The following is a 218997-nucleotide window of genomic DNA, read 5'->3' on the forward strand; positions in this document are numbered from 1 at the left end:
GGGTATTAGAGTCTTCGATTCTTATTTTGTACTTCTACTTGTGTTAAATATACCTATCCTGGAGTTTTATACCGCTGCTCATCACCACAGTATTTGAGGGCCTTATATATACTTCACTACTGCTATTTTATGTCTGTGCACATATAGTTATCTAGCAAATCAAAGTTAGATGTGTTTTCAGTTATTCTAGGATTTTGCTATATCCTTTTCTGCTTAAATCAGGGCTGTATAGGAAAAAAATATTGTGTGGCTGCAAATAATGGTCCAGTGTGCATTTCCAGCCAAAAATCCAAGCGTTACTGCACCATAGAACCTCTCAAGGGATATGGTTACATGCCTATAAGATCATATGACTGAGCCTGGCTATCAAATGCTTTTGTTGCTTTTTATCTCCTTTTAAACTTTCCTGGATTGCCATTTGTTTCTTACTTCGTAGTGGATGGCAACATTCACAGGCTGACTTTCATAAACAGGTATTAAGATTTAAAATCACATGCTAACTTCAAGAAAAAATCAGTTTAGGGGTTTCGGTTAGTACATCTGCCCCTGAAACCACTACTAATTTTTGGTATTTGCTGTCACTCTTGTTTTTCTACTTATTTGTAAATGGCTTTTTTTCCTTCTGGTTTCTGCGTGAAAGACCCACAAATGGGAAATTCTGTAGATGACAAATGTGGTCAAATGCACAAAGTAAACTTTTTTTTTTCCTGCTCTTTTGGTAATTGTAGGTGTTCTCGCAGGAGTAAAACCTTGAGACAAAAGGAATTTAACTTTCCCTCTAACCTTTTTTAGTACTCTTGAATTTAAATGATTTTCTGTACAAACAAATGATCTAAAGCTTTTCAAAACTTTTGTACGTCTTTGTAATGGATAAAAATCATATGGAAAATGACCAAACTACCTTCAGTAGCCAGCCCTTCCTACAAGTAATCTCTTCAAAGGCTCCCAAAGGTTTCAAGTACAATTCTTGATCTGTTCTTAAAGCCCACCACTACTAAATTAAAAAGTTTTTTGTTTTGACCCTTGTGGGGTCATTTTAAGACCAGTTTCACTGTACAAAATGTTATGTTGTGGTTTTGAGCAGCTGGTCTAGAAGTTGCTTTTTAGGCACTTCTGAGTGATTCTCACTAAACTAACTTTCATTTTCATAGAGCCTAACACACACTGGTGAATTACATGTTCCATCACATCCTTTTTACATATGGAGTTTTAAATCTAGAAATGAATGTCACTGGCATAAACCTTATTAAAAATCATTTTTTATTCCCATCCCTTTGTCTTGCTTAGGCAATAACTACTCCAGCCATGGCTGTCAGTCATATTATGTTGGAATCATATAAAAAGTACATTCTAGTTTCTTTGATACTACTTGGCAAAGTTCAACAGCTACCGAAGTACACCTCTCAGATAGTGGGTAGATTCATTAAGGTAAGTGTGATTTTTTTTGTTTGTTTGTTTTGTTTTTTGGGGGGGATGGGGGGTTGTGTTTTTTTTTTCTCTTCAAAAGGCAGTTGAACAATAATCTGGACTATACATTCAGAATAAAAAGTTGCAATGTTTGCCAAGAATCTGTCTTCCTTGGATCTTTTATGCAGTTCTGTTTACTTTTCTAGATTATTGGAAATGTTAGAAACAAATGTCATTCGGGCTTGTGCCTGTTTGTAAGTCACAAAAAAGGCATGGCTAGAAAGTGATTGCATGCCTTCTCAGTTATTTATATAATATAAAAAAAACATAGGCACTTTTGATTATGTTGCAACACAGTTTTTACATCTTAAATGGAAATGGATTCCAGACAAAAGAATAAATGTGGCTTCACATTGATCAATCTGACATCTTAGTAATGAACTTTGGTGAACTCACTAGCCTTCTGCTTTTGCTAGATAGTAAGCAAGACTCCCCAGGTTTCCCATTAGCTCCTGTTAGCAGTGTCCATGTCCTGAAACACAACAAAACCCTCTAGTTTCACATAGCTGATCTCTACTTGAATCTCAGGAATGCCATACTGAATAATTCAGTTTATTGTGCAGAGATTCTAAAAAAGGCCCTAAGCAAGATCTGACCCCCTTGGCTTGAATATGGGTAGAGTGCAAAGACAGTCCCTGCCTCAAGGAGCCTACAGTCTGACTGTTATGCTTTTGTGATACGAGCAGATGTTTGAGAGCTAGGTTGAAACCACCAAACTTGTGTTCTACATGCTTTAAATCTAGATCTTCAGAGGTGAAAGTCTAGTGCATTAACCCACTGGGGGACCTGAGCCCCCTTTTAAAAAAAAATGTTATGGTGTTGACAATAAGAGTGGCTTAAATAACTTTCAGTACAAAACTATTAAATAGACTGTTAGACTTAATTCCATATGCATTAAAAATCTGTTTTTCTATTTGCAGCCCCTTAGTAATGCGTACCATGAATTAGCACAAGTTTATTCAACCAATAAACCATCGGAGCTCCGAAACTTGGTCAACAAACATAGTGAAACATTCACCAGAGATAACAATATGGGGCTGGTTAAGCAGTGCTTGTCATCTCTTTATAAAAAGAATATACAGAGGTTAACCAAGGTAAGGTGCAGGTTCTCTTTTGGCATCAGTCATCCAGGCGTTCTGCATTTAGCACACTATATCTGGAAGGGCTAATCTAAAAATAGTCTTGTATGTATATTACATTGTGATAGATTGGATCAATAGTACATTGATTATGTCTGTAATGGTCACTTTAAAAAGTAATAGCATTATTTAGTAAATGCATCTGTTGAATATAGTGCTACTGAAGTGAAAATTGGTGATCTATATAATGAGCTAGTAAAATTAATCATATTTTAAATAAAGGTTAATGTGTATTTTTGTATGAGGAATGCAAAAACTCTGGATACAGAAGTAGGGGGCCTCTTTGCTTCTGTATTACATATATAGATTCACTTGCTTGCCTCCTTTTTATGCCAAAGCTTCCAGACCTTGCAATAAACTGATGTACTACCATGGAAGTCAATAGGCTGTGCTGACTTATTTATATCAACTGAGAACTTGCCCACAACTTTTATATGTAGCCAAAGAAGTCAGTAAAGATGCCCCCCCTGGTACCTTCAGTTTTCCCGTCTTCTGTGTGAAACTGAACTTTACAACTTCATCTGAGTTCTGGAGTAGGAAAGAAGAAGGGTGGGACTGTCCAGTTGCAGAAGAATTGGGAAAGAAGTGGGGTCGCTTACGCATGCAACTGAGTAGAGATCAGATTGGTTCCTAGAGGTGATCAGGGAAAGTTAAGATCCTCTTTTGCTTAAATTAACTCAAATGGTGTTTGCCGCAGGCATATAATGTTCAGTAAAACCTCAGAGTTACGAACACCATAGTTATGAACTACCAGTCAACCACACACCTCATTTGGAACCGGAAGTACACAATCAGGCAGCAGCAAAGACTGGGGAAAAAAAAGCAAGTACAGTACTGTGTTAAATGTAAACTACTACAAAAATAAAGGGAAAGCAGCATTTTTCTTCTGCATAGTAAAGGTTCAAAGCTGTATTAAGTCACAGTTCAGTTGAAAACTTTTGAGAGAACAACCATAATGTTTTGTTCAGAGTTACCAACAAACTCCATTCCCGAGGTGCTCATAACTCTGAGGTCCTACTGTAATAAGATTATTTTGGAAATCGATACGTCTCTAGAAAGAAATAGCTGTGTTAGTCTGGCAGAGAACTTTCATGGGGAAAAAGGAAGCTTGACATCACCTAGACTTCCTTTAGGAAGGAAAGAATTATAAATGGAGCATTCTGGTAATAGTCACCCAGTTTTGCACATACGTGCACCTAGCAATAGAAAACATCAGTTTCCACTGAAGAAATTACTCGAGTATTTCCATGATAGTCTTGTACTACCTGCCTATCTGCATGTTCACACCATTATTAGTCAACAGATCAGTTTAAAAAATGCAGTTAGTTATGGAGTCCATAAAGAACTCTTAGGAACAGCAGGTGGTTTCAGATTATAATGGTTTGCTATGCTTCTAACTTTCAGACATTTTTAACCCTGTCATTACAAGATATGGCAAGTAGAGTGCAGCTCTCGGGGCCCCAGGAAGCAGAAAAATACGTCCTTCACATGGTAAGGAATATTACTTGACTAAAGTGGCTTTTAATTACAAAACACACCCAAATCACTTTAAGGACTATAATTTGTTAATATTCTGATGTGACCAGTCAATATTTGATTTAGCATTGACAATCCCTGATCTTTTTTTTATTTTATTTTTTTTTTAATGTTGCCACCTCCTGCCCAAAAACGTCTGAACTGCTTTAATCCAAACCAAACATTGGTAATGCCTCTTTTATACTAGAATGATGGTACACTCCTCTGTTTGGAATAGACTGTTGGGAAGGAAGAACCAAGACTGATGATTAAATTTTAAAATATATTTAAGATCAGTGTTTGAATCATCACTGTGGGTTATCTAAATTTTTTTTTTTTTTTTTTACTCTTCCGTATTCAGGTTAATCTTTGTATTACAAACTGTTTCACCTCTTTCAGATAGAAGATGGTGAAATCTTTGCAAGTATTAATCAGAAAGATGGTATGGTCTGTTTCCATGATAATCCTGAAAAATACAACAATCCGGCTATGCTTCATAACATTGATCAGGAGGTAAATAACATTTAATACATTCTTGCTGTTGCCTTCAAAATCTAATTATGGTGTTGTAAGAAGAGATTTTGTGATGCATTCACTTCTTGAATAGGTGGAAGCCAGGTGCTTTACAAGGTGAAGCACCTCAATATAGCAGAAATGCAGTGCTATGATATTATTCTGCTGTTGTAGCAATTAGGTTGTAGTCATTTACCATCTCTACTAGGCAGTTACTGTCAGTGCTGACTTCCCTATTGTACACTAGGCACAAGCTGAGGCATGGCAGCACTTTGACTATGTGATGTCAATAGAATTGACTGAGTTAAATACTAGAAAAATTATTCTTCTATTTTAAAAATCTTGTTCATCTGTAACATTAGCTACCAAATGCTTGCTTTTCATTAGCTCATAACACATCTGAGCTATAAACGGACTTGGACAAACTAATCAACTTGCTGTTTTCAACATGCCTTTCTCAGATGCTGAAGTGTATAGAGCTTGACGAACGACTGAAAGCCATGGATCAAGAGATCACTGTGAACCCTCAGTTTGTGCAGAAGGTAACTGACATATAAGGTCTTTCACAGAGAATGTATACTGAACTTAAGAATCTACCCACTTTCCACATCTGACTTTATTTAAACACCACACATGGTGAGCACTGTGCAAAAAGTGAGAATGCTGGTTCTGTTATGTCTACTTTATTTTCCTGTCTCTTCTTGTAATTAGACGTTTTAGAGTTATTCTTAGGATGAAAATAAATCTCGGGAAAGAATTTTTGCAGAATTAACTTCTCTTCTTCCCTTACAGAGTATGGGCTCTCAAGAAGATGATTCAGGAAACAAACCTTCAAGTTATTCTTGAAATTAACATTGGCCACTATTCTGTTTTAAAGTAAAAGCTAAAGAAAACCACCTTTTGGACTGGGCCTTGAAAAGTCCTATGAAGAGAGCAGAGAGAACTGAGGCTTTCACCTGGACATATAGAAAATAAAATGACACCTTCTCAGTACTGTATGATTTCAAAAATATTCTCTGCAAAGAAAGGAAATCTCAAAGAAATTTTAAAGTCTGTTGTGGATTTATTTATCTTCAGATTAACATCGTTAATGCATTAAATAATCTTCCTTTTGTTTTAAATGGTTTGAATGTTGCTGTTTCTGTAGCAGTCCTTTTTCCTCTCCTACAAAATTTGTTTAAAGTGTTTGTTCAGGGAAGAATACAAACAGGTATGGGTCACTTATACAAGACAATTATTCATTATTTGAAAGCATTTTGAACTCAGTTTGCTCTATAAATACAGATTTATTTATCATATGTATAGAAAAAATAATTTACTTTATTTAAGAGTAACAATTTTTGTAAACTTACATTCTGTCCCTACCCAATCCAGATGTCTATTAGGTGATTAACTATAAACCCTCTTCATCCCAAAAGGCTGAGAATATTACCAAAGCATTCCAGTGCTGGTATGGAATTAGAATGTAGCATTAGCTGGCTCTGCTGTAGAGCGCAAAAGGCTGTAGGGTCCTCTGTATATGACAACTATTTATTTTATGCCAGTAATTTAAAAACCAGTGGTAGGATGAATGTCCTTCAATATTAATGCAATATTCTTGCAATCAGATGAAAATTTCTAGAGCTAAACAAAAGGGTATTTAAAATCTGGATTTTGTGGGGCAAGACAGAGGTGAAGTCCAGTTTGCATTGAAAAGAACTCTAGTGGCTCAAGACTACACAGCCTGACATAAAGGAGCTTTTAAAACAGCCTGGAACTTGGCTGTATGTGAATTCAGTTTAAGTACAAAAGGTACTATAGAGCTCCTGTTGAGGCTTACCTCTCTGTGGCACTTTTAATACACTACTAATATAAAAGCAGATATGTCCTATGGAGGTAACATATGCTGGAATAGTGTTCTGCAATTTGAAATCCAAGGATTCATTTCAACCATTGACGCTTTGTTGAATTATTTAAGTAGTTTACTCATTGAATCAACAGGTTGGCTGTTAGTTTTGTAGTTTTAGTATATCTGAAACTTCTCACTGTTAACAGAGCACTTTTGAAACAGTTGCTGTCACTGCTGCCCTCCTGCTATCAGACATAAACATGTCACTGATTCAGATTTTTCAGAATTGCTCAGCATCCCACAGTCCCCACTTAGGTATCTCCATGGGAGCTGCTGAGTGCTGAGTACCACTGAAGGCCCTCTTCCACGCGAGACTACTGTGGAGCTATAGAGCACCTGTGCTTTCAACGCCAATATTGAGAACTGCCTTTAAAGAGCTCTAAATCTAGAAGAGCCTTCTTTGACAGAGCTATGCCCTCTCCAGTAAAAGGAAAAATGATGCCCAAGCTTGTCTGTAGCTGGTGTACGAGTGTTGTTTAAAACTATTACCCTAAACAGCCTGCTCCATTATTTTGTATGTCTACCCAGCAAAAAGCAAAAAAAACCACAAACAGACCCTACAACAGTGAATCTCAGAGCCCAGGTCTATAGGTTCGAGCTCATGCTACAGAGCAAAAATAGTTGTCTAGACGTTCCAGCTTGAGCTGTGAAATCCACCCCCCTTAGCAGGCTTCAACAGCCCAAGCCAGAACATCTGCACAGCTATTTTTAGCATGGGACCCAGTCTGTATACCTGGGCTCTGAGACTCACTGCAGCAGGGTATATTTTTTTCTAGTATAAACACATTCTTGGATGTGCTGCTTCCCATCGTGGAACAGCTTCTATACTGAAGGCAGCTTTCACACCTAACCTTACAGCAAGTCCTTGTTTCATACGTTGCCTTGCCACACTTGTAATTAGTAAAGATTTGTGATTTTAAGTCTTAGACTCAGATTTTTAAAGACATTTGGACATGACGGCGCTCATCCTTGCAATGCCTAAACTGAGCTAGGAGCCTACATCTCATTTTGAAAAGGGCTTTATGCACTTGAATCCAAATGGGATCTGGGCTTCTAAATTGAACACTGCTACACCTAAATATTTTTACAAAGCTGGGCCTTGCTCCTTCTCTCCTATTTAATCCTGCAGCGATTTTAAATGCTGAATGTGCCATCCTGTTTGGTGCTCTAGAAATATCTTAAATAAAAGATTGGTAGCACTGCAGGTTCAAGTGAGAAGCTGGGTTGTGAAAGAGTCCTTCATTATGTGCAGTCACCACACAACAGATACAGAAAATGACTAAGTACAAACTACAGCTTATACAAACATATGAAAAGGCCTCCTTTCACATAGAAGAATCATTAAAAACATGGCATAGGAAGTGAATATAATCAAAGCATTTTAATAGTTTAAAAACCCCCATCAACCTTCATCTAAGTGATAGTTCAACTACACAATTTTAAGCTGTTCCTATTTGTGCTTTTGTGGACTTGTCTCAAATAACTGTCAACAAACTACTTAGCTTAATATAGTACCACTGAGCAAACTAGTGTTAGTCATGCCGTTGATTTGATACAGCTGCTTGTTAACAGTTGTATAATTTGCATTTTTTGTCCTCGTGCTGGTCAGATAAGCGACATGAACAAGTTTAAAGGGTGGTGTAAACACACCTATAAAATTTCCAAGTTATATAGTCCTTGTTTTATGCTATAGTATTCTAGTGTTCTAAATGTTTAAAAGATGTGTTGAGATATTTAAAGCCAGCTGACAGGTTTAGCCACACAATTCTCATTGGAACAGACAGAAATTGTGTGGATAAATCCTCTAGTTGGCTTTGAAAATTGTAATCAAGATCTCCCAGCTCATTAGAGCTTACCATCTAACATGAGCCATAGTGCCCCAAGACGGGTGCAGTTGGAAGGGCTGAAGTAGGACAAGAGTGACAACAGGCTAGAGTGACTCAGTTCTGGCATCTGTACATCTTCTGGGACTGTTGCAAATAACGTTTTGTAGGTTTTCAACAAATTAACTCCTTGCATTGCTTTCATCTGACCTGGTCATTGAAAGGTGCAGAACAGTTCAGACCCCAGTGAGGGACTGGAAGCTTTGCCACCACTTAAGCCTTCTGGATTTAAATACTATTTTAGGGGAAAACATATGATTCAATTTAACATTGCATGTTACGCGCAACTGACTTTAAAATCTCAAAAATCCTGTGGCCCCAATCTTCATGTCATAAGTGCCCACAAGATGCGTCCACAAACTGTTAGATGCATGTACAATGAAATAAATCTAGTACATACTTAGGTGCATCTAGTTTGCAACTGTACTTCAATTTGTGGAGGGTAAGCTATACCCTTCCTTAAAACAACTTGCAACTACAGTTTCTAGCCACAGGGTGGGGCCTTTAATTCAGATGTTTTACAGAGGTTGAGAAAGGGCCAGAAGTTGCTTCTGGATATCTTCCGATAATATTAGTGCCATTTTTAAGGAGCATTGCAGCATAATCAGGTCACTGAGCTTTTCACACACACAGTATACTTGCCATTGCTCCAGGTGCTGCTGCCTGACTAAAATTGCTTCTTTCGGCACACCTCTCCCCTCCTTTTAGTAGGCTACAATTGTGACTCATTTCTTGTGTTGTCATAGGTTATCTGTATAACTTAGGAAATGTGGTTTGCTGCATGGCCAGAATGGCTGAGAAGGTTAGTCCTGAGAAGTTGTTTAAATGTAGTATTGAAAAATAAAGATCACAAACAGAAGTGTAACTCTTTTAAGTTTGTCTTACATATACTACGCCTGCCCTATAATAGTGAGATGTTAGCTGAGGCTTCGAATTGGCTACATTACAGCTTTTGGGTTTTTCCGCCACATTTTTTAGCAACGTTAACCCTGTCCAAGAGCTGTAATCGTGTCTAGAGTGACATTATACAGCTTCCAATGCATTGTGCTTTAGTCAGGAGTTTGTATAGTGATTGGCAAAGGTTCAAAGTTCATGCTGCATCTCTAGTAGAAATGGAAGATGCTTGGTGAACGGGCATTTGCTTATGGGGGGTGTAGGGAGTTCCTACGCCTTCCTCTCAAACTTCTGGAGCAGGCCACTGTTGGAGGCAGGATGCTGAATTTGATGGACCTCAGTTCTGAACCAGAATGGAAATTTCTATGTTTGGCGTATGTGAAGTTTTATGTGGTGGTTTTATATGTAAAGGCTTGGAACATTGGTTATCAGCACTAGCCTGTGTTGCATAATCCTCAATGGGAGCATTCGGCTGGGTGCATAATGTAGTAAAATCTCATTCCATGGGCAAGGTAGTGATTGACAGGTACAGGGAGTGTCATTTGGTTCAAAAACATCTACAGAATCATAATTTCAATGGTGTCACCAGCTGCGGCAAGATGAGGGGACTTGCTCTTTGCACCCTCCCCTCCCATTTTCAGGTCCTTCAGTTGGGTTTCTGTGAACATCATATTGTTCAAAAGCCCTTCTCCCACAAAGGCAATGACACCAAACATGACAAGGCTAGATCAATTATGTAGATATATATTTGAGAAAATGTTTTAAAATCAACTGTTTTTAATTATAGTTTAACACAGGGATGCATTGTTTATATTAAAAACAAAACCAAACCCACTGATCTTCGAAAATCCTAGGGAGGTTTGTATTAACTTCTACATGTCAAGGCTATGATGTAGCCATGTCAGTCCCAGGATATTAGAGAGACAAGGTGGGCGAGATAATATCTTTTATTGGACTAATTTCTGCTGATGAGAGAGACAAGCTTTTGAGCTTACACAGACCTCTTCAGGTTTAGGAAAGGTGCTGAGAGTATCATCTAAATAAAAGATCAAATAGATAAATATCAGTGTCCTCTCTCTCTCTCTCAAGGGCACCACTGTTAGACATATCACACTGATCCTTATCCATCCCACACTCACACATCTCCAATAAGGCAGGCTGCTGGAAAGGTGAGCATCTGGTCTTTGGCATAAGCATTGTGGGACTGATGTAGGAGTGAATAGTATTTCATACGTAACTGGTGTGGTCAGTACATTCTCCAAGCCCATGCATGGGCACATCCATGCCTAATAGCATAGGTTTAGTTCTGGATGCACTCGATCATCCTGGAGCCATTCCATTGCTTAATAATTTGCCTCCTTGATAGCAAGTGAAAAGGTACCCCTTGACAATTTTTCTCCATTTGTCTGCTTCTTGGAAAATATTGACAAGTGTCACAATGTTGGTCTTCAAATGGTGAATTTGGCATATGAATGCCTCCAGTACACATATGACCTCATCAGTTACTGTCTCAGAGGTTCCAAGTGAAGAGAGGATCTTCAGAGTCTGAATTAGGTGCCTTCTAGTAAGATTATTTCGTCTTTCCAGCTAAATTCCAGTAGTATCACAGCTTGAAGGGGCATGGGTATCTTGCAGTGCAGTGGCTTTCAATGGTCTGAGTGATAGGAATATATCTCTGGAATGTACAGCGATTCTGTTCCCCAGCAGCAGCCACAAAAACAGAATTGAATTGAGTAGAATCTCACAGACAGCATTAGAACAGCTTGTCTTATGCAAAAATCCAGAGCGCAGTAGCATCTCTCTCTGTTGCATTGATGGCATGCAAGATAATTTTCCTGTCAGCCCCATGCAGCTGGCCCTGGGGACAACCGGAGCAGCAGTCCCCAGTGGTGGCGGGAGCAACCACAGCTCGGCAACACTGGCCCTGGTGCCCCTCTCCCCCAGCAGCGGCCTTGGGGGCTGCCGGACCAGCTGCTGCTACTGGCCCAGTCCCCCCACTCCTGAGCAGCAGCCCGCCAGAATGCCCCCTGAACAGTCCCTCCCACTCCTCCGAGCAGCACCCCCCCCAGCTCCCCTCCAGCAGTGGTCCCCCAAGATTTAGTCAGGGTATTTGCACTATAAGTCATAGACAGGTCACAGGCTGTAAATTTTTGTTTATTGCCTGTGACCTGTCCATAGCTTTTATTAAAAATACCCATGACTAAATCGTAGCCTTAATGATGGGAAATCGACTTGAAATACTCCTTCCATTTACAGTAACCTGTAACATTCCGAAAATTAACCAGGTATCATGTTCTTGTGCCTTAATTAATACAGTTGGTCAACAGTCACCCTTTAACTGCGTGAGGGCTGCATGTTTGAGGTGCCTGGGTCAAAGTATAATGTTAAAAAAAAGTTTTTTTAAGACACTTTCGTGATTGTTTTTAAACAACTGTTCTAGGTTGGGCAGGGCGGGTACCCTGGTGTTCGTGGGCCAGGATACCCCATTTGTCTTCACCCATTTCTTCACCCTTCCCAGGGCCCTTGGGTTCGACCCCCCCCCCCGCCTTGGACCTTCCTGTAGCACCAACATTTCCTCCAACCAGGAGGCCCCAGAGCCGGGAGGGGTAGTGGGTCCCCCCCCATCCTGCAGCAGCACTGGGCACTTGTTAGTCTCTAAGGTGCCACAAGTCCTCCTTTTCTTTTTGCAAATACAGACTCACACGGCTGCTACTCTGAAACATGGGCACTAGGAGTCTCTAGATTTTTACCAACAAATTATATTCCCCTCCCCCCCCCAGCCACATCTTGCCCCAGCATTGCACCCAGGACCTCCCAGCCTGATCTGCGCAGCGCCCCCCTCTGGGCAACCCTGGGATTGGCCCCGCCCAGCGCAGCCCCTCCCACACGCACGAGTTGTGTATCCCAGGCCCGCCCTGGCGGAGTGTACCATCTCCCTGCTGCTGTGGGGCGACGCTACCCAAGAGCCCAGAGCTCGGCTGTTGCTCCCTCACCCCAGCCCGGTCGTTGGCTGACTCGGCCCCCGTCTTTGCTCTGCCCCGCCTAGCGCAAAAAGACACAGGGCCCTGGCTTCACAGAACCAAGCCCCCGCCCGAAGAAATGGTTCAGACCACTGCCTGTGAGTCGGGATGGCCTCGGACTGAACCACTGACCTGTGCTGGGGGGGGGCGAATAGAGGGGCCGCGGCTGGAAACACGGGAGCAGGAGGGAGACCGAGAAGTGCCACAGTCTGCCCGCGCCGCCCCGCTCCCACTGCCGACCCCGCTTCCAGCCGGGCGAGCGCGCCTGGTGTAGGCCAGGCAGCGGGATCGCTTCCCCCCCCCGCGGGGGTGGCGTTGGTTCGGGCCGTCAGTCAGTGTCAGGCGCCCTGAGGCACGGGGCGGGAGGGGGCTCGGAGAAGCTGCCGGTGAGTGTCCAGACCCCTCCCCCCTCGCTGGGGGTCTCTGGGCGGGGGGCCAGGCCGGAGCCTCCCCACCGCTGCCGCGGGGAGGGAGTCGGGCCGGGTCCGGTCCGGTCCGGTCCGGTCCTAGCTGGTGGGGGCAGGTGCCCCAGGGGGGGAATCGGGCCAGGTCTCTGCTGGGGGGCAGGTGTCCCCGGGGGGGGGGATCGGGCCAGGTCTCTGCTGGGGGGCAGGTGTCCCCGGGGGGGGGATCGGGCCAGGTCTCTGCTGGGGGGCAGGTGCCCCAGGGGGGGATCGGGCCAGGTCTCTGCTGGGGGGCAGGTGTCCCCGGGGGGGGGATCGGGCCAGGTCTCTGCTAGGGGGCAGGTGTCCCCGGGGGGGGATCGGGCCAGGTCTCTGCTGGGGGGCAGGTGTCCCCGGGGGGGGATCGGGCCAGGTCTCTGCTAGGGGGCAGGTGCCCCCGGGGGGGATCGGGCCAGGTCTCTGCTGGGGGGCAGGTGCCCCCGGGGGGGGATCGGGCCAGGTCTCTGCTGGGGGGCAGGTGTCCCCGGGGGGGGATCGGGCCAGGTCTCTGCTGGGGGGCAGGTGTCCCCGGGGGGGGGATCGGGCCAGGTCTCTGCTAGGGGGCAGGTGTCCCCGGGGGGGGGATCGGGCCAGGTCTCTGCTAGGGGGCAGGTGTCCCCGGGGGGGGGATCGGGCCAGGTGTTAGCGGGGGCAGATGGGGTCAGGCAGGTTCCGGGGGGGAGGGTAGGTCAAGCCAGGTCCCAGCAGGGGGCAGAGAGGTGCCCCTATGTGGGGAGTTGGGGGTCAGGCTAGGGAACAGGTGCCCCATGAGTAGCCCAGACTTGTTCCCTTGACACAAAAGTCAGGTACGGGGGGGGGGAGAGCTGATCTCCCCTCTCGTCCTTAGAAGTGTCCCTGCAGGTCTGGGTTGAGGCAGGGGGCAGCATGGGGAGCCCCCCTGGGTTGGACCCTCCACTGCCTTGGATCTTCCTAGTGCCCAGGCCGGAGAACCCTGCACTAGACTCGCCCATTTGCCTAACGAGAAAAGGGCCCCGCTGAGATCTGTGACTTGTAGCTTGCGTGACCCCTTCGGAAGTGACCTGGCCGCAGAGCTGAACCAGACTCCGAGCGTCTCCCGAGTGGAAAGATCAGGGCTGGTCCTGATCGGAATGGGGGGGATGTTTTGGTTTCTGTTTATTAGACTGATGTTGGGTCCTTCCTCCTGCACCTGCAGGGGAGCTGAGGAGCCGGCTAAGCTATCACTATGAACGCCATCGTTGCCCTCTGTCATTTCTGTGAGCTCCATGGCCCTCGCACCCTCTTTTGTACAGAGGTGCTGCATTCGCCGCTTCCTCAAGGCGCAGGGAATGGAGACAGCCCTGGGCAAAGTGAGCAAGCAGAAGACGAAGAAGGGGGCATTCAGATGAGCAGCAGGATCCGCTCACACAGCCCAGCGGAAGGTGCTAGCGCTGATTCTAGTAGCCCGGGGCCAAAGAAGTCAGATATGTGTGAGGTGAGCATATGGCCATCCTGTGTCTTTTGCTGAACTAATGGGCTTTGGGATTCTCAGTGAAGGGTCATGTTATTGTTTGGGAGAAAAAATAGTGCACAGAAAATGGTTTATACTTGCACTGTGCCAGTAACAATGAAGTGAGCTGTAGCTCACGAAAGCTTATGCTCTAATAAATTTGTTAGTCTCTAAGGTGCCACAAGTACTCCTTTTCTTTTTGCGAATACAGACTAACACGGCTGCTACTCTGAAACCAGTAACAACAAAGGAGCCCGAAACCCTTCTAAACTCTAGATTAGATTATAATCGTTTTGCCCACAACTGACGTGCAGCCATCTCTGTAGTTAAAGCCTAACCATTGATTAACAGCCGCAACACTTATGCAAAAGTATAAAACAGGAAATGGAAAAAATTCTGTATCTAGTTAAAATTGTAGGGAAAATGTATTCACCCATGTATCCGTCCATCCGTCCGTTCCCATTGGAGCTCTTCCACTTAACTTCTGGTACCTTTTTTATTAAGCTATTCCTAGTGTGCTTTGTGTCTCTCAAGTGGTGACAGATTTCAGTATGTCAGTGGATTCATGGTTGCTTCCACCAATAGCTGAATTTGGCCAGAGGTGTAGCCAACATCAAATACAAAATCCAGGGAGGGAGGGAGTTGTGAAAGAGGCTGTAGGAAAGGAAGGATGGTCCAGTGGTTAGGACTTGGGAAACCTGGATTCAAGTCCCTGCTGTGCAACAGACTTCCTGACCATGAGTGAGTCACTCAGCCTCTCAGTGCCTCAGTTCCCGGTCTGTAAATACTTTCCGATCTCCCCGAGGTGTTATGAGGATATCTATGCTGAAGATTGTTAGTCATTCAGGTGCTATGGTAATGAGGCCTACATATAAGTACATAAGATAGTTGTGTCCTACTTTACTATAGGATTTTCCTTTTCTTTCTGTGGTCAGGGTTGCCGCTCTCTTGCAGCAGGACACCCTGGATATGTCAGCCATGATTCAGAGACATCAATCAAATATGTCAGCCACCAGCACCCAAACCATCCGCAGCTGTTTAGCATTGTGCGTCAGGCCTGTGTCCGCAGCCTAAGTTGTGAGGTAAGTGATATGAAATGCAGGAAGAAAATCTGTGTATAGACTCTGGGAGGGGGCTGAGGATTGGGGTGCAGGAGGGGGTTTGGGGTGCTTGCTCTGGGAGGGGGCTCAGAGCAGGGTTTGGGGTGCAGGAGGGAGTTTGGGGTGCTGACTCCGGAAGGGGGCTCAGGGTTGGGGGTTGGAGTGCGGCCTCCCGCCAGGCAGCACTTACCTCTGGTGGCACAACGAGGCTAAGGCAGGCTTCCTTCCTAATCCGGCCCCATACAGCTCCTGGAAGGGGCCAGTGTGCCCCGTGGCCCCTGGGGGGTGGGCAGGAGGCATGTGGCTCTGTGCGCTGTTCCTCTCTGCAAGCACCGCCCCTGCAGCTCTTCCGGCCAATGGGAGCTGCAGGGCGGTGCTTGCAGGCAGGAGCAGCGTGCGGCGGGAGACCCCTACTCCCCACACCCATTGCCGTGGGGCTGCGCTGGCCTCTTCCGGGAGCGGCATAGGGTTGGAGTAGGTAGGGAGTCTGCCTTAGCAACACACGCTGCGCCACCGGAGATCGCAATCGACTGGTCAGGCCTAGAGGATCTCCCAGTCGATTGCGATCAGTTGGCGACCACTGAACTACACAGAGCTCTTTTTCTTGTCTGGGAAAGGTACTCAAAAGTGTCACAGCTAAATATAAAGGTGGAACAGATTAGTTACCATGGATGCTAAAACACTTACGCTAGAGAGCATTTGAGGTGATCAGATGATGAAAATTAAAAATTAATTCATCATAGCTCTGAAATGACTGAAACTTTATATAAAATCCTTTCAGGCCTTCTTTATGCATCAGAAAGGGCAGAGTCCAGTATTTTTTCTTTTGCAGTCACTTTTAAAAATTTCTGCCAAATGCTGAGACCTAGTGTCTTGCCTTGCCTTCTGTCTCCAACCCCTTCCTGTGGCTATGGAGGGGGCTGACATCACCCCAACACTCTGCCCCAGCCCGGTGCCCCCTCCCAGAGCCAGCACCCCATACCCCCCTGCACCCCAACACTCTGCTCCAGGCTCAGCCCAGAGCCTGCACCTCCTCCCCAAACCCCCGCCCCAGCCCAGTGAAAGTGAGTGAGGGTGCGGGAGCACGAGCAACAGGGGCTGGGGGGGGGGAAATGGAGTGAGCGGGGCAGGGCTTTTGGTAGATCCTGTGTTGCCCTTAGATTCAAAAAGTGCTCTTGGGCATAAAAAGGTTGGAGACCACTGGTGTAGTTTGAAGGCTTGTCTCTTTCACCCACAGAAGTTGGTCCAGTAAGAGAGATTACCTCACCCACCTTGTCCCTCTCTCATCTGATCTGTTACTGGAGAGAACCTTTGCTAACTTTGGGATGCCTACTTTTCACCTGAAGCAAAGGCACTTGTGATCTCAGAGCTGTGTTTTCACTTTCTTGTATTTATTTTACTTATTTACTTATTTATTTTACTTATTTATTTCCAAAATAAGCCACCTCGATTGTAATGTTTCAGGCTGTTGCTTCGTATTGGTAACTGTTGGTTTTGACTTTTGTAGACTGATAAAGTACAGCCTCTTACAAAAGGAGGGCAAGCCTTACAGAAGTTGAGATTGCCCCAGCTCACTTCATCAATTTTTCTGTATTCAGCAGAATACAGAGGCATTCTTAAGTTCCAATTAACCTGAAGGTTGTGCCAGGTACATGGGGCAGCAGCGGAGATGTTCGGCTCCGTCTATCAGTCCTTCTGTGTTGGGTGGCACTCCTGAAAGGGCTGCCCATGCCTCAGCAGGCAATATTCTAACAAGTAGGAAAGCTCTGCTTGAAGAGTTCGACGTAATTTCAGTTAAGTGATGTGCTCAGCCAATGTGTTCTATCATGTCCATTTCCCACCAGGTCTGCCCGGGACGTGAAGGCCCTATCTTCTTTGGGGATGAACAGCATGGCTTTGTGTTCAGCCACACCTTCTTCATCAAAGACAGCCTGGCGCGTGGCTTCCAGCGCTGGTACAGCATCATCACTATTATGATGGACCGGATCTATCTCATCAACTCCTGGCCTTTCCTGCTGGGGAAGATCCGAGGCATCATTGATGAGCTTCAGGGAAAAGCACTCAAGGTGGGTCAGCTCAAGAGAGAACACAAATACGGGTGAGAGAAAGAAGGTTAAGTGGGATGGGTGTGTTTGGGAGAGAAGTAAAGAGTAATGTACGCAACTAGAGCTGTAAGGGAAATTTAGGTGGTCATATTGGGATTAAGGGGCACATAGGGATGGACCCATGCTGTGGATGCCTCAGGAGGGAAGACAGACATCTTCTCCATCCCATCTCTTTTGTTGCCTGTAAGCAGGGGTTGAACTGTGGGAGGGGGGAGAGAGGAATTGTGGTATACCTCCAAGCTCTTCCCACAAAATAAACTCGCCCCATGTGAGACATTGGAATGAAGGCCACTCATGGTGGATTGTGCAGATGTTCAAAATCTGATTGTGCAGCACTCAAACTCTGCTTGGTTCCTTCTTGGTGGGGCTTAACTGTGCCTAGAGTCTCTGCTAGGTTTCTTGGGCTTGGCTGCTTTCAGATTGGGGCGGGCAAAATAGCTCCCAAATACCACCCACTTGTGGCACCAAAGTGTGGTGTCTCCCACAGGAAATTGGGCAGATCTGCTCTTCTCTCTTTCTCACATGAGGAGTGAAATAATGTAAATGTTAACGTTACCTGTCATCACTGGGTATCTGAGATAATGCCTCTTGGAAATGAATGGGGCAGTTCACACCCCACAGAGCTATAGTAAATTTTCTAAATCACTTAGGTGCTTTAGGCTCCCAAGTCCAACTTTCAAAAGTGCCTAAGTCCCATTGAAAATCAGTGGGACAAGGTGCTTTTGAAAATTGTATCCCCAGTCACTGCATACTTAGTCATTTCTGCATCCGTTTCACTCTGTTTTGAGGTTTCCTCACAACCATAAATGTTAGAGACTTACTTTTATTTTTTTCCATTTGTTTCTTTCTTTTAAAGCTGAGATTCTGGAGAATAAGAGAGCAGCTTGAGAGAGGTGCCAGTATGGCAAACTGCCATATACCAGCCCAATCAAGTCTTGTCTGTAATAATGTCATTCTTTCTCCATCTTTCCTGGATCTAAGGGGAAAATTTTCAATTTGTCCATCCTTCTGGTGGGAAAAGAGGCACAGAGCAATGGACCAAGAATTGCCAGCTTGATTCTGTAGCTGATGGGAAATAGTGTTTTATTCTGCGTTATAAGGTGCATCTGCCTAGTTGTTCTACTGTGTCATATTTAATAAAAAATGTCTCTTCTGTTGTCCTCTAACTGTCTTTATTTTGTAACTCAGGTGTTTGAAGCTGAGCAGTATGGCTGCCCGCAGCGAGCCCAGCGCATGAATACGGCCTTCACCCCCTTTTTGCACCAGAGGAATGGTAATGCAGCTCGTTCCCTAACATCGCTGACCAACGATGAGAACCTGTGGGCATGTCTGCACACCTCCTTTGCTTGGTAATGCCCTCTGTGTCTCCGGGGTCTATGTCACCTGTTGAAATAACAGAGAGATTTCCCAGCATCCTAGAATAGCAGGGAGCATCTAAGTTGTTTATATTCCAGTACTATGTGGGGCTCTATCCCCAAGCCCTGAGTTAGCAGGGACTGGGCATGCTGATGCAGCAGCCTGCTTGGTCCCTTTCTTTTCCTATTGCTCTACAGCAGACGTTCCAGTGACTCAGGAGCAGCACTGACGGGCTGCGGTAGGAACCATGTTGATCAGCCTGTCTGATCTAGAGGGAGGGGCTCTGCAAAGCATCAGACAAAAGTGCAAGGAGGAAATAGAGCTCTTCTTTCCCACCCCACCCTGCACCTAACTTTTGACAGTAGTAACTCTGTTGTGTTGAACAGTCTAATTCTGCCATGCCCTGGTACCTTGTACTGTACCTTGTAGAGTATAAGATGTTTTACCCTGCCAAATGGGTGTGCGTTAGTGAAATTTCACAGCATGCTATGCCAATGCCAGATTCAGACATCAGACTCCTCTGGAGAGGTGCTGTGGAGAGTGGCGTATTCCTGGAGATGAGATGGTTTTGGGTTTTTTTAGGAGGGGTGTAATAGTATGTTACTGGAGCATGCCAGCCTTTCTTTCCAATGCCGTTGGGTGTCCCAGTCCATTGTGAAAATTTTAGTAGTTACAACATGGGGAATTGAAGGCCTGCTCAAATGAGCCACATCTCAGTGACAGCCTGATTCTTGGTAAGCTTACTTTGCCAGGTTTCATGCTGACAGCTCTGCCCCCAGCAAACAGGCTTGATGAATGCTGATTTTTTTTTTTCCCCCTCCCCTCTCTCTCCCCACTTCACCAGGCTTTTGAAAGCCTGTGGCAGCCGACTCACTGAGAAGCTTCTGGAGGGAGCTCCCACAGAGGATACCCTAGTTCAGATGGAAAAACTTGCAGGTGAGTCTCCAAGCTTCTGGAGCAGGGAGAGCATTTCAGAATGCTTTGGATGGAGAAACTGTGAACTTCTGCTCATTACATCCCCAGTATAAGTATTGTTTGCCTCTGTCATCCTGTGATACAACTTGCCTAATGACTCATGTCCTCCCGTGTGGAAAGAAATCTGATGTGAAAATAAGACCTGTGGAGGTTTAAAGTCTCCCTGTGTGCATTCATTATTTGCATATTGGCCTCGCATTTCCATGATATTTGTACCTTTTAGCTGGCATGTACCTCACACTGTGTCTGGCCGGCCAAGAGAGGTTACCATTGCATGACATGAGGCTTTCCTCTTTCTTACTATTTCACAAACTTCCTAAATATATAGAAACATGGATTTCCCACATTGAATTAGTTCATCAGTCCATCTACTCGAGTATCTTCATAGCCTGCCTCAAGGAGCAGCTGGTCCCTTCAAAGGAAGGATACAGAAAGCTCCAGATTTCAGAGTAGCAGCCGTGTTAGTCTGTATTCGCAAAAAGAAAAGGAGTACTTGTGGCACCTTAGAGACTAACAAATTTATTAGAGCATAAGCTTTCGTGAGCTACAGCTCATTTGCAAATGCATCCGATGAAGTGAGCTGTAGCTCACGAAAGCTTATGCTCTAATAAATTTGTTAGTCTCTAAGGTGCCACAAGTACTCCTTTTCTTTTTGAGAAAGCTCCAGAGTGTATTTGGCCAATTGTGCAGTGTTCTATCTGGGTGAAAACTTACTTCCTGACTCTGGTGATCATTTTATGCCCCGAAGCATGAGGTTTGATTACTTATTACCATAGCTTACATAATAAGCTGCAAATACTACTGTCATGTAAAGGCCTACCCATTTCTCCCCTCCCTCCCAAAATTGGCCATAGTGAGTCAAGTGTGAAACGATACTAGATGATGTTCAGAAGTTGAGCTCTGGGGCAGTTGTTGTATCTGGAGGGAACATAACAAATGATCTTTCTCTTCTCTTGGAGACCTGAAAGAAGAGTCAGAAGGCTGGGATGGCTCAGAGGGAGAAGAAGAGAAGTCTTCTGCCCAGCCAGATGTTGTAGAAGGGCGGGAGCTAACTAAATGCCCAACAGATGCATCTCTGATGTCTGATTGCAGCAGCTGGAATGTAGCTCCCAGAAGGCTGTCAGTCTTCCGGTCCCTCAGGCATATGAGACAGGTAGGAAAAGAGGACTGGAGCCTTTAGCTGGGTGCTTTCTGACCTATGTGCCGGCAAAGCCTTTATTCAGAAGAGAATGGCTACTTACTGCCATGTTTTGTATTTTACACACACACGCTTTTCTCCTGGGGTCTAAACTCAGTTTTTCTTTCTTGGTACCTCTTTCACCTACTTCTGAATGTCAGCAATGCTGCTCAAAGAGGAGTCAGCAAAGAACTTGAAAACCGTCTGGCATCTGAAGCATGTGGGGAGGGTCACGATTATAAGGTGAACTGCATCTCTAACTCCTCTTGGTCTGAGTGCTCCCACTCTAGGTCTCCGGCATCTAGCCGTCACTTGTCTTTCAGGGAGGAATTGCACAATTCTCTCACAGATCAGGCCCTGAGTTGCAGTCCCCTATGCATGATTTACTTCAGCAGGCCTGATTTATGTCCAGCCCCTGCACTTCCCTGTTCCCTCTGAGAGCCATGACAGTGGTTTAATACAGCAACAAACCAACCTCTTTAGAGCAAAGTATTCTTTAGTTAAAACAAAAGCATTTAAGAGAAAACCCCTCTGAAAAATTATAAAGCAAACTGTAGGCATGTCTAGCTTTTCCCTAAGGCTTCCCTGAATCTGGGAAGCCCTGATTTCTTTAGATCCCCCGCCCCCCGAGTCTCTGTCTGTCAGCATGTCTCCTTGAGAGAGCCTCTTGAATGTTTTAGATTTTTTGTCTCTAGCCTCCCAGCCTGGCAAGACAAGGCTCACAACTCGTTGGAGACAGGATCCTCAAAGCTCACAGCTTGGCCCTTTGTCTTCCAGGCATGTGCTTAGTGCTGCTTGTCTAGGACTATTGTAGGGCTTTCCTGTTTGTGCTTCCACAGCCCCCTCTTAAGGTAGATCAATACCTTTGTAGAAGAGATTCTAATAACCCTCCATAGTTGTACAGAATCTTTAGTTCACTGATCAGGTCACTTACAATGGTATGAATATTGTTTGTAGATTAACACACAGCTCTCCACACCTGTCAAAGTTGGCAAACAGGGCAATGGTAATGGGGGTTAGGCATTTTCATCCCTGGACCAGTAGTGTGAACACACCACAGGTCAGTAGTGACTGAAAGTTGTTGTCATGTATTGACAGTTTGGCCTGTAATGAAGTGTTAGGTCTCAGTCCTGTTCCAAATGAGCAAGTGTCTGTCTTGCCCAAACCACCAGCGCAGTTGGCATGGATTGGCCCACTTGTTGGCAGCCTCAGCTGAGAGACCAAGGAGTGAGTGAATGTCCCTGGGAACTGAGCTGTTCTCTTACCTGTAGTTAGAACTGAATTCAGTCCTAGCTTGTGGACAGGAGTGTTAGCAGGGAAGTATGCGCTCTTGTGCTTGCTCTGAGACAGAGCTGAAGTCCTGCTGTGATTATTGGGCCTATAAATTGACCCTAGCTGTGAGTGCAACAGCAAAAAGTGAGTGAAAGTTTATAAAATGTTGCAATAACCTATAACACCAAATGTTGGTGGGAAAAGGGGCAAAAGGGAGACTCAGTCCAAACCAAAGGCTGACTGATATAATTCAAGGACTGTGTTAAAATGTGCCTGGCAAAGTGTGGGAGCAGAAATCAATGGACCAAAATTGGTGTGTCAGAAATTAGTCCTAATAGATGAACAAAATAATGAGGGGATTGGCTGTTCCACCCATTGCTTCTTTGGGGCTCTTAAAAAGAAAGATGTTTGGGGGGAAATTAGCAGAAGAAAAAGCTGTCTGACAACTATCACTGCAGTCAGTTTTACCAGCATGGCTGCCACCATCTCCTGGGATCCCCGTATCTACCATAACACCACTGGGCCATCTGTGTTCTGGTCCCAAAAGATCTGGCCAGAGTGGGCCAGAGAGAGGAACGTAGATGCCATCATCACTTCCACTGGCTCCAGCTGACTCCCAAACACCCCCTGGGGTGTGAGACTTTTTCTCCACTCACTCCTTGTGTGTCCTTTTTGCTTTCTATCTCATTTCTTTTCTTTCCTATTCCTTTCCTTTTGCATTCAGCTTAGCCCAGCTAAGACTGCAATACTGCTATCAGCCTGTGACCAGAAAGGCAAATAAAAGCAAACAGTCCGATGCTGGTACCAGTTTTCCAGGTCTCCGAGTGGCTGATAAGACTGTGTGCTGTGCCTATTGTTTTCCAGCAGTGAGATTGCAAGTGAAAGTCAACACCAGAGATGGAAGCTGCATTTTCTAGCTGTGTTGTTCTCGTCTTTCCATTTTGTATGGGTTTCTCTTGTTTTGTCGTCTAGGAAACAAAAGGAGACTTTGACAACAGCAGTAACAACTCCAGCCTATTTCAACTAACTTTTTCTCTCTCTCTCTCTCCCTCCCCCCCACCCCGTGCAAAAGACAGTTATCACCATCTTTAATACTAGCTGAAAGACTGTCAAACAAGGGTTTTTTTCCCCTTCTAAAGGCTCTTTGCAATGAAAGAGAACAATGGCTGTTATTAAAATAAACCTTACTTAACACTTTACATTTCAAGTCCTTTAACTATTTTCCTTTTTTTCTGTATCTTTAACGAAGGTTAAAAATGACTTTAATCGTGTGTTTGGTATGGCATTAAGCAGGTTGAGGTCTCTGTATACCAAACTCTGAACCTTGTTTCCAACTGTTTAATGTTGGACAGAGACAGAATCATATTAACACCTTTAACTCTTTGAGCCCATATATTCCATCTAAATTAATACAAGAGCCCCAACATGCGTTCAGTCTGGCATCTTTCACCAACACTAAAATACATATTTAAACTTGTGCTGTATGCAGATCGACTTAATGGTAATAGTTCACTAGCATTTCCAATAGGTAATCGGTAACATGCCAGGAAGGCTACTTTGCAAACATGCTTGTGATGGACTAAAGTGGTGAAGGAAAGTAGTAAAATATCCAAGTAAACTCCAGATTATCTTGTTTCAGGTCCTGGGGGCATCAGCTTTCCGTATGCTGGCGTGGCACGTATTAATGGGGAACCAGGTCATCTGGAAAGCACGAGATGCAGATCTCGTCCAATCTGCCTTTGACATCCTACGGGTAAGAACTTGTTTCTTCGTCTCCCTGTTGCATCTTCTTGCATAGTTGTTTAATAGTTTAGGCCCTCAAATTGACCTGCCTCTTAAAATATAATCTGGTGGGGAATGTGCTCTGAATTCTAATAGAGTTTTAAACAAAAAATACTGTTTTGTTACCAAAACCTTACATTAAAAAACCCCAACACCTCTATCGTTTATGTGGGGTCTGCGATAATTAGTGTCTTGCTACTTTTTTCAGACTAGCAGCCATGTTAGTCTGTATTCGCAAAAAGAAAAGGAGTACTTGTGGCACCTTAGAGGCTAACAAATTTATTAGAGCATAAGCTTTTGTGAGCTACAGCTCACTTCATCGGATGCATTTGGTGGAAAAAAAGTCTTGCTACTGTGTAACAACCAGCAGCAAGAGAACCGAAATAATCAGACTTCTTCTCAGCAGTGGAGAAAACATCACTGTGTAGAACTGAAAAAGAGGGTACTACCTCTCTTATTCCAAGGGTTTCTAGGAGACTTTTTCCCCTTTGAAGGCTCCATATTGCAGCCTCTAAGCCAAGGAGGGCTGGGAGTGATTCCCTGCTCAGCATCATATTGACCGAAGGGAGTCTTTCAAGCCAGATGAGGTACTTCCGTCTCCCAGAGTTGGCGCAAGCTGCATTAGCAGCCGTCCAAGGTGCCACTAGCCTGACAAGTGAGACAGAAACTTGGACGTGAACTGGGCCTATATCTATTTAGTTCTAAAGTTTCTCTTGCCATGTTTGTTTCCTTCCACAGACCATGCTGCCTGTAGGCTGTGTTCGGATTATCCCCTACAGTGACCGCTATGAGGAGGCATATCGGTGTAACTTCCTGGGGCTCAGCCCCCATGTGCATATCCCACCCCACATACTGTCATCTGGTAAGAGCCTGCTCCTGAACCAGCTCCTCTCCCTGTTGCCCATGTTAAAGAAAATACCTTGTGAAGGCAAAGAGTTGGCAACTAAAGCCCAGCATCCTTGAATGAGCTAGAACCAGTGCCCCTTTATGCTGTTTTCCAGGTGACCTTACCCATTCTGTTGCTGAGGGACATTGCATGATCATTGCTTGCAGTGGGCTCAATGACTAGAAATCCCAGTTCCTGGTTAATAAGAGGCTAATACTGCTGTATATGGAGCAAACACTGCAGCCTGCCAGAGCGGCACTCAGATTATATGCACACATACAAATCTATGACAATCTGCTGTGTGTGGCGGATTTGTGTGAGATATTAACCTAGAGGTGTTTTAAACTTTGTCCATCTGAGGGCCATGTCAGCCTTTCTGAATGGGGATCCTAAACAAATACAGCAACAGTATGGGCCCAATCCAGTTCCCACTCAAGTCAAATGGAGTCTTTCCATTGGCCTCAATGGAAGTTTGATCAGAGCCTTAGTGAGCAAATGGTTTAGATGGAGAATGTTGTAGATGTTAGACAGTAAAGTCGTAGCCAGAGCTGGGTGTTAGGAATTCATTTATAGTAAAACTTTTACAGCGGCGGCGCAGGTGTTTGCTATTATATTTCCAAGATTTATTAAGTTAACATCAGCAAGCCAGGATCTCCCCAGCCAATTCTTTTAGGGCTCATAGGTGCAAGTTATCTGGACCTGCTGATTTTAAAAATGCTTACCCTAAGTAGATGTTTAACATCGTCCTTTGTTACTAATGGACAGGAAAGTACTTTATCATCCCCATAGGATGCGAGTATATCATCCTGCTTCTTTCCGAATACAAAACGGAAATATGTATTGAATGCTTCTGCCTTTTTTGCATCATTAACAATTTTACCATTTTCATCTAGTAATGGGCTTATGCCATTGAAAGGATTTCTTTTGTTCCTAATATAGTTTAAAAACTTCTTATTGTCCTTAGCCCTGCCAGCTATTTCCCCTCGATGTCTTTAGCTTTTTTACATTTCATAATTTCTAATTTTATATTGATTGCTGTCTAGATTCCTTTTTTTTGATTTGTTATATTTCTAATTGCTGCCTTCACTTAGTCAGTGAACCAAATGGGCTTTTAGCCAAAGTTGTCCCCTTTCTTGAATGTGGAATCATGTTTTTTTTGGCCATCTAATAAATTCTTCTCAAAGAACTCCCAATTTTCATTCACATTTTTGCAGTCTAAACTTTTCCTCCTGATCAATTTCACTCACAATTTCCCTCCACTTTGAGGAAATTAGCCCTTCTGAAGCACAGAGTTTTACATTTTTTGATATGTTATTTTTCATATAGATTGGTTTTAATGTGCTGGGGGGTTTATCACGCTAGAATTTGCTGTCCTTGTGGAAGTCCGCACTGCCACCCGGTGCAGCCTCTACCCAGTCCTGTTTGATGATGAGCAGCCCCTCAGCAAGTACGAGTTTGTGGTCACCAGTGGGAGCCCTGTGGCAGCAGACCGAGGTGGGTGCTTTGGAAAGGTGGAACTCTGTCAGGAGATTCCTATGCAACTGTGGCTGGAATAGAATCTCTGTCTGTAGCTGTTAGCATTCATTCATCAGCATCTGGCTGTGTGGGCTTATTCTTGTGTTCTGGCTGCTAAGAAAGTCTGTATGCAAGGCCACGTCAGTACACAAATATGGTCTTAGAGAACTTGATATTCTCTAGATAACAGCATTTCAACAGCCTGCTTAATTAGATAGGATTTGCCATACAACTCAGCAGTTTGTCTAATATTCTTCAGAGAAGAGGAAGCATCTTGTATAACTCACGTGGCCTACAATAATGTATCTAGGGAGATACCTTCCTGATCCATGTTGAACACTCTGTGCTCTGAAACTTGTCAGTTCCCTGACCTCATGTGAGTGTACTCTAATCTGCTAGTCAGCTAGATGATAATGATAAAGTTATCTTGCTCCAGTGTCTGATACTGACTTCCTGGGACTGAACTACAAGGACTAAATTCAGCTTTACCTTGTTTAAAAAAATGTGCCTGATGCTCCCATGCTGAGAGCTTAATTTTACCTACAAATTCCGCTTTCCAAGTGGGCCCAGTCGTTTGGACTGGGTATGACCCCAAGGCACCTATGTAGACAGCGCATTCAGTGTTTTCAGAGCAGTCCATTTTTAATTTAGAAGAGCTATTTTCATAGGCTGTAAGAGGAGGCACAAGACTGATCCCCTCTTTCCTCTCACCACCCCTTTAAGGACGTGGGTGTAAGAGAACTAAAATAGGGACTTCTCACGCACTGCAGAAGAAGACCTTACTGCATTCCAGAAGCTGCTGCAGGTCCCCAGCTATGGTTGGAGGATCCTATTAGCATATGTACAGCTGTAGTCTACTGAGCCTTAGACAAGCGTAGGTATCCCATGTTAACTGCTGATAAAGGCAATCTGTAGTTCGTGTTGTTCCTCTTGTGACCCTTCTCCCTGTGCTTGCAGTTGGCCCTACAATCCTGAACAAGATCGAAGCTGCTCTGACTAACCAGAACCTTTCTGTAGACGTTGTGGATCAGTGCCTTGTCTGCCTGAAGGAGGAGTGGATGAAGTAAGAGGCAACTGCTTTGGTTTTTGTGAAACAGCTTTAGATATTTGTTAATTTAATCCCATCAAGATTTTCCAAAGGGTTTTCTGGAGACAGTGGTGGGATAAACAATTTACATATTCATCACTCTATACACGACCAGTTAGTAGCCAGTTGACCTTTGACGTTAGTTTTGAGCCCCACTCTCTGGAGAGCAGTATGATCTGGTGATCTGAGCCCTAGTTCTAATCCTAGCTTTGATACTAGCTCCCTCTGTGGCCTTGGGCAAGTCTTTTTTAATCTCTGTGCCTCAATCTCCCCATTTGTAATGCTTGCCTACAAGGCAAATCTTGCTTACCTTACAAAAGTGTCAGGAGGATTCAAGAGCTGTCTCCATCTTCAGAGCACTTTGCAAATGTATATTGGGCTGTGAATGTCCACTAAGATCTACAGCAGGTAACTGCCAAATAGATAACATAGTGCTGTCCACCGGTGCTGCATGTAAAGGCACAAGTGGTTACAATGGAAGACCAAACAATTGGGTGAAATAATTCATGGCACTAGTGTGGTTTTAGCCTGATTTGAAAGCTAGGAGGGAGTTGGATGTGCACATTCTGTGGGAGGCTCTTCCAAGTGTGCAGGGTGGCATGGAGGAAGGCATAAAGGCTAAAATGGGAAAGGAGACCAAGGGAAAATTCAGAACTGCTAAATATTATCAGGGCTGGAAATGGCTAATAATTATGTCCAGTTCCTTTTTCCAAATCTCTGAGCACAAGAGGAGCTCCTTTGGGATGTTCCTTTTGATGCTGTATTTGCATCTTGTTGCACAGAATAGGATATTGGGTACGAAAGAGAAACTTGCAGTGCTGCCTATGCCTGTATCTCAAACATAATGTGTCCTAATGAATCTCTAGTGACAGGAATTTTTTGTTTCTGCAGTAAAGTGAAAGTCCTCTTTAAATTCACCAAAGTGGACAGTCGACCCAAGGAGGACACTCAAAAACTGCTGAGCATTCTGGGGGCAGCTGAGGAAGACAATGTCAAGCTCCTCAAGTACTGGATGACTGGCCTGAGCAAAACATACAAGTCGCACCTGATGTCGACAGTCCGCAGCCCAACTTCTTCAGAGTCTCGGAACTAACCAGGAATGCCTAGCCTCACTTGCTGCCTTCGAATACATGCAAGGAACCGAGAGAGTTTTCTTTGAGCCTTCAGCACGTGCATCATGTGAATAGTGAAACACCATTGAACCTCTTTCTGCCCTCAGACTAACTCTAAGAGTTCTAGTTTTAGTCTTTTGAATTGCTGTGAGACTGTGCTCCTCAGAATGCATGCAATTAGGGCTGCTCTCTGCCTCCCAGTAGGGCTGCAACTCCACTCTGAACCTAGCCTGCAAATTGAATCTAATTCAGTGTAACTCAAGGAACCAGAGTAAACCAGTCAGTGCCCTTGTGCCAGCCTTAACACTAACGGGGTGACAGTAGAACTCCTGCAACCCTGGACTTTATCTTGGATGTTGCCATAAAGTGACATCTTGATGCTTGGGACTCTAGAGACAAATAAACCATTTGTACATAATATCTCTGTAGGTCCCACTTAACATCTCCATAGGTTAGAAGAGCAAAGAAGCAAGAAAAAATCTTAGGCCATGTGACTGGGGTTACTACATCCTAACCTTAGTTATGGATCACTCCTATTATTACTTCGTGCTCAGTAGATTTGGCTGGATCTGAAGAACTTCATGACTTGCGCTACTACCAAGAATTGCAGGAGGACTCTGATTTGATTTATGTCATTCCATCATCTTAATATCCTAACTTTAAAACTACACTTTAGGTTTGGTCCAGAAATCTGCTACTGTCCAAAATTGTAAGCGACACAGGGATCGTCTCAAAGCACACACTGAATGATGATGTGTAGGCAAAGTTCCTTTTTATTTTTTGCTTAAGGATGTAAGACTTCAAGCACAGAGGGTACTTTATCCTGGACAAGCTCTTCTTACCTTTCTCCTTCCCTCAGAAGTGCTCTACTGCTCTCTGTATCCTAATGTTCCAGCTAGTGTGTAGTTACGCAGGAAACAGTCAGTTTACAGACTCTCCCTCACTGTGAAACCCTGAAGTAGCCAGTTTGAAGTCCTAATAGTCTGCCAATACCATGGGAAGGAGAGCATGCACCAGAAGAGCAGCACCATCTGTGCATCTTTTAGCTACTGACTTTGGCTCTTAGTGAACATCTTACTGTAAAGGAATTACTGTATTTCTAATTTTATCCTAGGTTATTGTTGGAAAGCTTGACAGGACGATAGAAATTACAACTAAAAAAGGCAAAGGAAGCGAGTTGTAATCCCCTTGACCCAATGTGTTCGCATTTTAACAAGAACCAGAGCTGATATTCAGACCTGTCTGCAGGTACAGTTTTTATGTATATTTAGTCCACGGGTATTTTTTGTCAATAACGTCTGTAAAAATGGCAACAAGAATTAAAGCTCAATCAGAGCTATTTTTGTAAAATGGAGAGCACCTGATTTGTCTTGGTGTTTAAGTATTTTAAAACTGGACTGGACACAAGAGCTGCAATTTAACCACGGGACTTCTCTTGCACTGGTTCCCAGGGTTTGGACTGCAGAACGTTGTACATCTTTTTGTTTCTTAGATTCTGCTTCGTGTTCGTAAGAAAGAGTTAGTCCCAATTGGCTTTAATCCCAAACAACTGATTTGTCAGCTCAGAGGTTCTGGACTATGCACGGGGGTCCCAGGAAGCTGACACAGCCAGGGTGTACCCAACCCAGTGGAGAGACCATTATCCTGTTACTTCAGAAGCTGCCCAGCTTAATTAGCTTTAAGGTTCACCATAAACATGCCGCAAATGCAAGAATTTTCACATAAGCAATGTTCTTGCAGCTCTAGGCCTGCTGGTCTCACTGAAGCTATAGCGGGGATCAACACATTGTTCTTAGCCTGGGTTAATTGACTAACGGGGGATGGGGGAGGGAACCAGGGCCATGACTGACATCTTTCACCAGTCCTCTCCTGCTAACTGATGTTCACCAAAGCCGGGGCAAGGGAGAGGGGAGTAAAGGCTTTAGCCCAGCAGGGTGCTGGGGCTCCAGGCTTTGGCTGCTGGGAAAGCAACGCATCCACCCCAATTCACCTCCGCAGGCCACCCAGTCTGTCTGAATTGGGAGAGGGCACACCCAAAAATTATAATGGGGGGGTGCAGGCAAGGGGGTCTCTCGGAGCTGTGTACAGTGAGGGGTGTAACTCAGGGTGCGGGGGGGCAGCTAGGGGCTGTGTGCAGCACAGGGGGTATCTCAGGGTGACAGGAGAAGAGTAGACAGGGGCTTTGTGTGGCTGGCGGGGGTAGCTCAGTGCAGTGAGTGAGGGAGGGTAGCTAGGAGCTCTGTGCGGCATGGTGAGTATCTCATGGTGGCAGGCGCCTGTGGGCCAGGGGAGTATCTCAGGGTACAGGGAGGGGGTATCTAGTGACTGGGCACGGGCAAGGGGGTAGCTCGGTGCAGGGAGGGGTTAAGGGCTGTGTATGGGCAGGGGGGATAGCTTGGTGCAGAGAGGAGTAGCTAGGGGCTGGGTGCGATCAGGGGGTAGCTCAAGTGCAAGGAGCAGGGCTGCGTGGGGGCAGGGGGTAACTAGAGGCTGTGCGTGGGCAGTGGGTAGCTCAGGGTGCATGGGAGTGGAAGAGAGGTAGCAAGGGGCTGTGTGCCAGGGGCATGCTGGGTAACTAGGTAGAGGCACATTTCCCCCCCAACTCTCCCCAGGCAAGTCATAACATTTGGGGGCAGGCCCAGGCCAGCCCCCACAGAGGGCAGTGAGGGAGTTCCACCCAGACCTGCCCCAGCACCAGCCATGGCCCCTGGTCGTGGCTCTGCCCCCCCCCCAGTCCTGCTTCTGGCCCCGGCCCCACCTCCAACTGCAGCCCCAGCCTTGGACCCCTTGGTGTTGTCCACGTTTCCTCCCCCCTACCTTGCGGAGCTGCAGCACCATTCCGGGCCATGACTCTGGGAGGTCAGGGGGAGCAGGGCACAGAAAGTTGAGGCAGCACAATCCTCAAAAGTTTGGGGACTACTGAACTGGGGCTGTGTGTGGGCTGGGGGAGTAGCTCAGGTTGCATGGAGGGGGTTAACTAGATAGACGTTCCCAAACTCTGTGGTTGGCCCCCCCTGGGGGGGTAGTGAGGAGGTATGTTCTCGGAGGGGGCCCAGCCCCTACAGATGGTGGGGTGTAAGGTGCCAACTTTCTAATCACTCAAAACCAAACACCCCTGCCCTGCCCCTTCTCTGAGGCTCCTCCCCTCCCGCTCGCTCCATCTCCCCTCTGTCCCTCGCTTGCTCTTCCCCACCCTAGCTCCCTTTCACTAGGCTGAGGGTTGGGGGGCAGGGGGTGGGCTGCAGCTGGGAGTGTGGGCCCTGAGGTGGGGCAGGGGGTTGGGGGGGGGAATGCAGGTTCCAGGAGGGAGTTTGTGGTAGGGGACTCTGGGCTGGGGCAGGGGGTTGGGATGCAGGAACGGGTGAGGAGTCCCGGTGGCGTTTACTGCAGCTCTGAGGAAGCGGCCGCCAGGTCCCAGTGGCCTCTAGGTGCATGGGTGGGCAAGCGGCTATGCACAGTGCATGCTGCCTTTGTGCCCACAGGTGCAGCCGCCCACCCCCCAGCAGCTCCCATTTGTTGCAGTTCCTGGCCAATGGGAACTGCAGAGCCGGCCCTAGGGGTGAGGGCAGCGTGCAGCGCCTCCCTGGCTGCCCTAGTGTCTAGGGACCATAGGGACCTGGTGGCCACTTCTGGAAGCAGTGTGGAGCCCAGGCAGGTACGGAGCCTGCCTTAGCCCCGGGCCCAGGCTGTGCTGCCGACTGGACTTTTACCGGCCCAGTTGGCAGTCCCAACGGGAGCTGCCAGGGTCCCTTTTTGACCTGGGTGTTGCGGTTGAAAACTGGACACCTGGCAACCCTAGCAGGGAGGAACTGCTACCCAACCCTGCCCCTGCCCCACTGCTGGCACTCACGGCTGCCCTGCTCCAGGCCCAACCCCAGCCTCAGATCCTGACCATGGCTCTGGCCCCGGTCCCGGCCCCAGACGCACCTCCCAGCTGCAGCCCCAAGCCTCCTGGAACCGTTGGACCACTGTGCACTCTTAACTCTCCAGCCTGGGCCATCTCTCACAATGCTAGGCCAGGGACAAGCGGAAAACCCCTCCAGGTGCTGTGATCACTCAGCCATCAGCATGTCGAGACCCACACTCAGCCACTCATGACATAGGTGTCACCCCAGAAATACACTGCTCAAGTTGCCCTTGGACAGTGCATGCTCATTGATTAGTTCACCACTCCAACAAAGGCTAGTGGACATGCAACAATCCTTGTTATCCTGAGCTCAACCCAAAACACGCTGTTTTAGGTAAAATATAAAACAGATTTATTAACTCCAGAGATAGATTTCAAGTGATTATAAGTTGCAGGCATAGAGATCAAAGGCAGTGGTGCTATTTACCTAAAGACCATCTGACCCCCCCACCATTGTGTTGGGCACTGTACAACTCTAGTAAATGAAAACCACCGATCCAAAGAGCTTACCATTGGAAAAAAGAAAAGGAGTACTTGTGGCACCTTAGAGACTAACAAATTTATTAGAGCATAAGCTTTCGTGAGCTACAGCTCACTTCATCGGATGCATTGTGAGCTGTAGCTCACGAAAGCTTATGATCTAATAAATTTGTTAGTCTCTAAGGTGCCACAAGTACTCCTTTTCTTTTTGCGAATACAGACTAACACGGCTGCTACTCTGAAACCTACCATTGGAAAGTATGTCCACATTGCAAATTAAGGTGCACCTGTACCATGGTTTGGTGTAACAATGGCAGTGAAAACACAGTGGCATGGACTTCAGTGTGGGCCAGCAATCCAAGTATGTACCCACACCTGGCACACCTTCACTGCTATTGTTACCTATGCAAGCTAGATTAAAGCTAACACATGGTTGCCTGTGCTACAATCACACCCGCACTTGCAGTGTAGAGGTACCCAAAAGACAAGCTGTAACAGGTGGATGGGACAAGCGGGTCAGGGTGGGCGATGGGGTAACAATAGCAGGTGTGCTGTACTTAGCCACCTGGGCAGCAATCACAGTCACAACATGCCCAGCAGCTCTCAGGGCCCCACCACTGGTACAAGGCCATCAGAGGGGCCCCCAAAGCCTCTCCCTACTCAGATGGGCTCCTAGACAAACATCCCCTGCACAGCCAGCCTTCCCTCTTCTCCAGCAATCCCCTTTCTTTAGCCCTGCCCCCTAACCCCCCCCAGCTCACCCTCCCCTTTCTTCAGCCCTGCTCCCTAGCCAACCCCATGACCCCCCCCGGTTCACCCTTCCCTTTCTTCAGCCCTGCCCCCTAGCCAGCCCCATGACCCCCCCATCACACTCCCCTTTCTTTAGCCCTTCCCCCTAGCCAGTCTCATGACCCCCCCCCCCGGGCTCACCCTCCCCTTTCTTCAGCCCTGCCCCCTAGCCAGCCCCATGACCCCCCCCGGCTCACCCTCCCCTTTCTTCAGCCCTGCCCCCTAGCTAACCCCATGAACCCCCCCGGCTCACCCTCCCCTTTCTTCAGCCCTGCCCCCTAGCCAGCCCCATGACCCCCCCATCACGCTCCCCTTTCTTTAGCCCTGCTCCCTAGCCAGTCTCATGACCCCCCCCAGGGCTCACCCTCCCTTCTTCAGCCCTACCCCCTAGCCAGCCCCATGACCCCCCCCCAAGGCTCACCCTCCCCTTTCTTCAGCCCTGCCCCCTAGCCAACCCCATGAACCCCCCCGGCTCACCCTCCCCTTTCTTTAGCCCTTCTCCCTAGCCAGTCTCATGACCCCCCCAGGGCTCACCCTCCCCTTTCTTCAGCCCTGCCCCCTAGCCAGCCCCATGACCCCCCCCAATCACGCTCCCCTTTCTTTAGCCCTTCTCCCTAGCCAGTCTCATGACGCCCCCCAGGGCTCACCCTCCCCTTTCTTCAGCCCTGCCCCCTAGCCGGCCCACGACCTCCTTCTCCAACCCGCCCACCTCCCAGGCTCACCCTTCCCCAGCCCCCACTTTCTCCAGCCCCACCCCCCATCCAGCCCCACGACCCCCCCCCCCCGCAGGAATAGCGAAACGCTGAGGCGAGGCGGGCGGGCAGAAAATGCCTCGCGGCGGTTGGGGCGGTTGGGGAGGGGGAGGGGGCTGGGCAGAGCGCGCGCCCGGGGAGCGAGGGCTGCTCAGGGACACGCCGCTCTGAGTTGGGACGGTGGGTCTCGCCCATGCGCGGCAAACCCCAGCCTCCCCCCCCCCCTTATCACGTGACCCGCCGACGTCGCGTACTCGGCTCCTAGCACGACGGAGACCCGTGCGCCGCTCACGTGACCCCCGGCACGTGGTCCGGGGCGGGCGCGCGAGCCATGCGGCCGGGCCTCGAGGCGTTGCCGGGGCGCTGGGCGGGCGGCGCGGCCCTGGCGCTCGGGCTGGCGCTGCTGGTGCGCGGGTGGCGGCGGCGGCGGCCGGCCCCGCGGCGCGAGGTGCTCTTCTTCCCGTCGCCGGCCACCTGCCCCGCGGCGCTGCTGGGCGAGCCGGGCCCCGCGCCCTGCCCCTGCCCCTGCCCCTGCCCGCTGCCGCACGGCGACAGCCCGCTCGCCCGCCTGCTGCGCCGCCTGCTCTCGGCGCGCCGCTCGCTGGAGCTCTGCCTCTTCGCCTTCTCCAGCCCGCCGCTGGGCCGCGCCGTGCAGCTGCTGCACCGCCGGGGCGTGCGCGTGCGCCTCGTCACCGACTCCGGCTCCATGGGGCTCACCGGCTCGCAGATCGGCCGCCTGCGGCAGGCGGGTGAGGGGCGGTCGCAGGAGGAGGGGGAGGGGCAGGGGAGCTACGGGGCGGTGCTGGGCGTAGGTGGGGCTGAAGGAGCTAGGACCCCAGGGAGAAGCTGTGGGGCTGGTGCATGTGCCAGGGGAAGCACTGACAGAGGGCAGCTGGGGGCGACATTGTGGGAGCCTGGCTGAGCCCTGGGACGAGGTGATCTTCCACATTAAAGGCGAGGGCGGTTGCTCAGGTGCAGCCCCGCGGGCCCCTATGAGCCCTCCACCTGCTCTCCCCTGTTAGAAGAGGCAGGCACCCTGGAACAAGCTTAGCCAAGCTCCCTGGGCTTGCAGGCAGGTGGGAGAGAAGCAAACACCTATTGACACAAGGGACAGACATGTGGCAAGATGACCACAAGGCTCAGTGTTCCCCTCTCCTGTTGTTGGTGTGGTGAGGAATGGCATCACGTTGATGTTTGTTTGTTGGTTGGTTGGTTAAGGGCAACAGGTTCTCAACCAGTCTCCTGGGACACTTTTTATTAACACAGTGTAGCTTTCGGTCATAAGAAAGCTTTTTACCTTGAAGAGGAAGCATTGAAAAGGTTCTCCTTGTTTTGCAGGTATTCAGGTGCGTCACGACCAGGAGAGTGGCTACATGCACCACAAATTTGCTATTGTGGACAAAAAGATGCTCATCACTGGTTCCCTCAACTGGACCACTCAAGCTATCCAGAGCAACCGTGAGAACGTGCTGATTGTGGAGGATGCGGAGTACGTGGAGCCATTCCTGGCCGAGTTTGAAAGGATGTGGGAAGAGTACAATCCAGCTAATTATACATTTTTCCCCAACAAAAAGGAACAGAAATGACAGCAGCTTTTAGGAGCTGAAAGGGTCCTTGACAAATAGCATTTTTCTAGCAAGCTTCTTTGTATTTAATTTTGTTATAGCTACAAGGACTATAGCATCATACAAGGGTGAAGAGTTCTCTACTCTTCAGTGAAAAGCTCAGTGTGTACTAAATGAAAGTGCATCACTCTAAACTTCTTGGTAAGTAGTGATACAGTAGAAGGGCCAGCACATTACAGCTGATATGCTGGAGCTCAAAAGATAATGGCCACTGCCATGCACTGGCAGAAGGCAAAGTTTGGAATGTTTTAGAGTACTGGATATTTTGACAGTGAAATAGTCACTTACTGGTTACCCCTAGTGACATTACAGAATGATGTATACTGTTTCTGGTATGGCTGATCATTGCTGGGAAACTACTCGTTTATTTCATGCATGGCAGTATAAGAGTGAAAATATTCCTCATCACTAGTTCTAAAAGAATTGGGTAAGGGTCTCTGCACAAAGCTATAATTCACACAGGGACTGAACTAGGTATGTTACTTTATTAGGAGTGGAAAGTATATTAGACATTTAACCTTTAAAATAGGTAAGACAAGGTTTGTTATGGAAAACTTGATTGAGACATCAGGAATTTTAAAATTTATTTTCAATGTTGATTAGCCTCCCTCTAGTCAGTTCACTTTCTCAGTAGCTGCAGCGTAATAGAATCCTAGAAAGAGTGCCCTGGTGGGGCTGGAGAGTAGATATGGCAATCTGCAGAAAAACAAGTACGGGCTGGCCATTGTAACAGCCCAGCAGTGTGAGAGAAATACTTGGAGTGCAAAGAGTTGAGAAACTGACTGTAGCGGAGTTGCTGCCGCTCAGGGAAAGGAGTTGCAAAAGGAAACCCCAGTGCACATAGAGGATAGGCTGCTTGATCTGTTCATATAGAAGAAAAGCAGCATAACCCCATCCATATCAATTGCCCAACTTGGCTTGGCAATAGAGAATATAGGACACCATCTTTCCCATTTTAATCTTCAGGATGGATTGGCAGCTTTCTAGCTGGGACAAGTTCTCCCCTGTGCAAGCCTTCCCTGCATTTTTTTTGCAGATACTAGGTGTCATCATGTCCGTGTCCTCTTGGGAAGTGGGCTTTTAAAATCATCTACCTCCCTTTTCCAGTTATGGTGGCAGTCTCCTAAATGGAATTCAGAGGTCAGGGTAGATTCTTGACTTCCTAAAAATGAAGCCATTTCATGTCTAATGGAAAGCAGGTTACTGCTCTTGAAGATGCTATGTGACAGGCAACAAAAGCTGTTATACCCATGCATGTGTAAGCTCTCCCCTGCTTAATGTCCCTGATTCTCCTCTCAGGGGTTAAGAAGCTAGTTCAGTTTCCATAACCATTACATCCCTGGCTCTTAGTGAGAGTTCTTGTGGTGTTGACATGGAATAAGAATGGAACACACCAATTTGTTTTAGACATATCTGCCTGTACACTTGAAAGAGTGACCTGGAATGTAGGAGGGTTCATGTCCTTATGCCACAGTGCTATAGTGAAGGTTTGCTTGTAAAACTAACTGCAGCATAAAGTTTGTAACGCGTTGAGTCTTGCGGTCCCAGTAACAGCCTTTGGCACATACAGTTCAAGCTGTGGTGTTTGACTTGTTATTGGTTGTAAAAACAGTTTTCCTGGGTAATTGGCCCTCTTCTTGTCTCTTCAAGTTACTGTGGCTATTTTCACTTCTCACAGTTAAATATGTTATTCCACACTTACCACAACTTCAGTTTACATTGCGCTTAAGAGCTTTATTACTGTACCAGTAATTAACAGAAAACATAGCTTTCAGAATAGAACTTAATAGCTATGATGTTGTCAGCAGAGGGGTCATGTTATGTAAATGTAATTGGCTATTCTGAATATTCTGGGAAATTAACCTTGCCCTCATACTTTAAGGTAGGTTAATTTGTGGCACAAACAGTCAATTTTGATACAGACTCTTACAAGCCCATGGGTTTGTCTGTTTCCCCATGTCTGGTTAAAAATGGCTTAATCTTTGTAAAACAGATGAAGTCCTTGAAGTCTGTACCGCTAAAAGTCCCACTAGTGTGTTGCCAATGTCCTGTTATAATCTGTATAGCGATTAGCACTATTAACACCACCACATTTCAGCAAATACAGACAATTTTTCCAAGCTCTTTCTGCTGCGTAATGGGATAGTTCAAGGAATTTTTTGTATGGTAGTTACCACTACAGGTGAACAGTGTGAAAAGAGTTTGATGGGCCCCATAGGCTCTAGCTCACAAAATCCCCATTTGCCACTTATGGAAAGCCTTAGGCCAGAGGCCCCAACCAGTAAAAGCAAACAGAGATTAGTCTACCCACTTACCCTTAGTACGGTCCCTCTAGATCAGGCTAGGTACACTGGCAAAGGTCTGGAAGGAATCTGCCACTGCAGATATCCATGCTGTACCAGCTGTGGGCAGTCCTCCACTGCAACAGTCAGGAGTATTAGCTTCACAATGCTTTGAACAGCAACGTGCATCAAAGAAAATGCAGACAGTGGTAGGACTGTATTAAGTGGCTAACCTGAAAGCCTGCGTCTCCTTTCCACATAGATGACCATATCCAAACAAACACCTCACTACACAGCATGCAAAGGGTGGTGCAAAAATAGTTTATTACGATATAGTTTATGTAAAGTTAAGTAATTATATTTACAAAATAAAAATGATCAGCTACATCCATGGGAACCTAGCATGTCACACAGGATTTGTAAGGAATAAATATTGTGACCAAAGTGATGCTTCTATTACAGTGAACAGTGGCTTTTTTTTTTTTTTTTTTTTTTAAATAAAAGCACTGAAATAAAAGCAAAGGGGGTAGGGGGAAGAAGAGAGAAAAAAGATTCCACTCATACTCAGTATCACAGGGGCCACAAAATGCATGTGCATTCACCTTTGCAAGAGGAAATGGATCAGGACACGTCACTCCATTGCTGGGTGAGTGTGTGGAACCCTCCCCTTATGCACACCATTCAGACCTGCAGCCTGATGGGTTTGGAACACAGCTGCCACTTCTCCCTGGTCACCACCCCTGTTTCATGCTAGTTCTGAGGCTGGTGCACAAGTCTCACCACCACAGTAGCAACCCAGGAAGTAAGTTACACAATCTTCTACCATTAACCCCATGCAGGCAGGTTGCAGGTTGGACAGGTGGCTCTCTCTGTCTTCATCATCACAGGAACTGGAGATGTTGTGGTTGACTCTTGGGTGTTCACCATAAACCACAATTAATTGTGATTTCTATTTCCATCTCCACCAGGAACTGAAGCTCTTGCAACTCAGCTGGTAGTGGAGGGTGCGTGCATTTCAATCGGGAACCCATCTCTCTTGACTGAGGCCGCTGATTGAAGGCATGCATAAGACAGGACAGAGCTAAGGCAGTCCCTCAATTCTGTTTGGGTTGGTGGTGTGAAGTGAGGAAGATTGACCATCAATACTTGGGTGTCTATTGCCACTTCACAGAGTTATCATTCAAATACATACAGTTTCCCTCTTGCCCCCTACCCCCAAAGTTTAAAATCTCAAGTCAAACCAAAACTCCAGGTCCCAAAAGGGTGTATGTGGATCAAAGACTAAGAATCCTCATCTATTTGCTACATGTCAAAGTCTTTAGTATTTTACAACACACTTCGTTCTCTCTAAATTAGAACAGAGTCAGTGATCCTGCACCATCCAGCACACATTCATGGTGTAGAGTAGACAGGAAGGGTGATGAAATAATTGCTTGTGATTGCACTAAACTAATGTCAGTGGCCAGGAGGGCTAGTGCTGTTGGTACCAATTCAAAGGCAAGTCAGGTTTCTGCTAATGCCTCCTGCCCCCTCGTTCTCCTCTAGTAGTCTCTTAAAGTGCAGGCTGAGGTAAGTTAAACCACTAGAGCTGACAGCTTCGTTTTCAGCCCCCATGGCTCTTCAGTGTCCTTCCCCAGTCGCACAACAATATTTCTGCAGCCACTTTTAAGAAATGCTCTGTATTACAGTGGTAGGAATCACATCATAAGTGCAACTCAGTAGTAACTACGATGTATTGAAAGTTATATTTTAAACAGTTACTTACATATCATTGTAAGTTACAGTAAACTTCCATGCTGTTGTACAATATGTAACTGCACAGCTAGGAGATAGTTCCCTTGTAAATTCCATGTAGCCTTACAGAGTAGCTTCAATGCTGATGCATAAGTGAGTTACACAATTATATACTAGGCCCTAAGATCCTGGAACCTTAGTTCACTCACTGCAACAGTCCTAAGTTACCATGCAAGGATATCTGTGTATGCTCTAGTCACACAGTAGTTACTACTTCTATATATAGATAGCAATTTTGCACATTCACAGGGTGTTAATGCCACTATCAAATACAAGATTACTGAATTCTCAATGGAAAAACAATTTATAGCGCTTTAGGATTAACAGTTCTCAAACAGACTCGACACATTCTTTGGACAGGTATCTTCAAAGCTAAAGGTACAGGTCAGAAAATTTTAAAAGATATTTATAACAGTCATCAAAAAACATTCTAATAAGAGGACACAGGGTAGGTTCAAAATCTTACACGCAAATCTCTTCCAACCCCAAAAGAAACATCTGTATTAGAACAAGATTAAAAAAGAAAACCAAAAAAACAGAACTTAGTCACACACACACACACACACACACACACACAAACCCTCCGCTAACTTCTGAGTAATAAATATTTACATTGCGTGCTTTGAATACTATACAGGTTTTAAATTATTTTAAAGAGAATAACAAAGCTTTTTTAAAAAAAAAATGGAAAAAATTACAAAGTAAAGGCAAGCTACACTGAACGTGCATGTGCTTAAGTGTTCACAACAAACTAAGTACTGTATATGAACCACAAAAATGCAAAGGTCTAGTGGAATTCCAATCAAATATATAGTCATTACAAAAGTGACACATTGTACAATGCTTAGGATTGCTTAAATGCACTCCATTCAACCGGTTACAGAAAAATAGCCTTGTTGTGTTTTGCACATAAGCACAAATTCTGCTTTTGAAGCAAAAGGAAAAAAAAATTGCTCCCTCTCTTAGATGAATGGATGGGGGAGGGAGTGGGGGGAGATTAATCACAGTTAAAAAGAACTTAAACCTAATTGTTTCCAGAAGGAAAAAAATGGCTGAAAAATTCTCCACAAAAGACAAAAACTTTGGAAGCAATTAGGTGTGTACGTTTCTACGGCTATTTTGAACTTGGTTTTATTAGACCTCACATTCAGGTACTTTTCATAGTGTAGGATTGTATAAAATGCAGCTGCTTGCAACATATATGTATTCACACACTGTATATACTGTGCCCTTTAGGAGCAATGCAAGCGAGACAGCTACCATGCCAATTTGCCCTGTTGTGTACGGAGGGTGCCTGGAACACAGCCAGAGGAAAAGTGAATTGGAAAATGCTCTGCTGTCTCTCACATACACAATGGAAGATGCAGATGGAATCAGAAAGTGTCTTGGGCAAAGGGGCTGGCGGGGGGGGGGGGAGGTTTCTCTTGCTATGCCCCCCACCCTCCTTGTCAGTTCAATCTGAGAAACACTGATTTCTAGTCTCATGGAGAAAGATGAAGCCTGAAGCAGAAGGCAGAACTGGGGTGAAACACAGAACCTTGCACTCAGCTAAGACTTTTGCCATTTTTTTTTTTAACCTGTGGAAGATCGCTGTGTTTACTGGGGTGGAGTGGAGGTGAACACACTGCCTAATACTTTGATGAGGGCTCCTCCTAGCTCAGGTAGGTGTCCATCAAAACTACAGGGAGACACAGCAATGAGGCATCTGCCAGCACATCAGAGAAAACAGAAGTGCGTGCTTGTGCCACAGCTTTTTTGTTGACCTCTGGAAGGATCAGTTATTGCAATGTTTATTCCAGTTGGGAGCGATGCAGTCTGATGGGATGGAGAAGCTGCACAGATGGGCAGAGAGCCAGCTGCTCTTCCGCCTCCTTGAACAACTGACTTTAGAGCGCATACCCCGTGCACAGCAGAAAAACATTAAAAACAAAGCCTAAGTCCCGCTTTGGAGAGGTGTCTGCTTCAGAATGCACCTGCTCTTACAAGGGACAGTATATAACAAACAGTTGAACGAGACCCTTTGTTTAGGTGTTAAATAATATTTCAGAACAGCAAGTTCAGCAAAACAACACTTATTTGGCCTGTTAGAGGTTCTTAGAAGCTTTAAAAATATACACCAAAGGGTGGTCCCAATCACTCCTTCATGCATGGTATGTATGTCCTCTCCAGAGGAGCTCATTTCTTGTAACACTAGATTTTTGTTTTGGCTACAGCTGGTATCTGTGGCTCCATTTCATCCCAGTGAAACTGCGTTTCTAGTTAGCTTTTAGGGGCAGTATGTAGGTCCAGAAAAGTGGGCCAAGATGCATTATCCAAAGATCCCCAGTCGCAAACCTTCACTGACAGATCCGCTCCCACAAGTTCAGATTCTGCTGATCCATTAGTCCTGGCACACCTTGAAGCAAATCCTTTTAAGCTGATCCACTGACCAAGTAAGATGAAGGTCACAGGATGAGGAGTTTGCAGTAAGGTAGGAAATAAAGATATACCAGCCTTAAAGAAAAAAATACCAGCTAGCTTGAACAAACATCTTGCTTAAGTCTGTTACTGCCAGTGTCTCATCCATCATATCCAGGTCCCAGGACTTTTGCAGAACTATGCACATCTCCTCAAGAGAAGAAATTTACATGGGCTACTCAAAGCTTCCCTAATTACAGCCTTTTGCTTGGGGTATGTGCACATGAGAAAGGAAAATGGGCTAAGAAACCCATCAAATAAAAGATTCTCTTCCTCTAAGCAGTGTTTTTCTCTGCCTCAGTCATTGGGACCCTGCATATCACAAGAACAAACCTGAACAAGCCCTCCCGCCCCCCAAGTTGCAAAGTTGCATCTTTACAGGATAATTATGGGACTAGAGCACAAGCAGAAAGCTGTTCAGACCAACCCACTGGATCTGCCGTTTCTTTAATACCACTTCTTATTATGTGGCTTGCTATTCCACTGCTTTATATGCTTCTCTCCCTGCTCTCCTTTTACACTAGCTACTATCTAAGTGCTTCCACTTTGAAAACATACCACAGTGCCTTTTCTCATGTCCTCACCCATGTACACTATCTGGGTCAAAAGATGGAAAAGACAGTCCCCACTTCAACCACAGTTTTTCCTCTTCACCTCTGCCATATGAATGGCCAAAACCATCACCAAGCTGTCCATCAGCATGCTGCAACCCTTCTCCAAGCCAGCTCCTCGTAGCATCATCCAATGGTATCTACATCTGTGTGGTTACACCAGAGACACTTCCTCCTCTAATGATCCTTCTCTACCATTATGAAATCAGGATCTGGACAGACACAGAGGTAAAAAAAGAAAAATAAGATCCCAATAACTCACTGAGAGTTCCTGGTCCAAGCAGAGAGACACTGAGCCTCAAGAGAAAAGAGTGGATGGAGTGGGGAAGCGCACAGCAGAAAAAAGGTGGCTTCAGCCCCCTGGGAGCATCACTACCAGGATCTCTTTGAGGCTCAGTGCAATGAAGCAGTACCACAAAGGGCATCAGGCCATGGTTATCTACAGCACCATCCTGTAGCCTCCATCCCACTGGCATACCACTCTAAATGCAGAAAAGGTGTGTGACCTTCATTTCTTACCCTTAAAGTAACTGATCATAAGCAAAAGAAGTGAACAAAGCAGCAGCAATTAGCTTGTTGGGTAGCAAGAAGCTCAGAGCCCAGATGGCCGGAGGAAGAGAGAGATAAGTGGCTTTTCCAACAGGAGAACAGAACACACCTTGCTCAGATGGTTTAGCAGTAAGAAGCCTTCATCGGACTCCAGGGAAGCACAGGCTGGGGTGTGTCCTCGTTGGAAATGTCACATTCCAGTGGACTCTTGTGAGGTGAGGGAGGAGAAATCCCAATGCTGAAGGACTTCATGTTACCCGTACCTATGTCCCATAGGCTCCACCATCTGAAGGGAGAATTCAGGGTTGGGAAGCTAGCAGAGGGCAGACACCCTCCACCCCTGACCAGGCAGGGACTGAGCATAAGAACAAAGGGATGTTCTCTTCTGGTGATTGCTGATGTGAGAAGACCAGGAAAGGTCAGAGATGGAGAAAGCTGGGTCTCTTAGGTGACGTCTGAAGACCTCTGCTGCATGTGGAGGGACATATACAGTATAGGGAACACAGCAGGGAAGCAAACCCTCCCCGGCAGTATCTAGAGCCAGATGCAACCCGTGTCACAGCACCAACATCCTCACTGGCCTGCGAGATAGGTCCCCTCACAGCTTGCGTGGGGCTCCAGAATTCAGCCCAAAGACCACATTGCCCTTGGCTGCTTGTAGCTCCCACTGAAGTCTCACTTTCCCATGGGAACCCCTCCTCCAGCTCCATCAGAATTTGGCCCCCAAGGGTTCATCCTGGGACTGGTTTTGATCTCACGGTGGTGAGAAGGAGGAACCACATTGAAGCCAATGGAGCTACAGGGATAAGCGGAAGCTGAATCAGGCAGAGAGCTTTGACATCTTCCAAGAACAGAATGAGCAGAATCTAACAGCAGCAACATGCTCAAGCTCTGCAGAGTGGATGAGAATTTGGGGGCAGAGAGGGAATGCCTCCCCTGCCTAAACAGTGTCCCCTCCGGCTGATTAAAGAACACTGAGGGTGGGAGTCACATCTAGGCGTCCTTGGCTGGAAGGCAGACCCATGCCATGGCCACTGGAGTTTTGGGGGGGGAACCATTACTTAGCTTCACCAATAGAGTCACTAGTGTAAGGGGTTTTAGCAATGCAGCTCTGGGTGGAATCTGAGGGAAGGGTTGGGGGTGGTGATGGGACTTAAACAGCCCCCAGCCACCAACTAAGCTGAGAACTCAATGTGTTTTTTGGGTATCTGTGGGATACACAAGCAGCTCCTCTCACCAGGAAGGCAGAGCTAAGAGGCCTGCTGAGAACCACGCAAGTCCCAAGCTGGCGACAGCCATCTTGGCAAGGCGGGAGATCCTTGGGGACCGTGGCAATATGGGTGGCCGATGGGAGAGACCAGAAATTAGTTTCAAACCACCTTTAGCCAACGGTTCCACAATCACAAAGGAAAGTCAGGTGTGTTCTTTGGATTGTCCAACCACTGTCAAAGCAGGCTAGAAACTCCCACATTGGTCTTACATGCTACCAGGATCAGGCATGGCCGCCACTCTGCACAAGGGGGCTCCCAAATGGCCCTTTGTAAACAAAGCCTTCCAGACTTTCTTTTGAGCATTCCTGGGACCGAGGGCGTCAGAGCGCTGGGCAGGGCTCATGAGGGCACTTCCCCTTAACCAAGCTGGCCACACAACCACAGCTAGCGAGGAACCATGTTTAGACACAATTTGAGAGAGGCAGTAGCCTAGCTCCCTAGAGAGTCAAGGGCACAGTCCAATGTGATTTAGGCCTGTCCACACTAGACAGCCAAGCTCGGTTAGAAACTGTTTGTATTGGAACAGGCCCTAGTCCCAGAGTTGAGGCAGGAGTTGTCTTGTCAATCGGTGGCGCACGGCATAGATCCAAGGAGGCATACAGGGGAGAAAGTATGTGGATGCCGTTGCCAGCATGGCGAATAAGCCACCATGGCCACTGCAGAGCTGCATGAGGATTTACAGGATGAGAGATTCTTTCCCCCTCCCCTTTGCCGAGCGACACTGGCTTAATGCTGCACCTCCACCGCTGGGTTCCCTCACTCTCTTTTACTTCACTCCATTGGCCTCATGCTGCGCAGTGTTACTAAACAGATTTTTAAGAGCGATGCTCATTCAGGAGCTGGGAGCAGGCAGGAAGATGTCCTGGGAAGCTGCAATACGGATGGTTTGGAGAACAGGCAAGTTCCGAGACTCTTATTTTGGAGAAAAGCAAAATGTCGCCATAGATAAAAGTATGAAAATCGGAGCTGTGGGCTGGTGAAAGGAGCTGATGAAAAGGCAGCAGTCTTTGGACTGAGCTGTGTGTGTATGTTCACAGCCAGCGCAGGCTCTGTCTTCCGCTCAGTATCCCTCCTCAGACTGGAAAAGGGAAGCTCACACACACACAGTGGTTGATGCAAAGAGGGACAGAGTGGCTGTAGGGAACTGGCTGTAGCTGGGCTGGATTTGGGTAGACAGGCCCTGCAACTCGGGCCCTGGAATACATTACTCAGAGCACGGGCATGAGAGGAAGAAAGCAGAGGGGGGAGATGAGCCTTAGGGGCAGATTTTGTTGAAATCTGTGTTTAACAAACATCCTTAACGCTCTGGTTGTAACAGACTGAAAACAAGCCAAGGCCGAGACCTGCTGGGGCTCTGGGTTGGGAGAATGGAGCCCAAACCCTAGCCACTCTCCCAGCAGACTCCCCTTGTTTTTCTCCGGCAGCTAGCGGGCTGTTGGTGCTGTGACCCACGCACACACCTGACGGATGGGGCTGCTTCCAACACAAACTGACCTGCCTTTCCTGACGTTTTGACCACAGGCTTTTCCCCGGGAGGTGCAAGGAACGCAAGCTCAGAGGATTGACTCACGGCGTGTGACTGAGCACCAGGTCACTCAAACAGCAGTAGAGCTGGGTCTGGCTTTTGCCAGCCAGGCCATTTCTAAACCAAAGCAGTCGGTATGACAGAGCTAGCTTATCGATAGGCTGCTGAGCCTTAATACTGACACTTAGTGTAATGGTTTACAGTGAAGGAAGGAGCCAAAGGGGGCAGAACTCCATCCCCTCCTCTCCCTCGCAGAGTCTCTGAAGCATCTCACGGTGCAGGGAAAGGAGCTGTGGAGTCAAGGTGCCATGGGCAGGAAGAACCGCCAGCCGCACTCAGTCTGATTGGGAGCATCGAGACGAATAACAGCACAGAAGATCATAAGGAACTAGGAACACGCGGTGCTCGTGCCGTGCGATCGCAAGCTGGGAGGTGCGCATGTTCAAGCTGAAGGGGGAGAACTAGTCTTTCTTCAAGTCCCTGGATTCAAAGAGCTTCAAGCGTTCTTGCACGGTCAGGCCTTCCTTCAGACTCTGGGAGAGACAAGAGAAGGACAGCGTCAAACACTGAAGGAGGATGCGGCGAAAGCAGCCAACGGGAGGATGGGGCAGATGCTCAGGCAAAAGAAATGTGGGTAGGAGAGCAAACCCCCCCCCCCGAAGGAGAGATTAGTGGAACATGCTCAAGAGAACAGACTATTATGGAATGTTATTATTGGTGAATCACACCTAGAGCGCGCGATTGGAAATTAACCAGGTGACAAACTTCAGAAACAAATGAGAGGCACACAAGATTGCAAGTGTGATTAGCTTGACTGTGACAACGATCCCTGCAGCTTGCAGTATACAGAGCACCAGGGCAGCTTTAGGAACAGGCCCTTGGCTTTCAGAAGAGCCAAAGCAGCACACCTTGGTTCTGCTGACAGCAACTGCTACAGCGCTAAGAGGGACCAGCACACTGGTTCTCCTTCGGGGCTCATTAAGAGTCCATTTTGGGTGGTCGTGGCTCCAAACATTTGTCTGCACAACTCTGAGTGACAATCTCACTCTACCCTCAGTTAACCAAGGCTGGGAACCTTTTTCAAGCACACACTGCCAAGTAAGCCCCTGAGCTGGACTGTGAATCTCATTACGTGTTTCCTATAGTTTCTCATGACCCAATCCAGATCTTAAACCCATGTCTTCAGAAGTGAAAGACTCAGAAGTGAAAGCAACTTCCATCTATCTAGCCTTCAACACTGCCATTTGGGAGTGAGCCTCTCCAGCCCACATGGAATCTGAGGGAGAAGGACAAGTGGCTGCATGATTTACTGCTAATTCCCACCCCCCCAGTCGTATGGTAGAATCCCCATGCTTATTGCATTTGGGACGGAGCAGACCTGACCACAGACACCAGGTCAAGGCCATAGGTGCACTATGTCCCATCTCAAGGCTGATGGGGGCTAATGGATTCTCCACCGCAGCAGACCGCTTTCCCAGGGTCAAGCATGCAATGTCTGTGCACTGCATAGGTGCAGAACATAAAACCTGCTGCCATCTCAGGGGGGTGACAACTGCTTTCCCTGCTCTGAAACAGGATGTGCCCAGCTGATCAAAAACAGGCAGCCAATCGGCCACCGTGTTTGGCAATTTGCAGGCAGCAGAGTCATCTGTTAGGCAGTTCACTCTGCGTCCTCTGCACAACATCATCAGCATCTGATACTTCCTCCACAAATCAACACATGGCAGCTCTGCAAGACTTTATACACAGATCCTGTCAAGTAGCTGGCTGCAATGTTCCCATTTTTTTTTTTTTTTTAAGTCCCTTGGTTGCCGTAACAGAAAACTAAAGGGACAATGTTAAGTCATGTAGGCCCCAAAGCCAAGTTTTGGTTAACAAGCGGCTATTGTGGGAGGTTGAGGTTGCAAAACCCAGTGTGGATAGGATGGCTGTGATATTGTGAAGACACTGCAGTGACCATTGCATTTCTACTGGTTTCACTGCTCAGACTGAGAGAAACGTAAATCCATTATCAATGGAGAGCAGGAACTGGGATTTTTACACCAGTTTCAATACTGTTTTTGCTCTCTTTTTAGCTGACAGGAAAGAAACACTCAAAATTCAGGAGGGTCTCTACCTACTGACTATCAGAAAGTAGGTCAAATATTGAGCCTATTCAAATTAACAGAGTCCCTTTAAATTCCACCTTGGATCTTTGAATTCTCTCATCTCTTTATAGATCAAGACACGGTAATGCATTAGACTGTACTGCCAAGAGTAGAAAGCCGAGCAAACCCCTCACTCAGTAAGGGAGTCTCTGAGATCACTTATCCCGATACCATAGTGCAGAGTTCAGTTTGTAATAAAGACACTCATTCAAAATTTCCACCAGCCCACAGAATTCCTTGATCAACCGTTTCAAACCCTCTCCCCTTAACCCCACTGGAAACCAATCCCATTTCCTCCCAGGGACTATCCCACTCTCAGAGCCTTTGCCACTTTCCTGTTGCTGCTGGTTACCCAGGATATACTAATTGGAACGGCCCCCTCTCTCATCAGCTGCCTCCTCCTACCAGATGATTTTGGAAGCCACAAGGCAGTGTCTGTGATAGGACAGTTGTTAATGAGGTGATGAATTGTAGTATCACAACCACTGGGTAGCTGGAGCATTGCTGGGCAGCAGGAGGAAGAGGATGCTCCTCCTTAGGAAACTCCTGTGCTCAGGTACAGTTCATTTAAGGAAGCAGCAGTGATGGGCAACGTAAACACAGAGCAGTGCTGTCTGCGCTGCCACCCCGGTGGGAAATTCAGGGTAGATCCACTGGCCTCCTCCTTTCCATCACTTCTAGCTGCTCTTCAGTGGTAAGGGAGAGTTCCTAGACTTCGCCCAGCCTCAGCCTGACACGACCGAAAGCAAGGTTCCCTTCTTCCTGCAAGGGCTGCATGTCAAAGTGAGTTTAGTGTGAGGCATGCACAGTCATTAAGCATGCACACTTGGTGTCCCACACCCCCTACACAGTGTGCCCAAGAGGTGCGCACACCCTCCCAGGGACGGACCTCTGTGCCAGTGAGGGTGAGGGAGAGTGGGTGGGTGAGAAAGCCAAATTCCCCAGGGAAGAGCGATACTGGTTGATTTTGTTTAAGGATAATCGGCTCCCCCCACCCCGAAGAGCAATTTCAAATCAATAATTAAGAGAAGGTTCTCGTTTGCCATGGAGGAGTGAGCAGGGCATGCAAAGTGGGCCGCCCCCTCAGGGAGCTGCATTGTTTGGTGGGTGCTGGTTTGGTTACCTACGTGACAGGGAACCTGGACTCTGGTTCATTTCAGTTATCCCATGAGACCTGCTCAATAACGGACTGTCAGAGGAAAAAGCAAAAGAAAAAAGAAAAACAGAAAACAAGAAGCACATAAATCCTAATTGCATTGATGGTTCCAAAGCCCCAGCCCCTCTGTCCCCTCCTTAGCGGGACAAGCAGACAGTGTGCCCATCTGCACCTTCCACACTGCCCTCTTCCTCCCTCCCACAAGCACACCAAATAAACATGGACACAGAGGGGATGACAAAATAAGCAAACTGAGGTGAAGTGGGGAAGGGAAACTGATCATCAGACCCTCAAGAGCTAGTCTGCAAACCAATCACCTCAGCTGCACCTTTCGGTATGCACAGGCACTCCCTGCACATATGAGAGGGGGATCCGTGCACACGCACACTGGGCCTAGCGTGACAAGCACAGGGTGTTGCATGTGCAAGCCTGTATATTGTCCACAGTGGGGGCCCCTGTACATTTCATTCTAGCAGCTTAGTCACCACCACCGGTTGAAATGGCAGCCTTGGAGAGCTTGGGCAGCGAGCCTTGGCTCCCCCTGTGTTAGGAGAGGATAGAGCTAAAATGCTTGGCCTGGCTTCTCACTCTGTCTACAGTAGCCCAATATCAGCATGAGGTGCTCAATATCAGTAATGAGAAGGGAAGCAAGCCTGGTCTATGCTGAGAGCTCTTCTGTGTGATTGCCCAGTACACTCAGCCTAGGCTGATTGGAGAAGTTCTCTTTTGCCCTTCCCATTCAAGCGGGGTGCCTGTGGCCCCATGGAGAGGATCAATGCCCCGAAGGGTGGAATCCCGACAGCTGGCAGGCCAAACACTGGGGACATGTGACTGGAACAACTGGATTTGGGATGTGCAACAAGTACAGCATGGCCAGGCTTTAAAGCACTGAGAACCACTAGGCCATCAGCCCCAATCTCCACAGGTAAAAGAAAATGTTAGGTAAGAACTAGTCCTGTTCCCTGTACAGACTAAAGAGACTGCAGTGAATTACACTGTATTATCCTCAAGGTACCCATCACAGTGGTATCTAGGCACGCTTACACCAGTTACTTCACTGCCAAACCTCACCACAAAAATGGGGAGTAAGTGCCAGAGGGGATCCTCCTGGGAAATGCCTGAGAATCAGGGCAAACTCCCTCTCTCTTTTCAGATAGCAACTCCAATAGCTATGCATGTCAGCGTCACACCTAGATTTCAGCAGCACAGTGCCTCTGGAAGAGGCCAGCTCTGCAAAGAGACCACTCACTGCAACAAAAACAAGTCTCTACAGAGCACTGCTGTTGGGAACTTGCTGCTTTATTCTACTGCATCACAGCAGAGTGGAGGGAAACACCCACTGACTGAACAGGAAGTAAGGGGGCAGAAGAGAGCATGGTGCCATCCCATAATACTCTGGGTAACTCAATTAATCCCATCATGACCACTCTCCTGCAATCATGTTGTGAGTGGGAGGGGATGAGGCTGACTTGCCACTATACCCATGTAACTGGTCTTCCAATGGCCTGGCCAGTACAAGGGTGACTACATGCGGATGCAAACACAAAGACCAGCAGTAAGGATGGGAAAATCCTCCTGCTAATCAGCCTCAGTTTCCTCTGTTCCTTGGGAAATCTTCCCAGAAACCCCCACTAGAGAGCTATGTGGGGCATTTGCATCACCTGGGCAGAGAGAAACACACTCACCTTTGACCTGATATTCCTTAGTTGCCTGCTAACACTGGATCTGTCTTTCTTCAAGAAGTCGGGGTTGCTTTTTGATTTCATGATATCTGGGGAGAGCAAAGGGAGCAGCGTGAGCCTGCTGCTTACAGCCCTATGGTTGCAGAGTCCTGACCCTCTCGCAAAGGAGAGCAGAGGCTGGGGACATGTCGGTCAGCAGTGGGGCAATGCTGCCGGGGAGCGGTGCAGGCTCAGTCTAGGCAAAGCTTCCCTGAAGGTGACTCAGAAGAGGGCAGGTACGGCCCTACAGAGCCAAAGGGACAGCACAAGCGAAACATGGCCTCTCACCCAGTTACTGCATGAGGCAAGAGGCCCCAGAATGCAAGTGACATCCCTGGGTGACTGGGGCACAGGTGGTTTCTAAAGACCCAGTGGAAGCTTCCCATCCCTAAGCTGGAAGGAGAAAGCACCACTAAGGGTGTGAGGGGTGTTCAGGCTCCAGGCACATTCAATCCTTGGCCTCTGCAAGGGGATAGGGGACAGGGAGAGTCTGGAATGGGAAAGAGGTTGCAATGAGGACACCTGCCTGTTATTTAGGAACTAGACTGAGATCCTGCCCCGCATGCCAATTCTGACAGGCCACCCAACAGCTCTTGTAGAGGGTATCTTCTAATCACTACAAACCAGGGCCACATTCCACCAGACCACTTGGAGGTGAACGGCTCCCAACCTCATGAACAATCTGAGCCAGGCAGCCCATGCTCCAGTTCACCTTGCGCACAACATGGGCCGTCTTCCTCCCTGGTGTTACTCCAATAAATGAGGTGGTGCAACAGGAGGGAGGAATACAGCCCTGTTTGTTTGAATCTCCCAGCATTCACAGTGGATATATTGGAGCTCCTGAAGGACTCTACCATGCCCTGCCCTCGCTCCTCTAGGCTCCAGCACACTAGAGCTGTTACCACCTGCTGCATGTGTTGGGGCAGGGAACGAGGCTGCTCAGCACAGCAAAGGGACTGACCGTATCCCGACACGGTGGTATTTTCGGGGGATTTCTCGCCCAGTGCTTCTGTGGCTGCCTTCAGCTGCTCTTTCAACCTGCTGATGTCGCAATCTGCCTTGGCCTTCACAATGCTCAGCTCCGTGTAGATGTCTTTGTACTTGTCACTGGCGTATTTCTTATCCTGGGAAAGGAACAAGGAAAACCCACAGGGTTGTCACAGAGCGAGACAGACAGACGGAAACAGAAAGTTTGTGTGCTTACTAGAGGGTGACGTGGCAAACCCCAGCAACACAGGAAATGGCATTCTGGGACAGACCCAGGAACTCTCGGCACTCCCATAGAGAGCTTCTTGGTGACAGCAAGGGCAGAACTCAGATCATCCTGGTACAAGCACACTTACTGCCAATTCACGTGTGCTAAATGAGAGCTTCCTTTGGCTAACAGCTTTATAGGATCTAGGAGACACAGCTGGGCAGTTCAGATTCCATCCAGTAGAGAGCAGTGCTGCACATGTACACCAGCTAGTTTGTTACAGAATTTATTGTTTGTGGCTTTCTGTTACGTCAGGGAAATGGCATGGAATTAAAATGCTGAGAACTTGCCTTGGCAAATTAACCACCTAGAGCAATTGTGATTGGCCCATTTGCAGGGTTTGTGTGTTTGTAACACTGGGCCTTTAAAATCTGAGATCACAGAAAACCAGGACAAAAACATTTAAGGTAACATCTTTCCAGGAAGAGACCAAAGCGAATCCTAGTTTGATGCTACCAGATGCTTAATTTGCAGCACAAAGACGATAATCCACAAACAGTAAGTGGCTGTGTTAATTAAGGCAGATCAATGTTTAAATGTTGATTCAACTCTTAAATAAGTTAGTTAGCCCCCCTGAAAATGAGCAAACCCATACAGGACGGAGGGCTCCCTCTGTGCATGTTCAGAGATAGCCCTGCTCCAGACATTACCCTCAGTGCCGTCTGCAACTCATCCTTGAGGGAGCTGATCTCCTGCTTCAGGTACTGGATTTCTGATTCCTTGACCCGCAATAAGACCTGTAGGGAAAAAGAGATCAGGCATTTTCACTCAGTAACACGGGGGCGAGCACACACACACTCTAGAGAGAGACAGCAAGCCACAGCTTCAGGTGTAATGAGGAGCCCATTGAGCCTGGCCAGGTAATAACTGAGCGAGTAGGTCATAAGTAACAATCAGCATGGATTTGTCAAGAACAAATTGTGTCAAACCAACCTAGCAGCTTTCTTTGACAGCATAACAAGCCTTGTGGATGGGGGGAAGCAGTAGGTGTGGTATAGCTTGACTTTAGTAAGGCTGTTGATACCGTCTCGCATGATCTTCTCATAAACAAACTGGGGAAATACAACTTAGATGGAGTTACTATTGGGTGGTGCCCAATTGGTTGGAAAAATGTTCCCAAAAAGAGTAGTTATCAGTAGTTCACAGTCAAGCTTAAAGGGCATAACAAGTGGGGTCCCATGGGGATCAGTTCTGCATCCAGTTCTATTCAATATCTTCATCAATGATTTAGATAATGGCATAGAGAGTACACTTAAAGTTTGTGGACGATACCAAGCTGAGAGGGCTTGCAAGTGCTTTGAAGGATAGGATTAAAATTCAAAATGGTCTGGACAAACTGGAGAAATGATCTGAAGTAAATAGAATGAAATTCAATATGGACAAATGCAAAGTACTCCAATTTGGAAGGAACAATCAGTTTGCACGCATACAAAATGGGAAATGACTGCCTAGGAAGGAGTACTGCGGAAAGGGATCTGGGGGTCATAGTGGATCACAAGCTAAGTATGAGTCAACAGTGTTAACACTGTTGCAAAAAAAGCAAACATAATTCTGGGATGTATTAGCAGGAGTGTTATAAGCAAGACACAAGAAGTAATTCTTCGGCTCTACTCCGCACTGATTAGGCCTCAACTGGAGTATTGTGTCCAGTTCTGGGAGCCACATTTCAGGAAAGATATAGACAAATTGGAGAAAGTCCAGAGAAAAGCAACAAAAATGATTAAAGGTCTAGAAAACATGACCCATGAGGGAAGATTGAAAAAATTGGATTTGTTTAGTCTGGAGAAAAGACGACAAAGTGAACATAACAGTTGTCAAGTACATAAAAGGTTGTTACAAGGAGCAGGGAGAAAAATTGTTCTCTAACCTCTGACGACAGGACAAGAAGCAATGCGCTTAAATTGCAGCAAGGGCGGTTTAGGTTGGACTTTAGGAAGAACTTCCTAACTGTCAGGGTGGTTAAGCACCAGAATAAATGGACTAGCGAGGCTGTGGAATCTCCATCATTGGGGGTTTTTAAGGGCAGGTTAGATGAACACCTGTCAGGGATGGTCTAGATAATACTTAGTCCTGCCTTGAGTGCTGGGGACTGGACTAGATAACCTCTCAAGGTCCCTTCCAGTCCTACAATTCTATGATAGTTCCAACCAGACTGTTCTTTGGGGCAGTTCAAAGATGGTGCCCACTTGTGGAGAGAAAACTGAGGCTGGGGTTTGCGCTGACAATGAGGTGCACTCGCACATGCTCACATCAACACATTTCACGTGCCTCTATCAAAACTGAGCCCCAGTGCATCATAAGCATTATCCCCACATTAGGGCTGGAAAATTGAGGGTAGAAGTTAGATGACGTTTCTAAGGCTAGCAGAGGAACCAGAGGAAGAAGTGGGATTAGAATCCAGGAGTTGCTGGCTCAGTCTCATTCTCAGACCACACCGTGCGTGGTTTTACCATAATTCTGACCACCATTCCCCTCTCTTCCTAACCCACTGCCAGGCCATTTCCTTGTGAGCACCCGGGATGGGCCCTGGATGCACTCATGAACCAGGTGGGGGTCAGGGCCTACACTACATGGTGCTCCTTGCCCATCTACAGCTGGGACCATCTACAATCCTGTTGGTCAACAGAGACAAGCTTCTCTGTGGCTACCTCCCTGTCCTCTTCATATGCTAGTAGTAAAGGGGGCAGGGCACTTACCTCTAACTCATAGGCATCCTTGCCCTGCGTGAGAGGCGAGCCAGCTGCCTCTCCCCCTCCTTCCCCGGTCCGTAACCGTGTGATCTCTACAGCCAGGCGGTTATTCAGCTCCTGGGAAGAGGAGAGAGAGTCACTGAGTGAGCAGAGGGGATACAAGATTTCCCAATCCAATGCTGCAGTGGGTGGCTTTGACCCCAGTTGCCTTGCAAGGCTCCCTCTGTGGGGCTCCCCCTATGCGATGCCGTACGGTTCAGATGGGGCTGAATGCATGAAGGAATACAGACACCGTGCAAGTCCTGAGGGCTGCCATGGTGCTAGCTTGCTTTTAGCATTGCTTTAATGTTATTACCTAGGGCCAGGACAGCAGAGCCAGCACAGCTAGTGGAGATCAGCTGGCTGGCTTTGCCTCCAACTTCTCTTCCCATAGGAGAAGCCACCCGCTGCCCCAGAAAATCCCACTGAAACCTGAGTGGCCAGGCAAGGCGCTCTGGGGCAGCTGGTGCCTCACCTGATTGTGTGCATTGAGCTCCTGGTTCTCTCGCTGGCACTGGCGGAGGGCCTGCCTCTCAGCCTCCAGGGCCTGGGCCAAGTGAGCGTTCTCCAAGCACTTCTGGGAGTACTGCTCCGAAAGGACTTCCAGTTCCCGCTGGACCGACTGCAGCTCCTCCCTGCAGAGGGGCCAAGCCAAGAGACAGATGGGCTGGGGCTGTGTACACAGCTTTCCACCGACGAAGGGGGCACCTCACAGCCCAAGGTTAGCAGGACATCTGCTTGGGGGATGAGGGAGACCACACTGCTTTTGGAAGAATACCAGGTGGCCAACTAGCCTCCTTCTCTCCTGAAACCCCTGCCCCTGCACCAGAAGGGACCTCTGGCACCTGTAATGGAGGCACTTCAACCTTTCAGGCACTTCCTTTGATCACTTAAAAATTACTCTTTGGGCTAAAAGCTACCATGCTTGTTCTCAGCTTAGATGGAAAGAGTATGCATGGGTGGACAGGGTTGAACACAGATGCGTTATACATGGGCAGAAAGCCTGCTAAAGCAGCTTAGCTGTTCCTCCAACTCCCCTGCTAACACAGATTTGGTCCTCACTGAAGGCTAGTGCTTTTACCTTGTGCGAACACATTTGATTGAGCAACAACAAAGTTCCAGCGGCAGGGAAAACACCACCATGCATCTGCACACTACGTTAACTGTAACACAGAGAATGCTGCAGATAATGGTATCTGGAGACTGAAAATTTAAAGATTTCTGGGAGCCTACAACAGGGATGGCAGGGGGCTGCAGGTCAGGATTGAGGAGCACTGGCAGAGTGGTGTGGAGATCTGGGGCAGGGCACAGTTTAGGATGGAGGGGCACTGAGAGGAGCTTCCACATCACCCTCTATAATAACAGGTCTATCTCAGTGCCTCACTTCCAAAGGGAGTAAAAATGTGTCCTGCAAGTCAAGCTAATTTAAAGCATTAGCAGCACATAGTGCAAGGTGAAGAGGGGGAGGGGGGGAGGAAAGAGGGAGAAACCTACAAGTACTGCTTCCTAAGGGCCTCAATATCCGAGTTGACGCTACTGATCTGGGAGCGCTGGGTCTTCTCCAGCTCCCTCTCCAGCTCCTCGCGGTGGGCGTTCTTCATGGCTTCAATGGCTGCACAGGACAGAAAGAGGATTAATGCTCTGCAGGAGGTGATGCATTTACCACTTGGTCCAAAGGTTCCCCCCCACCTTCCCCCAAAATGCGAGTCACCTTGGTGAGTAATTTCCCTGCTTCACAATCACTTTATTACATGGCACTGGCCATAAAGCAGTGAAAAGGCTTCTGCAAATCTTGCTTTTTAATAAAGTTCAACAATTGCCTGATTCAGTTTATTTTTTGAGTTATGGGACTCTGAATGCACAAGGCCTGGGTTAGGGCATTTTAAATTCTCCTGGGCACTGAAGAATGAAGTCACTGTGGAATCGGTAATAAATTAGCCCCAGCAATAAGTAACGCCTCCCTCAGATGGAGCAAAAAACTGGCTGGGCTACATTATCGCCAAGGAGAGGAACATCAGAACAGGACAAGAGATGGGAGGTGGCTCTCCATCAATCACCCCCCCCAAAACCCTGCCCCATCCGCCCTCGTCCCTCATCCAACTGTGCCCCAGAGACCTCGCACCCTCCCCCAATTATACTCCACAGCCCGTGCTCCCTCCAACCACCCTGATCTCCCACTGTCAGACTGGAAACTAGCCCTGGGCTCTTCACTGATCATGCAGCACTTTCTGTCCACCTTGTCTTGCGGTGAGTGCTCCATCCACACCCCCTTTCCTCATGCACACAGCTGAGGGAACCTTCCCCTCCCCTCATGTCACACACATCAGTGGAGCAACTGCTCTGCTGGGCCCTTACCCGAGATGGTAGCGGCTGTTTCTTCTGCTAGCAGGCGATCTTTCTCCTCCCGCAGTTTCTCCAGTTCCCGCTGGTGCTGCCTCTGCAGATCCTCAATCTTCTTCTGATGCGTCTCTTCCATGGCAGCGAACCCTCGTTCACATGTCGCCTGCAAAATGGAAGAGGAGCTGGAATTTACCTTCCTAATAAGGTCTGGAGCGATGCCCTCTCAGGCAAGGTGCCTGCAGTGAACACACACACTGCCCCAACAGCCTGAGAGGGGAACACAATGTGAATCAGCCAACAGATGGACACATAGACAATGGATAAGTAAGCACGTAGTAGGGACTAGCCCTGCCCTAGCCAAGGGGCAGGGACTGGCAGATCTAGGGGGTCTTTCCCATCTCTGACTCTATTAGGCAAGGAGTGGCCCAACAGCTGTCCGGGTGGTGGGGGAGAGAGTTCCATTTTCGAGATTGCTCTAAGGGTCCGATCCAAAGCCCACTGGAGTGAATGGAAAGACTAGCATGGACTTCAGTGGGGTTGGCATCAGGCCTTAAATGGGGGAAGGAAAATGTATGTAATAAGGATGCATCCCTATCATCCCTTTGGGAGCTTCTTGTCTTCTACTGCATCTACTTCCAGAGCCTTGCTCTCACCCTTCAGGTCCTGCACCATCTCCCCCAGACTGTGCTGGAGTTCATTCCCTCCTAGCCTCCACCTAGTTCCTCACACCCCCCTCGAACCCCTTTACCTCCTTTGTACCACTCATTGCTCTCTGCACGAGGGACAACTACACACACCCAGAACAGCAGCCTCCAGCAAATCCACTGAACTCCAGGAATCTTTCCCATGTTCTCCCATCCCAAACTTCTGATGCTCAGCCTGAGTGACAGCCTCTGTACAGCAGTGGCATGTAATGGCAAGCGCAAGGGTGTTCTGCAGGCCAAGACTCAGATGCATTGGCAGGGGCGTGTAGGGGCCCAGGGCTGGAGTACAGGTTGGTATGCTGGCGAGCCATTAGCAGGGCCATATGCGAGGTCCAGGACAATGGCTGCAGGGCCTATTTGAGCTGCAGTGACAATGATCTATTTGGGAAGGGAAAGGGATTACTGGCGAGTTTGCATAGGCTGGAGTCGCAACATGATGGGCTCTTACCAGATTACCAGTTCCTCAATTTCAAAAGCAATTAAATTTGTGCTTTCCAGTCTCTTTTCAAACCCCTAATCTCCAGTGCAGGCTACAGAAGGGGCATGCAACCATCACTGAAATGCAGCCACCTCTGGGATGGAATATAGCTGTTTAACAGCAACACTGTATTATAGTTTAGGACAGGAGGTGAAGATGTACAAATACCACATTCAGTTGAAACTGTCTGAGGAATTCAGGGCACTAGAATTAGTTAGCAGAGTTGGAGTTAGGCTGGGACAATGGGGCCATCTCTTGGGGAAAGTGCTATGGGATTTATAATAATCACAAACAGTGAGGTCTTGAACTTTGGCTCTCATCTAAATGATGGCACCTCCTGCATCCCAGCACTGGGACCTCGATTCTATTCTATACTTACTCGGAGAGCAGACCTTCACCCACTGCATCACCAGCAATTTCCTCTTCAGAACATAGGTGCTGCTCTTAGGAGCACCAGCCAATTGCTTACCAGGCCCTGATGAGATCCAACAGCATCACAACCCACATGTTAGGGCTGTAGCCATGGATCCTCCCTGTGCTTGTCCAACACAGGAACCAAACTCCAATCTACACGGCCTCTTTCCTGCATTTGTTGGGTCAGGGGAGAAGCTGACAGCTCTGATCTTCAGCATCTCTACCCACCAGCTCCCATTGAGCACAGATGGCTGAGTCATGAGTTGCATGGCTCCTGCTTAGATTTTTCTTTATTTCATGAAGGTGCCATATTCCCCATGCCAGGCCATCAGCTACAGAAGAAATAATACATGCAGTACTTGGCTCCCCCGTGCAGGAGCCAGCCCTGTTTCCGCTCTCAGTAGGTCACTTTGGAGGCCCACCCTGGCTCAAAGATTTCCCTTCCATTTCAGAAGCCAGCCAGCTCCTCTAATCTGCTCCTCCTGGCACCTCACTTGGAAAGAGAGCTCCGAAAACGAATCAGAAGGGCAAAGCAACTGGGAATTACAGTTTCAGTTCTCCACACAGCAACAAATGCGTTTGCCAGACCCATACTCCAGGAAAGCAAGCAGGAGAGAATGCAACTGAGATTCCGGGAGCTTCAAAGTGCATCAGATCCTGGGCAGGACCTATGTAGACAAAGCTTGGTGATGAGAACTAGAAAATTCTGCTAGTGAGTTCTGAAACATGACTGTATTCAGGGCTGTGTTACAAACCTGACACTAGAGCTAAACTAGCCAAATGGTTCCATCATACTTCATGAACCTCTTGGCAAACAGGGGTTGAGTCACGGGTCAGATTCTCCTCCTATTTATGCCAGTTTGAGATTGGTGTCATTCAGCTACCTTGACCTCACTGGAGTTCTTCTTAATTTTACACCAGTGTGTTTGGTGGGAGCCATGGAAACTTAACTGTTTCAGTTAAGTTTGAGGTCAGAATGAATCCAAAGCAGAATTTAAGGGTTGTGAACTGACCTCCCTGCAACTTCTACCCCACAAATCCAACCCTGCATTGCCAGTTTCTCTCTGCTCTATGCACTCAGATATACAGCCTGGGTCATCAGAGTCTGATTTATTGAATGACAGCACTAACGAGAGTAGCTTAAACTTTAACCTGCATTGTCTTCAGTGGCTAAAGTTTAATGGCTCCTGTATCAGTACAGCACCTGCTGAGCTTATCCTGTAGCATCAGCACTAGTTATGAGCCTAAGTCATCATGTAGGACTTAACATGTGACTCCAGAGGTGAGAGTATTACCCACTGAGCCCTACTGATTCTTATTCTTAAGAGTCCCCTGTTCATCGTCTAATGCTATGTGATCAGTGTGAATTCTGGGTCTGGATTTTATTCTTTGACTTGCTTTTTTATCCTGAGGCATTTTTCCTTTTCTCAACCTTGTTTCTTGCTAATAACCCAGTGCCATAACCTATCTGGACTTGGCTGACTGAGCATCTGGTTGAGGTAGCTTTGTTATGCTTGGATTCTTATCTACAGGCATAACGTAGGGAGGAAAATTGGCAAGTGCTTCTTAATAACATTGGTAGGTACAGTATTTAGTTTATTGTAAATGCATTGCTGTAAATCCGAGAAATTAGTGAGGGTCGTAAAGTTCTCCAGAGTATGCAAAGGAAAGGAGAAAAGTATTTTAATGCTATTTTAATATGTGTATTAAAGAGTGTTTTGGAAAGTGCCTGGGTTAGCTTCCTAGTAACCAAGATTAATTTGATATTTTTGTTTCTGTCCCCTCAATTCATACAAGTGAGGGAAGGCAAGAGGGAGGGAGATCTAGAGTTCTCTCTCTGTCCTTCCTCAACACAGGTCTGCCAAAGATTACTGTTCCATTGTTTTGCCATCTGGCAAACTGCAGGTTTCCAGCAGTCTCCAATAGGGAGTCTCAGTTTGAAAACAGCTGAGGCAGTGAGGTCTAATGGCTTTTCGAGTGAGTTTGGAAGCAGCAAAAAGGCCACTGTGGGATGCACAATAAAGGGAATTGTTTATAAAGTAAGAACGTTCTTCCTCCTGGACTCTATTTGGAGAATGGCATGTTGCCTGGGACACTGATTCCAAGGACTTTTTAGTTTTCAAGGACAGAGTAACCGTGGCAGTGACTGGGCTGAGGGAGAAGTTGGGTAAGAGTTTAGGAAGGGATTTTCCTCTCAAAGAGTAACTGGAGTTTGGAGTGGTCTGTGGAAGTCACGGCAACAGATACCCTAGGACTTGTGTGTTTAAGAAATGCGGTTCTTGTCCTTAACGCTCCAATCTATCCGGCACCTTCTGCCAAATGAGGGGTTTGTCTCAGGAAAAGGAAGAGGAACTTGGGTAGATTTATCATTCTTCCCAGACTAAAAATTCTATGTATCCAGAAACTGGCATAAACCCTAGCCCCATCCCTTACTTCCAAGCCTTACAGATTGCACTGTTCAATAATGCTCCTGCTAGACTCAGGCTCTCTCATCACTTTAAAATCTCTTTGCTGACTCTGAAGGATTATTGGTCCCTTGCAAGCACCTCTGTCTGACTTGCTTCTGCCCATGAACCCTGGGTCCTTGCTTGCAGTCTGGATTGGCTGACCTTTTGGTACCTACGCTCCATATTCAACCTGGAAATCAGCTCGAGCGCTGTTAGCAAGTCCATATTTCACTGCTACAGAACCAGTTCCCAGCTGGAAATGGTCTCAAGTTCAAAAAACAACAGTCTTTAGAAGTTGTAAAGCCAGGTGCTGCTTTGATAGCCAGCCCTGAATGGTGGAGCATCGTGTGTAAATGCATTTTGTGACCATTGCTCCTGTTCCTTCAAACTTTGTTTCTGCACTTACTTCCAGGCTCCAACAACTGTGCACTGTTTGTCACGTAAAAAACTGCTGGAAAAAACAGCAACACTGGATTTCCCTGTTAGCCACATACAGCCGAGATTAGTATTAATTTTTTGTCTATAAAACTTGTCCTCTTTTAACCAGATAGATTCTCCCCTCCTCCCACAAACATACATTTTGAGAGTATACTTTTACATTTTGCATTAGGGCTCTGAAGGCAAGGGAGTTGGGCTGGGAGTTTGATCAGACCGGGAAAGAGCTCTGGGAAGCTGCTTTGCGCAGAATGTATGACTCAGGCATGAGGAGAACACTGCAATGTTCGTGTTTGGAGGAGGCTTGGTTGCAGCGTGACGTTATTACAGCCATTTTGGACCCCGACTCCCACCACTAAGTCACCAGCAGCCTCTGCCACCGTTCCCAATCAAATAATTCTCTCTCATTGTGCCTGAGCTTTTTGAAACAGCCAGGTACAAGGGACTGGAAGCGCTAAGCAATGCATTTAGAATGCATCCCAGCACAGAGAAGGGAAGCATGGAAAAAACTAAATGTGCGTTGAGAGAGACTTTACAGGTCATTTTAATTGGTTTGGTTTCTCTTAACTGTCTTAGGTATTATGGGGAGTGTTGTCCCTGTGTGGGGAACCATATGTACGAGAAGGGCCTCCGAAGAATCTGGAACATTGCATTGATAAGAAGGAAGGGTTGTGGGGTAAAATTAAATGTATTCAAAACCTTCAGGTTCTCAAAATCTTTCTGGTATTTTTCCCTCAGTGCTGAAGCATTCCCCTCCACGTGCTTGTTCTCCAGCTCGTCCCTCATGGCATTCATTTGGGCCTCCAGCTCTTGAATGCGCTCTCTCAAACCATGCATGGAGTTTAACTCGCTCTCGGAGACCAGCATCCTGCCCTCGGGCTGATCTGTTGCCCATTCATTCCCGTCACTGGTTTCAGACCCTTTGGAAGGCAAGGCTTCTGGGTGCTGCCTCTGGTAATTGTCTAGTGTTTCTTGTAAGCGCAGCAGGTTCTGGTTGTAATGCTCCTGCAAAGTATGCAGTTCCTCATTGTGGATGATTTGCAGTTCCTTTATCTTGGCCTGGAACTTGTCCTCCAACATTTGCATTTGCTCAAGGTGATACCTCTCCATGTTTTGCTTATCTCGGATGATGGCATCAAGTTGATTTAGGCCCTCTGTTCTCTCTGCCTTCAGAGTGTCCTCCGTCCTAGTCAACTGCTCAATCACATTTTGCATCTCCTCCTCATATCTGCCTTGTAACTCAAATAAGTTTTTCCTGTGTTTGTGCTCTTCTTCCTCCAAGAGCCTCCGCTGATTGTCCAGCTGAGAGACTTTTGCCTTAAGGTCTACATTCTCCCTTTCAATGATGGCTATCATCTCGGCATATTCACTCTGCTGCTTTCGAAGCAAGTCTTCGTACTCCTCACGAAGGGCAGACACTGTCTTTACACGCTCTTGACACAGAGCATCCATGTTTTGCAAGGACTCTTTGCAAAACTTTAGCTCCCTTTCATACTCGAGTCTAACTCTGAAAGCCCCATAACAAACCTGAGCCTGGATAATTGCATCTTGAACTAACAATGATGAATAGCGCTCAAGATCTCCCATGCACGTATGATATGAAAGACACCGAGAAATTTTTAGGAGCTTCTGGCAATCACGTATGGCTTCCTCAGGGGACAAGGATAGTAAGGCAAAAGATATTTCTTTAAGAACATTTGCTTTTTCTTTTAGTTGTTGGGCAAGGTCTTCTTGAATGGCAACAAGAGCTTCACTACTATGGTCTGGCAAACCATGGGCCTGTATCATCTTGGCTGAATCTTGACATGGCATTACCTTGAGGTGACTCCTATCCCAAGAGGTTTGGGTTCTTTCTGAAGCATCTTTTTGGATTTCAAGTGCTTCAGAAATTTGATGTATAACCCTGTCAAATTCAGAGGTCCTATATGCTTTGATGATTTCCTCCAACATGCATTTATGTTGCTGGAGAGCTGTTTTGGTATTGTGGAGGTCTTCTTCAATTGTTTTTAACCTCTCATGAAAAAACTCTCGCATCTTCTGTGCAACAAAACCAAGTTCTGCCCTGATCAATGTAGCATCTGCTACTGTTTGGACAAGGCATTGGGGAAAACTAAAACTAGCTGCTTCTGTTTTGCTTTCTACCTCCTCTTCTCTGGTGCTCAAGTGCTTTCTCAATTCTTCCACTTGGCTCCAAAATTCACCTTCCAGTAGCAGCTTCTTAGATAAGATGTTGGCCAAGGCAATTGCTGTATGTGACACATTTGCCGGCTCTAAAAAAACCACCTCAGCTGTCCCATGAATCTCTCTGAGAATCTGGGAAATCTCTGAGCTTGCATTTTTCAAAGATTCTGCTATTTGGTTGATCAGGGAGGCTTCAAATGCTATCCTCTCAGAAAGCAATCTTAAATGGTCTCCATCAGACATTTCAACTTGCTGCTGCTGGGAAATGAGTTTCTGTTCCTCCAGCAAACTCCCTTCAGCAGGTGGAGTTTGAGCCACACAGCTTTCGCTCTGCTGATAATCAGAGAAGATGGGTGTCCCTTGCAAGACCTGGACTGCATTTGACAAGGTGGTTTCCATGCTGGACAGATTGGCAAGAAACAAATCTCTCTCTTTCTCCTGGTAAGATCTGGGTAAAGCCCTTAGCTGTTCTCTGCATTTTTCTAAGCAGATCAAGGTTTGATCATTTTTCACTTGGAAATCTCCCAGCTCATTGACATGATTTTTTATCATTCTGAACTTTTCCCGTCTCTCATTTTCCAGCTGTGAAACCAGAGCACCAACTTCAGATAAGCTAGCTTGGAGCTGTTCCCTAAGCTGGGACTCTGTGCTGGCCCACTGATGGTGGAGCGCTATCAGGGTTTCCTGGTTATGACCTTGCTGGCTTTCAAGCTTCATGGACACATCTTTGAGCTTTTCCTCCGTGATGTAAAGTTTGGTTTCCAGGGAATGGATGATTGAGAGATAAGTCTCAGAGTCACTGGTTTCTGAGGCTGGGTAACCAAGAACTGGTTCTGATGACATGCTTTCCTCGGACAGTGATCTGTCCTGGCTTGTGTCTGAAGATGTGCTACTAGTCCAATTTTTCTCCGACCCATCTGAATGGATGTATTTTTGGCACTGGATGTTTGAGAAGCGGATTCTTTGCCTTTTGGCACCTAGGGTTCCTATATCAGGCTTCACTAAGGCTTTCTGCTGTGGCTCTCTGTCTTGAAGCTCAGTAGACTTCAATAGAGACCCAAGTTCTTCGGCATTCAACATGGTATGCTCACCAGCCAGACTCTGGCTGGTCTCAGCACATTCAGCATCCTCCTTTAGTGCATAATTCAAACCTGGAAGCCCCTCAGGAGCTGGCATGTCTGGAATGTGACTTTCATCAGCCTCAAGATTAGTGCAGAAATCCTCCATATCTTTAGCACACGGTACTGAGTCCAAATTAGCTAACTTCTTTAAAACCTCTTCTTTGGCCTGTAACCTTACTTCTGTTTCCTCTAAACTACTGCCCAAAGCAGCCATTTTAACCAAAGCCTCGTTGAGGTCTTGATCTTTCTTTTCAACAATTCTTAAGTGCATTTCCTTAACGTGTGTCAGCTCTTCCTCTTTTTCTTCCAGCACCTTCTGCACACTCTGGAACTGATCTGATACTTTCTCGTACAATTGCTCCAGCTTATCATAGTTGGTCTCCTCCATTTTCAACTTTGATTGCAGCTTGGCAACTTCATTATCTGACTCTTCAACCTGATTCATCAGCTCTTGGAACCTACATTTGATCTGATCTCTCTCCTCTTCAAGTTCCTTGATGTCCTCAGCAAGTTTCTGGATGCTGGCCTCCTTCATCTCCAGCTGCTCCTCTAGCTGGTGGACAATCTCGCTGCCTTCAAATTTTGCATTCAGTTTCTCTTTCTGAAGAATTTCCATCTGCTGCTCATTGTTTTGAAGCTGATTCTCGTACTCGCTGGCCTTATCCTCCACCTCCTTCAGACTCTGTATTAAAACCTGCTTTTCCTTCTCACAGCTTTCCAACAAAGCCTCATAATTCTTCTGCAACTTCTCCTCCATTAGGATCCGAGCCTGTTCACTAGCGTTCAGCTGCCTGCTCAGGTCTGCAATCCTGTCCTGGAGCCTCTGCACTTCTTTCTGGTGGTCCCTTTGCAATGCCTGTTGCATTTCAAGATCCCTTAGCTCCTGTGTCTTTTCCAGCAGCAGCGCCTCTGCACTCTTCAGCTTTTGCTCACTGGCTTTTAACTGGGAGCTCAGAGTAGTCTCATTGTGCTGCCACTCCTCCAGCTGCTCTTTGGCTTTCTCCTTCTCACTCTTTAAGTCACTCTTCAGCTTTGCCAGAGTTTGCTCTTTGATGGATAGCTCAGCTGCAGCATTACTGAGCCTTGCCTGCAGGCTCTGAATCTCGGCTTCATGGTGCCGGATCACATCCTTTGCCTCACCATAGCTACGTTTCAGTGACTGGATCTGCTGATTGATCAGCTCCTGACGCTGGCACTGGGCTTCCAGCTCACCTTGGAGGTCTTGATTGACTTTATGGAGCCTCTGCCAGGCACCCGATGGTGAGGCTGCCACCTCGGTCTTAAAAAAATTGATTAAATACTAGATTAGTAACACTTGGGTCCCAGTTCTGAGTGTCACACCTCTGGCCAGGTCTGACCAGGGGAAAGCTCCTTGGATTGTTTTGGCTGCTACCCATATGCTCCAATTTTGGAAGGTTTCTGTTCTTGGCTCAATTTTTCTTTTAAACCACTTTTTTTTTTTTTTTTTTTTTTAAAGGGGGCAATAGCTGCTTCTGATTAACAGAAAATACAGATGGTGACACTGAAAAATCTCTAAGGTAACAGTCTATGAGAAACAAGTCAAACAAAACCAAAACAATGGAAAAGGAAACACTAGTAAAATAAAACAGAGACAAAAGACTGGAAGGGAGCGAGGATGAGAGGGAGGGAAAGGAACAGGTTGGGGAGAGAGGACCTGCTCCATTTGGTGTATTTGTTTAGTTTGTTGTGAAACAAAAAGTGCACAATTCCAGATAACAAAGTCCTTCAGAACAAAAACAACAACAGGAAGTGAGGTTGAAAGTAAATGACATCACTTTCTGCCAAGCCACAGGAAGAGGAGATGGCTGCCATAGTGATGTCATTTCTGTAATGGCTAAACAGGCTTCTTCATCTGGATGCTCATCTTTTAAAAATAAATATTATATATATATATAATTTCTAAATCTTAAGAGTGGGGAGGATCTAATCTCTCTACCTGTAAAAAAAGACAAGTGAAAGGGGAAAACAGGTACGATGAGAACGTAAAATAAAAACAAACCTTTGTGAGATTCAAACCAAAGCAGTGTAGCATGCAAAGAAAAAACTCACAAAGAGAGTCATGCGCAAGTCGACAGAAATTATAGGTCTTTAAAAGAAATACACAAACAGGAAAAGGCAAGAGAGGCACAGCGTTAAGCCCAGAAATTTGGCCTGCCTTGCTGTACTCTGTTGGCTGGTAGGGAAAGCCCACAGATGTGACACTCAGTTATGTTACATTAAAGTCATGCTTAACACCAAAAACATGCAAGAATATCCACCCAGGACAGGTTAGTAAAGTGACCCCCTCCCTCACCAGAGCTGGAAGACATTCCAGGTATCTAAAAGAGTAAGAGTGAGCGCTAGTGCTTTACCACCTGTTAGAATTCAAAGGGTTCAAAATATTTCAGTTGTGATTAAACTTAACAGCAAGAAATGTCAGAGGGGTTACAAGAGCTCAAAAAGGGCTTCAGTGCAAGGTGCATGCATCAGTACCAGTTCTTGTTCAACAGCTTTGTTATTATTAAGAAATGTGCAGAGTGTTTGCTGCCAGTCGAGAACCAACAGTGTTAATGCCCATGAAAGGGATCTGTAAAAGGATAAGGACTGAGGGTGGGCAAGACCTCAAAAAAATACAGAAACTCTGTTCAGGTAACTACCCTAAAGTTTATCCAGACTTTCTGGGTCTGCAGAGTAGCGCTGGAACTCTCAAAGATTCATAAATCATCTTGTCTGACCTCCTGTACATCACAGGCCAGAGAACGTCTAATATAATTCCAGAGCATAACTTTAAGAAAAACGTCCAATCGTGATTTAAAAATTGCCAGTGATGGAGCACCTACCATGACCCTTGGTAAATTGTTCTGATGGTTAACGGGGAACAGGATCCCTCTCTCAGATACTAATGGTTTCTTGCTGGACTAGAAATACTCAATTCTCACATGGAATTTTGGCTCTGGAATTTGTCTACCAGAATTAGGAAATGCAAAGGCAGCCATCAAAGGTGGGGAGGGGGAAGACAGACATTCTCAGACTCTCAACAAGTTTCAATTTAGTTTTAGATGAAAAAGTGAGTTGGTTGGTATTGTATGAGAGCTGATTTGCGCCCACCTACTAAGGACTTTGATTCTTGCTCTTATTCCTAACTTCAAAGGCACTAAAGCCAACTCAGAACGTCAAGCATGGTGGAGCAGGCTTTGGTAGCCAATTTTGTGCTGGTCTACTATTTGCTGGGCTCCAGTTTAAGGGAGGCAAGATATCTTTGCTCTAGGGAAGCCACAGTTGGTCTGTTGTTGTGGAAATGTGGGATCCTGCCCAGGGCCTGTAGCCAACATGAGTTGCTGCTGTAACAGAAGATCAAACACAGTCTAAGAACATGAAGCTACAGCTGCAGATTATGAAATGGCAAGTCCAATGAACGTTTGGGAATTTGCTAACAAACACAAGAATTGTCTAGCTTTCTTCTCCCCTCCCCATGGGTCAGCCCATCCAAGACCTTCATCCCTCTCCATCCTCAAAAGCCCTTTTTCTTGCCAGCTAGTCTTCCAATTTAAGGAGGCTAGGTAGAGCTCCCAAGTCTGGCAGAGAGCTGGCAGTAGCACGGTAAGAGCAGCTCTTCCCTCTTGGGAGCTTAGGGTTCTTCCTCTGCAGCACAGCTGGCTGGGCCCATTTTGTTTCCTCTTGGAAGGATCTCTGCTCTCATTTCAGAACCCAGGGAATTCCTCCCTCCCCAGAAATCCCAGACTGTGACTCCATCCTCCCGGACAAACACTGCTTGGATTGTAAGCTCCTGGGGCAGGGACTGTATCTTCCTATATGTTCATACAGCATGGGCCCTGGATCCTGACTGGGGCCTCTGGGCCGTCCCACAATACAAATACTAACAGATCAATCCTCCTCCTCCAGCAGGATGGCTGACTGAGCACACATGGTGCTTCTTGCCTCCCTTGGGCTAAGCATGCTACCTCCCCAGTGCTTCTAGCCCAGGAAGCGGGCATAGCCTTGAATGCCAAACCCAGCCCCTCCACCCCTCCTGCCCCTAGCACAGCCACTAGCCACCTTATTCCACAGCAGGTTTGACCATGTAAAAGTCAGCAGCTGAAATGCTACCTAGACCAGAGAACAAGATGAAATTCTTCTGAGCCAGCCTGCTGCAGCTCCATAAGCTTTGCCCCTTCTTTTTGGGCACAGCAGGAGTCTTCTTTGCTGTATCTAAGAGCCTATAAAAGAGTGGGGAGGAAGAGAGTAGCTGCTCCTCTCTCCTTTCCTAACCACTCCAAAGCACAATTCCAGGCCTTTCAGAGCCACCAGCTTTTAATACAACCAAAAGCCACCACAGAAGTCCGTAAGAAAGGCCACGTGGCCAGAGCAGAATTCACAGCCCTGAATGCACCGGACAGGAGGATGGGGGTGTGTGCACGCATCGACACTGATATCAAAGTGAACTTTGTCAAGGTTGTGTCCACTATATCTCTGGGGCTCATATTCCTTTAGTGAAACCTTGCTGGCCATCATATCTTCTGTCTCTACACAGATATGGATGCCCTGAGGGGACGAGTTCCTCTCCCCCAGAATCCAGACCATTGGAACAGCAAAGGAATTATTAAAGAAATGCTCTTTAGAAAGCCGGGAAAGGATGATGGCAGCATTTAAGAGGGGCCAAAGTCTCTTGGGGCACAATAGGGTTTGCACATTTCTGCTCCACGCCGGACGCACTCATGAGCACCCTGGACTGAAGCCCAACAGGTTTGCAGTTGCAGCGAAAGATGGAGATTTCTCACTCTCCTACCTGCAACACGTAGCCTTCCCTGGCACTCTGCTCCCGGCCCAATGCCACCTTCAGTTGGCCCTGCAGGACCCGGTTCTGCTCGAGGAGGTCTGATGCCTCCTTCTGGCTCTGCTCCAACTGTTGGAAATGGACAAAGACAGAACCCAAAGGGGTGGTTGAAGAAGTACAGAAGGAAGTGGTTCAAAAGCATTTAGCATGGAGCGATCTCCTCTCTTCCTGCTGAGATTTGGGCTTTATTTAATTTGACAACACCCCCCTCTCTCAGACCAAACACAGAAAACCCCAACGTTGTGGAATTTGTTTAATTTTTGAAGTTCGCTGAAATAAGGGACTAACAGCACTGGCAGGAGCCAGGCATAACCCAGGCAAGCTCTCCTTCCCCCAACCACAGCTCATTTCTGACAGCTCTGCTAATGCACCTTCATTCTGACCTGCAGCAACCAACCCATGTTATGCCAGACTTGGGCCTCTTCCAAATGAGTTGAGTTTCCTACCCCTTCTTTCCTATGTCATTTATGGCATCAACTTTCTTTCTGGTTTCCAACAACACAAGATGGTTCATTGTGCTCGACAGATAAGCAGAACCAGCTTTACACACTTACAAGGTGTGCTGGTCAGCAGAGCTGTTGTGCACACATGTACACATAAAATCAAACTCACAATTATAGGTTCAGAAGTTGAAGCCTGATTTCAGATAGCATTAATATACTTGAACTGGGTTCAGATGCTGCTCAGATCACAGTGGAAGGCTTGTTAATAAACAACCACTACAGCCTCTGGTCTGGCTTGACTAGAAAAAGATGCCAAAGGACCCCCATTGTAATAATTGTCCTTCCAGGAGATGTAGAAGCAGGGAAGAGCCAATCAAATCAGAAGAAAATGGGAAATACCAGGTCATGGGCCTGGTCCCTGTATTTCCCCAAAGGGGCCCTATAGTGTCCACTTATCCCCTTTGCTCTTAATGCAGCAATAAATTCAGCCTGTGACTGAACCGTCCAGCTGCTACCCACTTTGGTGTAACGTGAAGGCCCATCACCATACAGGCTAAGGCAGCTCAAGCAGCCCCTTGGAGCCAAAGCCCTGACTTGCTCCCTACTCCTCTCATTTTACCTCCTTCTCCAGCAGTGAGGTTAGCTGCTGTTTGTGGATCCCGTCGTCTCTGTTGTCCGGTTGGGCCAGGTGCAGGGGCATGATGGGGATTTGCTTCTCCTCACGTAGTGGGGTCGTCTCCACCTGGTGCCATCGCTGCTCGATCTCCACATGAACATTCTGTGGCTTCACCTCCCCTGTGATGGGCAGGCCTGGGATCCTGTCCACCTCCATCCTCAACACGTCATCTGGGCCTGCCCCATCAACAGCATCAATCATCTCAAAGCGCTTGCGCCTCTCCTCTCTCCGCCGAGCCCGCTCCCGTTCCAGCTCCCCAGAGTCTGTGTCCAGAGCGCCAGGTTCCCTGGGGAAGGTCGTGGAGCTGCTCTTCGAGGACTCTGCAGTGATGGCTCTCTCCTGTGCCAAGGCTTGCTGAATGGGGCGGAACTCGGCCCAGTCAAAGGTTTTGGAGCGCCCCTCTCTCCTGCGCTCCCGGGCACGGCTCCGCTTCTGCTCAGGATCCATCTCAGCTTGGTCCGAGTCCTGCTTCTCACTTGGCTTTGGACAGGTCTCAAAGGAAGAGCCGGTTTTGCTTTTCTCTTCTGGCAAGGAGCTGTTAGGACAGAGGAGGAAAGAAAACATCCCTCAGCCCACTACAGAGATGCAGCCCATGATCGCACTTATGCCGAAAGAGCCACTGCCACAGGGAGATGACCAAAGCCCATTGAAATGTCATGTGTGTTCCTGGGCATCCCTCTCCCACCATCATTGAAGCTCCTCATGGTATCTGGACTTTGGCCAGGAGCTACTGCTCTCCTTTTCCCTTGAACTCTGTGTATGAATTTAGTGCTGATGGAAGGTGCCAGCTGGCAGCATGAGGACGCAAAGCCCTTTAGTTTCTCAATAGAGTGGGGCAGCATAGGGCAACAGTGCAAACTTGCCCACACTGTCCCCTCGCCATTGTGCCGCAGCATTGGCTTGGGAGGCCCACTCCCCCTTCAAACATACCCTGCTAGCAACAAGAGTTCTCTCTATGCTGCTCACTCGGGACTTGGTCTTCTCTGCTGAGACCGCCAACAAAGGGGCCAGTGGCAGTATTGGGTTGTGGGCACTTGTCCACTAGGAACAGGACTGAGGTCAAACAGCAGCCCTCAAGTGCTAACTTTATAATCATTAACCCCACAGGCAGGCTTTGAACAGTACATCCCTTCAGAGCCATCCAGTCATCCCCCCATCCCCCCGTGAAGCCCCCTTTCTAACCTTCATGATCCTTCCACCCAATTCATTTAATGAGCCACAGGCATGTGTTCGTTGCAATATTGCAATCGGTCACTATCACAGTGCTTCTGGGATGTAAGTTCAGAAAGGCATGGAGAAGGAGGCGGAGATTCAGCAGTGACAGAAGAGGAAGCACAGAGAAGCACATGACCATCTGGGAAGGGTTTGGAACACCTTTAAGGTTTTTCCGAGCTTGGCAAAGGCTCACACTGGAACTTCTCCATGCCACTTTCTGGACTGAAAACACTGGCCCCTGGAATTGTGATCAACACTGTAGTCCTGGACTCGGAGACCATGTGCTCTTATGCTTCCCCCCTGGGCAGCAGCAGCACAAGAGCTGTGCATGCTACGGCAAACGTCACTGATGATGCCAAATGCTCAAACAAGAAAGTAAATCAAAGGAAGCAATGGCCCTCTAGTGCCGAGTTAGAGGGGAGTGGGATGGGGGAGATGTATACTTGTCAAGCAGGAAAGGGTAAAGTTAGTATGGAAAGGAAATGTATGTCCAAGCTTCTATGGACAACCTATAATAAAGTCCTGGATTATTCAGTAGAAATGCAGACATGCCAGCCTTGTACATGCAGATTAGAATTAAAACAAATAAAATGGCAATAAGCCAACTCCATAGAATGTGATTCCCACAGGATAATTCTGGCCCGGAGGGTCCGGGAGGCATCACTCAAACCCTGCTGGTAACAGAGCCTCCAGTGGTGCCATTTCCCCAGTAATTGCACCCGTGCTGTTGAATTCACCTTCAGCTTGACCAGCCCCTCCTTCCTCTGCCCTGATCTTGCCCCTTAAAGGGACAGCACCCCCACATTTGTCCTTAGCTTAGCTAGGTACATTTGTGTTCAGCAAGCTTTGATGTGTCAAGCTACTTAGCTTCCTACAAAGATGCAGTGAAGAGAGCCATAAAGCTCTCGTATGGGGCGATCACTGCAGCCAACTAAAATCAAAGCGGTACCCTGACACTGGAGCTACATGCACAAAGACTGCCACCATTTACAGTGGGCATAACAGCAGAGGATTTCCTTGGAGCATTTACAACAAAAAGGTTCCTCCCTACCTGTACCCCACCAAAACCCGTATGTGCACATTTCCAAAGAATGCAACGCAAGGGAATGACTCTGCCTGTTTCCTATGCTAGTATCTTCCGATGCACTTTCATCCATAATCAAACTACAGGCTCAGGTGGGCTTAGTTTTAAGAAACTCTTGAAGTTTCAGGTTTGTCTTTGAAAACCAGCCTGGAGAGATGCTCTTCAGCACTGTCCACTGCAGCTAACAAAAGAAACTTCCATACTGCACCATGATGAAACTGCATTATTCGAGTTCAGAGGTACTTTCGACCCTCATGTTTGAGGCTATATGTCTCCAAAGCAAACGTACAGCCAGCAAGTCAATCTGGTTAAAACAGCATTTTACACAAAAGTTAATAGAAGAGACATTGTCTTAAAACAGAACGGGGGTTGGGAGCAAAGAGAATCCCTGGACTCCCAGCCACTGTCTGAAGACTGAAATGATACAGCTCTGACCCCAGACTTCTCAAAATGAGTCAAGAATGCCCTGTTGTCATATCTGTTACCGACTTACTTCCCCTCTGCACACTTCAGAGGGGCACAGATTACATGTCACGTCATATGAACAGCATTTAGAAATGAACTGAGGAGGATGCAGTGACACTGATCTAGAAGATAAAAAGGAAGTCTTGGACATGCCCAACAGCCCACACATTGCCATTAATACTGCTTGACTATTTCTCACCTACAACCCATTTTTCTCCTTCTGCTCAAATGAGTTACCTCAGCCTGCATTTGCTCTGGAAAGGCAATCACTGGCCAGGAGGGTGGGGTGGAGGGTGCTTTTTAATAGCTGTGGGGAATGTCTGGTTACCGCTCCTTTTAGGTCAGGAACAGGGTGTGGAAGTGTTCAAAAATGGTATGAAATTGGCAGGCAATTGCAGTTTGAGCTGGCTTGGAGACTGAGCCCAAGTAGGAGGTGGATGGATTTAGCAGGTAAAGAAGGACCCACTTGCTGTGCTGAGTGCATTCATTGTTGTTACTTTATTTTTCTGGTGGTGATTATTCTGACCCAACTAAAATTTTTGCAGTTAGACTGTGAGCTCTTTGGTGCAGGGACCATTTTTTTGTTCTGGTTTTATACAGGTCCCAGCACAATGGGGTCCTGGCCCATGACTCAGGCTCATAGGTTCTACCACAATGCAAATATGAATTATACTGGAGTTTAAAACACGTATATTTGACTTAATGAATTTCAGGAGACATAACACAGGGCAAACAAACAGATGTTAAAAGGGAATTAAAGTGAATTTGGTGGATCAATCCAGCCCCTAGTGGAGAGATGCTGACATCAGCAAAACCACCATCACAGATGGTCACCTTGGGGGCACTTTCAGCAGATTTACCATATGTTGAACTGACCATGAAGACTAAACTGCTCTGACCCCATGACACCCAAAGTGGGATATAGATCATCACTACTAGCACTGCAGGGTAAAGCACTTGCAAGCCCTTAGCCCTGCAAACCTCCTGTGCTCTGGGTCTCAGCCTCACAGAACTCCCGCCTCCCAGCCATTTGAGAACGTTAACAACACGCACTGAGATGGGCTGGGGCACCCAGTGCATGGGCGCATACACGAGGATGTTAAGTGCACTCCTGGGATCCGGAGATCATATTTACAGGGCAATGGTTCTCTCTACCTTTGGTAGTTCCAGCTTAGTTGTGGAGGCACATGCTCAAATAGTTCCAATCCACATCACTGACCAAATTCACTCATTGCACAAAAATTCTGAAATAAGCTAAATTAAAACTATTGCAATTGACCTAGATTTATTTTTGCTAACTTGAAGAAACAGGAATTTAGGAATTTCAAATCCTTAGAAGTTTAACTGTCCCCTCTAATTTACTTGGTCTTGTCCATCTTCGTAACTATGCACATCGGAAGATACCATTGTGTGGAAATCAAGTATCAAGACCAGGTTGCTTCTTCCCTTCTTTCTCATTTTAATTTTAAAAAGAAATGAAAACTTCAGGACTTTCTATCTGGAGTGCAGAAAACGGGGAGCATGCAGTGACTCACAGGAGATACAAACCACAGAATGTTAATACAGGAGAGAACACAGTTTTCCAACCTGGGCTTCAGCACCGATAGTTTCAAAGAGAAGTTTTTCCTGGGAATGCATGGAAATCAAACATATGCAGGAGTGAGGAAAGAGGAGGATTCCCAGAGAGCCATGAGAGATCCACCAGCCAGCCCTGTCAGGGGTGAGGGGGTATTTGAGTGGGAGAGGGGAAAGAGATCATGGAACATCTCTGGATAGACAGCACCGGGTGGAGAGAACTCTTCCACTGATGCTGGGAGAATCAAGCACAAATTCACTTGCTGGCAGTTGAGTACGCATAAGAGAAAAGGGGTTAATTGTGTGGGTGCATCTTCCTGGCTGACTGTTGTGCAGTGAATGAACCCAGGGATCAGGATGTGTGTGGCTTGATGCAGTGCCGAACTACGATAATTTTTAGTTGAGAGAAAGTAAAGCCCACTTTACCAACAGCTGCAAGGTCTGACAGCAGGCACTATATGAAATTTGTGGATGCCTTCCTCTTGTACTGAAAGCTTTCCAATTGGACTAAGGCCATCCTGTATCTTACGTGAAGGGGAAGAAGTTCCTGCCGCTATCTGGAAGGTCAGAGAAGAAATGCTTCTTACTGAGCACAGACAAAAAATGGGTTCAAGCAAATTCAGCTTTTAATTTAATAATTGGCATTTGCTGAGGTGACAGGCTGATCTTGCTGAAAAAAGGAAATGGGAAACCCAGTATAACCAACCCCAAGCCAGGGGTTGCACACACATCTAAGAGTGACCATGAATACAGGTGCGAGCCTCTAGGTGAGGCAGGTGCATGTGCAAATGATCTTTAGCAGATGCAAGCTGGAAGAACGCTCCCTTCTACAGATGGTTGCACATCGGTGTGCAAAACAGGAGGAACTTTGGCTCTACGCATCTTGTGCAGATTGCATAAACAGCAGGAGAGCAAAGGGTGTCCAGCCTAAGCCCAGAGAATGGGAATAGCCAGAACATTGAATGGGAGGGACCAGAGTCAGAAATGGGGTGGGTATTTCTGCACAGCAAGTGAGAGGATAGAGGGGAATGGGTAAAATGGGAGAGATGGGCATCATTCTTTTCCTAGTTCTTTACCTGGTCACGTCTGGAGCAGCTGTGGGGCGAACATGCTTCATGATTGTCTGGATCCAGTTTCGTCGAATCCCAGAGGTCATGGCAGAGAGGGTGAATTCCCCTTCTTTAGTCTAGACAAAGAGGAGGAGAAGGTCAACATGGCTGATTCTATTGGGCAGCACTTTCCTTCCCTTCAAGGGGTTGCCAGGACTCACTCCCCAGCCTCACTCTTCATCCCTCAGTGCAGAGACTAGAAATCTAGGTCATAGTGTGGTACCGTGTAGACAAGCCCTGAATTTGCCAAATGTATATCACTCAAGTCCTTAAGAACGTTTTCATTGGGTATTTGGGAGAGAATCGTCAAATCCACTCCTTTCTCCCACCCCCATTTCTTACCAGCAACTATTGATCAAAACATGAACCAATGACTAGCCAATCACATACTTCAAGGCACAAGCTGGTCACCATGTGAGGGGAGTCAGGAAAACATTTCCCTTCCCATAGGATAGTATCCACAGTGAGATGTGTTATAAGAGTGGTTTCATCTGCCTCTGATCCATCCAGCATTGGTGACTGCTGGAGTTGGACCACTGAGTCTGTTGGGGTAAGGAAACGTCTGCAACCCTCTCTCCAACTGCTCCCCATAGCAGTGTTCCCATTCCCCGAAGCATTCTTACATGGATCTGGAAGCCATAGTTCCGCTGAACTGGATATTCGGTGACATCATAGCATGTAGACAAATCAATTTCTCCATCCAAATCAGCTGCCTGGGGAACGAGAGAGAGGAAAACTGTAGGGATTGTTGCACACTAAAAGTGTGCACACCCATGTTCAAAAGCAGCATCTAACAAGAAGCCACTTAGGAAGCTTCACCACAAGATCAGCATTCTCATTCTCAGCATCAAGGACTTACAGCAAGACACACAATAGAACCCATACAGACATATTAACATGGATGCTCCACCCCATCAAAGGACCTGCAGAGTTAGGATAAAGAGCGATCAAACTCCTATTCAGGAAGAGACGTGGCTTTGATCTGGGGTTGCACCAAGCTCTGCCTCTCACTGAATCCCTGAGGACTGGGAGCTTGAGAATGAACACTGCTGGGGATGCTCTTGTTGCTGGAAGCATCCAATTAACTTCAATGTACCCCCAGGCTTTCTGCTCTTCTAGCTCACTTGCGAGGCATAAACACAAATCCAAACAGGAACCTGAACTCCCACCCAGGACACAGCTATGTTCATATGGAGAATTGTAGGAGCAATGCTGGGAGTTGGGCCCACTGAAGTAATTTAAGACTTACCAGACTCTGCAATGAATAGGGTTTAAACTCTGAGGAAAGAGACTCCTACCTCCTCTGCCACGGAATCCCTGTAGTATCTCAGGCTCTGATCCGTCAGCACAAACCAGTGTTTCTTCCACTAGGAAACAAACAAGGCAGGCCCTTTAACAAACTGTTCCTTTCCCACGTCTGGGGCAGCTGCAGTATCACCTCACAGCTCACCAAGGTAAAGGTAGAACTGTTGACCATCCCTCACTGTTGTATAAACAGCTGGGCAGACTGCAATTACCCGCTCTGTGCTCTGGTGGGGCACTCAACCTCTCACAGCTGAAAGCCAGTAGAAAAATCAATGAGAGGGAGAGGGATGCTGAGGTGAGTCAAGAACATGGCTTCCACCTATAGGATTCTCTCCCGTCTGAGTGGCGATGTTTGTTGAGCCAACAACAGTCTGAGCTGCAAAGGCTCCACCATCGCTCAATGATAACATGTGGCCATGACCAGAAAAGTCATCACAAATATGCTGCATTCCTTGGACCTTCAGAGTCCTTCTCTTGCAGTTTACTGACAAGACACTGTGTTTAATGGCTGCATTCCTAGGCTCGGAAGGACGTGTTCTTTATGATTTATGAATTTGGACAGATAACATTCCTGTTTATTTCTGGAGCATATAGAAATTGGGTGGTTTTCCTTTAAATAGATTGTGCGTGACCCCTCTAGTGGCACTCCCTGTCCATTTCAGAGGCCGCCACAATCCTTCCAGAGCAGCAATGTAGCTAGACTTTGCATTTTGCATGTAGTTAGTATCACAGTTATTTGGATCCCTCCCACTGTGTTTGCAAGGGTCCTTCATATTACCTCTATTGTGTTAAGAGCAAAAAACTCACAATAATTTCCAAATATTTTCCCCCTTTTTTTGGTCCATTTAAAGTAACGTACTACTATTATTTATATTACTGTACCACTTAGGAGCCCTAGTCATGAACCATGGGCCCCACTGCATTAGCTACTTCACAAAGCTTGAACAAATGAACAGCTCCAAAGAGCTTACAATTTACATAAGAACATGAGAACAGCCACACTGGTCAGACCAATGGTCCATCTAGCCCAGCATCCTGTCTTCTGACAGTGGCCAATGCCAGGTGCCCCAGAGGGAATGAACTGAACAGGGCAATTTATCAAGTGGTCCATCCCCTTTCATCCAGTCCCAGCTTCTAAGAGTAACATAAAAATGGCCATACTGGGTCAGACCAATGATCCATGAGACAAGAGATAATAGATGGATACAGAAAGGCATTTCTTTCAGAACTCACATCCTAGCACTTCATTTAAAGTGTTGTAGCTAAAAATCAGGGTTTAATAACCATATTAATTTCCTTGACTTGCTGCCAGAGAGATTCCAGTTCCCCCATCGAAGGGAACCAGATCAAACAGTTCTATGCTTTCCCTTGCAAGTGTTGCCTTTCAGTTACATGCACTTGTATTTCCAGCCCTGTTTGCACGGAAAGAGACATTTCCTGATGAGAACTGAACCCTGCCGAACCTGGATCTCATAGCTCAATTTGTAGTCCCCCCAAAAAAGAGCTGACTAAATTATGATTCTAGTCTGTAGTGCTGGGGATTAATAGAAAGGGCAGAGCTTGGATCTTCACGCAGCAGACTGAGATGCAACGGTGGCAGGCAGGACAGCATTGCTAAACTGAATGCACTGGATGTGCAGAAAAGCAAGGAACAAACTTGATGTCATTTTTACAGTCAGTCGCTCTCCTGATGGTAATGGCACTTTGAGGAGAGGATGGACTCCCCACCAATTCCCCAAGCTTCAGAATCTGTAGCCTAGCCCCAGCTTACAGAGTCCACATCACTCCCCCAGCCTCCCCTGCTGGGGAGGGAGTGGGGGCAGGGGGAAGACATAGGGAAAAATCAAGGGAGGGGGATTATTTATAAATAGTAACATGAGCTCAGTCACAGCCCAGTATCATCTGCCAGCCTTTAAGGCTTTGGGAGCTGAGCACTTAACCACAACCGCTCAGGGAGGGAAGGAGAGGAAGGTGGGAAGCTGGTGCTTCCATTAGTGCCTTAATAGAGACATTGATTTAATCTAATTGCTGTCTCTCTCATTGTTCCCATGATTCTGAGGGCACCTGTTCTGCACCTGATTAGTGATTCTGAAGAGGTGGCTGTGACCACAAGGGAGATGAGGCCAAGAGAACCAATGCTGACCTCAACTCCCTAGAAACCTGTTAAATGACATTCAGATGCAGGGGCCTGAATCCTCTGCAATGCAGAATGCCAGCCATTCCTGCCCCAGGTAGGCCCTGCTTGTGTGGTGATGGTGGGGGAGATAGGTAGAGCTCACCTAGCAATGGCTGCCTGGCCTGTGCCAGGCTATAGATCTGACTGAGTTCTCTCTGCACACTGCTCTACCAAGAGGCCTCCACCTGGTTTCCCCCAGGTGTAAAACAGGGCAAATACAGATCTACCTTGCAGGGGCGGTACAAGTTTGTTACTGTGGGAAGATAGAAAGGGCTATATAAATGCTGAGCACTGCACATGAATCATACAAGGAGCCCGAAACGTGTCTCCCTCCCTCCCTCCCTCCCTCACACACACACACACACACACACACACACACTCTCCCTCCCCACCTCCATACCTTCTCCCTTATTAACCTGTTCAGATCAGGAGTTCAGGCCCTCAGTTCTACAGCAAGGTAGGAAGCTGGAAATGCACCAGCTCTGACGAGGGAAATCTTGAGTCCTGTCCCAGGGGCTGGACAGGGTGGAAAGCTTTTTGAGTTCACCTTTAACGAAGAATCTATCCTGCTCACATATGAGCAGCCACACAGCTGCACCCCTTAGCCATTTATTTGGATTCTGGGTATAGCCACAGCGCCATGTGCACAAACGCAGACAGACAACTGCGCTGCGCCAGGCCACAAGGAAAAGGGACAGTCCTCTCCCTAAGGAGGCCATGTTAAAGGTGGGCTAATGCCTGGTTACATACGAATGCGGACTGACCACAGCATCCAAGATGGTGGCTGAGAAAGAGCATGTTCCACTAGACTTACCTGTCCATCCTCGTATTGCTTCGTCAGCCATCCCTTCTTGAAGTTCAGCAGGTCAGGCTGCAAAGAGAGGAAAGAAAGGGAGACATTCAGATCTTTTCAAGGATTCAGATGAAGTGCTGGCTTCCAACTCTACCACGGAGAAATCCCTCAGCAGTGATTTATACAATATAATTAAGGCTATGATTTTGTCATGGACATTTTTAGTAAAAAACTCATGGACAGGTCATGGGTAATAAACAAAAATTCACAAAAGCCATGACCTGTCCCTGACTTTTACTAAAAATGTCTATGACAAAATGGGGAGAGAGGAGGGTCCAGCACCCTGCCCTGCTGTGGCCAGGAACTGCGGCCCCTGCCCACTGGCTGGGAGCTGCTGCGGCTGGGGAGATGTGGGGGGATTCTTCCCCAGGCGGGGAGCTGCAAGGGTTCCTCTGCTGCCTGCTCTGGGGGTCCCTTGAACCCGCAGGGACTAGGGAGCTCCAGGGGATGCCCCCACCCGTGGATGCTGGAAAGATATGGGGGATTCTCTCCGCCTGCCCCACAGCGACTGGGATTCCCCCCCAGGCTGGGGAGGTCCAGAGGGAGCAACAATGGGAACGCTGGGGTAGGCAAAACTGCTGGCTTTTTAACCCAGCCTGTCTAAACTAGATGAAAAAGGCTGCTGCAAACAAGGCCTTGGTGTTTCAGAGATTAGGTATCACCTGGGCAGCCACAGTCATGCAGAAGGTATTTTGCAGGGGAACCCATGTGCCCTGCTGCCATTTCTTACAGAGTCCCCTTCATAACAAAGAACATCTAGTCAGAAGAGAGGTAAGGAAAAGCTGTCAAGTTCCCAAGCTTGCTGGCTGGAGAAGCTATTCTCTGCTCCCCAATTACTCAGACATACAGCAGCACAAGGAGCCACTGACTAACCAGGTGTTTTAATGGTGACTGCACAGCTGTCCTACTTCCTCCTCCAAGGCACCCAAAGCATACAAGACTGAGTGAAGCAGTGCCTGGGCAGGGAGGAGTCATCAAAACAGAGAGCAAAAAATAAGCCAAGGAAACTGGCCAGGAGAGGGTGGGAATCAGAAGCGAGACAGATGGAAATTCATCAGCTCTCCAGGGGAAAGCAAGCAGATGGGAGGTCTCCAAATGGAGACTAGTTGTGCAAAGCTCAACATCATCGCAGACATTGACCAGCTAGCGGGGTCCAATCAGGCTTCCAATTGCCAACTCAGGTTTGGCAATCCAATCAGATAAAGTTTTTAAGGTGTGGCTTGACAAAGCCCTGGCTGGGATGATTTAGTTGGGGTTGGTCCTGCTTTGAGCAGGGGATTGGATTAGATGACCTCCTGAGGTCTCTGCCAACCCTAAGCTTCTATAATTCTAAAGTTCCCCTAAGCAAGAAAACTGCCCCCGTGGCTAGAAGAGCAGGAGCCTGGTGTCTCCTGCTCAAGGATTCTTTGGACTTTTGCCACTTAAGTGTAAAAAGAGGGTTGGGGAGGCATCTATGCTGGTCCTTGCGCTGGCTGGGTAGGCAAAGATTGCGGGTAATGGCGAAGTTCAGCAAAGTGCAAGTTTCCCCGACAGCAGCCACACACAGCCAGCAGAAACCTGCTCAAGAAGTTCCACTTCCACTCCCTCCCATCACCCATGATCCATCTTTTTCTTCATGCTGGCCAGACCCCATACAATTAGTCTATGCTACTGGAGCAGGAAGATGACTGGGGGGATGAGGTGAGAGAAGATGCGGCCGACATGGAGTCCAGCCTATTTATCCAGAACATCGTGTTGGGTTTCTACATTGTTTCACACCAAAGTGGTGCCAGCTGCATTCCCCGATATGCCCCATGGGAGCAGGGAGAGGCAGAGTGTTGCCTTCCTTGTGCATACCAGGGTGCCATATTATTGCTCAACTCCAGGCGTTGCACACAAGCTTTTCATCCTTGGAGACCTGGGGAGCAACATCCATGACTTCACAGCTTTTGCTGGTGTGACGGGGAAGGAGATTTTTCTCCAAAGCAAGGAAGATTCTAAGGGCCCTGCCCCTCCCCCTGCCCCGCCCCACCCCACCCCATTAGCTCTTAGGTACCACCCTGGAGTCTGCTGGGACAATCAGAAAGCCCAGGCCTACCTTATCCTTGTGGCTCTTCATTAGTCTTCCATCCACAAAGCCTCCTTGCCCTCACTCCCTGCTTCTCTGCCTCTACTTATAAACTCTGCCTGGCATGGCTGGCAGCTGGCAATCACGTGGTACAGTGCCTATCAACATACGGCCGAGTTCCTATTTACGAGGCCATGAAATACCCTAGAGGTTTGTATGAAGGGAGTACCAGCATCTCATTATCCCATATGGAACCCTGGTCAGATTTCCTTATAAGTGGATTTAACAGTAGGCTGCACCTAAAAGAACAGCCTTTAACTCTGAAGAGGGGACTTTTCCACACAGGGGTGAGCTGAAAGTTTCTTATTTCGCATCCTGTTTATTGCATATTAATGTAGGTGGAGGAAGTATTTTCCCTCCCTCGCTGATCAGCTCCTCCTTCAGCTTCAGCCTGCAGGCAAGATATAATCCTGTTTTTAGGACATCACAACCTGTTGTCATGAAAGTGACGGATGCCAAGCATTGCGGCTTTGAAACCTCACAGCAGGATCAAGTCAGAGATGCAGCTGGGAGCAGAGGAGGAGGAGAGAAGCCAGGTTTAAATGAACCAGCACAAATCTATCGGCAATGGCAAAGGAAGCCGTGAACACAGGGGAAAGGAAATCTAAACAGCAATCTGTTAAATCCAGTTTGTCCCTCAATGTCCTTAAGGGGAAGGATGCCCAGTTCAGCATCACAAAACCCAGGGGAATAATACCCGAACACTGCTCCAGAAACACTACAGAATCCAAGGAGGAGACAGGAAAGAGATTCACCAATGGCCAGGATCACCCTGCATTTGCAAAAGCATGACCAGGTGGGATACACCCACTGGACCCTAACAGATAATCCCTGTTGAAAAGGCAGCCTTGAATGCTGCATGGATTTGGCACAGGTAAGAGACAGTGCTGAGTATCTAGAGCTTCCAGAAACCAAGTTCACTAAGCTATGTGAGCTGCAGCATCTTTATTTTATGATTAGTTAACCTAATGAAAGAGCCCGGGTTCTCTTGTGAGAGAAGGCAATGTTCTGATCATATCACCAGTGATCCTGGTGAGCCACAGCCTCTCTGCAGACAAAGACTACAGAGAAGAGCTTCATGATCACCCATGGAGAGTTGAAGAGAGCTCTGTATTGCTACGAAGAAACTGTATTTTGGATCCACGTTCATTTGTTCCCAGCCAAGCATTTTGCAAAGGAAAGCAGAACTAGTGAAGATGTTACAGACTTTCGAGGGCTGAATACTTACTTGCTGAAAAAAGGAAAAGAAAGGAAGGGCAGGGTCATCATTACAGAAAAATTCTGGGAGAGGCAAAGTTCTGTCAGCCTCTAGAACGCTGTGTGTGATTATATTATATCCAGAAATGTTGGATGGAGCATACAAAACTATGAAAAGTCTGGGGTGGGGGGGGAAGGGGGTGGCAATTGCCACCCTGCACCATGACAAATGACACCCCTGGGGAAGAATCTTCTATTAAAGCATAATTAGATCCCTGCTTAGCAAACCTTCAAAGTCAACTAGAGCTCTTAGTTTAAACTTAGTGAAACTAAGGATTTAAAAGCCACAGTAGCAAGAAGATGCTGTTAAGTTGCCTCATCAGTAACAGAACCATATTTCAAGGCAGAAGGGGTTTCATTGAAACATTGACCCAGAATGAGAGAAGACAACAGAGCTTTTTAACCACCAGCTGGTAGTGAGCCTCCAGCCCAAGTGAGCAGACAAGCACTGGCTTGGCTCAAGCTAGCATGCTAATAATACCAGCATGGGTGTTGTGGCATGGGCAGAGCAGCTTAGGCTAGTCACCTGACCTCGGGCCCAGGCGGTTGGGTGGGCTGACCCTGGCAGCCAGCCTGAGCTGTTGCCTGCGTCATAATGCTGCTAAATTTTAGCATGCCAGCTTGAGCGGAGCTAATGTGCGTCTGTCGCCCCGGGCTAGCAGGCTCACTCCCAGCTGCAGGGTGGACATACCCTTAGGCAAATCTGTCACCGCACCTAGTGTTTGCTGTATGCCATGCACAGACGTGTGGTGAGGGGGATCAGTGCCTTCGTACAAGGAACTAGAGCCAGAGATTGAGAAGAGCCAGATGCTGGAACTAACAACTTGGTGGAACTAGAAGGCCCATGATGACCAGGTCAAATAGAGGGATGCACACAGACTGGGGGACAAAGGGACAGACGGAACATGAACCTGAGAGGGACCCAGTGCTTCATCCACACATGAATGATCCTCCAGAAACCAAAGAAATCCTGACAACAAAGGGGAAGTGGGTGAATGCAACCCTTAGCCTGTGTCTGAGAAGAAAGACTTGCCTGATAATAAATGTCCCAGTCCCATAGGACTAGCCAAGTCTTCAGGGGAAACTTGGAATCACAAAGTTATAAAACAGGGGGAGAAATAAACAAGTGAGTGAATGAGCTTGGTAACAGAATTGTTCAACTTCTGTTACTTTAACAGCAGGAGTTGCAAAATAAAGGGATAAGGGGTGCAAGGAAACAGTGCATATCCTGCTAATTGGACTATGTAATTCCTTGCCTTAACTAAATGGTTAACACAAAGTCACGCTTCTTGAATTGCACAAATACTAAGTAACTTGGGAACAGTGCTAACGGTATAAAAATAAAGAGTTTTTGTAGATGTACAAATCCTACAGTAAAAACTGATATATAAATGCAATGCTTTGTGTGAGAGCACGTGCTGGGTGGGCGTGCATGTCTGTACACAAAGCTCGAACAAAAGCTGTTTGCAGACAAACATGTAGCGCTTATTTAGAATGGGTCAGGGTCTTGTGCACAGAGTTGCATGCAGATTTATACCACCCACTAGCATACAACACTGAGTAGGTGGGAGGAGAGCACTGCTTGAAGTTGTCTCATTTTGTTCTGCTAACCTTGTTTAAGTCTGGTTGGCATTTGAATCACAGAGAAATACAAAGACTTACCGAAATTTTGTGTTGCAAAAATCATTATTTCTAAAACTATGCTGTGCTTACATTGCTAAATAAAGACCTTTATTGTCAAGGAATGCAGGCCTGTGAAGCTACTTTAAACATAAGGGGGTTGTGTTATTTCACAGCAAAGTAGAAGGAACAGAACTTCTGGGAAAGTTTTGTGTATTACTGCCCATCTTTAACATTGTTGATTGCAAGTGGAAGGAAGCTATGGATTTCAGTTTCCAAACTTTCCTCTCAAGCTTTCTTCCACTGATATCTACTTTGCATAAATACATAAAGTAAAGCTTTTAAGAATACTTCAGTGTTCATTTGTTAATTTTTCTTAATACACCAAGTCTGAGGTGTTATCTGACTGCATGGGAGTGGTGAACTTGCAATTGATCTGATTCTGGAGCACTGAATGGGACCCAGAAAATTGTATTAACCTGCTGAAATGGTCTGAGTAAACCACCTCAGATGACAGTATGTGAAAACAAAAGAAGGGAATGTTCCTTTCTGGTAATGGTTGGGCTGATTTGTCACCTTAAGCACATGCACCTGTATGGCAAACCATAACATTCAGGTAACTAGAAAAGTAGTACTTGTGGCACCTTAGAGACTAACAAATTTATTTGAGCATAAGCTTTCGTGAGCTACAGCTCACTTCATCAGATGCATCGGATGAAGTGAGCTGTAGCTCACGAAAGCTTATGCTCTAATAAATTGGTTAGTCTCTAAGGTGCCACAAGTACTGCTTTTCTTTTTGCGAATACAGACTAACACGGCTGCTACTCTGATTCAGGTAACTGACTATTACACAGAAAAATTGTTTGTCAAATAGGGAATGAGGAGCCAGTTCCCAGATCAGCTCTTGCATCTGCTCAATGCACTTAGGAAAACAACCCCCTCCTCCAGGTTTCTGCCTCTCCACTGCCCTGGCAGGGAGATGGACTAGATAAATTACAGGATTTCTCTTTTCCAGGTCTAGCTTCTAACATACTCCGAGGCAAATTCAGATTGAGTTCAAGTAAATGGAATTGCAGCTGTTTACACCAGATCTGAACTTGGCCCCTAGTCCACTGTGGTGGTGGAGAGCAATGGCAGAGGAGCTCTCACAAGGCTAACAGCTGAAAGAGATGTAGCATTTCAACCAAGAACACCATGCCAATGCCTTCATTCCCACATGCCAGTATTGAGTGAAAAAAACCTTTTGGGCTCACCGTCATGGAGGACTCAGTGGACCTTCTATCCAGTGATTTTGCTCTACGGTGTGGAGACAAAGGGGAAGCTGAGACTTCCAGGATGGATCCTACTGCTGCAGTTTCAGAGGTGAAGTCCTGAAAACAGAATTAGCCCAAATTACCGCAACATCAACACAAAACAGCAACTCCCATCTCTCACAATGTCAAAGACCCAGTGGTGTACATTTCTTAGACTCCGCAATTAAAATTAATGAGCTCACACCATACTTTTCTTCGTGTGCTTTTAGAAGCACCTGGCTCTTCTGGACACAGAGTCCGAGGCATTAGACTGGCTCCAGTACGTCTAAACTCACTTTAGGCTACAAGATTTTCAAGATCACATACTTCTATTAGTTAATTTCTTTTTATTAATACTTCATGTCATCTGCTGTTTTTTCTATGCCAGATCTGATGCCTCCCTTTCCTATCCCAGAGGAAGAGAGAGAGAAAGGTGATTTGTCTTCTACTCTGATCCCACCACCGAAGCAAGGAGACAGAGCAGTGAATGGCAAATCAGCACTGCTCACTCGTGCTCGAGGCCTGCCCGCTGTGGTACATGCGCCCTCTGTCCCAAGACCTCTAGATTCTGTGCTCCATGCACAGAAATTGCCAGTTAGGACCTGAAGCCAAGGACAATCCTAGCTGTACTAGGAAGAGCACTAAATATAAGCTGCCAGCCAAAACCACATTCTCCAAGAACATAGGCAGGTGCCTTCATCCTACCTCAGAGAGAAACAAAAGGCTTACCCGTTTTCTGGGGAAAACCCTCTTCTCACTCCTGCCCTGACGTGTCTCGCTGGAGAGGGAGGGGCCTGCGGACGCATTGGTTTCCATATGCTCTGCATTCTCTATATCTAATGCCTCAAATTTTTCAATTACCTGGGACCGCCTGGAACAGAGAGAGAGAGGAAACCGGTGCCTGTTTAACGCAAAGCAGCGATTGTTTTGCGAGTCACAACAGAATCCCATAGAGCAAGAGACTATCCCAGGGTAGCGGCAACAAGGGTTACAACCTACAGAACTCTGGAAAAACTGCTCCTCTCGAAGCCTGTGCATTCATGCCTTTTTGTTCAAGTTCCCCCTGCATGCTGGAAAACATGGGGGATTCAAGACAAAGAACAGGTCTCAACTAGACAGGCAGGACTTTACCTGCAGGCTCTGAAGCCATAAGAAAAGATTACAGAATGCTTGACTTCCAGCCTAGGAGAACTAACTGCTTGTGTCAGATCAAACTGAGATGAACTCTTTGCTGGTCATGTACTACAGAAAAGGTGCTCTTCTGGTCTCTGATACACACTCAGCCAGAGGTAGCAGATTTCATAAGGAAAGTCTGACCTTTCACAGCTTCTGAGGTCCAAGTATGTTCCACCTCCACACAAAGTTATTTTTAATATTATTAGTAGGGTCTGTTTGCCCTTCTTTTCCAACCCCTAATATTTGCACATGATTTAATGCAACAGGGTCTCAATGATCTCCTCCCCAATTCACAACGGCTAGTGGGTTGCGCCATAGAACGTTCCTGCCCCGGCACATTGTTTTTAATCTTGAAAACATTTTCTAAACCAGCAATAACTATTTTTCCCAATGAGCCTTCCCTGTTCGGCATCTTTGGTTCTGTGTTCATCCCTTCACTCTCCAACTCTGTAACAAACTAACCAGCAGACCAGTGTTGCACTGAGAACGTTTACAGATGGAGAGGAACATTCTCAGAGTACAAAGGAAAAAGGTTATTTTCTGGTAGCCCCAATATAAACAGTAGGGCCCTGACCCTGCAAAGATTTACCCACATGCTTAATGCTATGCCCTGTGAGTAATCACATACACTTTTAGTAGGACTATTCGCAATGCATAAATTAAGTGCATGTGTAAATTTTTGTAGGGTTAGTGCATTGGTCATTAGATTGTCTATAAACATCAAAAGCTATTACTGCAGTAACATGGCATACTTTTCATTTCAAAAGGTTCCTCTTTGTCTAAACCACTCTGCATATCCTGTATGGAAGGAGGTTATTTGCTGCAGCACTGACCAATCTCCAACTGCAGTACTAAGCAGCAGAGCCTCTCATACAAGACACTGGTCACCCCTTGCTCTAATAGCAGAGAGGGGATAACTCATATATATGAGCGGGATGAGCAAGGAACCAACCCAAAACATCTCCTTAAGCCCAAATCACAAGCCTTCTGAGGTTTGGAAAACTGCCCACTTTTGCAGCTGGGATCAGCAGCACTCTAGTATGTCATGAAAGGCTATTCTGCCCAACCCCATACCAGGAACTACCGGAATTCTCAAAGAGGCCTGGTCGTGAGAGATTTTTGAGAACAATTTTGCACAACCAAGAGGTTCAGATAAGGATCAATCTCTGGGCTTTTATCTGAGACTAGGAACCTTTTTAGAGATTCACTCATCACTAGCACATGCAACAGAGGAGCCCAAGCTGCAAAATTTGGACCCTGATTTTGAACCTTGCTAAAAGTTCAATGCATTGGAAAGATGAGGCCTCGTCACAATATCTGGATCCAAATTGGGCTTAAATTCTTAATCATAAGGTTCAGAAGTGTTTGAATCCGAGTTTAGCTCATGTTCATCTCCAACATATGTATTAAAAAAACCAAAACCAAAAAAAACCAAAAAAACCCCAAAACGCATCATCAAACAGCAGCCAATTCAGGAGAAATAAATTGTTTAGTTACCAACAATTAATTTTCCATTCTTCTATTAAAAGGGAAATTGTGAGGTCAGTTAGGGTTTTACAAGTTTTTAGCAAATTTCATAAAGTAAAATATGGCTTAAACATAAACTTTCTCTTGCTGTGTTTGTAATCCAAACAATGCAGCACAGAACTAGACCATAAGAACCAGACAGCGAAATCAACTAGAAACAAGAGTTTACTAGGTCTGCATTCACTGGAAAAGATAAAGAAAGTGCAAAACGTAGACAACATCAGTAAGGACAGTCTTTTAAAATCAATCAGATTTTAGAAATAGCTCACTCCATTTGAACCATCTAAGGCCCCAATCCTGAAAGCTGCAGGCTAGAATCCTGCACCCTTGTAGAGACCAATTAAAGCCCCATATAGGTGCAGAGGTACTCTCACACAATGCAGCCTGCAGGATTGGGGCCTAATCTTTTGTAAAACAGGTAAGGGGAATTTCTTTGCATACTTGATTTTTAACCCAACAGTGCCCCTTTCACCGCCCAGCCCTCTCTCTCGGACTCAGTTTAGCATGGAATAAGAGACCCATAAATTAACACTGTCTCTTCCCTTTCAGGTGAAGTTCTGAAGAAAATTAAAAACAAAACCAAAAAACCAAAAGCAAGTTGATTTCTCATGAAAGGGGCTGCACCATCGAGTTGTCTACGGCTTGAGATTGAGATGAGATGGTAGCGAAGCAGGTGGAATAAAGGACACGTCACACAGCAACACAGGAGGAGGTGGAGGAGAGCAACAAGACCTGGAAGAAAACAAGGCTGGAAAATGAATGAACGGAAAAGGAAAATATACATCTATATCTCTCTATATAAATAAATCAAAGCAAAATCATCCCAAGAATTCATTACCAAAGGTTGGGCGGAAGGGCGAGGGGGGAAGAGAATCATAGCAACCAAATCAAAGAACCCAGTGTTGTTATCATTAGATTGCTCCCTCCATTGGTTAAATATTTCAAGACAGGTATTGCAGTGGCTGAGAAAGACACGGTGAGTGTGTGAGAGAGCTGAGATTAATCCATTCTCTGTTCATCCCAGGCGGATGACAGCTACACATGGGCACCTGAGAGAGAACCTGCCCCTACGAACATCGGCTCCAAGCTTCAAAGCAGGTATGAAGTATTTAAAGAGATGTGGTGTCATTCAGTATTCTCTCAACTCTTAAGCTAGTCCTAGGGAGCTCATCTTCCATGCAAGCTGTTAATCTGCTCCATGCCACTGAACACAAGCCACAGAATTGAGTTAAAGTGAAAGTAAAGGGGGAGCTACAAAGACTGACAACAAAAATCTATAATTAAAATGATTTTCTTTGATAGGGAAGAGTTTTGTTGTATTCATTTATTATTTAGCTGCATGAGAGATTGTGAGAGTGTTTCAGAGAGACAGGAAAGGGAATTACCCCAAGGGATGCACAACATTGGAGGATTGTTACAAGGAAAAAAATAAATAAAATGAAAGGAAGGAGTGAGTAACCTCTGTTTACAAAGCAAAGGTGTAACGCATTGGGGTTGCAGGGGGACGACACTCACTTCTAAGACTCAAAGACACAGAGAAGGTGTCTGAGAGAAATCCATCAGTACAATTTGTCTGCAATTTCAGGGCAGCTCTGTGATTTATTGAAAAGAGGGAGAAATATTTCAGCAAACATGCAACTATGATTCCATAGCAGGTCCCAATTCCCGTAATCAGAGGAGGGTAGAATTTAGGACATGGGTCATGTCTACACTACAAACTTAAGCTGACCTATATTACGTCAACTTACAGTCACCACAGTAACAGCATCCGATGAAGTGAGCTGTAGCTCACGAAAGCTTATGCTCAAATAAATTTGTTAGTCTCTAAGGTGCCACAAGTACTCCTTTTCTTTTTTGCCAATACAGACTAACACGGCTGCTACTCTGAAACACAGTAACTACTGTGGTAGTTCATGTCCACACAACTGTTGGTGGTGCGCATCCTCACCAGGAGTGCTTCCACCGACTTAAGAGGGGCAGCGTGGGGGGCCGAGAGCCCGAGCTCTCAGCTCCATGTGCAGCTTCCCGCCAGGAGCTAGGCTGACCCTCTTGGCTCCCTGCTCTGCGCTTGAAGCCCGAGAGCTGCCGGGTTCCCAGCAGCGAGCCGTGAGCCTCGGTGCAGCCAGGGAGCCCGGTCGGCAGCCCAGTTGGGAGTGGGGAGCCCCCCTCCCAACCCCAGGTGACAGCCTGAGCTGTGAGCCGGCTTTCTTGTCAATTTCACATTCCAGCAGGGAGCCATGAAATTGAAAAGAATGACAGCCAACAGACGATGTAAGTAACCCACTGTGTCTATAGGGACACTGCGTCACCCTAACTACACCGACATAAGCCCTACGTCTCTTGTGAAGATTGGAGTTATGATATCAGTGTAGGAGAGCACTTACGTTGGTGGGAGCAAGGCTGTAGTGTGGACATTGACATAATTAGGTCAACGTAAGTGCCTTACGTCAGCCTAACTCTGTATTGTAGACCAGGTCTCAGTAAGAAGAATCTCCTTTAAAACCCTGCAGGTTATAAGCAAGCATGGGTAAACACCAATCAATCAGAGGGCCTCAAAGCTCTGCAGAGATCAGCACTGAGTAGCAGTGGAATGTGCTATCATTACTAACATGACACACACTATACGGAGAGTGAATGCCTCATGAAACTCCAAGCTACAGACAAGGAGTGCCCACATCATGGTTTCAGAGGATACTGTGGTAATCCAAGAAGCAGAGCTTTGTGGTTAGTCATCACATCTGAATTCCAGTTACCTTTAAGCCTTCTCTCACTAGATGGCAGTAAGATTTTTGCTATATCAAGAATTGCCCATCATAAATCCTGTATTTGTAGACAAACCCCTACAGGAGCAGCTCATCCAGGGCATAAATTAAGATATTACCACCTGGAACTGGTCATGTTCCCTCTCTAGGCTCCTTGCTTGGTATCAGTAAGGGCAGAGGCTGAAATAAATAAGGAAGCTCAGGAGGCAATGTGAGTAAGGGTCATTTCCTTTCTCCAGCTGGTTAAACAGTTTCCAAAGAGCTTGTAAAACAGATTGTATTTGAGGGAGTAGGGGATGATGGACTGCATGTGTCACTTGTGGGGAAACGACTTAGGAACCATCACACAAAAGTTGTCCAAGGAGCTGTCAGGTGGTGGAACAGCAAGGCCTGAAGAATCCGTGGCAGCTGGGAATAGGGAACAGGCATCATTAGGTGGAATGCCAAGGCATGGGGGGGAACAGGCATCATTAGGTGGAATGCCAAGGCATGGGGGGGGGGAGGGAAGGGGTTTGAGTTAAGCAGAATGCCCTGGGGCCCGAGGGTTCCCTGGTAGCTAAGAGAACTCAGGTCAGGGAGGGGAGACACTGGACGAGGAAAGGAGTTATGAAATCTTATGGGGAGCCCAGTCTTCCTCTCCCAAACTGAATGGAGCTTCACAGCACCTGGCAGAGGGGACTGGGTGAGGCTACCCTGCTTGCACATATCTACCATCTGACCCAGCAGAGATCTGGGTTTGAGGGTGAAGGATTCATTGCAAGAGGTCGGTAACACACAACACTTGCATATAACACAACAACATTTCAGTGTATGTTGACCCCTGGCTTATTCCCTACCATTGTCTTGAAACCCTTTTTGTTCTCGGTCAGTCCTGTATCTGGTTTCCAGAGAGATGCCCATATTCCTGTACCTGGTTGGGAGGACACTTGGGCTATATTTATTGCTCAGCTAGCCTTTTCGGCGTCTGTGGGCCCAGCTAGCCTTTCCGGCATCTGTGGGCACAGCATCTCTGCAAGGGCTCCTATTCCAACAACACCGAGTAGAAGCGCTACCAAATCCACCCAGAACTCAGCTAAAGGAATGTAGAACAACAAAAGCCACAACCCACACTTGACTCAGACCCAGGCTGTTACCTGCACCAGGGACAAATGACTGTTGTATTCATATAATTTCCATTTTACTATGTCTCCAGCGCTAAAGAAACAAGCTTGTGGGCCTTGAATTCACTTCCTGTTCTCTCTTTGTTCACTGGCAATGCAAGCTGGACTGTGCAGAGATGTAGACACAGCATTAAACACCAAATTTATAACTGCAGACCAGCAAGGGGAGCTCAAACACTGACTATGTGTGAGATGCACCAAAATAGTGTTGTTGAAAGTTTATCAGAAAAGGTGGGTTCACTTTATAAAGAAGAGATTTAGAATATGGCAGACCCTCCCCACAGAAAATTGTAAAGGGATCAGAGCAGGGGTACTGGAACAATTTGTATAGTTGGGGTGCTGAGAGCCATTGAATCAAACTGTAAAACCTGTATATGATAGAAACTACTTCAAGCCAAGGGGTGCAGCAGCCCCCCCCCCCCCCCCCAGAACTCCTAGTTCCAGCATCTATGAATCAGAGGTTAAAATTTAGGTCTAAACAATCAATAGGATTCTTTTAAAACACAGTCCTGAACATTCACTATGATTATATTACTTATATAGGATCTCTTAAAATAATAATAATAAAAAAAATGGAGTGAGTATCTTTAAAACAGGACTGCTAAGAGGAGAGGCTGCCCTAACTAGGGCTACTGGAAATCAGTGTATAGTGCTCTTCTGTCTTGAGGTTCAATCCTCATGCAATAATTTAGGCCATGTCTACACTACCATTTATGTCGGCAACACATATGTGGTTGCTACTGCCGCTCCTTGGAGGTGATTTAATTATGTTGATGGGGCCATCGGCTTAGAGTGGCTACAAGAGAGATCTTAAAGCAGCACAGCTGCATCGGTACAGCTATCCTGCTGTAAGGTCCCTAGTGTAGATATAGCCTTGGAGTGGATTGGTGGAAGCAGGGGAGGAAAAGCTGAAAATACTGACAGAACATTAGCAAATTCATTTGGTTTCACTGCTTGACAAAGAGATGCAGTTCACTGGGGTCCGCATGAGGGTTGAATAATTCTAGGTAAATTCCCAGCATAAAATGAGATGGAGTACCTGTTAGAAAGTTACTGGACAGGATCATTCAGAATGCTCTGAAGCACCAAAGAAAAACTGGCACCTGCAGTCTGAGAAGTGAAGTTGCACAAGTGCTCAATCTCAAAGGGCACAGATTCAATGCAGAGAAAAACATGTAAACTAAGTAAATCAAATTAAAAAGCAGCCAAGCCAAGCGGAGAGTCGGGAAATGTTAATTTTTGAGTGCAGTGCTAAACCAGCTCTCTCCACCAAGTCCACCTGAACATTTGAAACACTGAAGTTCCCTGGCTCAGGGAAAATGTGACCTTTCCCACCCACACCACCCAGATCATCTCCAGCTGAGACTGAAGGTCATTTATAACTGGCTGCACTCTCTTTCAAAGCCCTGGATTACACTTGTATTCCTCCCAACTACTGCTTCTCCACATGACCCTCTTGGAACCCCTTTCTTCTTTCCTGTCAGTGTCCATACACTTCCCAAGCACTACCTTTCTGGCCAAGGAGGACTGAAGGAGGCCCTGTTCCCAGCCTCACACATGGCCAGAAAGGGCTGTGCTGTTGAGAAGGGAATAACTCCCTTTCTGTCCCCCAAAAGCAGGAGAGATCATTGCTAATCTTAACAACTAGTTTGGGATACACATGCCTTTAATTCTCTCATGCATTTATCTGCCATCTTTGTGGGAGGAAACTGTCAAGTTAAATATTTTGGAACAATTATCTGTCACTATCATGATCTTAGATCATTAAAGCTTGGAGCATTTTAAACACCTACTCCCCATCCATGACCATTTATAGTGTTTGTTTATATTTATTTTACGTTTTCCCCCTCAACTGTGAAACTAGAAACTTGCCAGTTTCACTCTATTTATAGCTGACTTGACACACTGATGAAAAAAGAGATCATTCCCACACTGCCCTGTCAGAGTGTGCCATCACCTTTCCCTCCCACTCTCAGAAACCTACCTCTTCTCAAATCATGAAGATGCTTCTCTTTATAGAAGGTTAGGTAAAACTTTTTAAACACACAAGATTTGGGGCCTACACTACTGGAGAATGTCTTCTTAAATAAAAGGGAGGGGAGGAGGGAAAGCTGCTGCCTCATCACTGCTCAAACACAACCCTTCTCTGTTGGTGCTGACAATTCCACCCCCAACCCCTCTCCCAGCCCTGATTGCAGGCAGGAGGCAGAGAGGAAAGGGAAACAATTTAGGGACATTGGGACGGGTGTGTGGGGAAGGTTGATCACAGAAAGCCCTTCTGAGTGAGCTATTGTCACAATCTGTGTAATGACAAAATGTAGGCTGGCTTGACAGGACATTAGCCCACCAGCCCCTGAATTATGGTGAGCGACAATGTGAAAGACTTGTTTATCTTAAAATCTTTTTCCGGCAGCCTCAGAAATCAAACAAAAGACACCCACCCTTGTCACAGTCATTGTGCTGATGGGAGTTTATTAAAGCATGTTTTTTTAAAATACATAAATAAAACCAAGAGCACAGGAGACATTCATCTGTCCCCACACGCTAGGCAGAGCAAAGTCGCTTCAAATAAAGGCAATAAGTTGACTTGACATAACATAGGAGAGTTTTCACCAATGTTGACACAATAAAATCCAATCTCCTGCTGCTGTATAATAGCCTCAGGAGCTCAGGAAACAAAGGGGCTGGGTGCAGTAGCCTCTAGGAGGAGGAGGAACCCATCCCACCAACCAGAAATCAGCAGGGATGAAATAAAAAAAGGACAATATCTAGCAGAAGCTCTGAGATCCTTCTTTTCCCAGGTATCTGTTATCTGTATGCCTGTCTCCCTCATCAGATATTCCATGCCCTCTCCCTATGCCTAAAACTGGGTTTGAACACACATTTGCACACCAGCGCCCCAACTGGCACTACTAGCTGTTCAAAAGTAACCACTCTAAAAAGCTATTGAATCCAGGAGTTGCACATACATCACTGCTTTCAGCTATGCAGCATCACACTGGGGCTAGGACTTGGGAGTTTCAGCTCCAAAAGAACACACAAGTCTCTAGTACCTGAACCATTAAGAAAAGGAGTACTTGTGGCACCTTAGAGACTAACAAATTTATTTGAGCATAAACTTTCGTGAGCTACAGCTCACTTCATCGGATTCATCCGATGAAGTGAGCTGTAGCTCACGAAAGCTTATGCTCAAATAATTTTGTTAGTCTCTAAGGTGCCACAAGTACTCCTTTTCTTTCTGCGAATACAGACTAACACGGCTGCTATTCTGAAACCTGAACTATTAAGCTGGCAGTAGTAGTGGACCTTTTAATATTCTGTAAACCAGGGGTTCTCAACCAGGGGTACATGTACTCCTGGGGGTACATTGAGGTCTTCCGGGGGTACATCAAATCATCTAGCTATTTGCTTAGTTTTACAACAGGCTACACAAAAAGCACTAGCGAAGTCAGTACAAACTAAAACGTCATACAATGACTTGTTTATACTGCTCTATAAACTATAACTGAAATGTAAGTATCATATTTATATTCCAATCAATTTATTTTATAATTTTATGGTAAAAATGAGAAAGTAAGATGTCTGGCAGTCATAGTGTGCTGTGACACTTTTGTGTTTTATGTCTGATTTTGTAAGCAAGTAGTTTAAGTGAAGTGAAACTTTGGGGTACGCAAGACAAATCAGACTCCTGAAAGGGGTACAGTAGTCTGGAAAGGTTGAGAGCCACTGCTATAAGCCAACTACCAGCAGGTGACATGTTACACACTCAATTCACAAACCAAGAAATACTGTTCTTTCTCCACCCAGTGTAACAGGATGGGGTCCTCAGGAGGCAAGCACAGCATCTTTTTTGCCAGACACAGAAAGGACTATATCCTCAGGTGGGAGAAGAAAGCCAAGATATTGCTGTCTCTGAGTCCCGTCCTCCACCCAAGATTGCAGCCAGGCAGCAAAGCTACACACTGCTTGGGTGAGCACAGGTTAGACACATACGGTTCAGTTGCAAATCTAAATGAAGTGGAACACACACAAGTGCAAAGCGGTGTTGCTTGTGCAATAGCAGCTGCTGTGCTTTGCAGTGCAGCTTCATGCCTGCATTAATTTTGGGCCAGCGTGAAAACAGTCCTCCAGGGGATGTGAAAAGCAAACCACAAGTGCTTAGCGAACATGCCTGCAGGAACCCAAGTGCAAGCAAATCAGACTGACAATCAGCCCTCTAGCCCAGCGCCCTTGTCTCATGACTTACTCAACAGTCATCACATAAATGGGGCTTTTTCAGGGCAAGTTAAATCTATTCTTCCTCCCCACTGGGCCTTAAACCCAGAAAAACTGAGTGTGTGCACAGGACACAAAGCCTTCTCCACTAAGCTATTTTGCCACCCACTCAGTTCTGCATCAGTGGCAGCCAACTCCTCTCTCTCCAAGATTAACACTGTGACACTTTGAAACCTCTCTCTTAGCTCATCAGACCATTACAATAACATACATGGCCCCAACACAGTTTATAGAAATACTCTAATTAATGGTGCCAGCTGCCACTTGAGCTAGGGTGGAGGAGAAGGGAGGTACTACAGAGCATCACATGGCAGCTTACTGGAGGAAGGTCCAGCCTACTACCCCAAGAGAAGGATCTGCTGAGAACCATCGGTAACCTGTGCTAACACAGCACTGGTGGGGATCACATCCTTCGCTGGTTAACATTGAGTGGATATCCTAGCTATGCCCACATCAGGAGCGCTTCCCGGTGGCTACAGGAATGACCTGTATATGAAGTTGAGAGTGAAGGGGAGTCTGGAAAATAACGGAGACTCAGAAAGATGGCCTGGGTACAAATTTGAGGCATCTCTTTGCACTGGCTCAATGCCCCCTGCTTTGGGCAGCTGGGAGTTCACTCAAATATCTTTGGCTGGGGATGGGCGACAAGAGAGAGCTGTTAAGCATGGATTACCTCACACCATCGGATCCATAAAAAGTGGCATGGCTCAATCAGAATTCCCTCCCAGTCCATTTAATAGATTCAAAGGAGGAGAGATGATCACCAGTTAAGTACCTGTTTTAAGGGAGGAGGGCTCAGGACTATAATCGTCCAAATAAATAATTTCCTCTACAATGGGCTATGAAGGGCCATCAGTCCCAGCAGCCGCTGATTTACTAACAGAGCAAGCACCACCATGTGGTCATGGTCAAATGAGTTAAACAGAACCACCACTGGCTCCTTACCTTCTCTCGTTGCCAAAGAGCCGGGCCACCTCTTCCCTTCCAGGGCTGCGGGCCCGGGTCCTCTGCTCCAGCCGTTTCCTCTCCACCTGGAAGGCCTCCCGGTTACTGATCCTAATGGCCTTGGGAACATCGGCCAGGGTGGCGTACTGCCGACTGGCTTTGAAGGAAAGGGAGTGGTCCGTTCTTTCAGCTCCCCTTCCCCCGTCTCTGCTGCTGGAGTCCTTGCACGTGGGGTAAGTACTCTTTGAATCCAGGGAGTTCAGTGAGTAGCTGGAAACCATTCGGTTGTTTGAGCTGGTACCTGGGGAGGGAAAGGGGTGGCTGTGCTCCTGGAAGGGTGATTTGGGGTAACTGTACCTGTTGTGCGGGGTGCTGGGGCTGGGAGGGGATGGTGGAGGTGGCAGCTGCTGCTCTTCCAACTTCGAGTCTTGCTTGGTCTTCTCCAAGGAAAAGTAACCGCTCTCAACACGCGCCTTCCGCCCACAGTCTATCCGGTCACCGTTCATGGAGCTCTCATCTAAGAAACGGAACAGAAAACAAGGGGAAGGAGTTGGGTGGAGGTTACTACGCTTGGTCCCAAACTTGATTTAGCCTCTCCTCCATTTATATAAAAGAGGATTTTAAGACAAACTGCCGTGCCTCCACAGAAGGGGAAACAGCTGCATTGAATTACCAGCATTACAGAGCCTATGGACCCAGACACAAACCTGACCTGGAAGACCCACCTCTGGAGGGAAACCGGAAGTTCAGTTTCAGGATCCATTGCATCTTTGGCTTCTGTGCCCAGAACTGCCAGAAAGGGTGATGGTAAGAACAGGGTTTTTGTGATGTGGAGACTGACCTGCTGGAGGTCGACTAGGACCACCAATCACCAGCATTTCACACTTGGATTACTGAACAGCCTACGATAGGTGCCACGTGCAAAGCTCCAATAGACATAAGGTGGGATGGGTGCTTTTGACTTATTTACAGAGGGAAAAACTGGACAATGGCAACAGAGATTTCCACAACAGGTGGGAATGTAGCTTGCAGAATGCTATCAGGTGCCCAGCCAGCTTCTCGCATCTGTTCAGGAGCAGCCATACTGCAGAAGGGCCAATAAAGTCTCCCCTTATTTCTCTGTGTCCAAGCACGCAATGATCTGACCAGTCTGTCTCCACAGAGTCTTGGAGGAGGGACACAAGAACAGGGAAGAGCGGGTGTTTTGTTAAGACATAAAGAGGAGGCTTCTCAACAAGTTGTACCTGTATATATTAGAAGGAAGCTCAGAGGTTCAGCCAGCAAACACCAATGCATTTCCTAATCACAAGCAAAATCAACTTTGGTGGTATCTGATTACAGTAAAGGGAGAAGGTCAGGAGAGGGGAACAAGAGAGTGTGTTAACAGCTGGAGGAAGCGTGGCTCCATCAACAGCTCTTCATTTCTTCCTCCCCAGAAAAAATGGGGAGCTAGGAGAGCATTAAGGCCACATTGCAATTCGGGTGTCAGGCCCTCCATTTGAATGAGATGAAAAACAGCTGTATGCATCCTTTTGCCAGAGTGAGTTAGTGATCATCAGCCTCCATGCCAGCACAGACAAAGGCATTAAGGAAAGGGGAATCCCTTCACACTGAAGCTTCTTGCTACAAAGGGCACAAAGAACAATTCCCATTTTGCATTCACACTCCCACAAAATTGTGCACGAGCATTTGTTTTCAAGGGCCAAAATAGTCTGCATCTAATCACCACTGCACTTCCTGAATTATTGGCCTCTAGAAGATTCTCCATGTGAAGGTTGGAATGTGGAGAAAATCATTTTGTTCCAGGCAGACTTGACCTGCTGGTTAGTAGGTGTGTATGGATACACGCACACGTGCAGGGAAGAAGGAGAGGCAGCAGAGAGGTCTACATCCAGCAGCAACTTTCCCATCCATTCTGAAGATCATAAGCTGGATGGTAAATTATTTTGTTTTCTCCAACCAGAAAACGAGTGAATGAAAAGCAGCATCTGTAGAGGTAACACACACACACACACACACACACACACACACACGCGCGCACACTTTCTCTCTCTCGCCCAATCACCACATCCCAAGGTGTCAAGGGCAAAAGCCTATTGATTCATCAAAAACAGGGCTTTGCTGACACCAGCTAAATCAGAGAGACACAAAGGGAGCAGTCTTCTTCCATTAGCTAATCCCAAGAGAGCAAGGAGGAAAGCAATCGCTTTAGCTAGCCGCTCAGAACATGCAACAAACTCAGCTTTTCCCTCCACCCCCGATTTATCCAAGGGGAACACATAATACAAAGCAGGAAAAAAGCCCAGGTCTCTATTGTTTCATTTAGAACAATACAGCAGACATGGGAGGCGTCCATGGACTAATCAGAGGAGACAAAATGTAAACAGCTGCCCTGATATAGGGTTGGAAGGAGGAAGCAGCGCCCCAGTGCCTGGCAATAAAACAGGACCAACTGTAGGCATGTATTCATTAGGGCACTATTTCCCAAAGGGTAGGCTGCAACCCACTGGAAAGCTGTTCATAAGTCATGGGCCCAGTCCAGAGGGGAGACCACTGAGAGGGCGTGGGGGGTGGGGGAAGGAAGAGGGGTTGGATAGCAAGCCCACCCCACACTCATTCTGCAGTGAGAGTGCTCCTGTCCCACGGAACTGGGCCGAGAGGGCTGCTGTGGATGGCCGGTGCCCCATTCGTGGGGCGAGGAGGAGGCAGTAGCAAAGGAAGCTGGCCTCTGATTTTGCCTCCCTGCTCTCCATGCATTAGGACCCTGGGCGGGTTGCAAATTAAGACAAAATGCAGTTGGTGGGCTGCCATAGTGAAACATTTGGGAATCACTCAGTGGCTAGTATAAAGAGGGACGATCACTGTTCAAAAGCTCATTTATTTCAAAGGAAATTTCCTTGCCTTGGAATCGCACCTGTTAGAGGTGGGAAAGACCGGTGAGGTCATCCCATCCTCCTTACCTCTGCCTTCCAGTACTTTATCCAGATTTTCCCCCTTTCTTAATTTCATCCCATTATTCACAGTTATCTCCTCCTTCTCTCCCCCATGCCCCCACAGGTACCACCCTAGGAAATGCCGCAAGAGTTCAGATCTTTGTAGGCTGACAATGCGCTGAGCCATTCCCATTGGATTAAAACATTAAAAATGGGGGGGGGGAGAGGACACGACAGGAGGGGATTCTAGTTTTCTTTTCACCACTTATGTCAGTTTCTTCCTCATTTTGCACTTCACTCATTTCAGGACAATGAAATCAGCCCTAGTCCATGACTGTGCCTACCCAGGCACTGCCTCAATGTAAATAATATCACTTTCATCATCAACAGTGCAGTTTCTTTCGGTTTCTCTATGGCAATTGTGGGATCTTAGATACTAACAGGCAGTTGGGTTTCCAAACCAGTAGGGGAACTGTTACATTTGTTCAAAAAAAAAAAAAAAACCCATAACACTGAAATCATAATACACAAAGACAAGAAACCATTTATATTCATGTTTTTAATAAAAGCAAATTTAGACCAAACTTTTTGACTAGGTCCCATTAAGAGAGCCACACCACTGCAGTCAAGACATCTATGTAATAAACTCAAACTGCTGCAGGAAAACCTTCCAGTCCTAGTAACAACTTGGGGTTAATCAGCCATTAATAATAGCATTTTGCACTTTGAAAGTATCTTCCATCAAAGGATAACAAAGCACTTAAACAGTAGGCTTCACAACATCCCTGTGAGGTAGGTAAGGTATTAATTAGATCCACCTTTCAGAGGGGTAAGTTAACGCACAGAAGCGTTTGGGGTGATTTGATCAACAATCTCTTGGGGCTGTGGCAGAGCCAGGAAGTGACATTGCTCACTGCTCCCATGGACTTCCTGAAGTTGCAGGTACTCAGCAGTTTCTGAGCATCAAGCCATAGGAGTTTCATCTCCCAGGCCCTGCTCCAGTCACTACACAGCACAACCTCAGGGTGAAGAAGAAAGCTCCCCCCCAATCAGGTATCGAATGCTGCCAGGGTAGAGGAGAACAGGAACCAGTGCCAGCATCCCTCTGGTCCTTACCTTCTTTACTTTCCAACATAGGTTCCTTCAAGGAGCTGGCAAGCATGGCCTGGCTCTGTATGGGGCTCTGGGCTGGGCTGATGCTACTGCTCCCATCTGGTTGATCTTTGCCCCTCATTTCTTCTTGCCAGAGTGTGGACTTGGTAGTGGGGACCTTCTCTGCATTAGGAATGTTGCTACTGGTCACAGCCATCTTAGCGGGGCCAGGTTCCTGAAGAGAACAGGAAAGACACTGGGTATCACTGCATGTTCTCTACGTCCCAGCACCAGTCATCCTGATTTACCATAGGCAGGTAAGTCCTTATCTGGAGACACATGGACCATGTTACCTCAAGCTCTTAGACCACATGGCATTTCAATGCACTTACAAAGGGGTGTGTGTATTTCCCTTCCCTGAAAGATCTGATTTCTACATTTCAAATGCTGGCAGGTCTAAGTGCTTCTCCCAAATGGAACAGGCTAATTCAGGGCTTCCTTAAGCAAGGCAGCTAAGCACCGCTCTTACAAAGAAAAAGGAAATGTCTTTAATATGCTCTTCCGAGGGAGGGATCCAAAAATGGCCCATATCTCCCTCTCCGTCCAGCTGGAGAAAGAACCAGAGCAAAGGTAAGCTCACAAATGAAGGAAGCCTACTGACCCTGAGACGAGGCAGATATACATGGTAGGGGCCTCTCTGCTGTGCTGTGCTTTGTTTTCCAGTAGGAACTGCCCCTCCCAGCTCGGCAGACAGGACGCAGCACAATACCAGAGCTTTTAACTGTTGGTTTGTGTAGAGTTCGTGCTCATGAAACCATGAATTAACCGAGCCCTAAAGCTCGGCCAACACACGCCAGCCCTGACTGTGATGCCTGCTGCTGACTCTTTCCCAAGTAGGCGTGCTATAGGTCTGGTGAGGCATGCTGTCACCAGACCAATGAGCACAGCACACATATTTTGAGATGGATTCTATTTCAGTGTGATCTTTCTCTAATCTGTGGGGATCAGCTTCCTTGAGGAGCTACTGAGGCCTAGCAAACTCACTTCATTTTGACCCAATCAAGGGCAAGAATGCTTGTGAAAGGTCAGTGCTATCACTTGCCACAGAACCACCTCAGTACAGCCCAATAGGTATTATAAACACTCACATGGCAGGAGATGTCTAAGATATCTCGTTGTTGGTGGAGGATCTTACATTATTATTATAAAAACACTTTCTTCCCCAAGGATTACAACTACACACACAGAAATCCAGCAATGCAACCACCTCTGCGGCAGAAGGTGGAGATGGGATATTTTGGTCAACCAGGGCATTGAACATGCATGAAAAACCCTTAATGGATTTATATTCTGTGACATTTAACATATGGGTTACCTGCTTTGACCCCACCACAAATGTTTACTCTGAAGCATCCTCACATCCAAGAAACGTACACATCTACCCCCCACCCCACCCCACCCCTCTCACGCGCGCTCTCTCTCTCTCTCTCTCTCTCTCTCTCTCTGAGGACTGGAAAGATCAACTTCAACTGCAAATCATTTCCATTGGGATGGCAGGGAACAGCTGGCCCTGGACACCACTTCAAGTGGAACGCCGCATCGAACTCTGCATTCTTCGGTCTTGAGCGTGGCTTTTTCCTCAAAGCAACATTTCACAAACTGTCAGCACCTGAGAGAGCAGTGAACCTCGCCAAGAGGGGAGGCTTTGAAGCCCAGCCAGGCCCTGGATCTTGGGAAGCACGGCCAAGAGTGAGAGCTCTCATCAGACAAACGTGCCCACAACTTGGCAAAGCTGCCCTCGCCCAGTCCATCAACAGTGGATGTGGAGAATGGCCTTGAGCCAAGGCTCCATGTGCGTTGAACTTTTGCCCAGAAGACCTTCTTAGAGACAGGACTTCTAGAGTCCATCGAGTCACATTTCAACAAGGTTCCATTTGCAAGAAGGCGACTATTACCTGACAAATTCCCTGGCTAGAAACAAGCAGCACAATCTACCTCCCGGGGCTCCTCCGGTTTAGACAAAGAAGGGATTTATGTGACTAGAAAGCAGATAATACATTAAGGGGGTGGGAGGCACACCTGAGTTGCACCCATCCCCCCCACTTGAGTATATTTTACAGTTAGAACAGGGGTTATTTTTCCGCTAATGCAAGTCATACCCTCTAGCCTGGTTTTCCAGCTATTTCCTGCTAGGCTACAGCCCCAAGCCGCACTTCCTGCTGAGAGAGAGATTAGCGGCTTCCCAGCATTACTGCCTGGGAGCCCAGAGACAGGGCTGCAGGTGGAAATGTCACATGCCTTTTTCCTCTGGTTTACACCCATTTTTAAACAGCAGCTCCTCACCTTCATTTTTGCAAGGTGCTGTCCATTTCCACCAACAAGCCACAGAACCCCCAGCTAGTGGCATATGGGCTAAGTCAGTATTCGGAAGGGCTTCTGACTGTCAGCAGCAGGGCACATCAGAGCCCTTCTCACCTGCATGCTGTCGCTGCAGCACAGCGGGTGTAGAGCTTTGACTGATGTATTGACAAGCACAGCAGGGACGCGGTTATTACTGAATGAGCGCTGAAGAAGTCTGAAGCAATGTTTATTAACACCTGAAGCTTAGCTTCTTGAGCTTGTGGTTGTTCCCTCCCTCTTCTGCCTGGTCCACCTGATAACCTGGCCCAGCCCACGTCAGCAGATTGATTTATCATTTATGGCTCAAAATGACAACAAAGGGAATAAGAATTTCTGTCCCTCTGATGCAGCCCCATTGCTGGCTGACAGCGTCACTCTGGAACCCCCTCCATGCGCCAGTCTCTCAAATGGATTTTTCTCCCGTTACATCATAAGCAGAACTTTTTTTCTGTAAAGGCAGCATTCTACCTAGGACCTCAACATTTAGATGGTTTCTGTGGAGTTGCCATTAGATAGATCCTGTGTGGGCCCAGAACCTTCCCACTCCGCTCCATCCCCTTTCACGATCATGTTTAAAAATATGCACTAAACACTAAGCAAGGAGAAAAGGAGTACTTGTGGCACCTTAGAGACTAACAAATTTATTTGAGCATAAGCTTTCGTGAGCTACAGCTCACTTCATCGGATGCATTCGATGAAGTGAGCTGTAGCTCACGAAAGCTTATGCTCAAATAAATTGTTAGTCTCTAAGGTGCCACAAGTACTCCTTTTCTTTTTGCGAATACAGACTAACACAGCTGCTACTCTGAAACCTAAGCAAGGAGACAATCTCCCGAGAGCTTAAAAAGAAAGAGGTAACAAAGCCACACTCTTCACCTGAGCCGAGGCCCTGGAGCCTCCCTAACCTCTGGGAATTGAGTTCAGTACTTGCAGTTAAACAGGAAATTCTGTCCACGGGCCTTTCATTTTGGAAACAGAGGAGTTGTTATTTAGGAGGTATACTGGAATCGCCCCCGTCACAGCAATCCTACATAGAGCCAAGAGGTCTTCCATTTTCTTTTTCACTTCAAGGCCTTCTGCCCTCCTATATCTGTCAATCTGATATCCCCCACAATCCCTACCCTAGACTTCTGCCTCCAGCCAAGAAATCAACCCTCTTTCCCGCTATGTATACACACATCCACATCCACACACACACTCTCTAAAGCAAATCCCCTTCCCTCTGTGTACACACATACACACACTTATTTCCCTCAGTCTCCAGCCATTGACAGTCCAGCTCTTAAACCCCAGCTGCCCTTAACATACGTCCCATGACCCCTAGGCCTGTCTCCTCTGCTTTCATTTGCCAGACAAACTGAATTTGCTCACATCAGAAAATATTTTTGTGCAATGGCTTCAAAAAAGAATTAAAGCTAGAGAAATTCATTCCCTATTGTTCAACAGCTGCATTAATCATTTATCTGGTCTGGTTTGCAACGAGCCACAAATAAAGAAAAAATGGAATGCCTTAACGTCTGAGATGGCTAAATGGACATTTACTTTAAAAAGAGAAGAGATATTTAACACAATTTAAAATACAATTTAGGAAATACCAGTTATTTTAAATGCATCTCCAAGTATGACTGGCCCTAACATAAATCAGCAACAGCTGCCATTTTACTCAGTATCCTTGCAACAGAAAGCCAAGACCACTGACTTAGTTCGTGATGAGGAAAGGACAGTTTAGCAGGTTAATGCATGAGAAGGGATGGAGACTTTAACAACTGGCGTAAAGTTCAATTCTATTAATTAGGGAATTTTTTAGAATTTTTCTTAGAGCCCCCAAGTACTTGTCAGAACAAATCAATGATAAAATTAATCACAGCCAGAAATAATATTTAAAAAAAATTGTGACAGCCCTTTGCAATGTCTCTTGACCACTTGGCACAGGATGGGCAAATCAAGGTGAATCTTAACTATTGTATGAGGCACAATGGGCTGTAAACCTATAAACTCACTGGCTACCCAAGCACAGTGCTTGCTGCTGAGAGTTATCCCACTGAAGTCAACAGGATTGTGTGTGTTATTAAGAAGAAATACGTGTTTGTAGGCTCAGGCCCTTAGAGGCTCTGGTGATTTTATATATAGAAAAGAATCTGGTCTCTGCTCTCACATGAATACATTATAAATACACCAATACACGCATATGCCCACAGTTTCAAGGACGACTAGCAACTGCCTCAATTTTTAGACATCTCCCTGGAGATATTTTAATGGGTTATTTTCGGAGAGTGAATATTTAACCATCTTCTGAAGGTCCTTAAAGATGTCTCCAACTGGGCACTCAAAGTTATTAATCTCCTTTGAAACTTTAGTCCATCTCCGTGTATTAATGAATACATACACACACACATATCCAGCGAGAGAGAGAGAGATTGATTGAAAAGGATACAGTTGAGCAAAGCAGCACTGCCCAGGCAAGTAGGCAAGATGGCTTCTTTCCATTTCTTTAGCTGTTTAAATTTTGTATTATAATGTCACCCCTTTGCTGAGTTGTAGCAGATGCCTTGGAGACTAGCTTTCAGTGGGAGCTGAAATCAGCGCAGCACAGAAACAGAAGTCCTGGAACAGTGGTGACAACAAATAGCATGGAGCCCAATCCCTTCTTTCAGGGATCTCTGCCCAAATACCAATGTCCTCGTTTCCAGGGAGCAATTCTGCACCAACAACTGACTCCAGTTAGAGAGATTAAAGCAGAGAGCAAGGTCCCTTGCTGCTTGTCACCCCCCACCCCCAGAAAAACATCAGAAAACTAGCCACCTGCCTGCATTTCCTTCCAAGATTAAAAAAAGTGCTCAGATGCTAAGAAAAAACACTATATTTAACAGCATCATCCACTGACCCCTGCCTTGATATGGTTTCTGGCTGGGGAAGAGCAGAGATGATGAGAATTTTCACATTTTTACAATTAGATGAAGCCATGAGAACAAGAGCTGAAAACAGTTTTCCATGGAAGGGCTCATGCCATTTTACTCAAAGGCCAGCAGCAGCTGGTATGAGAAGACCAGAGCTAAATTTCTATGGCCTGTGCTATGCAGGAGGCCAGACTAGATCATCACAGTGGTCCCTTCTGGCTTAAAAATCAATGATGTTTCCCAGCCACCTAGAAGTGTTTGCAGGTAAAAGGAAAACAGATCATGAAAGTGACCACAACAGCCAGTGCTGCTGCAGACAATATTTGCTGCTGGATTAGGGGTATTTTTTTGTTTTCAAAAGGCTCTTTTCCTGCAGAAGGAGAGAGAGGCCTGACAGGCAGCCAAATTCAATAGAAGCCCTTTCTTTTCTGGTAACGGTCTCTCCATCCCCTTTAACAAGCCGCACCGAGTTTGTGGTGACAGCTTCTGGCATGGTGGCTTGAGCCACTCTAACCACTCCGGTGCTGCGTGGCCGGAGCGCGAGGTTGGGATCAATTCATTTCCAGGCTGCTTTGGGGAGAAGGAGAAAGACTTGGAAGCTGTGGCTGCTTTGTATTTGACACAAGGAGGAAAGCAGATGGGGAAGCGGGTAGAGTTGGTGAGGAATGCATAAAGGTAAAGATAAAAAGTCCCGCTCTGGCTGGCGCTTAACGCTATCCTGCCGGAGATGTTCTGGCAAACAAAATCTCTGTAGCAACAGATACACATGGAGTTTCCTGCCTTCCATTCCAGCCCTTGATTATGATGGAAAGCTCCCAGTTTCCTCACTGAGCTTCCTGGCTTTGAGGTTTCGCCTGCATCACCCAGTGACCCAGCTTTAAGCATCTGCTGCACAGCAACTGGTTTGCTCTTCTGTAGAGCAGAACACTATACAGGATGTGACTAAGTGGGAATCTTTTGTAATATTTTTATGAAGCCTGCGTGTGACTCGATGTCCCCTATCTGCAGCAGAGTTACTTAGTTTTGGGGGGAGGGGAGGTTGTTTGCTCTCTAGGAAGCATAAAGCACAGGTGTGAATGGCACCTAGCTGTCTGGGGCTTGAGCCCCATATTAATGGAGCTCTTGAAAAGACAATGGCAAATCCAATTGCCTGTACATGGACACCTAGCAACCAATGACCCACAGAGATATGGACTTCCCTGCCTCTCCACAGTCCGCTAAGCCACATCTCCCCAGCTCAGGAACAATAGGGGGAGGAGTGTGAGATGGAAGTTAATTTGGCTGCAGGAAGCAGTCGGCTGGGGACACACCTGGACTGAGGCAGAGGGACAAGGCTTTGGGCTGTGTGCTGACCAGGATGGACTATACTGTAACTTTCCTTTCTCTTTTCAGAGTAGCAGCCATGTTAGTCTGTATCCGCAAAAAGAACAGGAGGACTTGTGGCACCTTAGAGACTAACAAATTTATTAGAGCATAAGCTTTCGTGGGCTACAGCCCACTTCATTGGATGCATAGACCCAGATGAAGTGGGTTGTAGCCCACGAAAGCTTATGATCTAATAAATTTGTTAGTTTCTAAGGTGCCACAAGTATTTCTTTTCTCTGTGCTAACCAAGGTCTTCCTATGCTGTATTCCAGGCGACAAATAAACTGTCTGACAACGCCGGCTGAGTGTTGCTACAGATGCTGACAGCAGAGGTGCATTGCTCCTAAGATTGTACAAGTTTCCCTCAGGGGTCTGCCTCAGTTGGACTCGCTGAACGAAGCTCACAGTGTGAAGCAGGAGGGCTGAAGGACCAGAGGCCCAGCCTAAGGAGGCGGTGAAGCCATGTGGCTTGCCCAGGAGGAAGAGTGAGACCCCCTAGGGGGTCTGGCTTACTGAAGGGGTGCTCCTTGAGACTGCTCCAAAGCTGGGGTCATAGCACCAGTCCTGTGGATCCATGACACAGGGCCCACAAATGTTCCAGTACAAAGAGGCCATGCAGGCAGCTGGCCTGAGCCTATGGGCTGCACATTTCAATACATTTTTTAGAATAAAAATTTTAAGAGGCACCTCCAGCCCAAATATGGGCCCTGTGCTCATCCCCTTAGGGAAAGGTTCAGGGAAGCCAGACATGGTCTGAGTTCCCCCAGGGCAGGAGCCCACCGTTAAGCAACATTGCTCTCGTGCTGCTGTGCAGGGTTTTCACACCTTCCCTTTGAAGCTGGCCACTGTTAAGACACACCAGACTAGAGGGTACTCATATCTGATCCACTTTCCTATGTTCCTACGACAGAGCTGATAGTCCCAAGGGCTAGCACTCAACAGGCCACATCGGGCCTTCGAGCTGGGCACTGTCCCCGTCAGCCGGACAGTACATTTAAGGAGCAGACAGAGGTGTGGGACAGTCTCATACAGTGCTTGTTGAATTCCTTACAGACATCCCTCAAAGGTTTGGGACAGACGTGGGCTTAGGCCAAATGCACTCAACTCTAGGACAGTGCCAACTCAGATGCTGACTTCAAAGAAGCGCTCAGGAATTCAGATGCTCCTTTGAGCTGTCCAACCCAGCTGAGCCTCCAGCATCAAAGAGCAGGAGCTGGAAGTCTGAGGGAATGGAGAGAGTTCTGGGGTGGCAACTGCTTCTGTCTAGGACCCAGCAGGGCAAGGGGCTGTCTGGAAAGTGGAAGTTACACCATAAATAGATTCCATGCTCCTTTCTAAAGATTTGGTTCAAGGTTTGGGGGGAGGTCTGGGGTGAGGAAGGAGAAGATTCTTGTTTGATCAGTTGCTAGTCTCAGCCCCATGGGTGCTGGCCCTTTGTTACAATGCTGCCTTCCAGCTAAGGCACACCATGGAGTGGAAACCCAAGAAGACCTCTGTGCTCAATTCAAGCAGAGACAAGGGCTGCGGCAGCACCAGGGCTGCTTAAGGAACTTGGAGAGATTTGCAAGATGAAGGGTGGAAGAGGTTTATTAATTGATCTTGCTGTCTCTATTTATTCCTACTAAATCCTTCAAGGGCCAATCTGGAAACGTCCTGGACTCCCATTCTTGGTGACGGGGAGGTGCTCGGCACCACACAGGATGGAGCCCTTATTCAGCTGATCTAAGAGCAAAGTGCCCCAAGCGATCTTACTGCTGGGGGGCCTGGCTTGAATGGAATACGAGTGATGCTATTGAATTGTGGGTATTAACCTCTGTGCCACACTCCGAGCCCATCCCCCTGAGTGGCATGCAGCAGTGTTTTCTGGGCAGTTACCTGCACACACTAGAACTTGGCATAAGAGTGGACAGAAATACACAAGCTCAATACCTCACTGCCTTCAAGAGAGAAAGGCTGTTATGGAGAGCAGTGGGGTGGGGGAAAGCAGGAGGAAGCATTAAACACCAGCTCTGATGGAGCAGAGTCAGAAGAGAGACAAGAGGATCATTCTCAGGGCACTGAGAGCTCCTGCAAAGGGATAAGTGGGGTATTGGAGAGGCACGACACAGCCTTCCTCCATGAAACCTAAGAGGCGAGGAAGAGACCAGCTAACAGAGGACAACTGTGACAGCAATCGGGATTCCATGGAGGCCTGGGGGAAGACCTCCGAGAGCAGCCAAGGGCCAGGGAGCTGAAGCTGAGAAATAAATAGAAAACATGAGCTCATTCACCGTGAGCTCTCAGTACAGAGGCAGCTGAAGTACAAACCTGGCCTGGACTACACACCCAGTGCTGGCATCCAGGCAGGAGGGTCTGTGCTTTGGCATTTTGCTGCAGGTGATAGTGGTATTCTCTATTCCCACACTAAGCTCCTGAGTTTGTGCTTAAGGCAGCGAGACACAGGGGTTGCGCCCCACTGGGCCCCCACATGCCCCACCCTTGGGTACACCTGGGCAGCCTCCAGGGAGCCAGGGCTTCTGCACCGCCTCCGCGTGGGCAGGGTGCATCCTCTCCAGAGCCACTTGCCTTATTTGGTGCTCAGGAGCTCAGATCCTGTACAGTTTCCAAGCAGTTGCCATGGTGATGAAACGTAACCCAAAATGATGTTATTCTGGCTGCATTTTTCCCCCCTCAAAAGCAGACAGCTCTGGGAGCTGGGTTTATGCTGGGTAACATTTCCTCAGTCAGCACCATTCCTTTCTCCCCGCCCCCGCCCGCCCCCAACGTGCAGGGAGCTTTTGGGCCGCAGCCCCTGCACAGCCAGATGCCATTTCCCAGAATGCCCAGAAAGCAACACCCTGGGGCATCAATGCTTCCAGTTCAAGTCCCCACAAAGGGGTCCAGGATTGGGTTCATGGCTGGGAGGTTAGAGGTCAGCACCTCTGCTGAGCTGGTGGTTCTCACTGACGACGGGAGAGGGGAAAGCCCCCAGGACAGAACGGGTGTCAGCATAGCATCATCACATCCATGGCACTCGGGAGCCAACATTTCCCCACAAGGTTTCCTGGGGCCAGTTCCAAGTCCTCACCACACTCCAGGGGGCAGCTCAGATGACCCAGCATCAGATGTAGGAGCATCTTCCAGAAGGGAGGCAGAGGGAGAGAACTGGCCACAGATAATCTATGTAAAGAGTTGATCCCCTTCCCCTTCTTCCTCCCACCCTGTACCCCTCAGAGGGCCTAGGGTGGGACCTGAGGAAGCCAGAGCTCTGCTCCTTCTCCCTCCTGGCTGCTGGGGGCAATCCACAGCTGTTCCATGTGAAGCCACACCCAGCTTTCCTCAGGTGCCCAAATCTGACCCTTATATGGGAATCCCAGGAGAAAACAAATGGCTCACAGGTAACCATCTGTGAGCGCCCAGGCCTGCTAGGTGAATTCCTCCAGTCCAACCACCTCTGCTCTGCTGGCCAGCAGCTCCAGGACACACTCTCACATGAATCAAGGCTGTTTGCAGCCCCAGAGAGGAGAGATTATTTCAGCCGAGGGGTGGGATTCCGAACCTGTGGGTTTCTTCCCCACTCTGTCCATGTGGAAGACACAGGCAGGAATGAGTGGGTCATGGGCAGCCCCAGCTTTTACCATTTATAGTCAAAGCAAGCACAGAGCTGTCGCTGGGTCCCTGGAGAGCACAGCTCCAGCCCCCAAAACTCCCAGCTCAGGCCTGGCCTTCATTATTTTCCTTTCATTCTAGTTATCTCCAGGGTCATCTCATGCAGGGAAACTGGAGCCCTGCGGAATTTCTTCCCGGGCCCTACGAGGGCTGTGAACATCCAGGATCGCTTCCTCCTCTTCCCATCCTCCCTCCCCCTCTGCACACATGCCCCCGAGCCCAAAAGATACTGTTCAAAGCTTTGTAATTGTCTGTGGAGCTGGCCTGTGTGTTAGAGAAGGTAGCTGGAGAAGTGGCGAGCTTCCCACCATGCCACACCCTCTTCCTTATGCACCTACCTAAACCCAAGCACTTCCAGCCCTACTCCTGGCTGTAGACCCGTCTCAGATATACAACCCTGCACATCCCCTTGCGATTCAACCAGCAGGCACAGAGGGAACCAGGCCTGGGGGGAAAAGGGGAAAAGCAGGGAAGATGCATCCTTCTTGCTTTCTGGGATAGTAACTCAGCCAGATCTGAGAAACCGGATGGGGAGGGGGACGACCAGGGGTTTAATGCAGCTGCTGTAGCACTGGCTGCTATGGGGAGTTTTAGAGCCAGGCAAATAAGCACTAATACAGCACTTTCATCTTTGAAACTGGGGGAGGAGCAGTGAGCTCGGAAAGTGACATCCGGAAATTAATTCACACCATCGTCGCTGCACTGGTTCCTCCACTTTACCGCTCTGCACACCCAGGAACAGAAGCGTTCTAAAGGGCCAGAAGCCCATTTCTCATCTCAACTGGGCTAACAAGACAGATGTTCCCACCCTTCCTTGGAAACCAGCAAGGGCCCTGGGAGAGAGCCAATGTGAGGAGACAGACCATTCCTGGCTCTCCACTCTAGTCCCAAGGGATCCAGCCCCTGAAGAGAACTCTGGGTCACAGTGAATGAGAGGGGGTCACTGCCTGGGGTTACCTGCGGGGTTGGTGGCTCTACCTTCCTCTTCTTCTTCTGATTCTGCTTGTTTGTCCTTGGGTAGACGATCAACATCTCCAGCCACCTGCAAACAAACAGAGAACTACGGTAAGGTCCTCCCAAGGAGCAAGACGGGCAGCAACAGGGGAAAGGCACTGGCTGGACAGCCTGGGAAAGAGCTCGCTCCCAGCAGAAGTCAGTGTCCTCTGGATTCCCAGTCATTGGGCTGGCCAGGGAGGCACTTGGCTTTTAGATCTGCATTGCTTTAGTTTGCCCCCTCTCAGCTGGACACAGGGCCATGGAAGATGCTGTCTGAACTCTCAGCTTCTAGTGTAATAACCCTTTATGCGTAGCTGCTATTGTAAAAGGATGTGTGGGAGCCCAGAAAATAGGTTTGGGGATAGCACAGAACACCCCCAACTTCACCCCAACTCGGCTTAGAGTCCAGAGCGCAATACCACTGGGTGCCATGGACATATGCCAATACATGTGGACACCTGGAGGTCCTTGGTTAAGGAGTGACTTGATCACAGTCTCTAAGAATTTGACGGAGGGTTCTTCAAGGTAGCAGACATGGTATAACGTGATCCAATGGCTGGAAGCTAAAGCTAGACAAATTCAGACGGGAAATCAGATGCAGGTTCCCAAACTTTTTTTGCTGCACTCTCCTTCAGAGATTTGTGTCCCAATGTGTGCCCTCCAATTTATCCTCCCTCATCCCCAAGCCACTTGTTTTACCCTCCCCCACCCCCTCTTCCAGCCTGGGGCCCTAGCAAGCCCCTTTCCCCTCATAACTGGGCTGCAATCCCTACTGGGCTGTGCCTGCTGACTCCACTCACTGGCTCCAGCTGCTTCCTCCATGCTGCTGCTGCCACCGTTGCCTGGACTCAGGTCCCCGTACCATTACCACCGGCCCACCATTCCCCCCCCACACCCTGCATGTGCTGGGGAGGAGGAGGGAAGTAACAGGTACTGCAGAAGTAGGCTCACTCTCCAAATCCAAATCCTCCCACCCCAACCCACGCCAGTAATCACTTCCCTTGTGTGCCAGCTGCTCCCGCTGCACCTGCCTCCAGAGAGACGCTGTCTCAACCAGCTTCTGCTTCCTGGAAAGCAGCAAGGACATGGGAATGTTCCGTTTTACCCACGCCCTCCTGATAAACAAGGGGCACACCCTCCAGTTAGAAAATCTAGGCTATAGTTCAAACAGGAATTAACTCTGGGAAGTTTTAGGGCCCGTGTTATACAGGAGAGCAGACCAGGTGACCACAGTGATCCCTTCCGGCTGTACAATCAATGACTTTACATTGTAATAACTGAGCCTACAAATTCATTCTGATTGTGAGCTCAGCTGTAAGGAGTGAGTGAAAGTTCATAACCACCTAAAACAAATGTTGATGGAAAAAGGTAGAACAGGGAGACAAAGACTGAATGAATCCAAACGGAAAGACCCACTGATACAACTCAAAGACTGTGTTAAGATCATGCCTGGTAAACAGGAAACGTGCAGAACTGGAATTCAAGGTGTCATGGCGTCCAAAATTGGTGCATTGGAAATGAGGCCTAATTGGTGGACAAGATAACGAGGGAATGGGCTGTTCCATCCATCAGTGTGGGCCTTCACAGAAAAGCTTTTAGGGAGAAACATTAGAAGACACAGGTGCCAGCTGACTGAAAGACAAGAGAACAGGAAGGAGTGAGCTTCACCATCATTCATGGCTGCCATTCCCACCATCTCCTGCTACCCTGGGATCTACTGTTGCTGGATCTTTATCATCCTGAAAGATGTTCTGACCACATCAGACCAAAAGAGGGACCCAGATGACATTGCCATCTTCGCTGGCTCTGGCTAAATCCCAACCACCACCCAGGATGTGAGATTTGGTTGTTCCAGCCCCTGTCCTCTTGTGGGTCCTTTTCCTCCCCCCTCTTATTTCTTCTTCCGATCTCTCTCCTGCCTTCTGTCTAATAAGAGTCAGGCTTAGTCAGCCACAACTGGATATTCTTCAATACTGCTGTCAGCCTGGGACCAAAGAGGCAGCTAAACGCAATGCCCTAAACAGCCCAATGCTGATCTCAGTTTGCCAGGCCTCAATGTGAATAGAAGACTGTGTGCTGTGCGATTGAAAGCAAAAGTCAACGCCGGAGACAGAAGCTGAATTTTCTCTCCTTGCTGTTCTTCTCTCTCCTCTCATGCATGTTTGTCTTGTTGTGTCTTTTAGGAAATGGGATCAGACCAACTGCTCCAGCCCAGCTCAAATCCCTTTCTCCTTTCCCCAAAAGGGCAGTTTTTACCATCTAAGAGACTGTCAAAATAATTCCTTCCAAAGGCTTTCCACAGCTAACGGGAAAGGGAACAAGGGACGTTGCTAAAATGAAACCTTAATACTCCAAATTTCAAAGGCTTTAACTGTTTTTCCTTCTTTCCTGTATCTTCAGTAACAGCTTAAAAAAAGATTTTCAATGATGTGTTTGCCACAGTACTAAGCAGGCTGAGGTCTTGTATACTGAACCTCGTAAACAACCACTGTTTAATGTTGGATAGTGACCTGGTCATGTTAACACCTTTGCCTCTTTGGGGCCATATAGTCCATCTAAATTAATACGAGTGTCCCCTTCCTGGACCCACAGAATACCCATTCTTCCCTCACCCGCTCTTCCCTCCATGAAGAGCAGAGGATAACAGCTCGTTCCAGCTCATAGGTGGGTTCGACCACGTTACCGGTTGGATGCTGTATCCTGAAGACATATTACTCTGCAAGCAACTTCTCCTCTGCCTTCCAGCAATGCAGTGAATGTCATTAGAGCTTGGGTGGCATCAGCATTTCCGTTACTAACCCATATTTTCAGGGGTTTATAACTTGACCATAAAACCTCCCTCCGAGCAGGAACTTGGCACGCACAGAATCTCAACTTCTCGAAGCTCATTAGGGACAACATAGCAAACAATACCCAGAAGTTCTGCATCTTCGCAGTAGACAGTAACCACAGCCTGAAGAGGAAGAGCTCTTTTTGCAAAGATTGGGGTTGGGGCGGGGCGGAAGAGACTCAGCCATACAAAGCTACATAGCAACTCAAAAGACATGAAGTGCAGCACAGAATTCCAGGACCACCCATAACCCCACCTGCCACCCTTGTCTCTTAGTTCTGAGCTACAGCCCCTCCAATACAGCTGCAGTGCCAACCCCAAAAGGCACCAGCATTGAGGTCACAGGCAAAATGAGTTTGCTGGGTCTCATCCTAGTTCTTCAAGTGAAGGTTTGGCCTCATCGGAAGAAAAGACAAACCATTTGGCACAGTCCTTTCTCAAGAGAGGGGAAAGACAGGAATGATACGGGGGGGGGGGAGGGAGGGAAGGGAAGGGAAGGAAAAGAAGAGACTGTAGGACAGGACCGGGATGCATCAGGAAAACCTCACAGACCAACCTACTGGAATGTATCTGCTAGACAGGGCTGTCTGTCTTCCGCTCTCAGAAATGCAAATGTTAACTCCATGCTCCCACTGCATTTTATTGTAGAGTAATCCACAAAACAAACAGAAAGGAAATTCAGCATTAAAAAGGCCAGCCCTTGCCATGAGTCAGTTGTGCTGTGGATTCCTTTACTGGCTCTTGTCATGTCTGGATGAGCAGCCCATACATCTCAATCAACCTGGTTGCAGTCAGGATCCAATGGCTGCTCCAGATGTTTTGTGCTTCGCTTCACCTAATTTCCTCCCCCCCAGCCCCTGGTTGAGTGTGTGCACGCAGCTGTCGCACGAGTTTTGGGACAACCACATCAAGTGGGTTTTGGTTAGGCAATAAATATCAGAAGCACGCAATGGACGCAAGACAACTCTCCGAATACGGGAATCTTAGCAGCGTGCTGCAATTGCAAAATAAAACTACCATGGCTTGAAACCAAGTGGGATGATTAATGCCATGGTTGGAGGCAAATGCAGAGTTTCAAAATAAGATGCACGACAAATCAGCCCCACTTTGCTTTGCAGCATGCGGGTCTCTTAACACTACCCGCAGGGAGCAGAGTGGGGTAGAGTAATGGAAGGTTGAGCTGGATAGTGGAGCATGGGAGAAAGGGGAAGTCAGGAGATACCAGTAACAACTGCATGATTGGGCACAGCACAGGGATCAGGGGGAGAAAACATTTTTGCCAATGCTTCAGGGCATGACCAAGCACAGCAGGAGAGTCTTGGGGGAAGCATGAAAGTGTCTGTAACATCATAGGGCATAGCCAAGTGGGAGAAACAGACCCTAAGGGGAGTCGGGAGGAAGGGGGAGGCTGGTGTCCCATGATGCCGTAGGGCAGGGGAAGAGTCGGAAAGCAGAGCACAGAGGGAGATCCCCGCCTGTATCCAGTCAATATCACCACACAGGGGAAAGCAGGAACCTCCAGTGGAGCAGGTGTTAGCTGGAAACCCAGAGCGGGTGAAGCAGGAGCGAGCCCTGTACGATGGGCCCAGGGACACTCTGCTCACTCCTCTGTGCCTCTCACTTGTGGTTTCCTTCAGCTTCCGAACTGATCATTACATGATCAGTCAGAGGTTTATAGAAGTGAGAACACCACCGCCTCTCCCACAACAAGGAAGAGCCCCGTTCTTCCCTGCTGACCTGCCAGCCAGCCCAGGAGCACCTGCCAGCCAGCCCACCCAGGAGCACAAGTGCAGACAAAGCACAGACATCTAACTATGGGGCCACCTGGATTATGGCTACAAGGTTTTAGTGCAGGCAAGGATGCTGATTAGCATCCCACTCCACCAAACACAGGACACTACTGGCTCATCCAAGGGCTTTGCTGGCACTCATCAGCACACTTTCCTGCAAGAAGAGATCTCAACCTCCCAAACTCCTGTCACTCCCCAGCCTCTGGAAGAGAGTCCCAGTCTTAATTAAAAATCAAAGCATCAGCCCCTCTCTACTGGGAGCCCCATTTGGTGCTAGGAACAGAAATCCCATTGGCTGCTCCCTCTGGCAGGAAGAAAGCTCACTGGGGCAGGGAAACCAGAGTTTCTCTGGAGGAAGGTTTGAGAGCAAGGCCTGGCACCAGTGAAGTGGGGATGGAAAAAACAGGAGGGGGGGGGAAGGGAGAAATCATTTTACACATAGGCCATCCATAGAATTGTGCCCCCTTCCCCTCTGGGACTCTGCCAGAGGAGAGGATATGGTAGCACTGCTGACTATTGCCCTCCCACCTGTTCATTCTTGGCATCCCCAACACCTCATCTCATCTTCCATATGTGGCCAGGGAGTGGATTCGAGGCAGGCTCCTCAGCATCCCAGCTCCACAGCTGGAGAGGGACCCCTAAAAAGAAGCTGCCAGCACAGCTCCCGGCTGACTGCAGCCTTCAGTCCTGATTTGGGAGGGGCAGGGAGGACTCAGGGTTGAGAGAAAGGTAAGAGTCCATAGCACAAGATAAACAAGAGATCCCAAGCCCAGTCAGAGATCCAGTTATTCCTTACGATGTGCAAAGTGCACGTCCCCAGTGCTATGGAAACAACCGAGAGGCTTGCAAGATGCCAAGGTACAAGGTCTTTGTCCTACCCAGATAGAACACAGCAAGTGTAGAGAGCAAACCGTGGGAGGGGAGGAAAGGAAGAGAAGAGGGGAGACAATCTGGACTCTTCTGTTTGCTAAAAGAGCTGGTTGAGTCCTTTTACGTGAAAAGCTTTCCCGTCCCTTCAGAAAATGCAGTGTTGTCAGAATCAAAGTTTGCTGGGGCAGGATCAATGCCAATTTGGATTAAATTTCCCCAGAGGAGAATCAAAATCAAAAATGTCGTTTCGAAATGTCAAATTGTTTCGTTACAATAGAAAAAAGCATCAACAATTTTTGTTCCAACATTTCCACCCCAAAGAACTTCTTGGAAACTTGCGTAGTAGGAGACTTTTCGCTCTTTCAACTTGCTATTCTGATACGGAACAAAAACTAGTTCCAAGACACTGATATTTCCCCGGGGATGACAATTCTGCTCTTAACCAGCTCCGTTTGCTCTGCTAACATCTGCCAGCATAGCATCAGCATGCCAGGCGAGGGTCCTGTCCCAGGGAGCTTACATTCGAAGGAGCCAGTGCACAGAGGGGCTGGGGAAGTTACAACCATGGGATCGGATGGTGACTCTAGCATGGGCTTGGCAGTCCCGTGAGCTTGATTTGGATTGGGTGTGAGGGAGGGGATATTTTTGGCAATGGGGAGGGGCAGAGCAGTGATTAGCGGTGGAGCACTAGATGAAGAAGGTACAGAGCACTGCCTCTGCACAGGTAAAGGGAAGCAGCCCAGGAGAGGAGACAGCAACAGGGACAAGGAAAGATCTCCAGGTGCAGCACTGTACTGGCATGGTTCTTCCATGCCCGAGTCTCACCATGAGAAGACAGCTGGCCCTCGGCTCTCAGTTGCCTTGCTCAGTCCAGGTTTAGCTTCCCTTTTCAATCAGAATAAACCTGAGCTTCCCTTTCCTTCTCACCCCACTAGGAGAGCGGGAGCATTCATCCCAGGCCTGAAGATGGGGAAACATACAAGGAATTCTCTCTATTTAGCAGTCCAACCTTCAGTGTTGCTAAGCAACTGAGCACCAGCAGCGGGCATAGGACAGAAGAGTTATTTCATTTTAGTTTTCCTCTTAAGGCCAGTTGCTCTGCTGGAAGCCTGGCAGCAGGCGATCCAATTACAGGAGAAAGTGATCAGCCAAACCTTTTCCACTTTCCTTCCCACAAAGGACAAGCAGAGAGAGCTACCCAGCTGGGATGACAAGAACAACACAGGAGAGTAAAACATGAGAGGGGGGCGGGGGGGGGAAATGTGCCAGGCAACAGTTCCCTGGAGACGAGACGGTGCCCAGCTGTGGAATTGCTAGAGGGAAGCACGGTTCAGAATCATTAGACCCAACATTCAGGGGTAGAGGGGGTGTTTAAAAAACAACATAATTAATAGAAACACCATGAAATCTAACAATAAATCCCCTGCTACCCAGTGACTATGAACTGTTCCCAGACGTTAGGTATTCAGTGGCCTAACGTGAACCTCTAGCAGGTCTCACACCATCTCCTAGCAGGCAGGCGTCCATGTGATTGCAACAAATTGTATTGATCAGAACTTTGTGGGCAGCCTGCGAAAAAGCATGAGGGATGGAGACACCACACAGAAGCAACAGAGGGAACTAAACAGAGTGGGGGTGGGAGGGGCAGAGAAGAGCAAAACAGACAATGCCATGGGCTATCAAATTCACAAAGCCATCCTGATTTCTCTAATCCCTTTCAGTCACAGGGACTAACAGTGAACAAGCCACACAAATGGTGGCAAGGCTGATCAGGCACGTTCCATTCTCTCTGCATTAGACCCACGGGTCAGGAGAACTTTGCTATCCACAAGGGCTCCGTGGAAAGCCACTGCATGGCTCACAAGTTCTGTCTGATTGAAGGTGCATTCTACGGGATTGGATTATTGCATTTAGTGCTATGAAGGTCTTTAAACCAACATTTTCCAAGACAGCCACACAGCTTGTGATGGGAACCCAGAGAAGGGACTCTCTGATTTTAATGCCCAGTGACACTGGTTTTCTGATGGGAGGTGCCGTCTTCTCTCAATCCCTGCATAGAAATAGGAGAGAGAGAAGCCATCCAGCAATTAAGAAGAGAAGAAATGAGGAAAGCCAGGGGGCATATTAAATGGATGCTGAAGTGCTCTGAAGTTGAAAAGCAGTAAGTGCCTGGCCCACAGCCAGCCTCCAACTCCAGATTACAACCAGCTCAGTATTAACCTACCCGAACAGGACATTGCCACTTGCTCAAATACTTGGGAAGTGTTGGAGAACACTTGAAAGAGGTGGACACTCATATACTAGCAGCTGTTGCCATGACAACAAGTTTGCTACACAGCTCCGGATCTATAAAATCATGGTTAAACCACCTCTCTCGGTTGTTCAGCAGTGAAACATGGGCACTGAAGAAGGCTGAAGAGTGACAGATTGAGGTTTTTGATTCTCATCATTTTCATCAGGTATAACAGAGGAATAGAAGGTCTATTAAGTAATCAGGACAAGAGCAGTGATGCTGGGTTTGGTTATAAATATCTTCAACTGCCTCCATCAGCACTAGTTTGGTTTGGCGGCTTGCTTGGTATGCGCATATTTTTAGGATGGAAGACCAACAAATTCCAAAGCAAGGACTGCTGCTACACAGCTGACAATGATGTGGTCACCAAAAGCTTCAATGGTATGGTAAGATCACCGGTGATGGACATCAACTGAATATTCAGCCACACCTCCTAAGGACATCAATAGAGATGTCCCTTTGGGATCTGCCACGATGCTGACAACGACGACTACTCCAAGTCCTGCAGTTATTAATGACGTGTTCATGAGGGGGACTAGCCAGCTGGGTAATAGCTCAGGATACTGCGGTATAAGCACAGACTACAGCAACATGCCTCCTCCTTAGTGACGATCCCTATCAGCTTCTTGACTGGTCTTGTAAATGGCCGGTATTTGTTACCACAAAGATACAATCCACTGACGAGACAGACTAGGGACATCACTTCCCAAGCACCGTGAGCCAGTTCCATTTTCAAAACGCTTTGCAAATGCTACAGTGTGTTTAGAAATTCCCCCCTTCCATAAGCCTCCTTCCTGCAGTACGTCAATAGGTAAGATGTACATCAGTGGGAAACAACAACAAAAATCAACTATCTGACCAAAATTTTCAAAAGTAACTAGAGACTCTGGGTGTCTCAATTCTGGGGTACCACCAGAGACACCTTAATCGGACCTGATTTTCCAAAGGCAGATGACTGAGTTTCAGAATGTGCTGGAGAAGAGCCCAGAAGGGTGCACTCCCAACTTCAGGACTTAAATGCTCCATCACTGATCATATCCCTGCTGAAGTCATGCATGATTCTCATGCAGTCAGTCAATTCCCTACGGGCAGTCATGCTGCTTTATTACAAGTGCCAGAGGCCTGTGGGGATCTGGGGACAGGAGAGGAGAGAGAAGAGGAAAACTAGCCAAGTGGGAAAGGGCAAAAGTCAGTGGAAGATAAATGTCTGCTGTTAAGGGGAATTACAAGCAGCCCATGGTATCATCAAATCCAACCATTAGCAAGCAGTTGCCAGTGTATTTTCAGTCTCAGTGTAATCCTTCCAGTTTCTTCCCCAGAGTGTGTGTTTATGCCCATCTGGTCCAGATGTGCAGCGCACAATCTGCCAGCACAGCCCCTGTGCTCACTGTTGAACTTGGCTAGCTGGACTGTTTTGGCTTCCAATGCCAACGAGCACAATAGTGATAAAGGTGGACTTTATTTCCACCCAGCCCTACAGCCTCTTGCAAAGCGTCGCACTGGAGAGTGGCAGGGCTTGGCTGCCAGCTGGATTCAGGAGGCACCAATGCAATTAGAGCCTCTCTAATATTAGAGGTTTATCACCCTCATAATACCCATCATTAAATATATGCACATCAAAGAGCTGCCCTACCAACCAAGTGCCAAATGGTCAAACACTGATGCTGGCAAATGGCCCAGGTACGGGCTGCACACACACTCCTAGCCATCGCTCAGGCTTCCTGGAAAATGCAGGATTGGAGCTCAGACCACAGAATCCATCCCCTTTCCAAAGCAGGTTCCGGCCTCACTTCCCTCCCCACATCCTGTATCAGACACTGATCAGAGCCAAAAGGCAGGTAGTGTGCAGAGCAAGGCAGAATTCTGGAACAGCAATTTCTGTAGACCTGCAGCTACACACAACTGCACATGCTGCTTAAACCAGGACACACTGGGGCCAAATTCTGCCCTCGGTTACAACCCTCTGGTTCAGTGAGGCAACTGAGGGCAGAATCTGACCCACTGCTTTTACAAGAACAAGGAAGACACAAAGCTGGGTTAGTTTATGAGGCCTATTTAGTACCATACTATAGCCTGGACGCAGAGATGGGATCTGCTACTATTACAGACTTATCTCTGTTCTGATGTTGCATGACCAACCCCTCTTGCAAATCGTCCTGTGGGCACTGGGCTGTGCAATGGGTGATTTGCACCCATCATAATTTCATAGCATTTATGGCCAGCAGGGACCTTTAGAACATCTGCTCTGACCTCCTGTATCTCTCAGGCCATTAAATTTCACCCTCTTACCCCTGCCCTGAGCCCAGTGACGTTAGACTAAAGCATTTTAATCCTCAGGAGACTCGACTGTTGGAACTGGTGGCAGCGGTACCTTCAACATTCAGATGCCCATGAAACACAAAGCACCAAGAATGCACTGGGGATCCCTCTCTCTAATGCATGGGTCTCAAAGAATGGAAAATCCAGAAGAGAGGAACAGAAGACGACATGGGCTGGGCTAGCACACGTCCAGCATAGGGCAGCAGTGCATCTTCATTCCCAGCCAAGGGCCACATCAAGGGGTGGTATCACCCCATGGCAGAAGTGGGGGAATAACTGACACTGAGGAATGCTTTGAAAGACTTTGCCACCGTGCTCCATATCTCAGTAACAATGAGAGCTTTCCTTCACCACCCCCATCCATTTGCCTCCACCTAGCATGGCAGGAGCACATGTTAGGGTGAGGCTTGGGGTGGCATAGTTTTCATGGCTTTCCACCCCGGGCATCTCTGTTGAACTCCAGTGGAAGGGGGACAAACACCACAGTCGCTTGGGTTTTGTGAGCAGCCACCAACTAAGAACTGGGTGGAGACCCACCACAGAAATAGCTGTGGGAGGACAAAAGACACTACCCGATTGAGCAGGATTCAGACAAAGCAAGAGGTGCCATATCACAAGTCGCTTGAGCCGTCCAGCCCTCTCAGTCTCTGGTGCCACCCCTGTGCTGCAAACCTAAGAGACAACCCCACATGACCTCCGGGAAGGTAAATCCCAGGGCCTTGACTCACCCACTGATGATCTCCTTGTTCTCAGCTCGGATGAAGTGCTCCTTCTCGGGGGTCAGGATGCACAGGGAGAACTTCTGTCCCGTCCGGCTCTCCCCATCCACAACATCCGTGCACTGGTTCATGTTGATGGTGCCCTGTGGGAGGGTCGTGGGCTGGAACAGAAGGAGGCAGGTTTTAAAAGAAGGAGTAGAGGAGCCGAACACTGCCTGGTAGCCATCCCACCCCCACCCAGCAGCATAGAACCCAGCACTCTCCACACATCTATTCATTCACAAGCTCAGGAGTCCAGCTGACTGTGCCATCCGTAACTCTGCTCCAGACTTTCCTATCCCATCGCCCTTTGCCCAAGGCAAAGCTTCACTTAAGCCACCCCTTGGTCTCTGACAGTTCGCAGAGCCGGCCATGTACAGTCCCAGCTCCCATTCTGGACAGGCAGCCCTTCCCCTCCACGACTCGCAGGAAGTGCTACCTCCAGCCAGGCAGATTCCGCAACCACCCAGGGCTGGGGAAACCTGCTAGAAGAACCAACTCTCCCGTTCGCCTGGTGTTTACATCAATGCTCACTGCCCCGAAGATCTAAGAGGCATTCAAACAGAGTTCCATTGGCTGTCCCAAATACTGTTCCATTTATTGCTCGCCATCAGATCTGACCTGCCACAGCTCCTCCCTCCACCCGGCTCCCACAACCTGCCCCCACTACCAGCCTTCCCAAAACCTCTCCCAGTCTGGCTGCCTCCAATCCTCCACCACCATTTGCTTTGTTGGAGGGACAGGCTCCTGTCTCCATGCACGTCTTTCCCCAGGGCCAGGGGGGAACGCCAAGCAAAAAAAACTGGTAACTTGCTCTCAATGGCAAGAAGAGTTACGAACCTTGGTATCAAGGTATTCCTGCATGGCTATCATTCGTAAGAGACATCAGGCCCCTGCTCCCCTGGATACTTCGCAGACTGATCGCTGTGTAGACACCCATTCACCGAGGGTTACAGAAGACCTTCCCTGCAACACAGCCTGACCAGCTGGCAGGACAAACATTACATACCCAGGCACCCCATTAAAAACGGCCTAATGATTCCAACTCCAAACAGAAACTGCAGGAGGAAACAGCAGCTGCAAGGGCTGACATGCCCCCACGCTACAAAAATAGAAAGCAAATCGCAGGCAAAATAACCATCACACACAAGCGCAGACAGAGCAGAGTCCCGGCTCTGAGCAGATGCTTCTGGTTCTGACTTCCTGCAGCTTGGCCAGGCCGGCTCTGGGATCAGAACCTAGGCAACAGCTGCCATGATTTCAGGCAGCTGTTGCTAGCACGATTCCTGGACCAGCTCAGACGGGACCTTGTGGAACATGGTCTGAAGGCTACCCTGTAAAACGGTGCTATTTTAACTGAAGGCCACAACACGCTGAGCATCAACTACTTGAAGTGGGGGCTCGGGATGGGCAGGAAGAGGACTAGTCTATGGTCTACACTGTAGGACGTGTAGAGTCAAGAGATCTGGTTCCTGACCTTTAACACACAGTGTGGCCTTGCAGTGTACAAACAGCACCACCCCAGTGTTTTAACCTTGTTCCTGAACCGGGAGTCAGCCCTGCTAGAATCCAAGGCCAAGAATCATCAGAAGAAATCAAAGATTTTGGGCGCTCAACTTAAATCTCGTATGAAGGGGCCTCATTTTCAGAGGAGCTCAGCACGCGCCTCTCAAGCTAGGCAGCTAAAAATTGAGGCACTGAAAAGCACCACTGAAAAATCTTGCCCCAAAGCTTTAACAAGGCTCAGGAACACAGTTAACACATGGACTACACCACAGCATAGCCTCGCTCTAACTGCTGGGTGCTGTCATGTGTGAGCAAATCCCTTCACGGGGTAGCTAATATAGTACAGTGCAGATAGCGCTGTAGCATGGCTGCCAGCGAGCCAAGCTAGGCTCCAGCTATCCACAATGCCCCCAGCTGATGCTCAAGGCACATGGGATATGTCTACGTTGCATTTAAAAACCTGCGCCTACTCATGCCAGCTGTCTCAGAACCACTGGGCATGGGCTAAGGGGCTGTTTAATTGCAGTGTCAGCGCTTGGGCTAGAGAAGTGAAGGGATCTTTCCCCCACCAGGAAGGGCGATCTCATGTCATGCCCCATCTTTATGGCCATGATTGCGCTCCCCGTCTTGCTCCGTTTTGTGTTTTTCTTATACAGACACACGGGCTAACGTCACACTGCTCCGGACCTGACCCTTGTCCGGGAAGGGGGAGGAGGAATCTGATTTTTCATTTGGCTGGGTGGGCAGCCAGCCAAGCCCGAGTACACACTCTGTAGGATTTTCCCATTAAAGTTAATGAAACATCAAGTTTGCCGGCATCTGCGCCTGCCGGCCTCGAGGCCCCACATTAATCTGCCACGGCTGTCTAAGCAGGTGCCCGAGCCGCTCTTACACGTGTGGGGAGAAGCAGGGGGATGGAAGGAATTCAGTTCCCTACTGTCTGAGAGACACTGAAGATACAGTCGTCACCTGGGAAGATTATTAAAGAGACAGCGGCCTGTGCTAGGGGGTGGGAGGAGAGGGGAATTTCCACTGCCCTGGGCTCTCCAACACCTGCAAGGCCATGGCACAGGAAGGCCAGGCAGATGCAGGAGCATGCAGGTGCTGTGGAATAGGCAGGCCTTCTCCTCAGGCCGCAGAGAAACCCACCCTGTGGAAATGATTTCTACAAGGGGTGGGAGAGAGTGCGGCTCAGTCACTAGAGTGGGAGGCTGGGAGTTCAGGAGACCAACTGCCTACGTTCAGCTCTGCCACTGACATACTGTGTGACCGTGGGCGGCCACTTGGCCTCAGTTTCCCCAACTGAGGAACAGGAATAATGCATTTCAATCTTTGGGAAGTGCTTTGAGAGCCAGGGTCAATAAAGGTGCTAGCAGCGCCCAGCAATGACTCAGGCTCAGTCTACACTATGAGCTAGGGGTGTGATTCCCAGCACATATTCGTGCTACCCCTCATCAAGCTAGTGAGAGAACAAACAGCTGCGTAGTCACGGTCATATGAGTGGCAGCAGTGCAGGGATAGCTTACCTGCATCAAGGACATGCCCACCAGTTTCAAGCAGGTTTGTACTCGGTGCAGCATGGCTCCACTTCCCGTGCTATTGCAGCTACACTAGGTCATAGTGCAGACGTAGACTACGGGACAGGTGGTGTACATCGGAATTCCTCTCCTGACTTCAGCAGAAAAACACTGAGGATCTGGCCCTGTTACATCACAGCTGGCATCTTCTTTGTTAACGTGCTGCAGGGCACAGGAGAAGGTGCTACTCTGTTCCCCTCTTTCGATTCCCGGAGCATATTCTCCCACACTGATCCAGGAGAGGAGGAGTCCACAGCAGCAGCAGCCACCACGTCCAGGGCCAGAGCCCAGGGAAAAGGTAGGTAGCGTCAGCACCCCTTAGCTACACTCCCCACAGATGGAGACGGCAGGATCCTGCATGTCCTTGTGGGCAGGGGAGGATTTTTTGCATGCATTTTTGTAACAGTCTTTGGGATGGATCCTGATCCAGTGACGGGAGTGGAGTCAATTCATCCCCAATCCATTGAGAGAGGGTTGGGTTTGAACCAGTCTCTAGACATAAAATGTGCGCTACATGGAGGGCATTGCAATCCCCAGCGAGGCGCATGGTTGCCCCATGACACCCCTTGCTGCAGTACAGTCCAAACCTCGGGATACACTTGCGGCAGCATGTAGAGTGCAGACACCGCATACCCAGCCAGCCTGGGTATAAACAGCAGTGGACTTGACTTGGATGAGCAAAGCGGCCTACATGCCCGAACCCCCAGGGTGGAGAACCGTGCCGGGTATGTACATGTCCAAGCCTTGCCTCCCATGTTCATACTGCTATTTCAGCAGTGTAGCATCCCAGTGAAAGGCTCCCGCAGCTCCCCTCCTGCCAGACACCTTCCCTGCTGCTAGAGCCTTTCACTGCTGCATGCAGCCACACATATAGTGCCTGAACTCTACACACCGTCACAAGTATAAACATAATTTAAGATTCCAGCTCTGCCTTCTCCCTTTCATGTGGGCTGCAAAGGCCTAGTGCCTCCCCCTCTAATCGGCAAATGCTGGCCTCAAAACAAGGGCACAAAGAAGTAGGCAACTGACCCTTTAATAGGCAGCACCCAGCCTAAGGCCCTGGGGTTACTTGCAAAAGCCAGAGAGGATCCAAGCCAGGAAGGGGGAAGCAAAAGAACATGGAAGGGACTCAGACAAGGGGGAGAGGAAAAGAAGCAGAGAGAAAGTGCGACAGGGAGTGGGAGGGGTGTCGGTGCTCATTGAAGCTGACAGGTCCATCTGGAGCAGTCATTCCTTCTCATCCGATTAAAGTATCGCCTCCTGCACTGGCCCCCCCCAACTCTCCCACTCCTTCACTCCCATCACCGCCTCCAGCTGCTTCAACTGGCAGCAGCCCTCTCACACAGAGCCCTTTGAAACCCCACTTCCTCCAGGACCCAAAGCGGCAGAGGCTGGAGGCCTAATATTCTCGGATCAGCTAACCTGAGTTGGCTGCCCATGAAAAGCCTGCCTTGGCCCACAGAGTCCTCCCCCGGCCAGACACTGGGACCACCAGCACATTGCAACAAGGAGTGTTCCCAAAACGGCTCTACAACGGACTGATCTCAGCACCAGCCTCCATTTGGGCCAGCCTTCAACCCCTTCCTTGCTCCCCATATCCCTCTCCCTAGCACCGCTTAGACCCTTGCTGTGAAAATAGCAAGGTGAGCAGAACAGAAGCCTACACGTTTCAAATACTGTGAAGAGGAAGAGAAAGAGGGCACAGAGAAAGCATCCAAACCAGCTTCTCTGACACTTCCTCCTGCAGATGGTGAGGCTGGCAAGGAGAATTATTTTTGGCAACCATTGTAGAGTGCTTTGCCATGGAAACGAACACAGTTACCACTGAAGCATCTTCAAGAGCTGCCTATACAGTTAAAAAAAAATAAGTGAGGAAGCATGGACTAGTGCTTAGCGCAAGGGGTTGGGAATCAGGATTCCTGGGAATCTGGTCCCAACTCTGTCACAGATTAACTGTGATCTTGGGCAAGTTACTTAACCCCACTGTCCTAAGTTTATCCAGATGTAAAATGTGGAAAATGTTTCCCTACCTCACAAAAACACTGAGAGACTTAACTGTATATATTATGATAGAGCCTAAGGGCCAAACAAGAACCACTGTGCAAGGTGCTGTACAAACACAGGATAAGTGACGGTCCCTGCCCTCCTTGTTCTGTGTTTATACAGCAGCTAGCACAATGGAGTCCAGGTCCATGCTAGGCGCTACAGCAATACAAATAATACTAAACAAGACAGACAAAATGAAGGGGGGAGGGACAGAACATACAAGACTCCAGGCAAGATTATTAAGTGACCAGTGATTCTGGGTGCATCAATACGGAAGGGCTCAGCCTCAGACATGTTAACAGGTCTTGATTTCCAAAGGTCAGGGAATCACCACTTTCTGAGAATCAGGCTCCCCTAGGGCATCTCAAGTTAGGCAGCCAAAAATCGGAGATGCCTAAAAATCACAAGTCCCTTTTGAAATCCTTGGGCCTGGTGTTTGTGAATCACTTTGAGATCTGCGGGGAAGGAGGAACGGATGGACCAAGTACACAGTTACATCATGTTCCAGAAACCATAGGCTGGCACTGCCATTTGATGTGGCAAGGAAGTCGATCCCTAAAAGGATTTTTTTGTCTTGTACAAAAATAAAACCCAGCTTTCCAGTAACTGTAAATATTGTGGGGGAGGAGGGAAAGAGGAGGGAGAAACTTTCACGAACTCCAACTAGAGTCCTAGAAACACCATCGCTTCACTTTTCTGTGGTAAAGCCTGAGCTTTCACTCCTCTGGACTGTTGTGTAAATTCAGTCCTGCTCCCTGCTCCGATCATGCCAGGGACCAAAGCCAGGCCAACCGAAAGAGGGGCTCAGACTTGTTCCCGAAGAATCTGGTTATTTACCAACACAAAGGACAGCCCGGGCCACTGATTCACTTATGCTGCTATTCTCTGTCCTCCTTTAAGGAGAGCTAAAGCACAAGCGAGAGAAGGCCTTCAAATGGCGGCTCCGCCATGTTGCTGGCAGCACATGGGCCCAAGTGACAGTTCAGCAGGATGCGTTGGCAGGCTGCTCAAACTTTCCGTGACGCGTGGGGTGACCAGTCAAGATTTCCCATGAAGGGCTAAAACAGCCACATTACAGGAGGGCACCAGGAAGCCTGAGATACAGTTGGCTGGACTCAGGCCTGCGTACTGCGGGGTGGATGCTGGAGCCCTGGATTGGGCCCGGGTTCAAAAATTCTCAACCTAGGGTCAGTAATCAGAGTTGCTGCCCTAGCCCTGGGTTCTCCAACCCAGGGTCCAGTGACTCAAGTTCCACCACCCCTGGGCTTATATTGCAGTGCAGACCCACCCTGCAGTCTCCTGGGAGGAGTTTCAGGTAATAGAGCCCTGGCACCTTTATTTGTGGAAAAACCTGAGTGTCTCTGGATTAAGTTTAGAAGTGTGTGTAACAAGAGTGATGTCATGGTGGGAGTCTGCTATAGACCACCGGACCAGGGGGATGAGGTGGATGAGGCTTTCTTCCGGCAACTCACGGAAGCTACTAGATCGCATGCCCTGATTCTCATGGGTGACTTTAATTTTCCTGATATCTGCTGGGAGAGCAATACAGCGGTGCATAGACAATCCAGGAAGTTTTTGGAAAGCGTAGGGGACAATTTCCTGGTGCAAGTGCTAGGGGAGCCAACTAGGGGGAGCGCTTTTCTTGACCTGCTGCTCACAAACCGGGTAGAATTAGTGGGGGAAGCAAAAGTGGATGGGAATCTGGGAGGCAGTGACCATGAGTTGGTTGAGTTCAGGATCCTGACGCAGGGAAGAAAGGTAAGCAGCAGGATACGGACCCTGGACTTCAGGAAAGCAGACTTTGACTCCCTCAGGGAACAGATGGCCAGGATCCCCTGGGGGACTAACATGAAAGGGAAGGGAGTCCAGGAGAGCTGGCTGTATTTCAAGGAATCCCTGTTGAGGTTACAGGGACAAACCATCCCGATGAGTCGAAAGAATAGTAAATATGGCAGGCGACCAGCTTGGCTTAATGGTGAAATCCTAGCGGATCTTAAACATAAAAAAGAAGCTTACAAGAAGTGGAAGCTTGGACATATGACCAGGGAAGAGTATAAAAATATTGCTCGGGCATGTAGGAAAGATATCAGGAGGGCCAAATCGCACCTGGAGCTGCAGCTAGCAAGAGATGTCAAGAGTAACAAGAAGGGTTTCTTCAGGTATGTTGGCAACAAGAAGAAAGCCAAGGAAAGTGTGGGCCCCTTACTGAATGAGGGAGGCAAGCTAGTGACAGAGGATGTGGAAAAAGCTAATGTACTCAATGCTTTTTTTGCCTCTGTTTTCACTAACAAGGTCAGCTCCCAGACTGCTGTGCTGGGCAACACAAAATGGGGAAGAGATGGCCAGCCCTCTGTAGAGATAGAGGTGGTTAGGGACTATTTAGAAAAGCTGGACGTGCACAAGTCCATGGGGCCGGACGAATTGCATCCGAGAGTGCTGAAGGAATTGGCGGCTGTGATTGCAGAGCCCTTGGCCATTATCTTTGAAAACTCGTGGCGAACGGGGGAAGTCCCGGATGACTGGAAAAAGGCTAATGTAGTGCCCATCTTTAAAAAAGGGAAGAAGGAGGATCCTGGGAACTACAGGCCGGTCAGCCTCACCTCAGTCCCTGGAAAAATCATGGAGCAGGTCCTCAAAGAATCAATCCTGAAGCACTTAGAGGAGAGGAAAGTGATCAGGAACAGTCAGCATGGATTCACCAAGGGAAGGTCATGCCTGACTAATCTAATCGCCTTTTATGATGAGATTACTGGTTCTGTGGATGAAGGGAAAGCAGTGGATGTATTGTTTCTTGACTTTAGCAAAGCTTTTGACACGGTCTCCCACAGCATTCTTGTCAGCAAGTTAAGGAAGTATGGGCTGGATGAATGCACTATAAGGTGGGTAGAAAGCTGGCTAGATTGTCGGGCTCAACGGGTAGTGATCAATGGCTCCATGTCTAGTTGGCAGCCGGTGTCAAGTGGAGTGCCCCAGGGGTCGGTCCTGGGGCCCGTTTTGTTCAATATCTTCATAAATGATCTGGAGGATGGTGTGGATTGCACTCTCAGCAAATTTGCGGATGATACTAAACTGGGAGGAGTGGTAGATACGCTGGAGGGGAGGGATAGGATACAGAAGGACCTAGACAAATTGGAGGATTGGGCCAAAAGAAATCTAATGAGGTTCAATAAGGATAAATGCAGGGTCCTGCACTTAGGATGGAAGAATCCAATGCACCGCTACAGACTAGGGACCGAATGGCTCGGCAGCAGTTCTGCGGAAAAGGACCTAGGGGTGACAGTGGACGAGAAGCTGGATATGAGTCAGCAGTGTGCCCTTGTTGCCAAGAAGGCCAATGGCATTTTGGGTTGTATAAGTAGGGGCATAGCGAGCAGATCGAGGGACGTGATCGTTCCCCTCTATTCGACACTGGTGAGGCCTCATCTGGAGTACTGTGTCCAGTTTTGGGCCCCACACTACAGGAAGGATGTGGATAAATTGGAAAGAGTACAACGAAGGGCAACGAAAATGATTAGGGGTCTAGAGCACATGACTTATGAGGAGAGGCTGAGGGAGCTGGGATTGTTTAGTCTGCAGAAGAGAAGAATGAGGGGGGATTTGATAGCTGCTTTCAACTACCTGAAAGGGGGTTTCAAAGAGGATGGCTCTAGACTGTTCTCAATGGTAGCAGATGACAGAACGAGGAGTAATGGTCTCAAGTTGCAATGGGGGAGGTTTAGATTGGATATTAGGAAAAACTTTTTCACTAAGAGGGTGGTGAAACACTGGAATGCGTTACCTAGGGAGGTGGTAGAATCTCCTTCCTTAGAGGTTTTTAAGGTCAGGCTTGACAAAGCCCTAGCTGGGATGATTTAACTGGGACTTGGTCCTGCTTTGAGCAGGGGGTTGGACTAGATGACCGTCTGGGGTCCCTTCCAACCCTGATATTCTATGATTCTATGATTCTATGATTTAAAGGGGACAGGACAGGAGGGAAATTGCAGTTTTTATTCCTATTCCTTCCTCCCCTTTGCCAGCCACGAGAGGGAATATCCAGATTCACCAGAATACGTGCTTGGCAGATTAGCATGGCTGAGGCTGCGTCAACACCCAGGGAGGATGCTGCTGCAAAGACAGCAATTGCATGGCATGGTTTGTCCCTTCGCCCATCCTTGCACTGGTAAGAGCGCATCCCACTCAACTCAGAGGATAGGTCTATCAATGGCCATTAGCCAAGATGGTGAGGGATGCAACCCCATCCTCTAGGTGTCCCTAGCCTCTGGCTGCCAGAAGCTGCAACTGGACAACAGGGGATGGATCGCTCGAAGATTACCTGTTCTGTTCATTCCCTCTGGGGTACCTGGCACTGGCCACTGTCAGTCGACAAGATACTGGGTTGGATGGACCTTTGGTCTGACCCAGTGTGGCTGTTCTTATGGGAGTGGGCTAGCGACCCCAGAGACCTAACTAATTACACACCTGCTAAGTGTTGTTACAATGGATGAGGCCAGATTGAGGATGTGGGCTTGGAAAGTGGCTCTGCTAAACATGGAGTTCGCAGCGCTGAGTGAGTAACCTCTGCCAACGCGGGCAGGATTTCACACAGCCAGCTGGCCCCCCAGCTCAGCCCCAAGCATCAGCAGCCAGTTTGAAGGAGCTGAAGCCAAAAGGTACAGGGCAAAGGTCGGGGGAATCACACAGTCTCTCACACCCGAAGTGCAAACAAGCACACACCTTGAGCAAGTGTGGGCACCACCCTTCCACTGCTGCTGTATAATCTGATCCCCCAGGGTCCCCGCAAACACAGGACACTGCCAAGAGAAAGCAGTGGGGGAAATGAGCCAGGCAAATGGACTCTCTTTAGCAAAAGATAGCAAAGGTAAACATCGGATGGGACAACCCATGCCAGCCCAGGGCAGGAACCTGGAAAGCCAGGAACAAGCAGTCTCCTTGGGGTGAAACACTGACTCTCCAAACCAAACCAGTGGCACAGCCAACAGACCTAAGAGGGAGGAGAACCCTGAATGGGCTTTACTTAACCCGATGCCAGTACAGCTGAACATGGAGATGCCTGTGCCACACAACTGGCAGAGCAGACCCACGCACGACGGAGAGAGAGGAAAGGGAAAACCACATAGGAAAAAGAATAAAACGGACACAAATCTGACATCAGGAATCATAACATCCAAAAGCCAGTAGGAGAACACTTCAACCTCTCTAATTACTCAGTGACAGACTTAAAGGTGGCAAATTTGCAACAGATAAGCTTCAAAAACAGACTCCAACAAGAAGCTGCTGAACTTGAATTAATATGTTTCCAAGTAGCAGCCGTGTATTCTGCATGTATTCGCAAAAAGAAAAGGAGTACTTGTGGCACGTAAACTAGATACCATTAACTTAGGTTTGAATAGAGACTGGGAATGGCTCGGTCATTACTCTAATTTAATCTATTTCCCCATGTTAAGTATCCTCACACCTTCGTGTCAACTGTCTGAAATGGGCCATCTTGATTATCACTTCAAAAGTTTTTCCCCCCTGCTGATAATAGCTCCTCTTAATTAGTTAGCCTCTTACAGTTGGTATGGGTACTTCCACCTTTTCATGTTCTCCGTATGTATAAATTTCTTACTATATTCTCCATTCTATGCATCTGATGAAGTGAGCTGTACCCCACGAAAGCTTATGCTCAAATAAATTTGTTAGTCTCTAAGGTGCCACAAGTACTCCTGTTCTTTTTGGGAATACAGACCAACACAGCTGCTACTCTAAAACCTGTCATAGGATAAATAGGGACACAAGACACGTGGCAACTTACCAGAAAATACCCAGCCCTCGCAGGCCTTTCCCAATTGTCAATAACCCTCCCCGCAGAGTTTTACCTTCCTCTTGGGAGGAAGACAAAAGTTGGCACACCAAGGGTCTAACCCAGGAGTTATTTATCCTGAGTAGCCCAGGAGTCAGAGAAGAGAGACTCTGAAGCTAGGTAAGTGTACATACCACAAAATGGAACACACACACACAGTACAAGCAGAAAATCAACTTCTACAGGAACCTGAGTTTCCACAGAGAGGGCCAAGGCAGTTTGCTCATTGCTAGTGACTGTACTGTAGGGTACAGAAAGAAAAGCTTCTAGATAGTGCAGAGGTTCCTGAACTGTGGACTGCAGAGCACTTGCTGGTTGTCTGCAGAGTGCTGGGCAGTGACACAGTGCTGGCCCCTCTTCCTTATCTCCATCTCCTAGACTGCACTTAAGGAAGCTGCAGATGCATTAGATGTCCATGCCAATGGTGCAGTTACCACCAGGATGCCAGGGAAGGGCAGCAGGGCCATGATTGTGAATAGGAAGGTAGGTAGTTACTAAACCCTCTCTATTAAAATGTGCAGCCCGTTCTGGAAGAGTCTGAAGCCCCCTGAGAGCATGCATTTCACCTGCAGGATGCAAGCTTGACCGGTAGTGACTGGAAGGTATTACTCTCTCGTGGTTTTTCACAGGGCTGAGGGAGGGTCTCCGGTCTCCCTTCACTTCCTACCAGGCAGGTGTCTGCACCATCACAACTAGCACTAACTGGGCTCCAGTATCAGCAAAGGAGCAGGGGAATTGTTGGGTCTTAGCAGCTGAAACCCAGCACCTCTCCCAGCACGAGTCACCCAGTTATACTAAAAACATTCCTTTGGACCAGTGCTAAAGTTGCATTTAATTTTTTTATTTTTTAAAGGAAAGTAAATACCAATACGGGGAGGAGGAGTTAACACAGGGATGCCAGAGACAATCACAAGGCGGCAATGTCAGTTAAGCCTTCAGACGTGATATAAAGCTACACATGCAAATATTCATTGGGAGCCAGATCACAAGCCTGCTGCAGTCAGTGGAAGCCTTTGGGTCCAGCCCCGGCCTAGCACGCATGAGCCAAGGCTGATGCTCCAATCTTAGCTTGAGCTTCAATGCCTGTGATCCTCCTCATTCCATCCCCACGATGGACAAGAAAGATGGAGTAGCAGCTCCTATCCTGTATGTTCCGGGCCGGATTCAATCCCGGCTCCACAAATGCAACTCTCCCCACCCCAATTCGAACAGGAGTCTCTGCATGGAGCGATGGCACTATGCCTCAAGAAAGCATGAAGAGGTGAGAGACTGAGAGACAAGGCTTAGCTATGTCCTCTCTGCTGAGGCAGGGAGCAAAGCCACAGTCACTGTCCAGTGAAAACGGCAAGCACAAAATGGTGCCCTCCATTCTGTCAGTTTATAACACACTGGCACCAGGGGAGGGCGCAGGAGAGCAAGCACACAGTATGAGCAATTGCAGATCTAGATGCTAGTAGTATCATTGGAGTAAGAGCCAAGGAGGAATTGCATTAGCGTTTCCCTTAGGTAGGACAGATAGTATTTATACACACACTTGCCTACAGCATGCATTCTGATTCCAACACGAAGCCCATGGAATACACTCCTCAGCTGGGGTTACCAAACATGCAAGACGCACTGTGCTTGACTTTCCACTTCTATAACCTCATCATCAAGTCTTCCCAGTGAACTTGGATTAGACCCCAGAGACCTTTCACAGAGAACAGCACACAAGCAGCACTGGAGAGAAGACGTCTGTCTCTCCCGAGCCTCCCACCTCTCTTGTGCAAGCTCTGAATCATTTCCTGATGAGGTTCCATCTTCTACAACGCAGAAAAGAGTTCAACGTCAGAGCCAACGGGAAAGGAATAAAGTGTTCCGAATTCTGTGCTCTACAGGAAATTAAACAAAGCAGCTTCACTATCTGTCCCCCTCCCCCCCCCAAAAAAAAACAACCTAATACCGGGTCAGCCTAAAGAGGATTCTCTACAAGCCAGCCTAATCCGCCGTCCAGATCCAGTAAGACTTGCAACAGTACTCTGGGCTCAGCCCTGCACCACTGCAGTCGACGGGAGCAGAGCCAAGCCATTAGACACATTTCAGAGCTGAACCTTAAGCAGAGATGCTGTGTAAAAAAGCCCAAGTTCAGGCCTGGCCCAGTGCAACCATCGTCCGGGGGCACTGCCCCTGGATGCCCCACTGCCTTCAGATAGAACAGTCCATGCCTCAGTAGCAACAATCCCCTTAGGGACTGCTGGGTTCCCAAGCTGCAGTCTGAGATGAGGGTGGAAAGGTGCCTTCTTGTCTGGTTCTGCTGCCAGGGAGAGCACTATCCGGGAGCCTTTGCAGTCGCCACCAAGTCACTTGCATGGCTTATGGTCAAGGGCAGCCCTTTTAATGCATGCTTGAAGGAAGAGGACCAGGTAACACTTTGCAATGGGTGGAACACCCGAAGATCTGCAGCTTCAGTCTCAAGGATCAGCCCGACCTCATAGATCTGTCAATTGAGACAACAGCAACAAGCTGGGTGGGGTGGAGTCACACCTGAATTTCTTCAGCCCTCAACAACTCAGTCTGTGTTTGGGGCAGTGGGAGGGAAGGTTCCTGGTGGAGCAAGGGGTAGCTCCAGTCTGAATCAAACCCAGTTACCTATCCCTACTCAAAACACCAGAAGAGCAACACAGGACAGTGCACCGACACCCCAGGAAAGACCCTGGAATTCCAACACGCACCCCGTGCCAGACTGGCCTTGATTTTTAACATGCTGGTGTTTAAGGGCTTTTAGCAGCTGGCACAGCTGCTCAGTTCGCTGGGAAGCCACAAGTTGCAGAGCAATGGGCCCCGCTCAGAATTCAGAAGCGGCCAGTTCACAGTCCATACCAATCACTATGTGACACCACAGGAAATTTGACTAAAGGCTGGGTCCCTAGTGGACTACCATGAGATACAGGCAGTGAGCACAATTCTGTATGTTCAGGGACTGACAAGGAGACAGCAGGGCTGGAGGCTGAGCAAGGGGAGGGGAAGGAGTGCTGTGGCAAGGGGGCTCAAGCCAAGTTTTGCGTAGACCACCTTTCGAACGTACAGCTCTCCAGAGCTTGATAATTCCCCAAGAACTCAGCACTGGTGAAGGGAACTGGCCAGATGGCCCTGAGGGGCTACAGCCCTGTCTTACCCATACAGCAGATACCATGGGGAACACCAACACATGCTGCTTCTACGCTGCGTCAGCCCTAACTTGGAGTGAACACCTCGGGAGCCAAGTTCAGCCTCTGCAACTTATCCTCTCCTTTGCCTCCCTAGGGAAACTGCCACGGGTGTTAAGAAACCACTCCCAGAATAGACACCAGTTGACATGGGCACCTGTCCCATGGGAACTGGACTGAGACCCACCAATTCATTTCAATTAGGCCTTTGAATTACTTATGGCCACTGGGCTGGATTCCAAATGCTTCATGTCCCATTTCCAGTCCTTGCTTCCTCACAGTGTGCGAGTAAGCAGAACCATTTGGGGGGGGAGGAGGGAAGGGAAAGAGGGGAACAAGGGAAAGAAAGTAACCCTTTTGAGATCCGTGTGGAAGAGAGAAGTCACAGCCAGCCAGCAAGGTATTAAAGGGAGAGAGAAGAGGAGGAAGAGGAAGAGACCTTAACTGTTGTGTGTTTATTCTGTGGGATCCTGCAAGGAGATGTTCATCTTTAGGATTCAGAGGGGTCCTATAAACAAATAGGATTCATCTGTGCCAGACCCTGAATTCTGTACATTTTTTAGATGTTGGGAAGGGAAGGGGAGGACACAGGGTTATGAATGTTTTGGGGACTTTTGGGGCTTAAAACACTTGTCTAGCAGCCATCAGAGGCTGTCAAGCTCTAGTCCTGACCCGCACTGGTCTTTCTCCTTGAACTTCTGCCACTATTGCCAACAGCACAGCTCTGAGCATGGTAGCAATAGCAGGAGCTCTAGCAAAGAGCACACAGGGGGATTGTCTGAGTGCCATGTTCTCTAGATCTACTCCGAATAGGTGCCACGGCACTGTGTGTATTCGTTCCGACACGTTCCAGCCCTCTGGAGCAGCCAAGCTCTCTTACATAACCTGGAATGATTAAATCTGGAACACAACATTAAAAAGGGGCAATGAGGGGAGGAAGCTGAAAACAAACAAAAGGGGCTTTTTATTTTCTGCCAAGAACCAGAGAATTAATTTCTGCACCTCCCATGCCACACTGGTTCCCTTAGTACCCAACCACCCTGCTCGGAAGGATCGAGGCTTGTTACCCATTGCAATCTCACACCAGAGGGATGGCCTTAATGCTGCACGACTTTGCTGGGAGAGCGTCTCTGGTACACGCTTTCCTTAAAAACGATCACGGGCAGAGTTTCTTACTCTGCTCTACATTTCCAATGGGGCTGAAACAGCCGAGGGAATAAACGGAAGAAAAATTCACAACATTTTAGTGCTGAAATATTTTACATTGAATGTTAACATTTTTAAATATAAAATATTCATTAAAAATTAAGTTAGAGAGATTCTCATCCTGAAGGATCGCCAATACTCTGCAAAGTGATCCACAAATTATACAAAGGGCTCCATCTGTTCAGCTATTGCTGAAATGCAGCCACCTCAGGAGTACAAAGCATTGGCTGTTTAACACCAGTGCTACGCTGCCATTTTGGACAAGAAGTGAACCCAACGCAAGAAGAATGGCGGTAACAAGGCTGTGGTTGTGGTTCCCTACACAGCACATGCCCATCAAAGCAGTATGGGTTCATGCCCAGCATTAAGCCAGTAAGAGATACTAGCTTTTGTGTCAGTCCAAAGACTCCAGCCCAGGAATAAAATTCAGCACCAGGCTAAACGAGCAGACAGATCTCAGATCACCACCACCAGCTTTGCCAGACCAAGAGGCAAAGTGAATCCCAGGGCAGAGGGCTCCCAGCTTACACTCTGCCTCCAGAATTCAAACCTGGAGACTGGTAGCTACAGTGCACCAACTAACCTTGCCCACTGGGAGGTGAGCTGGACCAGAGGCCATCTCTGATATTACCCAGGACACAAACCAAGCAGGGCTTTATAAAGTAAACTCAACACCCTGAACTGCACTGAAAACAAAATTGGCAGCCATTGCAACACCTCTGTAATTGAGCCACTATATTCTACGCTAGCCAAACTTCCCATGTGGTGTTCAAGAGAACTCCAGATAGGTCCCATTGCAGTACTTCAGTGTGCTGGTGACCATGGCATAGATACTGCAGCAAGGACACAGCACTGGAGCCAGCTCCTAGGAGCCCTTAATTAAGAGGCTACAGGATCGTTAATGGCCACAAGCAATCAGGATTTCTGTTTTCCATGACAACTAGAATCCGGCATCTCCAGCAGCATGGCAGTTCCATGCAGAGGTATTGTTGGTGGCCTGTACTATTCAAGAGGTCAGATGAGATTATCTGGTGGTCTCTTCTAGCCTGAAACTCCATGACTCTATTCGTTCAGGAAGGGGAAGGGAAAGCAATAGGAATAATATTAATTTGCCTTTCTATAGCAGCTTCCAACTGAGGAGCTCATTGTCCTTTATGCACATTAATTAAGCCTCACGGCATTCCTATGGGACAGTATCATCCCCACCTTACCAGTGGGGAAAAACAAGGCACGGAGGGTATGTCTATACTGCACATTAACCCTGGGTTCTGACTCAGCTTTGAGCCCAAGTCCCACTTCTGTCCACACACAAATCAGTCGGATCAGCAAGCACTCAGGACCCTGCAGGGGGGAGGGAGAGGAGGGAGTCCCTCTGTGACTCAGATCCAAGCTCTGTCATTCTGCAGTGTGGATCCAGGTCAAGCCGCAGACCCGAGTCTGGAGCTCTAGGCAGTGCAGTATCGATGCATCAGCACAGCTAGGAGTCCAGGGATCAGGAACTGCGAAGACAGGTTTACAATGTAGTGTGGATGCTCAAGCATGGACTTAGAAATACACAATATGTCTACACTGCAACATGACCCCAGGGTTTGAACTCAGGCTCAAGACTAACCCCTTTTCATCTATACACAAATTGTGCTAACCCAAGACTCAGATCTAGGGTGCCAGGACCCAACCTGAGTCAATCCAGGGTTCAAGCCCTATTGCTTTGGAGTGTAGATGCAGCCCCACTAGACTTGTGCTCTGGGAATCCTCCAAAAGTATCTCAATTCCATGGGCTGACTTTCTTTGTCCCCTGGAAAGCCAAGTCTGCTGGACAATCAAGTTTTCCAACTCTGTATCACGAACGAAGGGCTAGAGCGGCCACATTCTGGGAGGCTGCTACGAAGTCTGGGATATGGGTGGCTGGACTCTGGCTCACATAAATGAAGTGTAGATGCTGGAGACCCAGCTTGGGGCAGGGAGTTCAACAATTCAAACCTGGGGTTACAAATGAGTGTAGACACTCATGCCCTAGATTAACAAATCCAGTGTCTGCTAACTCGAGTTCTACTAATCCTGGTCTTACGCCATAGTGTAAACAAACCCACTGAATTCACATGTCTGGGTCCCACAGACCCAAGCTTATTGTTCAGCATTGACATACCTAGAGAGGTTTAAGTGACTTTCCCAAAGCCAGAAAATCAGTGGTAAATAGAAACTAGATCTCTTAGCTCCAAGTCCTATGCTTTTATCCAAAAGGGGATATCGTTATGAAACTGAACTAAAGATGTTCTAACAAAGTATAACCCAGCCTCCTATGCAAAAACCATAGATCCAAGAAAAACTCACTAGAAACACACAAAGCCTGGGGAGGAGAAACAAAAACAAAAAATCCAGAGTGATAAATCTGGCACCAGGATAATAGAAAAAAGGAATTCTCTAGTGGAAGGACACCAGTAACGAAAAGCCCTTGCAGTGGCTTTTTGGATGCCTCCAATAAACCTTGATGGTAAGAAGGCAGAGTGGATAAAAATCAATTTACTTTAAAAAAAAATATTATTTTTTCATTTAAATTAAATTATTTTTACAAAAAAAAAGTAACTGATTTACAATTAAATTTGAGATTAATGCAACCTATTTTAAGGCCTAAATTTACTACAATCTATTACAATAACCAAGTAAATACCAAAACAACATTCAAGCCCTACATGTTTGTTGCTAGAATTTTAAAGAAAGCCAAACCACTGAACTGGTGAAAGTCACAGGCTTAGCATGTGGAATCTGGGTTTGTTGATGTGCTAAACTAGCTTTTGACAGCAGTAGCCTCTTCTGCCAGTGCAGAAAGAATATTTTCTTCATTTCAGTTTGTTCAACTAGTTCAGTTCCTAGGTCATTCAAATCTGAGAAACCAATTGGGAGCTGAAAAAGCTGTAAAGTTTGCTTTCTTCTTCCAACCTTTGAATAAAAACAAGGTGAGAGCATGAGATCTACTAGTTCTAAAATCCTGAAGGCCATGGTGAACAATAAGTCCAATTCACTAGCTAAAGCAGCTTCCTTTGCATAATAAACCAGTTTTAAACGCAAAACATGTTTGGCATGTAAATTTATTTGTATGTTTGAATAAACTTACTTTAAAAAAAAAATTTATGTAGCCAGCACATTTAAGGTATTTATTTAAAAAAAATTAAAATGCTGTTTTTGTGCATTTTAATTGAATTTCCAGATTCCATCCAAATACAGTTGGAAACAAATCACAACTAAAAAAGTCAATCAAGTAAAGGGGGGAGGGATAGCTCAGTGGCTTGAGCATTGGCCTGCTAAACACAGGGTTGTGAGTTCAATCCTTGAGGGTGCCATTTAGGGATCCAGGGCAAAAAAATTGGGAATTGGTCCTGCTTTGAGCAGGGGGTTGGACTAGATGACCTCCTGAGGTCCCTTCCAACCCTGATATTCTATGAATAAATAAGAAATGCATCATTCACCATTTTCTAACAAAAATGTATTTATTCAGATTCTTAGTGTTTACATGCATGTTAAGCTATATAATTGTTTAAATAGAGTGTACCCTAGTAAAAAGAAAAGGAGTACTTGTGGCACCTTAGAGACTAACAAATTTATTAGAGCTCTAATAAATTTGTTAGTCTCTAAGGTGCCACAAGTACTCCTTTTCTTTTTCCGAATACAGACTAACACGGCTGCTACTCTGAAACCTGTACTCTAGTAGTTAGTAAAAATGAAGGACCAAGTTATATGAGCCACTTTCCACCTCTTTTTTAAAGATTTAAAAAAAAAAAAAAAAAAAAAAAGTACAAATGCAAAACCAAGATTAAAACTGATGATTTAAATCAAGATTTCCTGCTTGCTGATTTAATTCATGATTAAAATCAGTGATTTCAATCCACCCCGTAAGATCTAAGCACTGTGCTCTGTATAGCATAGCTGCAACCTAGTTGTGTTGAAGGAATTGGTCATTTTGCTGCCTTTGCAATGAAATCCTCTGTGATGCCACGTGATTAGCAGCAGGACAATGGCACGGCTTAATGAGCACTTCATACTGCCTGCCACTAGACACAATGTTATCAATATGGCAACAATGGAACCAGTGCTCTCTATTGGGCAGATTTTATTACATTCTTATAGATCATCTAACAGGCTTATTGTCCTAGATTTATTCATTAGACAAAAGCCTCTCGAAAGTGACCTTAGCTGGCTCAATAAAAGAATAGACTGTAGCAGTCACCCATAGATTCATCAAGTAGGAAGGGAAACCACCATCTCCCCACTCCTTCCGACATAATTAAAGCTAGCCACCTCGCCCATCCCAGATCTCATTCTCCACCTGCGATGAGCACAGGCAGCTGCTCTCCCATACCACAACCAAGTGATTTGGCCTATGAAATATGGTCACTGCTCCCTGCCCTTATCCTCTCCTTTCAGTAGCACCATCCTAAGACATCCTCTCCCCCATCCGCTAGCAGCTCCTAAACTAATGTTCCCAGGAATTTAAATCCTTCTGTAGGTTTAAATCTACATCCATTCTAAGGGCATGCATTACTGCAGAATCTGAGCGCCTCGCAATCTTTACTGTATTTATCCTCACAACACCCCTGTGAGGCAGAAGCAGGGCTATTATCCCCATTGTACAGATGAGGAAACTGAGGCACAGAGAAATTAAGTGAGGTGCCTAGGGTCACACAGGGAGCCTATGGGGGAGCTAGGAATTGAACCCAGGTCTCCCAAGTGCAAGGCCACTGCCCTGATCACTGCCCCCTCCCCTTTAACAGGGAAGCAAGCACAGCACATTTGGCATGATACTCTGAAACTTATCCCACATCTTTAGTGAGGAGCCTAGCATATACAGCAACGAGCCAGTCACCAGGGGTCTGACCACAGCTCAATGGAGTCAATGGGCAGACTCCAACTTGCTTGGGCTTCACATGAGGCTATCGAAAAGTAAGTTATTACTGACAGCGAGGAAGTGCAACATCTTCTCTGGTACACCAAGGTGGAGGCCCTGAGCAAATCCCCAGCAGCCTCGCTGTTCTGTCATTCCCTTCAGCCCTGTGCATCACTATTCCATGCCTGCCTGGGATGGTAAGGGAGCAAGCAGAGAGCCTTGACTTGCACATCAGACAGTGGAGATCCAGAAGTTCTACGGATCGGGGCCTGTTCTGGTATGGCCTTTACTAACAGCGATTGCCCTTCATCCCACTAGCTCCGGATGCCCTCCAGACATTCAGAATGTTCACACCCTCTGTGAGGTGGCACTATCCTCATTTTAGACAGGGAAACTGAGGCACCAAAGTTCTGAATTGCAAATCCAGCCTTTGCTTTTGCAGTTACAGTTGTGCACCCACGGTGAATTACAGTCACTGTTCATTGACGATTCCCACAGCAATTCACTGTCAGTACAAAACCGCAGGGGAAAGTCACTCTGGTGCAAAGTTGCTGCAAAAATGGTGGCCCAGTTTGATGGGAGATCAGGCCTCACCTCCCAGGCTCAGAAAATCCATAATAGAGCCCAGAGTCCTGCCTGCCTCTCCTCCATTCTGACCCCCAAGCTGCTTGTCGATCACAGAACAACATGCCCATGTTAAATTTCAACCCTGATTCTGCAAGTTGCTCTGCATGGACGCAAGGTGCCTCTGTTTGGGCCCATGCCAGGATCAAGGCCTAAGTTAACAGTGGGAAGGCAATGGCTTCCGAGGGAACAGATGAGTGGGGCTAGAGAACAGAGGCAAATGCTGGGTATGTGCACGCTGGTCTCTGCATACTAGGCCCCAGCAGCAGATTTCCAAGGGCCTCAGCTAGGAGGTAAAAGCAGAAGTAAAAATAATTCCCGGCTCACCCTCTCCAGGAGAAAAGGGATATTTTTAATGGTTAATATTTGGGAGTGGGGACATGAAAGGGGAGAAGAGAACCTGGGGGCACCGAGTCCAGCCAGGGGGCCCCTTTAAGGAGAGCCCATGTTCTCTTTCACGAGAGAGCAAGTCCAAACACCGAGCAGGGCTAAACACCTTTCCATCAGGACCCGCACCAGCAGGCAGAGCAGCGACCTGAGCACAGGACTGGGAGCCAGGCTCCATTCCCAAGTCTTGAGCCAACTCGACAGCCTGGGGCAAGACACAACCTCTGCGCCTCAGAGCCCACACCTGTACAACAGGGACAGTGCTCTGAAATGGGAGAACGTATGTCACAAACACTACACTCCCTTAAGCCCAATCCTCACAGGATCTGTCAGATCTGGAACGATGACCCAAATCCCTGGATGCCAGCCTGGGCTTCAGGGTCAGCCAGGTCCCCAACTGTACAGTGTTCGGCTACAGGCGAAGCCCAGCTGGAGATGGGAGCATTCTTCTCAAGAGGGCTCAGCCATGAGTGTTAGAACAGGCTGTATCTGCAGCTGTCTTGGCCTTATATGGAGATCCTCACGTCAAGCAGGCAGCTTTCAGCCGTTATCCACCTCAAAGTGGACTCACGCACTTTGCCTGCTGCTCTCCAGTTAACCTCTTTCCTGCTGAATGGTCTACAAGACACAGTAGCAAAGCACGCACACACACCCCGAGGCACCAACCTACCTGGAGGCTTCCTGGCATTCCCATAAATGGCCGCCCTGTTTGAAATGGCTGCCGAGGGGGGACACACAAGGATGGGCCGAGCAGGTATCTGCCCAAGCAGGATTCCACCTCGCCCCCTCACCACCTTCCCAGCAGTGGGACCCAAGAGGTCTCTGAAATAGCCAGGGCACGGAGGGTTCCTCCGGACGGGCTGCTCAGAAAGAAACACCAAGGAAAGCACAATTTGACATTTCCTCAGTGAGGCAACTGAGTGGCCTAGGGAGCTTGCAGTCCCTGGCCTTTTGCCCCCAGACAGCTAAGTTTCAATCCTGGCTTAGGTCCCAAATCAAGTGGGCATATCAAGTGGGTCTCAGTCTAGTCTGTAGCTGACAGTACTGGTATTACAGGGTCTACCCGCTCCAGCTGAGATCAGGGCCCCATTGCGCTAGGCACTTTGCACACACACAACCCATACCTCACACTGCCTACAGTCTCAAGAGAAAGAAGGTGGGAGGGGGAAAAGAGTCACAAAAAGGTGATGCGACTTGCCCAAGGTCACACAGAAGGTCAGTGGCAGAGGTAGGAATAGAAGACAGATGTCCCGATTCCCAGTCCAGCACCCCAACCACTGGACCACGCTGACCTCCTCACTGAGTTCCCATTCAACCTGCTCCAACACAGCACAACCTGCGCTTGCAGTTTAGCAGGGAACCGGAACTAAACCAAAGGCTCGCCGGAAACAGAGGCTTCTCCTGAACTGCACAGGAGAGGCTGGCCCAGGCCCACTCCAACGTGACACAAGCCACGCTTCCAGCATTGCTGAGACGTGCCGATCAAACACACCAACGAACATTCAAAATTTTCTCCACTCCAGCTGCAGAGGGGAAACAGCTGCGGGGGGGAAAAATTCCAACCCCATCTGTGCACAGCTGCCAGTGTGGCATCTCCAGGAGCACAGGAGATCTAGGCAGAACAGTCACAGAGTCCAAAGGGAAGAAAATATCTGTAGCATGCAAGCGGGTTGCCATAGTAATGAGCGAGCTATCAAGCGCCCAGGGAGCTCACACTCCATTACTGAACCCAGACAGACTTTAGCTCAGGGATCTCCTGCTCGTTAGCAGTTTGGGGAAGAAACTTCAGCTGGGGGGGGGGGGGGGGGAGTCCAAATGATTTGATTTGGATATTTAAATTCATATTGCCTGGTTCAAATATAAAAATTGACCTGGTGAACTTCCCCATGCCCCAGCCAGTGCAGAAAATGACCTGAATAACCCGAGCAGTCTCACCACACTGAACAGGTCTGGTTCCCTTGCGCCACTAGGAGGCGCCCTTCCAGCTTCACCTTACCAGGGGGAGAGAAAGGGTTGAGAAATCACTGAAAATGAACCAAGTGCTCCCCATGTCAGAGGGCCCCATGGCTGCTGGTACACAGCGCCCACTGCAGGCTTAGGGGTCACTGTTTTGGGTGCAACCCAAACCACGTGTGAAAACAGGAAGAAAAAAAAAAAAAGAATCTTGTAACAAAAAAGGACAGTCGACTTTGTACCAGCTCGTAACCATCACCAGATCCTGCCACTGAGTCCTCAAAGAGAGATGGGGCTCATGGGCGGCGGGTGAACCCTCCCTTCAGGGAGGCTAGCCTGTCAGCCCCACCCCTTCTGCCTGAGCAGCCCCCACTCCCTTGCGGCCAGAGGACCCCTGGGCCACCAGATGGCCGCAGCACCAGCCTGATGCCGACTCCCGGCTCACCAGTGGACCCAAGCGCCGGCTCCAGCACCAGGCAGCTGGTCCAACCCTGAGCCTGGCCTGAGGCACCCCAGTCCCTGGACACCGGCTGGAGCTGAGCCCTACTGGCTTCAGGGTGGGGGGGCCCTCCCAGGAGAGCATGGGCAGGGCCACGGCCTGGGTTAGGGGAGGCTTAGCCTCCCTTGGTCTATGGGACCCACCGCCCATGATGTGGCTTCTTATCCATGGGTGAGGGAAGACAGAGCATCAGAGAACTAGAGAACTCAGTGAAAAGGAAAATATCCACAACCTGGCCCATCACAGCAGCAGCATCGACCTCCCCCGGCTCAGTCTCTGATAGGATGGTTGCAGGCCCAGATCGAAGTGATTCAGAGTTGCATGAAGGAGGAGCTATTCCAATTATGCCTGCTGAGGATGCCCAATTGGGCAATCTCATAACTTCAAATACAAAAAATGATACATGCTGGTTATGATTATGCCATTTATATGCAAATCATAATCTTTTCATAGACACCTCACTTGACAACCTTTGTACAAGATTTGCTGCAAATATATAACAGTGGTTGCAACAATGATCTCTATGGTCATATTTTAATCGGATAACATCACAGGTGGACTGGGAAAGAAAATGAGTGAGGTGAGGTGAAACCTCCCCAGATGTGTCTAGGGACAGCTGTGCACGTTAGGGAGCTGGATGAGCCTAAGTCAGGACTTGTTCCTGGTATATTCATCCCCACACACAACGGAGCGGATGGGAGAAGGAAATCTGAACTATTCGGCCCCGATTAACACCCATAATTGGAGTCAGCTCAGAGCAACAAGCACAGCATCCCTGGACTCAGCACCAGCATGCCAAGCAAACTAATCATTCCTGAGAGCCACACAAGTTCTGAACAGAGCAATCGGCTCAGAGCGGCTGTGGAATGCCCTTGGGGGGCTTCCTCTTTCCTGCTCCACGCCCCATGACCACTGCCCAGTGTCAGCCGAGGACACAACGAACCACACAGATCACCAATCCAGCTGTGCCCTATGAGTATGACACGATTGTCTCCTGCCCACCGCCTAGAGATAGGCTTGAGCTGCCAAGTGGTTAGAGTATGAGAGACCTGGGTTCTATTCTGCCACTAGCTCGCTGTGACCCTGAGCAGATCAGCCACTTTGCCTCTTTGTGCCTCCCCTTCACCCCGTGGGTAAGATTTACTGAGGTTTAACACTGACAAAGCATGTTGTGATCATCTCTGTGTCACGCCTGGTGGGGAGGACAGCATCGTTACTGAGGGAGCTACGCGTTCGTTACAGAGAAGATCTGGGACACAGTTTTCCCAGGGCTGCTGCTCTCTCACTGACATCTCACTGCTTCAGGTTATCAACTCTCTGTTCACCCAGTCTTGTCCCGGAGCCCATCTCCTGCCCCTATCAACACCATGGAAACAACAAGAGAATCCATAGGATCCTAGATCACTTGATGCTCCAGTGTTTCACCTGCCAGCGTGTCCGGGCTCCCCATTCCGGACTGGTACATCACAAACTAAGGGAATCACAGAGGCAGGGTTCTCACCTTCCTCTGAAATAACAATTGGCTGCTTCTGGCAAAGGGAAGCCAGACTAGATAGACCATGGAACTGATTCAGCAGGGTAATCTCAGCCCTGCCAGGAGCACACGCTCGCAGCTGTTAGCCAGTAGAACAGCTGCTGTGCAGAAGGCTCCATGGAAACATCTCTCCACAGCACAGAACTCCATGCCAGAGATGCATTAGGATGGCTGCATTTTGGCCACCACTGCTCTAGGGGCAACCCTCTACTTGCAGCCTGGTGGATAAGGCTGCGCTATGTGCCCAGAGAGGCAGCTGGCACAAGCATGAGCTCTTGCCAGAGACAGAGATGCTGGAAGTAGGGGGCTGCCACTCCCACTGCCTTGAAGTGGTTTCCATCTTATACAGGGTTTACAGTTTGGTTCAATGGCTCTCAGCACCCCCACTATACAGATTGTTCCAGTACCCCAGACCACAGGTCAGGCTGCCTTTAGAGTCCATGGGGAACTAGGCTTTTTGGGCCAGACTTCGGTAACAAACCTGGCATGTGGAATTACTCAACTCAGAACTCTTAAGTCTGCTAAGCAAAGATGCAAAAGGCACTTTAATGAGGGAATGTTTAATACCAAGAATCAGCTTAGAAAATAAAACCCAGACGCAGAGGCAAGCTCACTCGCTAAACACCTGACAGACTTTCATCCAGCACCAGGCTGACCTGACGCAAGTCCCGCAGGAGAAGGGGCATTCCAGAACCAAATCACTGCCTGCAGCATTACAAGTCACAGGCAGCACTACAACACACTAAATGGGCCAGGGAGCTCCGCCAGGCTGTAGGGTGAGCTTGGACGGAGAGAACTTGAGGCTGATATAGCAGTGAGCCATGTTAAGCATAGCAGATGGAAGCCAAGCATCTTCAGTGAATCGTCTCCCCCGCCACACCCCACGTGTCCCAGAGTGGTGTCTCAGCTGTGAAGCTCCATGGAGGGAAGAGAAGAGCTAACACACTCCTCCAAACCAAGTATAAGCCACCTTACAGCTTACAGTTCAGCCAACACAGTTCTAGCTGTTTGGAGCCACTTGCAATGGGCCATCAACTGTGCTGTTCACAGCTGGGCCTCCAGATACTCTAGGTCAGGCACCATGATTACTGATCAGCAGAACTACTTGGGAAAGAGTGACGATTTTCTGCAAAAATATAAAAAAAAAAAATGCAAGGCTCCTGTTCATTTGGCTGGTTTTCTAATCAGTGAGGTTTTCTGGTTTGTCCACAAAAGCCAGTTTTCACATTTCACACACTAAAAAGTTTCCACTTTTTCAATGAAAAGCCAGACATTTTCTAATGGAACAAAGGTTTTTCCCCAAATGAAAATTTCCATGGGAAATAAAATTAAAAAGCACCAGCTTTGATCCAGAAAAATCTGATGGGAAATTCTGACCAGCTGCTCCTAACCAGTTGAAAGACAGTTTTCAGCCAATTCAGGGTAACTCTGTTGGACCAGCTAGCAGACGCTGGGTCAAATTCTGTTGAAAACAAAACGTAGAAACTGCCTCTTAGTGGGCTCACTCATGGTTTGGCTCTATCTGCAACCAGCCAGCCAAGCCACCTTTGAACAAAGTTAGTCTGGAGCACATGCAGTGTGAGCCCCAGCAGAAGGAACCGTAGAGCAGATACTGCGGTTTCCTTCCAGCCAAGGTTTTCCCTCACATCCACATTTACCTGAAAGTTCTGCTAGCAGAAGGGGGGTGGGACTGAATTAAACAAACATTCTGATGGGGATGATACAGAGGCTCTGTTTCACACTTCAGAAAGCGATGGAAGGGTCTCATTCTGGAACACAGCACGGTAATCCCAGCTCTTGGTTTATGACTCTCAGTGCTAGCTTCTGCACATCATGAAGTAGGAGGAGGGTGGATCTGGTAGAGGCAGGGTTACCACTCCTCCTAGTGGTTGTGGGAGTAGCCCTGATGGCCTCATAAGGGATTGCCCAGGCTGTGTTTTCAGGGATGCTGAATCTCAGCACGATGATATTCTGATTAGGGCTGTCAAGCAACTAAAAAAATTAATCACGACTAATCGCACTGTTAAACCATAGAATACCATTTATTTAAATATTTAGGATGTTTTCTACATCCTAAAATATATGGATTTCAATTACAAAACAGAATACAAAGTGTACAGTGCTCACTTTATATTCATTTTTGATTACAAGTATTTGCACTGTAAAAAAACCAAAAGAAATAGTATTTTTCAATTCACCAAATGCAAGTACTGTCATGCAATCTCTTTATCATGAAAGTTGAACTTACAAATGTAGAATTATGTACAAAAAACCTAAATTAAAAAATAAAACAATGGAAAACTTTAGAGCCTACAAGTTCACTCAGTCCTACTTCTTGTTCAGCCAATCGCTAAGACAAACAAGTTGGTTTACATTTGCAGGAGATAATGCTTCCCGCTTCTTGTTTACAATGTCACATAAAAGTGAGAACAGACGTTCTCGAGGCACTGTTGTAGCCAGCGTCGCAAGATATTTACATGCCAGATGCGCTAAAGATTCATATGTCCCTTCCTCCTTCAACCACCATTCCAGGGGACACATGTCCATGCTGATGATGGGTTCTGCTCGATAACGATCCAAAGCAGTGCGGATAGATGGATGTTCATTTTCATTTTCTCAGTCAGATGCCACCAGCAGAAGGTTGATTTTCTTTTTTGGTGGTTCAGGTTCTGTAGTTTCCACATCAGAGTGTTGCTCTTTTAAGACTTCTGAAAGTCCCTCTCAGATTTTGGAAGGCACTTCAAATTCTTAAGGCTTGGATCAAGTGCTGTAGCTATCTTTGGAAATCTCACATTGGTACCTTCTTTGTGTTTTGTCAAGCCTGCAGTGAAAGTGTTCTTAAAATGAACAACATGTGCTGGGTCATCATCCAAGACTGCTATAACATGAAATATATGGCAGAATGTGGTTAAAACAGCAGGGGACATTAAACTCCTTGGGGGTCAATTTTGTCAGAAATTTAATTAACACATTATTCTTTTAACGAGGGTCATCAGCATGACCTCTGGAATGGTGGTCAAAGCATGAAGGGGCACACAAACGTTTAGCATACCTGGCAAGTAAATACCTTGCAATGCCGGCTACAAAATTGCCACGTGAACACCTGTTCTCACTTTCTGGTAACATTGTAAATAAGAAGAGAACACCATTATCTCCTGTAAATGTAAACAAACTTGTTTGTCTGAGCGATTGGCTGAACAAGAAGTAGGACTGAGTGGACTTGTAGGCTCTGAAGTTTTACATTGTTTTGTTTTTGAGTGCAGTTATGTAACAAAAAAAATCTACATTTGTAAATTGCACTTTCACAACAAAAATTGCACTACAGTACTTGTATGAGGTGAACTGAAATTATTTCTTTTATCGTTTTTACAGTGCAAATATTTGTAATCAAAAATAATATATACTTTGCTTTCAATTACAACACAGAATACAATATATATGAAAATGTAGAAATACATCCAAATTTTTAAATAAATTTCAATTAGTATTCTGTTGTTTAACAATGTGATTAAAACTGTGATTAATCGCGATTAATTTTTTACATTAATCACGTGAGTTAACTGTGATTAATCAACAGCCCTAATTCTGATGCAACGTGCAAGCATTGTAGTACCACATCATCCCCCTACTGCACCATGACATGCTTAGGAAAGCAGCTGCAGCTTACATCAACGGAGCATGCAGGGAATGTGCACTAAGAGGAGAGGGAATGAAGAGATGAATTAGACAGCCTGCACAGAGTAACTGTGGCCAAACTTCAATGCATCACATCAGTTTAGAGCACAAAGCATCACCTCCTGTTTAGAGCAGAGGGCTACAAGTCAGAAGTTTGGGGTTTTACTTCTGGCTCTGTCCTCAATTCACTGTGGTGATTGGCTTCATGTCACGCTCTCTGAACCTCACAGCGATGGCGTGAGGCATCCAAGTGCTTGGAGAGCTTTGATCAAGAGGTGCTAATGGAAGTGCCAAGTACTGTATTCCCATGAGCAGAGGTGGAGAAGTCAGAGTGGGTCCGTGTGGTACAGAAGTGAAGCAACCTCCGCAGAACACAATGGCCATCACCCATTCTCAAAGAAACAGCTTTCAGTGTTGTTCAGAAAGCCTCATCTAAAAAGGAACTTTATCATGGGGCTGCCAACATAAGAGCAGCCACTACTACATGGTTGGCTTTACCAACTACACATGGTTTAGCAGAGACCCTGGGCTGACCCCATCTCCCAAACTGCTGCATATTCTACTCCTGAGGGCCAAAAAATTAAAAATTCTTCACACAAGATTTTAAAATTCTGCACGTTTTATTTGACAAATAAATGCAGAGACTCCAGCATGGCAGCGGGGAGCAGAGATCACTGCACAAAGGTGGGAGATCACCCTGAAGCCCTCCCACCCCCGGGACACGGACTTAGCAGTAAGAAAAGGAGTACTTGTGGCACCTTAGAGACTAACAAATTTATTAGAGCATAAGCTTTCGTGAGCTACAGCTCACTTCATCGGATGCATCGGATGTATTCTTTTTGCGAATACAGACTAACACGGCTGCTACTCTGGGACTTAGCAGTGAGGCTGCAACCAACCCTGACACAGCACAAGGTCTGGGCCTGCCCCAGAAACACCATGGGGCCCTGCCCTCTGTGCCAGGCGCACCAGGTGTGGGGTAGGCAGGCTCAACCAGGCAGGACCCAAGTGTAGAAGGGCACCGTGTAGCGTGAGAGGATTCTGTGTGGGACAATCTGGGTGTAGGCAGCTCAGTGGGGTGGTCTAGGTGTGGAGGGATCTGGATACACAGAGGCTCGTTGGGGCGGGGGGAAGGGGGGTTCCAGGTGCAGGAGCAATGGGACTCTACAGGAGCTTCGAGGTGAAGGTGGTTGGGGTTCAGCGGAGGGGTCTGGTGCTGGGAGAGTGGGGTTTGGTGGAGTCGGGGTCTGAGTGCAGCTAGTTGGAGGTCAGTGGCATGAGGGCCTGGATGTGGGGGCTCAGGGTGGTGCAGGGATGAGGGCAGAGTTGGAGTGCAGAGAGCTCAGTGGGGGGTGGTCTGGGTTCAGGGGTGGGGTTCCAGAGGCAGGAGGTCTGGGTGCAGGGGGGCTCCAGATGCAGGGGTAGAGGTTCAGTGAGGTGGGGTTCGGGTATGGAGGGCTAGGGGGGTTCTGGATGTACCAGGTGAGGCTTGGCAAGCATGTCTGGGAGGTCTGGATGCACGGGGATTGGGCAGATGGGGTAGCAGATCCCCGTATAGTGACCCCTCCCCCACAGCTGAGGAGTAATGGGGGGAGGAAGCAGGGGAGGATGCTGAGCTTCCTGCAGCTGGGGGAGATTTCTAGGGGTGAGTCTGACACAGCCTCAGCCACTCCTTGCAGGGGGAAGAGGAAGTCCCTTCCTCTCCTGCCTCCAGCCCAGCAGGGACTAGCAGCTGATCCTGGCTCTGGATAGAAGCCACTGGCTGGGGTGTCCCCAACCCCGTGGTGATTTCCCTCTGCACCGGCTGCTCTGGATGCCTGAAATGATGCATCTGCACTGCTAGAGAGTGGTGCGTGACTGCTCTTGCAGCTTCCCTGTCAAAGTCATTTTTCTGCAAGGAAGCAAAGAAATCTGCAGGAAACATGAATTCTGCACACATGCAGAATTCCCCCAGGAGTAATATACCCTAAGCACCTTCTGGTTGAAGGACAACAGGTCTTGTTTCAAGTATTGTCTGTGCACCATCTTTCACAAGTACTACTTCCACTTTAAAATAAAATTAAAAAAGCAGCCATCTAAAAATCGACATCTGTGCACATTAGCGATGGGTCAGTAGTTCGGATACTGTCCCAGAAGCTCAGATGCTTAAAATGAAAGCTCTTGCTCTTCTAAATTGGGCTGGAAATCTCATTAATCCCAACACTAGCCTTACAAAATTTCCAGTGCTTCCTGCTGGGCTGGGAATACCATGTAGCCAGTCTCTCAGAATCAGGGTCTCCAGCTGGAGCTGGGAAGAAAAGAGGCACTCCCAAAGGGGAAAAATGTTTCTCCTGACACACACACTTTTCCAGGTTCTAGTTTGAGTCTGGGGCAGACATTTAGGTCCCGTTTTCTCCAAGCCATCTTCATTCTCTCATGTCTCAGAGTCACGCAATGGTTCAATGGCGGACGTGTTGATTTAATAGACCACACTTGTAGGATTGCATCAAGCGGAAGGGAGTGGTGCCAGTATCTAACATGCAGGATTAAATGCTAGATGCTCCATAGGACAAAAGGCAACTCCTCTCGTCAGTGGCATGACTGGGAGGGATATATCTCAGGCAATTACTTTAAACAGGATTAGAGTTTACGACAAAAGTTTGTTTCTGGGCTTTTGTGCCAGGCTTACATAATGCTTAAGTGGAAAAACACAAGACAGTGGAGGTTATGAGAAGAGGTAAAAACTCAGCTACAAGCAAAGTTACTCATTGGCACCGTCTAGAGAAGCTGGTAGACAATGTCCTGCATTTACTCCCACTCCAACTCATATTACACAGAGCATAAAACAAACCAGCATCTAGACAATTGCTCTTGCTTATGTCTTTCCATGTAGCAACCTATGCCCTTTCTGGGGGACCCAGGACAAACGATTACACAAGAACGTTGTCCAGAAGGAATTTTCTAACGTCGGCCCATCAGCACTATGCAGCAGGATAAAAGTAACAATTATGGGATGCTTTTGGCAAATCCGAATACACAGGGCAGCTCCCAGGAGCAAGTTAATTGGCTGACAACCAACCAGCACACAAGACTATTGTCGGGGTGTGAGACAACATGGAAACCAAGCTGAAACAATCAGTGCTCTGTTTTACTGCCATGCATTCGGAGTTGCCAGTCCCAGCTGACAGGGCACACAAGGAAAGTCTACAGATGCAGGAAGGAGGGAAAAGTGAGGAGCTGGTTTCTGTACCAATTGGTCTGAAACATCTTTCGTTCGTGCCCAAGGGACCAACCCCAGAGCAGGGTCAAAGGCCACAGCAGCGAGAGCGTGTTGGGCTGGTACCAGCTCAAAGGCATTTGAGCGCGTTTCCCAGCACCACACTAGTTGTCAGGGGAGCGGCACACAGTGGGCATCTGCTGCTTAGGGAGTAGAGGCTGAAGAAGGTGGCCACAAAGAGTAGCCAGGAAGGTGAAGGAAGAGACATGTGGCTAGGGAAGGAGGACTGGAGAGACATACAGATGGCTGGGAAGGCGATGGGGAAGGGAAAAAGATACACATCAAGCCACACGGAAACAAGTACTGGCTGATGGGAAGTCAACAGCAATAGAGAACTGGCCCAAGGGAAAACAGTTGCCTTCATTATGGTCTATTACCTGAAGGCCAAGAGTACCATCCCAATTATAGAAACTATCCCCCATGTCCCAGGATGGAATTTTCCTGCTGTTATCCAAGAAGCCAGCCAGTATTTGCATCCTGCATCCCCAGGAGGTCAAGACAGTTCACAGATAACTGCTCTGAGGGGAACAGAGACCCAGGCCTTATTGTAAAATAAGGCCCCATGATCTCTCACCAGGCAACTTGCATTGCTTAGCATTGCCTTTGTAGAAGGGCCCTTTAGTAAAGGGACTTCCGGAGACTCTTTGGAAGTTGAAATTAAGAGAGACACTTAAAACTAGCCTGGACGCAGCCGGGGGGGGAACAATCCTGAGTTGGCAGGCGGAATAGACCAGAAGTGAGCCAACAAGGTCTTTCTGCCGCCAGCATCCACAAGAATGGATGCATGACCTATGATGTGAGCCTGCTAAGCCAGTGGATTCCTCATGGCAGCATCAGCCTCCGTATTGCAACAACACAGCAGGGCACGTGAGGGTTCCCCATCCTGCAGACATCTGCTCAGTCCATAACCACTGCTGGCCCTCCCCCAAAGGGAGAGTGGGTGAAAGAGGGGACTGAAACCCTAACTCAATCTCTTGGCTCCCTGTCACCCCGGGGCTCTGTAATGCCATTCTTACTGGTGGTAAATTGAACTAGGATTAGCAAAAAGACAGACTGTACTTACTGCCACCTCCCCCGACCCACCATCCCCTTTCACGCCGGCTGCAGCCACACAACTGGTGAAAAATCTTATGTAAGCTGCTGCTGTCCTTGGCAGGATGCTCAGGGGACATCTGAGATCAATCTGTGTGCCTGTCCCTTCCTGTTTCGCCTGCCCCCGCAATGCCTTGATCCACAGAGTTCCCCACAGCAAGCAAACGCTATGAAAACTGCCGGAAGCATCAAACCACCGGAAGCTCCAGGAGGGAGAGTCTAACCTGGGGCTGGGGAGCCCCAGGAGCTGCCGGCAGCCGCTCGCTCTTTGTCACATGTCCTGCAGATACACACTTGCCTTAAAACTACTCAAAGACAACAGCTTTGGTCTCCAAGGCAGGTCACGTGGTACTTATTCCATAAGGTGACACCTGGTAATGCTGCTTTGGGAGGCGGCTCCCTGAGACAGATAGGCAGTGCAGGCATTGGCCCTGCAGATCAGAACATCTGCTAAAACACGCAACAAAATATCATTGCTCCAGTATGGAAACAGCCAGAAGCTAGCTGCAGATGGTGCTAAGTGCTTTCTATCTGGTCCCATGCGATCCCTTGTTCTTTAAAGCAGGGGGTGGGGCAGACCTGGCTATGGGATATATTAATGAGCTCTATGGGGTGAAAAGCACTTCAATGGACATCATTAGGTTTACTTCCAGAGAAGCACATATTATACATACAGAGGGCCAGATTAAGGCATAGATCTAGGGTTCCTGCTCCCAGAGTCACATGATTACATCACAATCGCAGCTTTCACTCCAGAAGAAAATTTTAAGCCCTCATGGTTACAAAGATAAATTTGAAGGCATAGCTTGAGTGTAGCTGATACAGTAGCCTCTGCCTGAGTCTGCAGAGAGCCTGAAACAACAGCTCCGAGGGGGGCAAACTGCCCCATGCATCTCAAATGGACCTCAGTAAAGAACAGATTTATCAGACACATAGATGATACAATATGTTGGGAAAGAGTCAACACTGCTTTTGTAAAGGGAAATCATGCCTCACCAAGCTACAGTAGTACTTCAGACTTACAAAAACCTTAAGAAGTGAGGTTGTTCCTGACTCTGAAAAAAATGTTAGGGTTGTTCTTTCAAAAGTTTACAACTGAACACTGACTTAATACAGCTTTGAAACTTTACTATGCAGAAGAAAAATGCTGCTTTTAACCATCTTAATTTAAATGACAAGCACAGAAACCATTTCCTTACCTTGTCAAATCTGTTTAAAAAAAGGGGGGGGGGAGTTTTAAAATAGTTTATATTTAACACAGTACCGTACTTGCTTTTTTTTTTTTTTTTTTTAAATCTCTGTTGCTACCTGATTGCGTACTTCTGGTTCCAAATGAGCTGTGTGGTCGACCAGTCAGTTTGTAACTCTGAGGTTCTACTGTATTAGACGTCTTTGAAGGCGTAGCATGGGGACAAGCGTGGTGCAGTCAATGTAGTGGATTTTCAGAAAGCCTTTGACAAGGTCCCTCACCAGAGACTCTTTATCCCATAGCTCCTTATTTTGCTGAAAAGAGATGGTCCTCTCATGGATCAGTAACTGGTTAAAAGATATTGCTTCCCTTTGTGTCCTAAATGGTCAGTTTGCAGAATGGAGAGAGATAAATAGCAGTATTCCCCAGAGATCTGTATTGGGACCAGTGCTGTTCAACTTATTCATAAGTCATCTGAAAAAGGGGTAAACAGTGAGGTGGCAAAGTTGGCAGATGACACAAAATTACTCAAAATAGTTAATTCCACAGCAGACTGTGAAGAGCTTCAATGGGATCTTACAAAACTGAGCGACTGGGCAACAAAATGGCAGATGAAATTCAATGCTGATAAATGCAAAGTAATGTACACTGGAAAACAATCCCAACTATACATATAAAATGATGGGACCTATATAAGCTGTTACCACTCAAGAATCAAATCTTGGAGTCACCATGGATAGTTCTCTGAAAACATTCGTTCAACATGCAGCAGCAATAAAAAAAAAGCTAACTATGTTCGGAATAATTATGAAAGAAAATATCATAATGCCACTATATAAATCCATGGTACACCCATACCTTGAATACTGCATGCAGTTCTGGTCAACCCATCTCAAAAAAGATATATTAGAATTAGAAAAATTATAGGACAACAAAAAATTATTATGGGTTCGGAACAACTTCCGTATGAGGAGAAATTGAAAAAAAAGAGTTGGGTTATTCATTTAGAAAAGAGACAGCTAAGGGGGGATATGATAGAAATCTATAAAATCATGAAAAGTGTGACGAAAAAGTGTTATTCACCCCTTCAAATAACACAAGAACCAGGGGTCACCCAATGGAATTCATAGGCAGCAGATTTAAAACAAACAAAAGGAAGTGTTTCACACAATGCAGGGTCAACCTGTGGAACTCAGTGCCAGGAGATGTTATGAAGGCCAAAAGTATAATTGGGTTAAAAGAAAGAAAGAATTAGATACATTCATGGAGGATAAGTCCATCAATGGCTATTAGCCAAGATAGTCAGGGACAACTCCATGCTCTGGGTGTCCTTAAACCTTTGACTGCCGGAAGCTAGGAATGGATGACCAGAGATGAATCAGTTGATAATTGCCCTGTTCTGTTCAGTCCCTCTGAAGCATCTGGTACTGGCCACTGGTGGAAGACAAGATGCAGGGCTAGATGGACCATAGGAATGGCCATACTGGGTCAGATCAACGTTCTCATCCCAAGACCCGCGACTCTCCAGGGCACCACCAGCCGTGGACTACATGTGGGCCAGCGGGAGAAGAGACCAACCCCCCAACCCAAGCAGATACTGCAGCAGACAGGTAGATGCTGAGTGATGGAAGAGCTGCTGCCACCCCTACCTCTCCTGGGGGAGTAGAGACCACCTGCTGCCACTTTTGGGAATAAAAAGGGCCCCTGCCTCATGCTACTGCCCCTGCCATTACAACGAGTAGGTGCAGGGCCATGATGAAGGGTTAGGGCTGAGACAAGGGGTGCCCCGGGGCATGGTGTACCCAGGGTGCTGAATTACTTTAATGACACCCCTCCCTGCCCACAAAACATAGTCTGTTTCGGCACATTCACTGAAACACACAATCGGGCCGGGAGATCACTGCATACTGACTTCTACCTTCCTTAGGGAACATCAAACACAAGTGTTCCGATACTATTCACAAATCACTTCTTTTCTGGGAGGCGGGGCTGGAAGGCTGGGAGGAGCGTGCTCTCCCCAACAGGTCAGGACACCCCTCAGGTAGCCTAAAGGGCGGTGAGGGAATGCCAAGAGCTTCAGGGGAACAGCTGCTGGTGCACCTGTAGCAACAGAGCGTCAGAACAGAAAACCAGGAGCCCTTTTCAAAGGCGGCAGGTATATAGGGCAACACAGAGATGTGTGCCAAAAAGACAACACATTCTTGCCCATACTGGAGAGGACATTACTCACTACCACCACATTTGACACACCCACCCACAGACTGTAGAGTAGACACACCCAGGTCCCATACGCCCCTCTCTCCTCACCCCACGCTGGCTCACTGGCCTTATCCAGAAGAAACCCTTTAAAGGGAGAGGAGTTTTATAAAGAGACTTGGCCCTCCAGAGACAAGAGACAAAGCGCGGCCAGGGATATATGCACACAGGGATCCATTTTTGGACCATAAAAGGAGCAGACCATTTACAGCTCCAATCTAACCAGGGAGACAGTGTGACCCAGTGGATAGAGCACACTGGACTGGGACACAGGAGACTTGAGTTCTAGTCAGAGCTCTGCCACTGGCCTGCTGGGTGACTGTGGGCAAGTCACTTCACCTCTGTGCCTCAGTTTCGCCATCTGTAAAATGGGAATAATGATATTGACCTCCTTTGTCAAGCACATAGATATCTAGTGATGACAACTGTTTGTGTGCAGATCCTGAAATTGATGCTTACTGACATTTACTGATAAAAAAAACTAATCCTCCAAAGCTATTCATAAAACATAGGGGAGGCAAAAACATCTGTGTTAAAACTACGTTTTTTAAACCTGACAGTGTCCCTTTAACTCTAATAGAAACTTTTACCTTCCACATAATCTGATGAATAATTTATGTCTGGAAAACCAGAAATATAACATTCACTAATGGTTACCATAACACAGAAATGAAGACTCTGAATAAGTGATTTATTAAATCCAAGCCACGCTGTAGCTTGAACAGAGTACGCAGTTTGGCTTTCATATCCAAAAGGGAGAATGAAAATTTTTCATTAGTAAACTACAAAAGGAACCATAAGGAGTCAGTGATTTTTTTTTAAAAAAAAAAAATCACAGCGATTTAAACCAAGTCGACTTATCACACAGACATGGGACAGAGGAAGTGGCTTGATCTGGGCAGTCATTTTGCAATCCCACCTTCTATTTCCTACCACCTCCAAGCATCCAACCTCCCGCCAGTGTCAAACACAAAGGGCTTCTGGGCCTTCCCCACTTCTGCTTCCTTGACAGCAGCCACGTGAACTATCGAATCAGTTCAGAAACTGAGATGTTGCCGATTCATATCTCCCTTTGAATAGGAAATAAAATGATACAGACATCATCACTGTGGTCTCCCTCTCTGGGCATCGGGCAGAAAAAGGGATCTCATTTCTAAAAGGCTCAGAATGAAGCAGAGAGCAAGACAGCATTTCCAAAGGGAAAAAGGGGAGGGAAAAACCCCCCAACCCTGCTTTTGTTCAGCCTGGAGATCTGCCATCCTCCCGCCTCCCACCCAGCACACTATTTAGCGCAATAAACGCTGCTCTCTTCCCCTCGAAGAGAAATAAATGTGACAGGGGATCCTTTCTTTGCCCAAGATGACAGGATCTTTCCCCTTCCTTCAGGGATGAGGACAAAGGCTCGGAGGGGGAAGCTACTCCTTTGTCACATGTTCCTGCTGTCAGAGTTTTAGCTTCACGTTATTAACATTTGATGTGGGAATGGAGTTCAGCTCCCAGGCCTCTGCCCCTCCCGGCTCAGTGTAGGCCTTAGAGTCTGTGGGAAGCCCTCAACCTCAGAGCTTGCCTTAGGCTCCTGCAGTTTTCTCAGGCATTCCAAAATTTGGACATCCCCTCTCTCGTGCCCTCCCCCTCCCCGAATCTTGGACGCCTGCCTAATTGAGTATTTATTTATCTCTCCCTTTTCCCAGCTCTGTGTACACACACACACACAGGCCCAGAATAGCCAAGGCCTACACATACTCCCAGAGCCTCCCAAAAAACTAAAAGGGGGCCGCCCCGCTTCTAGACCCCAGGGAAATGGGGAGGATGTTGGAAAATGTGTGGCTGGGGGGGAGGAGCAGCATGGGGGTGACAGGAAAGGGAGATGTGAAGGGTTTGTGAGCCGTCCACTAGGGAAATTAAAAATAGCTGTGTCAAATGAGCAGTTGTAAGCGTCACAAACGGGGCTTTGAGAGGAGCCAGCTGCAACCTATTCGCTACCCCTGCTAGTCAGCAGTTTGTCTGGTGGATACCCCCCCCACACACTCCCCCTTCTCCCTTTCTTCCCATCCCAAAAGATAGTCACATGTAGCCAATTCATTAAGTGTACATTAAGTGTCAATGATGAGCAAACATGGCCTCTGAAAGGCACTTTTAAATTTAAACAAGGTTTGCCTTGCAATTAACCCACCCCCTCCTCCTCCTGTTGGATCAATCACTTACTCCTGGGGGAATTCTGCACCAAGTCACATGCGCAGAATTCATGTCCCCCACAGATTTCTTTGTTTCCCCACAGAAAAATGACTTTCTGACAGGAAAGCTGCAAGAGTGGTCACACACCCCTCTCTAGCAGGGCAGGTAAATCATTTCAGGCAGCCGGAGCAGTCGGTGGAGAGGTAAATCACCCTGGGGCTGGGGACACCCCAGCTAGTGTCTCCTACCCTGCGCTGGGATCAGCTACTAGTTCCAGCTGGGCTGGAGAGGACAGGACTTCTTCTTCCCCTGCAAGGTGTGAGACCCACCCGCAGAAACCTCCCCCAGCTGCATGAAGCTCAGCATCCTGCCCTGCTTCTTGCTTCCTCCCCTGCTTCCTGCCCCCTCAGCTGCGGGGGCAGGGGTCACTGTACGGGGGGCTGCTCCCCCATCCACTCAACCACCCTGCATCCGGACCTCCCATACCTAGACATCCCCATCAAGCCTCACACCGTACACCCAGAACTCCCCCAGCCCTCCATAACCCGAACCCCACCCCACTGAACTTCAACCCCTGCATCTAGAGCCCCCCTGAACCCAGACCCTCTGCCTCTGGACCTCCACCCCTGCACCCAGACCACCCCCCCCACTGAGCTCCCTGCACTCAAACACCCACCCTGATGAACCCCACCACCCTGAGCCCCCACATCCAGACCCAACCACCACTAACCTCCAACTAGCTGCACCCAGAACTCCCACTAAGCCCCTAGCACCCAGACCCCCACACACACTGAGCCCCAACCACATTCACCTGGAAGCCCCTGCAGAGTTTCATTTCCCCTACACCTGGAACCCCCACAATGAGCCTATATACATCCAGATCCCCACACATACAGACCCCCAACTGAGCTGCCTGCAACCATATTGTCCCACACAGAACCCTCTCACCCCCACACCTGGATCCCTCCACACTGAGCCCTTTCATACTTGGATCCAGCCTGGTTGAGCCTGCCAGCCCCACACCTGGCGCACCTAGTGCAGACGGGCAGGGCCTGGCGTGTTTCTGGGGCCGGCCCAGGTCTTGTGGTGTGTCAGGGTCGGGTGCAGCCTTACCACTGAGTCTGTGTCCTAGGGCGGAGGGAGGGGGGGCATGGCCTGTGCTCCCCACTGCCATGCTGGAGCCTCCACATTCATTTATTGACATATAAAAAACTTAGAGTTTTGCAGAATTCTAAAATATTGTGCACAGAATTGTAAATGTTTTGGCGCAAAATTCCCTCAGGAGTAATCACCGAAGACCACTGCATTTTGCAACAGTAATTTCCATTATCCCAGCCCAGGATATCTATCATGGGGTTACAACTCCCCAGTGCTCTCCAGCGTAGACAGGACCCACAATGCCAAAGGAGACAGGACCACGCCAGCCAGGGGAACATGGTTTCTTAAATGCTTCCATTTTCAAATGGGAAGCAGATGCTATCAACAGCTACAAGCCTCCAAACCAGAGGCAGCCAGAGATTCAGCAGAGCTGGAAGGCAATGAAGAAGGCTGTTTCTGCACAGATGAGCTTAGCTTGCTGGGAACAGTAGGGGGCAATGTAGAAGGGAAACTGCCAAATGCCCTCTTGGAATCTCATTTTCCCCATTCACCCATCTGCTCCTTCGCCCAAGGGTCTGACCTTGAAGTTTTCAAAGTCATTTTGATGCAGCTGTTCTGCAGCATGGATGGGAGAACATCGAGGCCGGGTTAAGTCACTCCAGTGCTGGGCTTCCTCCCAGTTTTACACGGCAAGCAAGTTGCTGATGAATGGACAAGCAATGAATGGTGCCTGTTGCATTCATTTTGTTGCTTCTCCCTCCTTAAGCGTACTCCAGTAAAACAGCCTTTCCATTTTTTTCTTTACGATCACTTATTGTTCCTATCCATCACTCAGCCTTAGCCGGACAGACACCAACCAACAGCTGGGCTGTGTCCGAGTGATATCTTCTATTAGAGCATTAGCCTACTCTAGTATCTTCACTACGCTGCTTACTCAACTGGGGGTGGGGAATGGAGACTTCAGGTTCTCTCATGGAAACCGGTTTGACCCCTTGTCAGTTGTGTCTGCTTGTAGAGGCTGGAGGGCATGGGAGTGGAGCAGAGTTTTCTCATTTGTTTTATTCTGCCTTTCACCTACTTATATTGCAATAGCGCCTAGAGGAAAACCGGGCCTGTGCCTTGTTGTGTTCAGTGCTGTAGAGACTGATAGTAAACAACAGTCCTTGCCCCAAAAAGATAGCCAAGGATAGCTGCGCGCACACATTCACACACACACACACACACACACAAATTACCTGAGCCATTACCACCAACCCTTCTGACCTTAATATCTATGAATCTATGAAACTCTAAAATTTCCACTGGCAATAAATGCCTTATAAGTGGCTTCATTTCTTCCACTTAAAGAATATATACAATTTTTTAAACAAATGGCTGCTTAATTATCCCAATGTCCAGGGAGACTGATTAGAAAGTTCAGGTTTTCAAAATCCCCAAGACTTTATTCAGTGCATCAAAGACCCACTTTCCAAACAAAATTATTAAATCCCCTTGAAATGGCTTGTGATGGAAACAAAAATATATCCACTGTAGCTCACACACTTTTCCTACTAAGCAAAAAGAGAAGAGGAAATAAGAACACAGATATTTTAACCGGTTGCTATTCCTCCCACCACTGTAACAGTAGTCTCCACTTTGAAGCTTGTCATACAGAAGACAACAAAAGGCTGAATTGTTTTCAGGAAGTAAGACTGGGCCAAATCATCAAAGCATCCCATTAATTAGGAGGTGGTTAGATAAACTGCTTTCTCCCAATTCCGGACTTTTCCTGTAATCTTCCGTTAAATCAGTGAAATCTCCTCCTATAGATTAATTTTTAAAATACTTGAGTTTCTAGATAGTGCTTCAAATGCTAGACAATTCTTTTGTTAGGCAGGGAAGTGAAGGGTAACTTCTCCAGCTGAAGCCAGAAATGGAGAATTTGAGAAAATAAAAATATACCTGTCCGAGAGAGAATTTGGCCAAAACATTAAGATTAATTCACCTACACTTACTACATTCCAAGAGCTCTTTAAGAGACTACAGAAAGCTCAGGGCCTGGAATTAAATCTCACGATATAGACAGAGTATCAGAGCAGATGCTTATAAAGAAAACAGCAGCTGCAGTGACAAGGGCATCTAGTAAATCCAGTCATGTTGGGTTTCAGGGCTAGAGTTCTACCTTCCTGAAATAGCGGTTTGCTGCTGAAGTTTTACCCACTGACTGGTAAAGGAATCACCAGAAATGAAGGAGGTTAGTGGTCCATTTATTCCAGCATCTGTCTCCAACAGTGGTCAGCAACAGAAGCTTTAGAGGAAAGTGCCAGGAACCCTGCAGTCAGCACTTATGAGATACATACTCCAGGGTAGTCTCCCGTTAACTCCCAATAGTTAAAGATCAGCTTGCACTCTGAAGTATGAAAGCTTATAACCGTCCAAAAGGTGTTTAAAAAAATATTTGCTATAAACAACTTTGGATATGCTCATTAGCCATATTAATGGCTAATCTTTTCTTATCCTGCTAAACTCTTAGTTTCAATTATATCTTGTGGCAATGAGTTCCACAGGCTACCTGAGCATTGCATGAAAAATATTTCCTTCTGCCTATTTTGAATTTGCCACCTTTGAATATCATTGAACATCCCCTTGTCCTTGTGTTAGGAGACAAGGAGAACAGATCCCCCCAATTTGCTTTTTCTCTTCATTATTATATTTTTATGTCCCCTCTTACTACCCCTAATCATTCTCAGCATCTGTCAATTTCTGCTGTATTCATAGAATATCAGGGTTGGAAGAGACCTCAGGACGTCATCTAGTCCAACCCCCTGCTCAAAGCAGGACAAACCCCAACTAAATCATCCCAGCCAGGGCTTTGTCAAGCCGGGCCTTAAAAACCTCTAAGGAAGGAGATTCCACCACCTCCCTAAGTAACCCATTCCAGTGCTTCACCACCCTCCTAGTGAAAAAATGTTTCCTTATATCCAACCTAAACCTCCCTCACTGCAACTTGAGACCATTACTCCTTGTTCTGTCATCTGCTACCACTGAGAACCATCTGCTACCACTAGCTCCATCCTCTTTGGAACCTCCTTTCAGGTAGTTGAAAGCAAATCCCCCCTCATTCTTCTCTTCTGCAGACTAAGATTTGAGATGAGGTGACTACAACTCCCAGCACATCGTATTATTCCATGTGAGGCCTTAACATGGATTTGTACAATAGCATAATATTTTCCATCTCATTCTTTATGTATCTGATCATTTTGAGTGCTGCTGCACACAGAATCAAAAGCGTTGAGCGGAAAGGGACTTCAATAGGTCATCTAGCCCATCCCCGCCGTACTGAGGTAGGATTAAGAACCACCCCTTGAGCAAAGGTCCTCAATGAGCTCTCCACAATAACGACCAGGAATTTTTTCCTGAGTTGATACTATTAACATAGAACCCAGTAACGTATTGGAATAGTTTAAGTTATTCTGCGTTACTTACTCTGTATTTGAATGGAGGCTGGAAGTTGCAGAGAGTCAGCTCAGTACAGGCAGAGCTTGTTGAAGTGACAAATCACTACCGGACAGTAGCAGCCTCCTCTGCATAAAGTGAAAAAATATTTTCTCTATTTTTTGGACAGGGGAGAATTAACCTGGAGAAGCCTAGGAGTCCAGAAAGTGAGGCTATCTGACGCAAGCCATGAAACAAGAAGTATGCATTAGATAAAAGCCCCCAAGTTGTATGGATCCTGGAGGGCCCAGTGAATTACCGTACAGAGATCTGACCCTTTCTCACAGCCACTACAGTCAAGCCCTTTTGTTTCAGCTTGTTTTAAAATGTGAAACATGCTTTGAGTCAAGCCAAAAGCTTTTATGCTAAACAGAAACTGAAAGTATGAGATCTGGCAACTGTAGGCACCAGGAAAACCAAACTGCATGGCAAAAGCAACTTACAAGGGACACTCAGTTGTAGCAATTTTTGGACAAAGCTTTCAAGCTTTGTATTTCCTCAAAAGACTGGGAGGAGGGCGCTAGGAAACGTTTAGATGGTGAAATGTCTGGAAAAAATAAGGATGGACAGACTAAAACCTTTTCGGTTCGTTTTTAATCCCCTCCAAAGAGGGTTTCCTTTCTTAGCCTGGACTGAAGTAAATTGCTTTGATCTAAAAACTCAAACACAAATTCTTGGGTTCTTAAAAGAAAAATTGTGGATGAGGCATCATGATGCATACAGGAATGATCATGAGAATTAACAGTGCAGCTCGGCTTACAGTGAGATTTTTAAATCTGCTCTTTAAATAAAAGGGTTGTTTTTTCATTAATTATCTCTCTCTATAGGTTACAGTCTCTCAGGGTGTATTTAACCCTTGAGCGTCATTGGTAACCTCTTTATCTTCTCCAATTCTTCAGTATTCTTTCCGGTGACAATGCTCCAAATAGTGTGCAGGACTCCAGATGTGACCCCGCTAGCCCTTTGATCATTGCCAGCACTCCCTCTTCCAAGCCGGCCTCTGTTCTTCTATTTATACATCCATCCCAGTGATCCATTTACTTTCCTAACTGCTGCCAGACGCTGAGCTGGCCTGGTTTTCCCTCTGGGCTCTTCAGACCCAGTGTCCAACCTGCCCTCCCACTTTCAGGTCATCAGCAAACATGGGTAGAGAGGTTGGTTTGATTGTATTTATATTGGCACTGTTGAAAACAGCCTGATTTACAAGCTGACCTACTGTGCTTTAAGTGTGGGATACACATTCAATGGGCATGAACGGCTAGAGATGGGACTCCTGTGGGAGTCTTTCCTGCATGAGACTTCAATAGGGGCACAGTTAGCTTGAAACACGACAACCATGCTCTACAAGCAGCCATCAAGACAAATGGCATAGCAAGAAAGTGAAACATTCCCTAGAAGCATCTACCAAGTTGAAAGATTTGGAACCAAGAGGACAAAAACCAAAGCTAAGAAAGGACCATGCAGAGCCTGTTCTGTTGGTGCAGAGGACTCATAACATGGGAAACTCACGACCAAAGGAAGTAAGAGAAGCTGCAACTGTTAGCATGTTCAAAATTGTCCTCCCTGGCACATCGATTGCTTGGTTGATCTACAGAGCACATCACTAATCCACACAACGCTCCAAGGAGGTAGCTGAGTGTTATTGTGTGCCAGACTCCAATCTCCTGAACCCCTCTGTAAAATGGGGATAACAAATCCCGTTTTGTTAAGATCTTGGAAGTCTCCAAATGAAGGTGTTACTTACACACACACTTCCATTTTCAGGCAGAGTGGTGATGTGATGTCACACAGCAAGTAATGGGGACAGCTAGGAACACAACGCAGGTCCCCCGACTCCCAGCTCATGCTCTGTGCACTAGGCCACTGCCTCCCCTGCAAAAGTGTTAAAGGACAGCTAGAAAATTATATTGCACAGGAGACAAACAGGCCACATTAGGTTCACGCCTAGATGTTAGTTCCATTCCTCCTCGGAGCAACATGGCCCACTCTCCTCCTCCATCTACATCAGACCAAGCATGGACAGTTCATTCCTTAACAGGCTATTCACAGCAGAACCTTCCGAGAGTGGGTATCAGGTACCTGCTTACAGTTTAGGGCATCCCCCATCCCCTGTTACTCCTGGATCTGTTCTGCAGGTCATGGACGCATCCACCACCGAAACAATGGTGACTCACCTTGACAAAGCTGACAATCAAATCCTCTCCTACAGCAGGTTCCCAGGCAGCTACAGAAAAGGACGCTTCTATGGCAGGAGGAAACCCCAGGGAAGCATGTCACCTACCCCCTTCACTGCAATTAACGTGCTGGTGTCACCATCACTGCAGAAGGCTGAATAAAAAACTGAGGATATGCCTTTGCAAGCCACTATACACACCCAGTGTGTTATAAACTCCAACCGCATTATGAAAAAGGGAAGTATTATCTCTACCAGACCGAGGAGTCAGCTACTGCACTGAGGTTATGATTTGCCCTAGAACATGTAGCAAGTCACTAAGAGACAGGACCCAGAAGACTCAATTCCCAGTCTCCTGCTTTAACATGGACTCATAGATATTAAGGTCAGGGGGGACCATTATGATCATCTAGTCTGACCTCCTGCACAATGCAGGCCACAGAATCTCATCCACCCACTCCTGCAATAAACCTCTCACCTATGTCTGAGCTACTAAAGTCCTCAAATCATGGTTTGAAGACTTGAAGGTGCAGAGGATCCTCCAGCAAGTGACCCGTTCCCCATGCTACAGAGGAAGGCGAAAAAGCCCCAGGGCCTCTTCCAATCTGCCCTGGAGGAAAATTCCTTCCCGACCCCAAATATGGCTATCAGCTGAACCCTGAGCATGTGGGCAAGATTCACCAGCCAGATACCTAGGAAAGAATACTCTGTAGTAACTCAAATCCCACCCCATCTAACATTCCATCACAGGCCATTGGGCCTATTTACCATGAATAGTTAAAGATCAATTAATTGCCAAAATCATGTTATCCCATCATACCATCTCCTCCATAAACTTATCGAGTTTAATCTTTAAGCCAGATAGGTCTTTTGCCCCCACTGCTTCCCTTGGAAGGCTGTTCCAGAACTTCACTCCTCTGATGGTTAGAAACCTTTGTCTAATTTGAAGTCTAAACTTCCTGATGGCCAGTTTATATCCATTTGTTCTTGTATCCACATTGGTACCGAGCTTAAATAATTTCTCTCCCTCTCTGGTATTTATCCCTCTGATATATTTATAGAGAGCAATCATATCTCCCCTCAGCCTCCTTTTGGTTAGGCAAAACAAGCCAAGCTCCTTTAGTCTCCTTTCATAAGACAGGTTTTCCATTCCTCGGATCATCCTAGTAGCCCTTCTCTGTACCTGTTCCAGTTTGAATTCATCCTTCTTAAACATGGAAGATCAGAACTGCACACAGTATTCCAGATGAGGTCTCACCAGCGCATTGTATAACAGTACTAACACCTCCATATCGCTACTGGAAATACCTCTCCTGATGCATCCCAAGACCACATTAGCTTTTTTCATGGCCATATCACACTGGTGGCTCAGTCATCCTGTGGTCAACCAATTTAACTAATAATTTTTCAATTTAACTAATAATTCCCCATGTGGCACCAAAACAGCCAGATCAGACACCTTCCCGGATAGGGGTAAGGAAATTAGCCACCATCTCCGTGCAGGTGAAGGAGGAAGAGGAATGAACCATGCACCACTTGTCTCCTCTCTTTGCAAGCCAGTAGGGATTACACTGATATTCCCATTCAGCAGAGATCTATTTATAAAGAGATCTAGACACAATTACACGCAGCAATCACACAGAGCTGATGTAACTAGTTACCATGTTGCTGCACGCACTACTTATGTAGCCTGGGCATGGTCCATCCTCTTGGCACCGTTTTCCAGCCTTCTCTGGCACAATTTCCACTGAGGGCCTGGCAACCCCAGCACCTCATCCACAGGATTGTACATACGGCCCTTAAACCCACTGCCCCAGGAGTGCTCTATGCACTGCAGATAGCAGTGAGGTTTAATCTTGGGCGTGCAGAGGATTTCACAAGGAAGTTTAGTGTTTACACAGCACTGGACAGATGTCAGATTCCAGTGGACTTTGGGCAAGTCACCGTATCTGAGGCCAGTCCACACTATGAGAAAGACAGTCGAAAACCCTATAGGAAACAGTTTATAGTACTGCATCTGGGACAGCCGTTGCAAAATGGATTGGGGTTCGTCCCCTTGTCTGCTTTCTCGGATCATCTCATCTGTCCTCTCCCGGACAGCGCAGGACTATACCATACAGTCTGTTCTCCAGGCCCACACTCTGCCCTCACTAGTTTTACATGTCGTACGCAACAGGACCACTGGCACTCTTCTTGGGCGGCTAGTCACAGCCTAACAGACTTTTCCCTGAGGGGGATTCGATATCCAACCTAAATTTCCCTTTGCTCAATTACATCCCATTATTCCTAATTACACCTTCCTGGACCACTCTAAATGATTCTTCTCCCTCCCCTGCTATTTAGACCTTACAAGTACTTGGAGCCAGTTATCCGCTCCACATTTAATGGTCTCTTAACCAAACCCCGCCACCCTGGAGTTTCCCTGCCAATCCTTGCAGATTATTAATCCCATTTGCAGCCCCTCTAGTTGATGGTCCCCCAAACGGTACAGAGCATTCCAGCTGCAGTCTTACCAGCCCCCTAGAAAGACAACCGCCTCCACACGTACAGCTCAAAAGCCAGGCCTCTGTTTGCAGGGAACTGATCTACAGCCAGTTTTGCTGGACTGTGGCCCAAGAAAAACAAGTCCGCATAAGAGCGTTAGGGAATCAGGGTGAATGCGGGTGCTAGTGAACCATTAATCTAGGGAGGAAAGCAGAGGAAATGAGCAACTGCTGCCACTTAGAATGGCATCAACATCTGGCCAAGGGACCGGGGAAGAGATATTCACCCACACAGACTCCTGATGCTGCAGAGGTTCCTTTCCCCTGCAGAATCTCCCCATCACTCCAAGAGGCCGGATTCACAAGCAATAAGTCATCCATCTTCCCCCTCCCATCCCCCCCAAAATGATTAATCTTTAGTGGTTTCCATCCTTTGCATCATCTTTCCCAGCGTGTAGGCTTATAAATGGCATGAGCAAGCAAACACTGAGGGATAATCACTGTGGCTGCTTTAGCATGGGAACACGACTCTGAGCAATTGTTCAAGAACAAACCCCCCTCCCTCCCACAGCTGCAGAGAGGGGGTGGGGGGGGGAAGAGAAGAAAGCAGCGTGGGGGTGGGTGGTTAAGTCAGCACAACCTCTGAATATGCCCAAGTTTTCGACCAAGGAATTTCTGCATGTCTGAACACGCTCTGTATACCCAGGGCTGCAGAGTCGGGAGCACCACGCTGGCAAGCTCACCGAACAGATTTAGTTCGAGATAAAAAGGGGAGGGGATGGTCTGAGTTTTATTTCCCACAACCTGCAAAAGCTTTACTTGTACTGATCACTCAACATGGCTGGAGTGATTTACAAGAGCGATATTCGGCTTTAAACGAAAAGCCACAGAATCATGTGCAGTAAGTATAGTGGTCTCAGCCCAGGTCCCCCAGGACAGGTGTCTGTGTCCCCAAAAGATAAATAGAAAGTCATCCTCATGAAAAGTAAGCACATACTGTCCCAGGATTGACTGGGGCATGGAGACCAAGCTGCGCTCTCATTCATCCAGGACCCGGCATATGCTCTCCATCTCCCTGCTGCACCAGCAATCACCTGACAAAAGCATTAAATCTACACCAGTCACTTGGCACAGCAAAAATAGAGAGACTGCAACAGAGCATCGTTCCAGGGCTCCACAACATCGCGTGTATTTGGCGCTGGAGCGGGGCCGTGCCGACAGCCCTGGAGACCAGCGCCAGCTATTTATCTGCAGCATGAGGGCGTGCCTTTCCCAACACCACACCTTGCCTGCTCTCCTTTATCCTGCCTTGCACGGATTCTTCATAGGGGTGGGAGGAATTCGCCCTACGTCCCCAGACATGCATATGCCATCCTTGGCTTCTCCACTGACAGTGGCAGCCGGGCCCAGTTACAAACGTCTCCCGCTTGGAACATCTTGGCTTCCTCACAAGGCCTTGTTTCCCAAACAGGCCTTGAGGCGGTTCCGCAGCAGCAGCCAGCCTTCCTTCCACATGTCACTCAATCCCATTGGCATCCTCCCTCCACCAGCAGCACCGTTTCTGGCCTGGAAAATCCACATGTGACCCGTTAGCTGGTTTGCAATCCACAGCTGAGGTGCTGTCTCAGATCTGCTCCAGGACGGGTCATCAGAGCGGTCTACGAGGACAGCCATGCAGCAAGAAGGCCAAGCAGGAGCTAACTAGAGCGTAGTTGGAGTCTAGCCCAGGAGAAGTGCTTGGAACAAAAAGTAGGGCCGGGCCTGGGGCAGGGGAGGCAGGGTTCCATTTCCACCCAGGTCCAGGCCTGCATTTGGAAGACAGTCCTCAAGGCAAGTCCTGAGAGCATTACTTGGGTCTCACAAAGAGAGAAGTGCCACCAACACCCATCCCAGAGGTGAGAGCGTCCTTCTGCATGCAGCCTCTTCCCTCCAAACCTCAGTGCAGCGAGCAGTCCTGCCCTGCGGTTACAGCTGGCACTGTTATTACACTATGGCAGCCTCTCAAGTTCACCGCGCTAAAGCCTGGGAGATGAATTGGTTGGTGTGCCTGAGTCAAAGCTGGGGGCACACTCCACAACAAGTGGTGATGCGGATTTTACTTAAAGCCTGCAGCCATGAATCTGCAGGTGCGGGCTCTTTGTAACCTGTAGATCACGACATCCAGAATTAGGCTTTATTTAAAAAAAAAAAAAAAAAAAAGCAGCCCCATTCTGAGACAGCCACAAGAGATCCAGCAGCCACAGGGTCAACAGAGGATGCTTTGAAAGACATGTTGTGGCCCCATCACCAACAGAGAGACTATTGCACTAAAAGGCCACCAGTTATGTAGAGACACAACTGTCTTGAACCACCACAGACACAGGCAGAATTTTTAAAATCTACATGCCATGCCGGTGTGCAAATCTACAAAGCCACCCCAATCCCACAGCGATTGGCTCCTTCAACTTATTTCCCAGTGAACTTGCTGGTCTTCGAGAAGAACAAGTTGCAATTTATACCTGGTAAAATTTCAGGAGTGCACTTTAAAAAAAAAAAAAAAAAAAAAAAAGGTAACAGAATTGGAGCAGGAAGGCCAGGGAATGAGTCAGAGGAATCAGAGCACCCAAAACATTCCAATTCCACACAGCCAATCCAACCAGAAGGTCACTCTAGTTCAGGCACTCATCTTAGTATGGCATGTGGCTAAAGATGCTGCAAGGGGTTGATTCCAGAATTGCTTAGCTATGTTCCAAGGTCTTCCCCGACTAACTAAGCTACAGCTGTAACAGGACAGTCCACTGAGCCACAGAAAGCATTTGAGATGAATCACCCAGATAACACACACAATCTTGGATCTCCCCTTGCCAGCCCACCCTACATCAGCCAGCATGCTGGCTTCTTGTTCTATTGAAGTCCACTGTAAAACTCATCCTATAAAACACATCCGGATCTCAGAAGGGGCCTTATGGAGCATGCGTTATATCTGTCAGACTGACAGATCTTCGAGAGAAAGCAGTCACCCATCAGAGAAGGTCCTTGAGCCACTCGGAGCCAGCAGCCATGAGAGTTTTAGACCCTTCCAGTGAAATGTTTGACACGTCACACGAGTGAACAATAATTTACCAAGCATCCTGGTGGATTCTCCATCTCTGCCAATTTTCAAATCAAGGTGGGATGTTTTTCTAGAAGATCTGCTCTAGGAATTATTCTGAGGAAGTTCCATGACCTGCATTATGCCAAAGGTCAGACGAGATGATCACAATGGTCCCTTCTGGCCTTGGAATCTATAAACCTTGCTACAACCCTGACAGTTACATTCACCCTTTGATAAAGGTGAAGCACCAAACTGGTCTCATCTCAAAACACACCTTTTGTGTCTGGGGACCTGAGTCACCAGAGGGAAGGATTTTGATGGCCATGTCAGCCACTGGTGGTCACCGGACTATGTTACAAAACCAGTGCAAAACGCAGCACGACTACATTTCTGGGACAGAGCCACCTTAAACTAGCCCATCTAACCCCATCTCCAATCCCATTCATTAAACAGGGGAACAGTCATGCCTTCATTTTTGGTTGTGCTCACGATGGAAGTGAAGAACAGGCAACAGTACCAGCCAAAGTGGGGCACAGCAAGGTCAGGCACCATGCTAGCTTCCCTCATGCAACCAAGTCAATGCCCTTCCAACCCTGACCTGTAAGCCCTGTGCTATTCTCGTCCTAAGCAGACACAGCCAACCAATGCTGAAATCAGTGGTGTTATGAGGAGGCCAGAAGGCCATTAAGGCTCAATTTTCACTTTGTGATCCCAGCTCAGAACCCAGGTCTGCAGGAGAGCAGAGGCCAAGTGCACACTGTCCCACTGCAATGCCATTTCCTGTTGGGATCTCACAAGAGACAAAGAATTAGGGGCCAGCCAGCCAGCCACCAGCCACCCCCCCCCCCCCCCGGAGGATCAGACATTCTTCTCTTCAGTCAACTCTAATTACAGCATGTCCACATTCAGCTGCTGCTGAAAGGCGTAGTATTTGCACTTGTTTTGCCTCCTAGCTAGGCCAGTTGTCAGAACTTCAGTGCCAAGGAGCGTACTCTCGAGACAACACCATTTCTAAAAGCAGTGCCTTCCCACCCCAACACACACGCCCTGTCCTGTAGACAGCCGTCATATGGTATTTCGGTCTCCACACAGTGGATTAAAAGAAGATTCCTAAGGTAGGTGCCAGTTGAACAATCACCAACATTTTCAACAAGCAGCCCAGCCTAATGAATGAATCCTGAGAATTGTGGGAGAACCATAGCTGACATCCTGGCATGTACGCTACCTACTCTCCACCCCCCATACCCTTTGCACCCCCATCCCCCAAAACAAAGATCATAGTCAGCCATTCCGAATACAGGCTGATGTCTCATTAAGAGCTGACCTTAGCTCCAAAACAGATGTGCCCTTTGCTGCAGGAAGGTCACTAGGACGTGTACTTTGCAAAAAGCTCCTCTGTCAAGAGGTTGGATAAATAACTCAGCTCCCTAAGAACAAAAAGCGAGTGATCCAAAACAAAGCCATCGGGACTTCTTTTCCCCAAACCAAGCACGAGGTCAGCCGTCACCTTCTGTAAGTAACGGCTCTTCTCGCACTTGCAACCGCCCCTCCCCCGCCACCGCCCACACTTCTAATAAGAGCAGAAATTGCCAAAGCCACAAAATTAATGTCTAGAAGGTTCAAGTTAGCACAACTCAATACAGTCCTGCAACTGCTTGGGAGGTCTCAGTCCAGCTGCTAGTGGGTTCCACTCGTACCACAGCTGCTGCGTTCCTTGGGAGCCCCTCAGTGCCAGTCCAGCTAAGGAAGCCCCCAGGGGATAATAAAAACACACGAGGGGCAAAGTGGGGCAGATTAGGCCCTACGCGGAGGGCCTGGAGGTGTCAGAGACACAGTGGCATGAGCAAGCTACCTCCATTATTCACCTACAAATCCCTCCTGAAAACTCCACTTTGTCAGGAGGCCTACGAAAAACTTGAGAATGGCGAGGAAGCTGGTGTGCTGAGAACAGAGGCTATCTTGTTGCTTCCTTGAGTCTGTCTGGATCCATCTGTCGTCTCTTATCTCATACTTTGATTGTAAGCCCCTTGGGGGCAGAGACCATCTTTTTGTTCGGGGTTTGTACAGCGCCTAGCGTAACGGGGCCCAGGGCCAAGACTAGGGCACCCAGGGGCTGCGGTGGTACAAACAAACAGCAGCATTGGCCTCACAGACAAAGAGGGAGGGGGCCAGGTGGAGGCCCAGGGAGGGGAATCCAATACATAACACCAAGGTTTCTACCCACGTGCTTGGGAGACGCTCAAAGGGCAGCTGGCTGAGGCCAGGCAACACAGCAGAAGAGAACAGGGTGTGGGTGAGTGTCGCAGGTTAAACAGAGAAATGCTTTACAGCAGCGAGTTAACCAGCTATCTCAGTGATGAGGGTTACGAACACCATAGTACCTGCACCTTTCACAGTAACTCATGGACCTTACCCTGGGCACTCATGTGAGGAGAGAGCTACCCCGCGCCGGCTTTGCAGCCATCTTTCTCTCTACAGAGCACATGTGCGAAGCTGACCCCCTCCCCAGAGCCCCGTCCCAGGTCACTGCCGCAGAGGAGAGACAAAGCACCTCAGAATTTGTCACGATCCAGGACTGCAACACTACAGCATCACCCGCAAGCATCTGCTTCTCTTTGCCAATGAGCCGTCCGCTTTTCGGGTTCTTTTCCCTTCCTGCGGGAGCCTCATCTGGACTCAGTTACTGGCTCCATAGCCAGCAGCTCCTTAATTTGCTGAATACTTCAATGGGGAGGTTGGAGGCCACATTGCATCAGCTTCCTCCCAAAGCAGGTTACTCCCACAGCTGGGCTAGCACCTCTGGGTTCCAAGGATCACACCAGATCCCTCCATAACCCAGGGAATCTGGTGCCCGGGGCTAGTCAAAGGATCCTAACGGGAAGTGGGAGCAGGTCTGATAACGCTAGCCCACCTCCATGCACAGGGGTGCCTGCAGCCAGGATGCAAAACCATCGCCAGGGTATCACCCCAGCCAACAAGCCTGCAGTGCTGCAAACCAGTCCTGTGTACACGGGTCACCCGTGTGTTAACTACAGGGTGCACTTTGCGGGGAGGAAGGGGAAACGAGGGATGTTAGAAGGACCCAACCACCCACCCACCCACCCACCCACGCGCGTCCAGTCCTTGGAAAGGCTTCAGAGGAGGGGATCTGCACAGGCCATCAATGAATCTAAACGACTTCTGCAATGGGGGGATGGCTCCAGGTTGAGAACAGGAATCTCAACTGCCCCTGGAGCATCTGCCTCGAGGCTAAGGGCAGCACAATCTCTGCTTTACTCAAGCACCAAGCAGCTAAGGAGAACAACCCCTCCCCCCATCCTCCCTGCCTCAGCCCTGCAACCAGCAGGTCTGGCTCAGCGCAGCTGCAATCCTGCTATAAAGCTACATCTGGAGGCCTTGATGCAGCTTCGATCATTTACTCTGCTTGGGGGGCCAGTGAGCAAGGACCTCATCTTTTGGTGGGTTTGGTTTTTTTGTAAGCGACTCCTGATCCTTTGAGATTCTGGCCCTGCTTCCAACTCCCCTTGCCTACACTCCCCTGAGCTGTGCCAAGTTCTGCTGAATGAAAGACAGCACCTTTGTGTTGCCCTTGTTTCCCGCTTGGGCCCGTTCCAAGCCCGGCTGCTGGATAGAGGAGCTGGAATCTCCAACCACTGTTGCCAACTGAGGTTCCTCCTTCCTCTCCCCTGCAGCCAGGGAAAAGATGGGCCTTGGCCGACCCTTGGGGAACAAGGAGGAAAAAGCCCACCTGACTAATGAAGGAAGCCAATTCTGCCCCCTCCTCACACTCATGCCAGTCTCACTGCACACAGGTGGGGGGCTTGGGTTCAAAATCCAAGCGACATTCACAGCTCCCCATTTAGAGGAACTCCAGGACACAGCTGGTGATGGAGTCTGGGAATCACCTAAAACTACACGAAACTTACCAAAGAACCACAGCAAGTCTGATAGAGCTGCACTCCTTGGGGACCCCACTCTCTGTTTGCCTTCTCCTCTTTGCCCTCCCCCGCAACTCCGCCAACCCTCGCAGAGCATCAGTAAAGCCAGAGGTATGTTAGAAGGACCAGTTCAGGCCCTGATTCAGCAGAGAACTTACAGTAAAGCACCTGCTTATGTGCTTTGCTGAATCGGGGACTTCAGCCCTGGTACTTCATTTCCCATTTGCACAGTCTCTCTTCAGCTCACACCAGCTTTTCCTGGTTACTTGGAAGATTGAATCCATCCAGATGAGCCTGGGATCCTGGCTCAAACACCAAGAGAGTTTGCATAGGCAAGGAGAGTTTATTTTCCTCGCCACGGTTTTTACTGATAGGTGTGAGCTAGTGGCCTTATGGTATAAAGGAAGGGGAAACAGCCCAGCCTACGAGACACAGCAAAGTAAGTGACTGTCAAAAGCAGCAAGGAATAAAATGAGGAACCCATGTGCAATCTGTCTCTCTTGAGCTAGGTAAGGAGCTAGACACTCCAGCCTGTGGCTTAGCCAGAGGCCTCCAAGGAATAATGCTTCAGGCTCAATCCCATGTATTTGACTCAAAAGAGTTCAGTGCGCCCCCCACAAAGCTACTGTCCTAGCAACCAAGCAAAGAGCCTTTTCTGGCAATATCCTGCAAGAATGAGTTGTACAGGGCAGGGGACTCAACGGAAACTTCCACTGCGATGCACGGGATTTACCCAGAGCGACCTGCAGAAAATCCTTGCAGGAATTATCTGAGCCCATTGTAAACATGCCTCCCAGCATGCAAGACAGACAAAACCAGACCAAGAGCTCAGCATGTTCTGACTCCCAGATAACCCAGCTCTGCTCCATGGAGGATAAATCTGCCTCTGGAACGAGGGCTCCAGGGTTACATGAACCCCCGTAGCTTCCAGGACGGGCCAGCTCAGAACAAGCTCACTTTGGCACTGGTGCAACTGGAGTGAGAAGGAAGGGGAGGGGAAGCAGGGTCCCCTTGTTCCTCGGAGTCCATGCGCTAAGAGATCTGGCATTGGATCCCAAAGGTTCAGGGACTGGCCATTCTGCAAACACAACTCCCCCAGGGTCAAGCAGAGGATGCTCAGCATGAGGTTTTCCCATACTCTGCACAGGGAGAAAGATCACTCTCTTCTTCCACATCTCCTCCCTGCCTTTAGACCTTGGCATACCAGATAAATAACCCCTTTGTCTCCTCTTGGCCATGGCTTTGTCTTGAGACAGAAAGTCCCTCTGCTCCACAATCCCTGCAAAATATCCACCATCCAGGCTGCGGAGTCAAGCCCCAACCCACTTTTTCTCACCCTGGAACTCCCACCTGACCAGTGCATGCAGAGACTCCAATTAACTGGAGGGGGTGCTGTGCAGCAAGCCAAGAGGTCTGCCCATGTTTGTTCACCCAGGTGAGCAGAGGAGAGACACAGTTGGCAGGAGATCCTAGCAGAGCTGCAGTTGGCTCATAGCTCTCCCCACCACAGCTGTGTCCAGCAGTCATGCTCAGACCAGGCAGGATGGCAATCACTGGGCAGCCACCCACAGGCTCTTGCATTGAAGCGGCGATACCTTTAACTCAGTCTGAAGGCCAGCCAGGGCGCAGAGGGATTACTCTTTGGGAAAGGCCGGTGGGGTATTTTTGCAGAACGTGTCAGAACAAGTTGGAGGGTGGGCTCTGAACCAGCCAGGGCAGGGGAGGAGAGAGATGACTGCCTTCTTCTGCTGACCTCAGGGGGTTTGGAACATCACATCCCAGATGTGGGGCAAGACACACCCCCTTCACCCAGAATTAAGGTCTCCCATCAAGAACCCCCCACCGAAGGACTCCCCTTCTCCCCACTGCATGGCAGCTGAGAGCCTGGAGGAATAAAGCCCTCTGTCTACATCAGAGTCACAGCTACAGACCCCACCATTTAGCAGGTGGCACTGTGACTGCTCATACCCCACGGTAAGTGATGCTGCCTTAGCCACACCAAAGGCACTCAGCCAGCATGCTCTGTCAATGGGGCAGAGTAATCACCACTAGGTTCCTACTGCTCCCTTTGACACTTGCTCGCTACTGCCTGCACCATCAGAGCTTTCCATGCTGGACACAGACCTCCTCCTGCTGCAAAGCCTAAAACTGAAGACTGAGCCCCAGAGCCTGACCAGACTCTGCAGGGGGAGACACCCCCCCCGCACCATGCTGGGGCCATAAAGCAAGACATGAATGTTCAACATGAAAAAGCTGCCTCTTCTAGAGCGCTTTTCAACTATAGATCTTTTCTAAGGAGTATCCCCATCTGCATTTTACAGATGGGAAAACTGAGGCACAGAGCCGTGAAGTGACTTGTCCAAGGTCAAGCAACAGGCCAGTGGCAGAGCTGGAAATAGAACCCAGGAGTCCTAGGCCAGTGCTCTGTCCACTGCCATGGCTGATCCTAGTTCTCGGGACACGTTACCGGAGCAATCCGAAGGCTAAAGTAATCTTCCACAAATCTGGAGCTCACCCCACAGCAGAAAGAGACGAGACATTACGCACACTGCTGAAAGTAAGGGTCTGGGGCAGATTCCATTAGGCGCCATCAGTCAGTTTTAAGGAACTCCATCATAGAATAAGAGCTGGATCAGGAGTTCATACCGAGTTGGCACCTTCACCTCTAGCCCTTCCTCTGCTCCTGCAAAGAGGGAGGTTTTAGAACTGGCAGAGAGCAGTAAAGCCAGCCAGTCAAAGAACCGATAAGTCACCTGCATGTGGGAAGCTGTCTTGGGTCTGCGCAGAGGGATCCAGCTTACCCATAGACCCAGACTTCTATTACACACATTCACATGCATTTCCCTTGCTTTCTACTTGTTTGTTTTTCCATCTTTTCCCTTTAAGCTCTGCCAGCTCAGGACGCACCTAGGGAATTGTGGTTTGACCTCTTTGCCCTTCATCAAGCACTGTTGCCCTGCAGCACAGGGCGTCCTGGGCCACCAGCGCTTCCAGCCAGCAATTGCACACCCAATTCCCCTCAGCACCTGAATGCAGGAGTTCAGACCTACCACCCTCCTGCACAGGCATGAAAGGCAGCAAGGGTCAGGACAGGGCACAGAGCTGGGAGTCAGCAGTTCTGTTCCTAATTGGCTGGGTGACCTCTGAGCAGGTCATGCCACCCCTCTGTGCCTCAGTTTCCCATGCTCTTGACAAAGAGGGCTGCTTGTTCAGCCTGTGGTTGCAACCAACTCCCATGACTAAAGAGCATTCCTCTTTGGCTAGAGCCACTAACACAGCAACGGGATGGGAACCCCAGTCTTCTCAGGCCAAGCACGTTAAACCTCACAGGGGGAAGAGTGCCCAAAGGGGTGAGCTCTGATGGACTGTGCTGGCTAGAGTGGGCCAGTCCCTTCCACACAGATAAGAAGCATCGTTCAGGCCTCAGCTACTCGGAACTTAAGCTAGCTGCAACAGAACGAACCCTTAGCAAACTGTGTAAACCAGGACATGTATGGGTACAAATCAGAGTAGGCTGCACTGGTGCGAGTTGCACCAGACCGGTGTAAACAGTGTTTGCACTAGCACAGATAGCACGGGAGGCTGAAGCCCTAATATGGACAAAGCCTCAGTTACGTGGACTCCTCTTAAGCATCCCAGAAAGCGTGGGGCTGCATCTTGCTCCCAGGAAACCAGCATGTGCCACCCTCAGCCCTACATGAGCTCTCGAGACACCAACACCACCAAGAAATTCAGAGACTACACACCTTGCACCATAGCCACAGGGCCATGCTGCCACCAGTATCACCAGCCCACTGGGATCACCACTATACAGGGCCTATGGAAATAAACCAGCCTCGATACAGCTTTTAAAGGCCTTCTGAATAGGCCAGCGGAGCCACTAAGCAAGCAGAGAGTTTCCTAGCATCCCCCTAGTCCTCCCTCCTGGGCCCTGGGTCTTCCTAGGATTTGCTCTCTTCTCTATAAGCCAGCAGAGCATAGCCTTCCGTTTGTATCCCCGACATATTACCCCAGCCAGGTTGCCGAGATACTAAAAATGTATTGCAAGGCTCTGCTGCTCCTGCCTGAGCAATGTAAATTATTTAGGGGACTTGGATCAATCCCCAGAAGAGAAAGCGAGACAGAAACACGCTTTGGAAATTGTGTCCTTTGTTTTCACATGCAGGCCCAAATTCTTGCAAATAATTGCCCTGAGGATGTCCCTACATGGAACGAGGGGGGGTTGGCAGGGAAGCCATTCAAGGACAGCGCGCCATGAGTGGGGAGGTGAAGTGTCTGCAGGGAGTGTGGAATGCAAGGCCCATTCCCCAGAAAGGCAGGGAAACGCCAGCTCAGAGCTATTGCAGCGGCTGGGAGCTAACACTGAGCAGCAATTCAGGGTCGGGGGACAGCCCAGTTTGCAGACAGCAAGTGGGGCACAGGCAGGCTCAGAGCATGGATCCGCTTCCTCTGAGTACAAGCCATTGTATAAAAGCACGTCACCCAGCCTACTCTGCCCCGGGGCAGGGTAGAGCTGGGAAGCTAAAAGGCACGCTCCACCCCAGACACCTACAGTGTGACTGAGCCTCTCACACACTCCCGCAGACCCAGCCCCACGACAGGCATGTACTTGCACACACCACCCCAACACGCCTGCCTTTGCGCAGCCCTGTCGCATGCGCACACACACACACACACCCCAGCACACCTCCCCCTTGGAACAGGAAAGCTCTAGGCCCAGCATAGGGAGACACAAAACCCCCAGACTTGTTTAACTCTAGAGGATAAAAGCTGCAGCCCCAGCTAATCATGCTGGAGCTGGCCAAACGACCCAGAGCTGCAGCTCCGCTCGCAAAAGAGAGGGTTTTCACGGTGAATGGAGCCCTGCCACCCAGATCACAGGAATCCAAGTCCCTGAGAAGGGGAGAGAAGCAGGAAAACGTCCCAACTGACCTACTTTTTCTGGGCACTGCTACAGAAGGGTTTGATGCTTTGCAGCCACAATCCTCCAACAACCCAAAACACCCAGCAAGGAAACTAAGAGACTCGAGGAACAGGAAGGATCCCTGGAACAGGGCCATGATGCCTCAGTCCAGGCCTCCTCAGGCGATCCATCCCCCTCTCGCCAGCCAGAAAGCAGGCACTGCACATTTCCCACGTGCCTCCAACATTTGGGATCATGGTGGGGGGTGGGCACGCCATCCCATTGCCCTTGTGAGAACCTGAGGCACACACCCTGCCTCCTCCCACACTTCCCCTTCACACGCAGAGCTCCTGTTTGAGCCAGCCCCTCCTTCTACCCAGTAAGGGACCTGCGGGTCAGTAGCAATGGCTTCAGGCCTGAAGGAGCCAAGGCTGGAATCTCTAGGGCCAGGCCAGCCACTGATTGTGATGCACCCCAACCAAGCTAGACTTGACGCTTCAGGCCCTCCCGCAGGGACCCGTTTCCGCCAAGGCCAGCCCCACACACGCTGAGGCAGGGTCCCCCAACAGCAAGCCGCTAGCGACCCACACCAAAGCCCAGCACAGCCATTCTGCTCCTCAGGCCCCCGGGCTGCGTGGCACAGGGCTGTTTGCCACGCTCCGCAACTGTCTGGCAAAGCCTGGCCTCATGCCAGCTGCATCCAACGCCGCTCCCGGTGATCGCAGTCCTCAATTCGCCAGCCGCAACGGGCTTCGCACAGCCGCCACAAGGCGGGCTGCAGCCCGTTTCCTGCCCTCCATCTCAGCGGCTAAGGCCCTAGCAGCATGGAGGAGGCAGCCAGCACACCAGGGAAATAAACAGGGAGCAGGGGACGTCCACCTCCAGGAGGCGCCACTTACCATCTCGTCCAGGGCGTAGCGCAGGAGACCATGTTCATAGAGGATGAAGAACCGGCGCTGCCATTTCTGGAAGAGAAGATACCAAGGCTGGTAAACAGAGCTCCTTTCCCTCTCACGCTGGCCAGAGCGCTGCTATGGATCGAGTCAGCTTCCTCTCCTAGGTCTGGCCATTGGGAGAAAGGAGCTGGACCCTTCCACGAAAGGAGAGCTCTGCCACATGACAACCCAGCACCCTCCTCTTCCTCAGAATGCTCTGCTGCCAGGCGTATACGAATCAGCAGCAGAAGGGACCCAGAGAGGTGGTGGGTGGGCTGCAGAACCACAGCCGGCACGGGGTTCCCAGGGAGTGGAAGGTGACTCCTAGGGAAGGGGGACACTGCCAGAGCATGCATGTACTCCGGCCAAGCACTAGGGCGACTAGCACCGCCCTGGTTTTCAAAGGCAATCTAGCTGGCCATCTGGAGCCCGGTTCCCCTGAAATCAACCCTGCTCGAGCGGCAGCCTGCCGAGGAACAGCCTGGCCACGTTATAACCGACACGCTCTCAGGCATGCATCAGGCCATGGGAGTGGTTTGCCCTGCAAACAGCGCCCAGCACACCTTAGCATGCATTACCTTTTGGCGTTGTCAGGGATGGCACAGTATCGTTGGGGGGGCGGGGGGGATGGATAGCAGCAGCTCTAGAAAGCACGTTCCCCGTTGGGTGACCCTGCCAGGGCTCCGCGGGAGGCCCTCGCTCACACCAGTCTGAGTTTTCTAAAGCTGATTTACTGTCTGACTTCCTTACATGGGCATCCAAAGAAGTGCTGGGTTATTTGCAGCCAGATCCTGAGTTATGTCAGCTGCATCTCCGATAACACAGGAAGTGGCTCAGAAGGATTTGCTCCAAGGCGAGGTGGCAAAGATTAAAGGAGCACGTGCTGGTGCCAGGCAGACGTACAGAGAGAGGGGAGAGCGGAGGCTGGAACATCCCGTCACTGGGCCAAGAAGCAAGAACCTGGTGCAAACCTGGGCCCCTTAGACTGGAAACGTGATTCTCTCCCCCAGCAAAGCTCCTCTTCCCCCCAGAAACCCACCACCAGCCTCTGCTCTGTCTAGGGTGCATTATCCCAGCCTACCTGACTGTCGGCCCCCTCTTCCCCCTCCCCTGCATTTATTCAAGCATGTCCTATGCCTGCAGCATTAGGGTAAATCCAGCGTGCCTAGGGCCCAGAGAAGCTCCATGGAAACTGGAAGATTCCCCCATCCCACCCTTATTCTCAGCATGCAGATCTCAGGCAGCCTCTCCCCACCCTCCCGGGTGAATTATAGTCTCACACCTCCTGTGCTCCAGCAGGGATGTCTCAGCCCCAGATCCCCAGCCTTCACACAGCTGGGAGCTGGAGAATCTCACTTGGTCTGTCTCTTGCTAACACGAAGAGGATTCTTTTTTACAGTCATGTGGGGTGCCTAGCCAACTACAATTGGCCTGCCCCAAGATTGCCACCTTCCTGAATGGCATCACTAGAATGCTCTGAGTCTCCAGGCTGGTGAGGCAGACACAGGCATGACCCACCTACTCCATCAAACACCTGCCAAGACTCCACATGTTTGCAGGCAGCCTAGGTAGTCTCATGGCTCTGTGTTGCCATTTGCCACCACATCAATGCCATTTGCCTGTAGACTGTAAGCCCCTCGTGCCAGATACTTGCTTGGCCCTGTGCTGCCCTGTATGATTTACAATGCTGACTAAGGGACACATGATCATTCGAGATGGGTCCCCAGCCACCCTCCAAACTGCGGGGGGGAGGAGGTTTCAAACTTGGGATCCAGATTCTGTGGCTTGAGCCCAACTCAGTAATAATTTATCATTATGGTTCACATTACAAACATAGCCTTGGACACCGTCCCACTCACAGCACTTCCCTTCCCGGGCACAAGACCCTAGCATCATATTGGCAACTACAGCAACCGCCTACCTAAAGAAGCAATCTCAGGAGTGTCCCTAGAGCTCTCAGTACAACTCTGCAGCTGGAAAGAAGGAAGGAAAGTCAGCATCCGCTGCACTCATTCTGCTGGCCGCCAGCAGAACAGCCTTTACCTTTCCGATTCTAGCACATGGGAAGGTCTCTTAACCCATTCGCTGCTGGATCTCTCCCACCGACAGAAGACTATTCCATTACCACCTACACCATGCACATGGGCCGTTGCCCTTCGGCCTTATTTCCTTGGGACGCCAAGGATCAGTCAACACATCTCCTAGCAAACCGGGGCACGTGCAGTGGGACTGGATTACTGCTGAATATGTGGAAGAGATGAGTTTGGAACAACGAAGGAGCAACAAACCTCCCAGAACACCTCCCATGCATCCTCCTCCACCCCAACCCATGCTCCATCTGCTACAACAGCTAGAGTAGAAGGAGAAAGATTCTGCTTTCCTTACCCGGGAACGGTGCACAGGGTTGTCAAAGTCCGTCCCTTCTGGTGCCAGCAGCAGCCAACCGCCGTAGATGGGCTTGGCCTACGAGGGAGCAGAAGAGAACCAGTCAGCTGGAGTCTTTTTTTTCCCATAGATTCAGAGATATTAAGGTCAGAAGGGACCATTATGATCATCTAGTCCAAACTCCTACACAATGCAGGCCACAGAATCTCACCCGCCCACCCACCCACTCCTGCGAAAAACCTCTCATCTATGTCTGAGCTATTGAAGTCCTCAAATCGTGGTTTAAAAACTTAAAGGAGCAGAGAATCCTCCAGCAAGTGACCCGTGCCCCATGCTACAGAGAAAGGCAAAAAACCACCTTAAGGAGACAGACCCACTCCCTCCAATATGGTGAGTCCATGGTAAAAAGAGAGAATTCTGGATGGGACCCAGCGTGTCCTCAGGACGTCAGGAACACTGGACACATCCGTTAAAGTTTTACGCCCTCAACCCTGCTGTCTGGAGGCCCAGGGCAGAAGCAGCTTTGCAATTCACACTCCTTGGCCCTGAGTCAGCTAATCAATGCGAGAAAGAGGAAATCTATATAAAGACCCTCTCCTGATATAGTTCTTATGCAAGACACGCATCAAGGAAGCCCATCTGGAATCAGATAAAACCAAACTCTACTGAATAGTTGGCTCTTATTCACAGTAGAGAATATTTGGCGTAAGCAGCTTTACCGGTGTGGCCAGGTCCTATACAGAACAGTGTTCCCCAAACTCGCTCTTCTCCACTGTCTGTTCCAACATCCAGCAACCTGGCACAGAAGAGGGCCACTCCTAGTCGTTTCAAACTGGGAAGCGGCTCATTTAGCCAATAACAGCAAGAGGAGGGGAAAGAATAACTGGAAAAACTACAAAAAGAAAAGGAGTACTTGTGGCACCTTAGAGACTAACAAATTTATTTGAGCATAAGCTTTCGTGAGCTACAGCTCATTTCATCGGATGTTCCAATGAAGTGAGCTGTAGCTCATGAAAGCTTATGCTCAAACAAATTTGTTAGTCTCTAAGGTGCCACAAGTACTGCTTTTCTTTTTGCGGATACAGACTAACATGGCTGCTACTCTGAAACCTGGAAAAGCTATCTGCACCATCACAAAAATCAGCAGAAGAAAATCTCGGCTCCTCTCCCAAAATTTTCTTCTTTAATGGAGGAACTACACGCTCCCAAAGGAAAATCCTTGTTCCACTGCCTTTAGGACCATAGGACTAGAAAGTACCTCCTGGGTTAGAGTCCAGGCCTCTGATATCACAGGCAACCCCAGCATACAAGGCCAGTCACCCCACTAGTAAATGGCCAGAAGGGTCAGGCTGCAGAACACATTCTCCCCTCCCCCCCCCCCCCATCATCCTTCCCCCACTTTCCCTCCTACCAGCTGAATATGCTACTCCCAGACCGCAAGTGACTTACTGGACACTAAGATGATGGACACCAGAACCATGGTGAGCAATGTGCCAGGGCATTATCACTACACAGCAAACATGGTCTTGTTTACACAAAGATTTACTTCACGGCAAGGTGGGGTGTAAATCTACCTTGCACTAGCCTGCCACTGTGTACTAACTGTCCACGGGGACCCTGCTGATGTGCAATAACAGTTCCTGACCTTCAGAGGGGAGCTTAGGCCAAAAAAATCTAAGAGGCAGTTCAAACCCTTTTCAAGTGACATCAGTGCGAAATCTAGACTAAACTGTTTCAGGCCCAACACTCCCATAGGCCACCTGTGAGTTTTTGTGGTTTTGCAACAAATATATATTCATTCCCCTCTGGAAAAATCCACACAGATGACCGGAAAAATTATCTGGGCACCTAAAGCTGCCAAATGCATGAAGTCCATAAAGTTAGCAAACTGGAAACAAAACGAAGACGCCTCTTAATTGCTTATGAGCTGAAAAAAAAGAATCTCTTCTCCAATCTTCTTTAGTGGCATGTCAAATATCAGGCGTTGCTTGTAACAGGGAGAACAAGATCTCATAACTGTCTGAAAATAAGGTGACAGTCCCTTTAAGAGGTTGTTTTGTGGGTTTTTTTAGTAAAACAAAATACAATTTTTTTTATTTAACAAAGTGCACAGTTTGGTTTCAGGGCTGAATTTACAACATTCCTCTGCAGCATCCCACTGACTTCCCGACCTTTCCTACTGAGGGGCAGCCTCAAATTAATCATCCAGGACACAGCTCCTGAATTTCCTCCCCACTTTCCTATAGTCACAGCTGAGGATTCTACCTGTGACTCCAGCTTACCAGGACCACCCCCCTTACAGAGGCAGTGCTCTGCAGCAGTAGGGAAAAGGACTATTGTTTTCTTCTGCATTTGTTTGTACACCACCTAGCACGATGGGGCACTCGTGCCATGCCAAGACAACACCCTCCCTGCAGGATGAGACTTTTCCTAAATCATTTCTCCTCTGTGCGTCACTTTCCCTACTCATGAAGTGGGGCATGTACCCAGCTCTGGAAAGCGCTTTAAAAACCTCAACTGAAGTGCTAGAAATTCTTCCCCCACAGCCAAGCTGTGACCAAATCCCAGCGCTCCTTCCCTTACAACCATCCTTCCCCTCAGCAGAAGCCTGGGCCATACCTGGATTCCTGAACCCCCTTCCTGCAGCCCCTTCAAAGCTCTGGCACCAAGACCATCTCTCCTTCCAATCATGTCTCCTGGCTTTTTAGGCCGTCACTGCAGCATCTGCTCTCCTTCCACAGCAGGTACTAAACGTGCACCCTCATTTATAGAACTCTGCACAGCCACACCCCCAGCCTACACTTCTTTCCTAATCTCCTCCCTCGCCCTTGATTCTGGTAACTGCCCTTCTTGCCACTCCTTACACGGTCTGCCAGGCACACTCCCCCAGAGATATCTCCCGACGATCCACCTGTTCTAATTCTAGGCTGCAACCAGCCTATGAACTGCTGTCCCTCCCCATCCCCCATTCTGTTCCCCTCTCCCACATGCAAGCTCTTTGGGACAGAGATTCTGATTTGTTCTACACCTGTTGCCTCCGGCCCAGCATGACCACCACACAGGGCATGTTACTAACAGGGAAAAGTCTCTGCAACACAAACATTGCCCGCAGATTGGGCTACTAGAGCACAAGGGTGCGAAACCAAGCAGCCTACTTTCCTTTCTGAATTTCTCCCAGTTCGGACAGAAAGAAGTGGCAGAACGGAAGCTAGAGTTTTAAATTCCATCCTCCACCCATCTGAAGTGTGCATTAATAGCAGAGAGGAAGGATTATCCAGTGGTCAGGCACTGGCGTGGATCCTGAGAGACCCAAATTTGAGTCCTTGCTCTGCCACAGATTTCCTGTGTGATCTTGAGCAAGTCACTTATTCTGTGCATCAGCTGCCCACCTGCGAAATGGATATCAGCACAGCCCTGACTCACAGCAGGGTTGGGCAGGTAAATACATGGAAGATTGTGAGGTACTCAGACACTGCAGTAACAGGGCCACATGAAGCACCCAAGAAAGATGGATAGTAATAACAAGGAAGGAATTTTTTCCTCTTATCACAGTAGAATGCGGATATTTGGCAAGAATTGTATCCTATGTCAAACAACTCTCCTCACCCAGAAGAACAGCTGTAGTATCAGTCCATTCAGCCGCATTAGGAGGTGTGACACTGGTCCATTTCATATCTTCTCTATACAGAGAGCAGTAACTGCTGAGCTAGGTGTACCATGATTTTTTAAGTGCCTCCATACTGTAGCCCTGCAACAGTCTCTCCCTGGTTCTTCCATAAAAAAAATGATTTGAAAAAGGGCGGGTTTTTTTGGTTTTTTTTTTGGTTTTTTTTTAAACCCAACCACCTGTCATTCCTATCTCACCTATAACATGATCCAATCACTGGAAGTTAAAGCTGGATAAATTCAGGCTGGAAATAAGGTATAAATTTTTTAACGATGAGGGTAGTTAACCATCAGAACAACTTACCAAGGGTCATGGTGGATTCTCCATCACTGTCCATTTTTAAATCAAGATGGGATGTTTTTCTAAAAGCTATGCTCTAGGAATTATATTGGGGACGTTCTCTGGCCAGTGTTGTACAGGAGGTGAGACTAGATGATCACAATGGTCCCTTCTGGCCTTAGAATCTCTCAGCCTGACATTTGACAGAGATATTGGCACAGACAGAAGTACCTGGTTGCACAGCAATCACCTAGATCATATTCTTCACTTCAACCAACATAGCAGGGAAGAGAAGAACAAAGGCTGGCAGGCAAATGGCTTACTTAGCAAAACTACCATATGTGGTCCCAATCCATTTCTCCCCCTTGCCAGGCATTCCCCAGGGATGTCCCGATGTTGAGTTCAGGGCATCACATCCGCTTATGTGGCAACTGGACTGCATTAGATCTAACCACAGAACCAATTAGGAAGAACTGGGATTGGGAGCAGGTAGGTGAAGAGCTTTCAGCCAAATACAAATGCCTTTGGATAGCAGCAGAAGGAAAACTGAAAGCAATCAGTCAGGCAAATTAGCAGCAGCACACTTGGAAGAAAGGACACTTGGATCTGCACTATGGAATGGGGATCTTAGCTCTAGGGAGATCCAAGCCTGGCTGCTCAGAAAAAGCTACAGTAGTGTTCATCTCCCAGACACTACCAGAGATACCGACAATGGCGATTCACCTTGCACCCTACCAGGGCACTTCAATACATAGAGGGATGTTTCACAATGCCCAGCAGCGCTGCATGCTAATTATTGCTTTGCAGTCCAATACGTGACTTTCACTGGCAGAAATTAAATGAAATTGCAATAGGGCTGTCGATTAATCACAGTTAACTCATGCAATTAACTCAAAAAAATTAATCGTGCTGTTAAAACAACAGACTACCAATTGGAATCTATTAAATATTTTTGGATGTTTTTCTACATTTTCAAATATATCAATTTCAATTACAACACAGAATACAAAGTGTACAGTGCTCACTTTATATTTTGATTACAAATATTTGCACTGTAAAAATAATAAAAGAAATACTATTTTTCAATTCACCTCATACAAGTACTGTAGCGCAATCTCTATTGTGAAAGTGCAATTTACAAATGTAGATTTTTTTTTGGTTAAGTAACTGCACTCAGTAACAAAACAAGTAAAACTTTAGAGCCTACAAGTCCACTCAGTCCTACTTCTTGTTCAGCCAATCACTAAAACAAACAATGCTCACGACTTCTTATTTACAATGTCACCTGAAAGTGAGGACAGGTGTTCACATGGCACTTTTGTAGCTGGTACTGCAAAATATTTACATGCCAGATATGCTAAACATTCATATGACCCTTCATGCTTCGACCACCATTCCAGAGGACATGCTTCCATGCTCATGACGCTCATTAAAAGAATAATGCGTTAATTAAATGTATGACTGAACTCTTTGGGGGGAGAATTGCATGTCTGCTGCTCTGTTTTACCTGCATTCTGCCATATATTTCATGTTATAGCAGTCTCAGATGATGACCGAGCACATGTTGTTCATTTTAAGAACACTTTCACTGCAGATTTGACAAAATGCATAGAAGATACCAATGTGAGATTTCTAAAGATAGCTACAGCACTTGACCCAAGGTTTAAGAATCTGACGTGCCTTCCAAAATCTGAGGGATGAGGTGTAGAGCTTGCTTTCAGAAGTCTTAAAAGAGCAACATGCTGACGTGGAAACTAAAGAACCTGAACCACCAAAAAAGAAAATTAACTATCTGTTGGTGGCATCCAAGTGAGATGATGAAAATGAACATGCGTTGGTCTGCATTGCTTTGGACCGTTATAGAGTAGAACCCCTCATTAGCATGGACACACCTCCTTTGGAATGGTGGTTGAAGCATGAAGGGACATATGAATCTTTAGCGCATCTGGCAAGTAAATATCTTGTGACGCTGGCTACAACAGTGCCACGTGAATGCCTGTTCCCACTTTCAGGTGACATTGTAAACAAGAAGTGGGCAGCATTATCTCCTGCAAATGTAAGCCAACTTGTTTGTCCGAGTGACTGGCTGAACAAGTAGTAAGACTGAGTGGACTTGGAGGCTCCAAAGTTCAACCCCCCCACCACACTTGGGAAAGTGCTCTGCCCACCACTGAAATGCAGTCACCAGCGAGGTGGAATGCAGCAGTTGCTTAGTAGATCACAACTACCCTGGGGGAATTCCGCACACTGCGCAATGCATAATTTTGCAGAAATTAATGTCTTTTGTGCAGAATTTCCTTTCCCCCACAGAAATGGAATGCAGTGCTGCTGGCCACCACTAGGGGGACATAGCCGGGGGAAGGGGGAGAAAGCTAGAGGGTTCCTGGCTGTTGCAGTTCCCCACACGCCCCGAGAGAAGGAGAGGGTGGCACGCAGAAAACTCTGTGCAAGCCTGGGACAGAGCATCCGTTTCTCCCTATGGATCCCCGGGCTCTGAGGGGTAGAGGGTGGGTGTCTGGGCTGAGGGCATCATGGCTGGGTTTGGGGGGGGGGAGAAGGGGATGCGGGTATCTGGGCAAGGGGCCCCCTGAGCTGGGTAGGGTTGCCAGGCATCCGGTTTTCATCCGGAACGCCTGGTTGAAAAGGGACCCTGGCAGCTCCAGTCAGCACCACTGACTAGGCCGCTAAGAGTCCAGTCGGCAGTGCAGCGGGGCTAAGGCAGGCTTCCTGCCTACCCTGGCTCCGTGTGGCTCCCGGAAGCAGCAGGCATGACTGGCTCCTAGGTGCAGGGGTGGCCACAGGAACTCTACGTGCTGCCCCTGCCCCAAGCATTAGCACCGCAGCCAATGGGAGCTGCTGGGGCGGTGTCTTCAGGCCCAGCCAGCGCGCCGAGCCCCCAGGTCCCTCCGCCTAGGAGCCGGACATGCCGGCAGCTTCCGGGAGCCACACTGAGCCAGAGTAGGCAGGGAGCCTGCCTTAGCCCTGCTGGGCCACCAACCGGGAGCCACCTGCATTAAGCACCGCCCAGCTAGAGCCCACACCCCAAACACCCTCCTGCACCCCAACCCTCTGCCTCAGGTCAGAACCCCTTCCTGCACCCTAACTCCCTCTCAGAGCCTGTACCCCTCACCCCTGCCCCAGCCCTGAGCCCCGTTCCACATCCAAACTCCCTCCCAAAGCCCACACCCCCAACCCAAGCCCCCTCCCAGACCCAAATTCCCTCCTGGAGCCCACACCTCCTCCTGCACCCCAAAGCCCGCTCCTGCACCCTGAACCCCTGATTTCTGGCCCCATCCCAGAGCCTGCAACCCTGGCCAGAGCCCTCACCCACTCCTGCACCCCAATTCCCTGCCCCAGCCCAGTGAGTGAGTGAAAATGGGGGAGAGCAAGCAAGGGGTGGAGTGAGTGGGAGCGGGGCCTTGGGAAAAGGACCAGGTTGGGGCAAGGGTATTCAGTTTTGTGCAATTAGAAAGTTGGCAACACTACAACTGGAGGTAGAGGTGGGGCAGGTATATGGACAAGGGGGGCCTCTATGGCTGGGCTCTGGGGAGGAAGGGGGCAGAGAAGCAGAAACTGGGTTGTCATAGAGTGTTAAAGAAATCCCTATTCCTGGGGGAATTTTTGTGTGTGTGTCTATATTGTTACAGACATACTTGCTGACAGGCATTTTGAAATAAATTACCAAAATAATTGAAACTGGCATGATTACGTCATGTTATGTTGACAAATAAAATTTGCAGAATTTTAAAATATTGTGCGCAGAATTTTTAATTTTTTTGCCACAGAATTCCCCCAGGAGTAATCACAACACAACAGTTTAGGACAGGAAGTGAAGAACACCACATTTAACTGCAAGTGCAGGGAGAAATTTTAATTAACCAACATAGGCCACCCTATAAAACAAACTGCCTCCCCCATACAAGGGCCTTCATGTTCCAACTGGAAGATGTTTCAAAAGCCCTTCACCCTCGGCGGTAAAGAAAGGTTTAAAGGAGCCACAGCCTACCTCCCCATTCATAACTGCCACCCCGAAAGCTGAAAACCCAGCCCCTAATACACACCTCTCCCATTTCATGGTGGAATCTCTCAGAAGGCCCACATAGGGGCTTGTGCTGGTTTAACCTATGGTGTGATTTTAAATGGGTTTAGTTAAATTGGCACAAGATGTTGTATGGAAGCCAAGATCTGTTTAAACCAAGCTTATGTTGATTTAGCTTAAATCAGTTAGGACTTGTCTACACAGTAAGTGGAAGCAAAACGACTGTATCAACTATAATTCATGCCCGTGAAATCCATGAGTTGGAACACTGGTTTTGGTTTTTGAGTGCCCTATTTCAATATAAATTTTAAATCAATTCCTTATTAGCTAAACTGAATCAAAGGCATTCAAACCCTGAAATCAGTGTCCCCACACAGACTTAAACCAAACTGAGGAGCAGAAATTACAAGAACTCTGGGTGACTGCAAGCCCTTAGGTCTATTTTAAGCCAAACCAAGCCACTCTTAAAAGCAAATAAATGGCCACATAGGGATCTGTACCAGTTTAACTAGGCTGGCGCAAGTTTGTATGCAGACAAGGCCTCAGAGTTAAAACCAGCTCTGACGTTTTAATCCCCTCACCGCAACACGCTTTAAAATAAATGACACCTGACTGTCCCACACAAAAGGAGGGTTTCTGGAGGGGATACAAAAAACACACTGGAAGGAAGCACAGACTTATGCATGTAGTTTGCTTTCTCTGAACACAGTTCGCACTTGGGAATTTACAAGAACCCCATGAGTGCCAAACAGCAGCTTGACAATACTCTTGTTCTGTAATGGGATTTATATAACCCCTTGTGTAAAAGGCCACTCGACAGCAACACTGAGGTTCCCAGAATAGGTTTGTTTGGCCAAGCAGAGGCCAGCTGATCTTAGGTGAACTATTTTTGGGGGTCCCCTGGCACACGAGCCAATCTGGTCACTTTGCAGCTTTCACTGTACAGTGGGACTATAAATAGTATTTAGCAGTCTTCCAACACCTTTCACCCAAGAATCTCAAAGCACTTTACAAACATTAAACAAACCATACAACACTCAGGTCAGGGAGGTAGGGATACACAAGCAGCCATCTCTGGGGTGGGAGAGCGCCCGCTATAGGGCAGGAAATGAAGGACACTATATCTAACGGAAACTTTGCAAGGAACTAAGTCGGAAAATTACCACCTCCATTACTTTTCAACTGGTTCCAACACTCCCCATTCTTCCAAAAAAAGTGGTTACAAGCGAATGGGGCTTTGGTTTTATATCCATTTGAAAGGTGTCTCCAGCAGCCTAGCACCCTCAAAACAACATGCTGGGACACTGTTGCAAACTGACTCAGAAGGAAGAACAACATCACTTCCTGCAACCCCTTGGTATTCCCCGGAGGTCTCCCATCCAGACGCTGACTCATCCTTGCCCGGCTTAGCTTCAGTGACCGGACAAGAGCCTCAATAAGATGCGATGCAGGACATGCTCCTTTCATGCAACTGGATTAAAATATGAGTTCAAACTAAACCATCTGCTAATAGCAACAGTTGGGCAGAACGCAACAAGCCAGGGAGGCGAAACCCTGGCCAAACGAGAGCTAGGCCTGAGCCCCATTGTTCAGCTCGGGAGCTGAACTTTCCAAACATTCGGCGCTGAGAATTCGGGCCAATCCCAATGGACAAAACACAGGGAATACAGCACTCTGCCACGGGCTCAACGGTTAGACAGGGGGATCCCCCTCAGACAATCTGGGCTCACCCCAGATTTAGTCAAAGAACTTACTTCACAGAAAGATGCTCATTGCTCCCTATCCCAAGACGGCCCTTAATATGTCAGCCTCAACTGGGGCCGTTCTCGAAGTGCTTCCTGGTCGGATACCTGCACTATGATTTCAGAGATTTTAAGGTCAGAAAGGACCATCGTGATCATCTAGTCTGACCTGCACAAGACAGGGAGAATCCCCGTGTTCACTCCTGCTTCAAGTCAATAGCTGTGCTTCAACTAGAGCATTTATTCCCCCATGCTGGGGTTTGCAGGTCGCTTCCCCTGTAATTCAGCGTCAGAAAGCAGAGCTCACAAGCTGAGCTGGTTAGTCCTACTCCTGGGTTTTGTTTTCTTGGCTGTTCAGATCTGGGTTGCATCAGAGGAACACGCTGCCTCCAGCCCAGCCAACTGGGCCAGTTAGCGGGGGGAGGGGGGAGGCGGGGGGAGAAGGGATGGAAGGAAGGAAGGAGGAGAAGGAGGAGGAAATGGCCCCAGCGAGGTTTACACAAGGCTGTCAAGCTGCCACGCTGACGCTACCCAGGAATCACTAGCTCCCAGGACAGCATCCAGCCAGCCCCCACTAGCTCCTAAGAATAGAGGCCTGGAGCTTCCCATGCAGCTGGGATGGAGGGGTGGGGAGCAGAGCTGGCACTGCGGGGGGACTCCTGACCCACCACACAGGAAGTCTCTGAGGGGCAGAGGCTACCAGATACTGGCTTTGAAGAGGTGCTGCTGTGGGCACTGTGCTGGCCACAGGCACTGGATGGACAGCGCTGCTGTACCAGCCTCACGCCAGCGCAAGCATCAGCCCTGATACGGACCAGCCTCCTGCCGGTCCGAGAGGGGAACTTGGTGTCCATGGCCGTGCTTGGCCTCTCTGCTCAGACTGCTAAGGGCATCAGTGGTATCTGGGCTGCAGCCATCAGTCTGTTAGGAAATGGACCGAGACCCACCCACCCATTACATACAGGGCCACCCACAGTGGGAAGGCATTTTGTAACTCCCAGGAACAACAGACCTGCGAGCTGAATCGGTGACTTCGAGGTGAAAGGTTGCCAAGAGCCCACCAGAGCTCTCCAGTTCTCCCCAAAGTGAGGGGGAAAGGACGGGCCAGGAGCAGGGGTGCACACGGGCCAACCTGGTCAACAATGCTCCAGGGGTGACTGCAGAGCCATCTAACAGCATGTTAATAGAAGAGCCAATTAAAAGCAAACAGAACTTGTAAGCTGGGGTAAGAAGAGTCGCCATCAGGACATACAAGCTGAACAGCCTGGTTTCGGACCACCAGCACCCACCACTGGGGCATCCACTCTGTCCACCCACCACAGCTAGGAAGTGCTGCAAAAGTGCAAGTCTAACTGCCCCAGGGAAATGCACCACACTGAGGTAACTTTCATTGGCACCAGCTGAACGCTTACTGTGTGCCTGGCTACAGTGAATTTGGGCTCTGTGAGGTTCAGATCGTACAGGCGGCACTGTATGACCGAAGCATTCTCATCCTGATGCTGTGGGGAAGAACACCCTCCTAAGGCCGTATCCCCTGGGAGTAGGTCTGACAACAGGGCCTATCTACATGGCCTCTCCCAGGTCTGGAGCTTCAGACGAGCTGGAACCTTTTGACCAAGCCTTATTTCCAAGCCAGGTTTGCCACCTACCCAAACAGACCCGTCACAGAAAACCCCACCGACTGCGACACCAAAGGGATTGGGGAGATTAAATGTTTGCAAAAACAAGGATGAAGAACTCCCCGTGAGCTGCATTTCCGACCCATCACAGCGCACTCGGGGGGAAAGTTCAAATTAGTCACTGAGAAAGATTCCTGGCTCTGTGCGCGCGCTGGGGTGGGGTCATCTGTTTAGGCTGCCGGCAGACGTAATCAGCCTGTCTCGGGCTGAGGCAGGAGTTTTTCACTTTAAGTTGGTCTTGGCAATTGAAGGAAAAGAGAGAGAGAGAGAAAAAAAAAACAGGAAAGAGAAGCACAGGGAAGGCTCAGTCTCTGCCTCTCAGGTCTGAGCATGCACATGGGGTCCTACAGGCAGACGGACTCCTTGTCACGGAAGCCAAAACTAAAGATAACTCACCAGGTTGCAGAATAGATCCAATGTACAGAGCAGGATCATCAAGGCCCAGGGGCCTTTAAGACAGACAAAGTGATAGTGGAACCTAGCACTCTTCACTCACGTCTCCGGCACTTCCCCATGGATTGGTGAGAACCCCATTTTAGCTGGAGAAATGGAGGCACACAGAGCCAAAGCGGTTACCCACAGTCACCTGGTTAGGCCATGGCAGAGCCAGGAATGGCATCAGGTTGTCAGGGCCCAAGCCACCATCCACACTGTACTTTTTGGGCAGTTTTTGGTTCCAGGTGCCCCAAGCCACCACAAGAGAGGAAGATCTGAAACTGCCCCACCCCCCGGGCGGTTTGGGCACAGGCTCTAGTGAAAGCCACACTGAATTCTGTGGTTGTGACCCCAAAACAAGGCAAATTTTCAGCTCTTGTATGCACACAAGCCCAACAGACACCAGGTGTGATGCTGGCCGGTCAGGATTGGGGCAGCCCTCACTCCGAGGGACAATGGAGCAGAGATAGGCTGTACTTCACTCCCAGGCCTTCTGCGCACAGAGGGTTCTCTGCAAACTCTTAGCAAGAACACACCAATTGTTACTTAATGTTCTTCATGTCACACAACCTCCTATCAGAAAGAAGGGCCCTGAATCAGCCACTCAGACATCTCCGCTGGCTTAGAGCCCATCTCTCTGGAAGGTCCTGCAGAATCCAGTAAGAGAGCATGACGCATGTCCTGGGTAGAAGGCAAATTCTCCACCTCCTGCCTCCGGGATCCGAGCTGGTATTGGACATTATGCAGCAGAGGTTCTATCCCCAGCCCAAGCCATTTAGCTCCTTGTGTCTCAATAGCCCTTGCCATCAAATGCAGGTTAACTATACTGACCCCCTTTATCTGGTACTTGGCCCTTCCCATCTTTGGCTTGCCACACATTATTGCTGCACGTTCTGTGCTGCCTACGTACACACACCCCTATATGCACATGCACCAAATGCTACTGTAAGTCACCCTCCCAAGGGACCTGTAGGTGGGGGAACACGATGGTACAAGAAACCACCCAGGGATCCTTTGAAGCAGCGGGTCACCTCCTGGAAGTGGGCTCCTTAGGGCTGCTTTCAGTACACAGGCTCCCTGTTCAGACTGACACATGCACTCCACCCCTCCCTCACAGCATGTGTATTGCAGGGCAGAACGGGAGCAGGGCTTCCATCCTGCTGCTTAGACACCAGCGGGCAAATCTTCCCACAGAGCGAGAGGGGTGAACCCAGGCATCAGCAGAGTCTTTTAGGGATGAGAGAAGGCTCTCCAGGCCGGCCTCAGCTCCGGGATGTTCATGACTGGAAGCTACCATGCCGCCAGCCACCTCCCCTCACTGGGGGCCAGGGGAGAGACAGGACAGGTTCCTCCTCCCCATATAGCACCCACCCCAAGCTTCCCCCCCTCTTTCGGGCCCTGTCAGTCCGAATGGGTCAAGGCCCCTCAGGAGCGAGCAGGGTCCTGTAGGCTAATCCCCCCCACACCCCAGCAGTTTCGGCACCAGACACCTGCTCTCTGTTTGATGTGCTCCTGCCTGTCCTTGAGCCAGGGAGCCTCAGAGTCACTCAAAAAGAAAAGGAGTACCTGTGGCACCTTTGAGACTAACAAATTTAGGTGCCACAAGTACTCCTTTTCTTTTTGTGAATACAGACTACCACGGCTGCTACTCTGAAACCTGTCAGAGTCACTCAGTGACATGGCTTGAGCCAACAGGGCAGCAGGTACCCAGCCCTTTCGGGAGCATGGACTGGAACAGACGTGTTCTGGGCTGCCCTCTGGATGCCAGCTCAACGGGCTGCAAGAGGAGCCAAGTCACACACCAATAGCTTCTTACCCTGCCCCGCACCCTGCACCTTTCTGTGGGAGCCAGGCTATTAGATTTTACCCTGCAACCGCTCGCAACACAAGCTCCAGATCCCAAAGGCCAGGCTCTCCTCCTCCCAGGGGATGGAAGCCTTGACTCCACCTCTAGGCTGGGAGTAGCCAGGAAGCCTCAAAGAAGATGGAACCCAGGGTGACCCTGAGGGGGGACGGGGATCTGGGAGTATTTCCCTCTGGAAATGCAGACAGCTGGATCAGGAGAGTTTGGGGCAGAGACAGGCCTGTATTTCCACATTCAGGACTCATCCCGGAGAAGGTTCCAGGCAAACCCGCCCCTACAACTTGCTCCTTTTGCCTGGCAGCAGCTGCCTTTGTTGGGGCAAACTGGACACCCACCAAATGCCGGGGCAGAGAGGGATGGAGGTGAAGAAAGAACCCCTAAGGGAAGTGCAGAGCCAAGTCTGAAGGGTGCCATCAGATTCCCCAGCATGCAGCCGCTCTGCCTAGGAAGCACCAATATGGAGCATCACTAGCAACTCTAGCAGGAAGTGATCCTTATACATCACCCACCACAGGCCTTGGAAATGTCGTTGGGAGAGCCATTGCCTGCTGCCGATAATGGACACTCTGAATAAAAGCTGAAGCCATAAGCCCCTCCACCTAATGCTTTGGGGTCTAATAGGATCCAGTCAGACTTAGTTTCCACCCCAAATATGCATTGTCCTGACATCCAGCAGCATTTTGGGTGCTTAGTGCTATCAATGCCGTGAACCTGGCGTGCCTGGCATCAGTGCAGCCTCCCTCAAGACCAGGAACAGCCCAAAGCAAAGTTATGTGCCGGCCCCCTCCTAGCGTCAATAAGCTCGTATCTTCCCCCATTCGAAGTAACTCTAGTGGCTGCTTGCCTCTTGCCCACACCCCAGCTTTGCCTTCCTGCGGAGACCAGGATTCACATGCAGCCTACACTACAAGTTTGGTGAATCTCAACTTAGCAGCAAACGCGGCCCCACAGCACAAAACGCCATCACTACAGGAGAGATCAAGAGTAGACCAACCAGGCAGCTCTGACCAGGCGAATGGGGCTCCTAGGACAGGAACAGCAGCTAGCTCCGCAGGGGCAGGTCAGGATTGAGCGTCAGCGGCAGAGGTGACATGACATGAAGTTCTCATAACATCTCTCTGCTGTGGGTATCGGTGGCACTGACCCACTGCTACCGTGACCCCTGAACAAAAGGGCTTCCTCTCCAAAACTGGTTTCTTTCTGTGCAGTCACCCAGGGAGACAGGAGGGGTTCAGAGCCCCCCAGGAACAAGAAGGGGCTAGATTAATCTGTCCTCCACCCAAAGCTTCCCTGACACAGCCCCAACACTCCATCCCTGGGCACCTGCCCCTGATTCCCACCTGTACCCACCTTCGTGAGCCTTTCGGAGTGCCACAGTTGGGAATTAACCACTCCCCCTCCACCCCATCCAGCAGCAATGAGAGCTGAAACAGCCCCTCGCTGCTTCCATCTAAAAGCTTGTTTTACCTGGTTGACAACAGCGACAGAGGAAAGGGCACGAGTGGCCTTTAATAGCCCCTTCTACTCACCTCCCTCAGCCTGTCATTCCAGAGGAACTGGGCAGATAAGGTTTGTTAGATTGTCTAGTCCACACCAAGTCCAGGCTTTGCCCTATAGCGCACTGCAGGGCTCTGGCCACTCTTGTTCCAAATGCCCCAAGAGATGGAGCGTCCACAAACTCCCCTGAGCATCCAACAGATCTCACCAGGGCCCTGCTGAGAAGGGAGGATCACCTCTCTGGAGGTCAGACAACAGCTATGGTGCGATAACAGACATGCACATGTCCAATGAAGGCAGCTAACTAGTTCATGAATGCGAGGAGGCTGATTTTCCAAAAGCAGGGGTTTGTACAAAGAAACCGTTCAGCTACTTTGCACACACGTCTGGCAACTTTATATGCAAATGGACGGGTTGTGCATCTAAGCAGTCTCACAGGACAGACAAAACACGCTGACCTTTCTGTCGCAGCTAAGGGGTGAAACACTGCAGGATGCAGGGGAAGCATGCAGCGCTGCCGCCCATACTACATTTGGTCATGGGGTGCGAAGAGAATTTCACTTTCCGGAGAACTCAAGTGGGACAAGAAGGTAGGACATACTTCAGGCAGAAGAACAACTGAAGGATGAATCCTGACCTTGTCCCTGGATCCAACAGCAGGGGAAATGCAGACTGCAACCAACAAAGCATTTTATTCCTAACTTTGACTCTGCCAGTCAGTTGTATTTCCGCAACAGGCCTTCCCCATGCTCCCAGCAATGCCCACAGAGCCCTCCATCCTTCCTTGCTAGGCAACTCGCTTATGATCGTGCATGATTTTGTTTGGCATGTTGACATCGAGCGTGCATTTCTGGGACATTTTGCTTTTTGTCTGTGGGGCAAGGATGGTAGAAAGAAAGTCTTTAAAAAGTTAAAAGGAAAGAAATTACGTCTTTTTCCCTAAATGCCTCCCCCCCCTGCCCCCAACCAAGCAGAGCTAGCTCCATTGTACCACTCCTTCTAGCCCCCAAAACAGAAACCTACAGACCTCAGTCCCTTCCCACTGCAGCAGCTGATGGAGGCGGGTTTGACATTTTCAGAGACTCTTCCCCTGTTTGGTCCTAATAATTAGTCAATTACAGCTGGATTTTTGCAGCATGATGCAGCTAGTCAGGAATGTGAGCGAGTGAGCAGGAGCTGTTTTCCAGGGCTACAGCTTTTCAGGAAAGATTAGATCTTCCCAAGAAGAAAAGGAAAAAAAAAAAAAGGAAGAGAGGAAACTCGATAATGGTGCACCTATCAGTCAGCCCCAATGCTCCTCTGGGATCCAGCACGTGGAAATGTGGGGTAAAGGAAGAAGGACACAACGCGCTACCTAGCATCCAGTGAGCAAGAAGGCTGCCTTGATCCAGTGCCAGATGGTTAGATCAGTGCAGTATAAACAGCATGGAAGGCTCTCCTTTCTATTCTCATCACTTTTGTGAACGGTCTCGTTTTGCCACTAGTCAGTATCCTGCATGATGGGAAACCATGGTCAGGACTTGAGAGGATTCCCTCTAAACAGCCACTGGTGGCCAGGGGAAAACTACCCAGAGCCCAGCAGTGAAAACAGCTTCTTGCACAAGTGACTATTAGAGACTAAAAACTCTGGTCTCCAAGGAAGACTGGCCAAGCCAGTCTGGAGCAACAGACTAGGGTCTCATCCGACTTACAGCCCGTGCTGTTGTGCATTACTGCAATGCCCAGTGCATGCAGATCTCCAGATTGGGTTTATTCACCCGTCCTCCCTGAGGATGAGCACACAGGGCCACTTTCTACCAAACCAGATTGCAAGTGTTTTTACCGTTGAGTGGAGCTCAGCACGCAACTCTCCTAGGAGATCCCTGACAAGTTCCTTAAGCTGCGCTTTCACTAAAGCAAAACTGAGCCCTTTATGGTGTGAAAAGCTCTTCAAATAGGAAGAGATCCCTAAACTTGTCAGTCATGCTCAGCCATAGCCTGATTCTGCTCCCACTGAAACTACTGGTAAAACTCCCAGTGACTTCAATGGAAGCAAAGTTAAGCCAAATCCCACCCTAAATTTCCCTTGTATCTCCCCACTCACTGTACGCCCGAAGTCACCAGCACCACCTCAAGGTCTCAGCTTCTCCAGTCTCCTGCCCCAACACCGGCTACCCTTATAAACATGCCAGACCACAAACCCATTTACTAATGTCATTATTTTTTTATTATTAAAGCCAAGAGATAAAGGTACCCACCACACTGAACATTCTTCTTTGCAAGCACGAGGGAGGTAAGAAAGTTACCAACAGCCTAAGGAGCCATAGGGTTAACAGATAGAAACAACCTGGGCAAAAGCACAATGAAAGACAGCACGTGAATGAGATTTGCACTCCTTCCCAACACTCCAGAAATCATCTGAGTGGAGGCGGTTTGTGGAGAGTAAATGGGCAGAGGGGCACACAGATGGCAAACCCACATGTCTACTATCATCCAAAACATTAAGATGAAGGCAATAATGCCCAGAGGAACACAGAGATTCAAATAAAACTATTCTTCATGGGCAGGATGGGAAGTCACTGAGGAGGCAAGAAAGTGGCTGGGAAAGACTTATTTTTAAATTGGGTATTCTTGGGAATCAATGCCATGATCTTAAAGGGACAATGCTAGGTTAAAATATATACGTCTTCAAAAATTCCTTCACTGTGTTACTTAACTCAGAGAATAATCCCACCCCCGAGATCACACTTAATTGTCTAGCCTTATTTTATACTGTATGTTTACATTTTGCACGGAGTCAGTTTCTAGAAATTTCATTTTCAGGAGCAGGTTTCCTTCTTCCTAGAGACCAAACTGATATGCACTTAAGATACAGCCCAGTCCTAGACGGTACCAGATCTCTTCATGCAACTAAGGGCAATGTGAATAAAGCTTTGCAGGATAGGGCCCAATAAACAGATCATTTCTTGTACCATGTTGCAAAATCTGGATTTCTACTAGAGCAGAGGAATGTTTTCTCCTTGCAAAGAGTTATTAGAATTAATTTTAATCATCATGGGAACATTTATCTTTCCTGGCCTAGAGTTTTAAAAAGCTTGTCTACAAAACCTGATCTGAAGGGTAAATCTGTCCTGACACCATCCCATTAATATTTTAAGAGATTAGGATGGTTTTAACTGCATGTGGCAGAAAGAATCGCAGTTCTGAAAAGCTGATGTCCTCTATATAAACACAGAACACAGCAACATCCTGTCCTGAAAAGACTTTTGCACCCAGAGCAAGGGACTTCCCAACCCATTCAACCCTTAGCCTCTCTGCTGCCTAGAATGGGGCAGCTACTGCCAACTGCTAAGGAAGTTGGCACAATGGACTATTTAAGTAGCTTTGTGGGCCAGCCCCCGGTGAACTTCTTCTGGTCCTAAAATACTGGAGATGCTCTGTTCTGGACGGACAGCAGTTGCCACGTGACATCTCCATCAGGGACAACTACTCACTTTCGTATCTTTAAATCAAAAGGGTCAAATTCTGCTCTCAGTTACACTGATGGAAATATGGAGTAACACCACTGGCCCCGATGGCAACACTCCCTAGTCACACCATCGTACCAGAGAAGACGCTAGCACTGTTAGCGGCACATGAGGAGAAGCAGAACTCAGCTTTCCTCCACTCTGAGGCACACCACGGACGGACAATGACGCAGAAGGAACCATCAACGTCTAGAGAGGCTAAAGCCCAAACAGTGACCTCACTAAATCCACCCTCCTCTTGCTTTCCCCCCACTACACCACATGTGCCAGGGAAAGCGGGAGAACAGCTTGTATCTAAGCCCTTTGACATGACCTGGCATGGGAGCTTTAACACTTTACAGACTCAAACTACCAGGTTTTATTCGAGGAGGGAGCAGCCAATGAAGTCAGCCTGGCTGCTCACAGGCTTAAAAGTTAGGCACCTTCTTAAGTGCTTTGCTGGACTAGTGTCTACAAGAGCCCCTGAGATAGGAAAGCCACCTCATCCACAATGACTGCAAACTAACAAGAAAGAGTCCATTGCGTACTTCATCACAGATGCACACAAAGGTCTACGAGAGGCTGTGCGGAGTTCCTGTGCATTCAATGAGCACGACAAGAAGTAAAGCCAACAGATCACTCTCAACTAACACAGAGTCACACAGAAAAACAACTCGTGAACCTGACGTAGAACTCCAAGGATTAACAGTTTAGCGTTTACTCATATTGTACTTAACACTTCCAGGTTCAAAGCCTTGTGCAAAGGGCTCCGAGTGTGTTAGTTTGGATGTTTGTTTGATTTAACTATGATACTGAGAAGTATCAACTCCTGTTGTAGCACTGAGCAGGATATGGGCCACACTGTGCCAAGTGCTAGCCACATACATAGGAGAGACAGGCCCCATCCCAAAGAGCTTACAATCTCAGATGACACATGACATAGAGGGTGGAGATGGATACAGTCGAGTGCATACAGTTTTATATAAAATCAGAAATGTGAGTGTTTCAGTGCCAAGTATCCTCATCTTCCCCTCAAGCCTAGCAGCAAAAGGTCAGATTGGATGACTCAAAAGGACTTTTCTAGCCTGGCTATCTATAGGCCCATTGGTATGATGGCAACAGCTTTGTCCCCGTACAATATGGGGAAGGCATGGGTTCCATTCTGCAGTGTAAATGGGACCCGCCAAGACAACAGTACCATAAGCATGATTAAGTCTCATTCAAACCACTGTTTAGGATTCTGGGATGCCCCAAACAACCATCCAACAGGGCTGCAAAAAAACCTAACCACAGAAGTCAGATGAAAAAGCTATTCATGTTTACATCTTGCTGTTACCCATACACATGCCCTTAGCTGCTTTTTCAAGAGCAAAGCCTCCTGGTCATACGAGTTTCTCTTTAACATTAACAACTAGCCAACATATGGCCAGAATGCATGGACACAGAACTTCCTTACAGCAACCTTTCTTCACTACACCAAGCTGTCTGTGCTCATGTATCCACTGAATGAGATTCTTCAGTTTGGGGGAGTGGAGATGGGGAGATGTAAGATCACAGAAACTGAGGCTATCATTAAGTAAAATACTTTATAGAAGAGTGTATCTTGTATATACACACACACACACACACACACACACACACACACCTTCCCTTATCTTTAAAGTGGAATTATTTCTCCCTTGCTGAGAATGAGATCTTATAGCTATAGCTAGTATAAACTAATTTACTCCACATGGTGACCAGACAGCAAATGTGAAAAATCGGGGCAGGGGATGGAGGGGTAATAGGAGCCTATATAAGAAAAAGATCCCAAAATAGGGACTGTCCCTATAAAATCGGGACATCTGGTCACCCTACTCCACAGGGAGTGGGGGGGGGCGAATCATCCCCTCCCCTCCCAACCCCCCTGTAAGTACTTGGGCAATCCACACCATACCCACTTTTCCAGAAGGAGCCCCCAAATCCCATGCCCCACCCCGAACACAAAAGTCAGGACACCCACATTAAAGTCAAATCCAGGGCGCAGGCAGGGCCCCTGCACAACCTTCCACCCAGCAGCGGTGAAACTGACATTGAAATTCACCCAAGGCGGGGGAGGGAGGGAGTGGAGGAGACTGAATAGCAACAAAGCAAAAGAGGGGGGCTTGTGTGAGGCAGGTTAAAGTCAAGCTCTCCACGTAAATAGTGGCCTGGCTGGACAACACACACACACACACAGAGTTTTCTCGAAAGTAACAAAGCCATCAGGCATTTCTGAGTCACAAATCCCCATGAATCACATTGCTAAGCTGTGGAAACAGAGAAGGGCTGGGAGGGGGGCAAACTTTAGGATGCTTCCCTTTGCCCAAGCACTGTCTGTCAATTACACCCCCCCACACACACTATATATATATATATATATATATATACACACACACACACACACACACACGCGTTTTTCTAGTTACATTTTTTCCATATTAGCCTTCAGATTTCATTATCTCGGCCAGCAATACGTCTGATCTCATTTCCATAATAGGATTGCAAGCCTAGATGTCAGAAGTAGTGCAGTGGGAGGGAGATATAAGGGAATGCTGCTAGATTATCACTGCTCCTATTCCTCCCCACCCCCCAGCCCCGCGAAAACACACACACCATTCAGGGCTGATCAACTGCGCTGGATGCATTTTTTTTAAGACGCGTTTCTACTAACTCCAAGCGATCGTGCGGGAATATGCAGATGAAAGGCATGCAAGGAAAGACACCTCCTAGAAAACTGAAATGTAAAACTTCCAGAGCAGACAGGCGTGCAGTACGGACCCCGCCCATCAGTTTACAAAGGTTTTACTGAAGAAAAGCAGTTCTCCTAGGCGCCTGGAGTGACTTTGATTTGGTAGAACTTGCCTTTGAAACCTCTGTATTTTACATGTTAAGATTCCTTCCCTTTAGGGAACCCCTACAGCTATGCAAAGGGAAAGCCATGCCCTACTTTACAAGAAAGGCTTTAAAATCCAAATTATTTTTCCCTGCGATCTTCAATTTTTCCTTTTAAAACTGCAAGTCCTCCTCTTCCAACACACCCACACACACACACACACACACACACACACACACACACACACACACACACACACACCCCCAAATTCTCGCCTTTCAATATTCCCACTCGGGTCTAAACAAAACGAGAGCGGTTTAAAACAAATCACAAAACAAATAATCAAAAAGAAAAGGAGTACTTGTGGCACCTTAGAGACTAACAAATTTATTAGAGCATAAGCTTTCGTGAGCTACAGCTCACTTCATCCGATGAAGTGAGCTGTAGCTCACGAAAGCTTATGCTCTAATAAATTTGTTAGTCTCTAAGGTGCCACAAGTACTCCTTTTCTTTTTGAGAATACAGACTAACACGGCTGCTACTCTAAAACAAATAATCGTGTGTGTAACGGGACCTAATGGAGCCATGAAAATGGGGGAATATTTTTAAAAATTCCATTTCCTCTCACTTAAAGCGACACCGATTAAGTCCACGTGAAAGCCGGATTGGCCCATTTAAGATACATTGTTGACCCAAGCGCAGTTATGAAAACAGTTCACTTGAAAACCCAAGGGGAATTTAGAGGAGGAGGGGGAATAAAACCCGGAAGGAGACTCACCTGGTTTAAATCTTCATCATTGAGCAAATGGGATTCCCGAGGTTTAAAGCAATTTTGACATTTGCTTTTATTAAAAATGTTGGCTTGAAATTTCCTGCAGGGGTTCTCTTTAGCAGACATGGTTTTGTGGCCCTGCAATCCCAAGCGGTTGTCCTCACTTTTGTTTAGTAACGAAACAAAACTAAGATCCCAGGCTCCTGGTCTTTAAAGGGCGGGCGGGCGGGGGGGGGGAAGGGGCGGTAATTGACAATCCCTTCAAGGTGAGTTGTGCAGCAATATTCTCAAGCGGCTTCCAGGATCACGAGCCCCCGGAGCGAAGTGTCAGCGTCGCCTGGACCTCAGCGGGTAACATCCCAATGTCCAGAGGCAGGGAGCGGGAGAAGGGCGGTGTAGAAGGCGCACACACAAGCCGGGCTGGGAAGCAAAGCCACTGCCGCCGCGCCCCCCGCCCCCAAATAATACTAAAAACCAAGCCCCGGAGTTCTTCACCAGCTCGCCGCTTCTCCCCATGCAATGAGCAAATCCAGGAGTCGGGGCAGGATTGACTCGCTGGAGGTGGAAATCCCAGATGATCACTGATTCCCCTCCAAAGAGCGGGGGGGGGGGAATCAAACGCAAGAAAAACAGCTCAGTTCCCTTCCCCCCACACACGCACAAGTTAAGGCACAATTGCAGGCAGGCTCAGGGGGAGCCGGCTGCCCGCACGGGTTGGTTCCTTAGAGGGAGGGGGCGATTTTCCATGCATAATCATCCAGATTTAAAAACCGCCTCGGTGTGTGGGAATCCGGGAAAGCGAAGCAGCAGCAAAAATAATCAATGCAACTTCCTCTCCCCCCCCCCCCCGACAGCAGCACACCTGGGGACAGGGACTGCCCAGGAGATCCTCAAATAAGGCACAAATCCCATCTGCTGCCAAGGGGTCTTCTTGCAACACCGACCCCGCCGCCGCCTCCCGGCCTCAGTCCGCCCATGGATGCATGCTCCGAGGGAAACGCCTCTCTCTGCCCCTTGTAATGATGATTATTGTTTATTGCATTCGCTGGGGGCCAGGCAGCCGGCCCCCCCTGCACGCACGCACCCACCGCCGCTCCCTGCGCCCAGTGCAAGAGGCAAATGGTTGCGCACACACACACACACACAAAAACCACCCACCCCAAACCCTCTCGCGCTCCCAGGGTCCAGGCCAAGAGAGGGGGCTGGGGAAAGGGGAGGGGGCTACTCCAGGATCGGACGGACATTGCTCCCTAGCCAATAGCAGGCTCTCTTAGCTGCTAACAAAAGAAACCTCTGGCCAATCAGAGGCAGGGAAAAAGAGGGTGGGCACTTATGGGGCGAGCGGAAGGGGGTAGGGAGCAGGGCGTCTAGGCTTGGTGGACGCGTGCAGCCAACTGGGAGCCCTGACAGCTGGCGCTGCGGGACTCTGCCGGGGGAAGATGCCTGGAGTTGCATCCTCCAGCCGGTCTGGTTGCAACTGTTTCCATGTGGGCACATCCCCTTCCCGGAAGGAGCTGGAGGGTTTCGCCTGAGCTGCCTGGATTGGGATTGGTTTGCAATAGGTGCCTGCTCTGGGTTGTGTTTCCCACCTCCCCCCCCCCCGGTGCAGGCCGCTCACCTCCTTGCAAAGTGCGTTCGCAGAGAGGCGGGATTTATTATCATCATTCGTTGTTTGCAAAGGTTGAAGTTGCAGCCGGTTACAGCTTTCCTGGCCCCACATCCTTATGGGATGCCTGGATAATGACCATTAGTTCCTGGCTGCAACCTGCTTAAACCCCCAGGCCAAAAACTCCAGCAGCTGCGGGGAATCTTTATATAATAACATGATGGGTTTGTCCCAGGGTCCTTGGCCAGAATTACCCCTCGTCCCCACCCACTGAGTTTTGTGAAACTTGTTACTTAGCAGCTGCCCTGCTCTCCACCCCAGAGGTGGCTGCATGTCAGTGGTCTTTGGGGCCCAATCCTACACCCCTAATTCCTGTTCCAGTCAATGAGAATAATCATGGGAGGAAAGGCTGGGAAGTTGCAGGGTCAGGCCTATTGTCTGCAAAGCACTTAGGAATGAAATGTGGTATTCACATTTCAAGTACCATCATTTATTACTGTTTGGACTGGTTTTATTGTCCACTCTATAACATCACAGCTGGGAACCATTTTTAATAGTTCCCCTACTTCAAAAATAGGAAATGGATCCAGGTTTCATCACAGAAAATTACAGCCAGATCCAGCCCTGGTGTTAGGGGGAGAGGAGGCTGCGCAATGAATGCAGAAAAGGGCCTTGTGTTCTGTTTGGTACTTCCCTGCACAAACTCCAGAGTCCACCATGAGCTGCACCGGATCACTGCAGAATGGCTACAAGATGGCATCGTACAGTACAGATCAAAACGTGCTTTGGTAAGAGAAAAAAATATGCAGGGTTAAGCAATAATAATGTAGAAATAAAATTGTTCCGTGAGTCTGATGATCAGGAGCTGCGCGTGAGCCAGAGAACCTCCGGGCATGCCTGACAGAGACAGAAGACCCTGCTTTTAAAAACAGAGATGAAATCTACAGGGTTCCTGCCGCAGATTTATACTGGGGCCAAAAGACTGTGTTTGCAGATATACCGACAGGAACCACAGTACAAAATAACAAAATCACCTACTTAGGAAGGTGGTATAGCCTAATGGATAGAGTATTGGACTGGACCTTAGGAGAGCTCGGTTCTGTTCCCAATTTTGCTACTGGCTTGTTAGGTGACCTTGAACAAGTCATTTTGGCCCACATTGTCAAGTAAACCATTGAAATCAGTGGAAGTTAGGAGCCCTGATACCTTTGAGGATTTGGGCCGTTCTCTCTCTGCATCTCAGTTTGCCCATTTGTAAAATGTGGATAATGCTACTGCCCTCCTTTGTGAAGAGTTTTGCCCACTCCTGATGAAAAGTGCCACATAACAGCTAGGTAAAATTATTAGGAAGATGTATGTGAACACAACAGATTCAGTCCACAAGAAGTTATCTTGTACTTTGCAATACTAAACATTAATATAATGTTCATGCACCTGAGTCATTCCCTCAGTCTATGCTTTGTTACACTGCTATTTAGTCTCTCTTGAATTCTGTTCTTTACAAAGGTGAGGGTGTTTCTACCAACTTGATAGTATTCTGACTGTTTGCAGTACACCGATGTGCACACCCATTTGGCTTATTAATTAGAACAGATATTTAGGTGCCATGGGCCACAGTACGTATTGTAGAGTCCAAAAAGGAAACAACCAGAAAAATACAGAAACATTCCACCTTTAAAGACCACACCCACCCTGTGTTTTTTCCATATTGTATTATAACCCCTCTGGACTTAGGCTATAAACTCCTTGGGGGAGAAAATCTTTTTGTTTGTTCAGCACATTTTTACCCTGTGGAAAGCACCAACTGTATCTTCAGAGTAAATATAATCTACAGGGGGTACCATAAATCTACAGTTGACGTAATAATGAATATAAAGATTGGGTTATTGAGGCCCCCCCACCCTGAAAAACCACAGGGTTATTATTTATATTACATTAGCAGTTAAAAGCCCCACCTGAGATCAGGGCCCCCTTTGTTTTAGGCGCTATACAAACACAGTGGGAGAAGCAGTCCCTACCCTGAAGAGCTGTCAATCTAAACAGAAAGGTGAAGAGACTTGCCCAGGGTCCCACAACAGGGTTGGTGGCAAAGCCATGAATAGAACCCAGATGCCATGGATCCCAGGCAACTGGGACATGTGCTCCCCTCAGTGGGATAAGGCTTTTAAAGAGGTGATTTTTTCAAGCCCAAACATTCATCTTCTCCTTCACACAAGTTCTGTGGTGTGCCCACCCCAGCCCCGCCCAGATCAATGGAGGTAGTCATTGACTGATTAGTTCAGCAAAAGGGAAAGGTACATTAAATGACTGTCTAAGGCACAGGAGCCAACTGACTAAACTGTGCAAGTTCATCCAGGTTAGGGATCTGCGTGGTGGTCAACACTTCCCCACCACGAGAAGCAATGGTATCATCTCCAGAAGGTCCTTCTTGGAAATCAGAGCTGTGGTGATGGGACAGCCCTCATTGGTCCGCTATCGCCCTGGAGAAGTGGAGCAGGATGCACTAGCCTGTTGTCTGCAATGGACAAATTCAACATATGATTATTGTCATTTCCTTGGGCTATCGCTATTTATATGGAGAATCTTAGGGCTTGTCTACACCACGCAGCTTTTAGCGACAAGGCTGTGTCAACACAGCCCTGTAGACACAGCCTTGCCCCTAAAAGTCAGCGTGTGTAAACACTCTTTTGCTGACAAAACACTTCCAGCCCCGCGAGAGCACTCCTGCCGACAAAGCCACATTCACGCTGCCACTTGCGTAGGCAAAATTTTTGTCTTTCACGGGGAGGCTTTTTTAAGTACCCGTGAAAGACAAAAGTTTTGTCGACAACTTCGCAGTGTAGACATACCCTTAGAGGCACCAATCTGGATGTGGCACCACTAACACAATAGGAAATGACAAGACCCAGAAATATCCCTTGCTCCTTTGAATAGTCACATGCAAACACCTCCTGCTTTATTAGAGCAGAGATAGGGGATTTGGATACCATTAATTTTAAAATGAGCTGGATGCTTAAACCCTTAGGCAGCTCAGAGAAGCTTAGTCTAGCCATTCAGCTGATCCCATAAAATACTGGCAAAACTCAGATTTGACCTCTAACCTTATAGATTGGATTTACGGCCCTGAACGATGAAGAGAAACTCTTCTCAGGTGTTCAGGTCCTGTCACATGTCCAAAGAGAGGAAACATGCCCTATCTCTCAGCAGCCAGCTGTCTATCCCATAGGGCCCTGCTATTAGGAGAATCTGCGTGTTCCTTCATTGGTTTATTCTGCCTGGTAAAGAATTGGTTTCCTTGAATTAAAAATAGCTCAAAGAAGTTGAGTCAGTTTTGAAAGGGAAATGAATCGGAAACAGCAGGAGCAGCCGAGCAGTGCAGGCTTGTGGATCTATTTTGTTTCATTCATAACAAAAGCTCACAAGCTGATGGGCAGGTGAGGTGCTCTCTTCCTAGGTGCTGCCTATCAACTGCTAGAGGAAAGAACTGAAAAGATCCCAAACTGGACAGACAGGCCCACATCCTCTAAGGTATATAGCCCCTAATTGCCTGGGAGGATCTGAGCCCTAAATCCTACGGCTCAGCCACAGCATCTCTCCACCCCACACCTCTCACTTGGCTTCCAGTCATCCAGCCCTGCTGTCCTCTTTGATGTAGGGCCCAGATCTTGCCAGATTAGCCGATCCATTTCCAAGTTGTCCTCCTGCTAATAAATAAATAGTTCTGTGATTGCTGTTTGTTCCCAGGAGAGGAGTTTTACCCCAGCAAAGCCTGTCTGAGCACCTCACGGATGCAGCCCCCGCTTGAAAAATGAACATCAAGCTCATAGATTCAAAGCAAATCTCTTTATTGAAGAAAAGTAGGCCTGCAAAGGGGCACATGCTGCTGCCCCTCCTGAGTCTGTCTTACCTGAGCCAGACTCCCACTGGAGTTGAGGGGTGAATGCAAGAGACAGGACCCGAAAGAACAGTGTTCTGGGAAATGCACTGACTGGGGCATTAGGGGAAGCAGCCTGTTGGAATGTCCCAGGTTCCATGACAATTGGCAGCTTTCATCCCAGGATCTCTACCTGCTTGTCACCATGAAAGGTTTTCCTCCTTTCCCCCCCCCTGCTGTTGGTGATGGCTTATCTTAAGTGATCACTCTCCTTACAGTGTTTATGATAAACCCATTGTTTCATGTTCTCTGTGTGTGTGTGTATATCAATCTCTCCTCTGTTTTTTCCACCAAATGCATCCGATGAAGTGAGCTGTAGCTCACGAAAGCTTATGCTCTAATAAATTTGTTAGTCTCTAAGGTGCCACAAGTACTCCTTTTCTTTTTGCGAATACAGACTAACACGGCTGCTACTCTGAAACCTTAGACACATTGGGGGCCCATGGCAGAGCCTAAGACTCCCCACTGGGTGCGAGTATCTCTCTAAATGCTGGAGCAGACAGGAATCTTTCCATACAGACAACTGACGGCTCTGTGGCTAATGTGCTCCTCCTCCCTGGGAGAGACTGCCCTGTGGATCAACACAACCTCCACAACGCTCCTTGCCCCATGTTACAGGGGAAACTGAGACAGGGAAAGGAGAAGGGACTTGCCCAAGATCCCACAGCAAGTCAGTGGCACAGCCAGCAGGAGAACTTAGGAATCCTGGCACCCACTCACACTGCTACACCACTGTGCACCCCACTTGCCCACAGAGCTCGGGCTAGAACCCAGGCATCCTGACTCACGGGAGTATGGTATCTCTTGAAAAGTGTTCTGCTGATCAGCTGAGCAGCCGGGCACATGCCGCCCTTGTGTTTGGATGAGGCTATTACCAAGTCACAGGGTTTCGCAAGCCTCCTGCCTTTTATTCACTGAATGGTCTGGGCTGTAATGGGTAATGTGGGGGATGCTGGCCCTTGAGCAGATCCCTGTCTGGGTGAGCAGACAGGCAGGGCAGGCCGGCCAGCGTTGGACACGCTGAGCTGCAGGCTCTGGAGCCATAAGCCAAAGTCAGGAGTTGGTCAGGAGAAAAGGCAAAGGTGGCTGCTGCTGCTACCTGGGTGCAGGAAGTAAGGAATGTTCCATGGGGTGAGCCCATCCGGAGCCAGAGCCCAGATACCAAGGGGCAGGGAGCCCCGGCACGTTCCTGCCCCGCACGCCTGGCACTAGGCAGGGGAGCCCCGGCACGTTCCCGCCCCCCACGCCTGGCACCGGGCGGGGGAGCCCCGGCACGTTCCCGCCCCCCACGCCTGGCACCGGGCGGGGGAGCCCCGGCACGTTCCCCAATCTACACGCCTGCAGCAAGAGCTGGGATTTCTGCAGAGGTGGTTTGCTCATGCTCCCTAAGGGACAAACAAAATGACTTCCTTTGACTCTGGAGCGCTACTCACTCCCTTGCAGTGACAGGCCTTGCAGCCGTGAAGCAGGTGGCTCAGTCAGGTCTGGCCCACCCAGTCCAGATATCCTACTGCTGCAGGAGCACATCACTCCTGCCCTAAGGGCCCTTTCACAGAACCGGGCCAGCTCCCCTCACCTGCACCTGCCCGTCTCCTCCTGGCAGCTCTGGAACGCGACCTGGGCATCTCTGCTCTCCGGCACTGCGAGTCAGTGACACACAGCAGCCCATCGCAGGGGCCAGTGACAGGGCTCTGAATCAGAGGCTTCCAAGCAGCAAACGAGCTGGACGCTGCCCGCTGCTTCCTCCTTTGGGGCTGCGGGCTCTGATCTGGGGATGTCAGACTCAGAAACCCCTGAGCCCCCCACAGACACCAAGCCTTTCCATAGGGACATCTGATTCCGCAGCCCTTTATAAACAGGGAGTTCACGGCACGGCGGGGCAGGTGTGGTTCCTGCCACAGGGAAGGGGGGGTAGCTTTGGTTTATAATGGGGCGCAGCAGCTCCCCTCACCCCTTACACACACCCAGACCAGCAGCTGCTGGGTGA

At 48.1% G+C, this 218997-nt stretch overlaps 4 protein-coding genes across 12 annotated transcripts; 3 read left to right on the forward strand and 1 right to left on the reverse strand.

Moving 5' to 3' along the window:
• The first annotated feature begins 6 nt into the window (after positions 1-6).
• On the forward strand, positions 7-5755 carry COPS3 (COP9 signalosome subunit 3). The gene is made up of 6 exons (XM_038420486.2): positions 7-1428; positions 2388-2561; positions 4011-4097; positions 4521-4634; positions 5096-5176; positions 5427-5755. The coding sequence occupies exons 1-6, from the start codon at positions 1306-1308 to the stop codon at positions 5478-5480; spliced, it is 633 nt and encodes a 210-aa protein (XP_038276414.1). The 5' UTR covers positions 7-1305; the 3' UTR covers positions 5481-5755.
• Positions 5756-12196: 6441 nt separating this feature from the next.
• On the forward strand, positions 12197-29951 carry FLCN (folliculin). 3 transcript variants are annotated; one of them, XM_043493632.1, is made up of 12 exons: positions 12197-12417; positions 13937-14215; positions 15166-15312; positions 17175-17396; positions 18624-18784; positions 19636-19727; positions 20726-20919; positions 23855-23968; positions 24736-24859; positions 26246-26377; positions 27356-27461; positions 28377-29951. In XM_043493632.1, the coding sequence occupies exons 2-12, from the start codon at positions 13967-13969 to the stop codon at positions 28576-28578; spliced, it is 1743 nt and encodes a 580-aa protein (XP_043349567.1). In that variant the 5' UTR covers positions 12197-12417; positions 13937-13966; the 3' UTR covers positions 28579-29951. The 3 variants fall into 3 exon arrangements, with proteins under 3 accessions (XP_043349567.1, XP_038276413.1, XP_043349566.1); XM_038420485.2 differs by lacking the exon at positions 12197-12417 and adding an exon at positions 12485-12705 and having other exon boundaries at positions 13936-14215; XM_043493631.1 differs by lacking the exon at positions 12197-12417 and adding an exon at positions 12730-12832.
• Positions 29952-34848: 4897 nt separating this feature from the next.
• On the forward strand, positions 34849-36375 carry PLD6 (phospholipase D family member 6). Its single transcript, XM_038419165.2, has 2 exons — positions 34849-35274; positions 35864-36375. The coding sequence occupies exons 1-2, from the start codon at positions 34857-34859 to the stop codon at positions 36109-36111; spliced, it is 666 nt and encodes a 221-aa protein (XP_038275093.1). The 5' UTR covers positions 34849-34856; the 3' UTR covers positions 36112-36375.
• A 5426-nt stretch (positions 36376-41801) lies between these two features.
• LOC119862310 (myosin phosphatase Rho interacting protein) lies at positions 41802-212727 on the reverse strand. Of its 7 annotated transcripts, XM_043493433.1 has the most exons (26): positions 211477-212727; positions 189158-189235; positions 186737-186802; positions 125785-125936; positions 114916-115000; positions 103673-103883; positions 99624-100140; positions 88508-88649; positions 87740-87856; positions 85900-85950; positions 81464-81520; positions 78467-78535; positions 77792-77881; positions 77136-77245; positions 76072-76110; positions 71664-72255; positions 70554-70670; positions 63165-67046; positions 58003-58150; positions 57142-57259; positions 56123-56282; positions 55615-55725; positions 53569-53655; positions 52625-52787; positions 51628-51713; positions 41802-47172 (listed from the first exon to the last, which is right to left on the reverse strand). In XM_043493433.1, the coding sequence occupies exons 1-26, from the start codon at positions 211594-211596 to the stop codon at positions 47101-47103; spliced, it is 7440 nt and encodes a 2479-aa protein (XP_043349368.1). In that variant the 5' UTR covers positions 211597-212727; the 3' UTR covers positions 41802-47100. The 7 variants fall into 7 exon arrangements, with proteins under 7 accessions (XP_043349368.1, XP_038274743.1, XP_043349369.1 ...); XM_038418815.2 differs by lacking the exon at positions 85900-85950 and having other exon boundaries at positions 211477-212666; XM_043493434.1 differs by lacking the exon at positions 76072-76110 and having other exon boundaries at positions 211477-212666.
• Between the last annotated feature and the right edge of the window lie 6270 nt (positions 212728-218997).

The sequence above is a fragment of the Dermochelys coriacea genome, chromosome 10 (genome assembly GCF_009764565.3).
Source record: "Dermochelys coriacea isolate rDerCor1 chromosome 10, rDerCor1.pri.v4, whole genome shotgun sequence".
Lineage (NCBI taxonomy): Eukaryota > Metazoa > Chordata > Testudines > Dermochelyidae > Dermochelys > Dermochelys coriacea.

Excerpts from the sequence above, each read along its gene's own strand:
- COPS3 (XM_038420486.2), top strand. The coding sequence starts at position 1,306 with ATGGCTGTCAGTCATATTATGTTGGAATCATATAAAAAGTACATTCTA. Across the intron at positions 1,429-2,387 it reads TAGTGGGTAGATTCATTAAG|CCCCTTAGTAATGCGTACCA; the intron begins GTAAGTGTGATT and ends TTCTATTTGCAG. Across the intron at positions 4,635-5,095 it reads TTCATAACATTGATCAGGAG|ATGCTGAAGTGTATAGAGCT; the intron begins GTAAATAACATT and ends TGCCTTTCTCAG.
- PLD6 (XM_038419165.2), top strand. The coding sequence starts at position 34,857 with ATGCGGCCGGGCCTCGAGGCGTTGCCGGGGCGCTGGGCGGGCGGCGCG. Across the intron at positions 35,275-35,863 it reads CGGCCGCCTGCGGCAGGCGG|GTATTCAGGTGCGTCACGAC; the intron begins GTGAGGGGCGGT and ends CTTGTTTTGCAG.
- LOC119862310 (XM_043493433.1), bottom strand. The coding sequence starts at position 211,596 with ATGTCTGCTAAAGAGAACCCCTGCAGGAAATTTCAAGCCAACATTTTT. Across the intron at positions 115,001-125,784 it reads AACAAGGAGATCATCAGTGG|GTGGCTGGAGATGTTGATCG; the intron begins GTGAGTCAAGGC and ends GTTTGTTTGCAG. Across the intron at positions 77,246-77,791 it reads ACTATGGCTTCCAGATCCAT|ACTAAAGAAGGGGAATTCAC; the intron begins GTAAGAATGCTT and ends CTCTTTGTCTAG.
- FLCN (XM_043493632.1), top strand. The coding sequence starts at position 13,967 with ATGAACGCCATCGTTGCCCTCTGTCATTTCTGTGAGCTCCATGGCCCT. Across the intron at positions 17,397-18,623 it reads TTCAGGGAAAAGCACTCAAG|GTGTTTGAAGCTGAGCAGTA; the intron begins GTGGGTCAGCTC and ends TTTGTAACTCAG. Across the intron at positions 26,378-27,355 it reads CCCTGTGGCAGCAGACCGAG|TTGGCCCTACAATCCTGAAC; the intron begins GTGGGTGCTTTG and ends CTGTGCTTGCAG.